Raw genomic sequence first — 288,358 nt, 5'->3', positions numbered from 1 at the left:
ATTTTTTCAGAAAGACATTTCTTGGTCTCCAGGTAATTTTGCAAGTTGACAGTTATGTTTTTGCAAGGAACAAACTGAAATTAACTTAGATTTCTAGTTGCCTTTATCAATCATTTCCTGATTACTTAAAAGTTGCAAACTGCACATGAATGAGTTCAATGGTGAACTCAAGATGCAGCTCTTCCATTTAATTCAAATTCTGTTGCTTGTTTTATGTATTATAATTGCCTTCAATAAAAACATAACTTAGGAAATCCAAGAAGCATGTAGTAAAGGCACTCTAATCTTTATCAAAGACTCTTAGGGACCACGAACAACTAACTCCAATCAATAAATGAGTTTTTTTGTTTCTTTGTTTTTGTTTGAAATGCAATGCTTCAGTTCTACACACTATTTCAAAAGAAAGTTAAAAAAAGGACCATACTAGCCCTCCCCACACCACGATCTTCAGAGTGAAGGGCAGATTCTCCAGCTTGCTTATGTAGATGATTTCTGAAGTCAATATAGAGATAAAACAAGACTTTGACAACTCCCTCTCCCCCACAATATCCTAGATTCTAGAGTCAGAGGCTATCTACAGTTAATCTAAGAAGCATCAATTGTGTGTGAATGATCAAGAGTAATCTAGGGTTAGGAGGCTCAAGGTTATGTTGTCACGAACCGCACAGGTCACACAGCTTTTGGGATCAGTTTATCATACCACTTCTTCAAATGCAGATTAAGAAGATTTATTTATGTTTTGGAAAAATACAGCACTAACGCTTTCTGATGAAGAGCTCAACCAAATCTTAACAAAGCGATATTAATGAATTTTTAGCACTTTAATGAAAACAATTGATAGTTCAACAAGTAAAGCTCTTACCTTGTACAATGCTGCACATCCCACAGATACAAAAAATGCCCCAAACAGATGAAACTTCATCCGTCTGGCCAGAAGGCGCCTCATTTGTGGCTTGGGCAATAGTGCAGATGACATGGCGATTCTATTTCCTAGAAGAAAAAAAAAAAAAAAAAGAAGAGAGAGAAGATAACTCTGGGACAAGCAGCTTTACTTAAGCAGTTTTCTTTAACTCTATTCTAGAAAGATTATGCCCTTGAAAAACGTGTAATCGGCCTCTTCGCAGACGAAGCAACAGAGCTTCCCTCTATTTGACTTTCAAGTGAGAATATTTAATGTACAACATTCAAGGACAACCTATTCACGACAAGAACCTAAATAAGATTTTATATCCTTTACATCCAATAGTTAGGGTAGTTAAACTGGCCTTCCCTGTTAACGCTAAATCTCTCCTTTCCTGCAGGGTCTACCATGTCAGGCCTACTACTGGTTACAACAGAAGACCTCCAGAGCCTCGGTCTTCTAGGCCAGGAAAAACACGTGCCTCTTGAGCCAATTATTTAAAAAAAAAAAAAAAATCTACTGCATTAAAGGGTTTTATCTATTCAGTAGGATTTTACTTACAACCTACAAGCCCTGCAGCAGACGGCTGTCATTAAACACAGTTCAGTGCGGAAAGGCCCAGCGGCAGAGCTGCCCGGCCGCAGGGCGCAGCCTCCTGCGCTCACAGGGTCACGGAGCAGGAGCAAAGCCGGGAGGTGGCCCCGCTGGGCCCGAGGAACTCGGTGCTGCCCCCAGCCGCGCACGCCCCCTCTCCTCTTGCACTGAACAAGAGTTATCCGCAAAGCGGCCGCTCCCCATCCCCACCAGGCGCGGGGGCCGTCGCCATTACCCGAAGCAGGGAACCGCAGCGCCCGGGCCAGGTCGAGAGAAGCCCCGCACCGGGCCCCCCTCACAGAAGGCGCCGCGGCTGCTGGCTGCCCTCCACGAGGGGGGCAGCTGCCGCAGGGCCCGTCCCCGCCATCCTCAGGGACGCGCAGAGGTCACGGCCTGGGGGCAGCTGCCGCAGGGCCCGTCCCCGCCATCCTCAGGGACGCGCAGAGGTCACGGCCTGCGGCGGCGGCGGGAGCGCGGCCGAAGGGAGTGAGGGGAGCGCGGGGAGCGCGGCCGTCGGCGGCCGTTACTGGCCGTTGGCGGGGGCGCGAGCACAGACTCACCTCAGCGCGAGCCGACCACCGTCCTTCCGTCCCCCGCGCCGGGCACCCACTGCGGCCCTGCAACCACGCATGCGCAGGACACGACCTCCTCGCTACGGCGAGCGGCTCAGCTCAAACGCCGCTACTGCGCGCGCGCGCTCGGAGGCGGGGCGGGGCGGGGCGGGGCGGGGCGGGGCGGGGCGGGGGTGGAGGGGGTGCGGAGGGTGCGGCCGCCCGCAGGAGCCATGTTGTTGGGGGGTTGGTGGGGAGGAAGGGCGCGATGGTGGGCTGCAGAGTGCAGGCCGCCCTTCTGAAGGACACCCTGCTACGACACGCTGCCCCTGCCCTGGGGTGAAGGCCCCGTCTGCCCTCCTCTCACAGCCTCTCTGGGGGTGTCGAGCTCCCTTGGCGGGCGCAGAGGCAGCCTGCTGCCCATCCTCCCGCTGCGAGCTGGGGCCACAGTGGCCTCCAGCCCCGAGCTGAGGTGGGCGCTCCTCGCCCCTCGCAGCGAAGCCTGCCGAGCTGACCCGCTCCGCGGCCTGGGCGGGAGCGGAGAGCTCCCGCGATGGCCCGGCCTCGTTCGCGTCCCCACCGCTTCAGGAGCGTGCGGCCGCCCTCCGCACATCCCACGCGCCTTCGTGCTACTTCTGCGTCTCCGGGGGTGCTGTCAAACCAGAATAGCCAGAATTCACCAGATCATCATGCTTACATAGTTTGCTAAGAATGATTGGTCAGGCCTAAAAACAAACCACAGCATCGCAGAACAGTTGGGGTGAGGATCCTCTGGGGATCCTCTGGTCCAAGCCCCCTGCTCAAGCAGGGTCACCTAGAGCACCTTGCCCAGGACCAGGACCATGTCCAGTCAGGTTTTGAATATCTCCAAGGCTGGAGACTCCCCAACCCCTCTAGGCAACCTGTGCCAGGGTTCAACCACCCTCACAGTGAAGAAGGGTTTTCTTGTGCTCAGGTGGAGTTTCCTGTGTTTCAGTGTGCGCCCGTTGCCTCTCGTCCTGTCGCTGGGCACCACTGAGGAAAGTTTGGCCTCATCCTGTTGACACCCCACTCTCGGGTATTATACACATGCATCAGATCCCCCCTGAGCCTTCTCCAGGCTGAACAGCCCCAGCTCTCAACCTGCCTCATATGAGAGATGCTGCAGTCCCTTAATCATCTTTGTGGTACTTGAAGCAATTTCTAATCCTTTGTAGACATATCTTAGCCACTGATCTGGAATCATTCCTTGGCCATCTGGATTCCTTGGCAATAAGGTACCTATGTGCTTTGCCCGTGGTTTCCACATAAGCATCGCTTAAGTATGGCATTGTCACTGTTTTTATTCCTAGACAATCTCTGTAGGATTTACACTAAATGCTGTAAATTCCTACCTTGAAAAATTAAAGCCTGTCCTGTGCAAGTGAGGCGTTTATTCAAGCCCAGTATTGCCTTGCCAAAGCCAGGGGATCTTGACATAAACGACAAGGGAGATAGGCCTTTCAAACTGAGAATAAGTAGCTTTTTATTTGACGATATCAAAGAAGAGGAGTATGTCGGTAGAAAACTGCAGAGAGAAATACAGTTAAGGCATCAAACTAGGAGAATGCTCTTTACAACAGTATTTTGAAGAGAGGTAGTTTGGGAAACATTTCTCAAACTGGAGAAAAGTTTGTTACCATAATTGAGGCCCAAATGAAGAACGGCCAACAGGTTTTTCTGTGTGGACGAATACCAAAACCAAATGTTAGTGATGTCATACAGAAAGAATGACAAGATTTAGATATAACCTGAATGAGAGGGCCTAAGGAAAGACCTGGGTCCAGGATGGTACTGCTGTTACTGAGGCAGGCTGCTGGGGCCTGGGGAATAGAAAACCGAAAAGAAATAGCAGGAAGAGTTGTCTAGGGGATCTTAAAAGCTCCAATCAATTAATCCTCATGTTACACAGTGACAGAAAAAGAGAGTAAGATTTGAATTAGAATAAAAGCATAGCAGTTTTCATGGCTACTATCATTATAAATTGCGTCTGAGGAATTTATCTATAACCATCAGTCTGCATGAGAAAGATATTTTGGTGGATGGACCCGGGTCTACATCTTCGAAAATCCGGTTTCTATTTTTCACTAACTTGCTTCATAGTTGGCCAAGTCATTAAATTATTGTCTGGGCCACCAGTTTCCCCATGTGCCTAACATACTGTGGGCTAGGCGTCTTTGTGTTATAGTTGAGATGCTAAATGAAGTGCTAATTGTTATTATTCTTTGATGTCATTCTGTGGCACATACAGCCAACTGTTTATTGTTCTGCCTAAAGGGCAGTTTGGGACTGTGCAAATAAGGGATTGAAAAGGACACACGATACAGAGGAGGAGGCGCAGCAGGAAGAGGACAGAGATAACCAGTTCCAGTAAGTCAGTGCACAGAGTTGTTTCCTATCGGCCGGGTTTCTGAGCGGGCTTATGAGGCTGACTGCCGTTCTGCATCTGAGCTGGCCCAGTGCATCCAAATGCATCTGAGCAGAAAAACCCTCTGCGAACCCTGGGGCATACGGCATACAGACAGCAGCAGTCATTTCCTTCCCTGCCCAGGCAGTCCCTGAGGCTTCTGGCACCTGTTACAGTTGTCTCTGGAACATTGATGTTAGGCCTATTTGTCTGAAAGGTGCTGCAGTTGCTAAAGTCCTCTTTTTCTCTCCAAAATATGGTAGCACCAGCAGCAATTGAAGCTTCTTCATGATATCCTAGAAAGGCATCATCATCATCTTTTGAGGAAGAAAGGAAGGCATTAAAGCTAATACCTTTTTTGCTTATGCTACCATTGAATTTAAAATAAAATTTACCACTGATTTGAGTGAGAGAAAGATAGGGTGCTGAGCCTTGTCTTTTCCGCAAAGACTGCCAGCTCTGATACTTAGGATAGTACTTTCTGCGGTGTGGACTGCAGCCCACTAGCAACAGGATTGTGACAATCAAGTGATTTTGCATAGGCCACAAAGTTTAGATGGGAATGACTGTCAGATAACCATAATCTGGATCAAATTAGAACCAAAAATCTACTGGAAAAAAAGGTCACATGGGATATCAGCAATCTCCAGAGCCAGCTGCTTTTCTAAATAGTTTAATATAAAGTCTACCCCTCCATCACAAAAAGAGAAAAACGTTAAAACAATACTAGCTGCTAGCTATGTGCCACATATGAAAACACATACATTTGTGCTCCTCCTCCCATTTCTGTGCCAGAAATTAACTAATTAAATCCTCTTTTCCCACAGCTGTGTTGACATCAATCAATGGTGCTGTGCAACAAACAAAAATATTATGGCACGAGAAGTTGTTTTACAAAATTGGAATGGCAGCTGTACAAAAAATAAGGGTGAATCAAAGATTCCGAAGTGGAAAAATACAAAATTAGTAGGGAGAAGAAAAATATTTTCAAACTTCCAAAAGGGCATTATAAACAAAGGAGAAAAAAAGCAAAAGTTCAAATCGGAATAAATGGAGTGGTCAGGGATTTCACAAGCCTTTGTTGATTTTATGGATGCCTCTGAAGTAGAACAAAAATCAAAAAAACAATTTCTTAAGCTTCGTTCAATTTGTAAAGGGACAGACTCTAATATTTTTATGCACGTCAAATAGTGGTATGATTACCTGAGCGGGCCCTTGCTTGGCACTATCATATTATTGAAGAAAGAGACTCAGCTGTTTCCTAAGTTGGCAAATGTCTTCCTGTTCCTGTAGCCTCTTTCTGGTTCCCATGGCAGAGCCTAAGGTGCACAGCAGGTGCTGTCTGCAGTGTATCCCACAGCTCGGGTCGTGCGTCTAGCAGAACTGGTGACGCTCACCATGACTCCTTCCTTGCCTGCATACCCTTGCTTCCTTCCCGGGCCACCCAGAGGATTTAGGAATTGTGCTCCTCACTCCTTACTCTCATCCTACCCTGCAGTCAAGACATGGCTAAGGTGTGAACCCAGGCCCAAGAGCTAGAAAATATAGCAGGTCCCACAGCTTAGATCTTAGCCTGCCTTCATGCGCTATACTTCTTTTCTTCTTCTTCTTCTTCTTTTTTTAATTTTTTCTGAACTGGAGCATGGCTTTTTTTAGTTGTTCTCATTGTGAAATCCTCCAGGTTCAGAGGGCCTACCTGAAACAAATACATTGCTTATTTTAGCAATAGGAAAAATGGTTTAGATAAACTGGGTTTTAAAACAAGTAATATCCTGGATATGTGTCATTCTTGCCTAAAAGCTTAGCTTAGACAAGTCTAACTTTATCATGTACTGCCAGAAAGGTTCCACATTATAATCTGATTTCTTAGAAAAACACAAAAACACACACACAGAGACACCTTCTTCCAGTCCCTGTTCCTTGCTCAAATCCCTTTTGCTGATGCCAGAATTCTTTTGTCTTTTAAATTTTTAAACTTTATGTAGCTTGGCTGCACTGGGAATAAAGTCATCAAAGATAATGTTTTTGTACTGTTCCTTCACTCTATATTTACTGAGAGATGCTTTTCTTTTCATTCCTCATCCCTGTTTTCCAGACAGGGAAACCTACGGAGTTAAACCACCCTCACAAATACTCCAGTCTGCAGTTTAACTTTGCCACACATAAAATAGTTATATATAATTCGCTACACCCATCCCAACAAATAACAGCCCATCAGACGTAGGCCACGAGTATCATTAGCCTGAATTCGGCTCCAGAAAGTGTTCTGGGTAATAGCCACACGGCAGCAAAATTCCTCCTTTTGAAAATGAAAGCAAGGATTGTTGTAACACAAGGACAAAAGGCCAAACCTTTCAGGCTCCTGTCACAGTTTGGTTTAGGTGCTGTAAGGTGGTCAAGTCTCACTCAAGGCAAAATTCTCTCGCTCCAAACCTCATCCATTGTATGGAAACTTTATTATGCGGAAGGCAATGTCTGTACGGGCTGCCCAGCAACACACTTGGTGTTTCACCACTTCCCTCCTCCTTCTTCGTGGGTGTTTTACAGTACGTCTGAGCAGAAGATTCGTGGCACCTTTCAGTAGTCCAAAGCCATTGAGACAATGTGTTCTTAATGCCTTAATAGGCTATAAATCAGACCCTTTGTTAGCTTTTATTTTTACTAGATTTGACAATGATCATCTGATGTCCAGGAAGGCAGAAAGTGGTCAACTGCTGCTGTTCATCGAGCTATCATTTTGTTCAAGGAATTAATTCTGACAAAAAGACTGCAGCCAGAATTATCTGTGGGCATAAAACAGTGGCTGTGAAGTGGGAAGGCCTCCCTCAAGTAGCAGATCATGCCTACTCCCCACAAGACACAAAATCTGCCCTCCTTCCTGGGTTAGATTCAAGCCTGCTTATTTTAGGCAGCTCTCGGCATGGTGTGCCAGCTGAGTCCCGCACTCGTGCAGAGTGCTGCATGAGAGGGGAAGGGACCTTGTCGAGGAGCTGCGCTGCACTCTAAAAGGGTGACACCCAAAAAATTGCTCTTGTAGGATTTAAGTTAGAGGCATATATGTCCTTTATTAGATTTAGCACATAAAATGCAGAGCTCATTCTATCCAAAAAGACTGGCCTCGGTCCCAGTTAACATGCCACAGAATTGTTTTGCAGTTATTTCCAACAGCAAATTTTTAAACCTTTTTCTCATAGGTTTATAAACCTCTCATTTTAGTCTATTTTAATTCTTGTTAAGGTGATGACATGACAAGTGTTACGAGATGTTGGCAAATTTTTCCTTTCTGGTTCTGAAATGACAGTCTTGGGGAGGGTTTCTCTTGCGGATTTGTCTTGTGCCTTATATCATGTTGTTGCAGTCACGTCAACCGAATTCTGTACATTTAAGAAAGACAAGTTCACAAGTGCAATTAATAACAGAAATAAAATAACAAGTACCCCAAACATGATGTATTTGTTGACCTGTTTATGACCTGATGAACGAATTGTGAGCCTGAAAGCTTGTCCATTGTTTCCAGTTACGTCACCTGGTCTAATAAAAGATATTCCCTCCTCTTAAAAAATAGCGTTGCTTTTGTTTATTCTTGTGTAGGAAGAATCTATCAACTTACGATTGCTATGTTCTTTAAAGACTCCATAGCTTTTATTTGATATCAGATGGTATCCTACATAAAATAGATTTTCTTTGTAATCACGACTTTGGCAGCACTTGCAATCCAAGCAGTCAGTGTGTTGCTGACTACAGAATCCCCAGTGGAGCTAAAATCCATGTCAGGTCGTGGTCCCAGGTTTGAAAGGCTAGGCACAATCAGAAGCGTGAGACTTTCAGAAAATAGCAAAATCTTGTATTGGTGGTCTTATAACAAACTTCTCGTTGGCATAAACTTTAAAAAAATATTCTTAAAATGGCCTGTTTTAACATTATTGTTTTGTATGAAATAATCTAATTAGGAAATAGTAGATCTCAAGTTTCTACTGTACTGAAATATTTGAGCTACCTGATTAACAAAATTGGCAATAGATAACAGTATAAACAACCTTGGTTAAATATATGTTGATTAAATGAGTTCAGGGCACATTTTCTTAAAGACGGATTTGGCCATGTTCAATACAATGTTACATGTAAATCGGTGGAAAAGTCGCAGCATTTTTCTAAGCAGGAGGCACAAGACTGCTATAATCCATAGCCTCCACCACAGTATTAATTAGCATGGCTCACCAACCAGGGACATAATATTTGTAAGTGAAACTCCAGAAGGGCATCAGTAAAGAACAGGATGTCGAAGCCAAATGGAAAACATGAACCAATAAAAAGGCTGAACTAGCTAGAAGTGCAAGCTCAGCCTTTGAAGTTAGTTCAAGTACTGCATGCTTTAATTTTGGTGTAATCTTATGATGGGGGTACAAACAAGAACTCAGCAACAGATTTTGTAACATTTGGCCCAACTGTAGATGAATCAGTTTGTTGATGGTTACCAACAATTGCACAGCCAAAGAAGCTGTGGTCTTTGTTAAATTAGATTGAATAATTGGCTTCAGTGGGAGTTTTGGGTGCAGAACAAATGAAGTGTTACAGCCCTTGACTGTAGTAAGATTTTTGAGCAGAGGCTAAGCTTTTGCATTCAGAACAACCTGAATATGAATTCAAAGAAAATAAGTCCCTCAAGAGTTCAGCTACTCACTCCCCTTCCCCAATACGTGTTTGAAAATACTTAGTCATTCCTGACAAATGCGCATACGTTATCTGTTTTCAGAACCCATCTGATGACGATAAGATCTAAAGCTCTCCAGGCAACTTACTCCAATGCTTCGCTATTACTGCAGAATACGATCCATGATCAATGTAGGATACGATCCTACATTATCTTGGCAAGCCCAGTTAAGCCTATGTATCTCTGTGTTTTGATTTTCCTTTGCTTTGTTTCTAATATAGTCTCAGGTAGAGCTGCAGTGACATAGCAGTGTTGCTTTCCTGATGTTTCAGCAAAGAAAAGATCACTGTTGTAGCCAGATGGATAGTTTTCTCAAAGCCTATTACTGCTGAGCACCTCTGGAGATGTGAATTAAGAGAATGAGTTCGATATATTTGGCAAATGTCAGGATCAAGCAGCCGAACTGGAAGATTATACCTGGAGAATGAACAAACACAATGATATACACTCTCCGTTTTCAGACCAAGCATTCCGTTCATTACCTTGAGAATATTAACTTACTTATCATAGTCCACGGTGAATGGCCCAGCACCTGCCATTAACTGAAAAAATACAGAGAAAGTTAATTTTTTCTTGCATATCCTTTCTAGGTCAAAAAAAAACCTCTCCCCAGAAGTGTATTTATTTTCTCTTCCCAGCAGCCATGAGCGCTCTAGAAAGAGCAATATTTCTCAGCCAAGCAAACATAATGGCTCTATCCTCTTAAACGCAAGTGAGTGCAAAACTGAACACTGTAATAAAATATAAAGATCTTCATTTTCAAACAGTTATACAGAAAAAAAAATGTTTGGAAAGTCATATTAGGAAAAGATGACATACATCAAGCTTGAGCCCCGTGTCATCATGACCCTAAAATAGTTTACTGAGTAAAGTAATTTTATGCATATATGCACACACACGCAGATCTATAAAGATTTGATATACAGATCTATGTACATACATACACAGGGTGTCATGGTGTAAATTACTCCAGAGACATGACCAGTTTGATGCCCAGTATACCTTTTTTGAGAAATGAATGGTGTTCAAACCCATCGGGGGTCTGGGTTTACAAAAGCAATACTGCTCAGCTAGGTCTCACAGCTGGGATGAAATTCATTTGCTTGCCTACAGGTGAAAAGTACTAAGCATGCTAAAAGCTAGTTGACAGCATTTCCTGAGCCATAGGCATCACAGACTATTATAATAAATATTTCAAATGAAATCTCTTTATTTACTGGCTTTGACAGATGGGGAATGTTGCATAAGCTATTGTGTGCTTGTACATTCCTTGAGTGTGATGCTGTGTTTTTTCCTTGTTTGTCTTGTCATTTGTTTCATTTAACTTTCTCATTAATGGCACAATTGCTTTGCTGTGTTCAAGAGTCCTTTTCTGAGAAGAGAGAATTACTTTCTTTTTAAACTTCTTGCCAACAAAAGAATTTCAAACGCATATGGTACAGAGGGATTATGTACAAGATTTAGAAGAAGAAATATCTCAAATTAGAAGCACAAATCCACTTACTACGTTTCTACTTTTCCTTTGACATGAAATGAAAAGTTAACATGAAAAATGGACATAGTTCATTGGCATACTCTGAACAAATACATAATTAACATGTGGAATAAGCAATGCTGTTGTCAACACTTTCAAATCTGTTACCATGAAAATAAAATATTTTCTTCTTTCACTGGTAGAGAAATAGAGAAAAATCCAACTAAACGCAGTGTGCGCTTGAGATATAAATTTGCTTGGCACAATGGTTATTAAAAAACAGACAGAGGCTCTCATTTATACCTAGAATACTCTTAAAGTATTGTGGCAGCTCAGTCGCTCCTGCATGTTTCTAGTCTGCTCTACTGCTTTGAGAAATTAGTACTTGGCAGCGAAGTATCCATTGTGGCCATCGTGTAAATGGTTTATTAAATCACTAGTACAATTAAACATTTGCGAGTTCATTAGCAGGAGCTGGAAAGTGTTGGTTTCGGTGTTTTGTATTAATCCAGTGTGCTGGACTGACAGAGCATTGTTTGAAGGCCACATAATAAAGGAAGAATAAAAAACTGTATAGCAATGCCATGTGGCTTTGGATTTGGGGACAGCAATTTAGCCTATAGGACACGGACCTGTTCCAAAAGTGCACATTTGAACAACCTTGCATGACAGAATTTGAAAGTTAGATATGAATTATAACTCTCCCAAATCCTGGGAATGCTCAAGATCAGACCATTAGAGATGGGTTTGAACTGCGAGTAGAGGCCAGATCTAAAATATTGGTTCAAACCTATCTTTCTCTCACATTTTTACAGCAACTACTGAAAGTATTAAAACCAGCAATGTTCCATAAGCTTAAAAGCAAGGCACTGTAATTAACCCCATCTTAATTGTATTCAGACATGACTCACAATGGCTGACTAAGAGCATTTCTATAAAAAGACAGAAACAAAAATCATCAGTTAGATATTATGGGACAATTTAAACAGGTCAAATGCAAGCTGGATGACTGCAGCTCCGTTGGCCGTAAGAAGCTGTGCAGCGATCAGTTTGGCCCAGTGCTTAACATTAGAAACATAAGTAATGTGAGGATTTTCTTTTTCCAGTGTGGGACAGAACTTTGAAGTACTGTCTCTTTGAGTACTTAGTCTCTTTTCAGTCTTTTTTACGCAAAAAAAAAGCCTTGCTGAAGTCTATAGTTTTGACTAGAGCAGCAGCGTTAGGCAAGATTGAAGCTGGCCATTTCACAAGTATGCAAATGAAAAAGGATACAAACTGTACTTGATTTTAAGTTTGCAATGCTGTATAAGGTTGAAGGCACAGAAGCGGCAATGAAGGGACGCCTGTCCCTGTGTTTTGTTAAACAGTGTTTGAACAGTTGGAAACCAAGGGTCCCGTATTAATGAAAATACCCAATTCATAGATGCTTTTATTTGTAGGCTTCATTAATTTGTGATTCTTCCTTTCTTTGAATTCAAACTCGTTTGAAAAGTAAGGCACAATGATTCTTCTCATGCAGAAGATGCAGAAAGAGCAGCACAGCCCAGCCTGGCCTTGCCACCCAGTAGTGCAATAAGAGAACCAATAGCAGAAGTGAGGTCTCCTGAATCTGGTCGCCTGCTGGGTCCGCAAAGCACCTCTCTCAGCCACTGATCTCAACACCTGATGATTAAGCACAAAATTTCCACACCTTCAAAGGGACAAACCAATCCACAGCTCAGGGACTAAGACCACTTCTCATCTATAGTCTTCTAAGGAACAGCCACTGCAAAAAAGATCAAAATGAGTGTGGAGGCAATGGCACAGCAGCTTTTCACAGATGCAAAAGAAAAACCTTTTTGCTGCTTTTTAAATGGCATGGTGACCACCACCAGAGAGCTATTGTGAGTATGCATGTTAATAACATAATCCAAGACTACATATTTCAGGAATTAATCTCATAGTCTGGTGCTTTGTGTCATGCAGTAGCAGGCCAAAAGTCAAAACAAAGTATATAAAACCCCTTCCTAAAATATGTAGTCAAAGCTCCTGTTGAAATCATGAAGTATTTGAATGAATAACTTCAGAACTGAACCCTTCAAGGTAAGCTGTGTGTGGCTGGCAAAGATTACAAAATATTTTAATAAACATACCAGGTCTGGTGAGAGAAAAGTCAAATGCACAGTAGTAGTATCTAAGTGTAAGTATTTATGAATCCAAAAAATCATTTTAAAAAATTCCAGAATAGTTTCAATATGTTGCATTACTTGGGAATAGAGAGGAAAAGTGTAAGTCTGTATGAATAGGTTTAGATTCTGTGTTTTGACCACCACTAAAGCAGATGAATCATAAATCCAGCCAAAAGAGTTTCTATATTTCTAAGTTTCTAAAAACAGAACTGTTTTTACTATCTATAGCAGCAAGCTCCACACACAACTGTTGTTCTACAGTAATGCTGTAGTCTTCAAAAACACCCAAAGTATACGTGGCTAAATAGGGAACGAAGTTTTATTTATCTAAAGGGAGAGATGGTAAAGGTACTGAGCACAACTTATCTAGTTCTTTAAAACTGCTGAACTCACATAGGTGGTGGATCAGCAGCCCAAGAGAGAATATATCTGAAGAACAAAATAAAAGGCAACAGCAGTGCAAGCTGTCTAAAGTGAATTAGAACAATCGTGTATATTTAGTCTCTATATCTGTTCAGTCCTCAGACTTTCTGCTGGAACTGGCAATAGTTTTTACTTGATCCCTGTGGACTAGACTAAAACCACTGTTTCATTTCAGATGTAACACTAAACAGCAGTCGCGTGGTATCTGCCACTGCATCAGATTGAGTTCTGTAACCCAGAAATGAAAAAGTCCATGTCGCTTAATATTTTCCCTCTGCTATCCCTCTATTTTTCTTTAAAACTAATACATAAAATGGGCATAACCATATGACACATATTTTTCTAGCGTTACTAACAGACATGATCCTTCGCAGTTGCATACTGAAGAAATGGCCTATAAATGATTATATATGTGTACACACACACATATATATAATGTATATATTTCAGTTAACATAGGGATAGAACTGCAAAATAGATTGAGGATTATTGCTGATTTGTGGAACTTGGAGTGGATAGACCAGGTGTGCAAAATTCTACTTACTCACTGAAGTACACAAAGTACATGGTGTATTTTTAATGTTTTTTTATTGCTACCGTTTTCAAATTTGATAGACAAGTACAGTTTTAATCATGGTATCTTGGTGGGAAAGTAGTTTGGGGGGGCCTGGTAAATTTTCATTAACCATTTTTTAAGGCTAGAATACATTCACAAGGAGTTTAATCATCTGTGACAAATAATCTGGATAATATTTTTCATTTAATAAGTAATCCAAGTATGACTCAAGTAAAAGCTACTGATGTAAGATGAGTATCTACATGTTATTTAACTGTATCAGAATGCCATGAAGGCAAGAATACAATAAATCAGAAACTGATTGCCGTACTACAGAATTTGGTTGCATGCACTGTACTTACCACAGCAGTAGAAAGTAGCCTTTCACATGGCTTTTAGACTGACATACATCACTGCATTGGTGGCATTTTATGATTCTTCTTTGCTTTTCACATTACTGAGTGGTAGAGCAGATGATACCACATGTGCTCTGGTCTCTACAGGATGCTACATTCCACCCTCCTCAGATGTACTGAGCATTAAAGTTCAGTGCATCTGTGAAATTTGGGAAAATAGGTATCACCCAAACATGAAAAGCAGGGACAGGGATTTTACATTTTAAATCCTTGTTGTGGCTTCTACCCAAGAAATCTGTCTCAAGCGATGGTGAATTCATTTTCAGTTATATCATACTAACAAATAACTCAGACACAGCAAAACTGTGTCTAAACTGTGAGGAAATCAGGAGCTGAACCGACGATCTCCCTTGCTCCTTCTGTGACGATATGTGACTTGTATCTGTAAAAGTGAGTGTGTTCCTTCCTTGCCGGCCGCACTGAAAAAGCTGCCAATGGAAGTCCCATACAGTTCTAGGTCATTGGGCTTGAAGAGTGAAGAAGAAAAGACCATTAGTTGTCCTTAGCTGTCACTCCACCCTGAAGAGGAAAGCACTCTCAAATGGTCCTTAGCAGGTTGATGCCCAAGAGCTCCAAGTGAAAGGAGGACCTCGACCTGGACCTCTGACAGTTCTCAGAGGGCTGCATGGTTCCTCCTCCTTATTGAGGAGGTCGGGAGGGGGTGAGGAAGACAATCCCATCCCTAGCACTGAGATAAGCCCTAGGGAACTCAGCAAACTGGAACGCGCTTACTTGCCTTTCCCTTACATGCGTTGCACACATGTACAGAAGAATGGAGCCAGCAGCTCTGTGGCTGGGGACTGGTGATTAAAGTGGTCTGAAAAATGCAGAGAGGTCTGTCATCATCCTCTCCCCTGCCTAGCAATTAATTCTGCCCCTGCCCCACCCGAATTCCCCAAATAATCCTTTGGCCCTGGTCCCAACATCAACTCTGCCTCTCTCTGATTCCCCCACTTCATACTTTAAGTGTGGCCTCTCTGCCTCTCCTCCATCTTTTTACAACTCTCAAAGTTGTAAAAAGAAGCACGAAAGAAGGCAGAAGACCTGTCCAAGAGCTTTGAGCTCCTGCAGCCTTCCTGTGAGTATAGCCTTGGGAGGAAGGACATCTTACAAAAGTTATTAATCAGATCTGTTTCTGGTATATTTTAAGCCTTACTTGGGGATCAAAACTCAGAAATGAGGTAGAAGGTGTACTTTTAATCAGGAATCAGACTGGATTTAGACCAAACCACAGCAGGGCTTGATTTTATGATAGATCAGAAACCTCACGAGTTATCCTTGATTAATAGAAGTTGCATGAATTGCAGAACTGAGACTATGCTGTGCCAGGACGTAGTGCTTCAGAGCTGGCAATTCAATGCACTGTGTTTTACTTATTTATTAGATCAGGCACTAAAGAACTGGGTTTGATTTTCAGACCTTTTGAACCAGGACTACCTACCTAATTGTTTGTACCATGCATACCTCAGTGGAATCTAACTCTGATTTGAGCCTCAAGGCGTGCTATTAAACAAATAAATAACACAAGAATCAGTATCACAGTCATGTTGATATTAAGCACATTGAAAGATGTTTCTTTTCTAGCCTTGACCAATGTCTCATTCTTAATAATATTCCAAGTTGTTATCTTCGCTGGAAACGTAAGTACAAACCTCAGCAACACATTATTTATCTCTTGGCCACTTTAATTGAGTCTCTCTGCATCTCTGTCCTCAGGGAGATTTTAATCTGCCTGCAAAAGGTAACAGAATGTCATTGACTGTGCTGTGGCCAGTTGAAGCAGTCAGAACAGGTCACCTACAAATGCATGAAAAAGCGTTAGAAAACATTTGAGGAACATGGCTTTCTGTGGAATAAAGTGGAAAGGAGCAGTCTCTTCAAGAGCAGCAGTGATCTTTTGCAGAAATCTTGCATTAACAACAGAGTGATGAGATGACTGCAGGGAGGATAACTATCAGGGGACAGTGATGCAAGAAGGGGAACCTATTCAAAGGCAGTGGGAACACTTGAGCTAATAGTGAGGGAAGGGTATGGCAGGCAGATTTCCAGCAGAGTCTGAGAGCAGGCTGTAACTGCAACTAGAGGGAGAGCAGAACGCACAGCTCTCAGACCTCTCAAGACCTCTACCTTCTCCTGGCATTAGACAGTACCACAGCCTATTCTCAGGTTTCAGACTGTGGAACAGGCCAGAGACTGCTGGGCTGGGCTGCAGCAAGGACTGCAACTACCTTGGGGGGCCCCTTTGAGCAAGGGCCACCATGTTGGAGGTTTCTCAGCTCCAGGGCAAGATGGAAGCCCTTGCTCAAGGACTGCACATGCTGACGTAGCTGCAAGTGGAGCACAGGGTCATAGAGCAAAAGAGCAACAATACAAAAAAGGCATAAATGCATGACATATAGCAACATCTGCAGAAATGTATAAAGTCCAAGGCAACTGTGTGAGTTTTACCAGCACCTAAGGGAGGTGATGAGAAGGCAGAAAGATAATATGAGGAAACAAAAGAACAAAGATTGCTGCAATTTTCTCCTCCTCCTGGCCACACACAAAATGCTGCCACTCAGGCACTGGGAAGTTTAGGAACAGTAGGGAGGGCAGGATACTAAAATTGCAATGCTGAACTACTGAAATAGAAGGTGAAGGAGGAGCGGAGAGGCAAGGAGAGCAATAATCCAAGTTCTATTAATTTTTTTTAAGTCCATCTAATTTCAATGTAGTCTTAAAATCAAAACAAAACAGAATAAAACCTCCAGGGAACGCTCTCATCTAGGAATTCAAGCTTTGAAGCAAAATCTATTTATTCCTTCTAACAGAACTCTCTGCTGTCCCACGCATTTCTCCCATTCTGATGTTAAATCTGCTTCAGCAGAGATGATCTATTGCTCGTTCTGTGTCAGGCCTTTGCCAGTAACTCCATGGGGTCTGAGCTTCCTCCAGTCACCTCATTCTCCTAGTTAAAAGTATTTCAATTGGGAAGCCTAGATTACCACATTTCAGAGACCTCCATTTTGCAACAAATTTCCATCTGGCTAAAAGACAGCCATGTTTGGAGTAAAAAATAATCTCGCTTTCATAATGAGGCTGTACAGCTTCAGTTAAATGTGATCTGGAGTGGGGCAATTTACTAAAAATGAGCATCAGCATTGACATCAGGAAAATTAGTTTTTAAGAATCCAAATTTAAAAGCACACTATTGGCAATCTGTTACTCACTTTCTGTTTCTCTGGGAAGATTCGAGTTTTTTTCCAAAATTGCACTACTCCTTGGAGAAAGGATGGACTTTTCAGAGATACCTGGCTTCAGCAAGGACATAGATGAGGAGCCTGCATATAGAAATAAAAATAAAATGACGGGAAATTGAATAGTTTAATATCACATACACTATTTAAGGAACAAATAGGTCATAAATTCCTTGGGGAAGACACTAAGAGAATATTCACAGCTGATGCAAGCTTGAGGCAACTCCTGGTAGATCTCAGGAAAGCATACTGACAAACGAATGAAAGAAACTTTAACTTGCTTGGTTGCTAAAGTACTAGAATCCAGGAAGGTGAAATACAGGTGACCCAAACAGATGTAGAATGAAAAAATGGACATATTCCCCTCTGTAATAGGGCATGTACAGTATAGCCAATGCTCATGCCCTGCAACTTTCCTTTTTCCTTTCTTAGAAAACGTGTCACTCATCATTTGGTGCAGAAAGCAACTTCCCTATTGACAGGGTAAGACAGGCAATGGCTTACATACACCACTCCAAAGGAGAGCTAACAGCTGAAGCCCATATACTGAGAAAATTTCACCTAAGCTATAAGCTTGTCCTCCTAAACTACAGAACTTGGTTAATAACCTGTTAGGAGTGACGATGAATTTTTCTCCAGATCTTCTTGCATTTTAAGGAGTATTCTCTCCTGCTCCAAGGCTTCTATGTACTTGGAATAGGACCAGGAAACCTGCAAGAACCATTAAAAAAATCAGCCTCCAGACCATGTCGCTGGCAGTTGATGGTCCATTTCAGTAGCGTGACAAAAAACTTATGTTATATCCCTGTTACTGATTAATCTCAGTTACTGAAAACAGGGATTTTGTCATGACAATACTGTCGCAAATAAGCAGATCTTGAAACACCATTAGATGCAGTTTAAGCTGGTGTATCTACTGCTTATATTCTTTTATTATCCATCCCTAATTCTAAGCCACATTCTCTCTCCTTTCTTCTTCAAAACCTACACACAGCAGACCTTTCCCCTTCCAAAATTTCAGCCTTTTGTGCTTTCAAGGACTTTAATTCGTGTTATCTTCCTGCCACATTTCTTTGGTGTGCCTGATCTCAAATCCCAGAAAGTCTCATTAACATTACAGTTCTTTCTGCCTAACCTCTCTAGCAGCATGCTAGAGAGATCTAGAGATGGATTATCTTGAGATGGCACCCTCTCCTTTTCTAAGGAGCAAATGTTGCTCTTTCTTTACATTGCAACATCCTCAGTTTCAGGTTCAATGTAAATTGCATGTCAGTCACCCAAATCACTAAGGGAAGTGTGCATTTATTTGACCTTTTTTTCCTTACAACATGAAAAGTTTGAGGCCAATTTTTCATTTTGTGATTCAACAAGAAGAGTTTGTAGCATCTTCCTAGAGCAGCAAGCTAGGGGCTGGGAGAAGAAACTAGTCCAGAAGAGATTATTGTTCTTTGTGCAGCTATCTGGCCTGTTCTTGAAGGCATAGGCATATAGTATTGATATACTTGCCTGGGATCACCCAGCTCCCACTTTTCTTGATATAAATATAAGCAAAGTTACAAAGGTCCATTTAAGGGATAAGACTATGAGCTTAAATATAAAGTTAGCACTTTAGCTTCAGATTCTGAGGGAATTTCAGACTGCCTATGTCTATATTCTGCCATCACTAATGCAATGCCACAGAGGAGCTCTATGGAATTGAAGCACTCCGCAGAATGGGATTTACTCCCGCATCACATGGTACAGCTGTGGTTATGTGACTGAGCAGATTCACTATTGTATCACAGCAGTATCTGTTCAGCTCTGAACCATCATTTGAAGTTCCTGAGGCAGCAAGTCTGTTCTTCCTGTTTCTCTAATAAAATGACTATTACCCTTCACTACATATTTGACATGTCAGGAGAGAAAGCACTAGGTATGGAAGAAGCACTAGACAACTAAGTTACTCTCTATCTGATTTTATATCCAAATACCTAGATTTACTAAATAAGCTCAGGTTCAGGTTTTAACCTACAAGCACAGCAGGACTCAAACCTAAACCAAATTTTTTCAAGAATTTCCCCAGTCATACAGAATTTTTTATTCCAGATTGAGCTTCTTTTCCTGCAACTTATCTTTAAATTAAACCTCCACACTTAAATTAAAGGGCTTGATGTTATTAGATATTAATACTTCCTAGAACCAAAATCTTCCAAAAAAAAAAAATTGAGATATGATAAGGTAGGTAAACTTTTAAACAGCAAAGTTAATTGTAGAAGAATGAACAGTTATTGAAGAATCATGTAGCAGTAGTATTCTAAGCCAAACCCCCACCTTCCCATTCTCCCCAAAGCATCTTATCTCTCTTGAATTATGGTATCTGTAGCAATATGTTTTTTAATCACCTGCTGCACATATCCATATGGAGATGATGTTCGTCTTCTCTCCACACCAAATTCATCTCCGAAAACACTGCTTGACAGACTGAGAGCTTTCTTCCCCTCTCCTTTACGCTGTCAATAACAGTGAGAACTCATAATTAGATGTAAACAATAACTGCTGAGCTAAAGTAAAAAGTAAAGCCTGAGGAAACAAAATTGTCTTTTGAAATGCGAGTGTCACAGGCAGTATCATTTTATACTAGGGACATACTTTGGACAGAGCCCAGTTTCATAGTTCATCGCTTCAGGCATAGTAACAAATGTATGAAGATATTGCTTTTTTAAAGCATTTCTTTGTCCTTATCAAGTTTCTTGACCTCTGGGCTCCTGCCAGCTATCTTCATTTAAGATTTCAAACCTGCTCCAAAGGAGTGAGTTGTAGCTAAGGGAGAGGGTGAACCTGCAACAGAACGTATTGTAAGGACAGAGAGGTCATTGTAAATGCTTAAATGTGGCCTCCTGTATAAATGTAGAACATCGAATTTCACATGGTTAATTCCAGCACCAAGTCCAGTAGCTGTGGATGAACTACAGTGTATATGTTAGAAACTCAGGCAATCTCATTTAAACCTTTACAGTGGTGGGCAAGGCATCGCAATCCTTGGTAAATGCTTGAGAAATTAACTATTTGCCATTTTCATGTTGTTTTAGTGGTTTTCTTAAGGCTTCGCTTTTGCATATTCTGCCTGATGATCCCAAAACTCTTTATGAACATTGATGAATAATGTGCACAACATCCTCATGAGGCAAGTAACATAACTCACCTGCCCCATATTGCAAATGAGACAAAAAAGGAGAGGTCAAATGGTTTCCCAAAGTCACTCAGGAAGCCCCTGAAAGATCTAGAAAAGGACGAGAATATCCTACTTCCTCGCTTCCAGCAAGCCTTTTCCTTCATCATCCTCCCCACTGTCTTATGGACTCATCATCTACAATGGAGACTTTTGGGCACAGACCTGCCCAGGCAGCATGGTATTTATCTTCTTTCCAGAAGGAGGCTTATTAACTTCGATGAGACACTCAACTCAGGGAGGCTGAAGCATATACAGGAACACTGTATATACTAATATAATACAGTTTATATTTGCTATTTTTTAAAATGAGAATGGAGATTTAAATAAGTCTTTTAATAGCATCTTCTCATAATAAACTAGGCAAGGTTATGGCAATGTCATATCTCTTGATGTTACACCACTTAATAACGAATAAAGTTACTACTAAGAAGCTTAAAAAGTGATGGAGGAAAGATGGAAAAGTAAAACTAATGCATATGGCTTTAGCCTTTCTCTGGTAAGTGCATGGAAAGAATAAGTGCAGATTTGCAGTTAAGTTAATACTACTTTGTACACTTGAAAGCTAAAATTTCCAAATTAACTTTGGAGGCAAAGTGCAATTTTGTATGCAACTAACTATAAATTCTGGCATCAAAGCAGTTTGCAAAAGGTGACTAATGATATTTTTAAAAGAATGTATCATGTGTGTCTAGCAATTAACTGAGAAGCAAATCCACAGCCCAAAGATGAGGCCAGATAGCTGCACCACACCAAGGGCAAATATGTGAAAAGGGAGAAAGCGAATCGTTATCCCCCAAAGCAACTTCTTTAAAATAACTATTTTAGCTCAGTACTGAAGCAATCACATTGAATATTCCAGCTTGCTTCACCCCATACCTACTCATTCGTGCCTTCCAGAGGCTGTGCTTAGAAGAGGTTTCAGTATTATGAAGCACTTGCAGGGCTTCCCTCACTGCCAGGAAACCTTCAATAGGTCAGATAAAGGAGCAGGATTTGTCCGATGAGTGCCAAGTAGGCACACACACACACAAAATATTGAGATAGTCAGCTAATACCAAGAGAAGTCATGCACCATTGCCTGGTGACAACCTCCTTGTCTACCTGTGTTTTCCTTTGCATTATACCATGGTCCAGCTACTTATCTAGTCACTTCAGAAACTGAGGAGACCCCAGCTAGATAGGCCACCTCAGCAAAAAGTTTGTGGGAAGAGAACATAAAATTCCTCTGCTAGGACTATAATTGTTTAGTTTGACACAAAGCACAAATGGTAACTGATTTGAGAAACAAAAATGTAAGAAAAAATAATATCATTTCCAATCCTTGCCAGAGGCTTCCTCTCCTTCAGCATGAGCCTAGTGGGTGCAGAGGAGCAGCAACAAGACGTTGCAGGATATGGAAAACACTTCTGTCCTAAACCTGACTTTGGAAGGGGCTTTAGGAGTTTTGTGCGCTGCCCTCCCATAGATACTTTGTCCTCGGTTGGGCTGAATGAGTTTGTCTGAATAGTTTTGCTGTCACTGAGGGGACAGAAGAGAGGAGGCGATGGGAAACTTTAAATAAAGAAAGGAAGAGGGATTTCAAAGACTTATCTGTCCCTCCTATTCTTTTGAGAGTTTGTAAAGGTAACTGGTTTACTGATAATTTTTTGTGAAAAGAATAGTGTGTAAACTGTTCACTGAGCTGCATTCTCTGCCTGTCACTTTCTAAAATTTCTTACCCTATTTTCCAGTTAAGAAGGGTAATTCACCTTTCCCATTTGTTCCCCATAAAAGCTAGGCTTTTGCCCTCCTGGCCAAGATTTTACTTCCTTGATCCTAATCAGAAATCTTATAGACAGGCAACAAACAGATGGAAAAAATAAGTCTGTGAAAACACAAAAGTGCATTACTTTGAAATATTGCATTCTTGCACTATAAGTATTGCCAACGGCCTTGCCAGACATTTCTGTATGGAGGCAACGTGCTTTGGAGAAAGCATGAGTTCTTAGATTTTAGACTTCACTTGACATTGCTGTGTGGCCTTGAGTAACACTTCACTGATCTTCAATTTTCATTTGTCTAAAAAGAGGATAACAAAGTGTACATGTTCGTACGGGCATATGTCTTTATCTGTCCAGGTACTCATGTGGTTCTCATCACCAGTAACATCTCGACACATGTGTACATGGTATTTAAAATATGTAAAGGTCTTTTAATGCTACTTATGATAGTTTGCAAATCCAATAATTTCTCAGCCCTGAAAGGAATGTTCTCTCCTCAAAGCTGGCCAAACAATTACATTTTGTAAAAAATAAACTTTTGCAAAGCCCATAATCAATAGGAAAAAAAATCCATTATATTTGAATAATAAAATTCCAAGAAAAACAATTTTACAAGCAAGCATTCTGCTCTAGAGGTCACAGTTCTGTTAATGCACTGAAACTGTCTGGAAACTCATTGTGAGAACTCTAACAATTTCACTGTTAAAGCTGAGAAATATTCAAGAAAAGACAAAGAATATAAAGAGTAATTAGCACATAAGTATTTTAAAATGTGCAGACTTTTCAAGGGCTCTTTTGAAAGAGATAATGAAATCTCTGTTTTTTGTTTTTTTTTTTTTTAATAGCAGCCCCTGAGGACTGTAAATCCTGAAAAAGGACAGTATACACTGTAAGTTCAGGCGAGTCTACATTTATCCATTGTATACATGTAGCATATATAGATTTTTTTTAAATTCAGCCCTCTTTTCCACTTTTTCTCTCTGCACAAAAGATGGCTAAAATACATTTTCCTCTCTGCTTAATGAAAGGAGTATTCCATTGACTCATCTGCTTCAAGTTAAACATATGTATATGCATTGGCAGGATTGGGAACTAATTGTCCTAGAAGTGGACCAGATGTAAAGCTTGCATTCTAACAAAAAGATTTCAGTAGCTTTGGATCAGACTGAGAAAAGGATATTTGAATTCCTATAGGTTTCCTCATGAAAGAGCATGTACGCAGTCTGTCAGCTCTTACCTTAACCTCTGTAAGCCTTACCTCTGATATTTTGCCTTTCTTCTTATACATCTGTTTTTCTTTTTTTCTCTTCAAGGCAGGTAAAATTTTGTCACTGGCCAAATTGCTTCGAAACTCACAAAAATTTGGCCAAAATTTAAATAGAAGAGCAAAAATAGTCATCTGAGCAGAAAGAAAAGAAAGTTTCTCTTGACTGCATTAGGAAAATAGAGTTTACTGTCAAATAAAATGTAGTTTACCATGAGAGTGAAATAACTATTTCTTTTCGAATACACAGCCCTGTTCCTCCCACGTACTGTGTCCTGACGTTTCAGCCCAGCTTTGCTCGGCACATGCTTTTCATCAGTGGGTTTATTACTGGTGAAAAATCTTCCTAAAATACAGTTAAAAAGCACTTTCTTTTTTTATATTTCCCTAAACAATTGTTTGCATTAATGAAAACATCCATCATTTTTTACAAGTATTCTTGATAAAATATACACTAGCAGAATTGCTTTTGCACCACTGTTCTGCTCAAATATTTCAAATATTCTGTTCATTAGGGAGAGCTTTTTTTTTCCTTCTTAAGAGAAAGGAAATACTTTTTTGCCTCTGGAAAGGCTCTTAAACCACATTACAGATCTATGAGCAAATCTTGGATAATTTTTAAATGATATAATCTCTCACAGGGTCTTTTTTGAACTAGAATAAGAAAAACAATTTAAAAAAAGCAAACAGAGGGGCTCAGTGCATTCTATTGCTGCACGTACTAAGGCCCACATTTGTCAAGTTATTTAGAAGTTCCACTCTCATTGAGAAACTTGGTTTAAAAGGGAGTCAAGCGTGCTCAGCACCTCACTGATTCTGGCTCAACATCCTTGAAAGTGACATTTGAGTCACTATTATATTTCAGTCGCAACTTTTTTGCCAAGTTCTTCCTTTGGTTTTGTGCTGCATTGCTGAAATTCACTGTGTTTTACACAGGCTGAACTCTTAAATGAGCCTTCTTGTTTGTCGCAGGATCTATATGAATTCTTCTCTGTGACAAACCATTCAGCTCTTGAGATCCAAATATTCTGTCGACTCACATTTGATTTTTAAAAGTGTTGATGGCAATTTTGTAGGAAAAGAAGAGGAATCAGCTTTGCAGGTTTTAGAAGAAAAGTCATAGAAGATAGTAATCAGGAATAAGAAAAAAATGAGTCTGTAGTGAAGGTTCACAAATCACCATTAAGGCTGCTTATTACAAAGATCGGGGAGAGAAAACTGTCTACAGCCATTTAACATAAGCCCGATGTAATAACGAAGGGAAAGACATTCAGTAAGCTAAGCTGTCTTTGTCCCTTACTGACATCTATACTTTTTTTTATATTTATATGAATGAATCCTCCAACTACAAATTACTTCCCCAATGTTAACCAAGTGGCAAAGAACAAGCAGCTCAGAAAATGAACACAGATTATCTACTGCCAGAATTCCTGAAACAGGGCTGGATAATACCTTTCTAGGATCAGCTAGCTGACCGAGATTGTCCAGTCTATTGAGCAGTTAATATCTGAAGTTTCGCTGCCACCTCCACCATATGATCTTTATTGAAATGGTTGACTACAACATTTTACTTTGTGCCCAGGCTTATGTAGGGAGTCAAAATTTTCACGTGAGCAACAAAGACTGTTCCTAAAATCAGGCATACGAACTCTAGCCAAATCTGTTACAGAGATTCTTGCACCTTTTTACCTGTGCCTCTCTAAAAATGTAAGGTCCTAGTTCCTTCCTGTGCTCCAAAATCTTCTCTGCTTGTTCAACTGGGATGTCAATTTGCAGAGCTGGTGGTACAGTGGAATTAATAAAGCAGTTGATAATAGCTGTGATCTTATTTTGGATTGTGGCGTTATCACAATGAGAGTGGCACAGGTCCTAGAAGGTGAAAAACAGCAATTTCAGTCAGTGTAGAGAGAGAGAAGATTCTTTACAGGGGGTGAGTGATCAAAGAATAATAGCCATACAAAATTTATAAAACAGATTCCTTCAGTACAGCATGACTGTATTCTTACAGCAGACGTGGATGGTTACAGCAACAGGAAAGACATTAGTGGGACTTCTTGTTTGCCAATACAGATATAAAGCAATCTTTAAGCTCTGCCTGCACATTCTGATGGAACAGCATAGTTCATGTCCCCTATTCAATCTAAGCACATTACTGGCAAATAGGAGGCATTTCTGAAAAGAGAAACACACCTAGAGATGTGAAATGCGCTAATTTTCACGAGTCTGCTATGACTGTATGCATAGCAACAGTAACTAAAAATGACAAAGACGCTCTGCAGGCTCCAGGAACAGAGGAGAATTACTTAGGGTGGTACAAGTTATTATAAGCATGAATGGTGGCACAAGGGGGATAATTTCAGCTACCAGCAGAGTCTTCCATTCACTGAGATCTTCTAGTTTCCCAAAACTTCAGTGTTTGAAATAATTTTGTGCGGGGTAGATGGAATTGAAAACAAATCTGAACTTAGAAGGGTGACATCTCAAAGGAACACTGGGGATTTCCTATCCTTTTTAACGTGATCCTGTTGTTCTTGTAGAACCTAGGATTACTGTGTTTTCACACTGTAACGATGCTACCAATGGACTTTGACAGGAGAGAAATATCATTCAAAGGACTTCTTTCAAGCCCTTCCAAATACATGCTTTCCATCTATCCATAAGCATCAAGAAATTTCTCTAACACGAGGAGATTATCGCATATATCTATTAGAGATGCAATGAACACTCTAGAAAAATTTCAGGAAAAGAGCTCTCTAAATGCAGAATACGCATTTAGTTTTGGTAGAGGAGGTTGGATATTTACTCTGGAAAGAAATTAAAAACAGGGCTTTTAACTAGAAATGTGGTATGTGAAAGAGCTGTTTTGTTTTATTATGAATACTTTTTAGTTTTGTAAAGGGAAAAGAGAATGATAACAGCTACAATGAAGAAAGTAAGCAATACAAAAACATATTCAATATATCCTAAGAATATGTTATAGCTTCCTTTGCTCATCTAGCACACAAGAAAAGGCAGCGAGTTGGAGAAGGAGGGAAGACAAACAAGCCACTAGCTATGAAGAAGGATGAGACGTGAACACAGAGAAACACATGGAAATGATCCACAGAGTTATATTTCCTCATATTTGTTTTAGGAAAACAAAATTTATTTTTTATTTGTCCCAAAATGTGCCACCAGCCCAATGGCTTTGGAAGAGCAATACAGACATTGACTTCCAAAGGGAGTTCTGCCTAAACTGATGGCATGATAGGGCTCAGAAAATACAAGCATGCATGATGCAAAGTGCTGCCCACAGCTTTGGCAATATTCCTCCAGTTCAGCCTGACCCACAATGCTGTGGCCACTCCAGCCCTTTGCTTCTACAAAGAGTATCAGCTGCCAGCCATGATGGATCGCGTGCATTGTAGAATTATGGTCAGATTGTACTTTTTCTCGATAAGAAGACAAATAAAATCAATGCAAATGGAGGAGAGGGGGTGGGGCATAAAACAATGAAAGCTTTCTTCGGAGAGCAGCTCCACAAAGAAAAGTCTGAACTACACTCCACATGGATTTGCAGTTTCCATTTTTCCCATGATGTAGCAATGAAGAGTCACAAATCTCGAACAACATCAAATATTTGGAGAAGGACTGATGTCCTGTAACTTCAGGTGCCTGATGTGAGGTTTCTAGTCTAACTCCTTCTGTACTGAAGATAGAGACAACAGCACCTGCAGAGAGCATTGCACGCTGTGAGTCTTCCCTTTTGAGTTAGAAACCACTTGAGGAAGGCTCGCCCTCTGGAAGCAGGGAGGGTCCAGCTTCTAACATAGACCCCTTTAGCCTAAAGCTAAACTGCAACACACCCAAAGGCCCGCAGCGGGATCTCCAAGTCCTGTTGCAGCACCAACTGGTCTCCGACCGTTCTCCCTAACCACGTGTCTGCCTTGCGCACATGGGCTGTGTTCAGGAGCCCAGGAGAGGCTCTGCTTACCCCTCCTCCCCCCATAACATTTTTGGATCAGCAGCAGTCCACAGGCCGCCAAAGGAATGAGCCCCTCCATCCAGCCTAGGGTAATTCCAGGGGCAGCAGTGGGATTTAAAAGCATGCTCCTAAGGTTGCCGTGGTGCGGCACCTCCTATTGTAGCAATATCACCCAGGGGCAAGTATCTGGGGGAGAGGCAATCGCTGCTGACATTCGCTCCTGGGTCTCCCAGCCCATTGTGTTTCACATCTTCTGCTGCAGCCAGACATGATTGCACTGAATAAGGGAGCTCGTCGCTGCATTTATGTGCTTTATGGGTAGCTACCATCTTTCCCCTGTACATTTGATTGCGTTTAAAAGTTCTCTCTGATTATAGTGGGATTACCAAGTCCAGCAATAATCCTTCCATTTAACAGTCTAGAACTATAAAGAGCATTTTAATGTTTTTGTTGTATTTTGAACTGCTGAACAGATGTATAGCAAAATCTGGACATTAACTAGTTAATAGTGTCCCTTTAGAGACTCGGAAGAATGTTATAGTTAGAAGCTAAGCATGAAAAAATACAGGGGTAACGCGTTCAAGTCATTTGAAATAGTTACCCTGAAGAAGTGAGGATTTTCATGGAAGAAAGAACAGTTAAACAGTGAAGGTTTTACAATGAACAAAAAATGCTTACAGATATTCTAGTTTAAATTCTCCTGATGGAGAATGGATACATTTGCTTACAAATCGAATGATATTCCTTTCCTTCCATTTTACCATCATACCTTATACTTCTGTACCTCCTGCCAAAAGAGCACTCCATTCTCCAGTAGGTCTCCTTTCAGTGACACAAAGCGTCGAAACTGATTTGCTGTTACTGGATTCAAGAGTGCTTTGCGGAAAGCAATTATTTCCCTAGATGAAGAAACCCACTTATTGTCCACATGCTGTCAAAAGAAGAAATAAATGCACCAAATAAACTTTGTTTCAAAAAGCAATAACAAAGGCATTAGTTAGTGTAAACTGTGTGATTCTTATCTTTGCACTGACCCTAACTTTCAGTAGTTTATGAGTTTATGACATGGATACAATAGAATTTGGCAAGGTTTCATTTCTTTCTTTCCTTCTTTTCTTTTTTTTTTTTTCCAGTTTGGTTTGGGCAATATTTTTTGGAAGACGTGATGGGAGAGGAAATGACTGACAATGATTTAGACCATATGACTACATACTATAAAGTATGGAAACAGCTATTGTTATTGATTATGGCAACAGGCTACTTTTCTAGCGAACAGTTTGAGTATTGTGCAAACAAACAACAAAGAAAAAGGAACAGACAAACCACATAGCTAAAAGCTGTAAAATGCTTCTGACAGGGATCGCGCTAAGAAAATGAGCTTTGAAATGCGTTGCCATGATCACCAAGAGAAGCTGGAGAGTCTCCTCTCTGTGGAGGAGAGCTACCAATAGTAAAATAGAATTTAAAGTCATCAAGACATTTTAGTGCTGCAAAGCACGGAGCAGTAGGCAGCCAGGAAAGGGTGGGAGAGGGAGATGGCTCATACAGGGACAGCTTTTTGCAGCGCAGGTCAGAAGGGTTTGCCTTCCTGAAGAAACAGTTCTCGTACTGGCAGAGAGGCACAGCCAAACTATCCTTCTTTACTATCAGATGGATGAATGAAAACTATCTCGTAACATCAATATAAAACTCTCCAACTCCGGCAGGGATGGAGCATTGTTCAACGGTTAGCATGGGACAGGACCGTTTTTAGTTTTTTTGGACGGTCCTGGCAATCTAATCTGATTCTAAGTTGAAAACTATTCTACAGCTTCTCTTAAAAGCACGGGTTACATGTAGTCTTCTGCTGCAGAGCCTGACAGTGAGGAGAGCCTGCTCTTGCTGGAGAGAGTGAGATGGTTGTCCAAAAGGTCCTTAGCATTAAAATAAAGATCAAGTTAGACAATAAAATGGCATCTTCCCAGCCCTCCTCCAAATGGTCAAATATGTTTCGTCCAAAGAAGTAAGATCACTGTGACCAGGATTTAGGCAACTTTTGGGAAAAAGCATTTCTGGGGCACATTCATAAAAAGAAGCACAGAGCGCTGCTCCCACCCCTATACCAATCTACAAACATTGCTTATCTTATGGGTCAACAACCCTAAAAGAAAACATGGAAAATAACCATCTTCCTAACAAACGGACAAAGAGAAAATTCAGTTAACAGAACCCACATGCACTCTGGATCCCTTTTGAGCTAATGGTTTGCATGGATAATTGGTGACCGGGTCTCCAGTTTGATTTCAACAGACAATAAAAGTTCAACTGAATAAATGTACACAACTTGTATGTTGGCAATCACAAAGAGTTCACTGCTCTTCAAGAGAAAAAACTGGCAAACATCTGATGAAATGTATTATTACAGAGGTTTAAGATGTTTAAAATTGATATTATCTCAGCACTGTAAGATTAAAATACAATTGTAAATGAAACAGATACTGTAAGATATGATTAAACCTGCCCACTCCACTGCATACTTCACATTCCCTTTTGTGTCTGCACATAATCCACTCGCAATAATAAATAAACTACCAGATGCTGGAATGAACAGCTTGTCCCAATAAGTACTCTGCATGCAAAATACAGATAAATGTGAATTAAAGGTACAATACCAGTTTGAGAGGGGTTAAGAGCGCTCCATAGCCCAAGACAAGAGATATGCTTTTTTCAGGCATGACCTCTCCAACCAGGAAAGGAGAGAAATTCATCATGGTCATCCACTGGGGAGCTAAGTTCATCAGTAATATAAGTAATCAGTCCATTGTAGCCAGTAAAATCATGCCTGCTTTTCACAGCATTACATCTGGGCCTCACATTGTCAACAGGGGAATTGCAAAGGATATGCAAGGTACAAACAGAAAAGAATGAAATTGTAGACACAAGAAGCATAACAAACTTCACTTGCCTTCCACATCCTAGTTGTCTTCTCCTTCTTCTGGATTAAGAGATCTTCAACTACGTCCCTTATCTACGATTGAACAAAAGATTATCATGGTGTTTTCTAACTCTTCTAGTTTGATGTTCAGCCCTCTAATGACTGAGGCCACAGTAGCAGTCTCAGCTGATACGTCTTCATTTGGATCTTGATACACGAAACTTGTTGTGGACCCGCATTGAATGCCATCCCTTGTTGTTTAGCTATAAAATGAGCATCTGGTCATTAAGACTGGGGAGTTGGAGAAAACAAGAGGTAATGGCAATTAAAGTGCTCTCTTTCACTGGTTTGTCTTACCCGCACTGTTCAGAGAGACTGCTTAGGTTGGGAGCAGATTTGGGGCTATAATGGTTTTTTTATATGAAATGCTTTTAGTTCCTTTGGACAGCTGTATCAGAAATACAGACTTGATCCTGCAGCTTCTTTGTAGCCAAAATATCCCTCAAATCAAGGGCAGATTTTCTGAATAAGGACTACATAGCATGCCCAGAGTGTTTGGTCACTGTGAAATATGAAGCCAAGAGGAGAATGTCATCTGGTTTCATTTCTTCTAAAATATGTTCTTCAAAGGACCTTTTCATCCTCTGAATTTGCAGTAAGAAAGAGAAAAAAGCAGTGAGACTTAAATGGAGTTAGGAAAAGACTAAAATCTCATTAAAATTATGTATTTCCTGTAAACTGCTTATTAGACTTTAATGCAGCATTTTTCCAAACTGCACGGGCTACTCATTGTGCAGATGCAGGGCAGCAGGTGCAAGAGGAGGCTTGAGCTAAAACTGGAAGCAGCTTTACCTGGTTGCATGGTGTTGTGGCAGGCTTCGTAAGGGAGGGAGGCCTGGATGGCAGAGTTCAGCTAAAAAATGCAGAGGCTTGAGAAATTTTTCTTTAATGCAATGGGTATTAAAACTGCAGTTTGGCTTACTTGGAAATTATACTTCTCAGATTGCTTAGTGGTCTGAATCAAGAGGAAAGATCCAGGTCATACGCAATTCTGACAGCTATTTGAATCCTCTTGGTGTTGAAGTGATCATAGAAAACAAGTTTTATGAGTCAATGCAGCATGCCTACCTGTCTGTTTGATGGAACTGTCAAGTTTCCCTCTGCAGTCACATTTGCATTTGGAGCTCTTGTGGGAGTACAAGAAACAAGTCTTTTTGCAACTGTCACCAGCAGGATGATTTCCCCACAGAGATCCCAGCCACAGAGGCACTCTCATAAAAAGTCAGATGTAAACCCTGCCTATCGCCCAGTCTTTTGGCTCTAAGGAGCCAGCAGGAGTGAAAGGCTTCTCATTCCCAGTTTTCTGAGAACTTTTGAAAGTAACTGATTGGAAACAGCAGCTAATCTCCCTAGTCAGCAGAATTTCATGGGACCTAGAGTCATTCCTATGGGCTCTGCAGCTCTGGATGCGAGAACATGGGCAGTGCAATAGAGAGATAATACAGTGTAGGAAGTCTGCTCATTTGCTTGTGTTTTTGATCCCTTAGGCAAATCCCATACACAAAGCAGCATTTCTTCTATGTATGGCTAGGGGCAGAGTGGCATCTGGAGGGTGCAAGACTACAGCAAAGGTTAGTTTTCTGCCCCAACAGCCTAGGTGGCAGCAGAGCGAACACCAGCTTCTTCAGATTTAGCATCTAACAATAATACTGTCAGCCATACTGAGCCTTCAGAGAAACTGCCTTCATAGTCATCAAGCTAAATGCTTCAACCTGTACATACTAGAGCTTCTCTTTCAATCTCAACTCAATGCGACTTATAGGCTGCTTTTCCTCTGAACCATTTTATCCCAATAGTAAATTATTAGTCAAACAAAAAACAATGCCTGAAGATGTTGCAGTTGTTAAAAAAAATTACCTTTGCTTTTTCATCCGCTTCATCTTGTTCATCTGCCAGGAACAATGGCAACCATTGTTGTTCTAATCTCTTCTGGACGTATTTCTGAATTTCTAGCAGAATCGCTGGAGAAACCTGATCATGAAGGATTTGTCCCCATCCTCCACCTGAACGCATTAGCTAAGCAATCCAAATACAATAAATACATGACATAAATTTTTGTGTATACCAAAAGTCCTTTATCTCTCTGCATACTTGATTTAGCAAAGCATGAGCTTAACTGTAAGCAAAGCATTTAATGCATGCTTACCCAAGGCTCAGATGTACTTTTCATAAAAGAGAATAGATTATATTTGTCCCTACCTATAATAGAATACAGACTCAAGCAAATAATACCCCAACGTGACTGAGTAAGTTTCATAAGCATAAAGACATATTGGAGTACCACAGCTCAGACTTACTGTCTGTGACTTTACTAACATACTAGAAAAGAAAGCTGGAACAGGTTATTCTGCCTTAAAACCCTTTTTTACACTTTTTCTGAGCCGAGCTGTGCACGCTCTGGCTGCAGCATCAGATCCAGATTTAAGAGATCATCTTTCTGAGAGAAAGAGCATAAACAGGAAGGAAGGATCCCCCAGAACAGAACCAGACTTTTAGCCAAAAATATAGGTAAGATTTGAAGAGAGAGCTTGGGGAAGAGTTGGGGTAAAGCTGATTATGGACTCTTATCTCAGTCACAGCTATTAGTGTAATTGTTCTTTATGAATAATTTTATACACTCGTACCTCTTCTTGTTGTTCTCTGGTAGCTGGGCTGTTGGGTCCAAAGAAGTACTTTTTGTTGAGGTACTTGTTTTTAATGTCCTTAGATTTTTCTTCCCTTTTTTCTTTATCCTTGTGGAGCATCCTTCTGAACTGTTCAATGTCTAGCCAGCACATGAGATCCATGCTATGAACATATTTAAGCAGTGTTTTTTCAATATTGAATTAATTTCATCAACATTCTAGGGAGTTATAAGTTTAATCACAAGCCTCCAAAGTGTCCAAGTCCTAAATACCAGGTCAGACTGGGCTGAAATTTTATGTCAGTTCTTCTTTGCTAGATAAGGAGATACCATCTGGTAAGACCATGGCACTTGCTGAATGGACAGATCTTAGGGATCTCACTCAGGGTCCCTCCTGGAGTACCCCAGGGAGGGATAACCTCCTCCATTTACTGCTGCTGAATCCAGCAGGGACTGTGAATCAGAGCCATAATGCAGAGCTCACGGAATCAGTGAAAAGTGAAACAGATGGGCCTGATATTACAGGCTATGAGGCACCAAGAGATGAGTTGACACCCACCTCCTCTGCCTCCTCTGCTAAAAGACTTCAGGGAAAGGAGCAGGGATCACAGCTGGGAATGTTGGTCCCTGAAATCATCTCCCTCCCCTACCCCATGTGAAGTGGTAGAGCTTGTGAGTCAGTCCACAGGCAAGCAGACAAAAACAATTTATGGTGTATTTTGTTTTTAGGGCTTTTTGTGGTCTGCCTTTTCATAAATTACTGATCCCACTACATATTTCATTATTCATCATAAATGATAAATAATCTCCATATGCAATTCTTGATCTGTACATTGCTCATAATAATTTGAGTGTATATTATCAAGCTGAGTTTGTTTTAATGGAACATATATTGATTTTGTTCTATAACTGGAGGACAGAATAGTTGAACAGAACAGAATAAGTTTCAGTTTAATTTATGTGACTATTTTCTGACAGTATCTTACCATTTGAAGTTTTGTGACCATTTTAATGAGCAGATTTACTCTATTGGCAGCATAAAATATGAAACAGTAAATTCAGATAAATCTGTTTCATCTTTCCATTCTGTTAATAACAGGCTTTTTTGAAGCATTAATCTATGAGTAAAACTTTCAAAAGCATCTAACTGATTTAAGAACAGATGTCCTCTTTTGAAAAGTCTTTTGAAACTCTTACAGATCTAAGTTCTGTTGAGACTGAAATTCTTGAGCAGAAGTGGTTGGAAATTTTCAAAGGGAAAAAAGCTTAATTTGCCAGTTTGTCAAAATGTGAGAATGTTCACCCAGTTACAAGCAATTCAAGTTACTGTGATTTAGACAGTCACCTCCCTCGTCATCTAACCACGCTAACTGACCAAATGTATCCATCTTACTCAAAAAGTAAAACATATAACCTTAAAGTTTGTTATCTTAAACCACTTGCAATGGTAGCTTTTACTAGCATACTCCACCTTCTACATGCAGTAAGCCAGGAACATGCATAGTCAGCTATTCTGGCAAAACTAACAAATGGCAATCCACTAAGCCACAGTAACAGTTGTCCTGCAATTGTGTGTGAATACGTCCTATATATTTAACAAAACATTAATTAATGGAACTTGGTTAAGTTTCCAGCAGAACTTGTGTGCAGGTACTCAGCAATCTATCCTTCCTGAATCTTGTAATTGGGCAAACAGAGCCATACATTTTGATGAAATGGCAAATGAAACATTTTTTGTTTGTTGCTGAAATTTTCTGTACTGCATTAGTTCTAGGATCCATTCAGCTTTTAGTACCATTAGGCATCTTTAGGGAAGCATACCAGCTGGCTTTCAGAGTTACCAGTCTGCACCCAGCACTAAAACGCTGTTTTACTGAGACTTTTTCAAATATCATGTACCAATGGTTAGCAGAGTAGTCCCCAAGACTATTCAGCATACCCATGCTGGACCCGAACTTAGCAGGTGACCTGGTCTCTGGCTATTCCCACCAGTCCCCAGCTAGAGAGGAAGTCTGGACAACTAACTCAGACTAGCAGTGGCATTAAGCTCACTTAACCATAGGCACTTGCAACATAGCAATCCCCACCTGAGCTCATTAACTACAGCTTTTTTGTAGTCAGTGAAGAGAAGTATCTGTCTTTAGGTATGATTCATCCAAACCATTTTTCAGATGTTCTCATCAAATTTACAAGAGTGCCCAGAAGCATGTATTTCTCTCCCCTGACTACAAAGGGAGCTTCTGATGATAAGCAGAAGTGGTGAGCATTCAGGCTTGGCCAGAGGGTCCTGTGCTAGATGTCCATCTCTGGACACCTTCGAAAAAGCTGCCCAACATCAAATCTAAAACCACAGTAGTGTTCCTCTAGAAGCAATAGCAGTATGGAAAGTATCAGCTCAGGGGAACCCAAGTTAAAGGAAAGAGGTAACAATTAAAGGACTTGCTAGCAGTGACTTATCAAGTAACATCTGCCTTTTCCCAAAGCAGGGTAGAGATTAGTGTGAGCCTAGGAAAAAAAAGCTACAAATTTGCATTGACTTTTACTAGAACTTCCATTTAAATTTTTATTTTTAAACAAGAGGGCTCCGTTTTTCAAAAACGCTGCATAAACTGTATGTGCTGTGAGCCGGTACTTAATTCTGCTCAGTGCAGACACAAAATCGTGGTTGCTCTCACACTGTGAGAATAACGTGGCTGTGTTCTATTAGTACATTTTTGTAACATCCATTTTAATTTTTAAAATATACTAAATTCAAACTGCCCTAAAGGGATAAACTCTTACACGTTACAGGCTAGTTGCTGTTCTCAGGTGTTTGCCATTAATCAAAGCAGAAATTGAAAGCTAAACTGTATGACAATCATTTTATGACAGGTCACTTTTTACAAAAACATGATTCAGTTGTCTGAACAACGTGCATGTGTGTTTCATAAATATACACACACCTTAAAAAATGGCTAAAATCCAGGAACATTCAGATAACCCAAATTCCCAGCAAAGATTTCTTCTGAACAAAGAAACGAATAAAATAATGAAAAAACGTACCCAGCAGAATGCTTATCAAGAAAAACCCGGAACCGTTCTAACTTCAGTTTGTTGTGGATCAGGTCACACAGATTAGGACCTGCCAGTTCTTGGGGAACTTGACACAAGTGTTGATCTTTTTTGAGAACATCAAGGCAGGTTGGCAGACCAATGTCAGCAGCGGCACTCTGGTGGAAGAAATTATTTCAGTTGCATAACTAATTTTTTGTCTGCATGTTTTGCTCAGTCTCATAATCCTGCATTAGATAACTTCTGTCTCCATAGAACAGCTTTGTGATTGCTGAGAAAATAAATTGAGTTAATGCTCCGGTTCTTTTTCGGCTTTATTTTTATGTTTGCTTTAAACATATCAGTTCGTGCAGGTTCCATAATCAAATAAACCAATACATAACTTTAAAGTACTTGAAATCAAGGAATTTACTCAAGATTAAGAGCTGAAAATACATTCCACAGACCTTAATGTAAACAATCCCATCAACTCCAACGATAAAATGATCTGATATTGATGCAACTGACAGAAGAACTAAATTTGTAATTAACATAATGGTGACTTTCAATCATTCCGCAAAAAATGAATAGTAGAGATCAGACAGCTCGCTTCTCCAAACTGGCATGCAGTCAGTCTTTCATTGGTGATACTCAAAGTGTTAACCCTCTCTGATAGAAAGAGTTTGTTTTTGTTAATAGGTACTTGTGTTACCTCATCCTTCTTGGAAACACTCTCTTGATGCAAAGCCTGGAGCTTTCTAAAGTACACGGAGTCCAGCTGTCGAGTTTCTTCCACCAGCTCCACCTAATAAAAATAATATCTTATGTCATCTCCACAGTACACATTATAGAAAGATGGAGAACTGGACAGGCAACTTGCCAATGACAGTGGATAAAGAAGAATATATTTGCCAATAATGAGACAGATGTTTAGAAGACACTGGAAGTCACATCCCTGTGGCAGACGATTCAATTAAAAGCTCTGATAGAATAAAATCTTATTTTAGATCTGTGTAGAATCACATGTAGAGTTCTACAGAATAGCACTGAATAGCCTAACTGTTATCTTTAAGGAATGAACTTCATAATAAAAAATTCTAAATTATAATGTGATAAAGCATGCGAGGCTCACCTGATCACCTATATCAGCAAATTATATGTCACAGTGCCACTGAGAGGCAAAAATCTAGGTCTTAAAACTAACCATCTCAATAGGAAACGACACAAAGATAGGGTGCCACATATTTTCAGAAATAGGATTTGAGGCAACGAAGACACCTCACTAGATATCTAAACAATTAAAGTGAAAGCTTTCAAACTATCAGACCTGTCTCCTCCCTCAGTTTTGTACCTGTTAATGTCTTACAATAATAAATTGTGCACGGTAAGAACTCATTAAGTACGGGCGTTTTTAAATTAAATTACTTAATAATATAATAACTATATTATGCATATAACTCGAGTAGTTCTCCACGTTATGTGCAAACAGTTAGTTAGATGCATAAAAGGCAGTTTGGCAAACCTCTCAGCTCACTAACCCTTTCAAATGTGGGATTAGAATATTTAGCAAAATTGAGTCAATTAGCATACAGATTAGCAATTCCATTACAAAGATTAGAAACTATACAGGAGTTTATGTGCAAAATAGAGAAGAGAACTTTCAGATTAACATTCAACATGTTTTCATCATGCTTTTGTCTAAATATAAATAGCACACTAATCACCGTGTTAGCTGAATGCCTTCCGGCTCAGTGTAACTATTCTACTGTTATGCAGTGCTTTGGGGTATTGTTTCCTTGAAAAGAAGGTGTAATTTAAAAGGAAATAAGAAAATAATTTAGTACATTTTTCACAAACTTTAAAGAGTGAATAGATAGAAGCAGCCTGAGAGCCAATAAAAAACTCCCCTGTTTTCATGTTTTGCTTAAAGATAAAAAGGTAGATAGATACTGACTAGGTCCCGAATAAACAATTTTGCACTCACCTATTTCTTGATAAAATATCTTGTTTCATTATGGGCCGAATACATCCTGCTGTATGGGAGAACAAAGGGGGAGAGCAGAGCCAGGGATTGGACAAAATACAAAGCAGACCTGTTCTTTGTGCTTGGAAGAAGTGTGCCTAATGCATCAGCCTGCGCCGCGCCTCGGAGAAGAGACTCCTGCCTCCTAGAACAGGTCATCTTATGTCTGCGTAAAATAACTCTTCCCAAACGAATATCTTGTGCATTCAAAAGGACTTAGTCCTATTTTTCGTGCTCTGATTAAGATATTTGTGTTATTAGGACGCTGAGAAGTCTGCACATAACAGAACACTTGTAAAGCATCATCTAAACTGAAAGGGCAAAAGGAGATTATCCCTCAGTTAACTCAAGGAGATATAACTGACACATGCATTAACTTAACATAAAACAAGAGTTTATTATTTAAATTCTTACTTTCAAGGAGTTCTTCCATCACTAGAAGCAGTGAAAACGATGTGTTTAAAGAATGTTTAGAAGCAGCCCCTTTCATACAAAAATGATACATTTTAATACTCTGCTGATCAGATGACATGACTCAATGAATATTTGCAACAGATATTAGACAATCTAGTATTCTTAATATTTATGGAAATATATATTTAAAAAAGGTGTATAGTTTTACAGTAACATTAAGCTGGTAGAAAGTGAATAAAATTTCATGTTAATGAAAGCGTCGATCCATTACATGGTATTCTATGGGTCATAAACAATCGTAGCTGAACTGGCTTTCTCAGCTAAAAAGACACTGAAAACAGAAGACAGTATGGCACAAATGTATTTGGATTAGCATATTTCATTCTGAAAAGTTTTAACAGTGTTCAAACTTCTGAAGGTTCATAAGGAAATTAAGTTATCGTAGGATGAGACGGAAGACCCTCTTGTGAATTAATTAGAGGACCGAAAAAGCCATAAATACATACGTAGCTTTCATAATGGGGTGGGGTTCCTTTTGGAGTCTCATAGGAATCTGTGCTGGGTTGTTTTTTTGAGAACATTCAGAAATTATCTGGAGAAGGAGGTGAGTGAGGCGAGAACAAAGTTTGCAAAATGATTCCACAGAGTGAAAAATTAAATTGACTGTGAGGAGCTGTAGGATTGCAGGATACTTAGCATCTGCATGATAAGGCCAGCTGAATTCAACTATAGTAACCATGAAGTAATTCAAATGGGCTCCAAATTAGGGCCTTATATTAGCTATTTTACTTAGTAAAAAGATCTTGGAATCATTGCAGATGGCTATTAGCTTCTATTTTGCACATCCACTCGAAGCTCACCAGGAGTCAAAGGGCAATTAGATTGATAGGAACAATTCAGAAAGGATTACGGAGCAAAACAGAAAACATAATTATGCCACTGAATAGTCCTTGGTGCATGCATATCTTGAGTACTGCTTGCATCACATCAAAAGAATATAACACTATAGATACAGATCGGGGGGATAAGTATAACAGAGGTAAGGAAAAACTTCTGTAAAATGGGAGGTTAAATAGTCTCGGATTTTTCAGTTTGGAAAAGAATTAATTAAACCCGGATACAACAGAAACATGCGAAAGCAGAAACAACGTTGAGAATATGACTAGTAACAAGTGTTCACTGTTCCTCTGTTCCACTGTTGATAACATACAACATTGGAACATCAGATGAAATTATCTGGGAGAAATTTGAAAACAAACTTAAATAAGCATTTTTCCACCAACTTACTGTTGAAGTCATTGCTACAGTGAGGCTGAAAATATAAAACATCTCAAAAAACATTACATAAATTCATGGGGGGGAAAGGTCATCAAAGACTATTAAAAAGCACAAAAATGCGGATAAAGCCTCTGCTTCACGAACTGCCTTAGTTGCAAAGTGCTGAACGCTGGCAAGACTGCTGCATGATTATCCTGCTCTTATATTCTATTCTTACATGTCTAGTATCAGCCACCACCTAATAGGCCTGAAAGTCCATTCCCAACTTTGAGTTTGCTTATCTGTTCAGTCCATACATATATGGACAATATTATAGTAGTAGCAAAAATAATCCATTGTGCTGCAAAACTTCCACAAAAGGGTCTCAAAACACTTCGGAGGTGGTAATGAGTCTATGTTCCCATTACATGCTGGCAGACCTACCAGGAGCACATGATGCCATTTCCTGTACAAGCAGAGATGCTTAATCTTAGGTCACAGTGGAATAAAATAGGATCAAGAAATAACTTCCTGCCCTCCAGCTCCTGGTTCTCCATTGCAAGAATCTTCCAAATACAAAAGAGATATTTTACAGATCTGGAAGTAGCGTTTTGCTGCACAGTTGGTAACTCCTTGTAAGTTTACAAGCAGCAGAGACCCACAGCCCTCACCACTGCCTCAGCTATTTCTTATTCTGGTTTGTGAAAAGCAAAGTGAGAATTGCAGCCTTCCCCTCTAGCTGCATGCACCTGCTCAGTCCAAGCCTTCAGCTGTCTCTCTGGACATAGACCCATGTATGCCACTGACCACCTACTTCAGAAAGCCCGCAGAGCACAGTTAGCCCTTTCACAGCATGGCAGCTATCTAAAAACAGTGTTTGGGGCAAACACAGCTGGATCACAATATCTCATTTCCTCCTATGCTAAGCAGTAGCTGTGCTTTAAATACAAACACCAAGAAATGCCTGATACAGTCAACTATGGACTTAGCATCATTATACTGACACTTTAGAAATGCTACTTATTTTCTGCTTATCATTTAAAACATAAAAGGCTCATGGGCTATCCATGGTAAGAAAATGGCTTTTAATCAATGGCATGATTGCAGAAACATGACACTCCTTGAATGCAAACACAGATTTTGCCATAGCAAGATAAATTCCTTGCCATAGCAAGATACATCCCTCCCTAATTTACAGACCTGCAGATTTTTTTGGAGGGGAGGTCTGCTCTCATGATGAAGCCAGCCTGTTTGTGGAGGGAATGAAGTGAGTGAAGGGAATGAGTGAGTGAAATGGCCAGTAATATTTCTCCCTTCCTGACTGAAAATGCAACCGACTCATGGGTGGGACTCACGGGGAGCAGGGGCTGCATAGGAAAGCTTATGCGATTTTCTTCCTCTGACGTAAGAATCCTTCACAGCGTCATCCAGGTTAGTTACCTTTTCATAACTGCATTTGTCTGCTTCTACCATCTTCATCCATGGTTCTAGCAGAAGACTGAGAATGTATTCTTCTGCCGGGTCAAAAAGATCCTCAAAAGCTGGGTCAATCTTCTGATAAATCTCTTGTTTCTTATTTTGATGAAGTCCAATGGCCATACTGGCAGATGGGGCAATGTAAGTTGCATAAAGGAACTACAATAAAAGAGAAAAAAAATATTTCTTAGTCATCATCCATTCTAATGGTCACAGTTCACTGAAGGAGAGACTTAATGCATATTTGTCCCTCACTGTCCTGTTGTATATTCTAGATGTACATCTAATCACACCTACCTTGTTTTTACCTATGTTACCATTTTGTCCAGAACTCAGTAACTGCCATAGCTGAGCTCCCTGCCATTTTTACTCCTACTTGTTAAAATGGCTACACCTCAAAATAATGTGTAATGTAATCCTTGCATGGAGGGAGGTATTTGGCTGATCATTAGTTACATTCAGACAACCACAACAGTTACAGTGACTGTGGGTCTTCATAGATTCACGGATTGTTATTGCTACAACACTTAGATATAATACTGTGCATTGTTCTTTTGCAAAATACATGCTTGGCCAACTTGTGAATGATTCTTACTTCTTCCATTTGAATTAAGAATAGATTGGAATTTGTAATTTTAGGTTCAAATTAATGAAAATAAACAGAATTTCAATCTGTGCTAAGATCCTCTTGCCTTGGACAATGGTGGTACTCCAGCATGGGACAGGATCCATAACCGGAGGTATCAGTGCAGAACTGAGGTCAAAACCCTTAACAAAGCCAGGTTTATTACAGGCTTTGTAACACATAAAAACAGAGAAAAGCTGAACCTGGAGAATGTTTCCTTCTCACTAGCAACTTGCGCTTGAAGCACAGAGCCACTTTTTAATTTATTTTGAAGGAAATAATTATTTTTTCAAATAGTCACCTAAGTCAAATTCTACTTTTTTTCAATGTTTCATAAATTGTTATAAAAAAGAATATTGAAAAGTCAGGAAGAAAAAAGCACTTTCTTTCAGCATTTCATAGACCATGCATGTTAGAGTTTTAGCTGAAGAACAAGATCACGCTTATCCTAACTTATGCACGTCTCAGAAAATCCCAAAAGGAACTGAAATTTAGCAGAGAGAGCATTAATTAGATTCATAGTGATGTCAAACCTTGGAAGTTATTTTGAAGGACCCTAATACTAATAAAGTTTCAGTTACATCATCTTTTAATCTCATCCAAAACATTTAACATACAAAATAGCCAAATGAGAAAGGAACAGTCCAGCAATATAAAGATGTGGTATCTCTAAAAATAGCCTTTTTAAGGAGGGGTCAACCAATTTATTTAGCATTAGGGCTACATTGGTCTACTTGTTATGACTCATAGAACCACACAAGGGATCTATAAATTGGTGAAAAGGGGCCAGAACAGATCCTTAATATTTTAACATACATTTAACCTGGTTACTTAAATGGCTGGTTGTCTTTAACATAATTTTAAGAATAAAATTAAAAATAAATCTCCCCATCTTCCTTGGGCAGAAAACTTATTTTCTTCATTTGATTTTGTATTAAGTGGGTTAATCTGAATGTATTTTTCTACTCTTCTTTACAGCTGACAAAAAATCAGCCTACAGGGTCAGAAATTACACAGATTAAGAGGCTTTGGCCAAAACTATTAACAATCTACTCACATGGACACTGTCATAATATATTGCTATATTACAGTCTGCCTTTGCAGGCTTCTGTACTTGCACACTGCCCTCCAGTAGTGTTTAATTTCAGATGCAAAACTAGAGCATAATAAAGCAAATAATAAAGACAGACATTTTTTTCCATAAGCAGTACAGAGGGAGTTAGGGCTGGCAACACACATGTAAAGTAGAAATTTAGAGGTGGTTGAAATAGCTATAGGAGTGTACTTTTCCAGTCTCAAAGGACTAGATCCTCAGTGCTGTACTCAGCATGACTTCTTCATCTTTGAAGGGTGCAGGTTGATACCATCTAAGGATTTGGCATGATTCAAGCATCTTTCTGCTTAAATTGTTCAGAGTCTGTTGCTGTGGGATTTGATGCCCTCCACTATGCTAGAAACAGTATCACAGAGCGGCAAAGTGACTGAATGCACTTGAAGATGTTTTAGGAGAGAGGAAAAAGAGCTCTCAGCCTCGTGTTCAGGTACACCTGCAGATCTGCACTCAGTTGAATGCAAGGACTGTGTGAAGACCAATGGCTCTGAATTCTAGACATGCCAAACAAGAGGAAAAGAGGATGCGTTCACAGCCTTCAACACTGGGCGTAAGTCAGCGAGATATAGGGAAAAACACACTGTACCCTTTTAAAAGGAATATTCATAGTCTTTTTTTGACTCCCATGTTATGGAAGTTTTGTGGTTTTCTGAATCTCAATGTAGTAGTAAAACTGTGATATTGGCCAATGTCCTAAAGGATCAACAGAAAAAAATCACGTTAAATGAATTTAAGGCTTTAAAATTCACACAAATATCTATCTTATACATATGACATCACATGCACGAAATACTTCATTTATTCAATATTTTGTTCCTTCTGTAAGACACAAAAAAAAAAAATCCTACCTTTTCATCTATGTATTTTCCTATAAATGTATTAGAATAAGTGATAGATCCAACCCAAAACCCAGATCTGGAAATTTGATCACAGTTTGCATCTTGAAATTACTTATACGGTACAAATCCAAAGACACCAAATGCTTGGGAAATTTAGATTAAGATTTTAGCCTGGTTTATGGATTTTGGGGATACAAATTGAGGATTGTTCAGGTCTTGGGTTTTGGTGTAAATTCATCCCTAGGTAAGAAGACTTTTGTAAGCAATCTCAGAATGACTAGGGTGAAGCAAGACAAGAGACAACAAAAAGAATTAAGTTTAAGTAAGTGCTTTGTATGGCTGCTCACAGGCCTGGACTTTGCTCTGATCTAAATGAAGGGGTTCTGCAGCTGCTTGACTGAGTTGTATGATACGAAGAGTGCAATGCACTGCCTGGTCTTAAATGGAAAGGCTAAATCACCTTAACCCCTTCCATGACTTTCCACTAACATAAATCCTGTGTCTGACCCTACAAGTTCCAGTAACTTCCTTTATCTAAATTGGCTCTAGTCTTAAAATATTGTACTTCCCATAAATGTATCAAATTTTCTAACTCTAAGTAATTATTTTTCATTGCAAAATACAACATGTGTTTCTTTTATTGTTTTTCTTTCCCAATTTATTTTACACTCCCATGTGTATGTTTATAATGAATAACCACTACATTTTTAGATGATTACTGGTACCCATCATTTTTCTTATGCATCAGATTTCGTTCTCACTATCGTTTCTTTCCCTGTATGAATGAATATACACCTCAGAATGCATTTCCTTATTCTATCACAAAGCTGAGATAAAAAATACCTAACAAATGAAATACTGAGTAGCCGATACGTAGCAATCAATCAGGGTTCGTTCTTATTTCTAACAGGAAGCAGGCAGAACACATACAAAATACTCTCAATATCTCTTTCTGTAATAAATTGTAGAATAGATACGATGATGTGCTATTAGAATCTGATCCACATTCTCTTAGGAGCATTTGGAATAACTATTTTATTGTGCCAAAGGTGAGCACAGATTTTGGGAAGGCATCTTTTCCATAAGCAGACCCTGTAGATTGGATGCAGCTTGACTCTTAACTGTGTTCCAATGAAAACAAGAATAATTTTTGTGCAGCCTTAAAAGGCAAACTTGAGAATGATACCAAATGTTGCAGCACATGTGTTGATTTGTTATGTTACATTTCAGCTGTTAGTTATGCTAATGGAACAGTTTCACATATTTCGTTTTGATGTATTTACTTTAATGGCTATGTGTATGTAGCCCTCCGCAATTGCCTGGTAACCCTGATTGTACGATGTTCTGCTGTCACCAGCAGGTCAGCACTGGAAATAAGATAAGAAAAATAAAAAAGACAAGGGCCTTAATTTTCAGTGATTCAATTGCTGCAAAAAAAGAGTGCAAGCTGGGTGTAAAATGAAATCAAATTAAAAAACATCACTTTAAACTGTTATGGACCAAAGCCTAAGATCCAGCCTACAATAAAACATACAGGAAAATGAAGAAACAGTTTATATATGGTTTAAAAAAAAAAAAACACACACATAGGAATGTCTCATGTTTTTGGCTTTACACAGAGTACCACCGCTATACTCCTAACTCTCTGATTACCAGGCATTAAGCAAGCTAGCTGTCCTCACTAATGCCACAGTAAATGTAGGTCAGCATAACTTTTCCTAGTGAAAAATGGGATGCAGCCAAGCTGCTACTGAATCTCCCATCAATTTGCCAGCATCTTACAACTCTACTTTCATCTTCAGGTTAAGGGAGTGCAATATAGTCTCTGGAGCAGAATACCATTTGGGAGTTTACTTCTGGAGCTGAGCCCTAACGTTCAATATAGATAATGGGCACAAGTAGCAACACCAATTACTTAGTTACTAACATCTATTTTTTTCACTTTTAGAATTTTTCCCCTATTGTCCTAAAAATACTATGCTGTAAGGATGTTGTAAGACTTTGGAAAATAAACAAACAAATCACACATCTGGACTTTTCCCAGAATAACGTTCTAACATCAAGATTCCCAAAAGATTATCTAGTTAAGCATGCATCAAGCTCAGAGGCTCAGCTCTGAAGATATAAGGACAGGGACAAGACGGCCAGGCTGTCCAATGTGCTTATCCAGCTTCTTAAATAGATGCATGCGATAGACCTGGAGGAGTGCAAAGGAGGCAGTGAGATTATGCGTCTGATATGAACTGGGTCCCCTAGCCATACACAGGCCCTACAAGCATGCTGGGCAGACCCTGGAGGCACAGGCAGTTTCAGGAACAAACAACGAGGACAGCCTTAAAAGCCTTATGCCATTAGCCTCAGGCCATAAATAGAGGGGAAAAAAAGTAAACAAGACAGCAGTTCAAGTTAGCCAGTGTGTGAAGGGGAAGAGGAAGGAATCTGTGCCTCAGTCTCTGTTCAGAGTTTCCATACAACTAACAGTGATTCAGGTGGGAATTCTGGACAAACATGCAAAATTCTGTCATTTGCCGTAGTAAAACTTTCAAGCAGACAAAGAAGACAAATCAAGGAAGCCCAGATGCTCAATAACCTTAGCTGTACAAAGAGACTATTCTGCACCACTGTACAGACATTTGTTCCAAGGACATGTGAAGAAGTAGCTTTGCTCTATTACAACATATATTCAAATATGCAGATAGAATATACTCCTACACAAGGTTTAGAGAGGAAAAACAGACCAGAGTTTCACAAAATGATTTTAAAAGTTGCTTGGAATGCTTCTAATGATATCACACTGCTGTAGCCTCCTTCCTGGCAGTATCCTACTAGTCTGTACTCAGTAACAGTTATCAGCACTTATGGCCTGTGGTAAATCAGTTTATTCTTATTCTGCACCAAGACTTAAAGTGCATGCTCAGTTAAGAACACTTATTTATAGGCAATATCAGTTCCACTTGACAGTAAATGAGGGTCTAAAGATCATGTAGGGGGGAGAATTTGTGTAAGGAGAATAATGACACCCTAAGATTCAGAAAAGGAAACACAGGACTGACAACTAAAAGACCCATTTCCATAGCTAAGGTCACTGTCTGAGATCTGGACTGCAAGACTTGCACTTCTAACCCACACAGGAGATGGAAAGAAAGGTACAGTACTATTAGCTGATTTATAAAAAATGTTATCACTAACATTAACACTAAGCAGACAGTTTCCAAATTCAACACAGAGTAGCAAAGGGGAGACTAGGTAAACTGAACATAACAGATAAAACTGGGAACAGACAACAGAGCCTAGAAATCAAACTATGCATGTTTAACATTTAAATCAAGAAATTCCATGGTAACAATCCAAAGAGCTTCTTTTACTGTCCACAGCCCAGATTTACTTTGGTGTTGGTTGTCAAGATTTGGAAACCTTTCCACCTCCTGTCTTCTTTTCAGTCTTACACTGAACAAATGTATTTGTGAAGGGAAAACACATTATTTACAACTTACTTGAGCTTGCTTGCATATTTTAAAAGGATGAAGAGTTTCCTGGTAGAAAAGCTGATGATAAGCCTGTAGGTCAAACCAAAAGTACACACTGTTCTTCCATAGCTACAAATGAGAAAAAAAAAAAAAAAGTAAGTTACTGTTACCCAAATATCAGGACTTTATAAAAGGTTGAGTTACCAATGCAAGTAATTATTTAGCTTCTCAGGGTCATCATAAATCAAGTTCAATTTAAGATGGATTTAATCTTCTGTTGCATACTGGCAGAAGGACAACATACTTAATGGCATTGTCACTGCGATACTCTATCTTTTATTGTATCCTTTGTGCATAATTGGCCATTAAAATTGTTAACATTGTTGTTAACATTTGAAGAATAACCACATTTCAGTGGCATAAAGCCAGCACTTAGGAAGAAATGCTGATAATGGATATGCAGAATGTGTGCCATGGTGGAACAGCAATAACCAAAACAATTAAATATTGTATACTTGACGTATGTTATTGTGACTATCATTACATTTTTATTACATGCATTTCTGAGGCACAAAATCTTGGCTTCATTTCCGAAATTTAAATAAACATCAAAAGATCTTTCCAAAGAAGCAGCCTAGATCTTTCCCCAAGCGCCCTGTTTTAATACCGTACTTACGGGGTGTGGATCTTAAAAATATGCTGGAAACCCCATCACTGGACAATAGAAGAGGGCGTTCAAAAAAGATAATGGTGAGGAACTTTGTGCCACAAACTGCAGCCTGCCAGACACAGCTTATGAATGAAATAATTTACACGGGTGTAGACAACATCTTAAGAGACTAATTTTCAAAGGAGTCTGGCACCTGCAAATACTAGAGGACATGTGGGTACTTATCTCCCATGAAAAATAAGTTACTGTCATGTAAATTTCTGTCTATACACATTTAATATTTTTAGCTTAAGGTATTCAGCTTTGGAAATATTGGCTCTTGCTTTCTGGTAGCCAAAGGCATTTCTAGCTACTGCTGCTGGATTCTGGGCTGTGCTAGCAGTGGAACAGATGTCCATCTTGATTGTACTGAAATCTCCCCTAAAGACTCAATGTTTCTGCAAAGCCACTAAACACTGACTCAGATTGATAACTTGTTCCAACCAATCCTCAGTTTACACCCAGCAATGAATGATGACTCTGCTGACTGCAGAGGAGAAATAGTGTTATGTTTCTCAGAAATCCAAGGAGCTTCGTGGAAGCAGAAGAACGTTTTTAAAACACTGGAGATTTTGGACATCACTAACCCAGCAAGTAGAAGGAGGCAGATTATCATGAGTAATAGCATAGCAGATTTTCCATCCTTTTAAAAAATGTTTTTGTGGGTTAAGACCTCTTTTTTTCCTGCCAAGTTAAAGGCTAGTTTCTAAAAATGATTAGTCTTTTTTTATCCCTGATGGTACAATCAGATTTCCAAAAGCTTTGAGACAGTTATGATCTGACAGTTTGGTTAAGACATGTCGTTAGTTTCAATATACACATGAACAGTTTATTGTTGTTGAGGGATTGTAGTCTCACAAGTAATAATTCATCCAGTCATCAATCTTTCTTTCTCCAATTATTTTTTCAGTCTGGCTGCCCTCTATAACTTGGCATTCAGTCAGTTGTGGACTAAATTATCACAGGGCAGGAAAATGCTCATACCTTATTCCCTGACTTCTCGCAGAAGTGTGTGAAGTAGTAGCCTGCTCTGTTCTCCAAATAAAGAGATTGCAGCATGCTTTCCATTCTTGATCCCCCCAGGACAGCACTGCCAGGAGCACTTTTCCCCTGGACAAACAAAATATAATTATGCAACAAAGAATAACAGGCTTTCATTATTTTCAAGTGTCAGTACATTGCAATGGCGGGCCATGGAGTGTGTTCAATTAGTATCTTCCTCCCAGGAAACCAGGCTCCATTTTCTACTACATATGCAATTGATCATAATGCTCCGTACCATTTTACCACTAAATATTCATGTCCAGTGGAATAAATCTGATGACTAAAGGCAAATAAAACAGCAAAATGACCATAGTATCCCTTAGGTGGTTCCTCAATACTTGAAACAGGAAAACAATCCTGGTCTTAATTCTGCCATTATCTCTCTAACTCTGAACCCAGGGAAGCCCATTGATAGTAAGTTGTATCACTTAGTATTGTGACCTACTGTCAAAAGTTGCCTTAGTTCAGGCTACTGTGTTTTAAACTAATAGAAGTTTAATAGAAGTGACTTTTTGGTCAAGCCTCAAAACAATTAGCTATCCTGGAGAAAAAGGTATGTCTCTTGGAGCTATACCACTGATGTCAGCATCAAAATCATGAGCATGTTAGGGGACAGGAAATCTGTGCGCTCTACTGTGGTTGGCTCTGGAAGCATTTGAGGAAGAATACATCCATTTTACCAACATTCACAGAAGCCAGAGGAATTTACAAATGACTAAATTATCTTCTGGAAACCCCAAGAGAGAAGCTTTGGCTGGCCCTCTGTCACTGATGACAGAAGTGAGAGCAGGTGAGCAGGACAGCTGACAACCAGCTCCCTTCCGAACAGTGACAGTGAAGGAGAAGGGCAGGGGGAAGCCAGGCCTCTGATACAGAGTAGGAGGACCCCTCTTCCCCGTATGACATTAAACTATGGAAAACCTGCACTCCCCTTTCTGTCATATTTGGGACAGCAAATTTTGGGGTCCTCATTGTAGGTTCCTGTCCAGCCCCACGGGTGTCAGTGACTAGTATTTTCCTCCTATCAGCCAGACAGAAACACTGCATGATGAAGATGTATAAAAGCTAAAAGTCAATGTGAACATTTCCTGAATATAAGTTTCCAACCATAAATGTCCCCTAATTACAATAATAGCCTTTTCTTCTGTTAAAATTAACAAAAAAAGAAAGAAAATTATTTCATTGAAGTAATGAACAAAGTATGATTTTGATGTGAAAAACAAACGATACGCTCAACAGATCAAACTCCATGTATGTGGAAGCAGGCCCAAATTTCACAGTATGCTTTTTGAGTTGTGAGGTATCAATATCTCTGAAACAGCAGGCTGTTTCAGGAGCATTCCACAGACATGAAAAGTTTTGGGTATATTTTAAATTGCCAAATCTTGGCATCTCACATGCTCTATTTGTCAGCATTTTAATAGTTATTAAGAAAAGGCTCTTCTGTGCAGCCTGTCCCTCCCGAGGCTTGCTGGATTGAGGGCTTTGCTTAGCAGGCAATAGTTCAACAAACTAAAGAATAAAGTATGCAAGCAATAAAGAGGAATTTTACAACTGAAACATTTTCCTCTTATAAATTTTACTATTTTAATGACTTTCTAGGCCAGATTCAGTTCTTAGTTACACTGTAAGCCTGGTATACTTTCCTAGACAATGATTCCACTGAAGCGTTCATCCAGTGACTTTTCTGTAATAACCTACTGAGCACACGGTCACCATGGAAAAGATCAGCGCTTTCTAGTGAAAACAAACCTCTGTACGTGCTATGATTTCGTATCAAACAGGTGACATATACCACACAGAAAATTCTGACATTCTATGCATAAGACAAAGACATTCACATAATCAAATCAAATCAATTTCCCCAAATCATTGACTATTTTCCCATGAATGCTACAGAATAAAATGTTTTAACCCATCATTCAAGACAACTAAAATCTTCAAGTGCTACTTACTTGGAGCAATTCAGCATAGGTGTATTTTCTACCGCCCTGGTATTTCGAGTCTGCCGCATCATCCAAAGCTAAACAATGAATCATGTCACTGCTCATGGATTTTGGCCTACACCCGCAAAGAAATAAGATTTTCAGTACCTACTTAGTGAAAGACTAGGACAATTTATAAAATAAAAACTAAGAAGGGGCATGAGACAGGTAGAACAACATACTGAGTAGTAGGGAAAAAATAAATGGAGCTCAAATTTAAAATAAATTTAAAACTAATCAGAGAAATGCTTTTTCATGTGACCACATGGAACTCATCGACATACACAACATATCTTTGAGGGCAAGTGGTTGAAACAGGTTAAAAGAATACAAATATTTGTAGAGATTATCCCCGATTACACCAGAGAGAGTAAAATACTGGTATTTAGAGAAATAAACTCTTTTGTGTTGTGACATAAACAAATGACAAACTAATCTGCCAGGAAGAAATTTCCCATGCAAGCCGTCTGTACCATAAGTATGCTTCAGCAAGCAGATTAATATATTAAATAAACATATTCATGAAAACAGTAGGATCTGAAAGCCTTTCATAAGTATCTGAGGTACAGAAAGAGCCACAAGCAACTTTTGCACTTACCACTTTCTACTGCTAGAATCATCATGTCTTCGGGGGCTCTGACTTGGTGACAGGGTAGCTGATAACCTTGATGATCTCTTCAAAGAGAAATCTGGTGTAGCTAGTTTTAATAAAGTTGTTGGTGAACTAGTTCTACTTTTCTAAAAGACATAGCAGAAAGATAGGGCAACTCAGATTTTTTTTCCACCTTTGTGTTTTTTAACATGTTCCCACTAACTGCTCTAAACAATTTTCAGAACCATTTGTTTTCCTTCTTAAAAACAATATCTAAAACTGCAAATTGCAACAAGCTTCTCTGAAATCTTCCAAGGTTGTTCAGCACAACTTAATAACCACTATCGCTTAAAAATTACATTTTGAACAGATAGAAATATTTTACATGCACTTAGAAATATTTTACATGCACTTTGTATAGAATTACAGAGGATGTCAAGTGAAGAACATGTCAGCGATGTTTCTTTAGGAATGAATGTTTACTAAGAACAGCTGCACTAGAAACCAGGGCTGCAAGACAGATACAGTCATTGCTCAGAAAGGGAGCATTCTGCCACATCACCACTTATTTTGAACAAAAACTTTCTACTACTTTTTGGAGATGCCAGTTGCACTCAGAGTGCCTTCAGAAATTCAGTCTGAGTTGCTGCACTTTAAAAGCTCTTGCAACACAGTAGAGCTGAAAGGTTCAGCAGTCCAGTTTTCTCACAGCAAAAAAGCAGCAACAAACGGTTAATCAGCTGATTCTGTGAGAGTTACGGGTGCCAGAACATAGTTTCCTTCAAGTGCTGAACTCAGTAGAACCTGGAAATCCTGCAGAGTTAAGATCCTGTCTCCCTGACCTACAGCTAGTACTGGGTCATAGCACACCTTGTAGGGCCAGGATTGGCCTCTGTCAGAGGTAGCTTCTTCTGGCTCCCACTCCTGCTGAGCTCAGCAGGAACCTGGCTCCCAGGCCCAGTTTCTTCTGAGCAGGAAATCTGTCCCACTGCTTTCCCTCCATTATCTCCATTAATTAGCTTTTATAAAACATATATTAAAATTGCAGTCTAAAACTATCCAGTTCAAAATATTAGAGGTGTACTTGAACAGACACGTGGCATAGACCCTCCAATTCTTAATACTGGAATCACAGTCTGGCTTCACATTCTCCAAGTACCTTCTGTACTGAGGCTTAACACTGTTGCTGAAAACCTGCAGCTTTCATTGCAGCCAACTCTCAAATTCAGGCTTCCAAGGAAGAACAGAGTCACAACTGAACTGGCCACCTACAAGCTACATGCTGGCCCTCTCTAGAAAACAAGTATCAAGGTTAGCCAGTTGAATGACTGTAGCAATAGAAACTGAGCAGAACTCTGCCCGTTTTATAAACACAAGGGGAAATTCAGGGGAACTGCAGTGAGGTTGTAAGAACTACTCTGGATTAAGATAAGGCTGATTGAAGGGCAGAATTTGCCCTGTACATTTTTAATGTAGTTCTGAGAACGTTTAGCTAAAATATCTATCTAAAAGACTTATGAAATAGTAATCATATAATTGAGAAAATAATCTGACTCAGTTTACAATGAACTGTTGCATAAAACATAGTAAAATTTTGCTGCATTTCTGTACATGACCATCCGCAAGAAAGAAATCTCTCTTACTGAATCATGACTTGATAACAACCAAGGACCGTATTCTTGTCTCACTGAATTCAAGGAGTTTTACCATAATTTTGGATGGGATCGGGCTTTGTTTTTCAGTGCTGTGACCTGACTCTACTTACGTGAGGAAGGGAAAGCAATATCCTGGGCATACAAGACTTAGGCCTCAATGGCAACAATGATACCATTTGTGGAAAAGGATCAATGTCCACCCTTGGTCTCTCTTGGTGTGTATGCCAAAGCTTCAGTTTTGCACAGGCAGTTTGTATTGCTGTTGAATGAGTGACACAAAATCTGGGACCCCTAGAGAAAAAAAAATGCTAATAAATAGACTTTCTTCAAAACTAGGCTCTTCTTTTCATGATAATGTTTGCTGTATCAGGATATGGTGCTGTAAGCACCTAGAATTAAAAAACAGGTAGTGTAAAAGTTATGTTTAGACCGTAACACTCTTCCAAATCTAAAAACAAGCTATACCTAAAAAAGCTTAGGTTGCAAATACTGCATTGTAACATAATTGCCTTGTATAGGAGAGTGCAGTAAAACATCCCACAGCCTTCCTACAGCAAGAATAGAAAAGGAGTATAGGTCACAGGACATAAACTACAATTTGTATGAGACTCCACAGCAAAGTTCACAGCTGCAGGTATTTGTTCATGACTGCAATTTGTTGATACCCCTCAGGGAGGGGAGAAGTTCTTCACAAATTTAGCTTATGTTTTGGAAATAGGTTAGAATTTGTATCCTTGCTTAAGCTGTCAATATGTAAAAAGGATTTTGTATAACATTGAACAGTAAAGTCTCAGGGTCAAACTCCATACAGATGTATACTCTGAGCATCTTCAGTAACTTGAGAAGGGCTGTATGGGGGATACATTAGGAGAGAATTAACCTCTGCCTGGAGGAATATGTCCACATTGCAGCCTGAAGTTTGGTAGAATGATATCCAAGCCAGCTATATGCAAGGCTGTTCAGCTGCTACTGGTAGTAGTGTAGCAAGGAGCTCAGCAAGGCAGATCTATCTGGCTTCTCAGCAGGTTGCAGTGTAGGTTAGTCTCAACTAAAAATGCAGAGGCAACATCTGCTAGCATTTATGCTGACATTGCTTTCCATAATTGCAAGGGGACAAATGAGATGAAATACATCTTTCTAATGGGCTTATCAAAGGAAAGGGAAATGTGTTAAGGAATAGAATCTCATTGACTCTTCATTTATTCATACCAGTAAAGAAGTAAAGGTTTCACTACTTCAGGTTGAATCTGTCTTAAATGCCTTATATTCCACTGATCTCCACGTAGTAGATCAAATCTGAGCAAGACTTCCGAACTGAGGCAATAATCTCCACCGCTCAGCAGATAGAGTTTTTTCATCTTATCAAGCTGCCTTGAGTCAACAAAAGTAGTCACATAAGCATGTATCAGAAATAAGCACAGATCATCTTACTGATTAAACTGTTCTCATGCAACATTTTTTTTATTGTAAATGGCAGAAGTCAAAATATTTTTTGCCCAAATTAGAGCCAGGTCTTATGTAAGATAAAATACCTAAGTACCTTAGGACAGACAATCTAAATTTAGCAGAGCCTTTCATTAAAGCAGTTTGTCATTCTGAATGCCCTAATTATGACTTTAAGTTCTTTTATTCTTTTTTCTTTTTATCACTGTTCTGTCTTCTAAATCGCTTTCTAACACAGCCTTAATACGGAGACAATTCTGATTTCATGTGAGTTTTGCGAACACGCCTCTGCAAAAAAAAGTTTTGTCAGCTTCAGTGGAGTCACTCCTCACTTACCTTGTCAGGAAACCCATAACTACTTTAACTGTGTCCCTTCAGTTCACTCACTGCAATTATTTATTCTACATTCTCAAAATCTGCATTAATCTAGCCAGGTTACAGCTATTAAAATAATGGGAATAAGTGTTAAATAACAGGAAATACCTTTGCTGCCTTCTAGTGTCCTTAAGAACCTTTAGTCGTTCAATATCCATCCAGAGCCACCAGTACCTCTCCCCAAGAGTTCCTTTAATGAACTTCCTGAATCTTTCAAACTCATTTCTGTTGCCAATGTCATAAGTTCTGTGACTAATACACCAGGCAGCCCTGCTATCTGCCCCTTCACTTTCAGAACTCGATTGTAAGCTCACTTCTTCAGTATCACGTTCAGGTACATCTGCCTTGAAGTCCAAGACAGTAAATGGAGAAAAACTGTGAGAAAAGAGTGGTTTGGCAGTACCAAGGGAAACTTCATTGTTTGCTAACTCATGTATAAACACCTTAGGCTGTTCATTGAATTCCACATCACTCTCAGTCTTGGCAGCTGGCTGGCCAGTCAAGTTTGAAATGGCTTCCTTCAGTATAAATTGAACATAAGCTGATGTGAATTCTTCCAGGGTTTGAAAAGTTGCGTTTTCCTGTCCATTTTCTCCTTTTGCTGTGCTCTCCCATTTCTGGTCTAGATAAACCCTTAGCTGCGTGTGGAAAGGAGGTTCAGCAACGGCCACAGAAGAACCCTCCTCAGCCTTTCTGGATCTCTTCCTGGCTTTTGCTGATGCTTTCCTTGAAGGGGAAACGCAACTCCACTGCTGATGTTCCTCAGACAAGGAACCTGCTTCTGCATTAAATCAGAAAAGATCATTGAACATCCTTTTGATTCAGAACTGCCCTCTTACACATCAAAGTTTTCAAGTTAAAAAAATGCCATGTACTTATACTGTACTGCTGCAGAACAATCAGACCATGTCTTGCTGCAGTACTGGGAAGAGCGGAGGTACTTCTACTGTAGCTGTCCAGCTGTAACCCCAGCCCCAGGACTCGGAAACTCATTCCCCGTTGAATTCCAGCAGAGCAGCAGAGTTCAGGAACAACTCCCTCCTGAGCTAACTGCCGTGTTTACTCAGCTGAGCATCCCAGCTCCGCAGCATTTGTTAAACCACCTTGTTGTCCTGCAAGGCCTGCTTTCTTCCCTGAGCATTTGTGCATAGTCTGATCAAAGTCATAGCCTGTGGCAGGACTGTTTCTTTGTTTAGGCATGGGAAAGCTAGTAAGTGATAGCTTTTTGTCTATTTATGTTGAAAATAAAAGCTCAGATTATTGCAGAGGAGACTAGTACATCAAACAGGCCTCTCAGTTGGGTAAAATCTTGACATACGCAGAAGGACTACAAAGCAAAAGATTATGCTAAGGATTCTGGACACATTTAACAATCCTATAGTCCCATCTACTACCTAGAAATGGTTCCTTGCCATTTAGAGATGTTTCATTTCTAACGAGTTCAGAACAGTGACCAGCCCCTCTTTTTTTTCTCTGAGTTTACCTACTCTGTTCCTTTTATCCCTCTGCTCTTCATCCCCTTATCCACCCTCTCTCTATGACTCACAGCTCAGTGCAGCTGCCCTTGATGCTATTAACCATGCCCTGCCATCCTGGTCTGCTGCGCAAGAAACCTACCACTTGAGCTGCCTCAGCTATGTTTTCTAAGTCTGCCGAACTTTTGGCAAATAGAGTACTTCTGGAGTGTGTTAGCGTGGAAGACCTTGACCTTGTACATACAGTTACCTAGGTTAGTGCTGCTATCACTGTCCAAGACAGCCCTATAAAACTGAGCACAAGGACTGTGGGTGTTTTGAACAGCAACAGAATCTGAGTTAAAGCAAGAAAGAATAAAGCCATAATTCTCTTGTGGCTCTGCAATATCTTCATATCAATCCAGTGCTTAAACTACAGGATAAACTGAATCTTCTTTATATTTAAGCTTTCATACACTGTTGCATCCCTAAGACAAACACATGGTCTGATTCACTTGCATTGTGAATGAGAAGGATACTACAACCACCTGATGCACATGCGGTGCATCAGACTGTCCTAGAAAAGAGCTGAAGTTCTCAGATCCACTAAAGTCATATTTGTAATGTTATCAGCCTATGTTACTCCTTATGGTAGCCTAATCAATAAATGACCATTAGTCATTCCTTTTTTCTCTCCCTGAAGTAGCCAGTATTGGCTACTGTCACAGGCAGAACTTTGAAATAGAAACATGGCATAGAAATTCCCTAATCTGTACTTACATAATTTCATGGGTAAGTACCTATGACACAATACGTTGACATAAATTAATATAATGCAATTAAATGTAATTAAAAATGTTTCTTATTTTTAAACTATTTCAATTATTATCACTTGACAAAGAAAAGTTATAGCTTCTCAACACTGTTTTGTGAAACTGAACCATGAAGAATGATTTCACAGGAGAATTAGGGAGAGAGACACACAGCTCTAGAGCAATCACAAGCCAAGTGGCTAAGAGTTTTACTCAAGAGGCATTAATTTATAACCCGGATACAACTGAAGAAGAGAGCAAGGAATTCACCCTGAATCATTCAAGCAAATACCTTCCCCTTCAGCTATTGAACTCTTTCTAATTGCAGGCTGGCTTTGAGAAACATAGTTGATGCCATTTATTGCTTCCAGTTCCTGACCTCTACACCAATTGAACAGTTTTCTAACTGAAAGAATGCTAGATTTCCCATGAAATAACCATAAATAAGATCAGTAAGCATATGTAAAATAAAAGTCTGTGTTAAAATTTGCAGTGAGAAGTTATAAAACATTCATTGAGACAAAACACCTGATTACAGGACAGTGGAAGAAAAGGACAAAGAGGCTTTCCATAGGCCTATGCCCAGCTCACTGCAATTCAGAGCTGCTCTGCAGTATGGTGCTCTGCAATAATTTTCCACTTGTGCTCAAAGCACTGCAAAAATTATCAGTGAACTCATGAGTCACAAAACAAGTGCAACTAGAATAACGTTGTTACTAATGCATGAATCAGCAATGTATTTTCAGAGGTAATCTTGATGAGTTTTGGGAAAAAGAAGCACTTTTTTGAGCAACAAAAAGAATTGCTATTTCCTCCAAATTCCAACTCAGCCTTAGGTCTGCAAAGTCCCAACAGTGCAATTTTCACAGAGGAATGGCTGCTTATTTCTCAGAGAAGGGGGAGAGATACAACTACCAGCATCCTCCCACATGTTGACACTTCTCTGGTCATCTTGCTGCTGCTTACAGAACAGAAGCTAGGCTATGCAATCTTGTATGTCTATATGTGCATGTATATGCTGTCTTCCAGTAACTTTGAACCTGCTGAACAATTTCAATTACCTTTGGCAGATAGACAGGAGCGTCACAAACAATTATGGCAGGCAGACAGATCCTTTAAGTGCCTTGTATAGATACCCTAAGAAGACAGCTGCAGTGTAAATCATACATTATCAAATACCCCAAAAATCCAAACAAGAAAGTCTTTATAAGCATCTCAAATGAGGGAAAAAACTTCAGCTGAAACTTGCATCTATGAGACACAAATCCATAAGAAAACAGGTTTTATCTATCACAAAATTACTTGGCTACTAGTTCAAAATTTTCATTTAACACTGTGGCTATGGAAAGAAACAAATCCATCTTTTTTCCCCATCAGAGTCCTGAGGTGCTATGGGATACTCAGAACAGTAAAAAGTAGACATAGCAGCAATTCCTTAGAAAGCCTTTTACTTCCAGCTGGTCAGACTTGTGCTATAAACACTACGGCTGAGGCTCTACTACTTACCTAAGAGCCCAGGTGTTTCACTTAATAAATCATCTGTTTCATGCTGCCCAGCCAAACACTGAACATCTTGAATTTGACGAGAAGCTAAAGGATGAGTAAATGAATCTGCAGTTTTCATGGATTCACTTTGTTTTACTAGAGTAAACCAATCCTCTGTCTGAGAAAGCGTAGCCTATGAAAAGAAACATCATCAAATAATTCAGTTTTCTCAAGTTATTGTAATGTTTCTGAGACCAGAGGTCTTACTGTGTGTAGTCATTTTCTATGCTCTATTTGTACAGATTTCTATAATGACAATTCCCAGTGAAAGGAGCTGTATGACAGTAGCTGAGCATACTTGTAACACAGCGGTGCCTTCTTTTTAAGCTGTAGCATGACTCATCAACCTTCTTCTGTAGCACAGACAGCTTTGAGAAGAAGCTATATTCAGAGAATCAGTCGTTATGGTAATTTAATCGGATGCATTCAATCTAGCTCAATGTTATAGCCACTAAACGTGTTTATTTTACCTGGCCAAGTGACACATAGAACTTCTTCATAGTGGACAAAGTGGCATCCTCCTCAGGGAAAGGAGGACTTGGGTCTCTCTTCATTATCCAGGGATAGTAATCTCTGTCTATAATGAAATTAATGCCAGTCTTGCTCCATTCTACCTGTGATATCAATTTAGCTAGCCTGAAATTAAATGTTAAGACAAGAAAGTAGATAATTTTAGCTTTTAGTCAGAGAAGCAGTTGATTGATTTATCCCTAAAATAGACTATAAAAAACATGATGACTCTTAAAATAAATTGTCAAAAGGAACTTTATTATTTCACCCCTTGCCTGCTGTCACATATGTAAACACCAGCACTGCCACTCTGTAGTCCACCAAGTTACAGATGGTGACCTGCTTTGCATTATAAAGCTTTACTAGCAAAACTGGTTTCTGTCAGGATGATCTTGCATATATCCATGCAGTTCCAAGCCCTGCCAAGAAACCTTTGAACGTTTTGATTGCTTAAATGAAACCATTTCCCAGTTTGCAGAGCCCTGTATCAGTACCAGACACTGCATTTCCTGCTCCTGATACAAGCAGTCCCAGCAACAGTGCCATAGCAGTGATCATACTAATTGAACTTTCAGACTCTGATTGATGATAATAAAACAGCTGGTGTTATCTTGTTCAGCTGGCTGCTGTAGGAGAACTTCACTCCAGAGCTACCTTGTGAGTGTTAGTGTGAGCCTTGTAATGTCCAGAAGATCGGGCATTTTTAGAACCACATGGCAACAAGGAGGATGCTCTGAGCTCAAGAACAGTGGCAGAAATAACTAGGTTAAGTTAGAGAGTAGTATATAACTAACCAAGGCACAGGTGAAGGGAAAAAGAAGCCTATGCCGTAGCCTCACTATCTGAGGGCAATGGGATTTCATTGCAGGGTTAGGACAGCTTTACCTGTTCCTTAAACACAAGTTCCCTTTTTTTCATCTCAGCCTATTCTGAACCTAATTCAGGAAAGCAGCTTAAAACACTGATGTCAATGGAAATTAAGCACAAGCTTAAAGTTAGTTTTATGTAAGTCTGTCTTGTTCAAATAAGAAAATACTTAGCTATAGCAGATCAAATTTGTTAGTGTTTCATGCGGCCTTAAGGGATGTAGACATAAATCCTTCCAAAAAACAGACTAAACCTCCTGAACATCTTGCAGTAAAACTGCAAATCATGCGACTATGCCACGGCATTTGGTGGAGAACCTTGCAAAAGGAAGTCTAACAGCAGGCCCAAAGATACAAAACAATAATTAAAATAAGAAAGACTGTCTGTCTCTTCTAAATAGTTTTCATAGACTTGCATCTTTTACTTTAATATGGCCTATTATTTGATTATAGAGAGACACAAGCACCATGGTATCTCTGCGGAGCAGAGATTCAGAAATAGATAAGCACAGCTTCTACTCTGTAGCGCTGTAATATAGTACAATTGTATATGACAATTCATGGTCAAGGAAAATTACAGAATGAGAAATGAAAAATGTCACTGATTTTAACTTATCCAGGTCACTAAAATGCTAAAATTAAACAGGATAAAGAGGCATGAAGAAATATCTTAAGGTTACTGTCAAAATGAATTAGGCAGAGGAGATGATAAATTTAAACATTTAAAACTGAGAGACAGCATAAAAGATTGCAATACCTGTATTCAAAGTAACAATCACTTTCTAGAAATGCTGGAAGTCTTTCTTTCTTAATCCACTGAATTGCTTGTTCTCGATGAAGGCGCTATTAAAAAATAAATGCCAAAGATTTGCATAATTTTGACTTTCTTGTATTTTCTACCAGGTAACTGATTCTCTCCATCCCCCTCCTACAGAACCACTGTCTCGGAAAAACAAATATACAATGAATATTAGCTTTGTCATCTAGTTTAGCCCTAGCCATGCCAGAATAAGTCGGTTAATTTACTTTCCTATAACAGCTGAGAAGGTCTAAATCTGATTTCACCTATGTGAGTACAACTATTTTAACAAATCATGGGTGGTTTCTGTTCAGAACTAATGCATGCAAGAATCCTGCCTTTACTGTACAATCCTAAATGTAAATTAAATGACAGATGCTGACAAATTTTCTGCAGTAGGAAACTGCTAATTTTTCTGACTATATCACATGTTTTATAAATAACCGCTTTTCGGTTTTTCCTCAGTAGCTTGAGGAACAAGGAAACCTCAGCTTAGCTTATGCTCCCAAAATGGAATATCTGTGAATATTAGAAAAAAAATCAACAAACAAAAAGCCGATCAGTTATCACATTTTCCAGTTTATGCTGGAACATTGCATAATTGCACAGCACACATTAACTCTTTTAATGGAAACCTAAGTGAGAGTAGAATTAGGCCCACAGTAGAAGCCCTTTCAGCTGTCTAAGTCTCTGAGGCTGGTCAAAGCAGCAGCCTGGGTACCTCCAAAGGGTGATTTGCAGGGTGAAGGGAGGCGTTGAGCAGCAAGCTACGCAGAGCCAGCTCACTGAAAAACTAGGCCTAGGGTTGGTCGTGCACAGAGAGCAAGTTTTCTGAATATGCGCCACAGTGAACCACAGCTGGTTCTATTAGAAAAAGAGACTAACACACAGCACGCTACTTTTTTTTAAAGAGTGCACTTTTTACACGCTAAGGAGATGACCTATTCTATTTATCTGATGCATTTTTCCTTCTAGTGAAGGGGAAAATGATGATTAGAAAGAATGTGGAAACTCCACTTCTCCACAAAAACAAGTGAAGTGTGGACAGGGGTGGAAATACTGATATTTTTGCTACTTGCTATATCAAACAATCAGTTCACATAGATAAGGTTTTACATTTTCTTTCCATGATCTAATATTTCGTTAGGGATGAGGGTAATTTCTGCTTCACAGATATCTGTAGGGGATTAATAAATCCAAATTACTTAGAAAGTGGGTGGTTTCATTTAGAAAGAAGAAAATATTTCAAAATATAGAAAGCTTATGTTGGCTGTGGCTCATACAATGTAATTTGTGGAGATGGAGACTAATTACTCCCAACCGCAGAGTGTATGCCTCCTTTTGGTAACTGACAAGCTTTTTGGAAATACAGAAAATTGTCTCTTTATTTTGGCCAATCAGTCTGCATTTAATATTTATGCACTTATTGACTCACAGCCCAGTTTTTTATCTAAGTGATTCATAACATGTCCCCCGTCTGCACATGGCTGGTACACAAAATCATATATGCTATCAGCAGGAAAGAACCTCAACTCTTTCCTCTTCCCCAGAGAAGAAGTGCTGCATTTAATCTATCTGATGGGTTTTGTTACCTTGGTTAGCTTCCTTACCCAGTCAGCCTTGCTGGGACCCAATCCAACAAAGCTTTTAGCACGTGTTTAAGCTTAAGCATGTGTTTAACTTCATTTGATTGAAGCACCTAAGTGCTTTGCTAAACTGGGGTTTCTCTGAAGTAAGATATGTGAGATGCCAGCCAGTTTCTTTCCACGCTAGTGACTGGTCCTACCCAAACCTGCATAGCTTTTTTCTTAGTATAGTTTCCCCCAAGATGATTTTGACTAGTGACAAGAAGATACTTGCTTCCATATCTATAATTTGAAAGGGTGCATGCACAGGCACATAGACTTTTTGCTTATCTGTAAATTTGTAACAGTTTGAGAGGGAAGTTAAATATAGAGGAAAATACGATCCCACGTATTTCTCAGGCTAGGTATGTTTAAATTCAAACTTCAGCCTGGAAGGCATATTGAGACTGTCAGGTCACAGCTCATTATCATCACCAATCTGCCAGTCACGGCCACTCAAGCTGACTTTTTGTAGAAATGTAATATTCAAAGCAACTGTCAATCTCTTCAGTCAGTGTGAAACAAGCAAAGATATAAGCAGTTACAGCAAAGGAGGCAACATCACTTCAAACCTGAAAGATCAAATCCCACTTGATTGAACTGAACTACATCATGCAATTGGTCTGGGATCTCTTCTTCTGGTTCAGTAACAGTGAGGTACGATGAATGAAGAAGCTGTCTTCTTTCACATTATGTAGCTGCAGTACTGATTTTTGGCATGCTGTTTTGTAGGCCATTTTGCTCCAGCTCAGCCTTGAGATGCCAAGTTGAATTTAATGAGGCATCCCAATTACCTGTTCAGTAAAGCAGGCAAAAACATGGAAAAACATCTCCCTTCCCCTAAAAGGGAAAAGAAAGCGTACAGAGGCATAGTGTTCTTCACAAAGGCCATAATGCTTCCCATCTCTGGAAAATCCCCTAGAGAAGGAAACGCATTCTAAAATAATACAGGACCCCTTTGATTCAATCCACATGAAAGACATAAGCAATAGTGAAGGCAAAGTGGTGGCTTTGAATTTGTCGAGAAAGGCTGTCCACAGTTGCAATGATGTGAGGTCATCCCAAAGAGCAGTCTTAACCACTTTTGCACAAGCGCACAACATTCCTTCAGTTAAATCCTGAGTTCAAATAAGAAATCAAGAACAGCCTTTCAGGTTTTGCGCTCTCAAGCAGTGCTCTGAGAAAATAATTGCTTAACATGGTAGAAATGCCTGTGAGCCTTGTCCTTTTGCACCATTTGTACTATACTATAGGTGGATAGTTTCAGTCTCCCGTTACCATCAGTCTGCTAAATGTCATTGCCTTTTGACCTCTCTCAACACTGTGTTTTCTTTTCTGAAAATCATTAAGCTTATACTGAGCAAAGAAGCAGTCAGTTATAACTCCCTGACATTCTATCAGCTTTCCAGCTATGATATAATTTAAAGCAGCCTCCTCTTAAAATGTAGCAAGAACTTAGACTGGCCTTGAGTGAAATGAAATGAATTCACATCAGTCACACCAATGCAAATTAAGCAGAAAAGGAATACATGAAATATTCCAGTGAAATTTGTTTTTTTCTTCCAAAGCTATTGTCTAAAGGTAGACCCCCAGGACTAATCCAATGCTGAAGAAAGCCTTGAGAGCAAACAGGTGAGAACATCAAAATTGATAGTGGCCAAGCAAAGCTAAAACAAGAACTTTCTTCTAAGTTCCAACCTATCTCTTCATTAATTTAGCTTTCTCGTTGCCAAAGGTTATTTTTACTGGCCATTTCAGCTGATGCTAACCATGTAAATCCTTTGGGTATTAATGGAAGAGAGACTTATGTGTTGCCAGACCACAGATGAGCTCATAGCCACACAAGGAAATTAATTAATAAGGAAAGACTGAGATGCATTAGTTTCAGTCAATTTGCACATTCCAGGGATCACTAGTAAAGTAACTGTTGTCATAATATTTTTTCTTTTAATATTAAAAAGCATTCAGACCACACAACTGAATCCTGCCCTACAGAACCTTCAAAATTTTGTGCTACAGGATGTACATGTGTAATTCCATTCACTTGTCTGGTAGACACATGTGCGTTGCAGGGCATAATTTGGCCCGTCATTATGTTTTTCTAACATAAATTAACATTTTTCCCAAGCTAACAAGCCAAACACAACAATAACTACTGCCAGTATCTCTACACTAAGATCTAAATATAAACTCAGTGCTATAAGATGCTTACCATAGTGTTGTAGCTTGGATCAATACCGAAGGCTGGAGAAGCGCTGCTCTTTTTGGAAAGCTGCCCATCATTCTTTGCTTTCCTTATAACATCATAAATGGGGTTTGGAGGTTTCTGATCGTGCAGAATTTTTTTCAGTTGGCTTTCCAGGCGTTGTGGGGCATCATTAACTACTTCAAAAACCCCAAAATCAGAATTAAACTTAACTGGCTGGGCAAAAGTCTACAAAAGAGGTTTGGAGAGTTTATAACACTGTAATAAATGAAATCTTTCATTTAAGAAAGTTACTTTTTATAGTACAGAAGCATCCTGCAGAATCGGAGTTGGTATGATAAGGCTTCCTTCTCCTCCACTCTGCAGTTTGTGTTCGACAGTAAAGTAGTAGTTTTCCTGTATTCTTGTTCTGTACTCTCCTCACTGTAGAGCTTTCCAATGCATTCTTATTCTTTGTCTCAGCTATGCTTAATTGCCAAGAATTTAAATCATTCTAGAACATACATTCAGACCATTCTTTTCCACATGCAAATAATAGATCCAGTACTATAAATGCCTGGAATACATAATCCACAGTGACTTCTGCAAGTGTTCTGCAGGAGACTACATACAGAATCTCAGATCTCCGGTGTTAGTACCTCATTCACTACCACAAACAATCAAGGCCTGAAAAGATTAATAATGAAGCAGACTTTTTAAATGTAAGATGCACTTGAAAAGAATGATTCTGGAGATTCCCATTCCATTATTTTGATGAATGTGTCATTTTGGTTTTGCAGCATATATAGGAAAGGTTTTTCCTCATATTGTTATTTGTATACACATACCAAAAGCCATGGCGTAATATAAGTTTTACTCTACACCACCAGCTCACTAACATACCATATAATACACAAGGTAGACCAAACTGCAACCTTGGCTATGTAATTGCAACTTTTGTCAACTCCTTCCCACCCTCCCCTCCCCCTCAAAACCCCACTGCATGTGTATATATGAAAACAGAGCACAGCCATCATTCACCTTTTGAGTTCTGGTATTAGATATTCCCCTGCCTTTTCTTCTGAAAGACTGTCATACTTCTATCTTTCAAATTCTCTTTTACTTGAAATGAAGGGGGGAAATATGGATGGATTTTACAAAAATCTTGGAGGATACTCAAGTCATTTATGAAAATGAGGTTATATAAAATCAGAGGATATAAGCATCTCTGTACTGAGCAGGAGGACATGAAGGAATGTTGTATTTAAGAAGAACTGAAAAAAAAAGAGGAGTGTGAAACCCTGGCCATATTCAGTCCCAGTGCCAAAACTCTTTTTCGCTTCATTTCAGACAGGCTCCCACCTGGTATTTGTAAAATTGTCATTCCCCTGCACTTAATAATATTTTGTTTTTTCAGACACTGTATTTTTCATTCAATTGATTTTTTTCATATATTACAGTATGTATATAGAAGCATGTCTATATTTAGATATGCATATAAACACACAGACATACTTCGTATACATACTACATATGTTGAATACATGCTACATATATCAAAGTACATTGTAGGCCATTTTGACCCTATTTTATACCAATGTAAGTCCAAAGTGATCATCTTGGTGTCAGCTATTTTGTTGCTTCTGTTTGAAGTCCCCTGGCTGACCAATGTCATACAGAGCAATGACCAGAACCAAACAACGCGGCGGCAACATGTGGCAGCAACATTCCCAACTTTGTCCCATAGTGTCACTGCAGAGGCTCAGCCTGGCAAAGCATGTGGCATTGGGAGGGCTTTAAGCATATGATTAATGCTTGGGACATCAGGCTGTCACTGGTCAGTGCCATGTACTGAATTGCATTAATCTGTTTAGTTACCTAATTTCACTAGAAAAATCATGTGCTGTTTTTTGTTCTCTGATGCTTTGTGCCTTTTTTGACATTAATTCCCTCCAGGGTACCTTGCCGTGTTAGTGCCTTTTCTCTAGAGATACTGAACGGTGTTTTAAAGAGGCTTTTATGTGCTATAGATTTCCCTATACTTCATACAGACCTCCTCCTGATTTATTATGTGTACATTTTGTTTACTTTCAAACCTAATTTGGGCTCCTCATAGCTTTTAAGCAGCTAACTGCGCAACCTTACTAATCTCCAAATATATTTTGCATTGTTTAATTTTTTGCATTTTTCAAAAGGATACAGAAGAAAATACAATGAGAAACAAGGTGCTTCAGTCTCTCAGGATTTCAAATGGTCTTGCTTACAGAAAAAAAAGTAAACAAGGCATGCAAATTCCATAATCTAGGGTTACTTGAATAGACATGACCAGATTATTTTAGTTCTATGGTATTCAAATTGAAAACTAACCAAAGACAACATTAATATATCACGCATATCTACTTTTACTCAATCCCTTGTAACTTACTCTAGTTCTAGGTTTTTCAATATGCATTCTAATTAACTGAACAGAAAACATCTGGCAACTTTAATGTAGTGAAACAGATGCCAATGACAACTTTTAAAATGTAAATTGTATTGCTATTTTGGGTGTCTGACCACAAATCTTTTATAAGATACATTTACTATTGGAATAAAAGAACATACACCGATGAGATAAAAGGATTAAGCCTTTATAAACTACATATTTTACCAAAACAGCTGCATTCATCCAAGGTGTAGTTTCCTGCCCCCAGGAACATCAAGAGACAGGCATGCTGTCCTGTATCAGCAAGAGAGTAGCCTGTAGATCAAGGGAAGTGCCCTGGACACTAGTAAGACTGTATCTGGAATACTGCATTCAGTTTTGAGCCCAAAGTACAAGAAGGATCTTGGTAAACTTGAGTGAGCTCAGCGGAGGACCACTGAGATGGTCAGGGACTGAAGGACTTGCTCAGCAGGAGAGGCACAGCTAACAGGGCTTCTTTAGCTGGAAGAGGAGACACCTTTGGAGGGAGTTAACAGCAGCCCGCCGTACTTACAAGGAGGTCACTGACAAGGTAGAGCCAGTGCACTATCAGCAGTGCATGGCAGGAAAACAAGAGACAATGGTCATGCACTGAAACAGAGAAGTATAGATGTAAGGGAAAAAAATTCACTGTGGGAATAATTAGGCACTGGAACAGACTGTCCAGAGAGACTGTGGAATCTCTGTTGCTGGAAGTCTTCAAGACTGGACCGGACAAAGCCAAAGGCAGCCGGGGCTGAACTGAGTGCTGACCCTGCTTTCGACAGGAGGCTGAACTTCTGACATCCCTAAGTCCCTTTCAGCCTGAGTGCTCTATGCTTCTGTACAAACCCCATATTCTACCAGAGAGAACATTTCAACCAACTCTCATATGAAAGCATTTGAAAAGAGTTAAAACTTTTCTGAGGAAGCATATTTCACTTGCTTGCTTAAGAAAACTAGAATGATAGATTAGAATGTTTTTATAGGCATAAAAAAAGAAGAGGTAAGTCCTGACCTTCACTCATCCCCACCACAAAAATGAAAATGATAATGTTATGATAAAAATCAAACAGGAACACCCAAAAAAATCATCTTTATTTCTTGTAGAAAACATTTTCCCAGCTACAGTACAGCACAGAGAGGCTCAGTCAATCCTTTTCCCTCTCAGTATGTGAAAAAACTTTGGAACAGAACACCAAATCTAACCATTCCCACACATTACAAGCCACAAAAAACTGCTCAATACCCTGTAGCAAATTTAAAACCTTTCCCACAGAAGCCAAGTGCCATAAAATCCTATAATGTTTCACAAGAGCAGCATGGGAAAGGTTTATGGCACCACCAATATTTTAGGTCATTGCAACAACAAGGAATCTCTTCAGTGAAGATGCCCACTTGTGTTAAGGAGAGCACAACAGCCTATGCTACAAAAGAAGGGGAAAAATATTCCTGCCAATCTAATATAGCAGGAAATGCCTTTCTTACCCTAAATTTGGCAAGTGCTTTAACTTTAACATATAAGCAAACTACACTAACCAAACATTGGGAGTATCAGTGCATTCTTCCCTACATTCTGTCTCTAATTTGGGCCAATTTCTGACCCTTCAAAGACAGAGAGAAAAATTCTAGAGCCAAATTATACCCCAAGAGGTTAAAATAAACTCAGTTTTGGCAGGAGGGCCAAAGCTTTGGCCATGAAGCTTAGGACTCATACATTATCAATTTAGCACAATAATTGATAATAGGATCAACAAGGATTTGAGATTACCAACAAACAGGAAATCTACAGATTTTGCAAACTGTATCGCTCACAGGCAACTCTCCCCTTGACTCTAACATGACCAGTGGATTTCTAAATGTTTAATTCAGTGTAGTCCTCTCAGCTTCAGAAAAATCGTGGGGCAAAAGACAAAAAAGCTCTTTTCACACTGTGGTATAGCAATTATACTAAATAAATAACAATTCCATATACATTTTTGACAGCAAAGAAATTTCTCAGCTGTCAAATGCACATTGAATATAGTCTCAGCTGAAGAATAAATAGAATACATAACCCTGAAACCTAAAATAATACAATTTACTGTATTACTACTGAAGGCAAATTTCTTTCAGTCTTCCCAAAACAGAAACCAAAACAGCATCCGTCACCACGTTGCCAGGATATCAGACATATAAATCTCACTGTTCCCTGTCTTAACAGTTTTCAGATATACTTAACTTCAGATATACTTAACAAATGTGTAAATATGCTCCCCACATCCCACCCCAAGTAATGTAGTTTGATCCCAAGAGAAACAGAATGACCACAGCTTGGCCGTCTTTTAGGTTAAGGCCCTGAAAGGGTGGGAATGAATAGAGACCTCATCCAGGAGTTTTGCCAAAACTTCCTTAAGACGGGTATGTGTATATCATAAATAAATGTCAGTGAAAATCCAGACCAGAAAAGAATTTGAGCAGCTCTAGGAAGTGCCTGGGAAATTCAGACTGCACAAGGTCGATGGCAAATCTCCCACTGACTTCAGCGCGTCCAGGATTTCCCTTCTGTTGATGCATAAGGCACAAGTCACAACCAAACACCACAATCTGATTAGTGCATTTCAACAGTAAATGCACTATCAGTAGGGAAATAAGTCAGGATAGCTTCTTTTGGTTTCTTGAACGCCAAAGATATCAAGCAAGTTTTAGTCCCGGATTAGGCTCTACGAACATAACGTGCAGTTAGGACCTCACTGATGCAAAAGCCTTTTGAGGGGCAATTGTAATGGCACCTGCAACCTCTCCACACGCACGTGGAAAACCAACAGGGAACTAATGAGCATGTGTTAGCGCCTAGAGGAATAACTCAGAGGCATCTTCAAAACAGAGAAGGGCTTGAACTATGTAGCCGAGTGGATCATCTGTTATTCATAGCATAGCATTCAGATCTGATTTTACTCTTGATGCCACCAGGTTTTCAGGCCCATTCCATTTTCAGAAAGGCCAATTGGCGCAAACCTTGTTTTTTATCTCATGCTATAATCTTTTTCAGAATCATCACCCTGGGTCAAATCCCAGAGCACAGTCTCCTGAAGTCATCCTGAAGTGAAAAGTGTTACCTGCAAACTGGCCCAAATACTTCCTCTTAGATCAATGTACCATGATACTCATTCTAATCCCACCACTGTAGTTTCTACTAGCGTGAAAATTATATTAAGCAATCTACCTACAGTGTATTCCCTCTTCTTTCTGTGGAGCACTATTAATACATCTCTTTGTGCTGTTAAGCAAGGAAAGGAGAGTATGTTTGATTTTAATGTAATAAAAGGGATAAAATAATTGCTTGTCCTTTTTTTTTTTTCTTTAATAAGCTGAGAGCTTTTATAGGGGAAAGACTTTCGAAAAAAAAGTAGGTCTTCAGATCTAAGTTGATAATATTGTGGCCAGCTTTCTGCTGCAAGGGAAACCCATAGCCAGGGCCTTGCCACCAAGAATGCCATCTCCCTAGTGCACTTCAACCAAGGTACAGTTAGCTCTTTGACCTTAGTGCGACTCTTCAAGTAAGTCACAAAGAGGAAGAATGTGTTGCGGGGAGGACCCAGTCCACTGGTAGTTTGAAAATGAAGGTGAGGGCAGTGGCATAGAGCAGAAGGAACAGGGAGTAGCTTGTAGAGTGCAGCACAAACACGTTGACATCACGGCACTGTCTCACTGAAGCCTCTGACACTGAGCTGATTGGAGATTTCTGATAGTCTGAATTTTCATTCCTGGGTAAACACAGATATATTTTAAACACATGGACTACTGATTCAAATTCTAGGGATCCCTGGCCAGGTAGAAATGGAAATGTATCTACACCAATGTTTCTATCTTAAATCTTCCATTTTAGGTTAGTTAATCAGTAAGGCATTTAGATTGGTTACTCGGGAAGGTGTAACTTGTACATTATGTAATTGTTTTCTGCTACTGTCAAATCACTGTACTACTGGCAACAAGCATCCTCATGTTTGCTTGGTTGGTTGGTTGGCTTTTTGGTATTATTTCATCTTCCAGAAATATTTTCCTAACAATCTATCCTTCATTAGAGCAAGCACCTCTGTGGAGTACATAGATATTCATGTCAGATTGTACTGAATGTTATTGTAATAACATGATAGCTTAAAGGATATATTGTAAACCAAAGTAATCTTTTTTTCTGCTGCTATAGAAAGTCCCCAGTGGTATAATTTTCCATACACTAGTGGTGCATTATAAATCAATACAGAGACAGTCTCTTAAAATAAGCATACACTACCACTGATTACTTGTATCAAGTCACACAATATTTTCAGTTTAACTTGTTGCCTAACTACTAACACACCTGGGTAATACAGTTTCTAGGCAACAGCACATAAGCACAACAAGAATAAAGCAATGGAATTTTCAATGCAGCGTTTAACAGAAGTGTTCTGAGAAGAGGAGGGAAATTGGGAATATAAAATAGTCAAACCACAGAACTCAAGGTATTAATAGAAGTTAATCCTGGAAAGGATAAATCGTCAGGAAAAAATAAAAGGAAAATAAAAACAATTATGAAAACATTACAAATAAAGATATCTAATAGAAGATAGCCTGTTTCCATTAAAATATATAAAAATACAAAGAGATACCATAGGTCATCTTAGAAAGCTACCAAGATTACCAGTATAAAACAGTGTTTACTCAGAACTGACCATATGAATTCTTTTCTGCAAGCTTTGAGAGCAGTAATAAGTGCCTGGGCAGTTGCTGCATTTCAGAGCTGCTGAACTGAGCCAGTGCTCTGGGCCTAGGAGCCCTGTGAGGCCACAGAGAATTTTGGCCTCTAATAGATGTCCTGAAATCATATCAATGCATATCCAAGGCATTGGATAAGCAGGCTAAACTTTTTTCCCCCACTCCATCCGCTATGATTTGGGGAAAACTTGAAGCATAGCTTCCAAATAAGCGAAGGAGGGGGCGGAGGATGGTATTCCTGCGTTAAGAGCAATCTGGCTTATGGAAGATAAACCTTGCTACCTCCTAAAATAGTCCAGTTTTCTCGAAAGGATGCCCAGGTTTTAAAGACTATGTAATTTGGGTTGGATTTAGATAAGCATCTTAAAGCAGCTACCAAAAAGAAAAAAAAAGGCAGAGAGAGAAACAGAGAAAACCAAAACACTCCTATCTGTAAAAAGTACTCTTAGGAACCTTGCAGGAAGGTGACGGTGTATAAAGACTGAGCTTCTGGGACAAGTCAGCATCACTGCTGTGCACAAAATTCACATTCTGATATAGTTGTTCTAATACTTCCATATCCTCTTTTAAGATGAAAAATTGGCATAGAGGACCCAGTTCTGCCAGTCTTAGGCATATCTCCCATTATATTTACTTTCAGACAAATCTTTGATGTGGTTTAGAGAACACTTCCAAGTCTAGATGCAAGTGGTAAACCTGAATCATAACTGAAGTTATTCCAATAGTAGCCACACCACAGTTGGAGGTCCAACGTGCAGCAAGAAATATCCCACATCATGAATATTAATTTCTGCCCCTTCCCAATGCTGGTGGTGTATCCCAGCAGGCAAGTAATGAAAACGCGCATATGTTGCCACAGCACAGCATGCTTGTCTCTGGTATATTTGGAGGGGGAGAGGCTGTGAGGGAGTTTGGGGGCAGATAGGCTGGGAGGCCCCATGGGAGCTGTGAGTGACACTGTAGAAAGAAGGCTGTGCCACCGTGCAGTGGAATATGGGTGTGATACGTGGGGATGGAGAGGACGGGGATAGTTAGGGACTACACTACTACGAAGAAGTTGGGTGAAGTTGCCATGTTGAGGGAGCAGGACAGTATATGTGGCTCATATACTGGTGTGGGGAGGCAGGGTATTCAATAGGGAAAAGGAGCAAAATATAGGGCAGCTGGCTGTATGTAGGGCATTGGGCATAGTGATCTACTGTAACTGGATCGGGACACAGAATACAATGTAAGGCCGCATCCTTCCAGGTGCGGATGGGAGGGGAAAAGGAGGGAAACTACCAACCTTTTGAAGCCTTCACATGAAGGATCATGAAGAAAAATGTATTTTGGCTCCTGAGCTAAAATGTTAATCCACCGCTGTGTTCATTGCCAGAAGAATGTAAAAGGACCAACGTTTGTCACTTTACCATGTTGTGAAAGAGGAATAGAAGTGGACTCGTCATATGTTTTACGTAAGTATTCACATGTCTTTTTCATTTCTCGTCCATATTATTTTGGTGTACTATCGGTTAAATATGTAAATTTACATGAAGCAAGAGAAAATCTATCCCCAGAAGTCCAGGTACTGCATTATATCTCCAGATGCTGATAAAGACATTGAAGAGTAAAAGTTGTTACCATTAAAATATAGAAATATTGTAAAAGCCATTTGAACTTCCCAGTGGCAAAAGACAAATTATTCTAAGATCGATTAACTTACTACTAGTCCTAGTGAGGCGTTTCTTGTGTTTTGGAAGAGATTTCTGTAAGGTACTTACCGGAAGACTCAAAAATTCATTAAAGTAGTCTACAAGCATATCATCTGTGGCTAAGTAGTCTTCCTATGGAGACACAAAACCATAAAGCAAGGCTTATACTAATCTGCGCTAACGTGTTTTGAACACACTGTCACCCAAAACAATGATTTTCCCATAAGGTAGGACATGTAAACTTTTGCAAAAAGATATTTTCACTGTTGAGAATATAATCGTTGCTCTCTTGTTATGTTCTAGCCATTGCAGAGTACTGAGGTTCTTAGCAACGTAAAAAACACACATGAAGGTAGATCTTTTTCCAATAAATGTACAGATAAAGCCTTCATAAACCAAACAGCTTCTAAATGCTGTAAATCTGCACGCTTACTTTTGAAAAGATGTGCACAAGCAAATAGCCTTGAGATTCTCCAAATTATAACTTTCTCTCTGCCATCTGGAAATGAGGGGCATACAAGCATTCAGCAGAGCCTGCTTCTTCTCCAACACTGCTGCCTAGGGATGTTTTGGGGAACGTTTGGGAAATAAAAGGGAGTTCATCAGTCTACAGATTGGCTCACCAAGCAAGCAGTGCATGCCATACTCGGAGTCTGACAGAGCTGGGAGGTTTCCTGTTGACTTAATTATAAGTCAATGCTGCATTTGCAGATTTTTTGTGTCCTTATGACCTCTACGTTTAAATACCCCACTCAAAAATTATGAGCAAAATACAAGTTCTTTTTTGCTCTTGACAAAGCAATAAATGCAGAACCCCATCTTACTTCTACTGCCCAAAATACTAACCCCAACATTTCAATTCAACAGAAGGCAGAAGTAGAACGTTAGTCCATTGGCCTTTAGAGATCTGTTGCTAGCATGATGGAGAGTTCTGTATGGCTTTAATAGTTTCAGTTTCTTAAGTGTTCTATTATTTCTGTCTTGCAAAGCAAGGAGAATGCACCTAAGTCAAATCTATTTACTGATATCTACAAAGGTCTTATGACACAAATCTTTTTTCTCTCTCTCAAGTTCATTGGATTCAAATGTGCCAGTGAGGAATAATGTTTAAAAAGAGGTTATACGGAGTGTAAGTAGTATCACTGGTAGGCAGGCAGTATCTTGATCTGCTTTCAACAGTGTCTAAACTAATTTAAACTAAGACTCAGCTTGCATTTAGATAAGGAAGAAACCATGAGCTACTATTACTGTGGACTCAGGAAGGCACCTGTCTGCAGCATAGCAGGCCAGAACCAGCCCTGACAGCGTTTGTCCAGCCTTAGTCTGCCAAATTTTATTTCTCAGCACTTGTGGTTACTGCTAAGACACAGGACAAGCAAGTTAGCTCAGGCTCTTTCCTAGAAAGAGCTGACATCATTTAAAGCAAGGCTCTCAGCATTACAGAGCTCATGCTTTATTTGGATATCAGGCCCATGGTCCAATGCGGCTGTAGCACTACAGAGCTAAAGATGTTAGGGTACAGCTTAAGTAGGAGAATTTACTGAAGTATCTAATCCAAAGCATTTTGAAGTCAATAGAAAATCCTCCTGCTAACATCGCTGGACAATCAATCAGATCCAGAGATCTCAATTCAGCAACCGACAAAGCCATTAACATAAAAACAAAAAATAGAAACAAGCTACAGTCTGCTTTACATTTGTTCTGCGTCATACACAGTTAGATTTGAAACTGATAACGCTGAGTCTGAAGATGGTTAGATGTGACCATCTATACCATATATACAGTATGTGTAAATATTTTATTGGTTCAAATGACTTATTTAAAACAACGCATTTATTGATGGCTGAAGTATAAGCTGTTTAAGAATATGCAGGTAACATGTGTTTTTAATTTGCCAAGGATATTATTCTCTTTACTCCCATATAACAGCAAGAAATATAAACACACTGAATCATTAATCAATAAAAAGTTTATGATCTTATTAATGCAAGTTTTGCTACTTACTGCATTTTTCTATATACAAAATACCTTTCTTGGATTCTATTTTTTTTTTGTGGTCAGTCTTATTTTTATTTTAAAATCATAGCTACACTTTCATATTTGCACATTATAGGTTATAGAGTTTCATATACAATATTATAGTTTAGATTTTTGTGGCAGAAAGCATTTTGTTTCTTTCCTTCTCACGCTATTTTTTCTGCTGCACAGTCCAAAATATGACTAGAAAAAGCTGTCTTACAATTGCAAATGGAAGTCAAAATGCACTAAAAATAGGTCAAAAACTGCAGTCTTCATGAAGCAGTTGGCAGTTTTGCCTTCATGCAATTTATATACTAATAGGTACATCCTACAACTGATTTCTATCAGTCTTTAAACATTGAAAGGAATTTTAAAATCCTTTTATCAAGGATATATTGTAAAAATCTTTCTTATATATTTTGTGGAAACAACTCTAATAACACTTTATCTGTAATATTTGATAGTTCTTTCCGTATTACTGCTATCAAGGAACCAGCACAGAAACACATAGATATTATTAGATACCCAAAGAAAAACTGAACACAGGTAGTAGTGGGATGGTTTTGATAGGTTTGCATTTTACATTGCAGCATCCACCAGAACGATAAATACAGCTCCACTCGCAAAAACTGTGCCTTTAAATAGCTGAGCTAAAGTTAATATAAACCCCCAGTCCTGTATGGAAGTTTGACAGCTTCATATCCATGAGCAATATCTACCTGTAGTCAAACATGTCTAGTCGTATTAAGTGGCCTGCAGAATCAAGGTTTAATGCAATGTAAATACGCAGTTAAGAAGTGTTACAAATATGTTCTCATGTGCATATTTCTATATGCTAAATATTTACTACATAGATTGTTTATCTCTACCTGAACGCAATGTGGATTCTGTTTATGACTTACAATGCATTAGCATATAGATGCCCCCAAAAGGAACGGCAATGCATTTATACTTTAAAATATGCAGCTACAAAGGTGTCCAAGATGGGGAAGAGACAGACATTACCTAAGTTGCAAAATTTAAAGTGTCATTTGATATGAGGTAATAGGTACACGTATCTGCTTTCCAAATGAGAAGACAACCTTCAGGGAGATCCCACTGTGAGTTATGAGAGAAGGTAAAGTAAGGAGAAGCTTGTTAAATCTGTCATGCTGAACCTTTCAGTTGATTGTTTCCTTCCTTCATCCTATTTTACTTTTCTTTCCATTTCTGTCCTTATTTGCCACAGAAAAGAAGAAAAAAAAAAAAAGAAACAGGAAACTAACTGCAGTATTTTCTTTTTGTTTGAGAATTGTAACAAATTGCTCAGTCACTCCATACTTAGAGAGCAGGAAGAAATGAGAAATCAGATAACAGCTTCCAGTGACTTGTTTTGCTTTTTTGCTCTACAGTTGCATGACAAAACGAATGATCAACCCTTACAAAGCATACTTACAAACACATCCTCTGTTATACATGGAGGCTCTGAAAAATAAAAATGCAATGTTATATGTTATTCAAGCAATACAATTAAGCTTGTTATACTATGAGTATTGAACAGAAATAAAGTAGGCAGCAAGGCATGACAACCTTCTTGGAGATTCTAAAATAAAATAACTTAATTTGAGGAAACAAAATCTAAGATGCAATAATGTTGACCCATGCATAAAAAGGTCAAAGAATACAAGAATGGTTTCAATATCAAAGTATTATTTAACTAGATTATTTTATTTACTTTCACATACACATCAGTTAACTTCTTGTCAGTTTTGCTTTGCAAAATGAAGGGCTAGAAGCTTGCTGTTTTTAATGAAAACACAGATTTACATGAGACTTCAGGAGCCACAAGCTGCAAATACTGTGAATCACATGATAAAACTCCAAGAGATGTAATTGGAGGTGTTCCTGAATAACCAAATCTCGCTCCAGAAAAAAATTTCCTGCTTTGGGATGCCTCTAAAGGGAGCAAAGTTCTCTCTTCACATTGACGAATATTGCCAGGCAAGTTTCAGCCTAACAGTTTAACATCCTTCTCCTTTGCATGACTGTCTCTGTGCCATGAAACAATCACTACGAGGGTCAGAGCCCCCGACACAAGTTCAGTCCGTTGCCCGGTTTGAAGAACGCTACTCACCAGTGGTAAGCCTCTTTGACTGCATGCTGGATCCACACGTACAAGGCCTGCCACTGATCCCTGCAAGTTTACAACCTCATTCTCTAAGGCAAAATGCTTGACTGAGGACCAGAAATATAAGCTGCAGGATTCCTGGGCCTAGCTCCGGACTCGTAGTCTGAAATAGCCCAGCCCGGCTCCCTCATGTAGCTCACAGCAAGCGTGGGTTGCTATGGCACTGCAAACAACACAGGGGACGAACAGGGCTTTTCTGAGCCATAAGCAAATACTTTTTCTACTGCTGATGTGAAGCTCTCTGAAGTGGACTCACATATCAGGCACACTGCTGATACGATCACAAGAGAGATGTCTGTGACCTAGGAGTTTGAGGGTATTTGCTTAGGTGAAATAAGCAGCAAGAAAGGAGATTAAACACTCTTCTTTCAACTAGCCTACGCAGTTCTTAGCCCAAAACGATGTCGTACTTTCCTCCAAAGTAGCTAAGCCCTTCAGCCACATGAGATTTTGCTTTAAAAAGCTCAGACCAGATGACTAATGATCAATGGATTTGTATCATGTGTCAAATAATGCTTTATCTGTGAGCGCGCTGTGAGGCTTGGTCCCAAGGGACGCAGTAAGTCCTACCTACGCTGGAGAACGCCTATCACAGTCAAGAACAGAAGAGGAGCTTTGCATGGCCCAGGCTAAGGTGATCCCTGAGTGGTTTCCTAGCAGGTACAAATGGCTCCATTGTGAGGCACCCGCAACACAGGCTACAGCCTTAGTGACAGCCATTCTCAGGGGTCCTTCCATTCCCTGCTGCTGCCAGAGCCCTGACCGAGCAGAAATCCAAAGGCAACTACACGTTCCTTCAGATACTGAGAAGTTCACAAATAACTTGTGTGGATGGAGAAAGGATACTAAGAGAAGCAGAAGACAACCGCCTCCCAGAATGTTAGCGTCACCCTTGGCAGAGGAGGGTACCCTAGGACAAAAAAAGAAAATAATCTTTTTCATGCTAGCTAGTGTTGTGCCTAAAGGAGGAATTCAGGCTCCCCTAAGAGGATTTTGCTGGATTTTAGGTGTTCCATAACTGGGATCTGAAAATTTACTACTTGGTAGCTAAATAATTTAAGCAGTTCTAGGATCAGATGCTCACTGCATGGAAGTTCCCTCAAAGGTTCTATTTCTGCATATTTCCAGAACTGCACTGATTTCAGTAGTTTGGCATAAATCCCATTGAGATCAGAAGCTGTATGAGATACCATGTATGCAAGTTACACAAAGGGCTCCTTTGAGAGGACTAATCCATCAGCTGTACTCCAGAAGTGCCCAAAATGAACCAAGAGCTTTCCATTAGCAGAAAACTATATAGAAAAACTAAACCCCCTCTCATACCACACAGAACAATATAGTATCTCCACTCATATTCTTCGGCTTCGGGAGGGCAGAAAGATTTTACTTCATACATGCCATTGCTGGAGTCCATGATCAAGTGAAAACAGAACAAGTTCACATGCTTAGACTGCAGTGTACAGTCCAGGCACTGAGGACTGTTGAAAAACAAGCAACCAGCAAATCAGATATCAGAGAGGCAGGATAAAGGTTTATTTGCGGAAAAAATATGGCATTTTGTACCTTTTGTTCCAGATGTGCATTCCCACCCATAGGGGTGCCCAAAAACCAGAATCACTGCTCTAATTACCAAATACCAGAACAATGCCTCTAATTGTCTTGGTAGGATATTCTTAGCTGTTAGGTTAACTTCTTTCATTTTTCTCCCCCTCCATTTAAGGAAAGAACAGTATCTCCAAAGACCAAGACAGGCATTTTAGCCAAGAGTTTCATATACCTTAAAAGCGTATTCAATGGAAGCAAAAAACAAAATATAAAGTGTCAGTCTCACAAAGTTAAGTGAACTATAGACAATGTAATTAGCGTGGACAGAATTCTGATGAAAAATTGGTTAATTGCTTGTAAGTGAAGCTCTGAGTGCAGTTTCTATTCAAAAAGATATGACAAAGCATAGGTTAACACCGCTCAGCATAGATTTGAATGTCTCATTAGTGCCATGTATCAGGACATGTTCTATTGCGATTATGAAATATTTTAAATAGGTATATTGTTTATACATATGTAACTATGCACACACACACACAAAAGAAATACATGTAACAAGACAGTCCATAAAACGTAAAGTGAAATCTTCCCAACAAGTAGCAGAATTGCACTGCATTGTATTTATTCATGCTAGCTTCATAACCAAACTACTTAATATGCTTTTAAATGTCTTGCAAATTAATATTCACAGGAGCATTTCAGTGCTTTCCCCCCATTCCTCCTTTCTTTCTGGTGTAGGTTTTAGAAACAATCTTTGGTGTATAGCATTTTCCTGAACTTCCTCACTTGCTTATATTTGAGGAACAACAACCTAAACATGACAATGCACCTGTTTAAAAATAAAAAGTGGAAGCCATAAGTCAGCTTAGATAAAAATGAAGTTCAGATCAGATGAGGAAACGAGTCAAAAAGAAATCAAAATTCCTTTTACTGTCCTGTCTTCTGGTACATTTTGGTATATATTTCTTAGGTCTGTGTTCTCTCTGTAGTGCACTTCACAGATTTTATTTTGGATGAATCTCTTCAGGAAGTATGCATTGCATTCTCTCATGAACAATATATTAGGGGTTGTCGCTGTCATTTTCTCTTTATCTTAATTACCAAACACGTTTAGACGGAATATTTCTTGTGTGCTGGAGAAACATAATCTTGCACTCCTCATTTTTTATTGCCAGTTTAAAGTACACCAGTTGGTGGACCTGAGATAAAGAATAGCTCATTCTCCTCACATTTTTCTCTTTCCATATTCCTCTCATTTTCATTTTGATTATCACCACTGTTAACAGAACTGAAAACTTAGGAGAACATTTCATAAGTATAGTTGAAGCTACGATCACGCCCTGAAGAACATCAGAACACCAAGGAGCATCAGATCCCACAGAGAAGATGAATCGCAAGACAGAATGGAGAACAAGTTCAGCAAAAGCTGAAAGTAGTAACACTCTAGAGAAAAGAAAGTAAGACTAGAAGTAGGTTTTAAATTATTAGCATTCTGAGAAAAAGGGGTATGTAGCAGAAGCCCACAGAAATCTAGCACAGGAAGAGATCTACAAGGGAAAAAGAACAAGGGGATAACAAAGTTTTTCCTCATCCGTGCAGGCATTTCCTTCCTCTGTTTATTACTGAAGGACCATTGCGGGGGGGGGGGGGGGGGGGTGAACTTTCAGTTGTTATTTTCATCTCTTATTGTCTCTTTCCTCTCCACTTTTCAAAAAGTTAAAAAGTATTGTTAGGCACTTAAACATTTACCAGGAACAGTGTTTCAAAACACCACCCAGGCAAATCAGATCAAAACTGTCAAAAAAAATTCTGCATCCAAACACACCTATAGTATGATAGGTCAGCTTTCTGTGTGAATAAGTCTCCTCCTTATGGCTTGCTCAAGTGAAGGCGCCGGGGCGGGGGGGGGGGGGGGGGCACTTAACTGGGTTGCTTCATTAAATCTAAACATGTGCATGTGCTTTTTGGTGCTAAGTTGTTTGATTCTTGGCAATGATCATGGTGAAATCATGAACAACCCTAAAATTACTTATTCAAAAAGTAGCAAATTCTAGACTTTTGTGAAGGCACATGAAGAGCTTAAAATGCAGACAGGCATCTAGAGTGATTTGCAAAGGCAACTACAACCTAATTCCCACTGATTTCAAAAGAAATTCTGTATCTTCTGTATCTCACATATCATATGACATGTCCATCTATATCAAATACCTTTAAAAAAAATCTGCCCCTAGTTAAATGTGAAGAACTATTCTTTCTTTGGATGATTGCCCTATACATTTTATTTTTGGTATCAGAAAGCAGTGATCTCAATTGGAAAATAGGTGCTAGGAGACCTACCTAAATATTGACTGCAGAACAGTTTGCCAAAACAGGAGTCAGATCCTGAGGATTAGGGGTGGAGCAAGTATGGATTGACCCTCAGACAGATCTTTAAATATTTTAAATTATTCTGTTTGTTAGTAAAACTGCAGAAGGCACCTATTGCGGTGGTATGGCCTCCAAGCATTGCATGTTACAGTACTAGCACATAGCATAATTTAATACTATTCAATTCCAGTAAGAGAAAGTTAATGCAAACACCACAAGAAGCAGTTGTAAGAAATATGAGCACTCAGAAAAGGATTCTGAAAGGAAAGGAACCATTTCAGAAAATAATCTAGAAAAAGAAGTGCTTAAAAATAAAATGGGAATCGTTCAACAGTGAAGGAAAAGATGCAATACAGCTTTGCCTATCGGCATTAGAAACCTTTCACTAGTGAAGGAGATCGTCAGAGAGAAGGTGAGTTAAGGGAGCCTTGACCTGTACACAGGTGTTTATTTGGTTAATCACTGGGAGAATACTCCCTAGCTTGTCCTTGTCACTCCATGGCCTAAGGGTTCCTATAAGATTCTTTATTCTAACAGAGCAAGATAAAAGTTTAAAATCAAGCCTTAGACTTGATAAAAGGTTGATTTCCCTTTGCTTAGCACAGCTCCTTGGAAAGATAAAGAGAAGACAGAGGCGTTCCTAGAAAGTGAACTGGAATTGGGTAGGAACACCTAGCAATTTCTGATATACACCTGTACTCCTGATTACTGTTTCCTGCAGTCTTCTGATTCCTTCAGAAATTTGTATTAGTGTCTTAAGATAAGAGGTAACTGGAGAGAACTTTAGGAAAATGACACACTAGGTTTTCTAACTTCGGAGAGGAACATTAATACTTGATTAAAAATAGCTGTTCAGCAAGATTGTGGCAGTTTGGAGAAGTGTATTAGAAATAGTCATTCTGAGAAGACAATATACAATTACTCAAACCAGGTACAAGATAGAGATTGACTTGGTGCATGACTTTTACAGTAAGGTAGCTGGAGTTTGTCACTAACAGTCCTGCCACAATTAAAGCACCATAGCTTTCAAATGAAGCAGAAGATATACAGATCAGGATAAGCTGATTATTGCTTAAAGAGTTTCACTAACAGGAGACATATCAGAATTTTTAGCACTATGTACAAAAATGTACATTGTTACTCTTCTCCATTTCATGTAGATAAACTGGAATCATGGTTTATAATACAAACATTTTGGCAATACACGTTTAAGCTTTACCTGTTCACCACCGCTTCTTACTGTTAGTTGCACAAGCAAGTTGTGTGACTTTTTGGTGTTGTTTGTAGTTTTTCCCAAAGCTGGGGCAAGTTCATTGATCTTGACTTAACCAGTGTTCTAGCCAACTAAGAGGCAAACACAAAAGGCCTACAAAGAGGCTGCAACGGACAGGAATAACAAATGCTAATAACATGTACCGAACAACAAGCATGCCTGTCTTTCAAGTTTTACTGTTAGAGTCAAATGGATGTTAGTAACAGTTCAAGCCCAGGATTGCCTAGCCAAGAAGTAAATTACCCACAATGGAGACTACTGACACATCCAGCCTGTGGCTTCACATGCTCAGCCGTACTGGTTGATACAACACCTCTTACTTAACCTTCCTGTGTTCTATGGCCATAGTTGCTTTTGTACCTATATAACAAAGCAAGCTGGGAGGGTAAACCACCTAAAAGAACAAAATTTAAGAGGAAAGAAGAAAAGCTATGCCACATAGCTCAGCTTCCAGAACGCAGCAGCACCAACACAGTGGCTGTGAAGAATGGTATAAGAATAACTAATAGGGCCTACTTAGGTGTTCAATAATGCTTAAGAAACGCATATAAAAATTACACCCTTCTTATTTTGTGAAGTAGTCTAGCTTCCTCTCCTGTACTCCAGAGGTATCTAGTTAAAGAATAAAGAGCGCATTGAATTCCCACATTCTCACCCCAGTTATCACCTGATGGAATAAAACTAAAAAATGTTACTGTTCTGATCTTTGTTAAAATCTCTTACATACGAATAATTAGTCCCCTTCCCAATTTTGTTTAAATATAAAAACTTAAATGTTCCTCTTCTTCACTAAAACCGTCAGAACACCAATTAAATACAGACAATATGCATATAATAAAAAAGTTATTTTTTATATGATCACTTTATGCTGGATTGAGGAGGGACTTGTAGATTACTCATATTTAGTAAAAGCATACTGAATTGCATTACTAAATACATTTTCTGTATTTGGGAACCAAATTTTTTGCAATAAGTCCAAAATCTCTAGGTCTATAAATTCTCAGACACTTCAACTGTGACACTTCCATGAAAGGGCTACATTTTGCTGCCAGGACCAGCGCCAGGATGGCATAAAGACTGCTGGATAATCAAAAGCCATGGCTGAGAGAGGAACTGAGCCAGCAGGGACTGTTCAGGCCAACGTTACTAGGTTGCTGTAGGACCTGGCTGTGTGCCCAGCACAGCTTCACCCTGCAAAGGAGGCCCAGGAGAAGTAATATCATCTGAACTGCTTCCCAGGATGCCACTCTCCTCTCAGCTATTTGAGGATTCTGGTATGTAGCTCTTGGGGGCAGGAATTATGGCCACCCTTGCTTTAAGATATTCAAAACATTTTACGTCTGTAACATTGAGTGAGTGTGTAAGGGTTAAGGCAAGAAGAAAAACAACTTAAAGCATTAAATGGTTGCTCTATCCTGAAAGAAAAATCTTTGGTGCCCCCTTGTGATAAAGTGTTTTTCATCAGCAGAATGTTTGCATTTGAAATCAAAGTCTATTTTCAGTGAGGAAAAGTAGTTTGACCCTTAAGACATACTCACATTTAAGTTAACTAATTGAGCAAAGCAGTTCCTGGAATTAATGTTTCCTTTTTCTCCATTCCCTGTTGCCTGACACTCTCGCTAGACTGATGATTAAACTCTAAGAAAAGGAATTCAGAACAGGAATTTTAGCAATGTGCTACTGAGCATTTCTGGTTGGAGCAGAAAGCAGGATCCATATCTTGCCCTTCCCAAAAAACATGCTCCTTCTTGCTGCCCCTGTTTGGGCCAGAGTCTTGAGTTACTTCTCAACAAAAACAATTTCAACAGCGAGGCTGGGAAATAACTGCATCACATAATAGCTTTTGTTCTCCATGACAGAGTACAGACCAGGGAAAGGATGAAGGGAAATTGAACAGGGGGTTTCCCATGTTTTGTGGCAGTGCTTTTTTTGTGCACAAAATTTTTCCAAAGATAGGAGGATGTTCTCAACACAACCAAACATCTTTACTTTTAATCTGTGTGACATCTAATCTACTAAAACGTACATCAGGAACATCCACTGGATTCATCTCAGAGGAAAGCCTCACATATAGGTCATTGGGATCCAGCAATAAGCTAGGTGTTGAGCTAGATAGTCCTGTCACAATGAAGCATTTCTAGGAGACATATTGTTCAGGCCCTGAACAATCTGTTACGCACACTTCAGTATTTAGGAAGCTTTAACGTGTACTAAGTGAATATAAGTGAGGAGTCTTCCATTTAGGTTACTGAAACACTTTAGGATGATGACTAGCATTTCTGTTAAAATGGAAAACCCATACACAGCTGTTACCCAATTCTACAAGCACCTCAGATGCTCCAAGCAATGACTTTTAGCAAGTCCAGTTCTGGTTATCTAGGATACTATTACTTCCCAGCTAGCTGTCCCTCTTCTGCCCAAAGTTACTATACACCTCTACCACTTCAGCTGCTTCCAGTCATGCCACAGTATTTAAGCTTAAATAGCTTATGGAAATGGGTTTTTCATAAGCTGATATACATAATACAGGACTGAAGAACACCTGAAATACAGGCACACTTTTCATATCCCATTAGTTGGGATTGGAAGGTGTCTACAGAATTAACACAAAACAATTTAGCAACCCTTGCACAACTGTTTTCAGAATTAGTTTTAGAACTTAGAGGGAAAAAAGGGGGAGGGCTTTTAACACGTGAACTCCAGTTTCTACAGTAGAGATCTATTTTCACATGAAGTGTCTAGCACTCAACACCAATTTGAGTTCATTCAGAACTCCATTCCATCCATATTTTAGGTTGAATAGTTGGTTTCCTTACTACTCACCCATTAGCACCTAACTCAAAAAGGCCTTGCAATCATGCTTCTTACAAGCTTGGGCAGGTTCTAGCACCATATAGAGGATCACGAAAGTTAAGAGGGGAAAAAAACATATTAAGTTTTTTAATCATGAGTACTTCAATTAACCAGAACTCAGGAAGTCACAGAACATAGAAGCAAGCTTTGTTTTTGTTTAAATAAGAATAAACACAGCTCCCACGAAGCAGTGAGATTTTGTTGGGGCATCTGACATGTGATGGCACAAACTGCTAGATGCTTTGCAACAAAAATCCAATAAGATTCATTGCAGACAGAACTTGCACTCAAAAAATAGAATTTTGATGTAGCTTGATAGAAAGAGAGAGGAAAGACTGCACAAAGAGTACAAAGTTGGATAAACCTATTTCCTCACTATTTTTTCTCCTACAGTCTGATTAAGCCATCGAAGACTTTACCGACAAAATTCAGCTTTTCATTGGTTCCTATCCTCTAAACCTTCACAGATGAGAACACAGGTAGTTATGACATCCATGGCCTATCCTATACTTTTATAACTAGTGGCTCCGTTAAAGAAAACGTACTGTGGTTTGAGTCATTCGATAATTGTTAATGGATTATTTCTAACCTCATACAAAAGCAAACTATTAACATGCTAGTAGTTCAGTTTTACAGCATGGCCAAGCCCAGCTAACTACAAGCACACACAAAAAAAGTGTAGTTCTCCTGCAGTTCTTGAGGATCAGTCTCAGAGCTAATATACGAGTTGTTTGGTGTTTGGGCTGGTTTAATCACAGAAAAAACACATACACCAAAAACAAAAAACCCAAACACACACATCCTCCCCCCCCCCCCCCACAACACCACATTAAAAGCACAAGACAAGTGGGGAAAGAAAAGAGCCTGAAGGTTAGCAGCACAAAGTGCAAGGTCATGCTCTTCAGGATCAGTAACGTTTTATAGAAGAAATGAAGATCTTATTCTTGTCTCAATTTTGAAAAGATGTGAAAGTACTACACCTAGTAACTAAACTGCAAATATATGGAGACCATGCACAATACAAATGTTAATCTTAGATTGCATTAGTCAAAGTATTTCTAGTGGAGAAAGGAAAGCAGTAATATTATTCAAGGTCCTGAGGAGGTTTTACCTGGAATACTGGCTGCATAGATTCAGAGAAGAACACAGTCAAATGGAAACAGTGAAGAGCCATTAAGAAGTAAAAGAGGTTGAAACTCAGAAATGAAATTAAGTTCAGCTTATTCTGTCAATGAAATAAAAGGTGAGAGGATATTTACACTGCACAATCTAATTCTAGGAAAAAAGTCGAAAGGTGAGGAACAGGTGTATAGAAGAGAACTTAAATAGCAATGCTAAAAACAGATGACTGATTAAGTCTGAAACTCTGACTAGCAAGCATTCTGGAACAGATCTCCAACACAAAAGTAAGGAGAGAGGAATTCTACCCAGCTTTAAGACGGAGCTTGATGAGCACTTTAAGAGCTTGGTACTAGGCTCCACGAAGCAGGAGTTCCTTTCTAATTTGACATTCCCGTATTTTCTTCATGTGCCTAGGAAAAGGAATTACTTCTTGCATTCAAGTTAACCTTAATGGCCTGAACTGCCTGAAGGGCACTAGTGAACAACAAATAACTGGAACAGAAAAAAATGACCTTACAGATGTGGGTGAGCTCCTTAAGTAAATTTAATGAACAGAATGTTATCATTTTAGATAGTTAGTGGCAGAGCACATAAACTAACAGTCTCCATGCTATAAACAATTTAAAATATTTAACTTTGCCCACCTCTCCAAGCTCTTCTATATCTACCACCAGGGAAAGAGTAATCGGAGAATTTAAAGTCATATCAATTTCCCCTCTCACAAACCACTTGAGTTTTGTGGTTGCTGCTCCACAAAAACAGATTTATGAAGTATACAACTCTTGCAGCAAGGTCTGCCAGCAAAGGTTATTTCTAAGAATTCATTTTAGAATTTAAATCCACAGCCCTGGCCCAAACCATCAGTTTCAGAAATCTAAACGCATTCCTGCTATTGTAGGCAATATTGCTCCTCCTGCTGAGTGGGAAAGAATTAAGGTATAAAACAGAATTGGAGATGACAAAAATAAGTCTGTAAGTAGTAAATAAGCCCAATATTTTCTTGAGTATTAATTTTAACCTCATTATCCCCACGTTCCAGAATGAAAGATAAGTCACTCCTCCCTTTCCAGCAAGCTATTGTCAGTATTAAGAGAAATCCTAGAGCTTGAGAATACTAGTAGGCAGAATATTTGAGAAAACTCTTGACCTTTGCCTTTATACTGCTTCTGTCTCAGGACCGCTTTTGCATCCTTCTCTCTGCTATCAGTCTAGCTACCTAGTCGAGTTACCCTAGCCTGAAGACTTTCATTTCTGTCAATAGAGAAAGAGCAATCCGACATTTTGAAATTATTGATTCCCTTCACACAAACCATTAGAGGCTGTTAGATAGCTGTAACAGTGCTTGTAGTCTATTAAATGTTATCTGTTAGTCACACATTAAGTATATCAATATTTCACTTCTCTTAGAGATTTTTATTCAAAAAACTCCCACATTTTTGCAGAGAGTCATTGCCCATAGAAGTCAATCTGACTTACTCATTTTTTCCCCTCCAGTGAATCAGTAGATGGCAGCAGAGAACTCCTTTCACCGAACAGAGCATAGAGTTACATCCTTGATAGACCTAACTGAACAAGAGACCTACGATTCAAGAAAGATTTTTTGTGATACAAATTTAGAAAAAAGTTCCTAACATCCCAAAATAGGAAACAAGTTTAAAATTGTGAAATGATTCAAATGATTTTTTCCTCACACCATCAATTCCCCACCTGCATCCTCTCCGAATTATTCAAATTTATCAAAAACAGACTCTTTAGATAAGTCCACATATCTCTCATACTAAACATCAGAAATATTTCTCAAAGTGGAAGGTTATTTATCAGCAACTGACTTCAACTGAGTTGAAGTCTCTTTCAAAGGGGCACCTGTTTCAGAAATACTTGAAGAATCGTTGCTGAAGTTTTCAGCACATGAATTGCGTCCCACGTCTTTCTGGACCAGATTGCAGTACTGCACATCAGAATTGTGAACTACATCATCTCACCATCTGTGGTAACTCTCCCACCAATTTCAAGAATGCATTTAAAGTTTGTTTGTTTGTTTTTTAAGTATTAGAGACATAACATTGGTATTTAGCAAAGATTTAATGTAATGATGGCTACAGGAGTCTTAATGCTATGACATGCTGTACTTATTCTGTGTTGCAACTACTAGCATCCCCTCATGGGATCCATATGAAGTTATCATCAAGTTATTCAAAAATCTGACTGTGTACAGTTGATAATATATCCTTCTGCCTGGGAATTTCTTCTTCATAATATCAGCTTATCCTGTCATAAAAACTAAACATCTCTAAAATATACAATTTAAAATATACTTTATACTTAAGAATGATAAAAGAACCAATCCAACAGTTCTCCAAATCATTAAATTAACTTTTAAATAGATCTTGGATACGTGGAAAGTTCCAAATTATTAAGGAAACGCAAACGTTAAATAATTCTGCTCTGTTCCCAACTTAGTGTCCTCTCTTTAGTGACTTGCCATTCTTTCTAAGCCAAAATCATATATTCACATACCTCTATTCACTAGCTTACACCAAAATCCTTCCCCTCAACCATCCCCTTAGAGTGCATTCCTTATAAACTCCTCTTTCAGTCTTCCAGTTTAAGAGCTACCAGTCTAATCCTAGACAAAAATAATGCAAAGACTTAGAGTACAAATGTGTATGGAATAAAAAAATAATTTAATTAATGCAATAAACACATCTGGCAGATATATCAAGTTCTGAGTTGATCCCTTCTTTAACGATATCATCTTGGTTGATGAAACTAACACACACACAACACAACACTTTTATGGCATCTTACTTACCATATTGTTTCTATTTGAGACACAGTCCAGTGCTAAATCTCTCTAGGAATGCACGCAATAAAAATCACAAAATTGAGAATATAAAGCATAGGACAAAAAATTTGAAGGACTGGGGGGGAAAAAACAGCTGACCACAAACATGCTGCAAGAGGCTCATGACAAATTAACTCACTGAAAGTATAAGTAGAAAAATATCAGTTGGGGTAGTAAATTAACATTATATCACCATATAGCAAGTACTGTGTCAGGTTCTGTTGTCTGTGTTTCAAGCTCTTAACAATTGCTACGAGTTTTAAAAAGTTTGAGACAGATTGAGTTTTTTCTTTCTGCAAAGGATCAGCCTCATTAGTTCAAAGGCAAAAAAGCCTTCTTAATTTTTTTAGATTTAATTAAGATTAAAGAAAGGATGATTTCTAACAGTAGATAATTCTTTAAATCAAGCAAAAAAAAGGAACGTGATCCAATACCTGGGAGCTAAAGCAAAGTCAGACCAGGTATAAGCCATAAATTCAAAATAACAAGGGTGATGGAAGAGCTTAGAGATAAAGTAGGTTCTATATCACCCAACATTTTCAAGTAAAGACAAAAGTATTCTAAAAAACAAAAAACAACCCAGCACAACAGAACATCAATAGAGCATCAGCTTGATTTAGACATTATTCCTGTATTCACTCGCATTATGTGGGCTAAGTGGAAAAAAAAAAATAATCAAAATAATTATTCTGATATTCAGACTCAACTAATATATTGCTGTTGTGGTATCATTTACATAGGTAGTAGTATTTCCTTTGCATATGTACTTAATGGCCCACTGTAATATTTTTTTAAAACATTTACTATAACTTAAAGCAAGCAATAAATAAATCTCAAAAAGATTTTTTAAAAGCTTCATTTTCTTTAATTTGTCATTAAGACAAGAATCATGTATTTAAACATCTGAGATGCTGTAACCCAGATATTGAAGACTACATTTTAGGTACTTTATTGAAAAATTAAGATGTTAGTAAGTGCCTAGCTACATGACAGGTAAAACCAGACAATTTTTTAAAATGCTCACTTTTTTCAAAACCATAAAAATACACTAAATTGATTAAGATATATACATGAGAAGTCATTACCTTGATAAGCCAGCAAAAACACACTGGATGAGACTTTCAAAGTGTGTATATTTAGGAAGAATATGAACAAGATCAGAAATTTAGGGGAAGGGGAAAATGAGTGAAACGTAAGGACTTATGTTTCTTACAAATTTAAAGTCTTTTTAAGTTTCTCTTGCTTTGGGCACTTCCTGGAGGAGCATCTTTTTTGTTCTGCCGTTTTGCAGATAAACTACTACAATCTTTTGACCCATGGAAAGCATGCAGACATAAAATACAGAAGTCAAATGCACAGGCCTCTCGGCTACATAGTCCCCGTTTCTTTACCAGTTGATATTTTGCAGGATATTGACATCTTGGACAGGGTTTTAAAGCCTCATCAGTGAACAGGGTTTTGGCAACCTGTACCAAAAGAAAGGAGGAAAAAGCCACTTAATTCTTGTAACTCAAATTCTTCTAACAATCTGAGAATGAAGAATTTCTTAGCTGCTTACTTTTATGTATTCTTCCTGCCTGCTAATTGACCGGGGAGCCGAGTTGCATCTCATGGGTGTTAGAAGTTCAGTGCAAGAAGGTGGGGTTTGTATTACAGGAGTTTTGGCTTGAGCTTGAACAGGCCTTAGAGCAGATCTGCTGAGAAGATTAAATCTTGTGGCAGCATCTTCAGCTTTCAAGAAATACCCCTGTTAAAGATGACAATTATAAGGATGGGGAAAAAAAAGTTAAAATAAAGCAAATCAAGTTTTATTTGCAGCTGGTTTTGTTTCTTATTTTTAAGATTTTTCCCTGTGTAACAACAGTATACAAAAGGAAACCATGTATAGTGCATATGCTTCTCATTAAATGTTTGTATTAAATAAGTAGACAAGAGAGAGGAACCATAAAAAATATACATTATATATATAGTCCCATGAGCAGGGTAAACCAACCAGCTGTCTTTTAACACTTCATTACTCCCTGCTGGCTGTCAGGTTCCTGAAGTAGGATATGCCTTAATAGTATGCATTGAAAGAACAAATGAAAGTTTCATCACAATTAAAACAAGGTTACACTGAAGTGCGTGGATGCACAGGGCCTAAGTTGTGAGGACCAGCTAAAAAATATTCTACTATTGTTAACATGCTTGCTCTTCTAAATACCCCTTTAAAAACATCTACATACCTTCTGATGCTCACAACTACAGTTTGAAGAGGCTAAGCTACAAGCAGTCCTGAAAATAATCAGGAAATAGTCAAGTGTGGGTCCTACTGGATTGCAAGCTAAAGTGAAATGGAAGGAGGAACAGCATGGTATGTGAAAGCATAGAACAGGGTTTAAAATCCAAAGCCAGAATCAATCGAGGAACTGATTCAATAGAATACTCAAAAAAAAAAAAAAAAGAAAAAATTACATGGTTAAAGGCTTGTACTCATTGATGCTGAGTTAAAAAGCAATAAAAACAATTACATTCTTATGTTAAAATTCTTTACACACTGATGTTAGCACTGCCATTATCAGCTTTCCAAGTTTTACAAGATGTTTACTCTTTCCTATGGCCTATGTTCTTCCACACTTGAAAAATATTTTCTTTGAGAGAACCCTTACCCCAGCTTCTTCTTTGAGGTATTTCATATAGGACTTTCTCCTCCTATCTGCACTTTTATCTTGTACGACAATTTCACGCCAGTTTTTGCTTACTTTCCAAATGCTAGAACAAACGAATGGAAAAAGAAATCATCTACTTTCACATCTTTGCTGAAAGTATTGAAATCATGATAGTGAAACGACTTAAATTAGCATGTGTAATCATGCAAAAATCTTTGGTCATTTTGCGAATGCTATATACTACAGGAGTTTACAGTACTGCTAGGAAACATCTCATGCATTCTTCCATACCATTGCATAGAATTACATACAAGACTCTCGTGGACAATTGCAATATAGATAACTGTACTTCTTCGGGTTACAAAAATAAGCAAGTTTCTTCTTTTGACATAAACTATATTTATAAAAAAATGTGACTTTAGGAACAAAATTGATAAGTACTAAGTGTTCTGAAAGCACCTGTTTCCTTATACTTCCACCCATTCTCCCATTGCCTTTGTAACTAACAACGTATGTGGACTCTTGATTTATTTGAAATAAGTAACAATTTCTATGGATTTAAAATGAATCTAGAACATTGCCCATGTAAAAAAAAATTTTTTTTTTAAAGGTAACTGAAAATTTTTGATTTTGTGCTTATAAATAGCCAATTAAATTAAATATGCCAGAACAACCTGGAAAAGAGATTTTCTGAGTAGTGTGCATTATTAGGGAACATGCAATTAAAAGAACTGACTTTCTAGACTTAAATAATTTTTTAATACATTTTAAAATGTATAAATACAGGTTTTGGGGGGGGGGGTTGTTGTTTTTTTGTTTAAGTTTAGCAGACCCCCCCTGGGCTGGTGTCAGGGATTTTTTTTTTTTTTTTTTTTTTTAAATACTATGTGTTCTTAGAACTACAGAGAAAGAACCTGGTCACTGTTGAGAAACTTTGATTTCCCCTAACCCAGCAACAACAATTCTACTGATAACCTTCACTATTCCAGACCTTATTCCAATCCATTAGCAGAAATATAGTTTCAATATTTCGAACAATAATAGAGCTTACCTACATAGTAAGTATCATGGTATAGTAATAGTACTTACCTGCATAGACTTTCCACTGTCAAAGCATCTAACACTATAGCAAGAACATGTTTTAAGTTTCGGTATTTTAATTCTGTCAAGATATCTAATTTTTCAAGGCCCATTTTCTTGCCTATAAGTCCAGCAAGAACATCTAATACAAATATTTCTTTCCCATCAACTGTCTCTGAGATTTGATTTTGGTCTAGTCTTTGGCTTTGCAAGCAAATTTCATGGACTATTTGCAGAGCAGGAGTTCTTGAGAGATCTCCATGATTTAGAACAAAGTCTCTATTAGTCTCATCTTTTGAAACCAATGCATGGTCTGCACTGACAAAGTTTCTTTCTTCTGTTAAGATATACACTGAATTAGAAGGGTTAGCATGATGATCATCTTCTGTTTCTGACTGTGAGCCCTGTTCCCGAAGAGTTGATAATCTTCTAACCCGTTCAAGTTTTCTTGTCTTTCTTTTACTATCCAGATTTTTGGAAGCTTCTTTGTGTTTTTGGATGAACTCTTGGAAAGATCCCTCATGATCAGACAATGAGTCTCCCGATTTATCCAGATGAAGTGAATTATATCCACTATCCTCAGGGGTGGATAGATCTGGGTAACTTGCCAGCTTAACAGGGGGAGTGTTTATACTACATAGTTCAAAGTTAAACTTCTCCACAAGACTGCTGATAGACTTCAGGGATTTATTCTCGTTAGCCTCAGGTAACATACTATGAGTAGGAGTCCGAAGCAACCCACCACTAACACTCATAAGGACACCTTCACTGCATTCGTTAGTATTACCAACATTGTCCTTGCTCTGAATTGGAGATAAACATTCTGGTTCCGGTAATACTGCATCCTTACATTTGGACTCATCTAGCGTAGAAGACCTTTGCTGTGAAAAGGACAGTCTCCTCTTTTGGCTATCAGGACTAGACTCTTCAGTTTTTGACGTGCTAGTTGCAAGAGGTTTGTAACTTTTAACTCTTGGAGAGCCCGAAGTTTGTGAAAGTGTTTCTTCAAAGCTCAAAACACAAGAGAATACTTTTTTCCTGCTACTTCCTGAAGAACTGTCTTGTCTTTCACAGCATCCTATAGCGGTGCCAGCTGGAGCAGTCTTAGATAAAAGCAGTCTCCTACGTAGTGACGAGTCTTTTTTACTCACTTTAGGAGTTTCAAAAAAATCTGTACTTCTGTTTGCTTCTCTTCTTTCTGATAAGGAGATGGAACTAATTTCCTTTTCAATAGATGATGACACAGGAAAGAGTAAATTTGAATGATTATGCTCAGAATGCTCATGTAGCAATGACAGACTTGCTGTGCTCCATGCATCTTTCTGTTCTACATTAGGATCTTTTAATAATTCATTGGATCTGCTCTCCAGAAATACTGAACTGGTACACGAGTCTTTAAAACTGGAGTATTTAGCATTGTTGTTTGGAGACATTAACCTATTTCTTTTAAGAATATTGAACATTACTGAATGACTCTCCGACATCTTCTGCTTGGCACTTTGACTCTGTAAATGAAGATACCATTTTTATTTCTGAAACGAGCAATCACAGTGGTCACCATAAGACATGCAGAGTAATGAAAAAGCATTGTGTGAGTCTGTTAAGGTGATAGCCATAACAAAAGTATTTTCATTAGTCTTAATGAAAACTGCTTAGACATAAACACAAAGACAAATTATAATCGAGATGGTTAGAATGAACAACTAAAATGCATAGCATATCACAAATGATATAAATGATGGAACATACAGGCCTCAAATAAATGACACAGCAACGAGGGCTCAGTCCCACTGAAATCAAAGAATCCCACTCATTCCAATAAAAATCAGGATTTATTAGCACTATTATTGCCTCCTCCAATTTTTAACAGTTCAGTTCAAGAATTAGCAGAAGTTCCAGTAATAAATCAGTTAAGGAGAAAATGCCTTTTGTCTAAATTAAAATAAGACAGGATCAATTATGAAGCCAGAAGTCTGCAGGTCTCCCTATATATATGTATATATATATATATATATATATATATTTTTTTTTAGGTCTTACAGTCCCGTGAAGGAAATACAACTTGACTTCTAGTTACAAAGCAAATACTGCATTCTTCTTGCCTTAACACTGAAATGTCATCTTGTAAAGAAACTATCTCCTCTTATTCAGCTCTATTGATAAACTGACTGCCCTAAGGCTTTAAAACTTTGAAGAAACTGATGAACTGACTATACATTCTCTCACCAGGAACATAAAAAGAAAGTTTATTTCATGCAGTGATGACAGAATATTTTGTGCAGTTCTTCACTTTGGAAGTTCTTTTTAAATTTAGTAAGTAACAGAAGCTTCTAGAGATACTACGTTTTTTCCCCTGAAAAGTTGAACATGGCTGACACACCATTTAAATAACAGGTATAAGAAACATTGATTTTTGCCATTCAATGTGCAAGGGGTTTCTCCACCCAAATGAGAATGGCGATAGGTTACTGCTTTCTATACACAAGATATGGCAGATAGATAATTGACATTATGAATAACGCCAGTATCTCAGAAACCACAGGAGAACACAGCAAAGTTTGAATCAGCATTTTTTAATGGTCTATGTTATTGGTTGCTAGCATTACATTGTTGCAGGAACATAAACCTAGAAACAGTCGCTGAACTTTCAGACCAGATAAAAATAGGAATAGGCAACTTAAACACCAAACACTGAGACTTTGCCAATATCCCAACAGTTCTGACCAAGCTCAGCCCTCAGATGCAAGATCCAAGCATCTGGAAACCCAAACTGCAAGGGGAAAACAAGCGAACAACAAGCAATCATTTTATGAGCTTGGATCATTTAATTAACATTTTTGACTGGTACCGAAGGCACTCTGTTTGATCACTGTAATATAGAAGGTGTTTCTCTGCCATGAGGAGATTGCAACATATACAAGTTCAGAGGAACAGGCCACTCAGGAACAGACCATGAGAACTTGGCATAAAGGCCTATAGAACCAGGCTGACACTGCAGCTCTTGAACTGATTATTCGCACTATGAGGAGAGGACAACTTCAGCATAACTTTCTTTTTGCAAAAAGGAGGAAGAGCTATAAGAGACCGGTACTAACAACAGGGTGTTATCTTTTGTGTAATCTACAGAAATAATAGGTGCCATATTATGCACACTGGATTTAGGTGAACTGCAGTAAGTTAACAAATATTGTCAAGAGATATCCCTACCAAAAATATCGATGCAGAGATTTTTAACTTTGAATGCTATTTAGAGATAGCTATTTAAATCCTCAGTCCCGCGAAAAGCACATATCCACACTTACCTTTAAAAAAAATTAATAACTTCTTTAGACACAAATCAAACTACCCTCACAGTTAGCAAAAGTTCATAAGCTTGCAGGGTTACAAACTTAGTGTTCAGGCAGCATGTGGAGGAAACAACAGAAGGAAAAATCACGCCTGTAGTTTTGTTCTCAGCCATTCCATGGGAGACATATTTAAACTTGTGAACAACAGAGGAGAGGAAGTTTTAAAAATTACAATATAAAAGTCTTTATTCAAATTGTATTTCAAGAGGCAGAAAATCACAGAAAAACAAGTTTTTGCAGTTGTAGGAGAGATCAGAATGACAAAGAGATGAAGGAAAAACCATGTCAGTAAATAAAAGCCTCAAATAAAAGTCTGAATTATGCTATTTAAGTATACTGAGGTCCAGTAGAAGGAGCCTGTGAACTTCCTATACTGATCTTGTGATCATTACTCGGAAAAATTTGTAAAGAAGCACTACAATACAGAATGAACGCTGTCCACAATAATTCTTTTAAGACAGATGTCTTAAAGCATCTGTCAGACAGATAATGTATATGCAAAACTCAGGTGGAAAGTTATTTCAACTAGTACTACTTATACTAGGTGAGAATCAATTCAACTCAAAGTCTCATTTTACAAATCCAGTACTGAAGGGAAAGCCTTACAGAGCTGCTGAGCATCTCTCAAAGTAAAACAAAGTTTATTACTTGTACTCATAAGAGATGACTAATTAAATCTTTTAAGAATTGTTTAATATTTTCTAAGTACTTCCTCTTTTCTCAGGAGGAAAGTTTGAGCTACCAGATTTCTTACATAATATCAAGCCTTTTTCATTTGGAGATCTTGAAGTCATTTATGAAAGTGTTGTTAGCCTTGTTTTAAACATCAGGAAACAGCTGTGCAAAGAAAAGAAGACAGGTCACACAGCAAGTCAGTTACCAAGGAAGAAATAAAATCTGTATCTGCCAAGTGTAGATCCTTGTGCTCTACCCATTGCTATTGTACTTCCTATTAGTTTTGTGGCTTTCAAACTGATACACAGATTAACTGCAAGTTTCTTGGCAGCTTACAGAACCAAGTGTTCAGTAAACATTTGTAGTGTATTCAGTGAACCAAACTAAACTAAGCATAGGGTTAGTATATTTAGGTGAGGAATAATATGTAACAAGCTTATTCTGACAGTGTGTCCTAGAGAGGAAAAAAAACATTGGTTACCAGAAGGCAATATACATGGCACCAAGACATCAGCTCTAAGATAGAGTTAAGCCTGTTTCCAGTACTAATTCACACTCTTAAGTAATACATAGCAATCGTTTTTACCTCTAAAAAGTTTTTTTTCCTGTCCTTGTTTGTCACTGTTCACTATGCTACCAAAACAGATGAGAACAAAGCTGCTGTGATATGGGAGTATTTTCCTCTGTTATGTAAACTGTTATCACAGCTGCAGTAAAACTAGCTTTCTCTGAAGTCTCTGCTCATTGTGCTCCCAGATCCAAAAACCAGGGTGGCCACTACCACCTACAAAGGTATTAATGCTGCGGGTGGCATAGCTACAGCCTACCTGTAAGATGGGGGTCACTTACCCTAATTTGTGAAGCAATTCGAGATCTTCCAGTGCAAGGGTGCTGTATTCAAAGTATTATTTACCCCTATTGATATCCTGAAGAAAGGATGTGGGAAGAAAAGAGAGCTATATAGAGAAACAGCAAACCTACCCTGCAATTTAATAGCAGCTCAGAAGCAAGGGGTTTTCACTTGCTCTATATATTCGTTTGCTGTAAGGTCTAATTACCCAGCGATGAAGATAATTGACGGCTACCTAGGGAGCAACACCTGAGGGGCTCTCAGTCACCTGCGATGGTGGGTACAAGCGAAGCAGCGGCTTCACATCCTCCTCGGGCAAACCACCGAGACCCTCCCCAGCCACCCCCACCCCGGGCGGTCTGGGAGGCCGGCGGCGCTCCCTGAGAAGGGCTGAAGGCGAGACCTCGGCCGCCGGCTGGCTCCCAGGAGCCGGGGACCCTGCCGCCTACCGCGGCTCGCCGCCTGGCGCTGAGGCCCGTTGCCCTAGTGAGGAGCCGCTTCCCTCCACCCACAGCGGCTGCTCGCGTGCCGCCGCTTTCCCTCGCTTGCGTTTGAACTACCCGCCCTTACCAACCGCCTCCGCTCTCCTTCCCCCGCTCCCGCCCCCTCCGCGCTGCCTGCCTGCCTCCCTCCCTCCCTGCGCGGGGCGCCCGCGGGCTGGGCTGGCTGCGGGCCTGAGGAGAGCCGCTTCCCCCCCGGCAGGCGGGAAGGCGCCGGCGGGGCTCGCCTTTCCCCTCACGCTTCGTGCTTCTGCCCCGCGGCACCCGTCGCACCTTGAGAAGCGCCCCCCTGGCCTCCCTCCCGCGGTCTCTTCTGCCGCCCCTCAGGCGCCCGCTGGGCGTTGAGGCTTTCCCGCCCCTGGCTGGGCCCCTCAGCCGCCCCGAGCGGCCGCTGCCGGCCGGGACCGCGGGCCGCCGTCGGAGGCGCCGGCCGATGGCGCCTAACCGAAGGGCCTGATAAAGCCGATCTACACCGAGGCCTTTAACTTTGGGTTATGAGATTGCCAATTAATTCAAGTTAATTAATGGATTTGTGCCCGATGGCCGAGGAAGACGTTTACAGCGCGTTTTGTAACCTGCCCGCTCCTTTGCATTAGCTGTCAGTCAGGTGGGAGCATGCCCAGTGACGTCGCCTGTCGAGGTGTTGCCATGTTTGCTGTTAATCTGCGTGTTTTTTTTTTTTTTTTATGAGTAATTAGGTGCCTTTTTTACTGCGCAAGGTCAGGCTTACAAGAGGCTACACTCGCTCAAGTACCTGATGACTCCAAAATACGGTAGGCAGGAGCCCAAAGGAACTGGCAGGCCTCGTAGTAACTACACCCTGGGGAAAGAAGGCATCTCCCGCAGGAGAACATAGGAAAGGCCAGATAAATTAATCGGCTCTGTGTTCTCATTCCACTGGGCATTATTCTCCTTTACAAACTTGTTGATAAAATATTTACTCGGCATTACCTTTATTTTTTTTCCAGTTCTTTTCCTGTTTATGCTCCCACCAGAACAACGTCAAATCTGAACTTGAGATGTAAAATCGTTGAGTGTGACTCTGAGGGCCATAGCTACGTCCAAAGTAGCAAAGGATAGGCTTTCTAAAGTAACTTCGAAGTTAAGTCAAAATCCCAGGAAGTGCGATGTGGTGAATTTGCATCCTTCCTTTTTGCCAGCCACCACTTCTGCAGTCTCTTAAAGCAAACCAGCAGTTTGATTGGGCAACACTGTGTTGAGAATGAGGCAGCAAAGCCTCACAACCTAAACGGGACCTGAGGAAATGTGAACCTAAAAGTAACCTATCTAAAGCAGTGGAAATGGTGACTTTTTTACAGTAGAGAATAGACTAGAGACTTTTTACCATAAAGGACATTATTTCATGTGACTACAAGGAAACTGTTGAGGATAAAAAGAGAAAGGTGTATTTCCCCCTTCCTTTCCAGAAGAAAGGAGTAGAAGCCTGATGAAATTTAATCCCTGAATACTGCAAGTGCTTACTGTAATGGTATCTGTTTTGCAAGAATCAGAAGGTCCTTATTTTTCAAGTAGTTATGAAATCATCTTTTCTGTGAAATTAACAGTTTGCTGCCTCCTTTAAGTGGTATACGCAGTGTGCAAGTTCTCTCTCTGTCGTTCAACCCCAGGAGGACTCATGTTTCTTAGAACAAAAAATTCTAGTACATGTAACAACTTCTAATAGGATTCAATGAAACACACAGGAGCATCACAGCAGAAAGAAAGCACTGTTTAAAACGGCATCACCAAAAATACGGCTGCAAACACTGCCTCTAAACAAACAAAATTATATTAAAACAGTCACACTGCATTAGAATAAGAGGACATTTCCTTCCAATCTAAAAATACTCTATGCACTCTCTCCATCCAGTGCCACAAACCGTTCCTTCTGCTTTCTTACCCTTTCTGTTTTCCAAAAGAGGGATTTCTCCGGGTCTCGTTTTACTTTACGGGACAGGGGAAGCCTCCCACATACTCCCCCCCTACCTCCCCTTTCCGCTACTCTACAGCCAAGGAGAGTCTTTAGAGGTGGTGCTTATCTGCCCATCAAAATCGGTTTTGACTGCTAAAGTGGTCCATTCAAGGGAGACGTGCTTTATCAGCAACCGGGAAAGGGACCGAAGTTTTAAGACCTTGTAAAGGGAACCTTGTAAAGGTCCAAGAGAACAGTTAAACGATGCCAACAATCAAGCAATTAAGCGATTTCTTCTTTAATATTTGAGACCGTATTTTCACAGCATTAACCTTAACTGACTTTTTCGTGGCGGTGTAATTAATAAGCCCTTTTAAAGTATCGGTTTGACAAATGCGTTTAAATTTCAAAACAAGCCTGGAGAAAGAATATCACTTGTTTTAATTTGTTTACTTACGGGATTTTAATTACTTTGTGTGCATGACTAAATAAACTCTCCGCACACACCCACACCCACAAAAACCTTGGGCAGAGAAGAAGACAAAGATGATAATAGCATTGGAAACTCAGAATCAATATGAATAATAGCTCTGCCTTTCACATATCGTTCTGCTTGTATGAGTTTTATTCTGGCACTCCAAAAGTTACATCGAAGGAAAGTAGCTTATTTATTAAAAGCAGTATGGAGAATCACGTGAGCTGTCTAGAATTATATTTTTATTACACGTTTAACTTAAACACAAAATTGGGAAAATGGCAAATATTTATTATTCCTCAAGTTTAATTTAGATTAGCTAAAAGTTTTGAAGGTGATTTGCTATGAAAAAATGTTAATAAACAACGATTAATAAACGCTCATACTTATCAATGCATTAGAATGCTCATTCAGGAAACAATTCCAGTTCAGCATTCAGAAACAGTAACAGCATTTCGTGCACTAGCGCCTGTATCCGTCAAATGATGAATTCATTTAAGTTGGCATATTTACAAAACACAGTGTTTATTAAACATTTTCCAGGGAGAAGCATTAATTCTTATGGAACTGAACAAAGACAGACAATTCTACAAAACAGCTATGGAATATTCAAAAGGTATATGCTTGGTGATGCTGAGCCAGTGAGTGAGAAAAAAATTGGTATTGTTTCAAATTTTACCTATATTATTTCAGTGAGTATATGCTAGAATCGTCGAAATGTAAACTTCTTTCATAATACGATCGTGTAGTCCTACAGTTCAAATATATAGTATTATAGCTTGTAAGTTTGTTTTGAGATGGAATATACGATACGGAACACAAAGGAAAAAAAAGATCAATAGGTGTTTTTTATCTATTGGCCTTCCTTAGAGAAAATGCTGCGGGGGGGGGGGGGGGGGGAGAGGCTTGAGGTAGAACACCTCGGTGGTATAAAATTCCGTAGTCGTTTGATCAGACTCATCACACAATTGTTTCTCAAGACTATATACAGTAAGTCAGGTAGAGCCAAGTTAAAAATACCGAGTAAGGTGGTTCTCACTTCAGCTAAACACGCAGTTGTTATCTTCTTTTTGCGGACCACACGCAAGTACTCGTATGAAAGCTCCTATACGAGGGAAAAAAAACGCCCAAAGCCCCATCTATTCTACCCTCTTTTCAAAATGAATAATGCTAGCAGCCAAGCACTTATTACGGCCGGGCCGGGCCCCGCGACGCCGCCTCCCCGGGAGGCCCCGGGGCCGCCGCCCCGGCCGCCCCGCTCCGAGCCCGCCCGCCCCGGGGCGAGGGGAAGCGCCGCGGCGGCGGCGGCGGCGGGCGGCGGGGGAGGGGCCGCAGCACTGGCCCCGCCCCGCGCGGCCGGCGGGCGGGGCGGGGCGGGCCCCGGCGCAGCGCTGAGGCGTCATCAGCCGGCGTCGGTAGGGGAGCGCGCTGTGGCGTCGCCGCTTCTGCGGGTGAGGGGGGGCTGCGCTGCGTGTGGGGCTTTCGGCTTCCTCCTCTCGGGGCTGGCGGTTCCTTTCGCGGCGGGAGGCGAGCAGGGGAAGGCCTGGCCCAGCCTAGTCTCGTGGGCTTTTCTCCAGCGCTCGGTCTGCGGGTTAAAACGCCGCGGGGCGCCCGGGGAAGGCCTCAGCGCGGGGCTGGGGCTGGCTCGGCGCCTGAGGCCCAGGGCCCGGTGGAGTGCGAGGGAGGCGGCCTGCTCTCCTCTCGGTGGGCTCTGAGGGGGGCGTGAAGGGACGGGTTTGCCTCTCTTACAGGTGCCTGTGGTGGCCTCTCTGCACTGGTGGCTGGGGCTCTGCGTCTTTGTGGTGAGTTAGGGTTGCAGTCGTAATGCTTGTCCTTTAACGTATCCGTGTGCCTCACTCTTTCTGTGTCTGTGGTAGGTAACTTGGGCAGTTACTGCTTTGGCTGCAGTGATACCTGCTGGGCATGTGAAAGCTAACTAAAGCATGGCATCTCCCTGCGCTAGGTCATTGCTCTCTTGCAGCTATATTACTTTGGGGCACGAGTGGCACCCATCTCAAATTATTTATCTGTAAGTGTGCTGGTTGATCCTCTTCATCTACCTCGCTGTCTTAGAAAATGCTGCTTCTCTAAAGTGTCAAGGGATCCTCTCTGTATCTTACCATAATGTAGTGATAGCAAGAGACAGTGTGATGCATGTGGATTAAGCTACCATTACGATTATGGTGCAGTAAAACCCTGCTGCAAAGTTATAGAGTTATCTTGAACAGAGTGGCATTTAGGGGTTGTTATGTAATGATCAGAGCCCCTTAAACAAAGGATAAACTCTTTCTGTCAAGTCTGCCTTCCTGCTTACAAGACTCTGGTTTTTCCACAGTTGCATTTATACTGGCACAAACTGGGAGATTAGGAAAATAGTTCTGATTGTAATATTAAGCCAAAAGGCCCCTAAGGGTTATGCTGATGAGAGAGCCTTCTCAAAATATGAAGGCTATTCACTTGCATAATAGTTGGGAAGTCCTGCCCTGTATGTCAGGGAGAACAGCAATGCAGTAAATGGCGATATCAGTCAGCTACAAAAAGATATTTGCATTCTAGCCTAGACTTACAGTCAGTGGAGAAAAAAGTGTGCTGTCTCTGTACTGATTACAGTAACAACCATAAAATTTATGGTTGAAACCATATTAGCAGCTTAGAACAGGATGATTTTTAAACTCTGTAAATGTTTGTGGAGTAGATGTAACTGTTTAGTCGGATATTGTAAAGGAATATTTGGCTCCAAACAGGTTTGAACTGTAAGCCATTACAATAAAGCATTAATAGGTAGAGTATTATTTGGTATCAAATTCTTGCTAAGTTTAACAATCATATACTGTTATTTCAGGGTAACGAAGATAGATTTTTTTTTTTTCTCTCTCTTGTGCCCCCCACCCTTTTTAAATCTATTATTATTCTGCCTGCAGTCTGTTCCCCAGATTTCTATCCCTTATTTTGATCAAAGAGCAGATCAGGTTAGCTAGCATTGATTTATTTCCAGCAAAATTCAAAATCTTACCACTGGCAGGTGAGAGGAAAGAAAATATTATTCACTGAGCTTTAATTTTTAAAATTCCTCTTAAGAGAAGAGGTTTTGCAGCCTCTGTTCTTGGAGGTTTTCATACCAGACTGGTAAAGCCCTGAGCAATGTGGTCTGACCCTGCTTTGAGCAGGAAATTGGAGCAGATGACTTCCTGAGATCTCTTTCAATCTGAATTATCTGATATCCTGTGTATCAAATACAAGTAGGATTTGTTTGCGTTTACTTTTAAGGAAGTCTGTCATCTTCTGTTAGCTTTAGATGGAGACATTGAAATGCTGGTGTATGTCTTGAAAAAGTAATAAAAATAACTGGTGTGCACGTGTTGCTTTTTTGTGCAGAACATGGATTCACAGAAGGATGTTCAGCCTCCAAAGCAGCAGCCGATGATTTACATTTGTGGAGGTAAAGAGAAGACATCACTGAATTTTTCTACTTATTCTTGGGGATTTCATATTTTAATAATGGAGAATAGATAATCATTATGTCAATAGGAGGATATAGTGGACCTGAATGGTCTGTTAGGCTTTCTGCACTGATTTTAGAGTGGCGTAGGAGTAATTCAAGAGAACGTCTGCTGCTGTGTAGAGGTCCCACCTGGCGGGCACTTTCTCTAAGCGTCCGCTTGTGATGCGGATTTTCACAAGTAGACCTTTGTGGACTTTCTAGTCAAATTTGGAGACAGTATTTTTGGTAATACTGAAGTGTGGGATTCAAACTTTCTCTAACTGTAGACAGGCTAAAACACTGTTAAAATCTAGGTTTTTCAGTAGTCACGTTCAGAGACGCGTCTATGAAATATTTTATCTCTTTTAAGAAAATAAGTGTGGGGATTTGGGGGATTGCATTAAAGCTTTCATTAGTAGACGCTCTAGTGGTATCAAGAGTGGAATGTATTCTTTGCTGTAGTGATTTGGTGATTATAGCAAGATTCTCAGATCTTAATAAATTAAGTGAAGTTTGCCAGTCATGTCCTGTGCACGGAATCTTAATTGTTCAGCTCTTAGCAGAACAAAAATTATTTTTTTTGCCACAGATAGGAATGTGAGTGTTATGACTTATAGAATTTGTATATTTGCTTTAACAATACTTTTTATTTTTCCCCCACTTCCTTTCTCTTCCTCGATCACAACAGAATGTCATACAGAAAATGAAATAAAGGCAAGAGATCCTATCAGGTGCCGAGAGTGTGGGTACAGAATAATGTACAAGAAAAGGACAAAAAGATGTATCCTTTTACCTATGCACTTGAATGCATTTTGGAACTTGTAGGTGGAGGCAAGAAATATTTTTCCCAACTTTTCATTGTGTTTTTGTTATAGGTAAGAATTTTTCAAGGCCATAGAATCAATACAGTAGAGCAAATTACTGTAGGGAAATCTCCACAATGTAGTGGAGGCCTTGTTTTCTTCCCAGATGCTTTCCCTCTTCTTCTCTTTTAATGCAAAATATAATAAGCCATGGTAGTTTTCTGGGTGCTATAGTGCAAATGGTTGATGTAATATGTCCTTTAAACAAAAGGAAAGTGTTGTAGGGTTAATTAAAAATTATCTCATTATAATAATTCAATAATTTTAATAAATTTTATAAATTAAATTTATATCATTAAATTATTTAAAACTAATAAATGCTTTTGTGAGATTTCTTGTAACTTTAGACTTATTCAATCTCTCTTCCCCTCCCCCCTCTTCATTTCTCTGGTATTTTTTTCCCATGTCACTTTTTTTCTCCTTTAACTGTACTGTTATACAGTGGTGGTTTTTGATGCCCGGTGATGTGAGCTGAAGATATGGTGACTTTATATTGCAGTTCTATATAACAATATTTCTGTTAACTTTGCTCTGTAAATTCTTTTGTGTACAAATGCATACTTTTATTTGTGTTTTAAGATTTTGAAATTTTACACTTTAATGTGACACTAAATTTTGTACGTTGTACCTTCCAGTAATATATTTCTCAAGTTGTGGCTTAAATTGTAGTCAGAGTATATATCAGTCTTCTAAATTCAGTGGTATTGTATTAGCTTTTAAGTCGTGCTTAACCTTGTTTTCATGACTCTCTCATGTGAATGTTATGTGTACTTGAACTGTGTTAAATGTTCTTTGGACTTAAATGAATTGCATAAAATAACCTTGAATTGTGTAAATTCCATTGAAAATAAAAGGAAGACTAAATAAAGTTAGGTTTGAAACAAGTATCTAGATTTCAGAAGAGGAAATCTCAGAGGACTCTAGAGCAAGTGATTCAGGAAGTGAAGGAATCGTGAAGGAAGTGTCAAAGAATCATCATTCCCCCCAAAGAAGGGGTGAGGCAGGAAAGACAAATTAAGAAGCAGTGTGTAAACAGAAATTGCCAAACTGTTTTGTGGCTTGGTTGCTCCTAAGGAAAGAAGTAGGACTGTAGTATAAGGGTAATTTACGTGTGGTTCCAAACTGAAATAACATCCTGCTTTGCTTTTCAGGTGAATTCTCAGGAGTTGTATTTATACAGCCATCTTTCTACTGAAAACCTGTATGGCCTTCATAATAAAACTTTAAGATGGTTGTTTTGTATTGAAGAGCCAAGACCCCTTGGATCTGTTTGGTTGTTGGGAGTGTGTGTTAGGTAATAATAAAATGTTCTTTTTACTGAACTGTATTACAAGATGCTGCTGGATTGTGCGTGATGCAAATGTTGTCTCCTTAAATGCTTGCAACTCCAAACTTCGATGGTAGTGCTAACAATGCTGTTAATGGTGAGGTCATACATATTTGGCTTTTATCAATCTTAATAATGAGAGCCTTGCTGTGGTGTGTAGTGATGACGTACAACTTGGAAATGAATGGGTACACTGAGTTGTTTTAGGGGGTGAGGCGTTTTGGAGCTGCTTTGTTAAGATTTTCCACCTTTCTTATCTGCTTTCTTCCTTGGAAGCCAAATCCTCAACTGTGAGGAAACTCAGCCTTGTAAAAACGTTTACCTGAATTGAGCAGTTGGTTGTGCTTGCGCAACAGAAAGAAAGGGGTAGTGTACTTAAAAAGCTCTATGATGGGTGGTGAGGAGGAGGTGAAGAGCTGCTCACTGAAGTGTGGCAAGTTCAGGCCCTCTAAAAGGGCAGGGGGGGAGTATGCCAGTCTGGGGCACTGCATGCGTTTGGCTTGACTGCATTCCACTTTTACCTCAAGTCATCTCTTATTATAACAACGTAGAGAAAGGCACCCGCTGCGCCCAGGGCGAGGGGGAGCAGATCTGCCTTGGAAAGTAAGACCTAGGGCGCTTCGTTTTTAGTGAAGCACCGTGGAAGCTAATACGCAGTGCCAGCGTTACAGCGGGGCAGGGCTGGGGACACGCTGTATAAAGTACTAGGTGGCGCGGACCGCGGCGCCTCCGCGAGCCCCCCCTTTTCCCGCCGCTGGCGACCCGGGGCGGACGACAAGAGCCGCGTCATGGCGGCGCCCGTCGCCGAGCCCCCTGCGGCGCCGCTCTATGTCCTTCCGCCATGCGGCCAGCTGCGCATGCGCGGAAGCCAGCGGGAGGCGGGGGCGGCGGAGGCGGTCCTGGCTGAGGCGAGGGCGGGGCGCGCCGGTGTCGCGGAGGCAGCGCGGCAGGTGGGTGCCGAGCTGCGGTGGCCGCGGCGCGGCGCGGCTCGGCACGGCTCGGCGGGAGCCTCGCAAAAGGGTGAACGGGAAGGGGAGGGGAGCCCTCCGCTCGCCCCGGCACTCCCACACCGCGCCGGTCGCTTGGGATGTGCGCGGCGAGGCAGGCGCCGTCCCGCCGGCCGCCATGTTGTACATAGCAACAGTTGCTAGGCACGGGCTGGACGCCGCCTCGGGGGGAACGGGGGCCCTGGCGCTCCCGGCTGCGCTGTGAGGGTGCTGCTTTGGGCTTTTTTTTTTTTTTTTTAAAGGTAGATTTTATTCCTACCCCCTCTCTGTAGGGGCGCAGGTATGCTGGAGCAGCCACGGAGCAGGGGTCGGCTCGCCGGCGCCCGGGAGCGGCCCTCTGCGGCCCGGCGGAGGGGAGCGCGCCCGGTGGGCGCGCCGAGCGGTGGGCCCGGAGGCGAGATCTGCCCCCGCCGCCTGGCAGCTGCGCTCAGCGCTCGCAGGGGGAGCGGCCTTGCTGCGCCCCGCTTCCTTGGGCTCATGCCAACGCTGAAACAGTTTTGCAGTTTTATGCCGTTTGTCCTTTTTGGCTGTTTCCTGTATTCATCCGTCTCTCCATGCACGTTATTTCTTGTTTTGTACAACAGTATTAGACTGCTGAGGCAGAAAGCTGTCTTTATGTGATATCTAAATATGACCAGTTATTATCTAAGTAATGCTCTGTCATAAACGTTATTTGTGCTACTACAAACCTAATGTAGGTAATTATGCTAGACACTAGACCACATTATTTTAAGTTTATAGCAATACTTCATTGTCATCACTTACTAGCTGTTCCTATGATACTAATTTAAAATAAATGATCGTTTCAAGTACTGTACAGACAGAAAAAAAAAGGATCACCTTCTGCTCCATAGAGCTTAGAATGAAAGCAGATAGCAAGGTACAAAGTACAGGGACACAGGGACCGTCTGCTTTGACCACCTTACTTCATCAAAGATGTGGACTTACTGGAAAAGGTCCAGACAAGTTCAGATAAACAGACTTAGAAAATACAGTTTGTGAGGAAAGACAAACAATTGGATTTATTTTGGCTACAGAGAAGACAACGCTTACCGTTCTGTAAGATACAGTGAGTTGGTTTAACATCTTGCCTCTGGGAGAAGAAAAAAAAAAAAAAAAAAAGATCCTGCTCTTTCTCTTTTATTCCCATCATGCTTGATTAAAATAAGTAATACTCTCCAGCTGTTGATCTTCTGCTGACTCCCGTGCCTTTGGACTCTTTCATAAGCCACATCCATTCATCAAAATCTAGGAGAATTATGCTAGCAAAAGGTTTTCTGAGTAGAGCGCACTCAAGGAGAGAGGTCTGCAGAATGCTGCAGCTGGTGCAAAAGATGAAGCAGAGCTGTATGCCTGGGAACAGTGAAGAAGAGAGCAAAGCAAAAGCTTTCTTCTGTTAGCAGCAGTGAGTTATTACTTATGCATAGCTGTCCATAAAATTCTTGGGTTCTGGACTCACCTTAAAGTTACGGCTTTGTGAAACTCCGCAAGCCAAACTCACAGTTTCCTGACATCAGAATGCAGAATTTATGCTGATTCTTTAATTTTACTATGTTTTATGTTCATTGATTTTCTTTGTAAGCTGGTTTAACTATTTAAAATGACAGCCACCTAACACAGAAAATAAAACGAAATGCGGTAATTTGGTAAATGCCAGTGGGAGTTTGACTGTGAAGCCCCGAATGAGATAACAGGAGGGCAAGCCTTACCTTATCGATGTCCGTAATTGATTGGACTGGCTTAGCTGCCTGTGGGATTGCAGGCTAGGGATGCAGTTCCATGATCGTTTTAAGTTGGCTGAAGTGTAGGCTGTCTCTCTCTCTCCCAGCAGATCAGTGGGAGTCTGCAAGAGTTGACATAGGCTGGATCCATTAGCCTGGAAAAATCCAGTTTACGGTTCCAAATTACAAAACTGATAGTGGCATTTGCACACAATGGCTAACAGAGGACGAGGAAGTCCCTGAGGGGACTGAAGAGAGAAAGAGCTCTCTATGAGCTGAAGGTGTATCACCAAGAAGGTTTCATAAAGGTGACATTTTGACTTTGACAGAAGGAGACTCATTATCTCAATGCTTTACCTTTTTACTTTAAACATGGTCATTGAGTTTACATCTTACAAGACTGCCCTTTTAGAAGGGCTGGAAGGAAAAGAGCACGAGAACAAAAGCTCCATGGAATCTTCAAAGAAAATCAGAGAAGAAATATGCTTAATCCAGAAGAGATGAGAAAGACACAGTTAGATTTCTGCAGTAAATGAATCACCAGAGTAGAAAGGCAGAGAAGCAAAAGAAAAATGACATTTAAGTAAAAATGTGGTCAATCATAGTGAAGAGGCCTTTAGAGTCAAGGGAACATGCTGACAAAGTACTGTTTATGAGTTTTGATCAGAGAGATGTCATTTTCAGTTGAATAGGGGAAGACATTCTGGATTTTATCAGAAAGTGAAATCTTTGTATCTAAGAACTGAAAGTGGGAAGCAATTTTTTTCCAGAAGTTTTTAGTGATTGTGTTTAAGGAAAAATAAGGAGAGTTGTAGGTATAAATATGAAAATTTTTCTTTAAGCAGCATTTCTGACTCGTTCTGCCTCGCAGAAACAGTAGAGTTGTATGTATTCTTTTTCCAAAACACATCTCGTATATAACCTTATATCTGTCAGTAGCGCTCTGCTAAAGAAGTCTGTGAGATCCAGGGTTCAGTTTGAAAATGTCTCTTTTGTGGTAATAGGTCTGCTTGCATAAGAAAATATTATTTAGAAGCATTGGCAGGACTACTCCTTACATTAGCATTGCTTCAAAATATAATTGAATCCCGAAAGAATCACTCTATTTTTCTTTAAATATTTAGTTATGGGTGATAATTCAGTACCATCTTTGTTCGACCAAGGAACCACTAAGACATATCAAATACCTATTGGTCACCTGGACTACAAATTCATTGAAAAATGCACAGATGTTAAACACCTGGAAAAGATTCTCAGGGTATTAAGGTAAACTTTACCTTTTTTTTAAACTTCATTATTAATTATATTCCTGTTCTGTAAAATTCACAGGGACTTCGGCCTACGTATTCTATTTGTCTTGAACCTTTTTGTGACTTACGTATTTAACAATTAGAAATTAAAATGCAAAGTTTAAGTAATTGTGTTAAAAGTGTCCACATGATAGCATTAGAAATCCAAGTCATCTTTTAATCCACCAAACAGGTTTAAGTAATTCAGTGCCAGCTTTTTCTAAAATGCTGCCTCTGGATCTTGGTTCTGTCATGAAACTGTCTTGCTTGAAGGTCTATGGTAATTTCACATGTCATGCTTATTTAACTTCTGCTGCAAATGACAAGAGTATTTTTTATTAGCACTGCGATGATAGTTTTTGAACTGCATATTTTTGTACTTTAGAAAGTGAGTAAAAGTTAACTCGCTATAAATTTCTCATCAAAATGCTATTACATGTAGTTGAATTCAGTTATGGCAGGAAAATAGTCTTCGGCAGTCACCGTGGAATTCCTAGAAATATTGAGATTTGTGGGGAACATTGTGTAGTTCAGTTCTCTTTTTGTAACTTTTAAATTCTGTCCATCTATTTTAAAGGTCTGGTGAGGAGGGATGTTATCCTGACCTTACATTATTTTGTGAAAAGCGTATTGAGCATTTGCACCCAGCGAGTAGAGCTCTGAGAAAAGATAAGCCTGCAGCCACAGCTTCTGATTTTACAGCTGAAGAATGGGAAACAATTAATGGTGAACTAATGGTATAGCATAATTCTAATTTATAGCGTTTAGTGATAGGGGTTGTAATTACTCTGACATATCAATCTTGGATGATTGTTCAGCTTCTTAAGCATAAGCAGAATGTGATTATTTGCTAGTGGTATAGCATTTTAGTCATCAGTCTTACATACTGAGATGTATTTGATAGAAGAAATGATCAGAGGAGTCTCATTTTTAATTTTTTTTCTTTTGAAATAATGCCACTGAATCTCGAATTTCCATTATAACTTTAAAGAAGTTATATATAAATAACTTTTAATTCAAAAAAGCACAAAACCATTCCAAATTACTTTTAGGAAATGCATTTTTCACAATATGGAAAGCAGCATACTTCAAGAAGATAAGTAGATGCTTTTTGTTTCTTTCTGTATTTTTAAGATCAGTTATAGGAAAGAGTGTTTATAGCATGTTCTAATCATGCCGTGCTATTTCTGTTTGAGAAAATTTATTTCCACTCCCTTGAAGAAGAAGATTCTCCAAGCTCTTGTGAATGATCAGAGGCACCTCTACTTTTTTTGCATATTTTATGATGATTCCTCTTTTTTGTCCCTAAAAACCCATAATGGTTGTACCAGGAAGGTGCAGTTATAACTGCTATTGAGTTTGTCTTTATCCTTCCTTGAATCAGCAGAAAGATTGAAAGAATTAACCCTTTTAGCTTAGAGTCAGGAACTTAAGCTTGTGCTTCAGGGTTTTTTAAGCCTGGTCTTTTTTTTCCCTGCGTTAAGAGTAGTGCATTGTGAGGATAGTTGTTAGGGTCATTGCAGACTCTGAAGAATATCTGTTTTACTGCTTTAAGGCGCAGATAATGTTATTTATTGCCTTTCAGAGCTGGGTGACAGAAATGAATGAAGATGATTATAAATCACAGTTTATTGAAACAGATATACTACATGAAAGACAAGATAACTTGCCTCCCATTCGTTGTTCTAGCAGCTGTCTTCCTGCTAATCAGGTATCTTCATTTTTCTAAAGCTGTATTTTTACAAATATATGTTAATTGTAGGTTTTTCTAGAATCAGAAATTTTTGTTTGTACAAACTCGTACTCATTGAGCCTTTCCTTACAAGATTTATTTTGATAATCAGAAAAACAAAACCAAAAAAACCCTATAAATTCCCTTGCAAGAGATGAATGCGCAAACAAAAGTGCCTCTTTAGTATTAGCATGTGTCTTGTAATAATGTTTTAATTCTAATCGGGAATTCATTTCTGAAGCAAACCTCCTTAAGCTCCATTTTATGCGCTTTGATTCTCATTTCACAGTGTTCTTAAGCTCCTTTTGGATGAAACTATACTAGGAGATTTCTCCAGCTGCCAGTAGGCATTTGTTCCATTAAGTCAGACTGAAGCTAGTCCCGAAACAAATACCCTAAAATACATACTGTATGGATATTGGATCCTCTGCACCAACTATTTCACTGTATAGCCCCTTTTATGTTTGGCTGCACTACTGTAAATGTAGCCTTTGACTCCCCTTATTTTATACCTGGATTTGGTTTTCCTGCTTCGTATTCTTAGAGAGCAGCCAAACTCCTAATTTAGCTTTACAGCATATTTAACAAATTTTCAGAACTACAATGTAAACATTTGAATTTCTTCTAGGTATTAGTTTCTTCATTTTCATTTTCATTTTTCATTTATTTACCTGCCCAAAAAAATATAGTGCTGTAGGAGGCGTTGACAGAAGAGTAGGTGTGGGAATGGGATTTTTTTTGAGTTGTTAGATGTTATCATGGATGGCTCCAATCTGTTTTCCTCTCTTTGTTTGGAATTCTGGGACCTTGTTATGATGAATTCACTAAAAGATTTTTCCTTTTTGTAGTTATACATACAAATTCAAGATGTTCAAAATGTTATGAAAGGATCTTTACGAATCACATGATCTTTTCTATTAATTGTTAATTTAACAATCATCTTGGAATACTTATGTATTAGTAAATGTGTGAGTTCTGTGTTGACGAGAACTACTTACTATCAGCTAATATTTAGACACCAGACCAAGGTACTGGGATAGCTATGCCCTCTCCATTATTTGGGATTCTAAGAGGCTGGGAATTCTACTAGAAAGCTTTATAAGTGCTTATTATTGAGATTAATTTTTTCATTAATCTATCTCAGTTCACATTTTGCAATATAAGTTCCTCTTGGCTATCTTATTTTGCTGAGATGAAAAGTGCCACTGTAACTTGATTACTCTGGGTTTATGCCCTACATGAGTGTTTCTTAGAACATAAAATGGTAAATAAAATATTATGTTAGCTCAGTGAAATCAGAAGTGGAATATTAGCATAAACTGGTGGAATGTGCCTTAAAGTCTAGGATATACAGTTTTACTAAAGAGGATATGATCTTCATTTCAAAGTTTTTATCGTCTTTATTCTCCGTAGGACCTTTAGGTAGTAACACAGTTTTTGTAACAAGGAAACCTAGGTATAGCTTTATGCATTATCTGTTGTATATTACCTCCTTTCCTTTTGTCCAAATAGACTGCCTCAGAAATAACTTTAATCTTATCTGAAAGAGGGAAGGGAGGCCTGAAATCGAGTTTTAGAATTCTGTTTTTCATATAGCAGTGCAATTATACCACCACTAGATCACAACTGAGTAAATGGAAGCTTTTTGTACAGTCTACACTACATCACCTGCGATATCAAAGCTCAGAAAAATTGGATTAACACACTTTAGTTGCTCTTTGTTTTCTTTCTTGCTGATAAACTGCATGTAATCTAATAGTTTTTAAATATGTTTTACTAGTCATTTAGGACTGTAATTCTTTTTTAAACTGGGATCACATAATTTTGTAACATGATATCAAGAGTAAAGTTGGTCTGATACGTTCCTCCTATTAGAAAGAAATACACAATCCTTCCATTTAATGCGTGTGTTATTTGATTGCAGACTGCGTATATTTAGTTGACTTGATGCATAAAAAGTCCTGTTATCTTATGTGAAGTCAGTCCTGAAAACCCTGCGTGACCCCTACCTAAGTCAGTGTATTATGCCAGTGGGTACAAGTTTGACAGATGAAGACATCTGTTTTATCTGTAGCCAGATAATCTTGCTGATGCTAAATGTAGCTACAGTTTCAATTTACTGCTAATAGCTTATATCTTTGTATGGTTCTTTCTTCTTATAAAGTTATGGGGAAGATTGTCCACAAATCAGTAGATAAAGAGTGAACTTTATGCGGAATTTCCCTCTTTTAGACAAAGGGGAAGTTCATCTGTCTTGCATCTCTGTTTTCATTTCAGGCTGCGCAGTACTTTGTGGTTACATCTATGGTTCAAAATAAAAGGGGATCGGGGAGTCAGCTTTACTGTTTGTGTCCACACTGCTAATTACTAGCTTTGCTGTCTCATGCTTTCCAGGACAGCACTAAAGCATGGGTTTAGAGATACTCACTTAGTATCCATATGGATGAGTTTTTAGCGGATTGAGGTTCCTATTCCCAGCACAATTTTCTAATAATTTTCCAGAAAGATTTGTGTCCTCAGATACCACCTAATGCTACAGTCCAGGGCATGTCACATACTCCAAATTTCACATTGAAAGAATCCACTGTGATGGTCTGTATACAGAATCACAGAATGGCCAAGGTTGGAAGGGAGCTCTGGAGATCATCTAGTCCGACCCCCCTGCTCAAGCAGGGTCATCTAGAGCACATTGCCCAGGATTGCCTCCAGGTGGGTTTTGAATATCTCCAGCGAAGGAGACTCCACCACCTCTCTGGGCAACCTGTTCCAGGGCTCAGTCACCCTCACAGTAAGGACATTTTTCCTCATGTTCAGATGGAACTTCCTGTGGTTCAGTTTGTGCCCGTAGCCTCTTGTCCTGTCACTGGGCACTGCTGAGAAGAGTCTGGCCCCATCCTCTTGACACCCTCCCTTCAGATACTTGTACACATTGATCAGATCTCCTCTCTGTCTTCTCTTCTCCAGGCTAAACAGTCCCAGCTCTCTCAGCCTTTCCTTATAGGAGAGATGATCCAGTCCCCTAATCATCTCTATAGCCCTCCGCTGGACTCTCTCCAGTAGTGTCATGTCTCTCTTGTACTGGGGAACCCCACAATTGGACACAGTACTCCAGGTGAGGCCTCCCCAGGGCTGAGGAGAGGGGCAGGATCACCTCCCTCGACCTGCTGGCAACACTCTGCCTAGTGCACCCCAGGCCCTCATGTTATTTCAAATATTCTGAACTGAAAAAGAACAGTGATGAGCTGATACAGATTAATAATATCTCAAGCCACCACGTGGGGCCCAAAGGAGAACGAGGACCTAACTCTGTGTCATGTGAACTGAAGCTAGCCTATTTCACTTGACCTTTCATCCAGGAATTGTTCACTGGCCATCAAAGTTTATGGGATCTGTGCATGGTGAATTCTGGCAAAAAAAAAAAAAAAAAAAAGACAAGGGCCAAAATTTTTAGTTCTTTGCTTCTAATATAAAGTACGAGAGAAGAGCTAACACAGGATGAAAACAAACTTTTCATGAAAGGCTCTTGGATGGGATGGAATATTAGTGACTGAGAAATTCCTGACTCTGCTAGAGCTGCAGCTTGGTTACTATGGTCCCAAGAATATGAAACCTGGAATTTTAAGGATTTGTGCATTTTTAAGTCAACATTTCTGTCTTGTTCCACCAAAGGACAAGCTGGCACTTCTCTCCCTATGCTACAGTTGCATTAATGTAAATACCTTATGAGTTTTCGTCTGAAAGTTTCACTGCTTTTGTGGTAACTGTCTGCCTTCCTATTTAAGTTATGGAATTCTCTTTCGAAAATAGGTGTGGTATTTAATAAATGAGTGAGTTCACAATATACATCAGGATACATACATAGTGATAAATCAGATTTCCAGGGAGCCCTATTTAGGCATCTCCACTTCCAAACATGCATTAATCCCTAAATATATAGTTGTCATTTTCTCTAGCTTCTTGAAAGATCAAGAACATTAAGAGTAGTCCTGAAGTCACATACTCCAAAAGTTCATGTAAGCTAACATAAATATATAAATGTTAGGTTACAGATAGCCTAAAGTGTCTACAGGAAGGGTCACATTTCCATTATGTAAATTGGTCTGTTTATAGCCAAAGGTATAAGTATTTCCTTGTTACAGCGTCACTACTTGTAAAGGTAGTTTAAGAGGTTGTGGTTTGTTTCTTTGGTTTGCTTTCTCACATGCTTAGTTGCTGGTTCAAATATTTAGGGATTGCAGTGTAAGCTGTATCAGATTGTTTGAACGCAGGTGCGTGTCAGTCTGCAACCCCACAAACAATTACATTGGTCTAACTCCAGGAGCGATGGATTGCAGGGAGAGCAGGGCTGGGTGGCCAGGGCAGAGGGGGTGGCAGTATTTTGAAGTGGCCGTGCCCCTGGGGAGTGCCTGTTTGGAGCCACACCTTGTTGTTAAGTACTATTGGAGTCGGCAAGCGGGGAGGGGCAGTTCAAAAGCATAGTGTCATGACAGAGGTACAAAAGATTCCACAGGTACCGCCCGGCCGTGGAAATAGGTTCCATTAGCGTAGGACACCAGTTGGTACTGGAACTGATTGTAGCAGGAAGTTCAGAGAATAAATTTTGGGTAAGGCAAATCTTAATAATGGAGCTTGTCCAAAAGATAGAATGTAAATCATCTTGGGAATTAGCTTGATGGGAGTGTGAAATAGTCAAAGGAAGTACAGAAACTCTTTGGAAGTCAAACCAAACTTTTATGTTAAGTTGGTTTAGAGGCTCCAGGGGCTGTCAGAACCTGTGTATTCCATTCTCTCGGGAATGGCAGGCCTAAAAGGTTAAGCAGAGTCCTCCTTTGCTATGTTGAAAGGGCTGATTTGGAACGTGACAACACAAGATACTGATTAGGAAGAGCTGTCTCTTATCAAAAAGTCTTATCCAGCACTTCTGTGGCATGTAACAGGGCAGTGGAGAGAAAGTGTGAGACTGAAGATCTCCGAATACAATATGTCAAATACATAAAAGATTTTCTTTAAAGCAAGATAAATGAAGTTTACAAGACTATGTTGAGATCAGTCATAAACAGTGTTACTTACAAGTGATATGTACTGCAGGAACAAACAAATAGGCTGTGAATGTCCTTTTCTAAAAACTGTCTTACAGGATGGCTGTTTCTCTTTCAGAACAAAAGTTTACAAAGCAAACAAAGAAACAAGAAAAATGTACCACGGGATTACAGTGAATGGGACAAGTATGTTATATTCTTTATATTTAAGTTTTTCTTAACTCTTATTTATTTACTTATATAACAATAGAACACAATTATTAGGCTTTTTAAAGTATTTTCCAGAAACTTAATATTAAGGTCAACATTTTCACAGAATTATAGGACTTCAATGAAACTTAGGTTTTTCATAATAGATGTTCTGTTAAAATGGAAATGATGTAATGTGGTGCTAACAGCTGAAAACAAGTTAGCCTATACCTTGTTGTTCAAGCTGACTGAAATACAGCAAGACAACAGAAAATAGTAAGTAATTTTGTTTCAGATCTCATTTTCTCTTTCTGCGTCTAAGATGTAAAATCTAGGGAGGTACATAGAAACACGGAACTAAAAATAGCTTAATTTACCAGCTTTTTGAAAGAATTTCTAAGGTTGTTTAACACACGTTCATAAATTTTATCTTCTGTGTATCTAAAGCCACAATTCTAAATTGGAAAGAAAGTTGGTGAATCCTTATTCTTGCACTGAGTCCCAACAGCGTCAAAGAATAAGCTTGAGGCAGGTGCATTAGTTTGCTCAAATGTAGTTACGCATAATCAGGTTTCAGAAGATACCTGACTACTTCTAGGGTGGGTGGAGCTCTGATGCAAAGGCACTTTCTGCATCATGTAATGAAGGTGTAACAACCTTCCCCAATTACATGACAGATTCATGCCCCCAAGTTGTGGAGCTGTGGAGAGAGGATGCGCATACATGTCTGTTCTGTACAGTAGCAGCTTCTCTCCAGCTCCTTGAATCTGGAGTATGATGCTGTAGAATCAGAACGATGATGCATAGGTTTCCAGTGCTGCAGATGGGGAGGTAAATGCAGAGCCTGTGGGGTGTGAGTAATGAAACTCTTTCAGTATCTCGGAAAAACTACAAAAGCCCTTTCTGCATAAGACACTGTTCTTGCAAACAGTTGTGCCTATCAGTTTCATGTATATGGATTGCAGAAATTGGGAGCTTCCTATTTAAATGTGGATGAATGAAATTTGTTATCAAAAATAACTTCTACAAGAGTTTATTCTTTCATCTCTTTCTCCTCTGTATCTTGTTGTTGTTTCTGCAATTTGTTTACAATGATATGTATGTCCTCAGTCTTTAAGTGCTTTGCCATGCTGATAATATTACAATTGTTCGTGAATTTTCCCACAGAATGTATGCTTTTGTAATACTTGTGTACTGAAACAGAAGTCTTTTGAAGGAAATTGTCAGGTTTGAAGCATATCCTGTTTTCAAAACATTTTGAAGATCATTTCCAAGTCATCAAATCATGTTTAGACAATTCTGAGCAAAAAAGTTTCACTTCATATTTTAAAAACATTTAGTTTGAAATGTGGTTATTTTATAGCAAAAAGCTAAAAATAAACTTGCAAAAATGAGAATCAAAATGGACCACAATTGGTCTTATCTGAAAATATTTTGAATTGCATAAATTTTCAAAATTTCAGATTCTGTCCCTATTTCAGATGGGAATTATTCAAATTGTCAAGATTATTGTGGAAAGCAAAGGCTATTTCTCATTAAGTCCTAAATAGAATAGTAGTGTAGTGTTTCTAGATCATATAGGAGCTGATTATTACTGTATTTGTTTTCTTGGACTATGGCAACAATATTTATTCAAAAAAAATTCCTAAACACCTTTTTCAAAAGCCACTTCAGAGTAGCCTGGGAAGAGCCTGAGATGCTATTTTGAAATCCCTCTCACATTTAAAGTATTAATCACTTTGAAGCCATTTCTTAGATATTTATGACAGAAGTTAATACAGGTGTTTGATAGGACTGAGACTAAGCCTGAAGATGCGGTTTCTTAAATTTTACCTGTCTTCTGTTGCATGTAGTTTATCGAAATTTGGGGAGGGGAGTGTTCTTGTTTGTTTGTTTGTTTTCTTAACCAGAAGGGAGGAGAAAGAGGGGAAGTAATACATTTGTATATGAGAAGCACAAAAAACAACACAGGGAAAAGAAGTAAGACTTAACATCTTTTATCTGGCTAGTCATGGATAACTGAACGCAGATGACCTTTATCACTGATTTCCTTTGGTTTATAATGAAAATGTAGTATGCCTTTTTCATAGCAGAGGAGGCATGCATTCTTGTATTTGTTATTTTTATTAATTTAAGGTTCGATGTGGAAAAGGAGTGCTCTAAAATTGATGAAGGCTGTGACGAAAATAACTCCAAAGCAAGATTCTTCACTAGACCAAGTTTACCTGTAATTGATAAGAAAATAGATACAACAGGTAATGACTTAGAAGTATACAGTTTTTCTTTTCTTTAATTGTAATACTGTGTAGCAGATTCTGCACACAAATTGAAGAAGTGCATTCCAGAGGAAAAAGTGTGATTTTTGGATCTGAGCCCCTAGACATGATAAAATATTTATGATGTCAAGTGAGAAAAATGCCGTCTTTGAAAAAAATCTAATCTTACTATTAATGGTCAGTTGAAATATTTATATTGTATATAAGTTAGAGAGAGGTAGGTAAAGATAGAAAACTTCTTCTATTATAAACAAAGATCTGTTTGCTACCAGCAGTTAAGGGGGGACCTCTGGAATATATAGGCTTTTTGATATTCCTGGATATAGGTTCACAAACCACTTGCATTTTGTATTGTAAATTAAATGTGAAGTGTAAGAATTTAGGTTTTTATTATAGAAAATGAAACACAAACTTGTGTTTTAATAAGCTGTGTTCTTTGCAATTTTTAAAAATAATATACAGAAGATGACATTCAAAATATTTAGCTGAAAAGATTTTGATAGCATCTATGCAACTTGTTAGCTGTTGTTATATATGAATATTTTTCTCTAGGCATGACAAAGAAAGACAAGATCTTTATTGCTACTCGTGAAAAGGAAAAGGGCAATGAAGCCTTTGCTATTGGGGATTATATGGAAGCAGTGACATATTACACTCGGTGAGTAAATACTAGTACATTCCTTTATTTTAATGGCTGTTACTTGTGAACATTACATGTAGAGCAATCAGATTATGGCAACTTTTTACTGAAGTAATAGCTAATGACAATTAGATGATTTTCAAAAGGCAGAAAGACTTGACAGAAGAATACTTAAAGTACTTAAAGTACATCCTGATATTCATTTTTATTACTCAGGAAAAGAAATAGATGATAGTAACGGGACAAAACTTACAGGTCTCAGAGTTATTCAGATTTTTCAAAACAGCTGAGAAGCTACAGCAAGTTGATAAAAGGATAAACAGCATGGTAAGAAATTAATTTAAATGCTAACAGATTTAGTGACAAATTAATAACAGAGATAATCCTACTAAGATGCATTAATAAGTAAAATTAATTTATTTAAGCCTTCTGTTTAGAAAAAAAAAATTCATTATGTGCAGCTTCATCATACCACTGTAATTAGCAGTAGACCAGAAGAAAAAAATAGTAACACTGGATTAAAAAAATATGAGATTCTTACAGGTTGCTTGCCTTAATTAGTACACTGTGAATTACATTCAAACTTTGAATTTATTTATATAAATAGAGATTGCTGCTATAGGACCTCTTTTATATTTTTTTCAGAAAAGTTCTAGGTGAATGGGATCAGGTATGACAGGAGGAGAAAGAATAGTGTTTCAGTTAAGATATCTGAATGCTGCCTTGGAAAACTATATTTTTTTCTATGTTTTTCACAGTGTTCAAATATAATGCCATTTATACAAACGCAGATTTTCATACGAAGCCAACATTTGTTTCTCGTTTGCAGATTACCCAACTTGAGACACAAAGTGCTGACCACTCACACCTAAAACTGAGGCTAATGGAAACTCAATTCTGTGTTGAACTCTTTCCTTTAAAAGAGTAATCACTTAAAAAAAAAAAAAAAAGCCCTAGATGTGTCAAAGTGGTCACTTAGAATTGGAGAGCGCGTGGGAGTCTTGACCTGTTAATTACCAATGTCTAAATTGAGGGCAATGATATGACACTACTGGGAAATGAAGTGTTAAGATAATTCATAGGCTATGCTATTATCATGGCTCGTCCTTGGAAATTTTATGAAGAAGTTAACGTGTCTCTGATCAGTGCAGAAAAGTACACAGAAAATAATGAATAGGAGTAAATTGTGTGTAACAGGATTAAATATTGAATAGATTTATGTTTAGGAAGCACTAAAGGCTGTTTAGGTCACTGAAGGATGCCAGGTTTTGTGGAACAGGTAGTTTCTGAAAACTTAACTGGAGATGATTGATGTATATATGTGCACAGAAGTATTGTATTTGTATTGCTGAGGCTATCTAAACTGAGACGTCTCATGTATATTTTTTTGGTTTTGACTTGCAACCCTAACATTTTTTATTTTTTTTAACATGTGAATATCAAAAACATTGCAGCTGTATTTCATATACCTATATATATATTAGGTATATATGGATAAAGGATACATCCATAAAATAAAAGTAAAAAAAAAATTCCCTGCTTTTTTTGGCCATAAATCAGACATTAAGAATGGGCAGAAACTTCCCTAATGGAGAAGTCTTTCCAAATTGCATCACCATAGGTATTGTACACCTTTTTCTGAAATATTTGGATAGTGCTCCTTAATACTGTTCTAACTGGACCTTTTTCTAATACCATCTGAAAATTCCTATTTTCTTACATTTAGAAATACTTAAATAAAGTATATTTTGGAGTGGTTGATAGTAGTCTGAAGGGATTATGTGTATATGGCTAAAAAAGGGAAAAATAGTAAATTCCAGTATAAAAATAAGCAGGGTACAGTTACTCATTCCGTTTGTTCTCTAGTGAGCTCTGTTGTTGTAAGCTGAACATAGATAGTCTGTTCTATTTTAGTCTTTTTGGTTTACAAGGAAACCGTAAATTTCCCTCTCATTTCCAAAGAGATTCAGAATTCCATTTGCACAGGTCATGCTCTGATATAATTCTATTATGTTGATATAATTTTAAAATAAATAGGTCTTACCTATTCTTTCTCATGTGAAATCATATTGCTCAGTGATTTTAGTTTTACCAGAGAATCGTAAAATAATTTAGGTTGGAAGGACTGGAGGATATTTTGTGCAAACTGCCTCTTAGAGCAGGGCCAAGTTAGATCAGGTTACTCAGGGCTTTGTGCAGTTAAATTTTGAATATCTCTAGAGGTGGAGACTTCACAACCTCTCTGGGCAGCCTGTTGCACTATTTAACTACCCTTACAGTGAAAAATTTTTCCTAATACCTGGTCAGAAAATCCCGTGTTGCAACTTGTGTCCGATGTCTCGTCCTATCAGTGTGCCCTTCTGAGAAGGGTCTGGCTCTATCTTCTCTGTACCCTCCCACTAGGTAACTGAGAACAGCATAAGACCTCTGAGCCTTCCCTTCTGGCTGAACAAATGTAATTATCTCAGCCCCTCCTCATCAGTGCTGCATGTACTCCAGGCCCCTCCAGGGGCCTCTGCTGGACTGACTGCAGTTTGCTAGTGCCTTTTATGTACTGCGGAGCCCCACACTGGACATAGTACAACAGATGTCATCTCAGAAGTGCTGAAGAGAGGGAGGGCTGAGGGTAAACATTACCAATAAGAAGTGAGGCAAAGAAGGCACTGAGTACCTTTTCGATGTCCTTTGTCACTAGGTCCCTTGCCCCATTGAGCAGTTAGCTCAGAGTTTCCTTAATCTTTGTTTTACTGATGATGCACTTTTCAAAAGCTTCTCTTGTTGCCCCTCACATCCCTTACTAGTTTCAAGTCCAGCTTTGACTTTCTTAATTCCATCACTAATGCGTAGGCAGTGCCTCTATATTCCTCTTGAGTAGCCCATCCCACTGCCATCTGCTGCGTACTTCATTTTTGTATTTGAGCTCAGGCAAGAGTTCCTTGTTTGTCTCATTTGCCATGCTTGCTCAATCTCCTCCACCCTGGAAAGGATCGTTCTTGTGCTTTGAGGAGGCTGTCCTTAAAGATCAACCATCTCTCCTCGTCCCCTTTGCCCTTCAGGGCAGTCTCCCTGCAATCCTGCCAGGCAGACTCCTGAACAAGCCAAAATCCTGTCTTCTGAAGTTCAGGGCTGTAATTCTAGTGTTCATATTGCTCACTTCTGCCAGGATCTTACACTCTACCATCTCATGGTCGCAGCAGCCAAGGATACCATTGATTCTCACATTCCCAACCAGTTCTTGTTTGTAAGTAACAAGTCCCAGTAGAGCATCTCCCTGCTCAACTTGTTGATCACGTGTGTCAAGAAGTTGTCTTCAGTATGCTCCAGAAATCTCCTAGATTTCTTGTGCCTTTTCAATTTGCCCTTCCAGCATTTATCAGGGTAGTTCAGGTCTTCCGTGAGATGCAAGGCCTGCAACTGTGAGGCTTCCTCCATTTGTCTGAAGAAGACTTCATCTGCTTGCTCTTCTTTGCCAGTCTGAAGCCGGCAGTTACTGTGATGTGACCATATTGGTCTGTCCTCTTGATCTCGTCCATCAGCTCTTGATGGGCTTGTTGCCTGTTCCAGGACAAACCTCTGCACATTTCAGTCACTCCTGTGACTAGAACTCCACTCGTCTTCCTTGCCCTCCCAGCCTGTTCTTCCTAAGGAGCCTGTATCCATCCATCACAGCACTCCAGTGAGGCAAGCTATCCCACCATGTCTCTTTAATCCCAGTGAGATCATAGCTTGACAACTACACATGGATTTCTTATTCTTCTTGTTTCCTGTGCTTTGTATATTTGTGTACAAGCACATGAGACAGTCCTCCAGTCATGCTACTTTCAGAGAGAAAGTGGGAGAGTCTTTTCCAGCATGCCGTCCCCTGGACGCTTCCATGTTGCTCCCACTTCTCTTTAGGTTTTGGCTACCATCCCCAGTGGACCTAGTTTAAAGCTCCCTTTGATAAGTTAGCAAGTGTGTCGTCAAAGATGCTCTTGCCTCACTTGGTCAGATGGATCCCAGCCATCCTCATTCCTCAGAAAGGGTTCTGTCATAAAAGCCAAAGCCCTGCTTACAGTATCATCCGTGCAGCCAGGCACTCACCTGGAGGATTAATGCACTTCTACCTAAGCCTTCCCATTTTACAAGCGAGACAAGGAGAAGCCCAGCCTGGGTCCCCATGCTCTTCAGCATAGCCTCCAGAGCTCTGTAGTCACTCCTGCTACTTGTGAGTCTTCATTTGGCAGTATCGTTGGAACCTACACGGATGGGAAGCAAGAGTTAATAGTTTAAAGGCCAGATGATCCATGGCAGCTTCTCTGCATCTCAGATCTAAGCCCCGGCAAGCCATCCCAAGACAGTAAATCTCATTGGTGGCTGCCTCTGTTCCTACAGGAAGGAGTCTCTAACCATGATCATTAATTAATATCAATATTAATATTGTTTTAATACTGTTTTCAGCTTGAAATAGTGAAGTGTTTCTACATTCAGGTTTTCTAGATGTAAGCCTACCATGATCAATTTTCTGTCTTTTTCAGGAGTATATCAGTATTGCCCACTGTGGCTGCATATAATAACAAAGCTCAAGCAGAAATCAAGCTTCAGCACTGGCACAGTGCTTTGCAGGATTGTGAGAAGGTGCTAGATATGGAACCTGGCAATATAAAAGGTAAAGTGAAATATAAATTTGCCTTCTTGCATATTAATTTATTTCTAGCAAAAAAAAAAAATGGTACAATGTGTACAGTGGTACAACAATCCAGTCATGTTGTCGTTTGACTTCACTGAGCTTTGAATCAGTTCCAAATATGAAGAATGAAACGGATTAGTTCCCCAAACTAACTTTTAACAGTAATTTGGGGGTTAGAGCAGTTTTATGCAGCCTGTTCTGTTGGTCTGTAATGGTTATTCTAATGTAGTAGCGTGGGACTAACTCTTACTCTTCGTATGATGATTATAAGCCCTCTTGTATTCATGCAGTGCATTGTTGTCCATAATATCCACATTGAAGTATTAATCACCTTAAAAGCAACATGAAAACAGTGAAAGGTGCTGGTTTAATCCTTTGTGTAGGTAAGTGCTTGAATATAGCTAACCATACTTGCATGGGAGGAGGGGAGAAATTGGAAAAATATAAAGAGATCATTCACAGTTCATGATCACTATCTCAAATGAAGGTGTCGTGTCAAATTGCCATTATTAAAAAAGATCAAGACAGCAGTAATCAGTAGCACCTCATTTTGAGGTAAATACAGACTTTTAAAAATCATTTTACGCTTATACTTTGTATACATAGAAAAATAGTGTGGTGTTATCTTCTTTATGCTTTAAGAGTATATATAAATAATACACTTTCTTCCTTTGTAGCTCTGATGCGCCGTGCCACTGTACACAGTCATCTGCAGAATTACCAGACAGCTATAGAGGATCTGATGAAAGTATTATATGCTGAACCAGAAAATGCCATAGCTAAGGTAAAATTAAATTACTTGCATGTGCCTAAAAAAAGGCTGCATGGAGTTGTAGAATGAGGTGCGTACAGTTTATATTGTTTGATTTGAACATAAGTCCTGAGTACACAAGTGATCTACTATGCCAGTGAACCACTTCTCAAGGCCACATAGGTGCCTATAGCGGAAATTTAGGCACCTAAATGGGATTCACCAAGTCTTGTCTTCACTACTTATTCCTGAGAGCCTGTAGGCACTGAAGTTTTCTCTGTTGAAGTAATTTAGGGTCCTAAAATTCTGCTGAACATGCACTCATAGGGTTACTTTCTTGGCTGATCAAAGTTGTTTGGAAATTTTTCTCAAAAAGATCCATCCTGATAGGTACACTTGAAGTTTGACGCACATCACAAGAAACATTTAAAAAAATGTGTCAAACTTTTATACAGGAATGCTGTAGCAGTACTGTTAACCCAAAAGGAGAAGACTAGGGTTCTGTCCCCTCTTCTACGTAATATATGAATACTCATTTCTCACCTCCAAGCTACAATGAGGGCCCTTTAATACCTGCTGATGAATCTGGACCCTTCTGAGACAAAAATGCATTATTTATGGGATTAGAGAGAGAAGCAGGCAATGACTCAGTAGCCCAGTCTTTCACAAACGTGTAAATGGTCTCTGGAGCACAGATAAGGTTTTAGGATATGTGACTATAACTGACTTTTAGATAAGTTATTTAGAGAAGGATGCACTTTCTTACCACTATGATCTTCTCTTTGTGAATACAGATGAAGTAGAAATGCTAATCAGGATGTGTGTTCTGGTCTCACTACAGGTAAAGTGGAAGCTGCATTTACTTTAATTAATTCCCAATGTTTAGTCTTGTAGATGTTTTCCCTGCATTGGGAAGAAGCAGCCAGACTTTTATGACTAGGATCAAAAATTGCAGCCTGCGTATCTGTTGCAGGGGAATACCCACTTCAGGCTGGGTATCAGAAGAGATGCCAGAAACTCCACTGCCATAGAATGATTTGAGAGGCCTCACTTATCTAACCAAGGCTCATTCTCCATGCAGCAGCTCTGGAGGTACTTCGAGAGTCATGAAATTGCCTCCATTTTGCTTCCTTTTATATCTGACACTGTGCATCCCATTCCACTTTATCCCTTTACATGAGAGTTGCTTTGGCAGAATTAGGCTCTCTGCTGATACTGTAATGAATAAAATCAGCAGAGGGAAAGTATATAGCAAGGGGTACCTTGGGTGTTTTGTAGCATCCAGACAGGATGGTCACCCCTTTTGGACCTAAGAAAGCAGGATGCTTTCTTCCCAAATTCAGGGTCAGGATGGAGACCTTGTACTACTATTATTTCAACTACACAGGAGAAGATTGATTCATGTTGTTTAATCTGTATTTTCTTAAGGGTGATTTGTGGTTTAGAATCCAGTCCTTGCATATGGGCTCTCCATGTCCCTGGGAATCTTCAGTACTAGGCAGTTCTGGTGCTAAACTGCTCTTTGCCTGTCGATTAGGAGCCCATCATGCTGCTAACCTCCCTGTTTTGTTTAGATACAATTCCAAGACCGCGTGCAGTCACCTCATTAGGTGAATTCTGTTTGGCTCTTATTGCTAGCACATTTTGAGCTGCTAGCAGCTTGCATACTGTTACTTCTTTCTGTGGAGTTATTCAATCTTTGTTATTGCTTGCACCAGAACGTGGGAGAGGGGTCCACATCTGTATGTAAAATTCACCACATACAGTGTTCATCTCTGACAGGGCATTCCTGCAGCTAAATTCCTATCCAGAATAGGTCCTGAGTGTCACATCAAGCAAGGAATTGACCTACCCGCTTTCTTTTTTTTTCTTTCTTGTTAAAGACCAGTCTGTTTAGAATTAAGCGCTAAAAGAGCTCTTGGCTTTTTTTCTGTTTGGAAGACCGGACCACTAAATAGCTTGTGAGTCTGCGTTGACAAACTCCACAACGGTATCTGTGGAAAGATTATCAAATAGACTGTGCTGAGACTTCTTACACTACTAGACAGACATAAAGTGCTATCCTTCACCATGGATACATTCTCCCAGAGCTCCAAGTATGTTAGTCAGCTTTAATGAGTAATGCTTCTGTTGCTGAAAGCAGATGTCTGGACTTTGTCCGTATCTTTGCCAGCTGTTATGTCCTGGGTGAGGCATCTAGAGGTGCTACAGTGCTTGGCAGGGCATTTCTTAAGTTGCTTTTTGACTGGAGGATCCCCCAAACCCTCATGAGTTAAATATGAATGTATGGATCGCAGTTGGTATTACACACAGAATGGTTGTTTATGTGTGGACTCAAAGAAAGACAGACAAGTTGCTTATCAGTTAGTGGATTTCATTAAGGTGCATTGTCCGCATGAATTTTTGCTTATTCCTGTCCTTGTTTTCTCTTAATCTTGATGGAATGAGTGCTGAAATGGCACTTCCTTGTACAGCATGTTTAAAAAAAAAACAATAATGAATAAGGTTGGATGTGTCTTACTCTGCTCTGAAAGTGTAAAGGGCAATTGGAGAGTTTTTTTTTTTTTTTAATTAATCCAGAAATGATTACCAAATGAGGGGCTGTTTAATCGTCCCAATTTGTACTTCTTGCAGTAGTAGCAAACCTTTTCATTATTCAACAGGGCACTTCTGCTACACTGCTAAGAAATTGTTATCTCTTTGATTCTAGTTATATCAGTTACATTCCTCCCTCAAATACCCATCAGACACTGAGCTCTCCATAGTATACATTTTGATAAACTTGTTTTAGGCTTTTTCAGAGATTCTGGAAAAAGCCTGATGTCCATGGGTCTTAAACATGTCTTTTCTGGGTAGACCATGTCAGGTGTCACAATAGCACAATCTAGTTTTTCTCTTAATTATTTTATTTAAACTTTTGACCTAAACAGTTCATTTATGAAATGCACACATTTATTTGTGTAATATCTTCTGACTGAGTTTCTAAGAGACAAAAATAGAATGTTAGTCTCAGTTCTGATACTGACTCTTGGAAAAGTCACATTTTTTTTCTATTTGTATATTTGTAACACTTATCTGGTTAATTTATCAGGATGTTATGTGGATTATTTAACAGAATATACTTTCTGGCCGTAAATTGCAGTTTATAAACCTTCAAAAAGGTTTTTGTTATTGTTGTTTGTTTCTGTATTGCAGAAAAATCTGTTAGAGATTGAAAAGAAACTGGAAGATATAAAACCTGTATCTGAGACTAAAAGCAAAGGGAAAAAAATACTGATTCAAGATATAGAGGATTCAGAAGGTGGTGAAGAAAGAGGGGAAGATATAAAAGAGTATGAAAGAAGCAGAGGAGAGAAAAGTAATGTCATATAATTTTCTATTCAGTTTTAACCTGAGAAAGAATCATTGCCTTTGATACTACAAGCTTCATTCACACAATTCATATTTGCCTGTAAAATATATTGCCCATTTGAAGACTAAAATTACATTCTGTACTTAACGATAGATCTTCTCTAAGTGTGAAATCTAGAATCCAGTTGTATTACACATGCCTTTGGAATTGTAAGAAGAGTGCAAGTCAGAGGCAGATGGCAAATGCTCCTAAAAATCACCTACTTCCTTATGTCCTCTATCACTTCACACCTTTCCTTTAATGTGGGTCCAGGCAGTTATTTCTTCTGGTGTTAAAGAACTTGTTGGGCGTCTTAGCTACTTCCGACATACAGCTCTTCTGCCTTTCCACCATCACATTTTCCTTCTGCGTTTTTTCCTTCTTCTCTATGTCTATATGTAGTCTCCATCTTCTATGTATCTGAAAGCAAAAGCAATTGAAATCCTTTTTGGGCAATAGAAACTGAAAAATGCTTACATCCTGGAGAATATAAATACTAATACTGAGGACGCTAAAAAACTGAAAATCATGTGCCTGTGTGAAAAAGCACCTGACGTTGTGATATGTTCATAAGAAGTTATAATCTCAAAATATAAATATGGTTTCCTTTGATCTTAAATATCATATTTTACATAGCCCTTTGAATTCATTAAATTTTGCTGAATTTTGTATGATTTTTTTCTTAATCTAGTAGAACAATTTAAAAAATATAGTAAACAGTTCTGAAATGCAGCAAATATTTATTTGTAAAAAGAAGGGCGCGTTTAAACAATATCCAGGTTAGCTTTAAAATTATTTTCTTTCGACCTGTTACTGCTAAAGATCTCCTTTATTAAAGATGTGCTTCAGGCACATAGAAGAAATCTCATGACAGACAAATCTGCATTTTGCTAGTTTACCGTGGCAAGAGATGTTGCCTGTAATTTTTGTGAATGGTTTATTTATTGAGCTTTAGAGGTCAAGAGACTATTCTTCTTCTGGATGAGACCTCTTTCTCAAGTCAGGATTGTTATCTTTGATTTTTGTGTGTGTTCTGCTATTTTGTGGGCTTTGCGATTGCCGGTTTGGCACTTAACACTTCATATTGAAGCTTCAATGCATTTATTTTTCTTGTGTGTTAAATCGCTCTTCTGGCTTCTAGCTTGGCTTTATATATGTTATTAAATGTACTTGATGGCACGGTAGTTCCTTTGCCACTGTATCCCTGAATAATAACTGTGAATCCTTGAATAATAATGGAACTGTGTCCATTCCTGTTACGGTTAGAAGCATTACTGATGAGGCCTTGTAGGAGGTTGTTTGGCCACCTGGTTATGCATTATACTAGTTATTCTGTATTCCCTAACCCTCTTCCCAGTGTACTTGTTCCTTTGTTATTTTGGGGTTTTAGAACTGTATACTCTATATACTCCCTGAGGAAGGAACTGTCATTTATAATTGATTTGTATAGGGTCTATAGCACAATGAAGCCCAACCTACTGTGGCTTTTAGGCTGTATTGCAAGCTAGCAGTATGCAAAATTAGATTATGTTAAAATAAACAGCATTGAAAATCGGCTCTAGAATTGCACGTGTAATGAATTTCCTGAACCCTCAATTACAGTGTCAGTATAGATGTGGACCAGTAATTCTTTTCATGCCTTATGAGGAAAGACTTCAGTCTTCTCCCTTCCTGTTGCACTCACAGCCCAAATTGTCATTTAATCTTAGCTTTACTGCTCCTAAGCAATGAGAATTATTTGAGAATTCTGTCTGTTATATGTTCTAGCTTACAACAATTGATATCCGCTAAAACAAGAACAAGTAATAAAAAACAGATATTTACTGGCACTGTGTGGCACAAAAACAAAACGTTGTTAAAAATATTAAAAATTCGTCTGTGGAGATTTGGACAGTTCCAGTTGCCTTCAAATATAGCTAGTCCAGAGCTGATAAGGGAATATAAAGCTGTTACCTGGCTTCATAGGTGAATGGATTGTGAACTGAAGTAAGGTATTTTGCTTTTCATTCTGTCACCATTATTTTTGTGCCATGCTTCTGGAGGATAAATACATTGTGTAGCTGGAAAATAATTTTAAATGAAAGATGATGTCATCCATTACAAAAAAATCTTTGTAGTATACCTTTTGGAGTATTTGATTTAGGACAGCCCTTCCATTTTAAGTTGGTTCTTTTTAATATTAACATAAATTAAAATTCTGTCTAGTTTGTATTTGTTGCCATTTCAGTCAAAATGCTATCCATACTTTTCTGTATCTTTCCTTAACTTTTCTTTTCAATTTACAATGTATGTAGGCAATTTCTTTCTTTAAGAAAAGTTTATTAGCATCCCTTCTTTCTAAGGCAAAGTGCAGACTACTGCTTTTATGAACATATTTCCTTGTTGAGACCAGCGCAGAAGTATTGTTTATGTTATAAACACTGAAACTGAAAGATTGTGCGAATTGGATTTGAGAAATATATATGCATATCTCTGTCTATCTGTATATGCACCGTTTTGTGTGTGGTGTTTGCTCAGTCCAGAAGTGTTTAGGGGACGTTGCATAACCTGACAACTAAACAAGATCATTTTGCATATTCTTTGTTTTCAGGGGGACTCCACATTTCATAAACCTTTTCTGTCTATGCCAGGATCGGTTCTGCACGCTTCATCTTCAGGAAATTTTCTTGTGTAATAAGGAAAGACAATTCACATTAACTGTCTGCTTTTCTTGCTTTTGCCTTGTCTCTGGCAGTTGGCATGCCTGCCCAGAGTGTTTCTTTATAGAATTTCGTACAAGAAACTTGCCCAGTGACTGTTTTGTCTGCGACATTTAAAACTTTTTTTCCCCCCTTTTTCTTACTAGAAGGTATATAGAGTTTCTCTGTTTGGGTGAATGTGAAATAAAACTATTCTAGCTTGTATCCCAAGGAAATGATTATTATAGTACTGCTGTCTTTGCTCAGCAGTCCATCTAGCCTTTTATCATCATCCTTCCTACTTAACAGACTTTGAACCTTCTGGCATATTTGGCGTTTTCAAATCTGGTGGATGAAAGTTTCAAATATAAATAGCTTACTTTAAGTTTCATTAAAATAGGTTTTGCGTAGAATATATTTATCCTACCATTATTCCCTCTGTGGAAAAAGCGGGAAAAACTTCCTAAACTTATTAAAAAAACAGATCTTTCCAAAGAGAGAGACTACAGGCAGGAAGGATTCTGTTGGAGCGGTCATTTCTTAGGCACTAGAGAATCTGCCTCTGAAACTCTGAAGTAGTTCTGCTGCGTGTGATGCTAATTATTTTTAATCCTCTTACACTTTTCCATCCTGTCTGGTTTGACTTCAGTAAATGTTGTGCATTTAAAAAATAATTTTTGTAAGTCAGGAGCAACCTGGAGTTCATTGATTTTCCATCAGTTTCAAAATTTTAGTTGGAGTGAATGGGAATCATTGCTGTAATAGATGAGGGAATGAAAAAATACTGTTCAACAGCACAGTAGCTCTCCTTAAGGGAAGATGAAAACACAGCATCGTGATTAATAGTACCAAAACACAAAACTGGTTATTTATAGAGTTGCCTTTGCTTGACTGATAATTTCAAGAGTCGATACTTGAATGTAGTTTTCAGTAGTTGTCAGTTGAAATCTACATTTGAATACTGTGGTGGTAATCTGTTCAGCTAACTAAGGCATTTATTTATGTTAATACCTGACGCATTTATTGTATGCATTTTCCCCTAATTAAATTAATAATAAATAGTAGTGAAAATTATATTATCTAAACTTTATAAACTTTTTTTTCCCCTTTTTCTTACTAGAAGGTATATAGAGTTTCTCTGTTTGGGTGAATGTAAAATAAAACTATTCTAGCTTGTACCCCAAGGAAATGAGGCCTTTTGCATTATGTTTATTTGAAAGCTTTTTGAGAATCATTTATGAGCTCTTATGCCTCCTCCTCTAAGTTATATTTGAGGAGGGTTCTAAAGTGTGTAATGTTACTGTTTTGTTAGTTATGTGCTCTACTTTTAACATGCAAGAATTTTGATTTGCTCTTGGAAAATCAAAGTATCAGTATTTTAATGTTCAGTTTTTAAAGAGTTAAATTTGAAGGTAAATTCTGTACCATTCTGACACTAGAGAACGGGGGCTTAGAAAGCACTCAGCAAGGAGAAATGAGGTCTCACCAGAACACATTCTCAGTAATATTTAGATTGCTAGCAACTAGGAATTGTTCGGTGTTCTTGTGTTTTCTGAGGCAAATAAATCTTTATAAAATGAAGATTCCTTAGGTAGTCTGTGCTCCTTGGAAGTACACCCCTCTTTTTCAATGACAGTAGTTCCTTCTGATGATGCAAGCTCTAACTCTGCTGATTAACTTCCTTGTAGAAACTGGTGTGCCAGTAATAGGAGAGGCAGCTACTGAGAAGGCTGAAATGGGGAATGCACAGAAAAAGTTTCCTACCAAAGGAGGTGGCATTAGGTCAGAAGACAGAGAGACACAGAAGCAGAAGGAATACACTGATGGTGGAGGAAAAAAAGGCACATCAGAGAAAAAAGCACAAAAGCACTTATCCGACCATGAAGGTGAAGTTAATGGCTTTTTAAACCATGATCAAAAGGGTGAAAGCCATGAAGCTGAGAAGATCTCCAGATCGCATGGAACAGGGTCTCTGTCTGCTGATGGTGGCAGTTCTTTGCTTCCTCCTATTGCAGCAAAACTGAAAAGTGAAGGAAATGAGTTATTTAAGAGTGGACAGTTTGGAGAAGCTGTGCTCAAATACTCAGCAGCAATTGAATATGTCATGGGTTTAGGTGAGTGTGATGCCTTGTCCTTAAATCTAGGATTGTTGTTTAGATTACTTAAAGGAACTACAGAAGAACTAACCTAGCATCTCTCTCGATTTTTGGCATGAGCTACAATGCAGTAAATTCTTTGTGATGGACGACAGGGAGCAATGCACGTAATACAAATATAGGAAAATGAGTGAAATGATCTTTTAACTTTCTTGGGGCAGAGATGTTTGCATTTATTTATGTGTTTGAATAGTTGCTTATTCTAGGTGAGATGATAAATAAAAGCTCCTTGCAGTTTTGCATCATCAGCAAAGTGCATCACTGCAGTGCAGCTCAGAGTATATAAGTCTTTAATTCTTGAATGTAATTTTAGTAATGGTCGTTGATTGTAACTGTATGTTCTTTTAGGAGAACAAAATCCAGGTGATATAAGTATCTTATACTCAAACAGAGCAGCGTGTTACCTCAAAGAAGGGAACTGCAGTGACTGTATTCAGGATTGTAACAGGTAAATTGCAACCTCCCATGTAGGGCAACAACATTCCTGATGATGATTAAACATTTTAATTTATATCTTGGCTTATAACAATCTTTAATAAAAGCTGATTTCCTGTCTAAATGACAGGTATCTTTATTTGTCAGTTGTATAAACAATCACATGGAACCTAGGGAAGGAGTAACTTTTAGCTTGTCTTACCGTGTAAAAGCAGTTGTTAATCTTGATGTGTACACAGAAACGCATAGCAGGCTTAAAATTTTTAATAGAAAAGGAGGTTTATTTCAATAATGCTCTATATTTAGTTATATGTAAAACTTTGTAAACCCAAAGGCTTATAACAGTGCTGGAAACTGCTTCTTAGCATGTATATGGTGAGTATGTGTGTGTGCTGTGTTTTTCTTACATACATTCAGCATAATTACAAACTGTGATCACAGCTGTTCAGGAATTGAGCTAAAATCCTTTCTGTTTGTTGTGACTTTTAAAGAAACGGGAGTGAGAGAAGGTCAGACACCTTCAATACTTTCCAAACACTGCCTTCCACTAAAGTACTACAGTATTTCTAGATGTCCTTTGTTATGTTTCCTTAGATAGGGTTAGTGTTACTGGCATTTAAAGGGCAAAATAGGATCCCATGATTGATTAATTAATCAAAATTTTTCGTAGCACAAGGTAGCTATAAAAATACTTAAATATAAAATACATATATAACTTTGTATTAATGAAATGGTTAATTTACTGTATATATTCTGCCTGGTAGCAGAATATATATTTTCCTGAAATGAATTTCCTGAAAATGTCATCTGAAAAAAAATTGACTTGTTGACAATATTTTGTTAAACTTTTGTTAGGTAGTTGCAAGATCATAGAGAGCTGACTGACAGAACAAAATTGCATACTTAGCAGCCATCACATTTTTTTATTCAGGTTGGTTTTAGTATGAAAGACATAATTGAAATCAGTAATCCAAAAATTTGGGGTTTTCTATTCTTACTAATTAGAAGCTCATTTTCTTATTACTTTATGATACTGTCCTTGATGTTGTGCATATTTTCTGGATACACAAGGACCCATGATGCTTAGTGAGCATAACAGGGAGGAATTTAGAGCCTGGGAAGCAGGACTGCAAAACTGCAGACACACACAGATTAGGTAGTGTGAACTAAATATATTGAAGGCAACACAACATAAGTAGGGATATTCTAAGAATGGGTTACTTGATTTTTTCAAAGCCAAAAGTGGTGTTTTACTGCTTATATTCTTGATATAGAAATACATTTTGAACATTTATCTTTTATTATGTCGTAGCTATTTATCGCTTAGAAACGTATCAAAACCCCTGCTGGATTTCTTTTCTTCTAACGACTCTTGCTTGGAGTACCTTTCTTGCTATAGAGAGTGAAATAGGGCTCCTATATAGTAACCTTATTTTCTCTTATTTAGTGCTGTGATGTGGCATGCTCTGTGGCTGTATAATGTTTGAGTGCTTCCCTAGAAATGTGATTTTTCCATTCCCACTGATTTTATTATTCAGTCCTTGTGTTCTTCTGCTGCATTTAGCTGTGGTTGGGTTTTTGCTTCATTCTGGATGTTCTGTTATGTTAATTCTCTTCCGAGTTACAGAACGTCAAGTATTTTTGCTTGAGGGGAGGTGATTATCCCCCTGTACTCAGCACTCATTAGACAACATCCACAGTACTGTGTCAGTTTTCAGCCACCAGTACAAAAACGATACTGATTGACTGGAGCAAGTTCAGCGGAGTGTTGGCTGAGATGGTTGGGGCTAGAGCACTTGTCTCGTGAGGAGAGGCTGAGAGATCTAGGCTGTTTGGCCTAGAAGAGAGATGGCTTTGGAGGGACCTAACTGCAGCCTGTCAGGACCTATGAGGAGGTTATCGTGCATCTCCTTACTGGGAGGACAAGAGACCACAGACATAGGGGTTCTGACTGTGTATTAGGAAAAACCTTTTTCCCATAAGGACAGTCATGCTTTGCAACAGGTTGTGCAGAGAGGTTGCACAGTCTCCTTCCTCAGAGGTTTTCAAGACCCGACTGGATAAAGCCCTGAGCACCTGGTCAGACCTCAGAGCTGACTGACCCTGCTTTGAGCAAGAAGGGGTTGGACTAGAGACTCCCAACCTCAATTACTCATGGTTCTATGAAATCTAGTCCCCTAGGCTCATCTCAGTTTCAGTATTGATCTTTTTGTCCCATTAGCAAGAATTATTGATTAATAAAAGGTAGTCTTTAATAAATAATGCCTTTGTAGGCTGTTGCTTCATATTACTGGAGAAGCCTGTGGTATTTGGAAGAAGTTCTGATTACACTGTGTCAGGGATTGAGCTTGCTGTTGACGAGACACACAATCGAAAGAGGAAACAACTGAAGCCAAAAGACAGGCAAAAATCTAAAAGCCAAAAATAGGCAGGGGTATATTAATGTTTTTTGTAAAAAATGCATTTTTGTATGTGCATACAAAACTTGCACAAGTGTATGCACATACTTGCACAACTGTGCAAGTATGTGCATACATACTTCTACATGAGGAAGAAGAACCAAAAATCGTGTATGCAAAAAGCAGCATGTACTTGAGGTCCCTATAGATCAAAGCATGACTTAAGAAAAATAGCTTTTCCCTTTAAACAGCTATCATTGCTTCAGTCTTTTCTTGAAGAAAACAGTTTTCCAGATGAAGAGTATGAATTTGAGTAGAGAAGGTTGTAATAAATGCACTAACACTTTCATAACCGCATCTCATTTGGAGCACTGAGCAAGTAATAAACCACTCAATCCCTGTTCTCCTGGGTTCTGTTACTATAAGGCCATCTGAAATCACAGATGTTATATATAGTTATATATATAATAAAAATTCAGTATTGTTAGTATTATTATTGTATCTTTTTCAATGCTGCCTTTTTCCTTTTATTTTCTACAGAGCTCTCGAACTTCAGCCATTTTCTCTTAAGCCTCTTCTACGACGAGCAATGGCATATGAGTCTATGGAGCGGTACAGGCAGGCATATATCGATTATAAAACAGTTCTACAAATAGACAGCAGCATCCACGCAGCAAGTGATAGTGTTAATAGGTAACTGCACTTTATAAATTTTCTGCTCATATGGGGCTCTGAACAGAAAAGTAGAATTCAATTTTGTTTGTTTTGTTTCTTCCCTCCTTTGTATGTCCCTCGAGAGGCAGGGTCATCACAACTAGAGGACCTAGTAGCTTTTATTTAGTAGCTTTCCTGTAGCTTCACAGCTTTCCATGCTGAAAGTATTCCCTGAAGTCACAAAATTGGACCATAATAAGGAATATTTTTCCTTTACTGTTGAGGAACTGTTTGAAAAAAAGTGGCCTGACTATCTTAATTGTTTAACAGCCGTGAAGTACAACTTTTTCCTGTAACCTCCTTTACTGCTGTATTGTTTTTTTCTTTTCCATGCATGTCTTTTTCTTGGCTTTCTTTGGTTTTAGCATGTGTGCAATAGCAGAATGGAGCTTGTAGTTTTCTGGTTCGTTGGATGGCAGTAGTTTTGTAATCAGCATATAGATCATTATGTTTGTAAGTTTTCTGCATTTCCACCTGCAAAGAGATCTTAACTAGGATGTGTTCCCTATTGCTAACACCTGGGAAATATTCCCAAGGTGTAATATCATTACAATCTTCTCTATCCCTAAGTGTCCACTGCTGGAAACCCTGAGGTGAGAAATGGTCTATATGGGTCCCCTTCCTAATGCAGTCTAGCCACTCTTCTTTTTTTGTGACTAAAATTACCTGAATGCCATTAGTCCTGCACCAGCATCTCCATTTGTTGTCCCTGTACGTTAGAATTAAGGGATCGTACACATCACATATAGTAGTGATTGCATATAAAATTTAAATGTTTGGTGTGTAATGACTTTTTAAAAGTCTATCCCTTACTGTTGTTTCAGCTTTCTGCAATTTCCTTAATACTATTCCCATAATGTCATCCACATGCCAGTTTTATAAAAAGCTTTTGCCTTTTAGGGCTCAATATTTTTACCTTGTAAATAAGAGCAAGCTGAGCAGAACATATTTCTGTCCCTTTTCAGTATTCACCTTATACTTGTGCAGTTCTCCAACTAACCTCAGTTAGAAATAACTGTGTTACATGATAGAACAAAATAGGAGGTGAACATTTCACTGGATCTTCGATAATGTTTCCTCTTAATTTTATACAAATGACTATATGCATGTATTGGACTAAAAAAAAAAAAAAATCGTCCTGACTTGAATACATTATTTTGGGTGATATGGGCAGAAATTTCTCTTACTCTCTAGTGTTGTACCAAATGTTACTTTTGAAGGCTGCAGTGGTCATCCATTTAACAGTGTTTTAGACTCAAGACATCTTACAGAAGACTAAGATTCACTTTAGGGTGTGACAGTGTTAAATGGATAATCACTGCAGCCTTCTGAATGTGGTTGTGCTTTACTTAGTGTAACCTTTTTGTAAGATTAAAGTCGTATTTATTTATATGTGTGTGTGTGTGTGTGTGTATACATATATGTATACATACACACACACCGTGTTTGTTACGGGAGTTACTTGGAATTATAATTATATGCATCATTGCAAGGTTTTTAGGTCAGTTTGTTTTTAAAATTTCATTTTTTAAAGGCTTTTTTTACTGGGGTTTCAACTTGTTTTCTTTCCTAACTTATATTTCATGCAATCTAAAGTAATATTTTAACATCCATACCTTTTTTCTTTCATTTCTGTTTTCTTTTCGTACTAGCATAGTCAATGTGGCAATTTAGGATATGGGTCAAGCGTGAATCCTTCAACACACTGCAGTTGTGAAAACACTGAAGCTTGATAGAATGGTTGGCTACAAAGCTTAGTGGTGTAGAAAGCAAAATGAAATCAAATATTATTTTTAACTTCCCTTTTAATACTTCCAACACTAACTCTTGCTGCCAAGTGAGGTGCCTCAATTTCTGTGATTATATTAATAAATTATGTATAAGATATATATCATATATACTATAACATATTATAATACAATAATATACTATTTGTTATATAGTATGTATTGTATATAATACAAATTGCATATAACGTTAAGCATGTAAAATTGTATGATATTTATATTTTCATTAACATAAAGTAAGGACTTAAGTGCATGAATGGCAGGATTTTCCCTTTCTTTTCTTTCCATTTTTTTTATTTTAAACAAAGCGTTTATGATAGCAGAACAAACGTTAGTCTTTGAGCAGGAACCCACATTCATGCAGCTTTTAACAATGGAACCTAGTATGTCTTATTTGACAGAAGGGCATGCATGCTGACATAATTCCTTATATTTCCTTGAGAAGGCCATCGTATCTTTAAATTCTAGTTACTTGGCCAGAGTTTGCCAAAAGAGATCATGACACTCTAAGAAGACTTTATTTTTGATCACGCAACAAGTATTTTTCTGAAGTCCTGTATCTGCATCGATGATAGAGCACTTGGGTTGATGAGATAACTGCTTCTCTGGTGTCTGTGTGAATTATTAAACTTTTTTGATCTTCTTGCCTTATTTTATCCACTGCTATTTTTTTCATATTTCTCCTGACAGTGACTTGTAACATGCTTAGTGATGAGCTTACTTCCTTTTTTTTTCCTTAACTTTCTTCCTTTTCTCCTCTCTAGGCCTTCCTTATGTTTTTAGCTTCACTGCTCATTGCTCTTTCCTCCCTGGCAACCCATCACCTTATTTCAGCTGCTCCTTCCTTCTTCTCCTCTGCTGGTAATTCATTTTTGCTTGCAAATTCTTAGTTTCTAGAGCATAGACTTCCTGCATGATTGAACTTTTAATATAATTCATTTTTTAATTCGAACTGAAATTGTTGACCAAAATACTAATTTTCATTGTGAAAATAATGCATCTTTGAAAAACGTATTCTAACAAAACATGAGGGCTATTCTGAGTGTACTGCCTTTTAACTTAACGGGACAACCCGAAAATGTATTTTAAAAATACCTACGTGAGGAATAATAGGTCTTAGCAACCTGTTCTTATTGGAGGATTTGTCTGTATGTTTTTAAGTTCCTGAGGGAAACTGGATTGTGATGCTGTAGGAAGCTGACAGAAAAAGTCCTCGTCCTGTTTTTATCTGAGGGTGGCTTTGATGACTCTTATTAACGCTTGTCTACAAATACTCACCTTCCCAAAAATCTTAGTATCAGAGGGCAGGTTAAGTGCAGTATTCCTAATAATTCTCATATAAAAGCAGAGTAAAAGCCTTCACCTGATCATTTTAAATCCAAAAGGAAATAAGTAAGGGTGTAAGTACATATTTTTATGAAAAGTCAACAAAACAAAATTAAAGTTATTGGAGAGCTTGCTGTGTTGGTTAGAAGATGTTGAATTGCATCTTTTATTGGTTTTCTGAGATGATTGACAGATATGTTGGAAGGTGTGTTGTTGTATGGAAGGTAGATCGACAGATATGTTTCTTTGAATAGTGTGGGCCAGATCACAGGAAAATGCCTTCAAGCATGCTTTTATCTAGTGATGTTTTACTAGCTCTGTGAATATGAATTGATTTCTAATTTTATGGTTTTTAATCTTCTCTTGAGTGATTGTTCTACTCTACTGATGGGCAATGTGTTTATGCACTTCCATTTATTAAATTGAATTTTCATTCTCATTGTCTCAACTCCTTTAATATCAGTTAATACATTGCATTAGACGACTTGGGAGCTCTTATTACAAAGCCCCATCTGAGTATTGTACTGTACAAACTATGTCCCTGTGATAAATTCCAAAACTGCAAGGGGATAGTTGGATCGAGTTAAGGTGATAGTGGTGGAGAATGACTGTATTTGCCCTGGATTTTTCATGAGATATCTATACTTTTTTAAATTAACCATGGCATTCAGGAAGGCATTTTTGCCAAAGACTGTTCTAAGAAGAGCTTGTTATATTACAAGAAATCAGTCGATCATCAAAGCCTGGATGATTCTTTTGTTGGTTTTGATGAATTGGGCCAGGCTTTTTGTGCAACCTTGAGTGCCTTTTGTGATAAATAGAGAAGAGCTGGATAGGAAGGAAACAAGACTCTGGTTTATGCTAGAGTTATTCCGTTACTTTCTGTGAGAAATACCTAAACAGGATTAATTGACTTTTCTTTTTTACATGAAGTGTACAGTTTTGTTTCCTAATAACATAAACTCAGTAAATCTTAGGGCTGTTTCATTTTTGATGGACTGCCCCCTTTTTCTTAACAATTAAATTCAGATTGTCATTTCAAAAAAAAAAAAGTTTTAGTAAAATCAGAGTAAAACAGAACTCGCACAGGCTTCTTTGGTGGTGACTTTTGTAATATTGCTTATTAATGATCCAGGTAGAGGAGAGCCCTGGAAGGGAGGGCATGTACAGCCGATATGCAGAAAAACGTTATTTAGAGAAGAAATTAAGCAACTAGGTAGTACCATGAAATGAGATATTCTGAGTACAAAGAACTTATTTAAAATTCTAGGATAGAGGAAAAGGTATGTTTCACACAGCTCATATAATAATTTATTATACAGCTCCGCAAAGAGTCTTTTTAATGTGTATCATTCTTTAAAACATTTTGGTAACTTCTATTTTACAATGAAGTATATTAAAACAGTTGCAACTTCTTGTATCGGTTGTTCTGTCAGACATGAAGTAGATAATGAGAAAATAATTTGATCCTGATTACTCTTACTCTGTAGCCATAGTATAGAGGAGGGTTTTTTGTAGACCTTATTCAAATATTTGAATAAAGCAAAACCAAGGAAGAAAATTTAGTCTGAATTATTTCCTCTCATTTTATCTTGTTCTTTACATCACACGTGCATTAAATGGAACTGCACTTAAAATGCAGATTTCAGGTTTATTAGATAACATATGAACATAACCTATTTTACGACTCAATTCAAAGTTTTCCTTTGTTAAAGTAGATTGCAAATTTATCACCAGTTGAGCTTGGCACTTAAGCTGTTTTTGAGATTGGAAGACTTTTCTGTCACTCATTCTCCTTATTGATTAATATTTGCGTTTTTTAAAAACACGCTACAAGAAAAGTAACTGAACAGTTTGTATAGTTTTACTCATTATATTCATTTAGGTCTTGCTCCGAAACATGTCACAGCAGTGAGAAACTTCCACGTTAATGGATTTTGGATTTAACCTCTCTTGTGTGGAAATAGTTGACCTGTAATGTATGGGTATAAGAAAGGCTCTGAGCAGTTTTAAATATGTTTTTTTTTTCTCATTATTTATATGGAGATGACAAATGATTGATGAAAGAATTTCCGACTGTGCTCTAAAATGCAATTTAATGCATACTTTTTAACCTGCAATGGTTATCTAAAAAATAGCTGTATGTAAGAAGTACCACGTGACATTGGCAGCTTCAGGTACCACACTTAATGTCTGAAAATATTGTTTCTACTGTTGTTACAAACAGCTCCTATGAATGTCCGAGAAGAGTAAAAAAATACTTTTTTTGCCCCTTTTCTTTATAGCATGTATTAGGTAGCATTTAGAGCTCTGTTGCAAAATCAGTCATCAGCTTAAATACTTTACAGATCATGCTTGTCTTATAAAATCCTAGCATAAATATTCTAATTTAAAAATAGAAAAAATCAGAATCTTAGGTAAATGAAATACTGTTGGCTGCTGTAACTATTTTTTAAATTAGTCTTAAGGGTAATTATTCAGTCATTTTTGGAAAGAAAAAGGCCATTGCATTATTTAATTTAGCTCTAAGTCATTAAAGAATTAAATATATGAGAAGTCATGTTGATGGGGCTTTTCTCTTTCAGAATAACAAAAACTTTAATAGATCAGGATGGTCCTAGTTGGAGGGAGAAGCTGCCACCGATTCCAGTTGTCCCTGTTTCTGCTCAGCTACACAGGTGGGATGCAGGCAACTTTACTTCAGAGACTAAGCCGAGAAGCACTGCAGATGCCAACAGAGAAGAACAATTGCAGATGACTAGTATGTATAGCTTGTGCAAACATATAGATGCAAGAAAAGAATTTTTAATTGAAAAATAGAATATGATTTTTGTTAATGTTGTCAAGAAATTGCTTTAGATAATATTTGTCACAAATCTTTGTGAAAAGCCAAGGTAGATGATGGTCGTTTACGTGGTTTTAACAGGCTTCACGGAGCCAAAATTAGCTTTATTTTTTTAAGCCAAATGACGTAGATAATAGCATGTAATTTCTGCAGTTATGTAATATTAGCAGAAATACTCACCAGCAGTATGTTGAATCCTATCACAAATATCAGTGGTTTCACTCTGACCTCATACGATAATGTTAACAGTTTAAAAAAAAAAAGTCAGTAAAATCAGCTGCATAATCACAGAATCACAGAATCGTTTAGGTTGGAAGGGACCTCTGGAGATCATCTAGTCCAACCTCCCTGCTCAAGCAGGGTCACCTAGAGCACGTTGCCCAGGATCACATCCGGACGGGTTTTGAATATCTCCAGCGAAGGAGACTCCACTACCTCTCTGGGCAACCTGTTCCAATGCTCTGTCACCCTCCCAGTGAAGAAGTTTTTTCTCAGGTTTAGGTGGAACTTCCTGTGGTTCAGTTTGTGCCCGTTGCCTCTTGTCCTGTCACTGGGCACCACGGAGAAGAGGCTGGCCTCATCCTCTTGACACTCCCCCTTCAGATACTTGTAGACGTTGATGAGATCGCCTCTCAGTCTTCTCTTCTCCAGGCTGAACAGGCCCAGCTCTCGCAGTCTTTCTTCATAGGAGAGGTGCTCCAGCCCTCTAATCATCTTTGTAGCCGTGGGCCATAATCTGTAGCCATCATTTAATTGTTCATGAGAGTATTACTCAGTCCTTGAGAAGAGCAAGTGTAGACTTCAAGATGGCTGGTATTCAATGAAATGGGCTACAGAAGAACATTTCTGATGTTTTTTGTTATGCATTCTAACTCTGGCAGCAGATAGTCGGTAGTTGCTTTTTAACTATGTTAAATCAGGAGCTGTTTACATGTAAGTGCTGGATGCTTTACTCCTTTGGGACATTCTTCTTCCTGGATTTTTCTGTGCATTGGGGTTTCTGTTTTTCAGTAATTCAGATGAGGGAGCCCTTCTAACTCCATTTTTGTTAGCATTAAGCATTTTTCCTGTAAAGGCCTTAACTCTTGTTATAGTTTACTGCCTGTCTTTACTGTTAATTGGCTCACTTTTAAGTTGATTTTAATAGAAAGAAAATTGGGCAGAAGATAAGCTCCTCCTGTTTAACACGAGGGAGGCAGCAATGCATAACTGGGTTATTGGCCAAATATATAGCAGTCATAGGATTATCTATCTATAATCCATCACTGCAGCAATCTGCATTCTTGCACACTACAGATTTAATGGTTTTAATGCTGTCTGAAAGATCATCTTTAAATTCATCTGTACCTTATGTAAAACAACAGACAGCTTACAAATACGTGCCTTCATGTGAGATTTGAACATGTCTCTCAGGAGGAAGATGTGGCTCTAGAAGCTTACGATAGTGTGGTTTATATAAGATCTGAATGATGGTGCATATTGAAATACAGCAATGCTACAGGAAACTATTTTTCATTTAAGGCACCTGAGGGGGGTGTAGGTGTCTAATTTAAGCTCAATTGACAAAAATTTTACCCTGCTTTTTAAAATGGCCAGGGACTTAAGTATTTTCATTAAAGTTGTTGTAAGTACATATCTTTAGTAATTTATCACTCTTAAGGACTGGACAATAAATGGGTTTACTATTTATGTTTGGAATAGAGTAGAAAGTTGATATTTTCCATTAATGGGTTGCTATTAAACATAAATGCTTAGCTTGAACACTACTTTTTGTTGTAGTGTTTGTAGTCCTAGCTTTTTCCATGAACGAGGGATATAACTTGTTATTTATTTCAGTGTATAACCAAACTGTTTAATCTAAACCTTTTAAGTAGTGAAGATTAAACTTGCATCTGTATAACCTTTTAGTAACTTTACCAAGAGACAGAGCTTGAAGATCACGGTAGGGAAGAGTACAAAGGTAGACGGTTCCCTCAGAACAGTAGTGATGACATCTCACCTTGTTTTGAAACTTAATGAGATTAGCCATTGTTTTTTGCATCAAGTGTGTTCTGTAATATTTTGAAACAAAACACTTATGTCTCAACTATTTCAAATGGATTGAGCTTAGTTTAGGTTTTATTTTTATAAATATTACGTGGAAACTGTGTAACCGTTTCCTTCACCGAAGGTTGACTCTTAAGTATATAGTTGCCTTTCAGGGACTGTACTAAATCGGTGAGACCCACAGTCAGTAATAGCTGGCACTGGAAGCATGCCAGCAGTAACGCTTGGTCATTATTGAAACCTTATGGCTGGCTGACACTCTTCTGCAACTATTGTGTGTATTGGTTTTTGTGTCTGAGGACTTGAGTTTAAATTCAGTTATGTTTCCTGTATAAGTCTGCTCTGGTTTCAAATTGTTACTTTTTTCCTAAACCAGTTTTCTGGCATAGAAGAGTGCCACCTTTTTACAAAAGAGCTCACTGAGGTTAATGATCAGTTAAAATGATCTTTTTACCTACGATCTTTAAAACCTGACGCTTCACAGAGGTGTCATACTCTTTCTTTAGAAAAGTATAAGAAGTCAGTTTTTCCATTATGATTTACTTAGAGCTGTGTTACTAATTATTCTTTACTTACAACAGAGACATGAAACTGCATTCAGGATTGGTTTTCCATTGCAAACGTAGTTAAAAATTGTAATCTAACTTGGAACCAGATGCAACGAGTGATGTGGAGTTTAGAAGGAAAGACAATTGTGGAAAAACACAGTATTAATCAGAAAGTATATATTTATAGTTAGCTATTTTCAGATCACTCAAAGCATCCTTTTTCATAAACGATATTAACAGAATATTATCACTGTTATCACTCACCCCTGTTGATGATTTGCTTGCATTGTCCGTTCAGCATAGTAATTGTGATGGATGATTTGCTTGCAGAAAGAATATTAGATTAAATTATAGCCTTCCTAGTGTGATGGTGATAGTCTAGAAGACCTTCAGTCTTATTGATAGATCTGCACCATTGTCAATAAAATCGGTATCTCGGCAGAGATATGTTGTCCCTCTGTACCGCACAAAAACTCTTCTGTGAATAAGAAGAGCTGGAAGTGTCGACCTGCCTATTGCATTCCCAGTATTTCAGCAAAATAGTTACCCTCGTGCATCAGAAAGTATGTGTCATGCCAAATGCATATATGGTAGTTTATTCCTTCTGTAGAGCAGTAGCAAGGTCTGAAACAGAAATTGTAATGCCCAGACTGATAAAAGATATGCCAGATACTGGGCACTTGTTCTTAGTCTGGATAGATTATTGAGATACCCTTAATGAACTGACCTTCTTAAATAATGTTGTAATTTTTTTTGTAACACAGGTGAAAAAGATGAGGAGAAGTTCAAGACATTAAAAAATGAAGGGAATGATTTTGTAAAGAAAGGTAAATACGAAGAGGCTGTAAATAAATACAGTGAGTGCATGAAGTTAAATACCAAGGAGTGTTCTGTCTACACTAACAGGTAAAGACCTGAAATCCAACCCCATTTTGTGGGATAACAGTACTTGTTATATTTTCTAACTGCAAGTAGAAATTTTTTATCACTTTAGTCACTATTATACAAAGATTATTTTTTCCGTTTGATCAGTGTTTCCAACAGCATAATTGATTTTTCTTTAAACCACATTATTTTTGAAGGGGAACAGATATTAATGTCAATGAAATATGTTCTCAAATCTTTATATAAATAGAACAGACTAGAATAAGAGTTATAATTAGCATAGCATTTTGCAGCATTTTTCAAGAATGCCAGTAAAATTTTAATTAAAAGCTAATGTGCAGTAGCAGTATCTCAAATATGAAAAATATTATTTCAGAGAAAAGGTACCTTTGGAGAACACAGAAGTAGGAACAATCATACAGCAATATTATTTCTAAAGGGTGGCCTAATCCTGTAGCATAATTCTTTCTGCTGTAATCCTTTCAGCTTTCACAAACTAAGAAGGATTTGATTAGCCTAGTACTTGAATAGGACACTTCCAAGTAATAACAAGGTGCAGAAAATGGTATTGCTTATTCAATTCAGAGCACTTTTTTCCCCAGATGGCTGCATAGAATCAGTATTTCATCACTGTATTATTGGTATTGTGCTAGCATAGGCTCTGCTTTTGAAATACGTACGTATCTGCTTAACTTCAAGCACGCAGGTGAGTCATACTTGAATTTTGGCTTACACTGCAGAAATTGGCGCTCTCTAAATCTATCCAATGATACCATTAATACTCACTGATTTTGATGTACTCTAAAAATACCAGATTGCGGTGGAATTGTGTGAAGTATTGTAATTTGCATTTATGAGTCAGATACTGCTGGCACTACAGTACTCTAAAATTTACTTATATTGCAGTGTATTTTGTTTTTCTGTGTTAGAGCTCTCTGTTACTTGAAACTGTATAAATATGAAGAGGCTAAGCAGGATTGTGATCATGTTCTTCAGATAGAAGATTCTAATATTAAAGCTTTCTATAGAAGAGCACTAGCATACAAAGGATTACAGGTGAGGAAAAAAGAACATGACAGGTATTCTTAAGCACTTCTAAACTTGCTTATCCTCTTCAAAGGCAATCAGGTAGTTACAATGGATGGGTAAATACAAGCAAAGTATGCAGTGTTGATGATTTATTACTTTATGTTTGTAGAGCACTAGACATATATAAAACATCATACAGGTATTTTTGGAACATGAAAGTCACCTGAATATTGACTTGCAATAATTTGAGAAGATGCAGGAATATTGCAATAAATATTGCAATAAATGAAAGTTTTGACTGGAGTTTGATTAAGCAAGTTTCGACTCTTTTCTAAAGTTCTAATTTCCTTCTAGGTAGCCCAGTCTGTTTTTTTCTGTCAGGGCGTTCACTAGATCTTTGCTGTTGGGTATACTGATCTTCTCCAAGTCTGTCTTCACCTGTCCAAATGAAAATCTCAAGCTGTTTTTTGGCATCAGTTCACACTTGAATGCTTGTCACATTAAGCCAGAGCTTTAATTTTCTTCATCCTCTCCCCCCTCCTTTTCCAAACACAGGCCGAACCTTTATCATTAACTTCCTTTCTCCCTCTCTGGGGGCATCAACATTATCTTTTCGATCAGGCTAAATTGGTGTTCATCTTTCATCCTTGCTGAAGTCTCACATCCAAACCATGTCTAAGTCATGCAGGTTCTCTCTATATGAAATCACTGAGACTCAACATTTCCTTTCCATCTGCATAGAAAAATTGTTGTCTGTCCTGTCCTAATCTTATATCACAGTTTCTTCGGTATGCTTTTTTCTGACCTTGATAACACGGTCTTGTATTGCTCATCTCCATCCTGAGTGTGACTGCAAATCTCATGTTCCGTGACTTGAACCGTGTTGTTCCTTTTGTCCATCTCTCTTGGTTTTCCTTCTTCACTGGATGGATGTTAGCTACTTTCTACTCTTTTGTAAGCCTTTCCTAGCAATCCTTACCCTACCTTTCAGCTCTTTCCTGATAACTGAATGATCAGCTTCTCACTTTGCTTGGTTCATGATGGCAGCTTTTGTCACCTACTCTGCATTAGGTTTTCCAACAAGCGTCTTTAAATAAGCATCTTAAGTGCTTTCTCCCAGGTTGTTCTTCAGTCTAGTGGTGATTACTCTAAACGTTTAATCCACCACGTTCCATCAGTATCCTCCTTCAAATGAATACTTACATCAGAGCTCTCCTATGTTTCATGCCATAACAAAAAATTACCTCATTGTCTCTCAGTCTAAAAATTGCTTGAAGACAGCCTGTTTGTGCTTAGCGGTATACTAGCCTATTCTCATCCTGTTTTACGTGCAATTCCAAAAGCAAGTCTTAGCATGAGATCATTTTTAATGATAAAGTTATTCCTTTGTCTGCTGGAGTAGCTAAAAATTTTTTTAAGTTGCCTCTGATGCGTTGTCAGGGAAGGTGAAAAACTTTAATTTTATGTAAAATCATTTTCTGTGGTTAGATCAGGCCACCTGGTATTAATTTTCTGTAGCTTTATGTTATTGGAGTCGATAAAAGTTAGTATAAATAGCAGCAAAACCAGATAGTGATTCCAGCAGTCAAAAAAATGGGAATTACACACTGGTGAAGAATGTCAAGAAACAGAGGAATAGCTGCTTTTTTTGAATATTTCAGGAAAAATATTATTTTAGTTTTACTGAAGATATAACCAGAAATATGCTGTTCATGGATTCCCTCAGGACACTTTCAGCTGGGGACTCCCAAGATGTTTTGTTTTGGTTGGGTTTCACGCCTTCAGTATTGCCACTTCCAGGGATATAAGGGGTTGATAAAACCAGAGAAAGCAACAAAAATGATCTAGGGTTGACAAATCACTCTAATGAAAGATTTTTAAAAGCTAAATACATGTAATTTGGCAAAGATGAAACTAAGCTGGGAAGTGTTATTAGTTTATAAATATGCAAATACTTTTTCATGAACGTCGAAGTGGAATTTAATGTAGTAAGTGACGATGTTTATAGATTTACTGAGATGTATTTAAGGGAAGATCAGGAAAAAACTCTGCTTTTGTGATGGATTAGGGCTGTAATATGGGACGCAGAACTGGAATGGACTTTCTAGAGCTGATAGTCCTGTCCGTTGCTTTGAGTGCAACCACTTTATGATTTCATTAAGAAATGTGGCCAGCTGCAGTTTGAAACTTAAGGGAGCTGCTTGTTTACCAAGCCTCATGATTGCTGTGAGAAGTCTGTTCCAGAACCTCATTTCTCTGTAGTTATGAATCTTCACGTTTGTAGTTCAAATAGTTTAGCTTACGTAGTAGCTCTTTTCTGATGAAAGCAATATCTACCCCATTTCTGCATTTGTTTTCTGAGGCTAAATAATTCTAGTTCTCTTACTTCTCTTTCGTGATACAGCAGACTTCAATTCACTTAGAAATTATCATGATGTCTCTGCACCTTGAATACAGTTGACTGGTATTGAACAAAATATTCCAGATAGGGAGAGAGTATGAGTATCTTGTACAGTAGTTATTTTTATTATAGTTGAGATACTGAGGAGAAACTTCAGCTGATATATGAAATGATTGTTTGTGATAAAATTAGTGGCTTACGGTTATCTTGTGATACTGCTTGGGAACAGAACAAATGTTAGATCTCTCACTCAAAGAAATTCGGCGTCTGATGTTAATGGTCTTTTGCTATCTACTGTTACATTTCATCGTTGTTTTTGTCTCCCGTCCTCAGGGTATCTTGCTTTTTCTTTATGATATTCCAGTCTTCCTTGGAGTTGATATTGCTGTCAGCTTTCTCTCTCCATAATATTTAGTCTGAAAATTCATTCATTCATTTTTAATGAATGAATTTCTCTAATAAAACATTAGACAAATCACAAGACTAATTCTTGAGGAACTGTATGCTAATTTCCTTCTACCTGACTTATCTGTCTAATCCTCTTGTTGATAGTTTATTAACATCTTAGAGTTCATAATGTAATTCCAGTTTTCTCAAGTACAATTTCCCATGTCAAACTATAAGAGATGGTCTATTGAAGTGAAGCCCAGGAAAGACTAGGTATATTTTTAATTTAAGCTTAATTTAACTCTTGTATTGGCAAAGTCAGCATGCAAAGTATAGTTGGATTCACATTATATTAATCTTGAAGGAATGTTACATTGTAAGCAATTAAGCTTAAAAGCAGCAGTCTTCAATAATCTGATAAACGGATGGGTCTTTCAGAGAATAAATTATTTCACTCTCCATACTTCATATGAAAACATTTAGTCGCAAAATACTCATTTAAAATCATCTTCAGTTTCATTTTTTCCTTTAATAAAATTATACTCTCTGTTTTTTGATTATTTTTGCATATTTGATGCCAATAACTAGGCATTCCTATTTTTCTTATTTGTAAAGGACAGTATGGCAGTTCTAATTTATTTTTCTAGCTGTTTATGAAAAACATATCTTCTCTTCTACTCACAGAATTACCAAGCCAGTGTTGATGATCTCAACAAAGTACTTCTAATAGATCCAAACGTTCTTGAAGCAAAAAAGGAACTACAACAGATAACCCAACTGCTTAGCCTTGAGAGCAATGCTGTAGCTAGCAGTCAACAAAAGCAAAGAAAGAAGATAATCATACAAGAGGTATATCTGTTCATTTTTAAAAGCAAGCAGTACAGAAGCTACACATTTGAAAAAAGAACATTAAAGCTTTTGTCTTGCAGTTCTTGCTCTACACTTTTCTGGTCGTATTGTATTTTCATGATCTTTTAAAAGCGTATTGGAGGATTCTTGGATAAGATATGTTTGGTCTCTGTTACATTCTATAGTAAAGCTTGTACTGATTTGAGGAGCATTCTGTACCACAGCAGAAATGAAAGTAGTAGTTTCAGATGGCACTGAAGTTGAGGATATCCCTGCAATCAAAAACTGCTTAGACCTCAAAATACCTGTTTTACAAAATACTGCAATGTCAAATACAGTTTTGCTTTTAGTCTGTGCTATTCAGGAAACCTCTGGGGCTGTGCTGGCAAAGGTTCATTGTCAGCAGACATGCCGCATGTTCTTGTACTAGTAGTCAATGGTCTGAGGCATGAACTCCTCCCTTAAAAGATAAAGAAAGAGTATGGGTAGAATATCTGTAGAATCTTGTAAAAGGAATACGTGATGGCATGTTACAAAGGAGATCAAAATATTAACTGTGCGGAGTTCAGTTTGAATTAGGCGATGAAAGGATTTTCTCAGTCATCTGATATTTTTGGATTGATATTTTGGATCAGCTATGCTGATCCTTTTTAAAGGATCATTTAAATGCATTTAAAATGCATTTTTACCTTTTCTGTTTTATAATAAAATATATAGTTATCAGTCTGTACAGTATTATAGATGTAACTTGGTGATGTAATTTCAAAATGGCACTATAATGGCAACTGCAGTGATTAATACAAAAGCAACTTCTTTTACTGCAACACTTCACAATTGCATGAGTTCTCAGGATATATGTATAGTGTTCCTTAAGCTCTGGGTTGTGACAAACAAAGGGACCTGGAAACTGTTCAGAGGAGGTTTGGGAAGTGACTGCATTGTTGAGGGACCAGCTAACTACCTTACTGGCAGTGGTAATTTTTTCCAGGGGTGAGGCAGGAAACATTTAGGCTTGCTACGATAATTACAGCTGCTCCCTTAGAGAGCCTTCCCTATCTTATCTATTGTAAGACAGGGGAATTGCATGAAAACAGATGGCAAAAAAAAAAAAAAACTAAAGTTTAACTAGAAACTCTGATTTATCATTATTACTCAGTTTTAATCAAGCTGTAATTATATATCGGAGAATCAAGAACATCTCCCTCGATGCTAAGGATTATTGAAAAAATGGAGCAGGCTCAGAGCAAAAGGTCTGCAAGCCCAGTACAGTATTTTGCAAAAATGCCTAAGCTGGCTCTTAGCACAGCACTGTACTATGCAATGCACTGTTCTCAGACTTTTGCAAAAACTTGACATCAGTTGGAGAGATCCTATTCAATAAGTTTTAATCAGTTTGTACGAATTCCACAACTCTTGATAGCTTGAAATGGATTTTAGCAAATGTAGTTAAAACCTATGGTAAATTTTAACGGAGTGCTGGGCACTGAAAAGAAATATAAAATACACACTTTTGACTGAAAACCTTTAAAGATGAATGATGGAGGTACCATTTTGGGGGGAAGTGGGTTATATAAGAGAGGAACATAAGTCCACTTATTTTATGAAGAAGAAAGTGCTGACTTTCACTTTTAGTGACTTTTCAACTGATACATGCATGTGTTTTATGAAGCTTCAGAATATCTATAGTCCACATCATTAAAATCGTTTGTTGCCGTTTCCTTTGTGAAGGTGACTGAATTTGATGAGCAGAAGGAGGGACAGTCTGCTACATCAGAAGATGCTGTTTCCGAAGAAGTTCGAACAAGTGCACTGTTGAAGACCGCTGAAAAACTGTCTATTTCAGAACCAACTAATGCTTACGACTTTGGTCAGATTCTAAATACAGTGAATGCCAATAAGGATGAATGTGCTTGTGCAGATCTTTTAACAATTATTGATCCCCCAAAATTGCCAGTGCTGCTAAGTAACAAACTTGAAGGAGAAATCTTCTTGATTTTTATCCAATCATTGGCATGTTATGTACTTGGAAAAGATCCTGGCCTTGTTTATCAGCACCTTTTCTACCTGAGTAAAGCAGAAAGATTTAAGGTAAGAATATAGGTTGGATGCATACTTATATTGAACAGAAACTTAGAGGAATTTTTCACATTACAAAAACACGAAATACTGACTTTGAATCTTTCAAATGCTACAATTTTGTGTCACCTGTGCTGATTATAATTTTTTTTTTTTTTTTAGGTAGTGCTAGCACTTCTTAGCAAAAATGAAAAAGAACAGGTTCAGCAACTGTTTGACTTGCTTTCAGAAAAACAAAACCATCAGTACTCTTTAGAAGATCTGGAGAGCCTTAAAAAGGTTTATGAACTTTAAGAAGAACTTAAATTAAAATTTATTTATTGCATGCATATAGTTGATGTTAATAAGATGGATGACTGAACTATGCAGACTTGCATGAGATGAAGTGGGTCTTTACCTGGACTGTTTGAATTCTATTTTGTTTGAAAGGTATATGGACATTTAAAACTTGCTGCTCCTTTTTTCTTGTAGTTGTATACATTTTTTAATCTCTAGAATTTTATGCATCTGTTTGTTTTGTGTTCAATAGCAGAGTTCGTATTATTTAACATACTGGTTTTAATTAGATTGCATTACTTATATATATATATATATATATATATTTGTGTGTGTGTGTGTATACGTGTGTGTGTGTGTGTGTGAATATATATACACACACAAAATGCAAAATATATTGATGATATGAACCATAACACACTTTTAGTCATCATTTATTATGTCATTTTATGGATTGTATGTTCTTGTGGTAAAGAAGCGTCCTTTAGATAAATGAGTCAGCTAGCAATAGCGTTGCTAAAATGAGTTTACAGAAAGTATTAACATTTTCCAGCTAAATTACTACATGCTGTCTTTGTTTTCACTGTCCCTGGTCCATACAAAACAGATTTAAATATTTTTGGTGCAACACAGCTTAGCAGCAAAGATGACCTTGTCATGGAACGCTTTGAATGAAAGTAATTAATTATTAAATAGGTCATTACATTTTTAAAATGATGAACAAGTGAGCAATTTTTAGTGTATAGAGAATTGGGGTTTTTATGTGCGTATGTAAGGATTGATGGTCTGCATGGCTTTTGAAGTGGTCGTAGTGAACAAGAGAACAAGTGGCTGCGATTAGCAATAAAAATATTTAACTCTGAGTTTTGTAATCAGATTATTTAAAACACCAGCTATTTCTGTTTACAGATAGGTTCATAAGGTTAAAACTAAAACCTTTTCATGAACCCCTTGTGATTTTGCTTTGTTTCAAGCAGCACTTAGGTCTTACGTTTGATCCTGAAAAGGCTCTGTTTTCAAAACGAATCTTTTTGATTTTTCAAAATGTATTTAAAACCCCAATGCCTTTTTTGCCCCTGTGGGAAAAAAAGTACATCAACTGACTAGCACTGCAGAAATATTAAGAATGTTATTTTATTTAAACCTTTTCTCAGGTGTATATTAATACAAAATAAAGCTATTTCTTGAAAAGAACAATTCATCAATTCTCATTATTTCTAGCTCTACACTCTTTAGACTTACTTATAATTTTGACATACTGGATTACAAGTTTTATCTTGAAGTAGAATTGCCAAGAATGTGTCTTTTTAATTCCTAAAGGAGGATCTGTACAATTTTGTTCTTAAATAGCCTCTTTTTGCAAGAGAGCTCTATAGCTGGTGTAATCTGTATATAACCAATTGTACTTATCCTATAAAATCCCAGGCGGATTTCATTTTGGAAATCTGGTGTCAATTTAAACCATAAAGTTTGTAGGGATAGGCTTGGAGACTTGCTTCTTCAATTAAAAAAAGGGGATAGTTTTTGCCTTCTGTTTTTTTTTTTAATTAATTACTGTTATTACTGTAATAGAAATACAGCTTTGGCACATAGATTGTTCATATTTCTCTACATACAGTTTTTGCTTCTGAAGCTCTGTGCTAATGAGTCAAGTAGTTGAACGTTGAGGATTGTCTGTGCTTTAGATGAACAGAGATGAAGTAATTGACAGAAAATTAAGAATATTTTGTTGATTATCCTGGTAGGTTATTTATAGTTCCTATTTTAGTGGTCAGAATCTTTCTCCCACAAAGTCCTACCAAAGTTTTCTTCCGGTGTTTAAGGTGAACATTTTTGTCGTACTTAGCAGCAACAGCCATGCTGGATTCTTGCTTCCAAAGGGCTTCACAGGGGGAAATGACTTGGGTTTGCGTGCAGTGGGGGGCGGGCCTGGGAGGGACTTGTGAGAAAGGACAGAAGCAGTAAGAAATCAGATTTTTATTAGTTGCACATTTCAGGTAACAACCTTTTTCTAACAGGAGGCATAACAACGGACACTGAGCTACCTATATAGCTCGTATAGAGGATTTCAGTTGCTACACAGCAAGTAGGAGAAGGGAATACACCCGAGGGCTCTAACGGAGTTGGGAGATTAAGAATAACGAAGAAAAGCTGGGCCACGGGCCCCTTCCACCCCTGCACAGAGGGTAGAGAGAGGACAAGAAAACGTCTGGGACCAGCGGTTTCCAGCATGAATGTTGCTGACAAAGAATCCACTGTTGCAGATGCGTGTGTGTACCAAAGCTGGACACATGAAAAGTTATTTAAAGTGTCATTTTGATATTTTCTATTTATCGCATACTAAAATAAAAATTAATTACTGATTTGTGTTTGAGCCCTTCTCTGGAATTCTACATCCTTTCCGAGCCTGAGACCTGTTACTCATAACTCTCGCTCACAAATTTTGCAGCCAAAAAAACAATTTGCTTTAGCAATCCCCCTGAAATAGCAGAAGCATCAAAAGGCCACTAATATACAAAGTCACAAGTTCAAAAACGTTTGAAGTTTAAAAAAAAAAAACAAACCTGTTTCTCCAACACTGCTGTCATACACATTGTATCATCTTTAAGTGGAAGTGTAGCCATTATCTGGGGAAAACTTCAGAACAAGGTAAAGAACTTACTTAAAGGTTGGAGTTTCTGGTCTTATTAATATATTGATTAGGAAAAAGGGTTTTTTTGAATAAAGATAGCATTAAAAACAGTTATGTAATTTTAAAATACTCTTAATTGCTTGAAAACTGTAGAGTAAGAGCCAGTGTCAGAAGACACCAAATCACAGAAGTTCTTGATGAAGTTAAACCTTGCCCTCTGCTGCTAAAACCCCCCAAACCCAGAGGTATTAAAAGCTCTTTGGACATCTTTTGAGAAGTAATCTTGACTGCTACGGTTTGCATCTCATCGTGTGGTTTATTTTGACACTGAAGACAGACCAGAACCTTTGCAGCAGTAAATCACAATAAAAATATCATTTAGTAAACAGGAGACAATCAGGCCAACTACTATTATGACTTAAAAAATATGAGATTTCAAAATTTTTATTTCTGCAAGCTCGGTTATCCATGAGGAAATAAGAGAAATGGCTTTTCATAGATATGTAAGCATCATCACAGTTAACTTTAGGACAATTTTAGTCAATTCTTAGTGATTAAACTAGAAACCTAAACACTGTGAGAAGAGAAAGGGGAAGATGCCTTTTGTAACACTACAGTCCAGTTCCATGGCCAGAGGAGACAGAGGTTAACTCAGTTTGAGACCGAAATGATGGAGATCTGCAAGCTAAAATTACACCTTGGTAATAAGGGCTAAACGAAGAGCTACAGTCAGTCGTGTTTCCAAGTAGACCCCCCGTTAGCCAGCTGGCTGGAGGGAACGATCACCGGTTGTAAGCGGAGCTTTGTACCCACGTGTTTCAGACGCGCTCTGCAAACGATTAAATAGCAAACAGCCCTGGGTTTGAGTGAGCAGCACGCTGCCCTTAAGCCACCCTCCCCAAAGGGCACGGCTGAGCCCCAGAGTGCCGCTGCTCAAAGGCAGCGGAAAGAGGCCAGGCCCCTCAAGAAAGCTTCACCTCAGCCCCAGCTAAATGTCCAGCAACAAATGGTTTTTTCCACTTTCCCTGTGACTGAGGCTGATCTCTCCAGTTTAAGGCCAATTGTAAGCAATCTGTGGTTGGTTGGTTATTTAACCAACACACCTGCCCAGGCCTCCTCAGTAGTTAGCCCCTCTAACATAACTTAACGCTGAGGTCAAACAATATTCCCAGCCTTTGGCACTTAGCAGTAGCTGCCTTTTAAAATAAAAAAAAAAAATAAAAAAAAAAAAAGTGCATTTCAGTCCATGATCCCCCAAGGGAGGAAGACACTACTGAAGCTGCCCCCAGGCCAGGCACACGCTCTCAGGCGCTCCTGGGCTCAGCCGCCCTCTTCCTGACTCAGGTGTTTCAGGGCACCCCCCCCTCGGTGGTGCCAGACTTTCTTCCTGCACCTTACGCTGCGCCTTGGTCCCAAATAACCCTCTGAAGCAGAAGCCAGTGAACAACGATGCAGTGACGGTGATCATCTTGCACAGAGGGTAGTAGACCCCTAAAGTTTTGGGCACTGTATCTTTACTACTGCTATTCTTAGTATTATGTCACCTGTACTGTCTGTAAAAATTGTGTCAGTCCATTTATTTTGTAACCCCACAACTATCTCACCTTGGATGCTAAAGTCAAAAGATCCTAAGTTACAGACAATACATTTTTTTCTTAAGTACAAGAGAATAAAGAAAAACCTGAAACTTCACTGTTTTGATTGATAGCTTAAAGAATGATGTCAAATAGACAAATACATTTACAGGTCATTAAAAAAAACACACACACACACAGTTATTAACACTCAAAAAAAAAAAAAACTTCCATGAAGTTAAGCAAAAAAAATGAAACAAGTTTGAGGTGGGTCTGTAAGACCACCAGGGGGCTAGCAGCACCTGCAGGCATTTTGGTGATGGCGCTGCCTCTTTTGGCTCTTACCGAGGTTGGCTCCTCACTTCAGGAAGTATTGGTGGGAGTGACAGAAGCCTTACAAAAAGCAAACTAAGACTTTGGGAGGATACTGTTGATTTGGCGTGAACAGCTCAGGGCAAGGCCACAGGCTTCAAAACCTGCCCGTCTCATGGGGCAGCATTAGTCCATTGAAAGAAACTTGGGGGCATGGGAGGGGCAACACCACTGAACTGGCCCCAAAATTGATTCTGGCTTCGTGACTCTGCTGTACTTAGAGTGAGCACCAAGGCAGGCAGCAGGAGACATCACGGGGTGGCTGAATTTCCCCTTTTCCCCTGGCAACCCCTGCCCTGTCCACTCCTGGTCTTTTTTTCCCCCGGCTTGAATCACTCCTGGCTTTTAAGTCTCTCTGTCCTTGGCATTAGTTATCATTCCCCTTCCTCTCCCCCCCCTTAAGGTTGTCAGGCTGAACGGCACTGAGAAAAGCCACGTCACAGGGAGAAAACACAAAATGAGATGAGAAGGCAGCAGCTCACTAACTTCTGTCCATGTTACCTTGCAAAGTCTCATCCTGTAAAGCAAAGCTGGGAAAATCAAGACTAGGACTGTCCAGCTGAACTCTGGTGGCAGAGAGCTTTCTGCATGGCTTCAGTGCAAAGAGTGTAAGCTGAAATACTTATTTTAACGAAGAATTTAACTAAAATACATATTCTGAGCAGTGGGGAACAAGACCCTCCCCTCCCTACTTGTAAATCAAGATTTATGGCGGGAGTTATATTGACTCCGAAGGACTAACATTCTCAGAAGAATGCTGCAGTGGGCTGAGCTAGAGTGCACAGAGGTTTAGAAATATTCATGTCCTTCAAAAGGTTTGATGCAAGAGAGTTCATTATTTAAAAAAAAAAAAAAAAGCTATAAATGCATTTTTAAGTTGGGAGGTGGCTGTTAATACACACGAAGCCGGGGTACACAGACGCTTGTCCCATGAGTAACCTGCAGTCCCAGTGCAAGAAGCGAAGACTTAAGGGTCTTTGGCAGATGGTTTCACAGCACATCCAAGGCCACCAGTGAACTAACCCCACTGGGGCTGTTGCTTTTCCTCCCCAGCTCCTTTGCGGTAGGAGCTGGGGAACAGCTGTGTGAACAGCTCTCTGGCGCTCGTTCAGCGCTCAAACCCAGAGAGCTGGCTGAAGGGGCATCAAGAATCACTTATCCATAAGCACTTGCTCCTTTACCCGATCTTTTCCCAGGCAGCAGTGTTTACCTTCTCACCAACTAGCCCGTACGCTCTTAGGGATATAACACGCTTTACCATGAAATGCAGCCTCCAGGTGCAGCAGTGCAGGGCACTAATACCACTTACTTGCAGCTTGTGCAAATTTTCTGCTGCCCAGTTAAATGCTGCCCTCACAAATAAACACAGCAACATCTCCTCCTTTGTGCTAAAGCACGAGCGGGGCTACGGGGAGATAAAACACCCAGAGCGCAGGATGGAGTGTTCAAAAGTGTCGTAAGCAAACAATCCGCAAAGATGTAATAGTTCTAACGACATAAATCACGTTAGCACTAGGCTGACGCCTAGACACAACCATTCTAGTTCAGGCTGTTGGGAATTTCATAATTTTAATGCCCTTATTTTAAGGATGATAAGCAATAATAGTTCTTCAATAAGCCTAGTGCAGAGCTCTCTGTTGATCTATCGCCTGTAGGACAAAACTTACGTTTCTGAGGAGACTCCATCATCTTTTTTTGCTTGAAAAAGCAACTTTCTGTAAATTAAAAGCAGTAAAATCAATGTTTAAAGAAAAAGCTGCAGTTGCTATTGTTTGAACTCTCACCAACTCACGCTGCGAGGTGAAAGCACACGCAGCTGGGCACAAAGCTACTCGCCAGGTTGGTGCCTTCCCCGGGCAGCCCCGCGGACCCCCTTGCCCAGCCCCAGCACCACCCAGATGCCAGCAGCGTCTGCCCCTTCACGGCCGGCGGGCGAGCAAGGCAGGGGCAGGCTGTCACGGTTGTGGTAGATCTCCCCTTCCAGGCTGGACGTGGGGCCAGCAGGATACACAACGCCTGCTCCCACCACCGCCTGAGCCCCAAAACAGGACACTTTAGGGGAGCCTCGTGCAGCAGTCGGATCGCATTTATGTTTCAGCCCAGAGGCTGGCAAAGGGACGCTGGTGTCCTGCCGCCTTCTCACGCCCTTTGCCCCTTTCATCCGGCAGCGCCGTCCTGCCGTTGCTGACGGTCGACACGGAGGCAGGAGTCAGGTGTGTCACGGCTGTTTCTGTCCCCGGCCATCGCATCCTCCAGCCACTTCTTTCCTCTGCAGCCTGCGCGTGTCTCCTGGGGACGCACAGGGAGAAAACAGAGAGCCGTGGTCATCGCTGGCCGGTTGCAGGAGAGGACACAGGTTGGGTGCCCTGTGGGAGCACCACAGCGGCAGGGGCCCTGCCGCAGGTCTGGCCCAGGGCAGACTGAAGGTTGCTCACAGGCAGGAGCTGACCTTGCTGCTGTCCTCAGAGGACAGGCCCTTCCCCAGCCCCTCTGCCTGGCTGGAGACACCTGCCTTGCACAAGGGCAATGACAACAGCAATAATCTACAGGGGGTTTGTCCCACCAGCTTCACAATGCAGCAGCCTCCGCACGCTTTTGTTGTTAACGTGGGTCAGCGCCCCCAGGATCAGAAGGGGGCACGATTATCTCTGACAGTGAGAAGGGACCAGTCACGCTGTGCTTTTCGCATGCAGTTACACAGGGCTGTGGGGAGCGAGGAATTTGGGTTGGCACGAGGCCTGGCTGGTGGTTCCCCAGCTTTCAGATGGGTTGCTCCTGGTAGGAGCGAACGCTGCCTCCAGCGTTTCAAAAGGACCCACTGCCAAAGTGCTCCAGGGGCATCCGCAGCTGGGCTCTGCAACAGCACCCGAAACAGCACTCGGCTGGGAGGGCTGCACACTCAGTGGCACCGCCCCTCCACGAAGCACTGAGGAGGCAGTGGCACAGGTATGCGGAGGACATGGGCTCCAGCATGGAGAAGCCACGCTGGAGAAGCCCACAGCTGTGTTCACATGACAGCAGGGAGCTGGGGCTCCGTCACTTGGTGCAAGGTGGCACGGAGAGCAGAGCCCAAGCCCGGCCAGAAATGTGCCTGCAGCAGGTTCCCACAGGACAGGCTCAGTCACGCAGCACCCAAAGTCTGGGGAGGCTCCTTTGGGAGAGCTGATCAGTAACAAGGAGCTGGTGTCCCTCTAGCACCTGCCTTGAGCATCTCTGACACCTTTTGCAGCAGCTCCTTGCCCTGGGGCAAGACGGTAAAGTAATACTGCAATTTTTCACAGGGGGGAAAAAAAAAAAAAAAAAAAAGCACAGCAAAACCACAACTCCAACAGCACTGGACAATCAGATTTTAGCGAAGTATAGAGGAGGAACACGACAGCAAGGAAAAAATGAAACCAACGCAGAAAGTGGCCCAAAGCTGAGTGGACGTCGGGCTCTTCGCCGGCACCGCGTGTCCTGCAGAACATCCAGTCTGCTACAACAGCTAGGAGTGTCCAATAGCACCAGAAGTGTTATTCAGGAGCTTGGCACATGAATTACGGGTCTATTTGTCCACATTACTTAGTCACCACACTTGCTCTCAGACATGCTGCCCAAGAGGACACAGCAGCAGGACAGTTTTACCCAGACAAACTCCTGTTGGGTGGTCCGAGGCTGAGCTGGCAGCTCCGTACTTGTCCTGGCACCCTGCCACCCGGTGCTGCCTGCCGCAAGGGCCACCAAGCACCTTGGCACTAGGCGACCGCGCAACATCTGCGGCTCTCGGCACCTCCTGAGAGGCAAACATCAGGTTTCAAATGCAGAAGTGAAGCTGGGCAAGGGCACACGGAAACCACACCACAGAGCCAGGATCAGACCGAAGGCATCCTGAATGCTGCGCTTCATCACTCCCTGGGCCACACCGGTAGCTGTAAGGCAGAGCTCACATTTGAAGGGTTTTGCCATCCCACGTTGCAGAAAGGTCACCATTGGGCACAACCACCATCCCCAGCCAGCCTCTAATGGCAGCAGGGCCAACTGCAGCATCCTAACACTAACGCGAACCGAACTTCAGAAGTGATGCAAACAGAAAATGGGTCAGATTTTGCTAAGAAAGAGGGAACTGAAGCAGACAAGCACAGGGGCTATGGAAGCAGAGGGTGGGAGCAGTGCAGCCATCGATGCAGCGCAGGGAGCCCATGGTGGACCTTTCTCCGATGGGCTCCTGCCCCTGTGCTCGTTGGCAGAGATTACAGCGCATCTCACCTGCAAGTGCTGCTGTGCCCCAAGACCGACCAGGGCACAGAGGCCCTCCATCAAGCCAGAGAAGTTACTGCAAAAGTCAGAAGCCCCTTCTGAAAAGCTACAGCTGTTTTCTACAAAGAAGCAAAGCGTGACAAATTCTGGCTCCTCAGAGAAAATGACAACTTTTTTTTTTTACTGTGCTTTCCCTGGACAGCTCTGCAGTTTGGGTGTTAGCTCTATAAAATTTTTAACAACCTCAAAAATGACTCTACCACTGTCCCAAGTACTCAAAGGTACTTTCAAGTACCTGTGTTTCAATATAATTAAGTATTTAAGATACGTTGCTATATTATTCTATAATTTTAGCAATGACTTGGTCTGAAGTCAAGCAGAACTGTTCTAGCTGAGAGAAGGAAGAGGTCTAGAGTCAGCTGCTCCAAGACGCTCCCTCCAGCATGGCTCAAAGATTTCCTTCATGATGACAAGAGGGCAAGATGCTGCCCACCACCTACTTCTTTTAGCCAAGGACCCCTTATACCAACTACAGCCTGAAGAAGGGATGCTTCTGTGCGCTGAACTGCAGCTCACGTAACAAAGGACCAGTGTGTCCTGCTCGGCACTTGTCCCAGCACCTTTTGGAATCACATGTTCATAAGAGGGTTTCACGCTTTCATCAAGAAAAGAGGCTGTTGCACCTTCTCTACAGTTTCTTTATGGCAGCTTTCAAAATCTTCTATGAAAACTCTGCAACTCCTTAGAAAGGAGCTGCAAAACCCTATACACAATCTGGTTGATAGTTGCCAAAAATCTTCCTCTTTGGAGTACAGGAGACTCTGCCCACAAGCTACGTTATGCCCAGCCTAGTATCAGCTCTAGCTGCACCTTGATCAATCCTCCCCCCTGCCAATGCAGAGGCATCCCAACATGCTGCCATCTTTTGCAGTGAGGTAACATCACTGCTTATCTGAGGGGCAAAGGTGAAAGGTTATCTACCAAGTAGCTGGACTTCTTCCACTCTCTGTGCATGTCCACCTCTCAGCCATCTCCTATCCTTTAATCATTTTCAAGTCCCTGGAACTGCCAGGGCAACAGGGGTGAGGAAGCCTGCGCGCACTGCGCAGCGGGTCCACACAAAGTCACAGTTACAACAAAAGTTTACATATCAGTAAAAACTACTCAGCTCATACATGCAAAATTTTGTCACACCAATTCAATGAGAGGAATTAATGTACAAGTCCAGATCTTTCACTACAAAAAGGCATATGCAAATTAGGAAGAAAGGTTTTTATGGCAGCTTTCATCTGCTTAGTCTTGCAAGTCTTCGGAAAAAAAAGTCTGGAAATAGCATGGAAAGAGAAGTCAAGCAACGCTCAAGTACTTGCAAGGCAAGATTATCTAGTTATTTTTATGATCGCAAGCACCAAGTTCGTTGCTAAAACTCAAAAGTGAATAGAAATGCAGTTCTGCTTTTCAACACTATTCATTACCTTTGAATACATAATTTAAAATTATCAAAGGTGATTTCAGAGTGATTGAAAATAAAACTATCATTTGATAAAGCTTACTTACAAGAGTAAACTTATGCCCAATCTCCCGTGAAGCAAAACTGAGGTACTAAGAGATTAACAGATGGGTTTAAATTTGCAGAAGAATGAAACAGGTCTTCCAACTCCCTGCTGTAAGCATTAAATAGCATTGCTACGAATTAATGTGCTCTAGCTGTTTCCTAAGTGTACTGAATCCAAAATATACATTTTCAAAGCTGGAAATGACATCAGCAAATACTTTCATTGCTACTGTATGAGACATCAGATGCAAAACTAAACTGAAGACAAACAAAAGCCAAAGCAGAAGTTCATCTTCTTTACGGCAAGGAACAACTAATTTTTAGCTTAAGATGAAGGTAGTCATATGAGACTGCACACAAAAACTTCCTCAGAGGTTTGGAAATACAAGGCCTTGAACAGCCTTCATCAGCTTGACTGCATTTACAATGACAGAAGCACGACTGGCTCATTATGCTGGTAACAGCTTTACTTCAACTTCATTCTCCAGCCTCCGCCTACAGAATTGGTTAAGCTTTTATACTTGAGTTCCTGACTATAATAGAGAGATTTCTACACAGGCCTGAAAAATTACATCAGGGAATTCACAAATTGACTTTCTAAGGAGACGAACAGCAAATGCTTCAGTTAATACTGATCCTAATTCAATACATTTGCTCTTCAATAACAATCTATTTTAAGATCATTCACACTTTGTCAGATAAAAAGGGGAAAAAAACCACTCAGGAACAGAGCATAAGAAAAGAACTGTTAATAACTCTAACCTAACCTACAAAATATAAAATTTACATTTGCTTCCAATTCAGACTGTCAGATGACACGGCAAAAACCGTCTTTATGCCTTGCAGTTATTTCTAGGGTACACTATGTGCTTCACTCATCTTGTTTCTTATTCCTTCCTTGAGCTGTATGAGAAAGAACTCTCTGCTAATTGTAGCTTTAGAATTGACCCGGCACGGCAGTTATCTTCTTGTAATTCACTCGGATCAAAATACAGCTCACGCATGAGTTAGGAATGAGGCAGATCCAAGTATTCCTTCTATAACGCATCCCAGTCAGCTTTAGTTTCCCACTTCCCGAGCCCGTCAAAATGCAGATGAGAAAACAAGCCTAATGAATAGGCAGTTCAGCCAAGCAAAAAATACCAGTTGTTTATCCAGAAATACGGGCCAATCTGCAGCGTTTCAGAATGAACACCTTACAAGATCGAGTGAATCAGGAACAGCATTTCTGCAGGTAGAGAAAGTGAAGTTTTAGATTAGTCTGACCATAGTCCGTCCACTTGTACTAGGTGCAATTTTTAAATAGAATGATATACATACACCAGAGCCGCATGCTCTCAGAAAATCATTTACTACTGTCCTGTCTGCTGTAGAGGCAACTCAGATTGCTACTGTATAAGATGAAAAGAAACCATGTTGTAATCTTGCACAAAAACGCAACTAACTTTAGGTCCTATATTTCAAATTAGCAAAGCTTTCGACTTCCAAAGAGCACCTAACAAAACACACACAATTGAAGGTAAGACATGAGAGCAGTCAGCACCTGACAGAAAAGGGAGCCTTCCAGGGACACGCACAGTTCTATAAGGCTATCAAGCACACTAAACAATGGACACCTAGAAGTTCGCATGTAGACATTTATTTCAGATATGCAGTTTACACGCCTATTATTGAGCAAAACTGAATTGCAAATATACAAATACTATAACAAGCAATATCAAATAACGTAACTGGCACTAGTGTTATAAGCATATGAATGAAACTGGTGAGGGTAAGCCATGGAAGAGGACTGCAGCTCATGGCATTTTCTTTTCATCCAACCAAACTTCCAGTAGCACCATAATGGCAATACTTACAAGAAACACAAGACAGAACATTGTTAACTGTTATTCTGATATTCACAATTTTTTTTTCCCGTTTTAGTGAATTATCTAGCAAAAAAATGTTAACAGTGCAGGCGCTTTGGCCATCTTCAGCTTGTGTTCAGCTGTATATCTTCCATATGCAAAAAGAAAAAGAAAACAGCCAGCATATTTGGAGCCCATCTTTGCATTTGTGCAATCATTGCACTGCACTTTGATTCTGGGACTGAAGATATGCATGTCTTGCAAAGAGATGTCTCATGAAAGTCATCCACTAAAGCCTGAGTGAGTCTTTGGTAGGCTAATACGTCATTATTATTATACATTTATCTACCACAGTCGTTTTATTCACTAGAATTTTCTTTTGTGATCCAAGGTGGCCAAAGAGGACATTCTGGAGAACATTACAGTAAAATCCTGAAACGACCAGGCACGTAAAACCCAGTCTTTTCCAAAGGCACCAAGAATTGATGGGGCACCATTTTTTCCCCCTAATGAAAGGTGACTGTAACTCCTTTTCTACAATGCTTATAAATCAACGGATTCTTTACAGTTTTTATACAATATATAGTAGCCTTATCTGCTGCATGGTTGGTTGCATGAATAAATAAGTAACCCCACTGTTCTTCATAGGTGATGTCTCATTTCCACCATTTATCAAGTACCAATTTCTTCTACTTCAAAATTATGTAAAATGCCATAACCTTGCTCAAAGTGTACACACACATAAACGCACCTGACACAGGCAACATCCATCTGAGAATATGCAATTCATTCTACATGCACTCTAAATACAATGTGTCCAGTCATGAACCAAAACAATCATTACAAATATTCATTGCTAAAGTATGTTGGTATAGGCCTCTGCAAAATGCTTGCCTCCCTTAACTAGAGTACACCCTAGAATGGTTTCATTTCAAGTTAATACTGCTCAGCTAACACCCATTTATTATCCCAAACCCCCTATTTGTCAAGTGAACAGTGCAGGAAATATTATTCATTTTAGCATTTAACATATTATGAATTAGCCAATTTTATCTAAATACACCAAGTATATGCTTTCAAGCAAAGTTGTGGCAAAAATACAAAACATGGACTTATTTGTACTGTTGTAATGCACTTGTTAAAGCCTTCATGTCTCTTCACACAGGTCTGTAAGAGCCATATGAAGTATTCTCCCTTATTAGACAGGTACATATAAAATGCAATTCTATCAAAACCTTGCTTCTGCTGGTTACCTGAAACTTACGGTAGTTGCATGTAATTCAACCAGCTTTCAGACAGGGTTCTTTAGTGGTAAATGTTTTTGCAGCACTTATAGGCTTAAATTTCAGTCTGAATTGCAGTGCTTAATTCCACAGCATGTTGTGAATGGTTATTGTTTGTTTCCTTCAGTGTTTCACCAATACCTAAATCTACATCTGTTGAAGATCCATTATTAATGCTTTCTTCAGCAATATAACTCAGCTGTGGAACATCAGTGCTTGGGGCTGTTGGAACAAGCGCAGGAATTCCACTCTGGTGGGGAGAGTTTTCCAAGCGATCATTTTCTACCTCTGGGAGAACACTAACTGTGGTAAAACGAGTATGATAATCACTGGAACCATGGCTACAGGAAGTTTTCATACTTTCCATATCTGAGCAGCTAAACTCAGAAAAATGACTCGAGTGAGAATCTGCTACAGATGGAATACTATCGCTAAGAGAGGGAGAGTCAAATTCACTGGAGTTTGTGCTTTGCTGTTCCAACAGCTGAGCATCCATGTCCTCTCTCGTCTCATTTATCTTCATGCTACTTTTCTTTCTCAGTTTACCTTTACATTTTTTTCCTGCTGTTGTTTCTTTGGACCACTTGGCGGCACTAGATTTGCTTTCTGGCAAGCAGGTGGATGAACAACCAGCATTACTACGACCTGCAGCACTGCCGTCATCGACACTACTGCTTCCGCTGTTGTGTCTGAATTTGGCTGGCTTTGATTCAATATCCACTTGCACTTCCATACTGTTGCCTTCCCTAGAAGGAGAAAGAATCTGTGAGTGTAAGCAGTCATCTTTAAGGCAAGCCAACCAATACAGCCAAACAGTCATCTTTAAGGCAAGCCAACCAATACAGCCAAACAAACCCTTGCTGCTTTCCAAAATACGTAGCAAAAGCAAGTTAGAGATGTAGCTTGTTTTTAGAAAAAGCTAAAAGTAGTATTTAACCAAGAGAGAAAAAAAAGCAATCCAAAATCCCAGAGAGAATACAAAGTCTGAAAGATCAGTTGCTTTTGAGGTACAATAATTGTGCTCCTCTTTAGAAAAATATCCTTACTTGATCACTGATATGCCCGACAAATAAAGCAGTAATTCAATGTGGAACAAACCAAATTTGTAGTTTCAAAGGGTTAGTATTAAAATAGGACAGCTGAGGCATGCTTAAAATATCTTTTAATAAATGAGGCTTATTTTCACCACGTTTCTCTTACCTGTCCAAAGGGATATAGGAGTTCAGAATGGATCCTGCCATTGCTTTGGTACTGGCATTATCACTAACTGTTCCCAAGCTAACCGTGCCAGATTCCCCACTCAGACTGTATCGTTCTTTCTGCACATCTGCTTGTACTTCCAATCTTGGCGAGAAAGTTTAAAAAAAAAAAATGTATATACTGCTACAACAGTTAAAGCACCCTAGTTAAAAATGAGCGTCAGCTTGTAAAGTTTCTCCACCCTTCTATATTAAGTACAGTTTATGAGTTACTCCACAGATAGGCATATTTTTCCCTACACAAACAGGCCTTCCACTTACTAGTGTCAAAAACAGAAAACTGTTTTTCTAATCAAGAAAAACCAAAACAAACATCCCAACAAAACAAAATGCTGTACATCAACAAGAAGTTGTAGATTCTCTCTTCCTTGAGATTTACAAGGAAGAATTCCAGGCTAAGCTACAATTCTTTTGCAGATAATGTCCTATCCTGTAAAAATGGAAAATGTGATCAGAAGCGTACAGAAGTTAAAGACATTATAGTTCCCACGTCTCTCCTGCTGCACAATTACTACCAATCAAATAACAGGCATAGAAGTGTTCAGTACATATCAACTGCAACAGGAGTAACAGAAATCTGACCACTCTTAAGTTTGGGCTGAGCAGATAAAGCAGAAATGAATTTAAAATACAATTTCAAACTCTGTTTCCAAATGCCAGGTTTATCCAGGTTCTGACAATGAACTGGAAGTGGTTTTTTTTTCCCCCCTCTCAGCTCTTTAAAGAGCAGGATAGGGGTACCTCAGTCAAGAGTCACAGCTTGAAACGTCAGCCCAAGCATAAGGAAACTCTAGATGTTGTCCTGCCCTTGTTATTCCATATAGCCTGGAATTCTGGATTTCTTAAATCAGGTGCTAAACACTACCTATTTGCTTAAGGACCAAATTCCATCCTGAACCCTAAATTTAAATTTAAATTCTTTCCAGACACTCCCTTTTCTCTTCAGGGTACAAAGGCCCTGATCCATAGGAGGCATGGGTGTCACATATGTGACAGAAAGTTGCCACCTTGGCAAGGCCAGATGCCAAGCTGCCTGCCCTCCTAAGCCTATTTTGAATCCACGCTCCATCTAGGTACCCTGAGGGCACAATTTGGTACTCTGACAACGCTAGGTGAGTCAGCAGTCCAGCTTCAGCATGAGATGAGAGCAGGGACAGCCATCCCCACCTGAGAACATGACTGCATTAGACATGAGGTGCCTCCCTCTGACTCCAAGGAAGAGGCTGCTCTCCTGCAAAGCAGGAGAACAAGACCCCAGGCCCTTCTCACCCTGAAAAAAGATTCAAATTCTCCTTTGAGGATTGTATTCTAGTAGGATCTTTTGGAAGTCAATAAACTTGTCACAGATAACTATCTCTGGGAGACAGAGCCAGTTTAGTTTAACAAGAACCCATTTAAATATCAAAAAAATCACCCTAGTAAAACCATCTCTGCTTACATTTGGAGGTGGATACCGTACAGGTAGAAAGCGTGTCTCTTACCTGTTAAAGCAGTTAACCATTGCACTTCCTGAGAGACTCCCTGTTATACTAGCCCCAGCCAGTGCCATGGTGCTAGCAGTTTCACTTAGGTTGTCTCGAATGGCTCCTATTCTATCCATGTGGCTTCCACTTGCGCTCAAGCTGCCAGTCAGCCCTCCAACACTTCCTTCCCCTATACTAGGGTTATGACGTGCCTCTGCTACTGAAGTGGTATCTAGACAGAAATAAAGGCGGCTTGTCATTCGTGGAAGTAGAACATACTAGTTTCTAGAATGTGACTATGGAAACTGTTTCTGAAATAACTCTGAGAAAAAGGATTTATAGAACATACTATAATGAAAAGCTAACTTTGTCAAAAAAATGGGACATTCCTTGGAGTTGCTGTGATGGTTATGCCTGATATCTCATACTTAAGATGCTGAAAAGTTAACCACATACAGGACCAGTAACATGGAGTCAAGGGACACAGAGAGCCCCTACGACTAAGGGCACTGCCATGTCATGAAAAAAAAGAAAAGCACCAGGATCAGCAGCTAAAAGGATTTAGTTTCCCCTTTAGAGATAAAAAGATGAGAGGTAACAGCTTCCACAGATGAGCATTCTGAAAAAAAGTGTTAGTTTTAACTTACAACTTTTCCCTAGGGAAAGGACGTTACACAAGTATGTCTTCGATTAAAATGAGTAAGTTTTAATGCATCACTACTTTGAATTTGCACTCTGAGAACTGACCAAAAAGACTGAAAACAAAACCCTTTTGTTCTCTTGATTGGTCTAATATAAGATTAGGCTGTGGATCCACTGTGCCGTGTTCCTGCACTTTTGAGATCTTGCTGGTTGTTGAAAAGGAAGGGAAATGGAAGTAGGATGCTCAGGTAGGTTTCAGTCATGCAGATCAAATTGTAAGACTGGGTTCTAAGAAACAAACGTGTGCCAGCTTCAGAGAAAAACTCTCTGCTCAAGACTCTCTGCTCAAGAAGCGCTGGCTGGTGAAAGTGGATGGCAATGTGACAGTACTTTTTATTGCCTGAAAGTCACATATTTGCATTTAATTCAGATTAAGAAAGCTGGTATCTTTCACTTAGTGTTGTGTTGAGAGGAGAAATACTTACATGGAGTTCAATACACAATAGGACTGGAATTATCTTGCTCTACGTCCAAGTGAGCATTTCAACAAAGAGTGGAGGTAGCCTTAAATGTACAGTACCTCTTCTGAAAATAAGTACTCTAGTATGCATGACCACTAAGTACAGTAAATTTGGGATAAAAGCCCAGATTTATAGACAATAAATTATTAAATTTTCTTACCTACAGCTGCGTTTGTTCCACCAACATTTATATCATTTTCATCATCAAATTCTATCCTGACACCTTTTCCATTGCCTGCTGACACACCACAACCTCCACTTCGGCAGAGAGAAATTGGAACAACACCATACACATAAGCCAGCATAATGGGAACACCAATACCTACAGAAGAAAGCACAAAGCCTTTTATTCAATATAAGGGCTTATTTTGAATCTTATAAAAGTGATTCCATATACCATAACTATCTAATATTGTACAGCTGAAAAAAATCAAAAGGGAGAGAAATTATGAAATATTGCTAAGCCATTAAAGTGGAATAGTAAGAAAGCACTTTCAGCAGGCAGAAGGTCCTCCATCAGCATTGGTAGGCACAGAAAAACAATGCTGGATGCATTAATACTTCTAGTATGTCTGCAACAACTTTTACCAACAATATGAAAATACTTGATACCTAAAAGGTTCACATAAGCCCCATTGAGGACCGTTAATAATGTTTCACCTGAGAAGCAGAAATAGCACAGATTTGTTTCAAATGTCATCCAACTCAAAACGTTACCACGTTTAATAAGCTTGATTTTACATCCACTGAAGTGAGACAGGGTTTTGTTATTGATTTAAAAGAACTTAACATGGATTATTGCTGTGGTATTTTCATGTCTATTGTACTATTGTTTCCTTTTAAGAACATTCATAATTAAAATTTTTTAAATGGAACCAACTCCAGGGAGTAAAGGGAGAGGTAATGGAGAATGGTGAAAGGCACTGGGCTAAACTGCACACAGATATGCACACACATTTCTTCCACCACTTTTGGTGGACTGTGAAAGCTACTCCTTTGGCGTATGAATTAAGCCGTTTAAAGCTTTCCTGATAGAAGCACATGGAAGGTACAGAAAAAGGGCAGACTTAAAATGGTAAGCAGGCACATTCCAAAAAAAAGCCAGGACAGATGTGGGCCCAATGCAAAGGCTCCCCAGTCTAATCTAAAAGAAGAATTCCAGTTATAGAGAGTCTCTTTTACTAGAAATTCCTCAGAATTCAGGAAAGACATTCATATTCTCAGGGTCATTCTTTTGGAAAGCCTCTGAGACTGAAGGCCATGTGTTACTGGCAAAACGGCAAGGGTGAAAAACCCACAAAATAAAAACAAACCCTTCTCCTAAAAGCCAAGGTTTATCTCTACTCAGGAATAAGAAACAGCTCTAAATCATGAGTTAGAGTAGATCTATGAATATATCCATGAGATGACTGTGTCCCATTACAGCTTCTAGAATCCAACACCCAGCTATGCAAGAACAACACAATGCAATGTAGACAGAAATCTGAGACAGCTTTACAGTTAGCATATCTGCACAGCTGTAAAGATGCTTGTGCTGGCACAAAGGAGAAGCAATGCAGTGCTAGGCAAGGCTGCTCCTTTCAAAAATTAGGACTTGTTTTCAGTAATCTCGAAACTACATGGTAAGAAAATAAATATCTGACAATATAGAGCCACATTTTCCTCAAGTGCTATCCTCAACAACCCCAGCGAGAAAGAATATGCCAATTCAAAGGGAGCAAAATGTAAAAAATGCATCAGTTACTGTAATGTTAAATGCAAAGGATGCAATTTTCTACTATGCTGAGCAATGTTCGATATGAAATCACTTAAGTATTAACAGACTCTGTGGCATCAGCTTTTTCTTAGGCATTTCTATAACGCTTCCAAATATTTCTGTTCAGAAAGACAGGCGTGACAATGAGTAAACTTCAATTTGCAAGACAGAAATTATCTCTAATTTTTCATTACAATGCAGCATTTCCCAAAGGTTTTATTCTATTCTCTATTCTACCTCTATAAATGTATAGCCTCAAACACTTCATGTTTTGCTATGCCTTGCCTTCCTCATCTGTTAGAGGAAACGGTGTTACCTGGTTACATGAATAAAGTGCTTTATTCATGAGTGCTTATAAATCTCTGCTTGCAAGGTGCTACCAACGTACAAAATGGTAACATTTGCTTACCTACAGTTACTGCAGCTACAACTGGAGAAACAATTACAGACAAGGTTACACCGCCTGCTATCGCCAAGTTTCGCTTGTGCTTCGAAATGTCTTTGCCTTCATATCGGTTGTGAATCTTGAGAGAAAAGAAGAAGGTTTTTTTAGGGTATATTTTCATTACTCATATACTGCTGTAAGGATGGAAAAAAATCATATATAATAGTTTAGAAACTGTATCCTACTCTTTTCTAGAGGGACCACATTCGCTATCACATTTTATTCCTTAACCTCTCTGAAAGAAAAAGGAAATGTATACTTTTCTTAATTTTAGATAACTGTCTTAAAAGTTAGAAGTCCTCCTATCCAGCATTTACTTCCAGTCTCAATGCAAAAGAGTCAAATTATTGAATAGGGGTTTTTTTTTGTTTCTTTTTTTAAATCGTTACTCCAGCTTACTTAGTTGGGAAAAGTTTTCAATTTTCAGTATCAGAGAATTGCCACACCTGCTCAAATTGACACTTTTTCCCAATCATCCTATGCTAGAACAATGAAGAGTTTTACTATACGTTCAGCTTTCTAAATTACAATTTCAATTAGAGATTTGATAGGGTGGTTTTCCTTCTCCAATACACATGTTCACGTCTTCAGAGAAGACAGGCAAGGAAAAGGGGGAGAAAACACTACTTTATGCAACAAGAATGCATCTACTTGCTCTGAGGTACATTATAGAGACGCAGGCTTGAATGTAGAACCTGCTTACAGAAAACCTTTGGGTACTGATTTAAAGGGGAAAATGAAAGTGAGTGTGCATGTGCAGGAATTAGCAATCCAGGAAGATCAGGTTTTACAGGGCAATTAGCAGGATCATTTGAAGCACTGGTTTTGAGTATTACGGGCAATTTTTCCCAAACAAAGGTAAATACAGCTGACAGCAATATGTATACGTGCTACCAGATTTATTTAAAACATAACATTATATACATCACAGAATCACAGAACAGTTGGGGTTGGAAGGGGCCTCTGGAAATCATCCGATCCAACCCCTCCAAGCAGAGTCACCTAGAGCAGGTTGCCCAGGACTGCGTCCAGTTTTCAACCACCCTTATGTAACGGAGCGGTTACAGGGGAGAAACTAATTGAGAACGCGGAGAGAAGGTCACATAGCTAAGAATGACCATGAAATAACAGACCTCAGAATTCTAGGAAGTAAAGAACAGAGATAAATAACCAAATAAAAACACTGGGCTAAAAGAACAGAGATTTCAACAACAGTAGAAAACTGATAGGTCAGATATTACAAGACATATACACACACACACACACATATATATATATATATATAAATATAAGTAAAAGTAAGGAAAAAGTAAGGATAACTAGCAGTTCCTCAAGGAGACTATTTAAGTACAAGCGCAGATTCTTCCCATGCAGTAGGAAGACAGAATGTTGTAAAAGGACAACTTAGCTTCCTTTACCGAACAAGGAGCAATATTAAGAAAACTGTAAGTAGGTCAGATTACTATGAAAGGGTATAAAGGAACAGCATGAGGGTGTGAGGACAAAATCAGAAAGGTTAACATAACTTTGATGTCCCTTGCTTTGTCTCCTTTAACAAGAAATTATTCTACATTGCTAGTAAGAGGAAGAACAAGAACGACAGATTTTCTATTTAACAAAGAGTAAAGACAACCAGCAGATGAAACTGGAGCCTTGTTGTTTTTCCCCTCCTTCACTCTTCACTAAAGATTAACTGTGAGCAGCTAGATGATTGGCAGTAGTAACACCAGTGGCAAAGGAGATCCGTAGGAAAAGAGCAGGTCGGAGCAACTTAAATGAGTTGGTCTGAAAATACCTTAGCAGCCCCAATTTCAGAGCCACTAAGAGCAGTTTTTGAAAACTGTTATTTACAGATGTCTGAGGAAAAAAAACCCACACAAGAAAACTGGAAAACATTAAACTGCAATGATGATTTTTAAAAAGGTGCAAAACAAGGATCTGAGGAAATTAAAGACCAATGAACTAAACTTCTTTCTCCTGAAAATCAGGCACCTGTAGGCACCAAAGCAAGGGTAGAAAATAGAGAGGCCACAGATTTTTCATGTGGAAATCAAGTCAATTTTATTTGCTTCTATGACAAGATAACTGGCCCTGAGGATGGAGGGAAGCAGCGAATGTCACACACTGACTTCAGGAAAATTGGTATTTTCTTGGATGACACTCAAACAGGCTACAATGGTCTAGACTGAAAAATGGTTTAAAGAAAATTACTACTAGCTTAATATAAAGCTGACAGAAAGTACCAGAGTTGTCATCAGTTTTTTTTTCACTCCCTAAATTGAAACTCTTCTCCTTACACTTTTCTCCAAGAGGTTTGCTCTGGATTCCAGGAGTATTCAATGCTTTCATTCACCTGGTAGATGGAAGGAGGAAAACAGGTGTGTTAAGTTTTTAGGACAACGCCAACCTTAACAGGGCTGCAACAATGCCTAAATTCACACTAGTGCTGACAGATTGAAAGAACGGCCTGAAATTGCTAGGATGCAACACAACAGGAGCAAGCGCAAGACTTCACTTGGGAAGAGACCAATTGCCTATGTACTAGTACTGTGGGAAAGGTATAGGATTTAGAATACAGAAAATCAACGTTGCACGTTGTTGAGAAAGAGACAACAGCTAGTCGTACAAAGAAGATCGATCACTGCTTGAAGAAGAACGAAAGGGTATTTTTTCAGGTAGCTCAACAGTAAGCAGTAGTGCTTCAGCTTCATTGCTGCGTTCAAACCACACAAGACGCAAAGGAGGTATGACCAGCTGGAAGCAATCCAGAAGAGAACATGACGATCAGAGCTCTAAAAATAGAGTTTGCCAAGAAAATCTGAAAGCATTAGATTTGTATAGAGATAAGCATGAAAGCAGACTGAGAAGCGATCAAATATGTGGTAAGATGTTACAAAGCAAATGGATTCTTGATATCAACTGAAGATATTTTACTGATGTTTAGTGTAGGAAGAGAATTTATGCTAAATATCAGTAAAATCAGTTTTGTTAGGACAATTGGGCCTGGAGGGACTGTGAAATCTCCATCACCAGAGGTTTTGAAGAAAAGCTCAAACATCGGACTGGAGTAACAAGAGAACTGACTGTTAAGCAGAGGGGTGAAACGGAAATTCTTTTGAGACTGCCCTCCCAGATTGACTTCGAGACTATCATTAATATAGAAAGGTGCTCAGTGACAGGGACCTGTCCAAGACTTCTATAAGAAAAGTAGAACATGCCATTGTAACTGGAAACAGATATTTTCCTCCTATTACCTACAAGGATTCACAATTAGTGTATGAGAATAAGAGAAAACAGAAAGGAGAGTCACAAAAACCACCATAGCAAAAGGTGTGAGTACTGGTTTGAAAGAAAAAGCTGAAAAAGGATAGACTGGAAGATCTGAAATCTCTGAACTTCCTGTGTAGCAGCAACAGCTCATGTGGGAGAGAAAGAAAGGATCTCTCAGAACACAAAGATGCAGAATTATAGGTGCAAACCTGTACCAGTCACTGTGAGAATTCATGTTGATAAAAAGCTGCAATAGATAAATCCTCTGAGTAAGCCTTCCAGCACGTGCAACACAAAATTTAGCACCTGCTGAACCAAGCCATCGTTTCAAAAAGCCCATTTCCAGAAGATGTGAATAATTTGCTATTTTATACCAAATTACAAATAGGAGGAATTTAAAAAGAAAGAAAGAAAGAAAAAAACTAATTCTACCTTGCAATTTGTCATTTACTTTAAACTAGTAGCTAGTAGTTATTTTTTGAAGGGAAATACATTAACTGCCTTCTTGTTAACATGGTCATTTCTAGTTGATTCCCACAAACAATATGAAAATAGATTCTGTGAGCTACCTGTGCCAAGTAGCGCCTTGGCTGGAGGCAGTTTACAAGCTGCCAAGCCTAAACGCTGAAATGTGTGCATGCACGCACATACCTATACCTTTTTATAATGGAGCAGAATTTTATACTAAACTATTGGTACCTATCTGCTGCTAAGAAAAATAGAAAGGATTTTCTCATTGCCTTCCCTCTCCTCTAAATATTGTTTAGGTCTAAGGGAAATAGGGGAAAACTGAGGTTAAAAAGAGCAATTTTGAAAAAGCATGCATGGACTTGCATGGAAAAAAATGTAGAAATCTGTTTTTTCCAAGTTTTGTTTCACCTATACGAAAAGGGAAATTACATTCTTACGAACACTGCCTCTCCTGTACACAATTCATATAGACGTTTTCTAAACAATCTCTTTCGTTTCCTTGGAAAAGGCTGGTGGAGACAGCCAACTGAATGCACATATGTCGCACAACGTAAAAGGTAAAACCTGAAGCACATTAGAAGTTGCAGCGCATTTTACCTTACGTCCCACATACACAGGAATTCCAATAATCATAGCAGGAATAGCGATGCCAGCTATTAATGCAATTCCTACGGGAGCTCCAACAAGTGTCCCTAGTTGCCACAGTATTTTCTTCTTACGGCTCCAAGGTTTCTTTCCCCAAAACGTGCAACCTGATGGGCTAATAAGAAGATGTAAGAAAACTGAAGAAATTGCAAGTAAATCTACACAACTGTACAGAACTGAACTGCTCACTAGTTACAAAAGTACAGTTCCTGGAAAGGCTCTGCTGTATACGTTGAACACCAAATTGTCAATTGCCATTTAAGATTTTTTTCAGCTTGCCAGCATGTTTTGCAATGTACTCAGGAGCATACTGTTTGCTAACACGTGCCAATCTGTGGTTCACAGGTAACTTGGCATCAGAGTTGCTGCATTGCTTAGCATGAACGTAATACATCAGTATTAAGGCATCAATAAAAAGAGCTGGCAAGTACATCCAAAACATTTCATTCATTATACTAAGTACGTACTTCACACATGAAACTTGGAATAAAACTTGAAATAAAAATAAGCTTAGTAATTTAAATAAGTGCATGGGAAGCTAACTTAGTTCGCAGATACAGATGCTTCAACTTTGATTCTCTACTCCAGCAGGAAGTAAAACACATTTATAGCAGCCAGAAATCTACCTCTATACACTTTAGAGAAAAATTATCAGTCACACTGAATTTTTTTTCTTAAACGTACCTTAAATAATGTAAATCTGAGATCTCTTTCATACATAGCCAACAGAATTCACAGCCACAGACGGCACAAGTCATATGATTGCAGCTTCCATCATTCATTTTTATTATATAAGCAGCACAGCGTGGGCATGGCTTTATGTCATCAGCTGTTTAAAAACAAATATCAAGATCATACCAGTTCTTTAGGCAAGCAGATTTAAACAAAATATAGACAGATACTTGGGAAAATTGATTGAACCATTATCTGAAAGATGGAAAAGCTTTATTATAAATTTGCTTTAGCAAATCATGATTTGGTAATGACTCATTTGATAGCCTTTTGTATATGCGCACTTCATACTGAGTAGAACTGATCAAAACAAGGCATACTATATCACATTCAAGTAACTCAACAGTCAATGCACGCACTCTTCAAGGATTTTCTAAATCTAATGCAATATGTATTAGAGTCAGATATTAAATATATATATGTTAATATAGAACTGAAAATACAGTCTCTTTAAATATAATCCTCTTTTACATTTCATGCGGCTATGAATCTTGTTCTTGAATATTCAGTCCCCACTGTGTTATTTCTTCTTCCTATCTCACATGCATCTCCCCTTTTATGTTACATTTCTTTGGTATCACCAGCCTCCTCTTGATTCCTCTTCGCAGCCTTACTTAATACTCTTTCCCTGGAAAAAATTATTATAGTAAAAAGAAAATTCTGGGGCCAGTCCTTGCTGCTAAGCCAAATATTGAAAAACACGGTTAAGCAGCTGGCTCTACAATGATAGTTACACAAGTAACAAGGAGCCATCAGGCAACGTCGAAATACTCGTATGCTGACAGCACCACAGCTGCCACCTTCGCCGTTTTGCATTACTGGTTAGCATCTGGCTACGGAACAAACTATTTACGCACAACAGCAAAAGTAACCTGCAGCTCCTGGTGCAGCGGACAGACTCTCGCTAAACATGTTCTTTGTCCCAATTTCCTACTTCTGTGCTACTAGGTAGGGCAAAAGGAACAGAGGGGGTATACCTGGCACAAGGAATATCAAAAGAGGTGCAAAATGGGCAGAAAGAGTCCCTCCATCATAGTCTGCAAACTCCAGTGCACAGCGAGCGACTGAAGCGGTGCACCAGCTAATCCCAGATGGGAACAGACACACACCCTATAGGGCAATAACTGAACTAGGCAATTTACAGGGTTCTTCACAGCATGGATGTGAAGAATAGGATACTAGTGCTGTTCATGCTAGGAAAGAAAGGGAGTTGAGGCATTAACAATTTGAAGTTTATTTGAAACGCGTTTAAACACTAGAACAAGATGTTAACTTTTAAGGTGAGATGGGGTGCCTTGTTAAAACGAGCCACCACAAACAACAAATCAGAGACTCCCAATACTAGAGCTGGATTAAAGAATTAAGAACTCTAACTGAACTCAAGTTGCAAGAGAGACTCTTTGCCCTGAACACCTATCTAGTTTGGTCAGAGAGAGACAAAAGCTGCCAAATAGATTAGAATTTGGTAAAAAAATCAAAGCCAATTCTTATCAATAGCAAACTGGACTCTTGCTCTGCAAAATGCTGTCCTACCTTTTTTTTTTTTTTTTTGGTTAAAAAGCAATTCCGTTTTCAGAAGCTGAACTCATTTGATCTCTCCTCGCCAAGAAAGATAAGCAGTTTATTGAAAAACAGAAGTTACTTAAGTAGCTCCCTGTGAACTGGGACTATCCTAAGCATAAGAATAACTTACAAGCAAACATAGATGTTGGAATCAGACCTGGAAACAGACCAACAGTCTCTCTTGAAAGTGAAACATCAGTGGGTTCTTAGTTTTATTTACAATAGCATTCACTACTGGCAACCTTATGAAATTTCACCTACAGTGGAAAAAATAAGTGTCCCCAGTGTGTAACAGATGCAACCAAGCAAGTGAAGTCAGCCTGCTGAACACAAAAGGCTCTGCAGCAAGTGCTTTACGCTTCACATTTCTCAGCTACAGAGCAAGAACTTAAAATGCTGACAAGCCTCTAAGATTGAAGCTAAGTGCTCGGGTTACCAAGTATTTCAAATATTACCTACAAAAACTGGAGATTCAAATATTGAACTTGAGAACTTGAATTCAAATCTAAAATCGTGTTTTTTATATTTCCGAAGCACAAAGAAAAAGGAGCCCTGTTACTGTTCTGTTCTTTCCTTTCAGAGTTAATCGTGCAACAGTACTAGTAATATATTTTACGGACACAGTATCCTGATCATAAATACCTGCTGCTCCAGATTCCTGGCTGTAGCTAATCGATGAAGAACGAATTGTTCTCAGGCGAAGACTCTGAGCTCTCTCCTGACGAGCAGCATCGCAGGTCTGGTTTGGATGCCAAATCTGCTTACAGTGATAGCAGAACTCAGTTCCACAGCCTTCTCGTCCGCATGTAAGTTTGGGACAGCTGGCACACCCAAAAGCGATCACAGCGTATCTTGAATGATCAAGAGGGGCAAAAGAGTTTTGTTAATAAAAAAAAAAAGTTCTCTCCATAGACCAAAGCTGGCAGGACAGCTGCCGGAGCAGCTGAAGCAGGTAGAGAGGCAGTAAGTGCAGGAGTTGACACGCCAGCTTAGGTTGCTTACCAGCTCAGTCGTCCATGGCCACATCACCATCGCAGTGCACCAAGACTGCACGGAAATACTAAAGTGAATCAGTGCAATGCTTGGCTCTCCTCCACCTTAATAACCTTGCACAGTACTACAACCTGCTACAGTTAGGGCTGAACACAGCGCTGAAACATTGAAGACCACAAAGCAACCACAATTCAGAAGGGAGGATAAAAGCAAAAGGTATTTATGCAACTTGAAAAAGTTCCAGTTTTAAAAGCATCCCGGTCACTAGGGGCATTTCTAAGCTTGAGACTTTCTACAGTCTGGGGAAAATCTCAGCTAAGCGATCTGTAGCATAATCTATTACTGTAAAGACATCTGACTTGACACTGCCTCTTACCATGCGTGCTTGTATTTATTTTAAAGAAACATTTGTTTACATTTTAAAACATCAAAACAATGAAGTGAGTATTTTACACGTAAGCATTTTAGTTTCCAAGACATGAATAGAGTTTCAGTTTTTTGACATTTTTCCTAAGACGTTCCAAACTATAAATGCAGAAATAAAGCATTCAGGGCCTTGTGACCACTTTTACTGTAATAATGCTACAGACTAAAAAACTCCAACAAATATTGAGACTTACAAAACTGTTACGTTATTTTTAATCAAATGCTATATCAGCAAACAATTCTATCCTACGATACTGTGTTTCCCACGAGTCACTACAGCTTACACTAATTCTTCCATCAGGGTTTGCGTTTTGAAGTTCACATGATTTATGCTCACAAGTCACAGAACTGCTTTAGGAAATCTCATTAAAATGTCTATATATTAATTTGGGAGCTAACTTAAGCACATTTTTGAAAAATATGGGTAACACATAAAACTCCTCATAGTAACACTAGTTCTAAATATATGTTAGTTCTAACCTGTTGTAATTTTTGCAATTACTTTAGGCAACAGCTATATTTTAGGTAGAAGACAATACTAGGTCAACTGTTGTGAACTCCTAAAGAGGTGTAAAATTTTATGCACATGAACAGTGCCCCTGAGCAGACTTTTGTGCAAAATTCATTGAAATACCCCGTATCAGTAATGATTACTAAATATATACGTATATTTATTCAAGTATTTATCTGAAAATTTAGTTGTTTTCATTTTAGAGTAGATAGATCTGAATCTCTGTAAAGTTTAAAGTCATATCACTTTCATTAAGGTTTTAAAACAGTATGTAACAAGATCCCCTCTTCTAGAAGTTCTGCAAAAACATATGCATTTTCAAGATTTAATTTACAGATGATGTAGCTACAAATAAGTGACGTATGCGCTTGTCTGTTTTCAACTGGAAAGTATGAAATATTTGAATATATTGTGTTTCAGTAATTGCTAAACTCTACTATGTTGTTGCCAATTTAACCAGCTCAATTTTCCCACTTAAAGCAACTGAAGAGATAACCACTTCTGCATGCACACAAAAAAGATTCTGACCCAAATCTTTCTGCAGTACAAAGAGTCACCAGTGTTTTAACACAGAAGTCTTAAGTGCAGGCCACAGAACGATATATAGGTTTATATCCTTCCTCCCGTTGCTAATAAAGCACCAACACATCCTTGAAAGCTCTCCCCACCTGGGATATATTTACGGGCATACATTAGAAAGTTGCCTTTTCGGCCAGAGCGAATAGCAGTTCTAAGACTGCAGCGTTAGCCTCAACATCCTGAAACGCCCCTTTTTACAGAAGATGTGAAATCCAAAAGCTTGTTAAGCTGAAAGAAGGGTCCAAACAACCAAATGCAAAGTAATAGCAAAATAAAAAGCAGAGGCAAAGAGTGCAAAGAGTGGTTCGCTGGAGAAAGGATGCATGGGTGGGAAGAGAGAAGGAATGAAGAAATCGTATTCTTTTGCCCAATCTGTTTTTTGGTTGACAAAGGTAAGAAAATCCAGGAATTGCTGCTCTCCGCTAATAATATCAGCGGTGTAATTCCAGAGCAAATACATTAACTAATTCAGTCAGAATAAAGGATAGAACACATTTGGAATACTGATTCATCCATGCTCATCAAAATGACATCTGAAAATTTACATGTTGAAACAGAATCCCCCAAAAATTAATCTGGAAGAAAGCCCAAGAGGTTTCCCACCTGTGTTCCTTCCCCAAGGAAGGATCAACTATTTGCGAGTGTGCCCTACGAAGCCATAGCAAATAGTTTGCAGCTGGACCAAAAGTTGTATTATTTTTATGGTATTTTGATTATCAGTTACAGTCTGGATGCATTTTAGTTTGCCAGAAAAGCTGAGGATGGAGGAGTACAGGGTCAGAAAGACCCAGAGATATGGACCCCTTCTGGCATTAGGCTGCTTCAGCTCTGGGGACCCTGCAGCTCTCGGCCAACCTGGCCCAGGGCATGACTAATGCAACAGTTTTTCTCCTAACTCAATCTAACTGTGTCTTGCTGTGAAAAGGAAGGACATAAGCAGTTTCCCCACTGAGACAGGGGAAGTAACAGTACACTTAAAATTGCAGTGACTTTATTTCTCTTTAAACACGTTTCAAGATCTCTTCCCTTCCAGTTTTGCCTTCTCTAGGACTAATGATTTTCTGCTTTTATTTATTGCTCTACAAAGCCATTTTTGCCCCAACAGAGTGGCAGACAGATGAAAAAGAGATATAAACTTCTTAATTATTCTTTGTGATTTCCTGAGCAACAACACACAGGTTCTGGGTGTAGAAAACCATTATTCTAGACTAATTTAGCTTCACCTGCTTCCCCCCCCCCCCACCTCAATGAATCTTTTCTCAGAAAGAGAAGTAGTCAGGGCACTGACTTTTAATTAGTAATGGGAATTCGGGGAGGATATACTTTCCGTGCATAAAAAACAGAATTCCCCTGTGTGAAGCAGTTCCCTATCACACAAAAGTATTACGACAAAGTCATGCTACCAAAGGCACACAGTTAAGGTTGCCCATATAGCATTAGTTTGTTCCCCTCACACAAATACATTGACATAGTTTATACTGTGTTTTCTTAAGGACTCCATCCTCAGTCAGCGTACAGAACAGATGGTAAGTAGTTATGGAACAACGATCAAAATATGTTGATTTATACTAATACGCTGCTATGGCCCACATATAATTGCACAGAATTTGAACTTTGCTCTGAAGACCCAATTTTATAATGACGCTATTTGCAGCAATTATTTTAACAGTTTCTGAACGCTTAAAAACATTTAGGATTGTAATTCCTTTTTTTTTTTAAAAACAGATGAGAACCAAGGCACAGGAAATGAGCTAGGTGAAACATCTCCATTAAATACATACTACACTCGAGAGCCTTTTTCAGTGCTTCACTAAGCACACTACCTGTGAATTACAGGAATATGGTGCAACAGAAAGCACAGTCAGGTTCTTGTATACCTCCTCTTACCTAGAGAAACTGCAGTTTGTTCAGAACACCAGAATTCAGAGAATTCAGAGCAAAGCATATTTCTGCCTATCAGACACTGCTTTCCGCTACGTTTTCGTTTGCGGCATCACAATATTATGAGCTAGCTCTTGTGCTCTTGTCCACATGACTTTGAAACTCATGCAACCTATTCCTCTCTCAAGACAGGCCTTCTCCTCTGCTCAAACCATACCGCAGCAATGCCATCCATTTTGCTGACTTTTTGATGTTCAGTTCTGTACTCTGTTCCAAGGTGTTTGCCTGGAATATGTTTTTCCTAGAAGACCTAAGAAGCTATCACTTCTCCAGTCCCTGCTTTTCACCCACAGTAGCAAACTTCTACTTCATTTAAAGTAAGATTTTTTTTGAATATAACATTTAAATTTGAAAGCATAGTAGTATTCAGCCTACTCATGTTAGAATTCAAAATGGTTTCATAACTGTTTAAATATTAAAATAACGTTAAAACATTACCTCTGATAAAAACAGAAACTAACTGATTATGATCCTGCAGCAGAATCCTGCTTACAGGCAACATGCGGTAACTCAACCAGCCACAAGATGGAAGATATCTGAAGCTGGAGAGCACTTTCTATTCCAAAACAATCTTCAGTCATATTTCATAGTTTATAAAATGCTTTAACAAACAGACTAAGTACAGTACCAAATAGTGTTTGACTTGATTTTCAGATTTTTTTAGTCCGAGCTTTGCACTGTTGCCTTGGTAGTGCAATATCTGATTTTTTTTTTTTTTTTTATTAAATAGTAGATATATAGCAACCACCTGCCAATAAGTTCCACAAAATCACCAAAATTCCCTCTATGGAGAAAAGAGGTTCTACTTGAGAAAGGATTTTGTTCTTTAAGGAATTCTCCCTTTCTTAGCTACTGATAAAACACATAGCAGAATATTAAAGCAAAGCAACTAACTTTCCAAAAGCATAATACTACAGTTATTTATAGTTTCATGTATTGCCTTATCTATGCTCATCCAATCCAGGTAATCATCCAATCTGTATAATTATGTAAGCATCCAATGACTGTTATGTTGCAGTTTTATCAATTCAATAAAAAAAACAAACAGGTATTTTGATAAAGCAGATATACAGGCAAAATGATTCAGCAACACTGATATTAGGTGAAGAAATTCTACATGTCTTACTAGATTGATTGGGGGTGGGGGGAGAGAAAAAACAAAACACATACCCGCAATCTGGAGCTGGGCACCACCTACAATCAGGATCCGCAACGAGCCATCGCCTAAGCATAAATTCTTCATATTTTTCCATCAAGACGTCATCATTTAATATCAAACGAATATCATGAGGATTAAATCGTTCTGAGCATTCTGGACAGCTAATATTAACTCTGCTCTCAGAAATTTCTATCCGGAGATACTGGCGCAAGCAATCCACACAAGATCTGTGGTGACAAGTCATGATCTCCGGGAACCTGTCCTTAGAGTGCCGCAAAAGGCACAGGGGGCACTCCATGAAGTCTCCGCTTGGTTTGCCGCTAGAGGTTGTTCCATTATCGGAAGAGGTACATGTGGAGAAAACAGAGTTCTTGTCTGTACACATTTCTGAATGAATGCTTTCAATACTTGCAATTCCATCGACACCTCCATTTAAATCCCTCGACTTGCGCTTCGTGTCTTTTTTTCTTCGAAAAAGAGAGCCCAAGGAAATTCGTCTTTTCTTTGGTGCCTTTTTAACTGAAGGTAAACTCACAGAGGAAGCAGAAGACTGCAGGTCCCGATCGGAGCCCATTTGCCGATGTAAACTCATGTCTAGGTCACTCATCAGAAATGGGTTAAATTTCACACACAACCCTAATCATGTTTAAGGATCAAAATAATCGAGGATACACGCTTAAGTCATATTGTTAAGTAATCCAGTTTGAGAGTCTTCATGCAGAAAAATGCACACACATCTGCTTTTAGCAAATTCTTCACAGAAACTCCCTATACAAGAGAAAGGAACAAGAAAAGGTAGATTAGAATTCACATGCATCGTGATTTTGGTTCTGAAAGAGCAGGGCACTCTGAAGACCTGCTATTCATATTAACTACCATCTTCTCATCTGACCCAATATTTTTTCCTGCCTGTTTTCTTCTATTACCTCTTTCTCATCTGAACAAGCCTGAGAAGTCCCCAGAGGCAAGGAACATCATGCATCAAGCAGCGCCAAGAACAGCATCTTCGCTCCCCTGCCCCTCCGGGGCAGGTGTGTTGGTTACCATCATGCAACATGACAACTAACATACAACAAGCTCTTCTGCAAAGCATAGTATAACAAGCTTATAGCATTGAAAACTTTTCTATTCTATCTTGTTTCCCATACATGTGATAAGGTCGCGTACAGAACCAATATACATAATTACCAGAAACAAGATTTTTCTGTGCATTTTTTAAATCCATTTAGACTACCAGCAGAAATCACTGTGGCTAAACAGCTTACGATAGTCTCATATACGAAGGGCTCAAGAGAAGTAAGCAGCTGCATATAAATATGTAAAGCATGTGAATATTTCAGGAAACAGAGCTGGAGAGTGAATAAGTAACAGCCAACGCTGCTTTGCTCTTGGATTTCTCTACTGCAATCTGAGTAGACCCTAGAGTTAAGGTGCTGACATCTGAATTTTTCATGAAACTCTTTAACCCTCCCCCCCAAACAAGATTCTTATCACCTCACGGTTCAAATAATCCCTTTGTACAGTAAGTCAGTGATGATCTGTCTCCTGCCCCTTAACTGATTTCCTCTCAAAGGAGAGGGACCAGCACTTTCCCCTCATCCTCTCACAGAAGTAGCAGTTCACCTCCAAGGAAAAAACACTAGCTTCCCACAAACACGCCAAACGTTCCCACTTCTTGACAGTTTATTTGTACAAAAAGAATTCATCTAACCCTTAGTGAACCACTTTTGTAACTGAAGGAAGACAAGGTGTTTCTTAAGAGATGCCAGTGTTGCATAGCTGGATGCAACCACTGCTGGCACCATTTTTTCCTTGGTGTTTTCCAAGCTTGCCTCCCAGAAAGGCGGTCTACTGAGTTTCCATGACTTCACTCGAGTGTGCTAATATTTGAACCTGATACTAAAAACAAGTCAAAAAACAGAAACAGAAGAATGCACAGAGCCCACTAATAATAATACAAAAACACAACTTCTAACTTGAGCCTTTTGGTATGGAGAAGACTAATGGGAAAAAACATCGACTGAGCTGAATAGCCCCATTTAACTGCGCCCAAATAAGCTGCGTACCAACTACCCACCCGCTGCCCAACAACTGTGTCCCCTCTACATCACCCGTCACCGAGGTGCCCGGGGCCAGACGAGAAAGCGGCAGAGGACGGCTGCCCGGTGGCGGAAGCAGGGATGCCGCTCCACAGAGGGCACGCGCACATAGCTCACCAGCTGCCCCACTCGCCGCACGCAGCACATGAACGGTGCACCGTCCTCGGACTCCTGCAGCTCGAGAGCATACACAAGCCGGCAGGCAGCCAAGTTGATGCTATTCAATTCATACTGCCATCCAGTACAATGGTATCCCCACAACAACATTTTGCTTCATCAAGTGTAAGAAGTTCAAACAGAAAACATACTATCTCCTAGTTTTGCTAAAAAAAGATCTTATGTTTGGGCCGCTAGAGGTTTTCTTTTTTATTTAAGAAGAAACATAAAGCCACTATATTCTGGTTTTTCAAACGTGAATGATTATTACTTTTTTATTTTTTGTAAAGAAAAGTCTTACCACCATGGCATACTATTCAAAAGATTTTGTTTTATTCCCAGGGTCTAAAATAAAGCATTTTTCAAGAAAATAAAATATTCTTTCTTGCTTCTGTATTAAGGGAACGTTTTCAGCTTAAAAACCTAATCAAAAAGAATCTTGGATGCTTTACCTACTTCTGTTCCCAAAACAATTTTAGTAGTTTTACAGCTGCTGTTTCTCATTAAATGAATTAAAACATTCCCTTATCTGAACCAAAAAAAAAAAAAAGTGAAATTGAAAAATGACAAAACAGACCATTCATCTCTCCAGAACTTTGGCATTAGAATATATCACAGATATCATCTGCAGATGGTAGACAGCGTCTGAAACATTCCCAAATACACAAACCCTACAGTCTATGGCTGAAGATGAGTTAAGTTTGAAGATCTAGAACTGCAGGAAGAATGTTGAAAGCGTTATTATAACTACATAGTTACTGTCACTTATATACTTGCCCAGATACTACCAGGACAGTGGAAAATGACATCCTTCTCAAAACAGGAGAGTCTACGAAGACGCACAGCGGTCAAAGCACTCATTTCAGGCAAGATTTTTTAGTTTTTTTTTAAATGTAGGAAGTAAACACAATAACATAGCCAAGACTACACAAGCCTTCCCCCCCCACCCTTTCTCTGGAGAGGAAAGAATGCATACTACAACATTTTTGCCAGCTTCAACAGATGTACAAAATCAAGAAATAGAAACTCTGGTGTTGAACCAGTTGTACTTCTTAAATAAACAAAGATTCTCCCATGCTCTAAAGCAACAGACCAGCCAGGCCTGCGCAGGGCGATCTGATAAGCACTCTCTCAGAAATAGCACACTGCTCTTATAAAGAAAACAGCTGAACTTCTGTCAGGCTTTTTGAGCAGAGAAGCTGCCAGTTATTTCAAGATGATCAACAATTACTCTCTTGCAGATTAAAAAAGAGAGTTTTAAAAGCCATACTCTTCCTTATATGGTAATTTTGAATTGTCATTTTAGTGACGTTAACAGATGACTTCACTGAAGTGAAAAGATACAGCAGATGATTTATTACAGGAAAATGGAAGGCAAATCATGTAACACTACTTACGCTCAGAGTTATACAGGATCATAAAAGCCTTACTAGTACAGTATAGAGCATTGGCCAGTTCTCATATTGCCCAACCCAACACAGCATCTGCATGCTTTTGCTGACAGAGAAAGGAAAAATATTTTATTTTGTACAGCAGTAGAACACAATGCCTGGATTGTTCCAGTAACAACGTGCCAATATGAAGGAGACCGTGTGAAAAATAGAGCTGTGAAATCAAAAGACTTAGAAGGAGCTGAGATACACAACTATGAATGTGAATAACCTGATGTTGAGAAGCAGCATTCGTTTCAAGCGCTGCACCACTCGCGCTGACTAGCCTAGACTTTGTCAGTGATGCAGAAGAAACTACTATGAGCAACAGGGATGGGATAAAAGCAAAACAAAAAACCAGAACGACTCCTAAAAATTTAAGTTCATAACTATCCCCAACATTTCCTCAAAAGCACTTTCAGACTATAGAAAAGGCATGGTTTTGGCTTCCTGCCCTGCCTAAAACCCTGCCACAAGTGAGAATTCCATCAGTTCTTTGAATTCCCCTCATGCCTCAGGCTACCACAAAACACCAGTGACCACAGCACAAAAGCACCTTCCAATCTGAAGAGTTCCAAAAATACAAAGGACGTTTTTATGCATAATTCACATAGGGCTTGGTACTTAACTGCTAGCTGTTCCTTCAGTAATCTCCCTTAAATTATTTGCTGAGGAAATCTATCACCACTCACATACAGTTAACATCCTTTTGTAACTCTTTTTCAAGCGGAGCTGCTTTAAGTAAGTGTTATTGCTGACCATATAACAGAGGGGAAGGGAAAGGAAAGGAGTAATATTCCCTACAAATGGTACAGGGCAAAGCTCTCAATTGGAAAATGACTGGGGGTGATAAATATCTCCTGGTATGTCTCCCCATAACATATCCTGTGGATGACTCATCTAATCAACTTCAAGACTTGTAAGAAATGCTCTAGGACAGCTGGGTATAACCATATTGATGTTGCAAGGAGAAGAGAGTGATAAAATCTGACTCGTGCAAGCTAGCTGCTGCAGAATAACCCGCCCGTGTTCCTAGCTGTCCTCTAAACGGATCAGCAGCATAAGCTTAACGCGCTGCCTGCTCTTTCGCCATGCATTCACTCTAGCATACAGGGGCTACAAGCCTACCAGCACAGTAGTTTGACACACCTTTGCAAAATAAAGGTGAGTTTGCACATAGGTGCAGGAAAGGAGAAAAAAAAAACAATAAAAAACAATGAACAGACGCAGCTACCTCCTCACTAAAACCCTTAAATGTTCCCCTCATGCCATTGGTACTTAGAAGACAATTTCTGATTTCCTGTTGCAAGCAAATACCCTTCATTTTAGGCATTTGCTCCTCCTGGTAACTTAACCAAGCACCAACTTGGAGTGGGCATAATGAAAGCTATTTCTTGATTAAACAGCTGATAACAGATGCTAAACAGGGAAGTTGTTAAATCTCAACACCTATTTTCTGTAGCTCTTTTCTGAGACGCACTACTTCAGCTTAAAGAGCGCTGTAACAAAAAACCCTCCAGAGCTCAAAGTTCATCCACTAGCAAGATGCGATCTGAAATACATCCTGCTTCCCTACTCCAGGGCTGTTAATTCCTGCTGTTAATCACGCAGCATCCTTGGGAACTTCTCACCTATGAGCTGGCATCTGAAAACATCTACAAAAAAAACTTACCTTTTTGTTTACCCCCAAATGAGTAACTATTCAAAAAGCGTACGTGGACACAAAGTAGTTCCTCAAGGAAGAAGCAAGTGCACGCTTAAATTTGTTAGATCTAATGCAAATCTAATACACACAGAAGTGAAATATCTAATGCTTTTCATCCAGCTGGAGAAGAGTATTTGCTTTTTGGTTTTCAACATACCTGATCAGAGCTAGCCACGTTGGTAGAAACTCATCTACAGCAGATTGGTCAGAGAACGCATCTTATTTTTTGAAGTATGTATACTATTTTAATATTATGGTTCTTACACCATAAAATTAAAATGGAATAAAATATAAAATGTAGAAAAATATACAAAAGCTTAAGCTATTAAATTAAATGCCAATACACAGGATTTTTAAACAGCAATCAAATGTTCCATTAAGCATTTTTAATGTCAATTCATTCCAAAATAGATTCAAATTGGGAGAGGGCAGGGGGAAAACAACCTTTTGGTCCCTTTTTTTAAAAACGGATTTTCAATTCCTTTTTGTTGGCCTTGGTTTAACTAATAAAATCTGACATCACCATGAGTTAAAACAGTGAGGAGTAATCTTATGGAGCTTAATTTAGATGGCTATGTGCTTCTATGGTATTATGTCTCATTTTAAAAAAAAATTACACACACACAAACTCATTAACACATAGGGTATCAAACGATGCTAGGACTATTCGGCTTAATCGCAGATGGTGCGGCACACGCCGAACAAATGCTTTGCAACTTGGAAGTAAACAAACTGAATTATATGGAAACAACACTCATAAAACCTTTGTATGCAAGAAGTTGAGAAGATCTTTTAGTGGTAACAACGTAGCATAGGTGAAATGCTTTGTTGCAACAATAACAGAACGAACTTACGACCCTCCTTCAATTTTTTCCTCAAAAATTAAAATTAGGAATAATGACATACCTGCCAGGTAGCGTTTCCAAGACTGCAAAAACATCTTTAAATTCACTTTGGAGGAGGGGAGGGTTTGATTTCTAACTTTGACTCCTAACAAAAGGTGAAATTAAACAGTTGATGTTATTGGGATTAAACTGGAAAAAATATTCAAATTAAGAAAGTTAAGTTTATATCAGAAGACTTCTCAAGCTTTAGAAAAGCACCCAGACCTACTGACACTTGTTCTTACCAAAGGCTTGCAGTGATTTGTTAAGGAACGCCAGGATACAGAAATGTGAAGTCAAGGTGACTTAAGAGAGGATTTAAATCCAACTGAGCTGTGTAAAACTACTTTAAAAATCATACTAGTGTAAATTTTACTCATTACAGTTTCTCTTTTTCAAAAGAGGGCAACAGTAAGGTTGCTTAGGTCAATTTTGGAAAATTTAAACAAGAAGTAATTCTGACTCCTCAAACACTTTTGCAAGAAGATCCCTTTACTCCATGTCCTACTTTGTTCTGAGAACCACATATTTGAACGATTCACTTCAGTACCCAAACAATTTTGTGCGCATAAAGCTAGAGCTACTCCCATTACTAGCAAATCTTTTTCAAACTGAAAATTATTTCATCATTCAACTAGGCTTTTACTTCCTTGCACTTATTAGGACTAACGATACAAGCACAAGAGACCATCCTTTTAAAAACAGGCATCTATTGTTGGGCTACCAAATCCACACTTGGGAATTCAAGGATGAGTTTATCAAAACCTTCCAAAATCTGTCATGACAAGTCTCAGACTTTACACATCAACTTCAAACAGAACAGCAGCTTTGGCGAAATAACTTCATCTTTAACTTATGCCAGTTCAAACGATAGGGAGTTGAGTTGCTGACAAGTATCACATTGGAGTTAGCACCCGTGAAGGTGCTGACAAGATCTTGAACGTGTCTATGCCAGTGCCAGAACTGATAAGCACAGACTAGACGCTTTAGCCCTGAAGTGAAAGGATTATTGGATATCACTGTATATCATATTAATGAGTATCAAAAGTAGACAAAAGTTTGTAACAATTCCCTCATCATGTGCAGCCCTTCTTTTTAGCTGTTATCTGCTCTTCAACTGGGATGTTCACTAAAGCAAGAACAAGATTGCTATTTATTTTTAAAGCATCTTTCAAATATCAGAGTGAAACAACGATTTTCCCTAATCAACTTTATGCCTAGATTATTACTCAATATTACGAAACATTTGATTTTTACAGATACTATCACACATGAAGATTTAAGAAAAACAAGCACTTGTGATACAGAGATACTTCAACCTCTTGAAAATCTAAATGCTGTACTGTTATCATGCCGTAGCTTGCACTTTATTTTTCCGCGAAGTCCTGTGTCGATTATCTGGAAATGCTATTTGCACTTACGGAACAAAGCAATATTGTTTGCAAGACAATGAAGCAAACAGACAAGACTATGAGCCACTTGGGCTCGCAGCCTGTGACAGTCAGGCTGACCAGCCACCAGGATCAAGAGACTGACAGAAGCACACACACCGCAACACTGCAGAACGCCCTGAAGTTCACTGTCATACAGCCTTCTATTTTAAAACTCATAACGGCACATAGCACGTGACAAACCAAACCCGACAGCCAGAAAAATCTCCAACATTTAATTAAAAACAAACAACAAAAATACCCCTTATGCTTCTTCCTTAGAAACTGATGCGCAATACATCCTGTATCATGTGTCTCTGACAGCTGCTGTTAGGAAAGGAAGTCTTGCAAGCTGCTCGACTCATTCTGAAAGTCTCGGCCAACCGCTTGCCAGCTCCAGCAAACTGCTCCCTGGCGCTTCTAGGCCATGCTCGTGGAGTTCGTTTGCCTCCTCTTTTTTTTTTCCGCCCCCCGCCATCCTTTTAAACACCAAAGCAACCCTTAAATAAAAGGCTGCTAGAAGAGAAATAGTTTTTCTCTACAATTCAAATGGTCAATACAAGATTTCACCAGCATAGACCCAGATTATAAGCAAGGTCTGTCACGGTAAGATGGACGTCCACTAATACTCCTCAAGAGCCCACGCTGTATGTACTTACGCTGGCAAATGGCAAACAGGCAAGAATTTCTTAAATCCTAAAAACTTTAACTTTCCAAACCAGCAGCATTAAGTCTAGGTACACTGAGTGCAACGACTGACCAAACTAAGAACTCAGTGGAGAGGTATTGCTTTCTATTTATGACTCTCCAGACCTGCATCTGTTGCAAACAAGACAAGCAGGCTCAGTTTGCCCTTATCTAACCAGGCAAAGCAGCCTCAGCACAGCCACGCGCTCCCTCACAGCGCCGAAAGCTCCTTCTCTGCACTGTGGTGCGTTACTGTAAGCAAACCGTACACCAAACTCAGGCAGCACAAACCAGTCACGGGTACCTGGGGGAAGGGGACACCAACAACACGAACAAAACAAGCTTTTAATTATTTCAATCTTTTAACCACTAATAACCTCACACTAGCACAATGTTTTCCTGTTTAACTGACGGGAATGCATTCTCTCGAAGCAATGATGGGTACGCACTTTTATTTCTGAACGTTGGGGAGAGATTTATTCATATTTATTGAATAATGTTCTAGAACATCTGACTAGTTAGTGATCTGGAAAGTGGAAGCAATCCTAAGGGATTAAACCTGCAAAAGCTACCCATGCACAAAAACCACTGTTTTAGTCTGACTGTATTCATACTGCCATCTTAATCACAGACTGCTTCTGAACCATGAGCTGCAAAGAAAATTAGTCTGTATTAAAGAATCATTTAGAAGAACTCCTTTCTTGTTTGACCTGACTAGGACAATTAAAAAAAAAAAGTCCAAACTTTCCCACCTCCAGAAGAATATATAGTAAATTCCGCTTTTAAAATCCTAATAATCTGTAAGTACAGTCAATGTAAAAGAGCTAAGAAAGTTTTGTTTCCTGCACTGTCACCAACCCTGCAAATGGAAAATACCACAACTTTTGAATGCTTAGATCATTCTTAGAGAACAACTTCTCCAAAATGAAAGTAACCAGGACCTTCACAAATTTCCAGAACGTGCATAGGTAATAAATGCCATCCTATGCGCACATCTGTATTTATGCCAGATCAAACAGTAACGGCTATGTATTGGGAGGGGCACAAAAGAGGTGACTGATCTCAGCTCCTGGCTCCTACTAAGTTTTAAGATTTTTCTCCCTTGCACTGGGCAAGTTATTATTGATCAGCTGACTGGCAGTGTCTTCCAGCTCTGAGTCTTTCTCTGGCACGCCTAACCTCTGGTTTTTTTTTTTTTTTTGGGGGGGGGAGGGGGAGATGAGTACACTAATCTTCAAATATCTTTGCCTCAGAATAAGAGGTGCTGGAAACCTGGAAACTATTCAGGTATCACTCATTAATCCTCTGGTAGTGCCGTTTTATCCATTCTGCTAACAAAATGGATACACAGAGACGCTTTGGATAAAACTTTCAAAAGGTACTCAAAACTAACTTGAAAAGGCAGTAAGTTAAGAAAGGGTTTGAACTCTGTCAGCAGAGCAAATTAAGCTGTGTTACATTCCGCCAGGATGGGGTAAGAACATGGGCACAGTTTACTGAAAGCAACTGCGACAACTCACACAGAGCACACGATTACACCACTGCCAGTGTATCGCAGCCCTCGGTAAGCAAACAGCCACTGAGCACAGCGCTGTGAGTCTCTTTATAGAGAAGCCAATTATCCCGGAAAACATAATTCAGCATGAAACTTCCAGAAAAACTTGGGTAACTGAGCAAATAATCCAAGCTAGTCTGACAAAGGAACTACGGCAGGGTTTTCAAGACCCGGTTACGACTTAACGCCATAAGCGCTGAAATCATCTTGACGTGGTGTCCACCTACAACGCTACACCAGCGCAACGAACCACTTCTGCTCACTCACAAGTGAGACTAGTGCAAATGCTAACACAGCATGCTTAATTCCACTGCTGCCTGACCCATGAATTTATTCTGTCAGCGTACAAACGTTAGTGCAAAATCCTGCATGGATAAGTTTAAATCACTGAGTCTGTTTTGTGTTTAATGACAGCTCTGGTTAAGCTGGCGCAATTTTAAGTACAGATCAAGATCACAAAAGAACGAACAGACAACTGGAAGAAAAAGAGACAAAAACAAAGACAGGGAAAGGTCTAGCCAGGGAAACAAAAATAATCCGCCCTGCCAGGAACACTGCCTCTAGCTTCCAGACAGGAAACATTTGCTGCCTCCAGAAAAACCATTGGCGTCAGGAAACGGCAAACGTACGGAGAAAGTTATCTCACAGCCCTAACCTAAAGTAGCAAGAAATGACAACACTAGAAAAGGAAGGTAGAGGAGAAAAACTGGCTAGCTGTAAAACAGAGAGCCTTGTTTACTAACACTTTAGGGTGAAAAGTTCATTTTTACCGACACTTGCGGGGGAGGGGAAGGGTAAGAAAAGAGAGAGGGCGAGAGAGCACACCCGCGCAGCGGCTGCACGCAGCACAGCTAGGGCAAGAGAAGAGGGGTGCTCTCACAGCCTTTACAGGCAAACTTCCCTGGCTTTGTAAGTAGTGCGTACACCAGTTAAAAAGCACAAAGCAAGAGAAAACTGAATGCTCGTCATCAAAAGTATCCCTGATGCCGTAACTATGCTGGAAAATACGATATGTGCCAACACGAGGAGTTTTTCTGCCAGCAGTTGTTCCACCTACAACAACATCATACTCTATGCCAAAAAATGTGCTATGTCAGCATACAGCTGGATTTAGCCAGGTTGATGCGAGTTTTTTCCCACATTTTTCACTGACAGCAATACAGTACAACTGTAATGTAGACTGGGGTTAAACAGATTTTCTCTAGGCAAAAGTTCGCTATACCAAGTGGCTAGAAAAGTCAGTGCAAAAACCACATTCACTGTTTTCTGATACCCTCCCCCTCCACATTCACAACCATATATACACATGTAAACTCATAATCCACCTAACATCTCTTTAAATACATATTACTGGATGTTGCTTTCCTCTCTCCACCTCCCCATCATCTTAAACAGCTCTTTCTACACAATTAAGGAAACATCATTAATTAGGCCTCCTTGTGGGGTAGGCTGTGACACATCAGCAACTTTAGACAATTACAGGCACAGAAGAAAAAAAAAAAAGAAACAAGCAAAATACAATCCCTAGAAAAGCTACTGTGCTTATTTTCTCCAGTGTTTAAAACAGCTAAGCATTTTCTAATCATAATTTCCAAACCAGCCCATGCGATTTCAGCTTCTAAGGTAAAACCATACTTTGTGGTGTTTAAACAGTAACACTGGAGCATGCCTTCAACTATACTCTTTTAGTAAAACTGAACTGAAAGCAATTCTCCTATCTTTTTACAAGTCAGAGTTAAAAGCTTTCTAGATCACAGAAAGATAGGATTTGTTAAACTAAGTTAGTACAGAAGGAAATGCTTTTTGCTTAATTAACAACACTGGAAAAAATTCCTTGCTCAATACATATAGTACATTTCTGAAAAATGCATTCCTTTTGACTTCCAGTAAAGCAGCGTTATGGTGATCCTGGCGATCCCAGCTTAAAGAACTAAAAGCAATATCCTGCAAGCTGAAAGCGTCAGGTACAAATATTTACAATATGATCTTCAATGTTCGTAACAAACAAATGAGACAACAGTTTGTCAAGTTTTCTACCCATAAAGATATAGACTGAGTATTAAGCTACAAATACCATTCACAATGATTTTTTTCTTCGAGTTTTGCTTCATTTCCAATATGCCGTTACCATAACGAATGAAGTGACTGAATGTACGCAATGCAAAACCTCACCCCAACTTGGCTGACGTCAGAGTTTTCCTGCCAGCAGATGCTTTGGAAGTAGCTACACAGCCCAATGGAGCCTTAACATAACTCAGAGGTTGCATTCCTGAGCCACAAAGCAAATGCAGAAGGGGGGAGGCTGAATTCAATTTTCCTGACAGAGACTGCTGCTGGGTCAGACATAGTCTCTCCATGCGACTGGCTCATTTTCCCAGCATTAGGTAGATTATCTGCACCAAACAGAGCCAGAAAGAGAACAAAGCAGCAGAGGCAAGAGCTGAGGTCAGGTAAAATGAGCAGCTCAGCAGCAACTGGGGAGCGAGGGCAGGGACACAGCCCTGGCCCTCAGCGAGCACACCTTCTCCCTCCAGGCCTCGCAGCCTGACCCAGACAGAATAAGGGCAGACAGCAGTGCATCTGTCTTCTCTTCAAACTTTAAAAACAAAACAGATGCCTCAAGAAAGAAACAGTCATTTGAATTATCTAACAGTAGAAAACCGAGCCAAAGCCAACAGTTTGTACGCACTGCAGATCTCTCAAGACTAAAGATTTCTCAGCTGCCTGCTGATACTCTTGTGTCCATGACAGTGGCAGAATCCCTCATACTGGCTATTTGGGGAGCAAACAACTATATCAAGAGGAGCTCAAAAATTAATTCAAAAGCCTCATCTATTCACTCACCTTTTTGTAACTACTATGGGTTACCTCTGCTCCAATCCAACACTGGTCAGGCTTTGAATTTTTGATCAAAAGGTTAGGTGTTCACTCTAAACAAGCCATGCACAGCCACCAAGAAAGGTTCATAAGCCTGACCACTGATGTCACAAATACTCAAACTCCAAAACGTGTACGTGAAAGGACACTCACAGTCACCTCACTAGACAAGGACGCTGTGAGCCATCTACCCACAGTACTCTTAACTACCCACATCCATTCACCTAAAAGGCTCCTTCTTCCACTTCCATCACAGTTTCTATCTGACAGCTAGTGCCACATAAAACAAAGAAAAAGAACCAACAACAGGAGACAGCAAGTGGCTGAAACAGATTTAAAGCATGATTTTTACAAACCTGCGCACAAACGTTCAAAGGATAATGACATTTAGTTTCCACAGCTACTGTCAGCACAACTCTCTTTTGGAACAAAAATCAGCTCCTGGGAGAAAAAAGAATGTCTGACAGAGAAACCAGACAAACCCAAGTTGATGCTGACATTCAAACAAAAAAAATAAAACCAAAAAAACCAAACCCAAATATTCAGAAGAGCTTCAAGTTCCATATCCAAAGGGCTAAGTCTGCTCCTAGATAACCTGGTGACACTGTTAAGCATTACCTGCAGCTATCTGCAGTTTACTAAGACACCCCGTTCCAACTCAGTGGACTGTGATCTGGACAAACCTGTATTTGTCTTTGCCATCTCCCAGCAAGACCCAATCAATACAACACACTCGGACAGGACGCCAGCTGCTCTCAGGAAACTCCAGCTAACACAGCAAGAGCCCTTCCCCTCCGCTACGTGGATTGCTAGGCTCTGATGTCAACCCAGGCCTTTCCCTTGGCTTTTGAAACAAATTCAACAAATGAGTCTTTTGGGGGCAGGGGACGGTTGCAAAGTGGATATGCCAATGGCCAGAGTAAAGTAAATAAAAGAATAAAATGGAACACACACACCAACAAAAAACCCACTAAAAACTATTTAAAGTTTCAAGAAAGAAACATTACCATCAGCTTCTTTCTTCAGGCAGTACAGAACTTGCTACAGAGGAGCTGAACCACATGTGTGCAAGGGAGAATTTTTCTAGAGTCTACTCTATCATGCAGGACAAAGTTCCACAGAATGAATAAATATCTTCGCCCTGATGACTGTTCCGTATCCTTGATTCGAAATGTACTTCTCTAACCTTCTGCAACATGCATGTGGTTTCCTTGCTACAGCTAGCATGAGACAAAAATGAATCATATGCTGTAATAGTGTCACCACGGGGAATAAAACGGGCCCATATCTTTGTCACTGAAGAACAAAAGTCCCTCGTAAAAATTTTGTTGCTCATTTGTTTCCATTGTGCACAGAAAGAGTTAACTTTACTTTGCAGTGATTCTGAAGTTTAACTTCATCTGAAAAATAAGGCATATAAAATGTCAAAACAGTTTTAGTAGTCTATAAATAAGACATTTTAAATCAGGCCCTTTTAACTTAGGTAAGTTGTTATAACTTAGGTAAATTGTTAAAATACCAATTTTTATGATTTGGCAGTTACTTAGACGCTTCAAGTCTGTTTTGATTCAAACAGTAGCTACTTCAGCAAATTATCTTTACTTTGCAAAAAACGCAAATGTTATATGCTTCTGGTATATTAACTCTGTTTTCAGCAAGGAGGATTTATAGACCATTCTCTAATAAATTATTCAACTCTATATTAAAAAAATGACAAACTGCATAACTGAAAAATTATTCAGAAATTAATTCTGAAGTTCTCTTATTTTTGGCTTCTCTTTCCCCCCTTTTTCCTCAAGTCTTTTCTGTGTTTTGCCAACTCACGTCACTTAAAAAAAAAAGAGACAATTAGCAAAATAAGGTATTCATGATAATCTCCTTTCTGTCCTTATTTCTCTTACCTTTTTAATTTGTAATTTGCAATCTCATTGTTTAGCACTTCTCATCCTGAAACCATTCCACTGATTGAAAACATTCAATCATCAAGTATTTTCAAGGGACATGCATGATTCCTCACTCTTTAAAATTGGATACAACTACAGAACTACTTTGCCACAAACTTACAGCCAATATTATAAACGAATCCTCCTTAGAAGAGCAAAGCTGTCATTATCATCCACCAAAATAAAAAGATCACATTGCATCTATCAAAGTATTGCAATTGTGAGAGCTGTACACTGGAATTCAAGCATGCAAAAAGCCCAAGACTCATTCAAAAAGTATTTAAAAACTAAAATGAGTAGAGAATATGAATAATAAAATGCAAATAAACTACAAGAATGATATGCCAAGTCAATTCCGATGTCACAACGCTACGTCCAAAAACAATTGTTTTGTCCCACGTTACCAGACTTAACCATTAGCTGCTAATACTAGCAAACTTCAACTCCAACTGAAGCGTATGCTGCATGAAGCCTTTTTAAAGGACTGCTGGTCAGGCTGACATTGTTCCATACTAGGAAGATAACAACAGTAAAATTTATGCGTATACATCACTTCGTTTAAATTTGCATTTTGATACAATTGGTTTAGATATGTCCATACTTCCCCCTTCGAGTCTGGAGCAGCGTCAGCTACATTTGAGGCTTTTCAATGGAACAGAAAAGATTGTCTGTCAAAAACAACTAGCAAGTTATTCCAACTCAACAACTGTGACTGTCAGGGTACAACCCCTCTCCCTTCTATTTAATGGCCTCCAAATGTCCAGCCACATACTCACCTCTGGAACCACAATCCTAGAGAGCTCTGCTTGCTACAGAGAAGGAAAAGGCAAGAGGAAAAGGAGAAAGAGAGACAACATATGAAATGAGTAGAGTGAAAGATAAGCTACCAGAGAAGTCACAAGTCTATACGCAACTGGCACACAAATGCGTGTTCCTTGTTCACCAGTTTCACCTCACTAATGATACTGTGGCACACAAATGACTAACAGAAATGAGGGAGGAGGGGGAAAACGTGACACAAATTGTTCCCAGGATGATAATACAGATAAAAAAGGGTGGCTTCTAAAAATCGTTAACATTAGTTATGTAGGTAATCTCTATCTGGTTTGAAATAATGAAGTGATACCTTCTACTCCCTCCTTAAGTATGGCTTGGTAGGAAAGAAGGCACAAATACACAAGTTTGGATTAATTACACAAGTAATTAATTAATACACAAGTTTGGATTGAGTCTATTTTTCCAGCATTACCAACACCTACGGTTCCTACCGTACTTTCCCAGTTTGAACAGTACGAACACCTTCTGTATTTGGCTTGAATAGCAAGATATATCAAGAAATCACAGCTAGCAAGTATTTTTCTAGCAATTAGGACATTAAAGTCTTCGTAGTAAATAAAACAGAAAAGGTCTTTTTCATATAGAATCAAGTATTTCCCATGTGTTTGCCCATACTCCACATACGAGTCCCATACAGCCATGCCATACCAACAGGAAGCAAACAACAAGGCGACCATAAACACATCACAAGGTATAACGTGGTTATAAGAGACAATATTTCTACTCCTCTTCTGCCTGCAGAAAGCCCTTGTCTTTACGTAAAGATTTTCTGCTTCTGACATAAAATCTTATGAAATACCTTGTGGGTCACAGAGATAAGTTAAAAGTTGTGAGAGGACTATTTAGCATTGCACAACTGCGCTCAAAAATTAAGGATGGTTGGTTCAATCTCAGCAAGTACGATGGCTGGATACGCCTATCTGACCCTCACCACCACTTTCGGAGACCTCAGGAAGCCTTCTTTCCCAGGTCTGCAACAGAAATCTGACCGACAGTGCTGCTGTAAGTAGCAATGTCTGTAGCCGGGATTCCTAACCCAAAAGCAGCTGGCGGCTTGCTACAAGGAAAAGGTGCAAGCGCTACAGCACCTGGGAGATGAACTCTGCTAAGAGAGGACAAGACAGTTGTGCTGTCTGGATAGCAGCTAGTGCTCTAGCAGCCATTTCCCAGATCTTCCGGGAAAAAGGGCACCGAGTCAGACGAAGCATCCTGAAGGCTTCTGAACTTCTTGTAGGACTGCACAGACATGTGGATTTTTTTTGAAGGTGGCCTCATGCCACAGATGGCTATTTCGCATTTCCTCATCATTAAGTGGGGACTCACAGGCTAAGCAGTGTACATTTTCTGCTTCACAACATTATACAACACTGAATTCACAAATCTCATCCAGGTCCGTAAGTCATTTTTACCAGACTCACGGCTTCAAAAGCATCAACAAACCAATCTTTAAAGTACTCGTGTGAAATCTGCATAGTACTTTTGTGATGGAAGATTATTTCTCCCACTTTACAAAATGGGAAACAGATATTAAGGCAGGAACTGCCACCTGAAATAGGATTAAGGCATTGCAGGCTGCTAAAGTTGTAAGACTGTTTTATGTCTTTATAGGATTCTGTTCATTCAAAGCTTATGCCAAGCATTTACAGCTGCAGTCATCTGCAAATCAACTCCTGGATGTCTAAAGATGGACATACAGGAAAACAACTAAGAAGTCTATGAGGGCCTTGTCCAACACCACACACTACAGATATAAAGATGAGGCTGCCACAGACTCCTCATTCTAGTGTGGCCTAACCTAAGTTTTATCTCGATACTCTCCAAAAAACATAGCTGTTACCTATAATGTTTCAAATGCCAACACAATTTTTTTCCTGTGTGTAGGGCATGAATATGTTCCCTTATATACATTTTATATGATTTAGTAGCATGTGGGCACTGGACAGGAAGGCCAATATAGTGTTAGATTTCTATCCCCACATCAGATCTGATTAATGTTGGCCAATGTACTTCTAAAGGAGGAAAGCAAACCTAGAAGAATACCTTCCCTCAAAGCAGGTACAGCCTGCTGCAGCGCTTCTAAGGCCAGGGGTGATGGAATACAGCTGAGAGGAGGAACACAGGAAACCCTGCAGTAAATCCATGCTCACGCAACAGCAGACAGAGAGCAGTGGCTTAGAAGGCTATCCAGGGCTAAGCTCCATTTAGCCTTCCCATCCATCGCTACCCAGGAACCAAACCCACATGACACTGTGCTCGCCCAGGTGTTGGCCAACACTTAGCAGGGGGTTAAGGATGACACCTGTGAGCAGTCCCTTCTTTCCTTCTATCCATTTTCCTTCTCAGGCCCTCAGGCTTGAGGGACACAAAATACACATATGGCAGGAGGGTAACAATAATGGGAAAGAAGGGAAACCTATCAGAAGAAGTGAAATTTGATCTAAAAGAAGACTTGCTGTTTGAGAAATTGAGAGCACTTGGGGCTCTCATCACTGCTTTGATGCCTGGAAGCTCAGAGAAGCAACTGAAGTATCTGACCAGTTTCTACACTGGCTGAAACAGGCTGGTTGCATGTGAAATATCCAGGAATTTAAACACCACACCAACCAGTCTCTAAAGAAAACGCTCAGAACAAATTTTCCAGAACTTGTCATTCTTCACAAATTTTCACAGGGACAGAATAAAGACGGAGCAAGGCTTCTGCTTAAGCAAAGCACAGAAAAGAAAAAAACCCAGACATCCATCCCTACTCCGAAACACTGGCGTTACTGCTTCACTTCTGTGTTCTCAGAAATACTTTTTTTTCCACTATCCAGATTGAAGCACAATACAAGTGTTTCAATCGAATTACAGTTTGAACCAAAAACCTAAAAACCTGGTTCTATATTGTGAAATATTAAACTGTCTTAATCATAGGAGTTACTGTCAGTTACAAATATTGCATACATGTATAGACATACCCTCCTAAAAAATATGAGCTCTTTATTACCCACTTGATGATAACGACCCCAATGAAAACAAAGGTCTATCAAGAACATTTCCACTATATTATACACTGGGCATGCCCATAAGAGTGTCTTTTCTTACATAATCTATTACGTTCTAAAAACAAAGCACTAAGAGAAAGGAAGCATCACTCTTACTTTACAGACAGGGATTGAGGCAGAGAAATAACGTGACTTGCCAAACTCTCACACAGACAGAGCGTAACACAGCCAGACTACAGACAGAAGAGAACATGTCTCATCTCACAGTCAGGGAGGGCTGGGATCACATGAACTGTCAGACTCCAACATCTGAGGTAATGAGCACTTAAGTATTAAGCCACAATAACTTTACAGCTGGCACTCGTGTGCCTGTACTGTAAGATACTTAAAACACCAGCTCAGTGTCTCATCACTATGGCTCTCTTTAACAGATATTTATAAATCCCACTGCCATCTGGAGCAGAAATAAAGCATGTTTTTTCCTCCCGCATATATATATCCCAGTAGTCTCTCTCAAATATCCATAGACTTCACAAGTAGAAAATGATTATGTTCTTCCTTTTCATATTTTACAGCACCATGTCCTCCATGTAACTGACATCACTGAAGAAAGAGCCCTGAAGTTTTTCTTTGCTCAGCAAAAGATATGGTCTCTAATGGTAGCCTGGAGGCTTAACGTCATTCAAGATTATGTCTTTCCCATCCCCAGAGGAACCACATACCTAAAGGGAAAGTATCTTGATGAAAAAGAACATAAAAACCATCCCACGGTATTTAATGAAATTTGCAGTAGTAGCTTTCAAAACTTGTAACAGAAAAAGGTGGATATGTTTAGATGAAGATTTCTATAGTTAAGCATCTCAGATAAGATAACCTAACATACATAAGGAAATGCTCACTATAGAAAGAATTAAAAATAGATGGGAGACCTTGCTTTCGCTTCTCTGAAGTAATCTTTTTTGAGAGAGAAAAAAAATGAGCATGAAAAAGGCTGCTATACTACCACTCAAGCTGCTTCTGAAATAGTAGTTTAAATTCTAGAAAAGGGTTTAAATACTAGAATAATGTAACCCCACATTTATTTTAAAAACCATTCAAGCAACTGCTTCACCTGATCATGTTTTGTAAGAAGAACTGCAACCTTCAAGCTGCCTTCCGATCCATAAATCGGTAAGCTACACCACGGACTACATCTTTTAAAACGTCCTGATGGAAGTGTATCTTTTCTAGGCATTTTCTTAGAAGGAATAGGATTTAGCTTTTATGTAAGAAATACCCTTTTGATGCACCTTTAATATCTATTGTATTAAAAACAAAATGCATATTTTACTCAAGCATCATAAACCTTATAAAAATATGTATTAAAATACCACAGTTTAACACATTTCAAGATATCACTAACCACTAAGAAAACAGGTAGTCATTTGACTAGCCACCTACATTCCTGACTACCCCCAAACTTCACAGGAACACAAGAACAGTTAAACCGAATTACACTGGGGTCCAGAATCCTGTCTTCAAGACGCCACAGCGTAGATGAAGGGTGCAGGAAACCTCTTACCGGGCCCACACCCTAAACGTGAACTCCTGGCAGACTACTTTCAAACCTAGAAAGTTCATCTCCCTGCCAAAATGTGCCACTATTTTCTATTGTAACTTTGTACATTGCTATCAAAACAAATTTCAAATATCTGTTGAGATAGGCCCAGACTTTGTCTGGGAGCCCTCAAGAGATTCGATGGTAATGGGTTCAACAGTCTAATCAAGCATGCTTTGAAGCATTTTATCCCTTTAAAATATTTAACTTATCGCGAATTTTACTGAGTATCACCTGGTTCTTACATCATGATCCAATGAAAACAGCAGTTTTAACTTGTCCTCATCCTTCTCCTACCTGAACAGGATTGCCACCTGCAAAGAGTGGAGACCTGGGGAGCAGTGGGGTTGGCAGGGGAAGCAAATACACCAATTTGTTCCAGAAAGCAAACGCACAACTAATGCCTGAGACAAGGAAGACTTGTATAAATCTTTTCAGTTACACACAGCCACTTGCAATACAATAAATTACATATTTTCTAAATTTACAAACAAACAGTTGAAGGATACTTGTTTCTGCTTTTGTCAGTACATTAGCAGAAAAACAGGAAATGAATCAGACTGAAATAATAAACCTTGAAAAGAAGCATCACGAAACCTTTTGGTCTTACATAGGTTTTTTTTTAAAGTGACCAAAACCGCAACAGACAAATTAACCTATCGTATCACAGTTTTAATAGACGAATGTGTAACTAATAGATTGCCTAGAAAAGGAAAACACATCAGGGTTTTCTTCGTTATCTTGGTGTAGTGGACCACAGGTCTCCTGTGGGTCTTTCTGATGTACCACATTTTCAGGCGGAAACTGAATAAATGAAACATAAGTGACCCATATATAAGTGTACTGACTGACAGAACACTAGACAAGGTAAGAAGAGATGTGTGGGCTGCCAAATAAACGTCAACGCCAAAGCAGAGTGAACCCTCCCTCTTTTTCTTCCTCTTTTTCTTTCCACCTTTGCCACAGAATCGGCCTTCTGTGGAACAACTCCGGGCTTGTTTCACGGATATGCTGTCAATACTATATATTACATTCCGCTAAGACTTCCTCCATTTATTTATGTAGGCAGCTTTCTTTTGGATGAAATCTCACTATTGCAATGCAAATTAAAACACTAAGAACTAGCTACCTAAGGAGTTACTGCTGCAGTAGACTTTGCATGTATACTTTGAATATATCCTATTTGAATAAATTACCACAACGAAAAGCCGAGATGACATTCCAGTTGTTTCTCCCCACCATCACATGGAGAAAGTAAACCTGATTGGATTCTGGATGCTGGTTTATAATCAAATTAATCTACTTATTTATGTATCAGAAACTGGATTACTAATTTTATACTGTGAAATACATCCAGCGAGTTCATACTTCCATTTGTAATGTTCCAATTCTTTAACAATAAATGTTACAAAAAATAACAAAGAAACCTACAAGGAACAGAACAAAATTCCTCAAATGGCATTACGATCTTTATACGTACGGTAACAGCAAGCAACCTCAATGACTGAAGAACACCATAGTTACGTATGATAGACGCTTAACGGCAACAGCCACCAAGTACCATCATTCTCTATCACTGTGTTCTAAATCCTAAACAATCTTTTTCTACAACTGATCAAAATACTAGCATTTGTTTATATGTGGGGATTAGCAAGTTTTCAGTTTTATTTTTAAAGTAAATTTTACAATTAGTTATTGCTACTTATTGCCACAGAGGCAACCCTGTCAAGGGGATAAAGTAGACTCTGATTCTTCTCTGGTAAACTAATCTATTTAAATTATAAAGCTATACCTGCAAAATATAAAATACAATTAAGACGACGAGGATTACAAAAGCAGAAAAATAGGATGTAATTTTTCCTGAACTTTTATTACCGGCAATGCATTGGAAGGAAAGGAGTTAGCTAGATTTTTCAGACAGCATTTGAGCTTTCAGAACCTTAAATTAAAAAAGAAAAAGGGAAAATCGAGCATAACTGATAACCTAAATATTAAACCTATGATATCCTTCTGTAATCATTTCTAACAGAAAAGCATGACTTAATTTTTTCATATACAAAATGAATAATTTCTACTCATGCCCCTATCCGGACGTCAATCTATCATCATTTTTCCTAAACCTAAAAGCAAATCAAGCTCTTTCTGAGCAATGTAGCTGGTTCCCAACCATCTCACGAATGTAACCCCCATTTATTGCTCTCTTCAAAAAGCTAAGTAATGGCTGGGTCCCCTCTCTCTCACAGAAGTTTGAAACCCCATTCCTCTGACTGCCTTTTTCATGCTCCCACCCCATGCTTGTCCTCAATACGTTCTCTCATACTTCCTCCTTCTGAAATAATGCCTATGTCTTTACATCTATGCATTTATGTTTTCAGAACTGCTAACCAGAATACTCAGGGATGAATAAGAGGTCCTTTAATGAATGTCATGAAATAAGTTACAATGACAAGAACAAAAATGAAACAAGTTCTGAAATCACTTTCCATGCGAGTGCATAATCATACCATCCTTGAGCACCATTTCTTCCGACTTCCCCTCCTTTTTAAAAGCAGTCACACACATACCAAAGAAGTAGAAAAAAATGCAATAGAGAAGCCAAATCTTCGAGAAAATGTCTTCCCACAAAAAATGAAGCCAGTCAACAGCCAAAGTTTTTTAACTCAGGACGCCACAGGACATGCTGACAGCTTTCTAATTGCATAGACAGAGGAAGAAGAGAGCCAGACTACAACCCCTACTAGATTCCATAATAACAACTTGAATTTCAACTCTGTGCCTAAAGTTGTTCAAAGTCAAGGTCAATTTCTTAGGAGATTTTGCAGAGAGACTTTTTTCCTCCTCAATCAAAAATATAGTCTGCAGGGGGGAAAAAAAAACCCCAACTCTCTCCTGACCATGTACAGGTTTTATTTTAACAGTGAGCTTCAACAGCAAAATGACATCATTTTTTTTCCCCTTTTCTGTGAGGCATTAAGCTTATGATAAAATCCCCTTGGAGCCTGCTGCATGTCTCTCAGCTGAAACTCATACTTGTTTCAGTGATTTAATCCCAGGCTGCAAAGTCTTCACTGGCTACCTGCGGGGTCAGAAATGAAGGTGCCTTCTTAGCCCAAAGTATTTCAGGGTTTGGGTTTTTTTTTTTTTTTTTAATTACTTTTTTTGTTTCTGTTTTAAAGAGAAATTTACCTTCCTCTCAAGTACTAGAGGTTGGTTACAACTAGAAATAGGATATAGCAGGAGTATACTGATACTCTTCAGGTCTTCTTAGATACCTGGCCGACACGTATTGCCCATGTATTCAGGATTAAACCAGTGACCGCACATCAGCTCAGAGATTAATTGTTTTTATTCTAAATCTCATTTTTCTCATTATTTTAAAAACCTTGGAAATATATAATATAATTTGCTATAGACTGCAGTCTGTAAGTGCAGCTGGCGAGAGGAAAGTGTCTAAACCGAAGCCTTGGGTGTCAGACGTTCCAGTAACTCAAAGTTATGCCCTTTAAAGAGAATATTAGCACACAGTTTTCTGAGAGGAATGCAAGTTCTCTCAAATCAAAAGCAAGTTTCTTAAGAAGTTAAACAATATATAAACTTACAGTTCAAATATTATGGCCATATAAAGTAAAAAATACATTAGCATTTCTATTTCTAACAAATATTATTTTCTTTAAAAAAAATGCCTTCACAAAATATCAAGTATAGGAAGGAAAGCAATGTACTTGGTTAAGACGCAAGCATACTGACCTATTTGTAAACAAGCCTGTGAAGAAAAGCTTCCTTAAAAAAGGATTAAAGTAACTTTACTCTAATAAAATGAAGTACACGCTTCTCTGGCTGTGACAGGCATGCTTTTAATAATTTAATGATTCAGATGTTATAATAATTTACTTAATAATACGTTGTAATTAAAAGGAAGAGGAAATCAGATCAATTAATGTAATAAAGAGAGCGTTTTGTACCTAAAATACAGTCCTTGTATCATATGTAGTTCACACCAGATCTGGCTTGTCAATAACAATCAAGTATTTCACTAATCGTGGACTTGGAAAACGTTTCTCTGAACCTATCAGTGATCTGCTGGGAAGTAGAGGTGAACTGGAAGAAACTGTAGAAATATCATTATTTCCAAAAAGATAGCCGTAAGCAGCATAGGCATAAACAATATTGAACTGTATATACAGTGTTAAAATAATAAATAAATAAAGTAATTAAAAGTTTTGATAACAGGCCTGAGCAAAAAAAGCATCAAGTTTTTGAAAATGCTAAACATACTTAGAAGTAAAGCAAAAGTACCTACACTCAGCATCTTAAGAGGGTAGGGGGAAAGCAGTCCTTACAGATTAGATTTGCAAAATAACCGAACTGCCGAAGAAATTTAAATAAAGCAATAGATTTTCAGGAGCGCTCAGTATTTTAGTTATGACCAGAAAAATGAAAACAACTGGGTGTCTAACACTTCCGGACATTTGATGTGCGTGTCTTATTTCAAGACTGAATATCTGCAGATCTGCTAATTAAACATCATTTGCCAGAAAAAATTATTCCATTTTAATCATATTGCTTAACTAGGATAATAGTCAAGGAGAGCATGAGAACAGATGATATCTAGTCTATTTTGGGGATACTCTAGTTAAGGAAGGAGTCACTGAAGAAACACTGTCCTGCAGCATCATCGCAGAAAAATTTTGCTGTATTGCCTCTTCTCAACAAGGGAGTTCACCTCCAAAGGATGAACCCTTCTCTTTTTACATCTTCATAACTTAAGATATGCAACAGATGAGAGTAAAACCAGCAAATCTTTCGCAACATTAATTTAAGATGGCCTATACTAAAAATTCTTTTCCTATAAAAGATCCAAGATGAAAATTCCAGTAGATTTATACACACAGAAAAAAAGGTAACCAGGTTAGATATGTTTAATTTTTATTCATTTGAGAAAGGAAAGTGAAGCTACTTCACTTCTGAAGGAAGTTCTTTGAAGTCAGGAGCTTCACTGTTCATTTGAAACCATTTATTTCCTCCTACAGTTCCAAAGAAAATAGCTACACAAACATGGTAGAGGAAGCAGGTGTATAATTCCTCTTAAAAAGCTACTTAACTTTGTTAAAAAGTAACTTAGATTGTTAGCAAAGAGGATCTTTCAAACATTCAACTGACTTGCTAGAGCATACACTGTAATATTTGTCTTACTATTTCACAAAAGGAAAGCAACCATATAGTATTCCACAGAATTAGCAAGTACTGCTCTAGGACCCAAAGTACAAAATTAAACGGTTATAGTGCCAGCAAAAGGTTGATGTCACTAAGCTGTAGATATATAGGGAAAATTCTCAACGTCGTTACAATTAAATAGTGAAATAACTAGGCACATGTGTTTAAAAGTTATATGGAAATGATAATTTAAGTTACACTGCAGTAATTAGGCATACCTCTGTAAGACACTACGACCTTTGTTTTCACTATGCCCTCAGAGTTTTAGTTCAAATTTAATTCTCGTCTTATAAATCAGTCATCTATCACTTGAACTATAGTAACATCTAGAGTTATTTAAGACTAATTAGGCTATATACAAACTCTTAGAAATGCATTTCTGCAGGAAAAATTACATTTACAAAATTCTATTAATGTGTACAGTTAGGCAGCTTACAAGATTGATATTTTTTCATAATTTTCTCCAGCAGTACACTAAGCAACTCAATCTGGACAGAAACACGGCCAACAAGTTGTATAAGAACATAGATAGGCAATCACTTCCTTGCTTTTTAAAATACTTAGTACTAAAGAGAATATATCTCTTTCAAGATCCAGAGCGAGTATCTCTGGTACTGAAGGGCTCTAAAAAATGGGTAAGCTTCACTTTGCTCTTGTGACTCCTACAGATAAAGCCACTACTAAACCAGCTTAAAAGGTTTGAGTGAGCATAGAGAGCTGTTCGCTATGTCTCAACTGTGGGTTACCTACCCCAGGGCAGAAATTCAGAACAAGGCCACCTTGTCCACTTCAGAACAAAGTCGGATATTTAGCTTAAACTTCCTATGAGGTATGTTTAAGCTAAATCTCCAGATCCGAATGAAAGCAAGGGTATTCATTTGATTACACTGATGGCTGTAGACTGACAAAATCCAAGAGAAGGACAGTAATGAACAAGATGAGGTAACAGATTTAGCATTTTAAACCACTGAGGCTACTTGCTAAATTAACGATCCCCTTACGACAGCAGTTAAGCTCCCAAACCAGCATGCTACACCTTTCTGCAGGACTAACCCCCCAAAAGCCACATTCTACAAGCCACGTTTGAGCAGCATATGAAGGAGCATGACAGTGCTACAAAAGGCAGCAGTAGGCTTAAAGTAAGGATGGATATAGCATCTCATGGTTAAACAGCAGATGCTGTTATGGGGGAAGGGAACGTAAGCAGACAGTCAGATTAAGTCAAATTGGAAAAATATAACCATGCTGCTGAAAACAGAAACCAAAGAGTAATAAGAAGTTAAATGCATTGTGACTTACATCACTTTTACAGTTTAATACACCTTTTACCACAAAAGAAAATGATTTATTGTTATAAGATTGGTAGCTCTATCATTAAGATTGCCTGACACTTCCTATTATAACATGCTGCCTCCAAATCTGCTTAGAATCTTCTCAAGCAAAACTGGGCTGAAGAGTTATACATGAAGAATCTTCTTCAGATCTCTGATTATTTCAATCAAGACACTTAAAGCAATTCCGAAAAATAGCACTTGAAGGAAAAAAGTATCTTAGAATAGAAAATAAATCCAAGACGGCCAATACTTACCCTGGAAAGCTTTAGCAGTAGCATGCTTTGAGGCTGGGATTTCATTCCGACTGCTGCGTCAAGGATGCGCATTTCATCAGCATTGTGACAATGTCAACACGGTTGTGCTTGCAAGTTTTTGGGAATGGAAGAGAAGATGCACCACTTCTGCTGCCAGGATGCATTTTGGCTGCTAAAACATCTATTGAATACGATCCAGTCTGGAATTGAACAGGATCTTACTTTCATTTTCAGGCGCAAAATATGCTGAGCTCGAGTACCAGAAAATAAAGCAAGGAAGCTGTCTTATGCTTTCCAACATCCCACTACTGGGTAACAGCGTTATAGAAGCTATTAGAACCAAATGTGCAGGGGATAGGATTAAACTCAGGAAAAAAAAAAGAAAGAAAAGAAAAAAGGAGAGTAGCTTAAACAAGAGCAGATACAGTCCAAACATGCATAGGCAAGGTTCAGAGCAACCTGACCTAACGTTAGCCCTGCTCTGAGCACGGGGCTTGGACAAGATGCCCTCGAAATGTCCCTCTCAACCTGAACCATGCTGCAATTTTAAGACTGGAAGTGGCAGCTGCCAGGAGGATGAATGGAGTTTACACGGAACAGGGCTAGGATGACTGAACTGAGACTCCAAAGAGTGCCAGGGAGAAAGATGCAAGAAAAATGGGGATCACGGAGTGATGAGACTGACAGGTGTTATTCAGGGAAAGAACCCGGAAACCCGTAGCACAAGTACTAGGGACAACAAATCCCAGGAAAATCCCAGTGAGACAAGAGAGTTGACTGGCTGATCTCAAACACTAGAGGAAAATGAGCTAACAAGCATAGGGTGAAGATAACATAAGGAGACACTACAAAGTAGCGGAACTGGACAAGCTGGGAGAGGGAGCATCTCTGAATGGCAGGAAAGACAGAAAGAGATCAAATTAGAAACTGAAAATGGTAGGAATTTAGATTGGCTGAAGTATCTTCCTAATAGAAATCATAACCAACTAAATGGGATAGGATTTGCATGAAGCAGTGTAGGTAGGCAGAGAGTAAAAGGTGTATTGCCACGGGGGGGGGGGGGGAGGGGGGGGGCGGGAGAAGGGCAATGAAAGAGTCTTAGACAGTCAAAGCATGCTCTTCTCTAGAGCCTGTCCTCCGCAGTTCGCGATAACCACAAAACCCTCTGCACAAGCACATGGATCACACTCTCTAGGGCTGATCCCTATAAAGCATAACAGAGTATTATTAGATACCACTAGCTCAAATGGCAGAGGTCTGCCAAGTGAGTAGGTTCCAAACCTGCTGATATGATTGCAATTCTTAACAGCTAGGAAACAGCACACAAACTACATTAAAATGACTTCATCAAGTAAACAAAATTAAGATTTGGAGTTTGGAAATGAGAGCTGAAGTATGCTATGACAGCTTAACTACATGGCCCTTATCCCTTTTCCCCTTGTAGAATCCTTGCCAGATTCACACTTATCAGGTCACTACTCCAGATTTTGTTCTTTCCTTCTCGTTGTCCCCATCTTAAAAAAGAAAGAAGGAGAGAGCACACTAGTGAATGTAATTCCATGCAGAAAGCAGGAATTGATTTCCTCATACGCCTTTGTAGAGCACGGATCATGTTATAGTAATTTTGCTGAAACAGCCAAATACCACATTCATCCCAGTGAAGTAACATGCTTATTAAGCCTATTAATAGATATGATACGAAAGCACATGATTGAAGACAGAACTACTTATCAAGCTCAGGTGCCTGATCAGATACACATAAGAACTTAATTTCTTTCTGACCATGTTATACAGCAAATTACATGTGCAAAGACCAGATTCCACTGACTTCAGGCCTGGCTATGCCTGCTCAGTGCTTTTGCAAGTCAGTTCCCGCAGTATCAAGTGGGTACACACACACACAAACAAACCAAAAACAAACAAACAAAAAAACCAGTGATGTTGACTTATGAAAAGTTTTAGTTGGCTTCCCAAATACACCAACTGTAAAGCAGGAAAAGGACACAATACAAAATACATAGCCAGGATTCAGATGCCTTCACCAAGCAAGAATAAAATCCTTTCAGTCTTCTGCTTTATTTGCATTATGTCTCCAAAATTTTGCAAAGAAAACAACTGCCCCAGAGATAAAGCTTTACTACTGCTCACTGCCCAATCTAGACTAAAACCCCAGTGGAAAAGGCAAAATAGTTCTGAAGAAAGCTTCTCTGAGGAAGAAAATAGAACTCCAGCTGTATAATTTAGGACTGCATTTTCATGTAGGCACAAGAGTTATCAAACTACACTGTTCCTTCAACCTTAATTGTGGCATTTCCTAACATTTGAAAATATGATCCAAAAGCCTTAAATTGTCAATAAACTACATGCAATGCAATGCCATGCCATTCTCAATTTCACTTTATTGCTATGAGTAACACTTCACCATTACAAAAAGAGCACAGACAGAGGTCAACTAATCATTGCAGAAGCCACGCACACCTATTTCTAGTGTACGCATTAACATGGTATCTGAGCAACAAAGTTAGATTAAACTACCTGCATCCTGAAGGCATCTTCATTGTTTTTATGCCAGAAAATAAGAACAAATTGCAGCACTCTACACACTACTAAAAGCTGAGGCATTCTTCATCTACAAAACACATAGCTTTGCAGAGTGTACAGTAGAGAAGTTAAAGTCACTGCAAATATATATTTGCAAATATATATTTGAGTTATAACTTCAGACAATACTTGCTCAAAGCCATACTCCAATTAACTAGTTTGAGGACTTGAGAGTCACAGAACAATGAACGTTAATTAGATATCCCCCATCTTTGAAAGAAACCAAGTCATCAAAACAAGGTTTTGTCTGCATCACCAGCTATTCCAAAATCACTCATATTCAGTCACAACGTTCTCTATAGTAGTACTGCACAACCAAAGCGCACATTTCAGAAAGGGTTCAACTTTAATTTTGAGTAGTTCTAACTTGAAAAGCACTTTTCGTAACAGAGCACTTCATACCTACATCACTTTGTTAGAAACAAAAGCATCAATCTATTGATGTTTTCCCTAAAATGTTGTACGTGGTTTATTACATTGCCAACTGGAAGCTCCCTTCTTTCATAGTTTTGATTTGTTCTCTCACTGAGTGATTTTTAGCACAATAAAACCATTCTTCTACCTACTCTTAGAGCTGCATTTCTATGCCTTTCAGGAGCAAAACCATCATATCAAAATACATATTCCTTTATTATTTCTACTTTTAAGCACCAGAGATGAACAAAAACAAATCTACAGAAGGTTGAAGAGGATCTGTCCCATAAATGCTGCATATTGTGGCTTCAGTTAATTGCGCATATACCATTTTCTCTATAACGGCCTTAAAGGCATACAGTGCAAAGGCCCCCACAGTTTGTGGGAGATAATTTAAGTTGAAATTGTGGCTTAGAAATCATCTGTTACCCTTAAAAGAGAAAGGCAATATTATACGACTTTTCAGTTGACAAAAAGCATCTAGATTAACTATACAGCCCTAAAAAGACACAGCAGCATATCACACTTCCAAAACAAAACAGAGAGGAAAAAAAAAACAGTAATGGAAAGAATAACTACTTCACTGTCTTTGGATCTTCTCCAAATGACACTTCTTGGTCTAGATCCAGCCTCGATATTATGTTGATTAGGGCAGAGTGTAGGAGGTGGGAAGAAACTGTTTATCACTGCTTACTCTGTTTTAGGGAAAAGGCTTCAACATTGCTGGGCAGGGCTAAACAGGATGCTTCTGTTTCTTAGCTAATTCCCCCAGTAAACACCACCTCCTTTGCAAAGCCTGAATTCAACAACCCAAGATAAACTTCTCTGGCACATCACATACACTATCCACTAACTAAATTAATACTGAAAAACAAGGAAGCTTGTTGTTCCTTTCCCAGACAGACAGGCAGCGTGTAATCCCAATAATCTGAACTCTTGCAAGGCAGGATCTTTCTTTTTTTTTTTTTTTTTTCCTTCCCTCATTCTTTGTTCTCTTTTCATTAGTTTGTTAATCCATTACCTAATTTACCTTGGAATCATCCTTTAATTGTTAATAGTGGAAAGACTCCGGACTCCTCTGCTAAGCTTACAAGGCTCTCTTCTATTCTTACCCTGGCTGAATTTCTGCCCGGTGTCAGATCACAGAAGGCAAAGTCTACTTTTCTGTAACTACCTGCCACTACCACAGACATAGTCTGAACAAGAGCTTGCTGCCACATAACGGGAGTAAAGAAAAAAAAAAAAAGGCAACAGCAAAAACAGCAAACAGGAACAGTAAGGGGAAGAAAGAAAGGGAAAAAGATTAACTAGATTAACTAGTCAGGTAGAAACTCAACAAGGAAAATACATTTGGTTACTAGATACAAAAATCCCTCAGTCCAAACGGGAATGGCTTAAGATGGAAGTGTTTTGAAATTCTGGGAAATAGTGAGCACAGTAGCACTGCACTCTTCTCTGTGCTGCCCCACAGCTAAACTGGTGTTGACTGGAGAAGCTTACGTTCCAGGAAGGCAATAGCCTGCCTTCACAGCTTATGAGCCCTGTAGACCCCTTTGCTTAAGAAGGGCTCCGAATTTTGATACTCCCACCTCCGACCCCGAGTAAGAGAGCTCCTGCTCTCCCATGAAGATGTATATATAGCAGTGTCATATAAAGGAAAGCTTGATTTTTTTGTTTTCAGATACAAAATCAAACACAAGTATCAGATACAGCTTTACAGGTAAAGTGAAGCCGAGAAGGAGACTGCTCTTCATCAGAAACTGAAGCAAGGGTTTCAACTCTGCAGAAGTTAAGTAAGCTTTAGGATTTTATTCTGTTTGTATTCCTTTACTGTAAGTGAAATATAAAGTCAGAGCACCTTCATTGGGACATACGGTGAAGCAGTCTTTGTGACAAAAATTCTTTTTCTAGTACATATAGACCAAAAAACAGTTTTAAATCTTGAATAGACTTTGTTGCACAGCCACATTTTTTTCACATTACTCAGCACCGTTCACATTGCTCCGTTTCTTAGTAGGCTCTATTCTTCAATTTCCTTGCCAATTGTGTGGTATCACTACAATCATTATCTAGTCCCAGTCAAATGTTCTTTCACTATTCTACGATTGAGGGACGGCTTTCTTCCCCACATAAAGGGTTTTGATAGGAAGGAACCCAAACAGTACATTTTAACAACCACCCTCAGCCTGGATCTTCACTTATCACACAGAATTATCTTACAGATGTTCAGTCACCACTTCAGTAAAACATTCACTGTCAAGGTACAACCAGATCCTGATACAAAGAGCTGCAGCACTGAATCTGGGTTGAGCATATGGCACCCAATTCCTTGGGTCCTAAGAAATATAAATCACTGTGGTGTCAACATATCAAATAAGCTAGCTATATAGCACTGTGAAATCCTCATGGCTCAGCTAAAATCTTTAGTCCAGGACTTCCCACCTGACCTCCAGCATTCAGGAGATCCCTCTGAGGTCCAGGATCACTTTGCGCTCCTTACAAACCATTTTCTGGAAACGTACATGGTAAATTTGTGCACTAAGCAGAACAGCAGAGGAACTATCTTACATTTTCAGCATATCTGAATAAAAATAATAGTGGATTAATTTGATGTAGCCTGGACAATTTGGTTTTATAGTAATTATCTGATCATTAACTGAGAAACTTAAAAGTTGATATTTCTATTTATTGAGAATATGTAGCCTCAGTGACTCACAGTGAGAACAAAGCAACAAGATCCTTATTTCAAACAGTTTCTCCAGAGTAAGGTCCCTTGCTGGAGCTGCTCTTCAAGCAATAAATGGAACAATTGAAGGGGACAGCCAGGGGCTCCAGTTTGGAATAAGAGCTCTAATCTGCCTTATGGGAACAGCTAAAGGACCTATGGAAAAGTGTTTGTTTAACAGTGATTTATCTCAACTATAAATGGCAACAGAGCAGAATTGACATAGTCCCACAACGACAGCTTGCAGTGAACAATAACAGGATACTTGCATTAACACAGTTGTGCTTTACTTAAGCGGCAAAAAAACAAGTAACTATACCAAACTGAATTGCTACAAGGTGCCCTTCAAACATCTTGCTGAAGACATCATTAGGGGATATGCTGGCCTCTAAAGAGAGGAAGTTTTAATGCCTGAGGAAACACCTGTGTATATGCAATTTTTATTTAAGCTCATTTCATTAGATCTCTGTGCTAAGTTGCTTTAGGTTAAAGTAATTCTTCTATCAGCTTTCCAGTTTGGTGTAGTATCTAGATGTAAAGCGAACCTGCTGGAACTCGCCCTTCAGAAAAAATACACTCTTCTATAGCTATTTTCATCTTGCAAAAGGCAATTACAGTTGCAGTGTTTCAGCTACCTGCCCAACAAGATACTACTAGTCATCCAACAGGTGACCGAGTTGAATCTACAGTTTACATACTGAAGAGTAGAAAACCCTACTGCAGCCTTTCCCTTGAAAAGCAGTAATGGAAACACTCCTACTTTTCCTTATTCCATAGATAAATCTAACGTAACGGTGAGGTCAAATCTTCTCTTAGAAGTGTGCCTCGACTTCTGAAGTCGAGTAAAAGAATGAGTCAAGGCCCTCCTCGCTTGCCCTAATGAGGAAAGACTTAACAGTTAAATCACAAAGGACATCTTGCACCTCAGCTATAGAGCTTTTCTTGCTTCTCTGAATTCTAGCTGATCCTCCGATACTCTACCACGTTATTCAAGAACTCAAACACTATTCCTAAGTGGTAGGTATAAGGCCACACACACAACAAGGTAACTTGCAGTTGAGGCCTGTAAGATATTAGTTACATAAAACATCTACAGTTCTCTTTAGATATCGTCCATTCCTCGTTTTGGATCCTTGAGCCAGCACGCGAGCGTGCTGCACTAATAGAAGAAAGAGAAAAGAAGAGCAAAGCCTGCCAGAGAAAGGACCAGCAGTCAAAATCGAGCTGCTACAGTGCACTGAGAATTGCCAGAAATGCACATGAAACAACCAGAGACCACTGAAGACCACTATACCTTCTTATGACTCAGAGCAGCAAAGACTCTTCCATTGATCTCATCAACTAAAAAATATCCTTACAAGAAAATGTGGGATGCTAAGGTGAATGCTAATTCACAGAATTCTGGATGAAATCCGTAAATCCCTAAACACCAGCAAACGACCAAAGATCTTACATAATAACTTACCACAACTCATCTAAAAAAAAGAAGATAAAAACGCCCAAAGTATCTTTTGAAGTAACCTTTAAGTGAAAGCTTAAGAAGAGACTGAAATTCTACTTCAAATAGTAAAAAACATAGGGAAGAATTGAGGGGGAAGTTTTTAGTTCATTTGGATTTTTTTTTCTAGTTAAGTAGAGCACAGCATATCTGACATCTGGTCTATATACAACACAAAAGGCTCTGATTTGTCCTTAAAATTATTTCATTGTGGATTTAAAAAAAAAAATCTAATTATTAAAAATGGCCTATAATTAGACTAAATCACAGTCAAAACTTCCAGTTCAGAGAATCAAAAATAAAAGGAATTCCCCTCTTGATAAAAATTAGGAACATTATTTAAAAAACAAAGAAACAAGCAAGCTATTTTCTAGGTACAGACATAGACTTCCATATTCTTGCTACAGCAAAAGAAAAAAGAAATTGCCAAAATTCAGGTACAACACTATTAAAAACAACCAAATCTCTAAGGCTCAAAGTAAGTTTTACCTTCTTGGTGGAAGTCCACCTCCATTTTGCAATTCAGATGTATTTAGCAATATAATATCCAACATCATTCTTAGTATCTTGAAGCGTGTATACGCACTGATTCATTCGGCTACACATCTTCCATCAGTTAACAGAGAAGGGACAACAGAAATTTAGAGCTAAGACAAATGCAAAAAGAGAAAAACCGAAATTAACTTTCTTGTGGATAAGCCGGTGTTATCATGCACATTTGTATTACTACTGCAAGGACATCAGACTTCAGATCAAGATGAGTGGCAACTAAATCATGTATTCATCAACTTGTTCTAGTCAGGTATTAAAAATTGTTCTACTAGGCTGGTGTGTGGTGTCTAAGATACTATCCAGAAAATAAATCACAAAGCTAATTATGGACGTCCGACTGTGGGCCAGCGTAACCTGACCCCATAATAGAGACCATGACCTTGGCTAAAGGCCATCAGAGGAAAGCAGTGCAGAACAGTGTAGCTGCACTTCAGAGTTCAAAGACCCTTCTTAGCACTTTCAAAATAGGATTCAGAAGTCCTATGAAAAGATTTAGGCCTCCTACTTTGCTTGCTTCGAAGAGAAAAAAAAACACCTTTGGGAGGTGCACTTTAGTGAGGAGCAAAAAATTCCAAGCAAACTGAAAAGAAAAAAAATTGAGTAAAAAAAAAAAAATCACCTACCCATTGAACAAATTTAGGGGGACAGCTACCATTAGGGCTCCTGAAGTTTGTTTTTGTCATGGGGAGTAGTAATAAAATGTTGTTAATGAATAAGAAAACTTAGGCACATTTTCAATTACAAAAGGCTCTACCTAGCTACCAAAAGACCTCAAGTACTTGTGCTCCTTCACAGACTGATAACATTCACACACAGCACATATTATTGTTATCTGGGAATCCCATGGCTAAGGGAGTTTTAATGATTCATTTACTAACACAGAGATTAGGATTTGTACACATTACGAAGGTAAACAAATACATCTGTCAAGTATCTTCCTTTTTCCTGAACCTTTGCTGGCATAATTAATTGAAATCTGATGACTGCTCTACATAGGAAAGGCGCCATTTGGCTAGAAGATTTCGGGGGAGGGCAAGAGACAGAAAACTACATGCACACAGATTTCAACTCCCTCATTTAGAAATAATGATCTGATGCCCTCAGACTCAGAAATAGCTGACAACATGAAGACAACAGCTAGAATTCAGAATTTAGTTCACTTAAGAGATGACCAACAAACAGTTGTTTCCTCCAACAAGAACTTTATAAAGCAAAACTAAAACTGGCATAGTTCAACAAAAATGCATATGGGAAAGGGATCTCATGTCTATCCTTTATTAGACTTGTGTTTAAGAGTAGCATTATTGCCATTATGCAAAAGAAAGTGAAATTTTCATTTCCTGGTCCCAAAAGGTCTAATTCACATGCAATTTAAAAAGTGTTTTCTCAGCTTTCATGAGCAGCTTTGAGTATGAACATTTAAATGTTTACAGCTAAATAAGGGTAAAATTTCAGGCAATTATTAACTGACACTGGACAGTCACTGTTTTTATGCACACAAGTGAATTCTGTTAACTGGGCAATTGAGAACCTATGCTTCAGTTCCAAAAAAAAAAAAAAAAGATTTTTTTTAACCTGTAATTCAAAATTAAGATTAAGGAAAATAGTTACTTTAAAAGAAACAAACTGATGACTAATCAACGGAATTAAATGCTGCAAGATCCATTTCCTGAACTGCCCTCTGCCCTTTTTTAAAATAAGGCTGTCCTTGATGACAATTGAGATAAAGCACTGAACAGCACCAATGCCAACTACAGTATTTTAACAGAAACAAGATCTGTTGTGCTTCTCCCAGAGAAGCACAGGCACATTTGCAATAAGAGTCCACACAAGGGCACGAAGGCTTCAAATTGTGATTTCTCTGCCTTCCACCACAGTCCCCTTGCCATAGCCACCTCCCCCCCCCCCTTTTTTTTTTCCGGTCGCAGAGCCTTGGAGCACACCTCCCCTTTGCCAACCAGCACCTCTTCAGCTCTTTCGCTCTTAACACGCGTGCTGGCTTTTAAGAGCGCCGGCTCCCCCCTTCCCGCTGCCTCCCCAGCGAGGACACCGCACAAGGCGCTGACCACCCTCGCGGCTTGCCCCGCCGCCACCTTCACAGCTGAGGCGTCCTGCAAGCGGCAGGAACCTCCCCTGGCCGCGCGAAACCCCTCTGCGCTCCCGCCCGCCCCCGAGTCACCGGCCCCGCGCTGAGGGAGAGCGAGCCCGGAGCGAGCTCAGGGAGCCGCTCCGCGGCCGGACCTTGCCCCCGGCAAGGCTCTGCCCCGGCCGGGCCAGGGCAGCTGGAGGCGCCCCGCGGCCCCCCCGCGCCGCCGCCAAGCTAAACGCGGCCCGGCGGCGGGGGTCGGCCGTGCCCCGCTCCGCCGCCGCCGCGGGACAGGCCCCCGCCCGCCCGGGGGGAGCCGAGGGGAGACAATGGGCACGATGACTTCACCCTCCAGCAATGCGAGCAGCGGCCGCCGCCGCCTCCCTCTGCTCCGGCCGCCGCGACGCCCCGGCCGCTGGCCCCGGCCGCAGCGCGGCACCGCCGACCCCGGCCCCGCTCGGGCCCCCACCTAGAGACGGCTCCGGCGCCAGGGCTCCGCTCCGCTCCACCCCCCGCCACGCTCAGGGCGGCGGCTGCTGCCGGCCCCCGCTGCAGGCCGGAGGCGGGGGCCGCCCCGCGCCCGCTCCCGCTGCCCGCCGCGGGCCCATCGCCGGTACCTGCGAGTCGGCGGCAGGAAGCAGCCCCGCTCCGCCGGGGCCCGGCCCCACGCAGGAAGCGTCTGTCTGTGGGGGGGGGGGGGGAGGGGGTGTGAGCCAGCGACGGAGGGGGCGGCGCTGCCGCGGCCGGGGCGGGCCGGGCTGGGCCGAGCCCAGCTGCGCGGCGGCGCGGGGCGGGCCGGGCAGAGGGGGGAAGGCGGCGCCCGGGCGGGTGGTTTCCGCGGTGCGCTGAGCTCACGCACGCGGCGGCGGCGGCGGCGGCAGCGCCCGTCCCTCCTCCTCCTCCTCCGCGCCGCCCCCCGCTCCGCGGGTCGCGGCCGTTGGGAAGGGGCGGGGCGGGGCGGGGCGGCTCCGCCGCGCAACAGTCGACGCCCGCCGCCGCCGCCCTCCCGCAGGGCGCTGCCCCGCAGCCGTTAACGTGAGGGCTTGTCCCCCGCCTCGGCGGCGGCGGCGGCGGCGCTGCGCCGCTCCTGGCGCGTCGCGGAGGGGGCGGCTGGAGGGGGGGAGTTTCGCGTGGCCCCGGCCCGGGGCGGCCTGCGTTTCGTGGGGGCGGGGAGGCGGTTAGCGGCCGGGCCGAGAGCGGCGGCGGCGGCGGCAGGGAGGGGCCGTGGCCTGCGCTGCGGGACGCTGTGCGGCCGCGGCGGCGGGGCGGGGGCGGGCTGCTGAGGGGCTTCGGCGGGGTCATGTCGCTGATGAGGGCGGATTCCGCGCGGTAAAATACGGACGTTTCTTCTTGCCAGCCCTCTTGTTGCCATTTAAAAGCTCAGCCGTTTCAGGATTTGTCTGGAAAACAAAAAAAAAAAAAATCCCGACTTTTCTTTCAGTGCGTGACCCTGTTCTCTCTCCGCCTAACTGTAGTCAGCTTCTCTGCCTTCCTGGACGCCAGTATTCAGTAGCGAAAATGATCACCTGCCGCTTCTTGTGCTCGGGAGCTTGCCTCTCCCCTTTGCTCTAGTTTCTGTATTTATCGCCTTTTAATTTTGACCTTTGCAACTTATTTCATAGGGCTCCCAATGTCTGCAGTAATATCTTCTTAACTGTCCACCCCCTCACACAACGGGCTCGCTTTTGTTGACCTCCGCTTCTGGGCTGACTCCAAATCCCTCTCCTCTACTACACTTAAAAAATTGTTTGCGTATATCAATATTACCTTGACTTTACATTCTGTCCCTTTGTTTCTCTCTCGAGTCAGTTCCTCATGCTCTCTAGTGTCATCTCTGATTTCTCCAGAACTGGAATTTATCCTGGTACTTACAGATGAATAGCAGTGCTTCCATTAAGCTGGTATGAAATCCTAAAAGCTTGCTCTGGAAATAGTTACTCCTTATCCAACCTGCATTTAACGTGGGTAGATATTTTAAAACAAATAAAATGTACCGTGCTTGTCCTGTGGAATTTACAATGTTCAGTGTGGTGAAGGCTTATGCATACACTTTATTTATGTGCACTGTTCCATTTAAGTCTATAGGGACTATGTGCAGTACATAAAATGAAGTGTGGATGCAAGTCTTTCCATAGTGAAGTGCTTCATCTGAAATGACAGAATGGGCGATTACAACAATCAGGGAGGGGAAATGGAAAGTAAGGATAACTGCAGTAAGATTATCCTGGAGTTTTGGTATGTTGTATGCAAATCACGGCAGTTCCTTCTTTGCTTGTTAAACCTAGTAGCTAGATGAATTACTTAGGCTCCAGTACTACAAACCCTTATGTACATAAGTTACTTAATGCATTTAAGAAGTCCCATTGTATTCCGTTGGATAAGGTATGCAGAAAAATATTAAACGTAACTTTGCAGGATAGTCTTGCGTGCTTTTTTATGTGTGAAATTTGATGTCGAGAAAGAGAAGTGAAGTTCATAAACTGAGGGAGAGAAAGGAAAGGCAAGAAGAGGGGAACAGGAAGACTAGGATAGCAGATGCATGTAGTATGATAAAATAGATGAACAAAGAGTGACCAGAATTAGACTAGAATGGAAACAGCAGACATTTTTAGCAACTTAATGTGCAACTGCCAATTACAACAAAACAAAACAACAACAACAGAAGCAAAGCAATGCAGCAATGTATTGGTTTTCTAAATATCGAGAGGAATTCAGCAAATCAGTAAAAAAAAATTTTGAAGTCTCTTGGCTAGTGCTGGATATCGGGAGGGGCACAGCGTCCCGATGTTTTAAAATTCTGGATGGTCACTATGGCATCAGATGGCTTCTCCTTGAAATCTGACGAGGGGCAAATTGAAAACTCCAGCCTGCAACTCCCCTGAGAGACATGCAGCAGAGAGCCTGCAGCTAAGTAGGTGCCTTTTGACAAAAGCATTCAAAATCATCGATGAGCAAAATACAGAAAGCGCAGTGAGGAAAGAGAATGCTTCCTGCATTTTGTCAGTACACAAAAACTGACAGAGGCTTGTTCTGATTTGTAGGGAGGATATGTTTGCTTGCTTGCCTAGTTGTTTTTTTATTACAGAGCAAGATGACAAAGAGGTATTAAGAAAAAGTAGGGGCTGTCCAAACCTTTTAACAGAGAGGAAATATATCATGCACACTGCATTTCATGAAGCACACAAGATTTATGAAAACAAACAAGCCTGTCTTTCTACAACACTTTCTGGAGAATAGCTGGGAGTGAAACATTCTGTCTAGATCGCTGGGCGTTTAATTCAGCTGCTGGCAGAAAAGTACAAAGTGGTTTATCAGAATACAAAAGTACTACCCTCAGAACGGAACATCTGGTATGTTCTAAAAAGACATAAGTGTACAGAACACTGTCAAGCGTGGAAAGGCAAAAAATCTTATCAGCGTGAAGAGAGGAGGTAAGCAGAGAGAACTGAGAGGTGAAAGTGCTTTTTCTCCTACTGGTAGGGAGTGGAGAAAAGATGTGACATGGATAACCTTCTCTTGATTTACACTAATCCTTCACATAATCTATGCTTGCATTGACTGCTGGTCTCAGTATAGTTTCAGTATTATGAAGCAGTACTGTCTCATATAAAAGGGCACTGTGAAATACAGGACATTGGCCCCAAATTTAATGCGTTTATGTTCTTTTCTCTAAACTTATGTTGGAAGAATATCAAATTTAATGGGTAAATGTTTCCATCTCTCTGATCCTACATATGAGTCTCTCTCTGAATTCCTTTTTCTTTTTAATATTCAGCCATTAGCTTAAACTTTAAGAATACCAAAACCAAACTTTTTCTAAAAATCATTCCATAGTTCCTGCAGCCTTTGCTGTCACCTGGTCTCCGGTCCCTCATTTTTTAAGGGCAAAGAGACATCCTCAACCTCTTTTGATTTATGTCCCTGTCCTTTGTCTCACCTTGCTCTGAAGAGCACCACTTGTTTCGGGATTCACCACTTTTCTACATTCTCCAGCCAAAGACTTTTTCTTCTGGAGGGTTTCTTTTTGCACTCCTCATTTTACTAATCTAGCTTACAGTGTTGCCCCACAAAAAGCTGCATTAGCACAAAAACCATGGCACAGAATTGAAGTGGCTGCAGGAACACATGACTAGGCTAAGGCAGAGGCCCGTGTAGATCAATTTTCCTGTTTGAGAAAATGCAGTGTGGAATTGCGTTTTGACTTGCACCTGAGGAAGACAGGACAAAAGCCTTTGATGGACCAAAAATATCTATAATATCCACTGGTAGCAAAACATCTCTTTAGACCAGTATTTAGACCGTAAATACTTGCAGTAAGGTATATGCATGGAGAAATAGACAATACTAATAAATATCAGTATATAAGTGATGAACATATTACATATTGGTAAGGTAAGATTCAAATTGCACAGAGACAAGAATAGGTTTTGAATTCTTTCAGGTTTCTGTTTCCCTTTCTCCCCTCCAACCCCAAATCATTTACCATTAGCTAATTGTCATCATCAGTTGTATTGAGTGCAATAGATTAAAAAATGTATACTGTGGAAGAAATCCAGATTAGGATTTTCTCAAAAGGCAACATGACCTTGAAGCTAAAATGAAAGGATATTTAAGTGCTGGGGCACCATGATGACAAGCACATTTTAAATGCCTGGAAAGATGGATTAGTGTCAAATAGAACTAGATGAAGTAGATATAGCCCTTTCTCAATGATCCAAGCTAAAAAGCGGCAAGATATCAGTAAACAATGTCCTAAACAAGAACTTCCAAATTCTCAGCATGTCATTAAACATTAAAGATGCAGACTTCCATAGGCATATCAAACATCTCAGATATCTTAGAGTTACATCATTTGATCTAATCAGTATTCAGAAATGATACCATGTTTCTGCGGTAGTCAATAAAGAAAAAGCAAGAGTAGAAAATTTAAGATATCTAGAACTACAGGCCCGGCCCCAGAACATTCCTGCCCCAAGAAAGAAAATCTGTTTAAAACAATTGAATATGCTTCTTTCCAGCTTTTTCTCTTACGAAACTGAGAAGGAAGACTATTGTGTGAGGGCTTGATACCACGTTGTCTTCTGTGGTCAGACTCCTACTGACTTCAGCAAGATTTTTCTAAGTAATGAGCACAAGTTGGAGCTTATTAAATGGAGAATTCAATTGCAGGAGGGAGCCCTTGATTTTTAAAGTTTCCCCTCAATAAATCTAATTGTTGCCAAATTTTTTGGCACTTTGTCTGACATGGTAACAGCAACAATTGGCCATATGAACATGTTTTTCATGGCACAACAGATTAAATGTAATTGATCTAAACTGGAGAGACTGGGCAACCAGTTAACCAAGTGATAGTTATGCTAACCATATGACATCTGAATTTAGATGGCAGATTGTGTTTTATGCCAACTCCTGGAAGCTGTTAATCATACAGTGTACAGGGAGAAGAGAGCAGCAAATCATCAAGTCCATCGCACTACAAATACCAGATTGGCTCTGCAGGACACTTTCTATTATTTATAGAGAAAGATCTCATTAATTGTGTTCAGTTTTTCCTGTACTGAAATCCCATGATGTATGAAATACAGAGTGTTTGCTTGACATGAACTACTGGAAATTATCAACAATGTTATGCAAAGGCAAAGCGTGTGAGTATAGCAGCCAGCCATATTCTTCTGCGTGCTAGTGCCAGATATTGTATTTTGATTATAAGCAGCGTGTGGAGCGGAAAGGAGGGGATTGCTCTTCTGCTACCCTCAAAACATTTTTTAGAAATTAAAAAAAATTATTTTCTAATTCAAAAAAAATTAGAAACCCTTTTATCAGCCCAGTTCCTCTAAAATCTACCAGGCCTGCACATTTCCTGCCACACAGCTAGGCCATTAATAAATTTTTCAATACAGATGAAATGATATTTGGGTTATTTTTGTTTGTTCTTTTTCTGTTTGGAAATCCTTTTACTTTTTCAATGTATCATTTTATAATGCACCGATTTTCCGAGTTTTTTAGAGCCATACGCTTCCTCCATCAAAAAGAGAATGGAAAGATTTAGATAAATCTAGGTGCCTAAAAGAAAAAATGTTGCTCTTAAAAAGTCAGATGTCACTCAAATTGTAAGGTACCAAAAGTCTGAAAATGACCCATTTATGAGCTTAAAATTTCTTGGACATCTAAAACTCCACTTCTAGACATAACACCTAAATTCTGGAGTCTGTTCTGGAAGTTGGGTACCCAAAGGTGAGGAGTTGCAACATGCGCATGTGCTACCTATGACCTTTCTTGGATCTAGCCTTTTTTTAAGGTCAGCTGCTATCACTCTCTGTATCATTAGGTAGCTTTAATTTGGTGGAAAAAGGAAGCCAAGTAAGAGTTGTATTGTGAAAAGCAGCAGACTGTGGTTTCTGTTGCACAACACTGTTTCCATACAAGTCCCCTGGGTTTTCCCCCTCTGTTACTCCGAACAGACTGAAACTTCTGTTTTTCTGGGTTGAGAAGTTATGTGCTTAGTCTCTGCCCAAAGGTGAAATTGTTTCTGGAAAGCTTGAGTAAGAATGTTTTTGCTATTTCACCTGCAAGAACAGTGGGGCAGTGGGGTAGGGGGAAGAACTGCATAAAGGTAAAGTGCTTGAGATTTTTTTTTTAAATAGCTTTTTCATCAACATCTAGATGTTAAAAGATTAAAGTCATGGTGGAAATAGCTCTGCTCAAAAGGCCTACACTTTTTCTCAAGTTTATCTCAAATCAGCTAGGGTCCTTCAAGTGTGAGTCCATCTTCTACAGAGCCAAAGAACTTGTAGATTTGTCCTTCCTTGAAGAGTTAATGTCTCCTCAGGTTTAGCTGTCCTCAGAGTCCCAAACAGTGCATCCATACTCACATGTTAACACACTGAAGGCACCCCAAAGTCCTTGTCCATCGGTTGCCCTGTTACTGTGTAATACTGCTTGGTGATGCTCACCTGTATCTACAGGTTCTCTCACAAATAAACCTGGATGGGGGGAGGAAGGGACACTTGGTGCTTCTGGAGGTCCCACCTCAGCATGCGCTGTGGCTGTGGTCTGCCACAGATGACACGGAGTCCTCCAGAAGAATCACAGCAGGCCTTGAGGCCTTGTCCCTCTGCCTGCCCTCATGCCACAGTTAAGTATCATCCCTCACTCACATGCGTTTAGAAGAACATGTCATCAGTGCAACAATGCAGGGCCAAAAGGAGCCTTTGTCACTGCCTCTGTGGGGTGTGCAAAACAATATTTCTCTGTGGGAGCACCTCACAGTTGCTGGTAAGCTGCCTCAAGCCAACTGCCAGATCAGAGAACCTGAAGGCAACATATGTTTGCATCCAGGATGCCAGCTGCCCGCCTGGACAGCGTGAGAAGGAAATATTGGGCAGGCATGACACCAGGCAACCCACTGTCACCTGCAGTTGTGCCAGGGTGCAGATCTAGCATGGGGCATGTGTCAACTGAGGACAGCGAGGGAGGTGTCCTCCCAGGCTGGACCTGTAGCTGCAACCTGTGACTCTCCTGTGACCACAAAACCATCTTGTCAGGGTGCAGCCGATGGCTGCCTGGGTACTGGGAAGCTGGGAGCTGAGCGCAGTAACACAGCTGGCAGGGCCAGGCCTCGCCAGCCAGTGCCAGTCCCACTGGCCCGTAAGGGAGCAGGGCAGCTGGGGCAGCCCCAGCTCCAGCATGGGCATCGCTGCAGGGACGGGGACAGGCTGAGGCCAGGCCAGGCGGTCGCCTGCAGGTTGGGGTCCACCTCAGTGGGGCCACAGCCAGGCAGGGCAGGGCAGGGCCATGGCGGGGCTGGAGACTGGCACTGCTACGGTATAGCTCAGGAGCTCCTGGTCAGGTCCATTAAGGCTTGTTGGTGCCCTCGGGGCCCTGACACATCCTCTTGGAGAGACTCAGTGTGGCTTTTTCCATCCCTGACTTCAAGAGGAACTCACACAAGTATGGCTCTGGAGAGGGCATTGATGTGTGCCGTCACGTTGCTGATGGGAAGGGACAGAGATGGGGGTCGGTGAGGGGTGACTGCCTTTAGTCCCTGCTTAGGAGCACAAAGGGTCTGATACAACAGCTACAGCTCTGGTAGCCAAGAGACAGGGAGCAGTAGGACACAGGAGGCCTGTGCAAGGAGAGCGTTCCAAAAATGCGTCATCCTTCCCTGACCTCGCTAAGGCAGAAGGGCCATTCGTGGGAGAGAGTCACTTGCTCTCTGTGGGAAGCAGAAAACACAGCTATATCAGGTTGTCTGGCAATTTCCGCTTGGCACAAAACATCCTACAGCCCTGGCTGCTGCTGCCCAAGTGTGGGGAACATGACCAGGGTGCTCTGAGGCAGCCCAGTCCTCACCAGTGTCTGCAGGTGAATTCTGCACACCACACACAGCCGCTCTCCTCTCTGCGCACGCGGGCCACTGCCGGGGAGGTGGCTTTACCGTGAGTATTGCAATTGTGACCATGCCTGCTCTCCTGCCAACAACATCTCTGACAAGTTTGCTGCTTACTGTGTTTACTCTCAGTGTGACCCTCGCAAAGCAGGAATTGTGGCATTTGCCCCTTGCTCAGGAGTCTCCTCAGTTGTCTCTCCTTTGCCAGGAAAGTATCTGTCTCTCCTAGGAGGGAGCGGGCCTCCCAGACTGCAGCAGAGTGAGGTGGGAACCCCTCGCTCTCTCACATGAAGCTGACTCCAGATAGGCAGGTTAGTAGCAGAGCAAAATGCCATGGTCAGGAGGGAACAGCTCCACCAGTCTCTCCAGTAGTTCCCAGGACTTCACGCCCCTTTTGAGATACTCATTGTATAGAGAGAGGTCAGTGACTGCAATGTCCTGAGATTCCCCAGGAGAGGTATGTAGGTAAAATTTGGGCAGAGAGCTCCAGTTTTCACTGATGGCGGGCAGCACACCAGGAGATGCCTAGTTTTGGCCGTGATGCAACATGACTGGAAAACAACTGCTGGTATCAAACGCTCTTTCCCCCTACAAGCCAGGAGAGTATCTGAGGCAGCCAAAGGAAGATCGTTAATGTAATGCCTCAAACCTCCGATAGAGATCAGCTGCTCTGCTTCCTCCTCTTTATTCAAGCTGATACTGCATCCTTTCCCTTCGTCCTGCAGTCCAAGCCAGTGCTCACAGAAATGTGCTGTGTGCAGATGTGTCTCTCGGGCTGACACCTGGTGCTTGACACCTCTCCCAGATACCTGGTCACTTAGCTCATGTATTACCTGCTTCAGAGAGCTTCTCCAAGCAATGCTGCCAGGATACAGTCTGCACAGGTTGAGCTGACCCTCTGCATCCATGTACAAGGTTGCAGTGCCTGCCCTGTAGGTGCGGGTATCTTCAGGAGCCATGTTCCAGTGGGTACCTGGAGGACAAGGACATCATGGGAGAGGAGTGGCAACAGAGCTACCTCCAGGAGCATTACTATCAGCTGCAGACCAAACTCTGGTGGGAATCCCTCTTCCTTCATGTGCAAGGAAGAAAGCTGAACTGGCAGATGATCCGTGAAGTGTTTGGCTTGAGACTACACGTGCAGACCCTGGGAGCTTCAAGCCTGGAGAGAGATGAAGGGAATATATCCCACAGGCCCGCTCCTCCTAGATCCATAGGAGTCAGTCTGCGTACTGAGAGGGCTTGCGAAGGGCCAGAAGACCATTGGAGCGCTGTGGGAGTCCTTTTTTCTTTTAGTTTGCATAAAGACCAATTTACTTCATGACTAAATGGGCCTTTTAAATAGCTTTTTTAAAGCTAGTAATATTTGTGTTGGAGCTTGAAGTACTTCTGTGTACTTGCTGTCCCCTCCCTGCATTCTTGAAGTCTTTGACAGCTCGGTTTCTTGGCCTGCACAGGGAGGAACTGTCTCCTTTACTCAGTGACATATGTTCTGGACCCATGAAAGGCAAGAAATGAATCCCACCAGGCTTATCAGGAAGGTCTGGGTTTTTTTTGCTCTTTATTAGCCATTTAACTCTGTAGTGGCAGAACATTCCTGGGGATATCTCAGGAATCTGGCTGCAGCCCACAGTGTCTGGAAGAGGATCAGCTGTGCATGGTTGAGAATGGGCAGTGGGTCTTTATTCGTAACAGCTTCCATGCTGACATCCTGGATCATCTATAGGATAATCCTCTGAACCACGTCTTGCAGAATCTTGTACAGTTCAATTTCTGTATCTTGCTCAAAAACAGGACTAGAAAACATACTATGCAGTTTGTACATGGAGTAGTTTATATGCATTTGCACTGATGGTAAAGTGAGGAAAATGCTGTTATCTGTCGTCTTCTCCCTGGTTTCCAACAAAGTCCCCAGGAGTGGGCCCTCCATCCGTCCTCCCTTCTGCCATGCTACAGATGGGCTGATGATACAGCTTTTGGACGGTGTGCCCACTTGGCCTGTCCTTTTCATAAAAGAAAATTGAATTAGTTTAAAATATATTTAACGTATGCTTTAGGCCACAGTTGTTAATTTCTAAAATTCAGTTTCCTGAGTTAGCCTCTTATTTTCTTTCATACCAAAATTTGCCTTCTGTCCCTAAGTAATCAATGTAGGGATCAGTGCATCTGAAGACTGTGCCTGCCTGTTACAGACAAAGTCTGCAGAAGGTACTGTGTGTATGTTGCTTCCTTTTTTTTTTTTTTCGGTTGGTTTGTCTTCATAGGCTTTCTTTCCCCTTGATTTCTTTCTATTTTTGCATTAGATCAGCTAAACACATGACACCCAAGACTTTGCTTTCCTGCCCCCACCCCTGCTCAGTTCTGGCCAAGAAATGCGAACAGAGATTTCCTCTCACCCAGAAATAATGAGTCACAAAGTCTGGATGATTAGAAGGAAGGGTTAGGGTTTCACCTGCCTTTTGGGAGATCGTTTTCTCCTTCAGATCCCATTCCTAATCCTTTTATACCCATTGCAGATGCATTCTGGCACAAGACCTGCAGAAGTGAGTCCTCTCTGGAGATTGCAGTGCTACTCATCACTTGCTGGAAGGTGTTTCTGCACCGCATTTATTCCTAAGGGACTGGGGCTGAGCCTTGACGCTGAAACTTGTTCAGTGCTTTTTTTTGTTTGTTTTGTTTCTTGTTTTGATAAAGGTTAACCGCTGAGATAGTCCAAGTTTCTATTTGAAGCAGCAGAAGGGCAACCATACTGCTCAGTGAGCCCACTCGCTGATGCTGTTGTGGGGTTTATCTGTAATGCAGGGTATGTAGATGCATCTGGGCTAGGTCTAAATGGGTTCAGCTGGCAGTGCAACCAGAGAGCCCAGTGAAGAACAAGAGCTCACCAGCAGCCCAGGCTGAAAATGCTCTGTGCTGCTGCAGCTACGATGCTCACAGTAAGGGAGTCAGTTGTGATCTTAAGATCGTACTCTTGCTATTGCTGCTTAACTGTTCTGTCTTTCACTTCAGCTAGGAATGCTGACTGAGTTTAAACAAGGCTAGGATGATGGGTTTCAATACAAAATTATTCCCGGTAAGAGTAACTAGCAACACAGGTTTCTGTTCATGCAGGGGTTTTTCTGCAGCGCCAGGAGTGAGCGTCTTAAGCTTTAGATCACCCCAGCTCACCACAGTGTAGGATCTGGCATGATCAGTGACTAGAATTCTCTACTACACCCAGATGCTTAGCTGACGTTTACCAAAAGCTAGAGCTGTTTATGATTGATAAGAAATTCACATAACTACAGGTGTGAAGAAAAGAATGAGCAAATGATACAATCTGGGAACTGAAGGCAGGAGAAGAATTTACCCTTCCATGTGTGCATGCAGTCTGCATGGCAGAACAATTCCTCTGAAGCCTCTCAGATTGCCCATTCCTAGAGACAGGCCTCAATGGAGTAATTACCTCAGTCATAATGACAGATACTCCAATGCCATCAATTTGAATCCTTTTCATAGTGCTGAATTACAGCTTGACAGCAGAGATCTCATGACACACTCCTGTTTCTGATTCTCCACCTGCCTCGTGACAACTGTATTGCTTGGTTACATGAAAAAACATCATTGCCTAACAGGAAGACAGAATGACAGAATACTTATTTTACGCATTCTTTGGATTCCTTGCCATCTCCCATTTCTTTTCTGTATTTTTTTATTTCTTCTTCTTACAGGATTTTACATGTATTGGGACTGCATCTTCTCATTGCTTGCAATTCTCCACTGCTCTGATGTGATCACTTTCTGGTTTGCAATTTATACCTGTTTGCTGCTAGATGTTAAAACCCAATGACATCCTTAGCAGTTTATGAGACTACAGTCTGCACCAGTGAAACACCTCCCTAACCCCAAAAGTAAGTCTAAGGTATGGCAGGATGCTTGTTTATTTTAGTTTTGTTGACGAAAAAGGAAAAAATGCAGGAAGTCTCCAGCTCACGAGCTGAGTTCTTACTAGCTAGTAACAGGAATGCATGGAGACTCTTTTTTCTTTTCTACCACAGTGAGACAAAACGCCTGGGGCCTGCACACCTGGAAGTAGGACTGGAAGAATGTAACATACTGTTCTGAAGACTGGGGATACTGAAAATAGTTTATATTCTGACAATGAAATCAAAGGTTAAGGTAAGTACTCTATCATATACTCAAGGTGTGCCATTTTCCCATGGCATATCGTAGCTTCATGTCAACTGGTTGTGTATAAAAAAGTTGTCTGAATCACCTTCTGTGTCTGTCTTTGTGCTTTCAGTACAGAGAAGGCACAGATTATGAGCTTAGACCATCTATAGACCACATCTAAGTTTAGGTAAAGTGCATTCTGCCCTCAGAATAGTCAAATAACAGAAAAGATTTCAAATGTTCCCTTCTTTCTTCCTTCAAAGCATTACTAAAAATCCAGGTAGTGATTCTTGTGGAATTATTTGGTATAATAAACATTCTTACTTGAAAGTAAAGTGCTGTAAACAGTCAGTGATGATCGCTTACATAGTTTAATTTGCAAATAAACTCTCATCCCATTAATAAGATCTTAAATGCCTTTTTCAACAGCTGGACAATTTTGCTAGCCAGATCACAACAGACAACTGGAGGAAAGTGGTGAGGGCTCTTTGCAAGGATTTCTTGCAGTGCAAAGATGTGAGCTAGCCAGTTGGTTAGCTTTTATTCCTCTTTATTGCATAGGAAGCCTTAATTCAATGTTTGTGCAGTGCCAGAGCTGTGTCAGGGACACTACAGTCAAGCGCCCCTTATGAGGTTAACACATATCAGGACTAGAGGAGGGCTACAGTAAGCAGAAGGAGGAAGAACGTGACCACAAGTCTTTGCACCATACTGAACGGTCATTATTACCCTTTTCAGGGTCACTTTTCCCAAAGGAGCCCGGCAGAGCTATAAAGCTTACAAAGGAGTTAGGGCTCCCCAAAAAACCATTTGTGTCTCCTTCATGTGGGGAATGAGGGGCTGGCATGAGGAGGATGCAGCTGTCATGGGCACCCAGACCCACTGGCTCTGCCTTTTCAGCCGTAGAGGTGCTCAAAGCCAGCCTTGGAGACGAGTGTTATGACCGCTCAGCAGTGAATAAACCAACAATAAGAGGTTTTCCATCCCTTTGGTTACAGCCAGGGCTTCAAGGGAGTGAGTGATTTAAAAATAGGGGACAGAATATTACTCAGGGAACATCTGCTCTTGTGTTCATCGCATTCCCGAGTCCAGGCCCATACTCCCTGGACTGAAGCCAGAAAAGAATAATTCTAAGCATGTTGCTAAAAGCAAGAACCACCCTCAATACCGGTAGGTTAGGAAGAGCCCAGAGAAGAGTGTGTTAACATCCTCATAGCACTCAGCCCATAATGGCCTGCTTGCTTTTTTCCTTACTGCTAAGCAAAATATAGGATGCATAAATAGAAACTCTGAATATAGACTGCAGGAGATTATTTTAGCACAGTATGAAGTAGTGATGCCAGTAAACCTGTAATTTGAATATATATTTTCATTGCAAGACCTACTGTTCTGTTTATACACACACACACATTATATATATATATAAAACACAGCAGCAATGATGTTGTTGGTTCTGGCCATCTCGGAAGTATTGCTGAATTCTGGAGAAGATGACAAACTGCTGCATTCAGCTGAGAAATCAACTTAAGCAAAATGCCTAGAGAAAATATATTTTAGCTATAGAAAAGGGGAAATTAAAGGCAAGTGGAACTTTGCTAAAGTATGCCCTGTTTTGGAGAAAACAGAAGTTCTAAGCTGCAAATCTAGCTGAGTTTAAACCAGTTGAGCAACTAAATTTGTTGAGCTAGCTTAACTGCAAGAAGAGCAATCCCTAATATATAAATATTATATTTCTAGAGATTAGAATGGGCACTAACGGAATATAAGGCATTTCTATATCAAATGTCAAATAAATATTCATGATAATTCACATATGGAACGTTGTGGCAGGGAGACATGAAAAGCCATTTTGAACAGGAGCGAGTGAAACCTTGAGGCCAAACCTATTGCCTAAGGACCTCTTCACGTTAGGATGTATCAATGATGTGTTTTTGCATCAGTTAATAAACTAATCATTTGATACATGTCTGGACCTACTGCCATTCTCTAGAGCTAGGTGAATGAAAGACAGTCTGAAAATAAGTGTGGAAGGAAGACTCTCCTTTCCCTCTTGCATGTGCACAAACAGGCTTGGAGGAGAGCGCTGATGGAATTTACTTTCCACCTTTGGGAAAAGCATGGAGCTATTCCAAATGACTTAGCCGGAGCTAGCCAGAGCAGAGCACTGCCATGCACCTCCAGTTCTCCGCAGTTTGGGTCACTTCCCCGGCTCTTGCGTCCCTTCTAGTCTTGACAGGGCTGACAAAAAATTTAATGAGACTATTTCCCTTGATGTTTTGCAGGTTCTTCCTGTCCCTTCTTGTTTTTCAAATGAATATTCATGCTTACTAACATCTTATCCAAAAGGCCAAGACTTCGGTACAGGTTTGGAAATACCGCATGCTATGAGCTTTCGTTTTTCTGTGGTTTGCTCCTGCCTTTAAATCATTAATAGAAGTATTAAAAAAAAAAGAATTAATCCGTATGATACTCCACTAAATTTCCTTCCTGGCACAACTAAACATAGTGTCTCAATATCAGTGCGCAGAGAGTGAGACTAGTTTTTTTTCAATCTGTCTAGAAATTTCCAACTGTGGTATATGGAGAGCTGCCTGGTGGTCCCTATAGACTTGACTGATCACATGCTACTGGCTCTGCATCTTTTCCAGCTGCTAAGGTCTAATAAAGGCAGGGGAAAAACGGTGTTCCACAGAAATAATGAATATGACTGCCCCAGGGGTATTATGTGAATGTGAACTGGAGGAAGAATGATCTCCACAATCCTGAGAGGGAAGGGAGACAGAGTCTGCAAGACAGGCTCTTCGTTAAATTGTGATCTACCATGTGACAAAGTTGGACAGCTAAATTGTGTTTTAAGTCTTGCTTTGATTAACCACTTCAGGGCCTTTCCTTATCGTCATCTTCCTCCCTGCAGTTGTAATACATTTTTGCAGCACTTTTCCTCTAAATCTAGGTCCATAGGAACTGCATGTAGGATAAGATGCGTAGCTCCTGGGGCAGGGCCATTTCTCTGCTAATGCAGGACTTTTTAATGTAGCCTTACTCTTAATCTAATTACTTGTCTGGTCAAGTTTGTTTTTTTTTTTTCAGTCAATACAGAATTCAAACAAACCTCTAAGCTATGTGAATGAGCCAAGCCAAATGGGAATTTTCTCTGAGTAAAGACCTGGGTTTGGCCTCTAAAGAACAGTCTGTGTAATAATGAGTGTTTGGCTCCCTTGAAAATTGCAATTGTATGGAAATGTCACAAGAATACATCTATCTTTATTTAAAGAACTGTGTTTTTTTGTCTGGGTTGCTGAAAACCACATGACTGAGGTATTTTTCAGTGCAGCTGTTACAGATGACTCCAGAATAACCTCCTTTACAATCAAAGGGAAGCATGGAAAATAACAGATCGTCGGATAAGAGAAAAATCATTTATAGCTGTGCTTAGGATTGTTTTTTGTTTTCAGAAGCACGCTTGGGTCAAGTGCTGCCCTCGCACCTGCGGGACCAGGCTCTGGGCTGAGAGCCGCAGGCTGGGCCACCTCTGCGCCGGCCTCCACCGGAGCTGCCAAATCAGGACCCAGACGCAAGGCTCCTATTTCATGAAATTTTTCCTGTCTCTTTCTCTCCTGTTTTGTGCTCTCCTCTCTAGAACAAATCCTAATCTTGGCTTGTCTTTAGGACAACAAATGATTTAATTTGGTTAAGATAAAACAGAGAAGGGAGATAACCTAGTACCTACTACTGACGAGCAAATAACTTATTGCAAAAGCAAACGGTGCAAAAAAGTATCCTGCGGACAGAGGGTGTCGGAGACATCTCAGTGGATGTTCACACTCAGTGCCACGCTTACCGCTACGCTTTGGATGATCATCACCTCCTGGAGTAGCCCAGCGCTGCTACGCTGCTGGCCAGCTGCAATAGCGCCTCTCCCATTGCGGCGGGCGTCCGAGCGGCTGAACGCGCTGCGGAAGGGGCAGCAGATACGTCTGATGCTGCCCCAAAAGCTGGCTAGCAGTGTGGGCAGGTGGGTGAAATGGCAGTCAAAGGCACTCGGAGCACCCTACTGCAACTCTGGTTTCTCCTTGCGAATGACCGCACAGAGCCAGGGCATGGAAGGGAATGGAGCAGCGAGGTGGGCGGCCAGGCCCAGGTGCTGGGCTCAGACGGTGATAGTTGGCGCGTTATATCCTCGGAAGGTGGCAATGGAAAGCGATCCCCTGCTGCGAGGGAGCACGCTTCTGGCATGTCGTGCTCTTCCTCCAAAGCGTGCTTGTACGGTTGCAGCAGTAGTCAGCGACGAGCCCCGGGTACCGTGCGACTGTTCCTATTTCCCAGCGCTGCTCTTCCAGCCCACTGCAGGCTCAGCCTAGCGTTACCTCGGCACTCAGTATTCAGTTCACATTTTAAAATGTTCATTTGATTCCAAAACCCTAAAGGCTAGAGATGTTACAGTTTTGAAAATGAAAGAGAACCGTGCGGTAACCAACAGACACACATAATAGCTTTTTCCAGGAGGCAATGGACAATTTTATGGCTACAGTTAAGCTGTAATGAAGGTAGAAGAACACACACAGGCACACAGGAAAGAGAGGACGAAGACAAAGAAAAATCTATTTACTTTTAAAGTCTTGTTGGCAGCTAACATAAGATCAAATCTTAGTTTTTGAAAAACAGTACATTTTACTAGGCAAAACCTAATGAGGCTGATTTTTAAACAACTTAGCACAATTACATTGATTGCAAGAGCAGTTTGGCTAATTACATGTGGAAATGACCATAATTAGCCAGGAATGAGCAAGAACCTTGCAAATATTCCCATGTACAAGATTTTCTACATCTTTCTGTGACAGGTACAATGCTTATTACAAGCTTCTTTCTGTAAGCCAATAAAAAGTGTGGTTAGATCAAAGAAAGAATCTGTTCATGAATGATGTGTAATGATCCAGATACCTAAACAACCAAATACTTCTGAGACAATTCTGCATTGTTAAACAAGACTGTCAGGATTTTGGGGGGTGTCAGCCTTACAGTAACAGTGCCCAGTGACACATGGAGCAGCACTTCAGTATGCAAATAGGGAAGGGGGAGGAATCATGCATTTTGTGTTGAAGTTCTGCCTGGCATCATGTCAAAAAGTTAATTTCAGTGCGGTAAGAAGAACAAAGAACAATTTTAGGAAGGATTTGATATTTTATTCATATTTAGATTAGGTCCAGAGAGATGATGAGAACAGTAATTGGTCTCTCTGAAGAGACAGACACTCTAACCAACAAGAAAAATTATCTCAAACAGTTGGGTCTTTTTTCTCCCTCCCTCCCCCCCTTTTTTTTAATCTCTTCTAAGCAAAGCTAAAGAGATGCTGAAGAAAGCCAGGCTAATGGCAAGAAAATAAGCGCAGGAACAGAAGCGGCATTAACAACAGTCAACTGATGAAGGGAATTGTGGACAGCAGGGACAGTAGTCAGAGCGAGTCCTGTCGTTTTGGATAGGACTCAATTGGCTAGGACTTTTCATAATTGTCCATGATCTACTATTATTGCTGTTATCATTATAGAGCTCTAAACAGGGAGGAAAGTAGCTGACAGGAATTTCTGACATATTCAGAGACAAAATGGTGACTTTATAGAAAGTTTCCCTATTAAAAAGCCATATTCAATGGTTGTAAGAATCTTTCTTTAAACAAGTGCTCCCTGTGATGAGATTTCCAGCAGAATGCTCAAAATAGCCATCTGAAATGACTATCACTATAAAATTCAACAAACTGCCAGCAGAGTTATGTTTTTGGCAAAACTCACACCCCTGTTCATTGACACAGTGAACTTCCTCTTTAAAACTCATCCATGGCCCAGCTGGACAAGGTTCTTAAAATAAATACAATAAACTAGATTAGCCTTAAAGCTTTAACCAAAAGGTGGCAAAACTGGGGGAATTCTGCCGAAGCCCTGTTGCTCAGCTCTGACAAGCTATCTCCTAGATTAATATCAATTTTCCGATATTCACTGTTATTTCAGTTGGTTACAGTACTCCTTCTTCTTCTGGTGTTTTTCCCTCTCTGCTAATGTTTTTATCTGTCTTGTGACTACTTTTTCCGCTGAGCTCTGTTGCTTCCTTGGAGTTGCTCCTAAACACGGTGTAGGAGCCTGGCTCCATAAGGTGGTAAACGTTCCCAGGTGCTGTTGGCCTCGCTAGGACCTGATGCCTGGCTCCAGCCCACCACCTTCTGCCTTGACCTATTCCTGGCAGCCTAAGGAAGAAGAGTAGCTGTGTCATGACCTAATGCAAAATGCATCCTTTTGCTGTGATAGCAGTGGGCAAACCAAGCCCAGGTGAGTAAGGTGAGCAGTAACGCAATCTGCTGCTGTAGCTTCTCAGCTAGAGGTAAAGAAATTACGCACAAGGAAAGCAAGTGAGAGACTGTTTAGCAGGCCTTCCTCCCAGGCTGGGGATACGCTGCTCTCCCTGCACACCGGCAAATTGCAGTCAGAGTGCAGCAGTTTGCAGGGGGCTGAGGAGGCACCTGCAGAAGAACCTCTCCGCTCTGCCAGGGTGGCAGCAGCTCCCTGCTCAGCCCACCCGACGCAAGGCTAGCGGCCAGCTGGCCTTGCAGGCCTCCACCAAGAGGCAAACCCTTATTCACCTGCATCTGGGAGATCACTGCTTGTCTTTTGGGAGCTTACTCTGCTGTTCAGTTCCTCCCAGAAAAGCCCTGTTTGGTCAAGTCCATTTGTTTGATTTTCTTTTGTGTGTGTGACACACTGGGTATTCAGAAAGGAAAAAGATGTTTTTCCTCAAGTTCTGGGTGGGGGCTTGAGCTGATGTGTCCGTGATGACCCCTTAGATTCAGCCCGGTCATTGCTGCTGCCCGCCAGCACCTGGCGGATGGGTAACATAGTGCTAATCTTTGAGCTGGAAACATTTATGAAAAGAATCGGTGGGGCTTGATGGCCTCAGAAGCACAAGCCAGTCCCTGTCCTTTCCTTGCTTTGTCTTGCTTGCCTTGCCTGTCTTGTCCTGTCCTGCTTCTTATGCTGTAGTTAACACCACAGTATCTAAAGAGGCAATGACTGCAACATTGCTGCTAATGAGGCAGCAGCAAATGCTTTTGTGAATGTCTCAGACTGTGGTGATCCACAGAGGAACATAAACGTGGGTTAAATTTGGTTCTGTGGTCCGAGGAATGAGTTCTGCTGAATTTTTCCACTTGGATAGGCTATGATACCTGATGAGGGGCTGTCTGTCCGTGAATACTATTTAAGTGCATAGGAAGCTGGAATGTAACAGTCTGATTTGAATTAAAAGACAATGCATAGCTTGCTGTTTCAGGGAGCAAGTGGATCAGAGCTTCAGCTGGCCCGTAACTGTGCAACTCTGTTGAAAAACTATAACAGTACCTATCGGTGAAGGGGCTGGCTTCAGGTCTATAATTACTTTTGGCCCACACTGTCTGTTTGCTCTGCAAACGCAGTGAGTAAACATACAGCTTGCTCTGCAAGACTTAGGAAGCAACAGTGCATGTCTGAGATATGCTTCCATATAGTTCAGTTTTATATGTAGATGTTGTATCTCTCTTAGGGGCTGCTTGGGATACAACAGATGTATATTAGTTCTACTTTCTTTAAACTGACACTAAGGCTGGCGCAGCTGTTTAAAAGTCAGCCCCTGGGTAATCTCCAGTGATTGTTTTCACCACTTTAGCTAACTTTCATTACTTGGAGAGGTTCAACTGCAGCTGACTTCACTGGTGTAAAATTACTTACTTTTGTATATTCCTGTGCTGCAGGCACTGGGTGCAGCCATTGTGCTATAGTATTAGATTAAACTGAGTACATTATTAGCTTTATTGATGATTCATTACAGTCTTCATGCAGACTGAAAGGTCACAGAGTACCCATTTACCAGTGTGCCTCTAGCAAACACTGCAACACACACAGGTGTATTTTTGGAAGTGCTTTCATCAAGCAATATAAAATATTAGAAATTTCCTGAGTTGAGTACATCTGTTTCAAGTAGATTATATCAGATATAGGGGGGGGGGGAAAAAAACCAAAGCTTTTAACTTCAGATTTAAGGCAAGGTGCTCAAGATTTGACTCTGAACCGTATGTGCCATGCAGCTAGGATTCAACAGATGATGCAGACACCTTAGCAGCATTAATACCAATCTGTGCGACAGCAAACAAAGCTGCGAACTGAGAGCTAGACCATTTCTGGGTGTTGCGGTACTGATTGGCCAGAGTGTTCTTGTAAGTCTGTGTGAAACGTAAAGCAACTAAATACCTCTATGAAATAAGGTTGAACAAAAACAAGGGACTCCCAAGGTTTCTCAGAAGCATGCAGCCTGTGGCTGATCGCTTCCCGTCACCTCTCCCTTCCCTTTCTTCCTCCCCGCTCATGGAAGGAGCCGTCTGCTCCATTCATCATCCCATCAGTTTCCTTCCACTGCAAAGTCATTCCCCTTCACATACCCCTTCATAACGAGTCCTGAAGGAAGGATGGGCACACTCGGAGCTATAAAAATGTAGAGAAATGCTAATTAATAGGATCAGAAGGGGTATTTCAAAGGGCAGACTTCAGCTGGTAAAGATACAGTACATACCTTCCAGGCTTCCCTGTCTTTTTGAAAGCCAAGGCAATGGCTTGTGGTATGTACAATTGTCAACAACTGCATATTCACCCCTGTGGGCTTGAATCAAATCTTACTACACCCCAGTTTGTCACTGGTATAACCACTGATTTTAGTTAAATTATGCCATATTTACACTGGTGAGTATGAAGAAAGGCAGGTTTGCGAAGTACAGCAGATCACACAAAACCAGTCTTTTTCTTCAGGGGAGGTTACAACATTAGTCACCAGCGCGGGCGCTTTGCTTTGCAAGTCTGTACACGGTGTTATCAGGCTTTCGAGAAAGCAGAAGAATGTTTCTGAGGGCTTCCTGGGTAGCTCGGCGCACTTGTAAACCTCTGTGTTGGTTTTTTGTTGAGGGTGGTTAAAACAGGTAATTGTCTGCTTCAAAAATGAATCGTTAAAATTACAGAAACAAATCACACTGGAAGATAGAAGCAAGCGCTGCTGTATACAAGGCCGACAAGGAAATACGTGTGTCCCAGGAATAGCCCTCAGCTGTCCTCTACTAGCACCTGAAGGGTGGGAGTGGTGCCATGTGTCTCTATATACACACATATAATAAATATTACTCACTAATAGCCATTTGAACAGGCCTTACAGAGCTCAAAGTCCTTCTAAGAAAAGAAGTAGTAATAGGTGTTACATAACTGCAGTGGTTTTCAGCTTGGGGTCCTCTAACCCCGGACCAGGGGATTTACCAAACACCAAGTAAGAAAATTAAACGTCCTGTGATTAGGTTTCATTTCACTGTAGAGGGAGATGCATCTCTACTGGAAAACATCTCGTGTTTCATGTCTCAAAAAGCGCTCAAACTACTGACTACTGCTTTTGCCCTTTACAGATGAGAGTAAATGGCATTATATAGATGAGAAATCTCAATCATCAGAGTTAGATATTTAGCTCAAAGTCATACAGTGACTCTCAATTTTCAATCACGCAAATTATTTTGAGGACTAAAAAAAAAACCACATTTTACTTTGCTTCCTTCAAAATTAAATAAGCAAAATAGACAATTTCTACAAAAGATAAGTAAATAAAAGAAATTTAAAAATCATTTCTGGTTTAAATGCTTCTTCAAAACATTTTCGGCCAGACCTAATTAGAAATCTAATTTCCTAGAAGCTTTCAGAAAATTTGCCCATTTCTTTCACATCTGTTTTTGTAGTGTCACCACACTTCACCTTAAGTGTGGAGCACCTCCCTGAAGAAATCTGGAATGCCTTTTTCTTTGATTCGCCTCGTACAGCTTGCTGATGCTATGAGACAAGCAGGAAAAACAGCCACTGTATGTTAGCTAGCTTAAGTGGCAACAGAGGAAAGGCAGTGTTTGCTTAAATATTCAGACTTACATAATTCTGTATATATTTTATGTATATATATACACATTTTAAATCCTGAGCATTTCAATCAGTATATATTTACTATATATAAAAATACATTTTATGCATGTGTGTGTGTGTGTGTGTGTGTGTGTATATTTATGCACAAACCATATGCACATAAGCTTATTTTATTTCTCCTTCATCCTTATTTATTTTCTTAGTCTCCTTAGATTGTAATCTTGCTGGATCAGACACTGCATCTGTACCTGGTGCATCTTGTCTTGAGGGGAAATGAGGATATTCCCGTAATATAAATATTAGTTTATAACCCAGTATCTGTGTTCAAAGAACACTAAGGCTGAAAAGTCAAGCAGCCAAAGACAGGAAACACCAGGATTAGCGAGTTCTGTGCCACTTTAATTCAATTTTCTTTGCATATTGATAATATCTGATCACATATTCTGCTTTTTGCATAATCATTGCTTCGTTCAGCGCATGAAATGTACAGTACTAACCTATGAGGCAAGAGAGATTTTCCTGTGATGCTTCCACATATGAATTTATGTCCTATTTCCTGCATGCTATTCAAACCCTGCTTCAGAGAAAAAAATTGGTGTTTCCTCATCGTTACTGTTGGGACTCATCTGGATCATTGTGGAGTGCCTCATGAGCTTCTGGTTGCAATATCCTCGCTGAGGTGGGAGCAATGTCCATCGCTGATGGCAAGCTCAGCTACAGATATGCTTAGGTAAAAAATTCAGAAACTTGGGGTACGCAGTTTGAGAAACACCCTTATTTTTCACAGTATCCATCACCAAATAATACTTTATAATTTCAAAGCCCAGCTCCCAAAAACTTCAATGTGATGCTTAGCCCTTCTGAAAAATAAGGCCAGGGAATATCATGACAGCCCTTAAAACCTGGGTACGAGGCCCAAAACGCTCAGCAATGGTGAATGTGGCTATAGCTGTGTTGAAGACTCACAGTAAGTATAAGATGGCTCTCTGTGCTCTTTCCATGCCTTGGCTTGGGTCACCACACATCCCATGGTTAAAAAAACCTGAATTCTGTGCTGCTCCAGGTCAGCTCATGTCAGAAGATCCACAAATGGAGTATGGGGATGAATTAAATATGAAAATGAATAATGCACTTTGTACAACATTCCTGGGGAGACTTAGTTTGAAAACACATTTAATTTTATGCTTCTCTTAAATATTTCATTTTATTGCAGTATAGAATTTTAATGCAAAAATGCCAAGTTACATCATAGAAGCTGCAGCGGGGGCCTCGTGGTTTTGGCAGCCAGGAAGAGTCTGAGCTGTTGACACTGGAGAAGTTAGCAGGGGTCACTGTGGGTTGGGGAATGAGTGATTTGTCTGAATATTTTGTGGAAATCATCCACCTTGACACCATTACTGGCATCCAGGTTGGAATTATCATTTTTACCTTCCCAAGTCAATCTTGAGTGTATTTCTGTGGGCCTGTCAGTGCCCTTAAAGATCCTCAAGGTTTTCTCAGACGCTGGCATGCTCACATCTGTTTGTGCTCACTTTGGGTTTGGAAACCTTACTTGACAAATGGAACGGGTCAGGTGAAATTTTCTTAAAGAAGAGGTAGGTGGATTTCTTGAGCACAACTTAAGTTAGTTAGCATTGCAGAAAAAGCAGGGTTTGTAAGAAATTTGTCTCCTTTCAAGCCTTTGGGCCAATATTTGGTTGTTTGGTTCTGTTCTCAGTTGCAAGACATGGTTAGAGCTGTTCCCCCCTCAGCTGGAAAAGCCAACATTTGTGCATGATTGCAAGACCCTCTGTATTCTTGTGTCCTTCGAGTAATTGCCCTTGCACAGAGCAATCCCCAAGCTGCTGTGTGCTATTGGCTCCAGGCTTTAAGGACTACCTGAGGTGCAGTGCCAGCTGAAAAAGATCACTGAAGCTGATTTTGGAAACCAGCCACCACCCCATAAGTTTTTCCTCCTTGTAATTTATAGAAATGGCATGAACTGTCTCTGGACAGTGCCCTGTGCCTGCACCTTTTTGGTACCCTTTTTAATAGTCCATTATTAAAATACATACAAAGAGAGGGAGATGTAGGTGTAGGCATCATAGGGCTTATTCACTTTTTGTCTCTTTTGGGTCATCTGTGGGCTGTGGAACTGGCACTGGAAGCCAAATGCTCATCAGGTGACTAGAAGGATGAAAGTCTGAAAACAGAAGATTGCTGAGAAAGGAGGAGTATGGAGGATGACAGCGTGAAACGAGAGAGTTGTGAGTGACAGAGAGGTTCAGGTGTGTGGCAGAGAGACAATGAGTGAGGACAGAGTCCTTGGTATGGGGCAGGTTGTGAAGGATGTTTAGGGCATCTTGGCAGACATATCTGTGAGAAAGTGGCACTTGAGCATTTGCGGGGGGGGGGAAGGCCGTACAACAAGCTTGGCTGCAGGAGCAAGGATGTGTCCAGCCTTCTTCCCTTGCCTAGCTTAACGCTTACTGCCAGGGAACAAGAGTGCCAGGATATTCGAAGGCTTTTCAGGGACACACAAAAAACCCCAGAAGGGCTCTGATAAGTGAGTGCAAGGTGGGAGTCCAGCTCCCAAGCACAAGGAGGGGCTGAGCCACGGGGCTGGGCGTGAGGGGAAAGGGGTATGTCCCCTCTCGTCCTGGCTGAAAATCCATAGCCAGAATTAAGATGCGGTGCTTGTGGCGGTCAGGGGCTGGGCTCGCTGATCCCAGGGGGCCCCTTTTAGCCCTTTATTTCTAGCTCAGGGCTTTATATCACTGCCTGACACTTTTTTTTAGGGGCATTAGGTTCATTCAGCAAACATAGCATCCCCGCTGAGCCCATAGATGGGGCCAACTGCTACATATGCCCTCTCTGTGTCATTTGCTAAAGCAGGGGTGTGTTCGAGGGAAGTCAGCCTGTACCCGTGTACTTCTCTTCACCTTTCTGATGCCTATACACCGCAACTGATGCTCAGGGTCTGCGCTGTGGCCAATTCTCCTACCAAGCAAGAGCAAAACACCTGTTGATTTTTAACAAGAGCAGGAATGGATCGAGGAATCTCTGGAATTGTAATTTCAGGTAGGAGGGACTTCTGAAGCTTATCATCAACTAGAAATAATTCAGATAAAACTGAAAAATAAAATATACTCAAGAAAACAATAGGAGGCAAGAGACTGACTTGGAATTGGACTTTTTCCTCCTCTTAAATAGAGACAGGACATAGCATTTGATTTTTCTATGGAGGAGAGAAAAAAAAACCCTCATACTAGAATTATATGACCATTTACTCCACAGCCACTGCAGTAAATCATTGCATACTTTGTTTCTGCGATGTCTGGAAAAGAACTGGAAATCTGTTATCTGGGCTTGAAAAACAAGCCAGGAGTATGATATTTAGGCACCTGGTTCTCTGGTTTGTGTGCATTAAATCAGTGGTGTGGACAGTGAATTAATTGCTTTTCCCTTTTATGTACCTTAGCTGGCTACAGCTGTTCTAGACACTTTTAAATATCCCATCAACTACGATATTGTTTGCTGATGCTTTCTAAATGCTCCACTTGGCGTTCGGTTGTCTTGTTAGCATCAAATGCTCTGCTTCATTTGCAGGCAGCCAGGGTTTGGTTAAGGGCCTATGCAGGTGTTGAGGAAATAATCAAGGGCAATTCCAGTACGATGTAAAAGCCGTACTGTTTATTTTTCTTTACACAAGGGCTGCTTATCACAACCATATGGAAAATTCCACGCATGCAATTGCTCCAGAATGTGGCTTTGTGACAGTGCAAGAAAAATGGGTTTTCATCTGACTCAATCACATTAAGTCTTCAGTGGGTGAAAGCGCATTCGGTCTGGAGTAGTAAGGCAGAAAGAGAAGAGAGAGGCTTAAACTAAAACGGAGGCTTTGTTGGCATAGAAGAGGAACCCAAATTTCTTGTGTTGGTGGCCAGTAACCTACTTCCCTGCAATGACCCACACTCCCAGCATCAGTTTATAGTTGCGTGGAGTAAAGTTGTGTAGAAATTGCACCTCTGTGCGTTTGTGTCAGGGCTGTGCGTCAGTACAGCTCCGTTGACAGCTTACATGGGGGCAAAGCGCTCGCTTTCTTCTCTGCTTGTTCCTCGCCTGAACCGAGGCTGTGGAAAGGGCAAAGCTCCCGGGACCCAGGAGCGCTGGGGCAGAGGAGAGCGTTAGCGTGGCTGGGAAGGGAGTCCAGGCAGGGCCGCTGGGGGTGCCCACTGAGTCTCTGGCACGGGGCAGACGTCAGCACAGATGGCCACAGTATCCAAAGGGCCCAAGGGAGCCCAGGCCCAGGCCCAGGCTGAGCTACCAGGGTCTGCCCTCTCCAGTCTTCTGCAACTCTTTCATAATAGTGAACTCGAAAACAAGGCAATAAATCAGGCTGATGTTTGGGGTGAAGTAACTTGTCTTGTGCCTGAAGCAGCATGTGAGCGCTCTGTCTCAGAAGCAGCGCAGGCGAGAACTTATGGGCCAGGAAAGCAGGAGCTCCTCTGTGTGTCTCGCTTTCTTCGGCGGTGGCGCAGGCAAGCTGCTGTTCACCCCTGCTGTATGACCTCTCAGTCCTGCTGATAGGCGCTTTGAGATGGCTGAAAGGGCATTGTAAAACCTGTCCTGCCCTTCACCAATTCGCTCTGATAGAGGAGTGTAAGTACTCTGTGCCCAGCCTTTCCCCTTTCTCCTCCACCTCAGCCTCCAGACTTTTCTTGTGCAAACCATAATAGGCTCCATGATAGGAGCCGATGGCCGTTCCTGGGTGGCCTGGAACGCGTATGGCACAGCAGATGATGCTAATGAGAAGTGGGGAAGCTGTGACCCCTTCAGCTGTCCTTGTAAATCTGCAAATGGTGAGTTTGTGTGTGGATTTCATCTCCCTGCTATAGTCCTGGATTGCTGCACAACAGGACATGATTTGGTTCTAAAGAGCTAAACTCTTTAAGGATTCCTCCCGGCCATCATTCATAGGTTAGATAGGTGTCCAGGCTGAAAATCAATATTCCAGGCAACCTGCTTAATGCAGTGAAATCACCGGTGTCTCTGGAAGTTACCCTGAAGCCATCTGGAGGTTGTAGAAGGGTAGCTTTCCTGCAGATATTCCAGGCACTCCTGTAGCAGGCTGTATGTGGCTAGCAGTTTTCTGCACCAGCACCTGTACTTCACTTTTGCTGTGCTGTGTAAACTTTAGTCTGGCTTGGCTCTGCTGCCTGCTTTGAGATATTGTCCATTTTTACAGCTAGTTTAGCAATCTCCTCCTCATGACCTCTCACATCACTGTTATCTTCCTCATTAATCATATCCGACATACAATTGGCATGTTTTGACAACCTTATCAGTGAGATTTGTGGTCTCATTTGACCTCAGCCTGTAGGGGAGGGGAGTACTTGAACAATCCTCGGCCCTAATGATAAGTACTGAACAGAAGAGACATCTTTCTTCATGGCCTCTTGCTGTGTTCTTTAGGAAATGATGGGGGAGCCTATTAATAGGTGGTTGTCTAGTGCTGAGTGCCACAGGACCCTCTACCTTCACTAGGTTCTCCAGGCACTGCCAAACTATGCATAGCAAACTCTGTAGCATTTACTTGCCTATTTTAATGTAAGGAGTTGCATTCCTATTCTTTCCCAACTCTATCTCTAGCCTGCTGATAGCACCTAAAAATTTATCCACAGTCAATGCCTGCCATCACTTCATGAATTCCAGAGCATGAACTTCTCTGAAGTTCCCCTACCATCACTCCTGTCAAGTCTGTCCAGTGAACATGCAATTAGGGCACGTTCAGGATTTCTCATATGCAGGAAGAAAATAAGAGAAAAAAAAAATGTGGCCAATGGGAATGTCAAAGTTGGCCCAGGAGGTAGCTTTGCCTAAAATAGTGTGTCTCAGGTTGTGGGGCAAGCACCTCTCTGAGCAGCTTACTTCCTTCAAGGAGTCCCAAAAATGTGGCAATGAAAAGCAGGTTTGTCTAAGCTATAAAGTGGTCTACTAACTGAGATTTCTAAAGGGATTCACAACAACCCTGGGAACTTTAAGGTTTCCAAAAATGGCAAAATGTAGAAGACTTAAAGATTACTAGAGACTAATCCACCACAAGCATGTGATACTGCCCATCATCATATTGATACCTGATAGATTGTAAATTCCTCAGGACATAGAATCTCTCTCTGTTTTGTGCTTTGTAAAGCAATGAATGTTTTTGTGGTGGTAGACACCTGCTTAGGGAAGATAGGCCTGACCTCAAAGCATTTAGTCAGATAAGGTTTCTACATGGTGTCCCACAAGTGCCTTTCAATTTCAGAAAAAGTACTGAGCAAGGCCTTCAGGATCTAGCTCATGAATTGTAATTCTCATGGGGCAGCTGGATCCTGAGATAATTCAAACTAAAAATGCTAAATCAGTAAGGTCTCTCCTCCTGCTTGACTTCCTATTGGGGCAATAGTCTTAATGTCTGTATCTCTCATTTGCTGCACAGGAAGCAATTATGAACTTGGGCTGAGCTGCCTGGCCTCAGGTCCATCTTCCTGGGTCTCTCCTGTCCATCCATGGACAACTGGAGGGATGAAATGTGCAAATGAGCGTATTCCTCGCAGCAGGCTTGTCCTACCACTTGCATCAGGCACCTTTATGGAGCCATGGCAAAGCAGATGAGTCACATAAAGATCTAAATTGCGGGATTGTCTCCAAGAAGTGAACAGAAAAGGGACATCCATCCCTCACCCCTGAGCAGGAGGACTTGGGGAAGGAAGGCTGGAATATGAGGAATATCCTATGGCCTTTCTGTGCAAGGCCTTCTTCTTGGAAGAAGGGAAACTCCTGGAAAACTGGAGCTACCTCTCCTTGCATTCATCCAAATCACCATAAAGACATTAGAGACCGTGCATGATCAGACATAATTGTCCAGGTGTCCTGGCAGTAGGGCAGCAGGCTGAACTATCCAAGAGATGGTGCAGCTTACAAAACTAGCCTGTGCACAAGAGCTTCTTCTAGGTCTGGGGCACACTGTGCCCTTTTTTCCTCAGGCCCCTTGACAATTTGCCTGCCTCTAAGTAAGGATTATACAAATCTCATATGGCACATCTATAGCAGGCTGGCTATCCCTCACCTACTGTTAGGCTCTCTTGGAAGAGATTCCCATTACTTTTTTTTCCTCCTTCTGATGACACATTTTATAAACCACAAAGCTGCTTTGATCTGAACAACATCAAGAGTCATGCTGTGCTGTAGGTTTTCTTTTAAAAACTCTTGTTAATTACGCGCATTGGCCTCTATGCTTCCCTTGGGGCCACTGCTCAGCGATCCTCCAAATCGGTCTGGTGCTTTCTTGGAGCTCTGGGCTCTTTTTCTTCCTGTGACCTTCATCCACAAAAGTTTTGCTTGTCCTTAAGTCCTGGCTGTCTTGGATCACTGCTGCTAGTAGCATACTTGAGTCCTTAAGCCTTCCATGGATGTAGGAACTTTACCTTATGTGAGACTCCCACCACCGTCTCCTCATGTTCCTCCTCTACAGCTAGGCCTGCACATTGTGCTTTTGCACCGTGGTGCTGTAGCCTGCCTCCTGTTTCATAACCCACATAGATCAGACCCAACTGGATGGACTGATCCATGATTCATCCTAAAGTTGCCTCTGGCATAGGGGTTCACAGAGCGGGAGAAAGGCTAGTTACATCTTGTATGTGATGATCCAGCTTAGTGCTACTGCCTGCGTCAGAGAAGTATTTACTCGAAGGTTAAAAGCAGAATTTGGCTTCAGCTGACGTAGGTTTAGCTCTCTTCAAGTGCTGCTGCTTAGTGTTTAGTTTTTGGAGTGGATGGTGTACAGGACGTTGTATGCTAGTTTCCTGCTTTTTTCTGTCTGCAGCTCGATGTGGTCCTGGAATATCTTTTCAGTAACAGCCATGAGACGCCAGCAGAGCCCACGCCATTCTGCCTGACAGGCTGCCTGCGAGCAGCCTTCCCTGCTGCCAGTAAGGACTTTGGTGCCGTGGAGTAAAGACAGTACAAATAACAGTCTTTTCCAGGCAAGATCTCCCCACAGAACAGCATTGCAGGGGCTGCAGTGGGTTTCAGACACAGAAAGCAGAGCTTTTCATAGCTCTGTCCTTGACCTGGGGAGGAAAGAAAGTTTTCAGCCACCTCCAGCTGCCTAATGCTCTGCAGGAAGGTAAATGGTGGTGTCTATCCATTTCCCTGCAGGCTGGCATCTGTGCACAAGCTGCTAGCCACCTCCACAACCGAGCTACGTGACAGCAGTCCTGGGACTCCTCACCCCAAGAGATTACCTTGGCATTGCAGGGTGTGGTGTGTGTCACTGCCTCTTTTATGGGCAGGCCTGAGTCCTCTGCTCGTATTAGAGGTCTGCTTGCCAGGTAGCAGCTCCATGCCTTGGCCAGTGGCTAATAAACCTTCCTGACGCTTTACTTTTACCATAGGTCATAATGTGTTAATCAAAGGACACAGCACACTCTCAGAGAGGATGCAGTTGCTTCATGCTGTGCTAATCCTGCCAGACTTTCCACTTGTGCCTCTCCACTCTTCACCTACTCTTTCCCTTTTTTGCTGTACTGCATAGAGGCAAAGTGAGTAGGTTTTCTTTCTTTCTCTCATCTGTTGAGTGCCTGCTCACACTCCAAAAGAAAGTGTCTTCCTCGTTTGTCTGATATCAAAGGGTTCCAGTCTGTCCAAGCTAAAATGCTTTCCCACCTCCTTCTTCCCACCCTTCTCTCCCCGTAAGGGACTGCGCTCAGCAACAGGTGGTGAACTATGCAAAATGCTTGGTCTCCCATCAGGTATAACAGACATTACTGTCATTTCTGCCCATCTTTGCTGCCAGTAATAAGGATGTAAATAATACATGAGCTAGTGCTAGATGAAGATCAAGTATACACAGCTGTGAGTTATTATGTGGTACTGTGTTTTAAGTTTGGTGAGGAGAGCCGCTCTGCAGCTACTTAGGATTTTTGTATCCTTTTCCCAGGAACCTTCATTTGAATGTGCTCACAAGATAACATCTTAGTCACAGTCCTCCATTTCAATTTCTGCTTTGGTGGACTTTGTTGGTTAAACAGCTGAGGACCTCCTGGGCAAGGGTCACAGCAATGCCAGCAGGAGGTTGGTGATAATGGCTGTGGAGATTTTTTCCCTGCAGGAGGGTAAGCAAAAAGGTTTCAGGTAAAAGGGTAGGATTTTTCCATTCTCTTTATCTCTTCCCTCACTCAGAAGTACCCTGAATAGCACAGCCTAAAGCATCCCCGTCTGAGGCCTATGGTTATCTTCCTCCTTTTACTGCAGAATGGCAAAAGTTCATCAAAGGCAGGATATTAGCACTGCTGAAACGAAACAGCCATTTACCTCTCCAGAACATTTTCACGGTCTTTATTTTCACGTTTTCAAATTATATTACAGGCAAATCAAGCACAATACAAAGCACATCTTCTCTGAAGCTATCAAAATTGCCAGTTTGGGACACTTTTGTGTTCAAGATTTTAAAATCTTTTCGTGTCTTTTTTGATGTTGCTGTTTGGATCAGAGAACACATCCAAAAGCTTGCTGTGCTCCTTTTCTCCTTGTGAAAAAGGTAGCTGTGCCTCTCGCTGCCGCATGCTGATCTGTTTCTAGCACACTTGAGACCCACAGGTCAAATGCTTTTTCTGCTGCTTCTGAGCTTGTGCATCATGAATGAAATTATGTGTATGAATGCTCTTGTCACAGCCCATGGTGGGCCAGGCAATGTGGTAAGGCAGCAGGGCTGAGAAACAATGAGCTGCCATTAGGAAGGCTTTGCTTTGCAAATCAACTCATCAGGGATGACTCAACCTGAAGGCAGGCATGTGTTTAAGTGGAGGGCACGGCCATGAAATTTCCATCTTTCCTAGGTCAGAAACTGCAGGGAGTCAGAGCAAGTGTCAGAGAATCAAAGACAGTGGAAATGTCAAGTTTCTAGGCTTTTTTAAGATATAAAGAATGTTTTAACATTATAAATAAGGTATTTTGGGAACGGAGAAGGCTGAAAGGCCTGTCCTGCTTCTGGCTGATTGCCATTCTCCTCAGAATTTGGGTGGCATACTGAGGACAAAGCAGGGGTCCTTGCGCCAGCACACTGCTTCTCTGGTCAGAGCAGGGGACAAGGTTTGGGCTCTCCATGAGGCAGGGAACCAGGCCTTGAACTATGGGGCAAATCTAGGGCGCAGCAGTTGTCTCACTCACGGCCCATTTCTGTGCACTGGTGTCTTGATGGAGTAGTGTGTGATGGGGTAGAGGAAGGCTGTTGTAATGCACAAAATCAAGCTGCCATGATTCAGCATTTACGTTGGCTTTTTAGGTTATTTCACTTGGTATTTTTTTAACAGTTTTTCATGTTTTCTTCTTGTATATGGAATATTATTTTTCTCCCCCACTAAACTGTTGTTTTGTTCCTAGTGGTAGCTCCAAGCCGTTGTTCTTTCCGGGGCTGTAACTGTGTTTTCTTTTACGTTAACCTTCCTCTAGTGACTACTGAGTAGTCAGCATTTGTGTTCTGCAGTTCTTTGCTGAGTATCACGAGCAAGTTAACACAGGCACAGACTCCAGACCCCGAAAGGACAGTCTCCCTGTTTGAGGCAGAGCCCAACAGTGCTTCCCTCACCAAACTTGATCCTGTCTTTTGCCAGTTTGAGGAACGCAGGATAGGCAGAAGGGACCTGTGTATCTCCTGATGACTCTGCAAGGGAATCTGCATTTTGTTTAACTTTGCAAAGGGAAGAGGCTTCTGACCTGGCCATCCACATCCTCTCATTGCTTTGGAGGGCAGTGCTTGGAAAAAAAAAATCAAGATCAATAAAAGCAAATCAGTCTGAGAGCTGATGACTTCTCAGCACCCAAAGCCTACGCAGGAGCAGAGTGCACCTCTGAGCAGAGCTCTGATGGCCACTCAGGGAAGTGAAATGAGAAACCATGTAGCTCTGGTAGCCTAGAGATCCTCCCATAGCTGGGAGGCTCACACATGGCAGAGGGAGAGAGTTTTCAGGAAGACTTGAGCGCTACAGGAAGGGCTGCTGGCCGTTTGCTTTGCAGGCTTTCCTCTCCGTGTCCCTTAGAGGACACCCTGTTCTGCTGTCTCAGCAGCAAGAGGCATTATCTGGATCCCATTTACCTGTGGTCATTGAAGATCCCCTTACAACTGTGCTGAAAAAAACTGTGGTCTGTCCAGTTTCCTGAAGGTATTTTTCGTTTAGTGGCATGTTTCTTTTGGCTGAAGGACTTTCAAAGGTGTTTAAAATCATTAAATATCCAGCACTCATACAGTTTTCCTGGGTGATGGCAGCTGACTATTACATTGCAAACATCTGGAAGTCCTAGCTGGGATTCTTTCTAGGTTTCCTCTGCTCTGCTGTGCTGCGAAGTTTCTTTATGCAGTAAGCACTCCCATATGCACCCCAAGACATGGTCATATCTATCTTACATTTGCAGACATATGGAATGAATAGCTAACAGCTTTATTGACATTTCTGTACAGGGAGCAACTGTCATATCAAAATGATGTTTAGGCATCCAATTCAGTTGCAAATTTACCTCTGTCATGCAGATCCCAGACCTACATTCATGAAATGTATTGCCATAACAAACACTAAATTATTCTAGTGTCAATACTAAGAACTTCAAGTATTCCCACACACTTTTCTGCTATCCCTTTTAGATCTCCCTTTCCATTATACTGTATTTTGGGTCTAAAGCAATAGAGCCAATCAGTAGTAAAGCACTTTGGTATCTCCTACATCAGTGCTCAAGAAAACAGTGTCAAAATTGGAGAATAAGGCAGGGCAGGAGAGGAGAAAGGGAAAGGCTCTTAGTTTCATTTAATGATGTCTACGAATACTTGTGATATCAGAAACTAAAGCAACATCACCTACATCTGGAGAAGGAGAAAGAAGGAAATACATGCACTTCCATTTTCAAATCCTAAAGCCTATGAAGTGACAAATGGTATTTATCCTATCTTAAAAAAAAAGTTATTCTTAATTGTTATATTGTCATTGCTGCTGGCTTTCACAGTTTTCATGTGTGTCTCATGACAAATGGAACGTCTTCAGGCCATGCTTTGATTATCCAAGAATCTGAACAATCTTTCTTTTTTAAAGCCTAAAAATATATCCTAGAGCAGAACCTGAAGGGTGAAAAACTGGAAGACAGAGAATTCACTGTATAATATTGTTTAATATTTCATAATTTGTAAGGGACCTTGATGATTTTGCATTATTTTTTATTTTTCCAAGTTAGCAATACCACACTGCAGAACAGGAAGGCACAATATATACAGGTACACATACATACATGTTACTTCATTTGTGGCTACAGTTTCTCTTTGCAGAGAATATCCCTTGTTTTTTAATTTATCATATCAGTATATGCAGGCTTTGTATTTTTACATAGCTATTGTACTATTACAGCTATAGGAGATGTAAAACATCTATAGGAGGTGTAACTATACTTTACTTTGCTCACATGGGACGTTTCCAGATTAGTCTGGGAAAATGTGTGCCATAATACCACAAAAAGCATTCATACCTTAAGATCGTGAGGAGAAATTTTATGAGAGACTTCTAATAATGCGGTTAAAAAAAGCCTAAAGAACAAAAAAAAAAAGTTCTCATATCGCATTATCAGAAACTAGAACTTCACACCAAGATACAGAGAATCTAGAAATGACAAAAGCTTCCAGAAGACATTTTTCTGCTATTGAACATTAATGGGAACATGCAAATAAAATCAATGCTTAGACTCAGGTGTTCGGTGCATATATTTTACCGTACATATTTGCCCTGGACATCAAACAACATTTAAAGCAGGCAACTGCTCATCTCCCCAGTTTACCGAAAGTCCTGTGCACTCATTCACTTTCACAGCAGCAACGTTTTTTAAGGCACCGAGACACCAAAGCACTGTTTGTTACTGTGCATCGCTTTTCAGAAACAAGGGGACGATGCCTGAACAGGAGCAGACCCCCAGTTAGATAAGGCCAGAGGAAGATTTCGGAGTCACTGTGAAAGAGTCCCTGAAACATACTGCCTGGTGCTACGCAGCAGGGAGCCCATGAACGAAGACCCAGATGTGCAGGTAGGCTGGCCAAGGTGGAGGGATCAGCGCAGGACTGATAAAAAAGATATATTTGACCACCAAGAAGAGAAGATGGCCTTCAGCCATCCTCCATTTCTGGTAGGGATGAAGCCTTGAGAAGGGGTTAGGAAAGGAGGTAGATTATACCCTTCACCTCCTACTGACATAGAGAGCTGCCAGGCTGCAGGGTGGAGGGGGTATGGGATGGAGAAGCAACCTCTCCCATCCTAAATTACTCTATCAACTTTCCTACCCTTCCACAGCCAGGCTGTGTGGAAAAAATGGTCCTGGTAGAGATGGTGCCTTCCAGGCACAATGACTTGGTGTGACAGGATGCCTAATGTGCCCTCTTCTCCACCAGTGCTGGCAGGTTTGAGCTAGGCCAGCTGATCTGGCTGAAGCAAGCTTGGAAGCACTCATGCTCTGTGTGCTGGCAGACCACTAGGTTACTAACCTAGAGCAGGTTAATGAAGATGACAAGCAGCTGGGGGTGAGGAAAGACAGCCTCAGTTGGCACAGCTCATTCTCAATACAGGAACTTGCCTAAAAATTAAAATTGGTCTTCTCTTCTAGACCCTGATGGACAATTCAAAGAAATTACTGCCTCCAGTCTGCCATTCGCTCTACCTCTCTGACTCTCCAGGCCCATGGGCAGGTGTATTTGTTTGGTATATCTCTCACCTCTTTTGGTCAAAAGGAGACAGATTATCAGAGTGGCAAATCATTTAAACTGCTTGGTCTCACTCAGCTCATTCTGACAGAAAGATATCTGGGACCACTCACACCAGCAGGTACAATGCGTTGAAGGGGCAGCAATCTCCGTCAGAGATAAGAAGCAAGGGTGAGTCAGTGGCAGCGCAGCTGCTTGCAGAGCATCTGTCTGCACCAGCAGTGTGCAGAAAAGGTTTTGCACAGGAAAGGCCTGGGAAATATTTATTAGTTTGAAGATGGCAGGCATACCACACACCCTTCTGGAAACAACCATGTGATATGTAGAAGACAGGACAGCCTTCCCTTTGGGGAAGTCAAGCAAAGGTTTGGTGGTAGCTGTATTTACCAGGCACCTGTTCACTATGAACTAGATGAAACCGGTTATACAAAGGCTGTATAGTTGATATCAGAGCATCAGGGTGTTGAGATACTGCTGATGTGTGGGATTCAGACCAACATCCCGAGTGACTTTGCCGGTATCTCCTGTCAGGTAGACTAGCTCTGATTACTTCTCTTTTCTGCCAGTACTGGCAAGCGTGGAAGGTGCTGAAGGGTGAAAGGCAAGGCTGGCTGGACAGTGGTTTGAGAGGACGGCCATGCAAAGCAGCATGTGAGTGCTAGGTATGGCCCTATCGCAGGAGACACTCTGCTCCTGGCCTCTACCCAAGAAGAGTACCTCTTTCTCTCCACATCTTTGGGGCAACACAGTGTAAGAAGCTGAGGACCTGCTCAGCCTTTGTTCTGAAGTGATGCTTTCCCATGTATATGGATCTGTAGTGGGAGTGAAAACCAGGCAGGTCTATGAACAGAATAGGAGTAAGAGCTTAGGCTGTACCTCTTGCTCACAGTAAAGCCTATGTGCATCTAGAACAGTTTCATAGAAATCAGTAGATTCCCTTTCTGATTTACACCAGAATAGTAAAGCAAAAGCTCCTGAGAAGTTCATGTTCCCAGAAGAGCTATGTACTTTAGTACTAAGTACATCCACCCTTTTCTCTGGCCTTTCTTTGAGATGACTCATACAGATTTCTGCTTGCAGTTGCCTTCAACCACTCCAGTGAGTCTGCTGTGATTCAGCTGTTCTCATTTTGAACTCCCTCAGAGAATTCAGTCAATCCCAGCTTACCAAGATCAGAAACTAATGAAAATAACATAATACAATTTCCAGAGATGCTTGATATGCTTGATACTCAGCCACCTTTCTCTGTTGCACCGACATGCAGCTTCTCTGCAGGAACATGATTAACTCTCTCACACTCAGTGGGACAACAGGTATTGGGTTGTCTGCCACAATCTCCAGTGAATAGTTCACAGTCCAGCCATGTGTTTTTTACCACACATGTTATGAAGAAAATAGGGCATATTGCACACAAGCAGAAATACATTGCAACATGTATTATTATTTTACGAGGCCAGATTGTGTCCTGCTGTCAACGTTGGCCCAAACAGTCATGACTTTCCTCTAAAAAGAGGCTCTCCTATCTGAAACAGGAAGATACAAGGTTAGGAAAGGTAAAATGTTCAGCATCTCCAAAGATGCTCAGTATCTGGAGCAGGTCTGGCACAAACTCCTCTGCTTAGATCTGGAAGGTTGAGAGGGAGTCATATTTAGGAGCCCAGGTACAAGTTTGCGTGGAAAAATAGATATGAAGGGGCTCCTAAGAAGAACAGCTGGCAAAAAGCACCAGGGAATTGTCTCTCCAAATCAGCTGGCAGAAAAGGCCTGACTGCAGTAAACAGCATAAATAGAAACTTGAACAGGGCAACAAACTGCTTTAAGGGGGAAAGAGATGAAGGAAAGGCAAAAATATGGATTCCATCGATTAGAAAGTTCCACTGGGTTTAGCAAAGGGCTGAAGAAAGTATGGGGTGAGGAAAGACTTGTTTTGGGTAAAGTTGCCAAATGAGCTATGATGTTATTGTAAAAAAACTATTTTGAGCTTTGCACAAGTATTGGGAGGCAGTTTTTAAAAATTCCAGGGAAAAGGGAAACCAAAGCAGCAAGATCTAGCAAAATCTCTTTTCTGTCTGCTTTTGCCAGCAATAACTTAACTCAGGTTACAAATGAAGATTGTTTTTGTTCAAGATTCAGCATGCTACCTTTTAATTTCCAGTGAGAGACTTTCCAGTGCACATCTGTGAACCATCTAAGAAGTCCTACAGCGAAAACAGGAAAGATGAATGATGACATTAACCAGTAAAACAAAACAAGGCAAAAAAAAAAAAAAAGACAACCAAAAAAGCCCTGTTTGGAAAGAAACTCAAAACAAAGGCTTTTTTTCTCCTTTTCTTTTTTTGTTTAATACACTGTAAAGAGCATAAGGGGCACACGCATAATTTCTTTTCTTTTGGGACACAACTGCAAACCACATAACGGCAAAAGACACTCAAACAAATTGGCCAGAAGTCTGGATCAAATGCCTGGCTCTGATGGAAATGCTTCAGCACTATCATTGATCCCAGGGCCTCTGCTACTTCTCAAATAAAAGACTCTACCACTACAGCACACCCACAGGCTGGATCAGGCTTTGGCTCAGGAGCAGCATAGAGCAAAAACTTGACTTCCTGCAGAACACAGGACGTTGCATGGCCATCTGCAGAGCCTCCTGGACACAGGGGTGTGATGAGATCACAGGAAAAATTCCAGTCCCTGTGGCAACAAGTTCCTGCGTGGACTACCAATACCATAAACAAAGCCTTTGGTTTCTTGGAAACAGTTGTGTTTCTTCTTAACAGGTTACCCCCTTACTGCCTGGTAACCAGATTTACTACCCACAGCTTTATTCTTCGGAAGATAAGTACATAAAAATGCCCTCCTCGATCAGGCCAACAATGCATCTACCCCAGCACTCTGCTTTCAGCATTGGCAGTCAGAGATGCTACTTTGGGAGAGCGCATGAGCCTGGCTGTGTTCTGCAGCCCGTTCCCCTCTGCCTCCACAGCATCCGCACCTGGTACGCTAGGTACCTCCATGCCCAGGCCCTTCAGCAGCCCCTCACAGACTTCTTGCCCATGAGTCTGTCTAGTCCCTTTCTGAACCTGCCAACGCTGGCGTGCCCGCCTCCACAACTACTTGGGGCATCAAGCTGCAGAACCAACTGCCCCGCCACCCCTGCCGTGTAAAGAAGTCCTTCCCTAGGTCCATTTGAAACCACTCTCCTACCAGGCCCCTCAAGCGACCCCTGTTGTAGTACTGCAAGACTGCGTGAGGACATCTCACCTTATCCAGCTCCTTCAAGAGTTCATAAATCTTGACCATGTCTCCACCTCAGCCTTCCTCCCTCTCATCTGAACAATCCCAGCTTTCTAGCCTTTCCTCGTAAGGCAGCTGATCCCCTTGACCCTTTCCGTTGCCCCTCTCTAACCCACTATGCCCTTCTTCAGATGCAGAGACCGGAAGAGCACACGCTACTCCAGATGTGGGTGCACCAAGGCAGAGCAGCAAAATGAGGCCCTCTCCCTTCTTCTCAATACTCTCCCTGAGGACACTCACCATTTTCCTGGTTTTCTGGCTGTCACTGCACACTCAGCTGCTGATTTCAGAGAACTGTCAACGATCATGCCAACAGCTTTTTCTTAAGTGGCAGCTGCTAGTCCTCAGTTAAGCACCATGTAAGCATGGTTTATACGCTTGTACCCAAGATACCTCACCTTACATGTGTATGCACTGAAGGTCATGTGCCACCTTTCTGCCTCCTTTCTTGATTTTTTAAGTCCTCCTGGAGTTCTTCACCAACAATTCAGCATTTTGGTAGATAAAAGAGCTTGATATTGACTGCAGACCTGAGCATTTCACTGAGAGTGCCCTCTTCCACACCACTGATAAAGATGTAGAATAAAACCAGTCCCAACACCAGTTCCTGGGGGTTCTAATGCTGCCTTTTCACCATCTCAAAAGTAATTGTTGAGTCCTAACCTTTCTTTCTGCTTTCAAACCACAAAAGGATCTTTTTTTCAATCTGTGGTGACTTAGTCTCTTCAAAGCCTTTGTTGAGGAACTTTGTAGAAAGCTTTTTGCAAAATCTGAATACATTATATCCCCTTTGTCCGTGTGCTTATCACTAGCCTCACAGAATTCCAGCAGGTTAGTGAGGTAGGAGTGCCCTTTACAGAAGTCATGTTGACTGTTGTTTCCTTCAACATCATGTTTATGCATGTGATCTTATGGCTGTGCTGTCATAGCAGGGATTGAAGTCAGACTCACTGGTCTGTACTTCTCCAAGATCCCCTACAGCTGGGACCAGCTATGTAGTTGAACTGTCATGTAAATGGTGTCTGGTCCTGCTCACTTACTGATCTCCAGCTTATCCATTTGGTCTGATATGCCCTGTGAATTTACGTCAGGTTGGTCTAGCTCCTCTGACAGACCGCTACCAAGAATATGTTGGGTGTGGTCCAGCACTGGACCCAGCACTCCAGTTGTGTCTCACCAGTGCTGAGTAGAAGGGAAGAATCACCCGCTTCGACCTGCTGGCAGTGTGCTGCCTAATGCAGCCCAGGATACCATTCTGGGTGCAAGGGTGCATTGCTGGCTCATGTTTAACTTGATGTCCACCAGGACCCCAGGTCCTTTTCTGCAAAGCTGCTTTCCACCTAGTCAGTCCCCAGCATGTGCTGGTGCAAGGGGTTACTATTTCCTAGGTGCAGGGGTGAACCCTCCCTAGGGTTCCACTCGCATGTAAAGTCATTTTTGACTGCTCAGATGGGACATCTGAGCTGGCATCAATAGCTGCTATCTGTGGTTGTTCAGTGGCTCTTGCAGCAGACACTGAGGCAGTCACTGATGGGTCCTCACAGTGCAAGGCTGAGTAGAAGGTAGATGATCTCTCCCCACACCGGCTACTGTGTTGCCCAGAGGGGCCACTGGCAAGGGAAAGAAGGTAGAGCATAGATAATTTTCTGAACTTGTGATTTCTAGCCCCTAAGGGACTGCGCAAAGGCTGTACCTATACAGCACAGGAAGAAAATGGTTGGAATACAGCCAGGCACATTCACACTGACTTTATTGGACCCAAAGGTTCCATAAGGGTCCAAAGGGCTAAGTTCCAGCAAGTTTTCCTTGTTTTGTTTTCTAAAGAAGTTGTATATGCAGTCTTCAGCCTGTCTTCCTCATCCATCTGGAGACGCACTGTTTCTAAGAGGTGAAAGGTTGCATTGCAAATGTCATCCATTGCTTTAAGAAAAGGAATTTTACTGTCAAGAGACCTCACCTCAATACCAAGGGATCTGTAACTCCAGTGGAAAATTTTTAGGAATCTGCAAGTCAAAAGAGATTGAGAGCTCTATAACCTAGATTAAAACTGCTTCTCCAACTATGCCTTCATCTGCTGTGCAGTCCAGTGCAAATCCAGTGTATCTGAAATTCAACCCAGTTTAGTACTGAAATGGGGAAGTACAGGAGTCATCCATCTTGACTGCCCTCTGCACCCCTCAAATTACAACTAGGTTTGCAACGTAGCCCAAATAACTACAAAAATACTATTTTTTCTGCAGAGATATTTATAAACAAACAATTAAAGTAAAATGCAATATGTACAGCACTGGGAGCATAAACAGAAAAGCCATGCTAATTAATGGAGCTCTGCCTAACACATTTAAGACTAATGTTACCCAAAATTGCAGGAAAACATTTTTCTTGCCTTGTTCAGAAAGCATTGAAGTAACAGATAAGGTTAGCAGCATGCTAATTGCAGTGATGGAGCTCTTGGAGAACTCAGCCCAGTCTGGCCAGGCTTTTAAATTCATGACAGTCCCTTTCCTTGTAAGGATTAATGTAAGGATCCCCTCTATTTGGTATTCATGAGACTGCGTTTGGAGTACTGTGTCCACTTTGGGGCTCCTAGTAGAAGAAAGACATTGACAAATTGGAGAGAGTCCAACAGATGGTCGCCAAGATGGTCAAGATGCTGGAGCACATGATACACACTGAGATGCTAAGACAACTGGGTTTGTTTAGCCCTGGAGAAGAGAAAGCTAACATCTACCAAGTGAGTAGTTACAGAGAAGACAAGGTTACACACCTCTTGGAGGTACACAGCAAAAAGACAGCAGACACGATCACAAGTTGCAGCAAGAGAAATTTCACCTGGGCATAAGGAAAAAAAAAAAAATCACAAGAGTAGTTAAGCACTGGAACGGGTTGCCCAGAAAGGTGGTTGCATCTCCATATTTGGAGATACTCAAAACTTGACTGAACTAGGCCCTGAGAAATGTGAAGTAACTTTGAAATTAGTCCTGCTTTGAGCAGTAATTTTTCTTCCACCCTTAGCTTTTGGCGTGCCTTTCCCTGAAAGTTCACCTATAACTTGTGGCAAAGTGATTGTCTTCTCTAGACATAAGCATTCCCAGATGCTTCAGTACTGGTCAGTGCACAGAACTTATTTAGTGATGCAGCTCTCTCTGGTAATGGAACAAGTTTGGCATTTCACAGTGCCTCACTGTGTCTGGAAACATAAAGACGATCGATAGAACCCTTTTGACATGACCTCTAAAAGATATTCCAGGTTTTATGAGAGGCAATGGGCACAAACATAAGGAAAAACATTTTTACTGTGAGGATGATTGAGCACTGCGACAGGTTGCCCAGAGAGGTTGTAGAGTCTCCATCCTTGGAGACATTCAAAAGCCATCCGGACATAATCCTGAGCAACCTGCTCTACATGACCCTGCTTGAGCAGGGGGTTTGGACTAGCTGATCTTTAAAAGTTCCCTTCCGATCACAGTCATTCTGTTCTGTGAATCTGTTCAATCTGACCCGATACCAAAGGAAGTAGGAAATACATGGCGGGGAGGGCAGGGAGTCATCTAGTTGTTTAAAACAAACCTTGGAAACAAAGTACTAAAAATGAAATTATCGCCAGCTCAGAATATATTTATTTACACTTCTTTCCTCTCTCATCAGGGTAGTTCCCTTCAGAAATACAGTCCAACATTCTCAGCCCTCCAGCATCGTAAGAGTAGGTCCAAGATGAATAGCTCTTCCAGCACAGAGCAAGATGGAAAAGACTCCAGAACAAACATGAAGACATTGCTCCTTTGCAGGCAAACTAATCCCTGCTTTTCCATCCTTTCATCCCATGTAAACCACCCACCACAGAAAGTTGCTAACTAGGACGTGGAATGTAAAATGTGCATTAAATGAAAGGGTTTGGCAGAGGGAACATCTGTTTGTGAGTAACTTCTTGTTCCCTACATATGACAATGGTTATGGATTAGTGTACAGAATGCTGAACTTGTTTACAGCTCCTAGAAACTGCATGTTTTGAATCATTAATAAAGAGTGTTTTTAAATGCAGAATTTCTCATCAATATCAGCTTTGCTGCTTTTTCCCTCCCCTAAATAGGTATAATTCAGGGTGCAAATTAAATATCAGTGAGATTCATTTAATGTTGCTCTGTCAGCAACCACAGAGGTCAACGTTTTTATCATCACAGTCTGTTCTACTTAGTATGTTAATATTCACTACAGTTACCAGGCAACAATAGAACCATTTTAACATGATCTCTAAAAGATATTCCAGGTTCAATCTGACATGATACCAAAGGAAGTAGGAAATACTTGCTTGAGGGGGATGTCTGATTGTTTAAAATAAACCTTGGAAACAAAGGACTAAAAATGAAATTATCCCCAACTCAGAATATATTTATTTACCCTTCTTTCCTCTCTCATCAGGGAGAGTGGGTTAACCAGAGGATGAATGAAGAGGATTCTTCATCTAATGCTCATCCTTGAGCAGTTTTCTGTGATGAAACTCTCATCTTACTCAGCTCAGATGCTTCTTTCTCTCCTTGCTTTTCACCGTACTCTTTAGATAGTCCGCTCTACTGTGGGGATATTGCCTTTTAAAGAAATGAAACGAACTTTTCCGTACAAGTATATGTGTGTACATCCCAGCTAATCATTACAGTGACTTAAACCCTGTCTAGTGTTAAATGTAGATTTGAAGAGATGTAGATTTGCCGAGCTCCCTACACACAGCACATACATTTGCTCATTTCTGTTTGTCATCTTTATGTGATATTGCCCCTGCCCTGGTGCTTATTTTCACTAGATTGTAATGTGAGCCCACCGAACGCAGCCACTCCTGTGTGTGACTGGGAGGTCTGCATTCCAGCTCCCCATCTCAAGCCCATCGGAGCTGGAAGCAAGAATAGTCCATGACATACTCCAGTTGGAATGCCTTTTCTAAAGGCATTTTTGGCCACACTCCAAACATAGCAAGTGCGGGATGAGGATCTGATTTCACCTCTAATGCAAGACATATTCATGCGAAAACTTCTCTTCAACCGAAGAGATGGCATCAACAGTTAAAGCTGTAATTAGTTTTCTGGTGTTATCTGATTTTGATAAATATGCGTATACACGCACACCCACATATAACCACACTCACACCCTGTCATAGCTAAACTCACCTGGAGGGAATCAGTAGTGTGGATTTTCTTCTTTGTCAGAAAAACTATTTCGGAAGACTTGGGGATGGTTGGACAAGTTTTATTAGACAAGATAAGACAAGAAAAGAAAAATCACTTGATTATATTTTTGGATTTTTTTTTAAAACTATTTTCCCCACTGCAGAATTTGGTCTGGAAGATTTTAGCTGCGATGTGTTACGCTCAAGAGTTCAGGACTACTGCCCACCAGGATGACCTCCCTGAGACACTTTGAGCCAGCTTCCAGTGAAAGAACATTTTTCATACAACCATACCATCTCTACCTGTCAGTTCTCAAGAAAGACCTACCAAAAATCAGCCTAGGAACTAATATTCACCTCTACCGGCTACTGAAAATCAGCAGAGACATTTGCTTAGTGTTATTGTGCAATGTTTCACACATCCTACCCCCTGCTAATCCTTCTCAGTCCGATGAGTGCTCATCACCTATGGCTGTGCCCCTAAATCCTATCACTTCTCCCCTTGTTAACATCTGCTGTGGTCCACAGGTGTCCTCACCTTATTCTGTTAAAGTGATTATTAAAAGTGAACTGAACTCAGAGTGATTGTTCCCAAGCTGTACTAAGCATAAAATTTGTAGCTTCTGTTTGAGATCTATAAAAACTCTCTTTGCTCAAAGATTTAGGTATAGTGTTCAACTGCATGGATTGGTCTAATGAAAAATTAGACCTGTAGTCCTTTCCTTGTCTATGTCCTTAGACCATCAGAGCTATTACAACAATAAATAATGTTAAGGGTTGGACATCTCCACTTCCCATCATTACCGAAAGCCTTAGGATCCCTTTTGGCACTAAGTAACTAAACAATGAAGCTTTCACCTCAGAACAAAGGCAGAGGGGTTCCTTTGGCTATCTGTGATTAGCTATTTGTGTGGCTGTGAAAGACATGTAGAGAGAGCAGAGAAAAAAGATTGCAAGTAAGTACAGACAAACACAGAAGTCTTCATAGCAGGAAAAAATCCCCCCACCCTAATACAGACTTTTGGCTCAGCACTGGCAAAGGGAATGTCTTTGTTCCCAGCTCCAAGATGCTGTCAATCCTGTTTGATTTCTTCTGTACTCAAAGAAACAGACTTTTGCACATTCTTTGTAAATGAAAGCAACTATATTAAAGAACTGATAATTCTTAAATTTTCTTCTTAACAGAAACTGCCTGCAGGGTCCTTCTTTTTGGACAACAGTTTGTCAGAAAGCGGTAGTAGTGAATGTGACCAACGTGTTACATTTATCCTTATTTGCCATTATTGATCCAAATGAAAGAGAAGCAAATTGTACTGGATGGATGCTGGAGCATTTCAGCAGAAGCTGCCTATATTGGAACTGACCACATAGTTGAGCTTTTATAAGTTTGCAGATAAATGCTCTAAAACACTGTCAAAGGGTCCCCATATGGGGTATAGCTTGTGGTGGTTATAAACATGAAAGGGCCTCCTAAAAAGATTAAATCTCCTTGTCCTTCTAGGGAGATTTGCATAGTAATAAAAATTACAGACTTAAAGACAAATACATTCCAACCCATCTTCCAAAAGCAAGACTGTATGTCAAAATGTTATAGTCTATTCATGAGCAGTATTTTAAAGAGCCTGAGAAGATTTCCAGCTAAAGAATATTCCATCAAACTGGACCTTAAATTGTTATATAGTTATAATTACTTATACAGAAAAAATGTATGACAACATGATAGGGTTGATTTGCAGATGAGAAATTCTGGCTCTTCAAATGTTAAATACTATTAAGAAGACCATCCCCACCAATGCTGAATACTCAATAATCTAGAAACACAATTAAGAAACTCAAATATCTTTAAACTCTGCTTGTTCCTCACTGCCTCCCACTGATTTTTTATCTGGTGAAGGCACCAGGTACACAGACATGAAACTAGACACATGAGAGAAGAATTCTGTGTAAAATGAGCCCCTGATGACAACTATCACAGTTACATAGTTGACTGTTTAACTGTAAGACACCTTGGCAGTTTGGTGACTGACTCTGTCACTTTTGCTCTGAGCTATAAGAAACTCGTGTTATGTACCTGTGGTTATGGGATCTACTATGTCCATACCCACAGGTTTACTAGAACTACTGGTCTTATCATAATGAGATAAAGATATTTATTAAGGCTCATAGTTTAACAAATAATCCCCCCCCCCCCAAAATCATGCATAGTCTCTCACACATGATTTCTTTCTAAACCTAAAGATTTACTAAAAGTAAAAGATGAAATAGAAATATTGAGGGGATGGAGAAATGTTACTAAGCAAATAAACCCTCTTTGACTTAGTCATCCATTTGAACACGTCAGATGCTATATTTTCTGTCACCAATGAAGGCAAGCAGATCTGGAACAGACTTCTTTTGAGATCATTCACTGTACACTTAGAATATAAACACTAGATAAGAACAACTCTGAAACCGGATGATTACCTCACGATGTTCTGCCAGGATCTTTCATTTTAAACAAACAGTGGAAAGCAGAGGGGGAAAGGATGGAAGCCCCCTTGTAACCGGGGCTATACAGCCAGGACTGCGGCCTGCATTGAACTTGTGAAGACAAAAGGCTTTCCTGTATACGGAGAGCATTTTAAAAGCTCCCTCTCATGGTCTGTGAGTTTACAGGCTTAGCAGATAGATTTTGCTGAAGCTCCTTAAAAACCTTCCCTGCCTAATTTGAACCCAGTGGCCAAGTTCAGGAAAGCTGTGTTTTTCTCTGGAGATACATCCTGGCTCTGGATGTGGTAAAGAATGTTCTGAGAAAAATTTTGTTAGCAAAACTAACAATGACGGCCTCTCCCTCAGCACCAAGAAAGGATGCGCTGAGGAAGGCACAGGGTCAGTATAAGTGGCTGGGGACAGGAAATGAAAAAACAGAGAGGGAACTGGGATCCAAAGGTCAAAACAAGGATCCAGGCAGGAATCTCAAGCAGAAGGGTGTTTTGTGAGGACCTCTGGGAAGGTTCTAACTCCCTCAGTCCGAGGTGGCCATGCACCAGGCTGTGTTTCCAGATGCATCTCTCTGGCGTCATGTAAGCGTACAGAGTTCATGCTCCCCGTGGCCTGGGCTATCCTTTCACACTGCACACTCCTTCCACTGCGCTGCGACAGTGTTTTGGGTAGACACATGTTGAGCCACAGTGAGGAACAGAGAGTGCTAGAAGAGTAACTCTTTTTCTATGAGTTTTGGTGGAGCTACATGACTGAATCACAGAAAGGGCAGTGAAGAAATGTGATCAAATCCCCAGAAAGGGCTGTAAGGAGCCTTACCACCATATACAGAACCATGACTTCAGTGTCTTCCGTTGTGCTCCAGCCCTTCTGTCCTCCAGCCCTGGAGTTTTGAACCTGTGTTTGAACACATCCGGAATCAAGACAGCAAACATGTTGTAACAAAGGACTTCCTGGGATTCCCAAGAAGATTGTAGGAAGCCAAGTGTTTTCAGGTTCCCTGGAAATTCCCACATGTGCATATTATAGCAAGAGACAGCTTTAAGCCTTCTCTGACAACCAGCTACAAGTCAGTCTGTTTCTCCTTCCAGTGCCATTTTAGCACTGGTCATCTCTATTTTACTGCTTATAGCCTGAAAGACTTTGTAGAAGGCACTTTGCTAGTTCTGTCTGATGGAAAAGGTCCACAAGCTGGCATCAGTCTTTCTGCAGCTGGCTATTATGCTCATAAATCAATGGTTTTGACCATCAGGTCCATCCAGCATAACCTCTCCTGCATTCACAGAGCAACTGGGGAACGGGATAAAAAGTCTTCATAACATTCAAGTCAACATAGTATAACAGTGATAGCTAATACAGAACAAGGTAGTGTGGCTCCTGCTGTTCCACATGCTCTCCCCAAATGCACTGCAATTACCTGCAGCATAAGAATATATTTTCCTTCTGGTTCTCATTTTGCTGTCACCATTATTCACAGTATGGCAGTATCACTGTGCCCACATAGGGCACAGATACCTGTCACAGATATCTGATAGTGAGTGTTACTCTATTGCAGTATAGCCCAGAGGCCAGGAACCTACGTGGCAGGCACCGGTCACCCAGACAGAGGCAATATTTGTCCTGAAGAGCTCACCACTGCAATGGTAGATAGCTAAAAAGTTAAGAAGAGAGAAGTAGGCATAGCCCCCAAAAGAAGCAAGACAATAGCTGCTGCCTGCAAAGTTATGCTCAGATTTCCTTTGCAATATTGAGAGGCCTGAAGATTTTTCTCTAGTCTTCATTGTGAAGAAGCATTATGCAGAAGATTTTAAGGCCAGCATTAGATGGCTTCACAGGAGCTCTGGAGAGCTCTTCTCAGTCATGTGGTGGACTACTGAACTCCCCAAAATATTGCACTATCAAGACTAGTATTATTAGAGTCGAAGATGTTTTAAATAATAATGGAGGCAAGGGGCAATGCCATTATACCAAAGGATCTGACCTTTTGATAGCTAGGGATTCAGAAATACAAAGTCTTGGATATCAAGACTTTTATAAACTGTTCCATAAATAAATGCCTTATAAGACCAGAGTCAATCTTTTCTGATCGTATATTCCATTTTGCCATAATGCAATCATCAGATTCTCTGTTTTGGTCCTTTGTAAGTCTCGATGTAACAGAGGAGCCATAAGTTTCTTCCACACAATTTCCCTAGCATAAAGAATTCCATACTAGACTAAAGAGGGCTGGTGGAAGTATTATAGTGGCTAACTTAATTCCATCCCAGCTGGCATATTCTAGAAATCAGAAAGGATTGTGCTGGAACAGACCCCCTTTTCATCTACCCTATATTGGAACCACATCAGGAGTAAATTAAAGCAGCTCCTTAAATGCTACAGAGTCATAGCAGGCCAGCTCTCAGAACATGAAAGCCTGAAGGTTCTTCATACCTTGCCACATCTTCTCCCTGCTGAGCAGAAACAGACCATTGGCCAAGCATACCTTCAGAGATCAGATCAAACTTTCAGTTGAATTCAGTTTGTATTCAACTGAAAGAAAGGCAATAAGAATCACCTGGGCCAGTTTTTGGGCCCATATTCACCTCTTCAGGCTTGGCTGACTGAGCGCAATGCCCAAAGCACTGTTATGCAGATGACAGCAGAGCATTTTCCAGCTGTAACTATCTCTGGCAAAGGTACGGTGAAGATTCAGCTAACAAGGATTTAATGTGATATTTAGGACAGATTTATGTCTTTTGCACTGTTAGAATGATGCAAAGCTGAGGGCCAGGATCTTTATCACTGAAAGCATTTTAATCTTGTTTTTTGCTCACAAAGTCTGCTCCAAAGTTGTACAGTTAACAGTGTCCCTCTTGCCACACATTAAAGCATCACAGTTAAAAAACGCCTAATCACCCCATGAGCTGAAAGCTCGAAGTCTCATTCTTGCTTTTTGCTGAAGGAAGTTGCTGGTCAGATCAAACGCCTCATTATTGTGTGAGACATAAAAGCAAAGCTCTACCATTTATGATCATAATCTGTCTTGGGACATATTTCATATTTCAGGTGTGTTAATCCCAAGATACTGGCGACCTTCCAACCCCAGTAATTAGTTCTCTGTCCCACAACTTCCTTCTCAAATTCCACAAATTCATCAGCTGCACTTTGAGTGAGTTTTGTTCTTCACTTTTTGTTCTAAAGCTGCTGTGTTGTCCTACACTGTGGAGGCCAAGCAGACTTTGTCACAAATTTCTAAAGGAATTGTTTTCCCTGAAAAAATGTCTTATGTCCGCTTTTTGGAGCTGCTCTTCCCAGTTAAGTATATACTGTGCAAGGGAGGGTAGAGGGAAGGCTAACACACTCTGGCTTGAAGATCATGGCATTCTTCCAGGATGAAAGAGTTCCAGGTTCAAGTTCCATTAATATTAATTATCAGAAAAATTACAAGTGTTTCAGCAGAAGAGATCAAGACTCTCTTCATAAAAGCTAAGAGAGCAGCTGTGGTGCACCCATCTGGGAAAGGAGAGACTAAGTGAATTTGCTCAAATAACCCAGAAAAGAGAGGGACATAAATCCTAGTACAGTTTTTAAATTAATAGCTAATCTCTTCTCATGCCCTTTTAGAAAAGCAAGCAAGCAAGCAAGCAAACAAACAAACAAACAAACAAACAAACAAAACTTAGAAAGGCCTTGGTGTTAACCCACTAAAATAAGGGGAAAGTTCTAAAATCTCCACTACTTTCATGGGATGGCATAAAAAGTATTTTACAGCCCTGTCAAGCAGTGAGTTTCGTACCAGAAATAATAGTTTTTAATGGGGCTGAACTCATAGCCCTTCCCCTTAGAATCAGAGAGACACTTAGGCTGGAAGAGACCTTGGGAAGACATCTCATCCTTCTTCCCACTCAAACTGCTTCCAAGATCGGGGGGCTGTGGCCTTTTCCAGTCAAGTTTTGAATGCCTGCTAGGATGGAGATTACATAGATTCTCTGGGCAGCCTGTTGCAGCCCTTAACCACTGCCACGGTGGAAAATGCCTTTCTAGCATCTCAGCTGAATTTCCCTTGCTGTGACTTCTGCCCATTCTCTTTCATTCTATCACTGTGCACTGAAAAGAATTCTGGTTCCCAGTAGTTAGTTGTAGAGCAATAAAGATCTCCCCATGGCCTTCCCTTCTTTAGGCTGAACAAACTGAGCTCAGACAGTTTCTCTTCATCTATCACGTGCTCCTGCCCCTTAACCATCCTGGTGACCCTCTGCTGGACTCACTCCAGTTTGTCAATCACTTTCTTGAACTGGGGATCCCCAGTTGGGACACATTACTCCAGCTGTGGTTTCAGAAGTGTTGAATAAAGAAGAATCACTTCTATCCTGCCGGCTGTACTCTTGCTAACACCGCCCAGCACACAGCTGGCCTTCTTTGCCATAAGGGCACATTGCTAACGTATATCCAGCTTGTGGTCCACCAACACACCCAAGTCCCTTTCTGGAAAGCTGCTTTCTAGACAGTTGGCCAGACTGTACTGTCACACAGGGTCATTCCATCCCACATACAGGACTTAATATTTGCCATTGTTGAAAGTAATGAAGTTTCTGTCAGTCCATTTCTCCCAAATGTCAGGGTACCTCTGAAAAGCAGCCCTGACCTCCAGCATATCAACCACTTTTTCTCAATTTGGTATCATCCACAAACTTGCTGGGAGCGCTCTCCATCCCATCACTCAGGTCGCTGATTAAGGCATTAAACAGCGTTGGCTCCAGTATCGATCCTGGAGAGGCACCACTAGTAAGCTGCCACCACAGATGGACTCTGTTCTGCTGACCGCAATCCTCTGAGTCAGGCAGTCCAGTCAACTGTCCATCCACTTTATTGCCACTTATTCAGTTCATATCTCACCTTTTTACAGAGGCATAGTACAGACTTGTGGGTGTTTGTAAGATGCTTTGATAGCTGTCAGCCTTGTGCAAAAAAGCCACAATAAACTTGGACAGAAACATACTTGTAACATTTCCATTTTCTGAGTGCCTGACTTTGCAAATTAACTGAGTTATTGTTTATGCAATTTTATTTATGTTTATACCAACAAGTGGGAAGTGTTGATTCAGGGCTCAAAGCTTTTTAGATAGTTTTTCAGTAGTTGCTTTGAAATTCCATGGTTAATAGATGTTGCAGGAATAACTGTTAGTGTGTGTTCATAACGAAACTCAAACACTGCAACTATAGTGACCAGTGCTATTGCCATACTAATTTTCCACACGACCCCTGCCTGATGTAGTGAGTTTTGTGGTTATTCAGGTTTCTTTCCATTCGCCTATGCAGTTTCATGCCTGTTCTTAATGTCTGTGCTAGCTGTGGTTCATGAAGACAGCCCAGCTGCAGCAGTCACTACTCTCCCCTCTTCCAATTGAACTGGCAATGGCAAAAGCAGCAAGTCTGACTTCAGGACCATCCCCACCTTTTCCTATGTCCCTTCTCTTCTCATGCCAGGGCAGGCCATCCTTGGGACAGCAAAAATCACTTTCGTTAACACTGCTGAGAAATTTTGAACTCAATTTGAACAGATGATCAATTTACTACAGAACTGTGCTTCATTCCTAACACAAGGACTCTCTCATACACTATATGTGACAACAGGGCAATGGAAAGATTGCACTTGAAAAAGGAAAGTTTTTCTACAAAGAAACTGAGGAAAACTTATTGAGAAGGTTCAGGGGAGCTTTACTGTGGCAAAAGGGCAAACCGGGCGTCCAGTGACACTGTTAGTTGTTGTTTTCCAAGGATAAAACCTCAGCTTTTAGAGAACAGGCTTTTGCACTACAGGACTAGCTGTGGGTGTTTGGGGCAGGTTTGGGTGGTAGAAAGCCCTGCATGTCAGCACAGACATGTAGAAAATAGCTCCCTTGCAGAAGGGGTCAAATGCAGTGAAGTCAATGCACCTCGACCCCTATCACTGCCCACTGGCATCAAGTCTTACAGTCAGAACCATCCCAGAATCCTAGGTTCATAGCAGGTGCTGCTTCTGAGATGGTCACACAACCTGAAATTTCTATTGTGTTTCTGCTGAGGCCATGGGAGGAGTCAGTGACACCTTTCCAACCAAAGCCAGGCTTGTCTTTCTGTTTAGCACAAAAAGCTGCTTTCTACAAAAAGCGCCTTGCTGACTCCTGCAGACTTGTTCAAATTCCTGTAATGTCAGTCAGCATCTCCCCAGAAACAGTTCACTTCCTGGGTGCACTTATGGAGAATAGAAAACACCCATTATTATTACAGAGCCTTGCCAGCGGCCATCTCAGCTCGAGGCTGTTGTGGTGATTAACACTCGTGGAATGTCTGAGTAAGGTTTGCATGTCATAGAGGAACAGGATGCTTGTGCCATGCCTAACACAAAGTGGCCCTGTTCTTAGTTGGGGAACACTAAGTGATGTGTGCTAAAGAACATTGATATTCTTTGTAAAATGGTGAATCAGAAATGTTGTAAAGATAGAAAGAGGTTGTCTCATGGAAACAACTAGAAGGAGAACATAAAGCAGCATGAAGTCAATGCTTAAGGCCAGGTACTGCTTTCAGTTACATAGGTATTTAAATCTCTATTAACATAGAAGCAATTTACTCCACGTTTACCTAATTTTAGTTTGACAGAACTGGCCATTGATTTTCTACACTATATTTTCTTTCTTTCTTTTTCCTTTTGTTTGCTTTTTTCTACATCCTCTCCCAGCATACATGAGCCAGGCTTGTGGTTTAGTCCAGGCTACTGGTTTAGTCCATTCCATTCACATCCATGTTTACATCCTTCTGTACTGACTCTGTATTTCTCTCGAACACAATATAATTATGTACATAAATACTGCTTGTAACACTCATAAAATCTTGTTTTTGCACATGCTGCTGTCCATCTCATAGAGTTATAAAGTTCCATTCCTGCTGTTGTATCTTGGTTTCCACAATAATTGTATTGCTCCAAAAGGGGGAAAACCAGAGGTTCGTATGGGGAGGAAAAATAAAATAGAAAAATACAAAAATACAAAAATAATAAAAAAACAGTCAAGCCTCAAACAAGCACCAGAAAGAAAGAATGGGGTCCTGTTAGGTTTTTAAATACCACTCATAACTAGTGGGCTGGATCCAACGTCCTTCAAGTCAACAAGAGTCTTTCTCATAAATAAGCAATGATCAGGTCACGTCTATGACAATGTTCACTAAATAGCATCCTTGCCTTCAGACCTGAGGAGAAACAGCAACTGAAAGTTTTCAGATGAGTCCAGCTATCCGAGTAGTTTTGGAACTACGCAGCAGATGCCATTGCTGGAGCTGACAGTGCATTATCTGAGACCAGCAGAACCCAGCTCTGCTCTTCAGAGGACGGATTACAAGGGGGCTGCTGGAATTTTTATGGAGTCTCTACTATATTTTGAAAGCCAAAAGCTCAGAGAGAATGGCTTTGACCTGCAACATTGATGCTGTATAGCTCTAGAAGCATATTGCATGCATCCACTGATAGAGAAGAATTTGAGGTAAGTGCATAAAAATTGCCATTAGCTAGAATATGTGCCATTTCCTTTCAAGAACCCTGCACTTAAAAGGTTGCTGGCAGACTTTTGTGATGATAATCTCATGCACATCAATTTTCTTGGCATTTATGAACTATACTGCTTTTAACTTGGAGAGTCTATGCTGGATTTGGTCCTTCATAGTTAGCATGGGGGAAAAATGATACCTGACATGTAACTTAAGAAAACAGCATAGAATTTATACTTTCTTTTTTTAATAGCCATGAAGTAATCATTGCAGGATAACATTTCTTCCTCGCAAAAAGACCTTCAGTGTAATATAAATGGCCAATAATCATGGAAAGTAGAGACAAAGCCACTGAGAATTCATGATGGCGGGATGGTATTACAGTGAGGTGAGGAAATTACAGAACCGAATTCTCATTTTATTTTGAAAGAACTTGACTTCACTATTCCCTGTAAGACAACATTTTTCCTTGCCTGAATCACTTGGTTTTTTACTTGGTGCAAATCACTCTTAACATAGAAAGATGCCTCTAGTTCATTTAGACTTCTTGGTTTCTACTCCACTGAGGCAGCTAACCAACTCAGCCCAATAGTTTGAACAGCTTTTTTTTTTTTTTGGTCTGCTTTTGGGACTTGCTTGGTCTTCAAACTATCTCATTACAATTCCATGTTACTTTTTTCTTACAATAACAAAGAAAAATGTGTTCAGAGTTTAAAGCTAAAGCTGCTGCAACCAGTGTCTAAGCATTTTAATCAATTTCTAATTTAGCTACCTTTACCATTTAACTGAATAGGGAGTAACCAAGTTCCATACATTAAGAATTATCTTGCATCTCTTTCTTACACAAGCCATTTTTACTAACAAGCAGTGCTGCTGAGCTCCAGCACATTAGTACCTGCATTTGTGAAAAATAAGAGAACAGGACAGAGCCTAATATAGCACCTATTATGGCAATTTTTCTTAAAATTGTTTAGGAAAGGATCAAGATCAGTTAGCTGCAAAATCATCCCTTCCAGAAGTTATTTTGATGTTGCAAAGCTGAACAGACCAAAACTGAAAGAGCTTTTGGAATGTCTCAGTCTGCTAATGAACATAGTTCAACCAAAGCAGGCAAGCATCTGATCTTAAAGCTGGTTTATTAAAAAAAAGAAAAAAAAAAAAAGACCCAGCTTTGGCAGAATAAAAGAGCTATCTTCAACATGGACTGTGCAACACTGTGACGAGGGGACACACTAACCATGACCTGTCTGAGCTGATGAACTGTAACTGCAAAGAAATTTGCTGGTTTATAAATTGCAACAAACCCTTGAAGAGTTTTTGGCAATAGAAAATAGTAGATCCTACCTTTAGATGGGGATTCTAAACTTTTCATAGGGTTTTAAAGATGCTCATTGTCTGCTAGTGACAGCGTTTGAGCAGGGTAACTCAGCTTACCCACCTCTTCCCCCCCATTCCCAGAGTAACTGTGATTCAAGATTCCTGGCCTTTTGTAATTCTAGCATAAATTACATTCAAGAAACTGCTAGGACAAAATCTACTGAATTAGTTACTTGTTCTAAGTTAGCTGCCCAGCGAAAGCACAGAAATATCTCAGATGAACCGATGAGCAGCTCATATCCAGAAATATTTTCCTGGCCTGTGAATTGTTGGACAGTTGCCTGCATTCATATAGCTGGAAAGAGATGGTACTGTTTATTAGACAGTTTTGCCAATCTCTACTGGATATCTGTATGCACAATGGGCTGAGGATAATGCAAACAGGCAATTCCATAGCTAAAAGTTGCAGTAACAGCACTGCTTCAGTGGATTTGCTCTGGATTTGTGAGGAAAGTGAGGGTGAAATCTGGGCAACTAATAAGGGGTCATCATGTCTTCTTCTCACCTTTTTTTTTTTTTTTATTCCCCTCCAAGAGAGTCAGTGAAGCTAATAAAAATGGTACTGGACCAAAAGATAAAGTGAAGTGGCTGTTGCACACAGTTAACACTGCACACGCTGTTCTCACAAAGAATAGGGAGTTTCCACCTAGGAAATTCCCTCACAGCTCCATTTTTATTCTCATGAAAGATGAGCGAGCAGCCAAGTAAGAGAATGCAAAGGACAGAACTGCTCTAAACGACGACGAACCTTCATTTGATTCATTGAACCTCATTTGATTGCAGAGAGAGAAATTTTTTTTCTGGAATCAGAATCATCATTAAATTTAATGGTCTATAAAAATGGTATCACGTAGTGGTCAACATGGCCAATATAAGCTATCAACACCCAATGAGAGAGGTTCACTTTGTTCACGCTTTACCTTTCCGCAGCCCAGTGCAATAAAGTCTGTGGTAGAGGGCTTTTTACAAAGTACAACCCAAAAGAAAACAAAACCAATGAAACTTATACAGGAGCTCTGAGCTTGACAAACTTGAGCCTCTTGTACTTTTCAGAACATACCTTAGCCTGGCTGTTTCCATGCCAAAGATATGTCACTGGTGTTAGCTACGCTGCACCAAGAGCCCCACCAAAATCAAGGCATCATCTCTGGGTAGTTTTTCACAGTGCTGCAGTCTGCCATTTTGTTCCCACAGTCCAACACTGTGCACAGTGGTGGTGCAAGCAGTGAGGAATTTTCCAGCCAAAATGAAGCCTCTGTAAAAGTACCAACTGCCATCAGGATCTTGACTTCACTTTACTCTTCCTCTCCCATCTCTCTCTCTGTCTCAGTTGTTTCTTGATTGCTTTTACTTTTTTTTTTTTCTTTTCCTTGAAGTTTCTTGACCTCTCCCTTCCAGATACCAGGAGGCATATCAGGCCACCAGCCCCTGCCAGCTGTGACAACACATTACCTACCTCCACCATGGCTGTGGAGGGTGAGTGCCTCACCTGGCAGTCCAGGGAGTGGAATAGGTAAGACATGGACATGCTAGGAGAAAGAAAGAAGCCCCCTTTTAAAAACTAATCTTCAACCTGTAGAGGTTTTTCTAACTGTGAAATTGGAGCAATCTGAGCAAAGCAGCTCCCCAGCTAGTCCAGGACATGGCTGGAGAGCACTCCCCTAGCTTCCTGCACATACATATGCAATGTCTGGCCTGACTTCTGAGACTGGGTGCTGGATTTAGGACCTGGCCATCAAATGCTGTTGTTAAATGTGCCAAGAACGGAGAAATGTCACAGGAGACTTTCCAAAGCTCTGATTCCATAGCTCATACATCCTGTTGCTGCCAAACTCATTTCCAGAATGAAAGCTGATTCCCTGCTCAATGTGGAAATGTGAGAACCTCTGCCTCCACAGGAGAGAAGGGAGGGAAGTGCCTTGATCACAATCCTTCCTACTCTGCCTACACTGAGCCCAAGCCAGACACCTGGCTCAGCTTCTATACTTTAGTCTTCTTCCATTTTCATCATGTCTGGCTGAAAACACACAGGTCTTCCATACTCGGCCAAGACTCTGGATCTGAATCATCTCTGGACACCAACTGCTCTTGCCCACAGCCACTGAAATCAGTGGGACTTTACATACTCAGCTGGTGAACGATGATGCAAGATCAGAGCTTTTGACTGCAATTCATGTATATTTAAGTGTGCCAAGGGAATAACAGAAAACAATAAGGTTAATAGATGATGTATTAAGGAACATACACTCCTCTGTCATTAGATTATGCTTATCCAATATTTTAGATAAGATTAATACAATTGGTTTGAGTAAACAATAGTAAAAAAGCCTACAAGCTATCAGCATCTGTATTTAAAGCCTTTCATGCATGTTCATGACATCACTCAGAGGCTGATAAGTTATACTGATTTTACTGGTAGTGAAGCAGAGGTTAAGTATTCTAAGGCCACACAGCAAGTAAGTGCTTGGATTTGTAACTCCCAAATCTGCCTTCCCTGCAATCCAGCAGGCTGTGCTGACTCACTGTGGAATGCATATTTCCAGTGAACTCTTAAGGGACAAGAGGAATCAAAAGGAACAGAAGATACAGATAAAGTAAGCATTAATTCTGAAAAATAAATGTTTTCTGCCATTCAGAAAAGTTGAGTCACCTTCTTTTCACATTTCCACACCTCGCCCGTGTGTTAGCCAGAAATAGGAGACTGGAGTAGAACAAGGGAGACCGTTCTGACCATGTTTTTAATAAGACTGAAAGTCAGAAACAACAGCCTTATGTCATGAGATTTCCAGTACAAAGAAAATCTAATATACATCTTGAGATTTCAAATGACATTTATGGAGATTTATCCCAACTTAGCTTTAAGGATCAGAGAAGCCAGAATTGTTCTCTTTCACACAGATCTTGGCATCCGTAAGACTACGAAACCAGCAGCGATACTGTTATTCCACCTCTGGAACACTTTCTGTGCTACTGTTGTATATTTTATAAGGCTGCTCCTCAACGCTGGGCTTATTTGTATGTATTGGAACATAAAAAATAACTTGTTTCAGGCAAATAAAGAATTTAAATAGTAACTTTATCCTCCTAAGGATGAAATATTTTACAGAAACTAAGAAAATTAAATGGAAAGACAACTCTCCCTGCAATTCCAAAGACGCTTTAGGTCAGACATTAAACAAATTGAGTGTCAAAGAAAGTGCTGATTATGTGACAACAATACTATAACCAGACTGTCTGGAATACGGTTCCGTAGCAGGAATAAATGGTAATTCATTTCCTTTCATAGGTAAACAAAGGGAGATGCCCAACCTGACATAGTTCTCAGAATACTCAGATGGACTCGCAGAGGCCTTAAGGAATAAAGAACATCAAACTGCAAACTGCCTGCTCCACATACCCTCTTCTGACCACATCTAACTCCTGCTTACGTCACTGATGTCATGGGATAAATCCAAATCTAGTGCTGGCAGATTCAAATGCAAGTACTGGCAACAATTGCTTTTGCACCAAGACACTGAGATTTAAGCATTAAAAAAAAGAAAAGAAAAGAAAAAGAAAAACAACCAGCAAAAAAAAAAAAGAAGAAGAAAGTAGAGAACAAAGAACTAAGTGGCCCTTCTTGAACTTGACTTTGGTTAAAGTCAAGCAGCTGAAACAGCTCCTGTTCCAATATCCTAATGTAAAAAACAGGTGAGGAAATTACATATTCTGATACTTCTTTTAGAACCTGACATTCTAAACGTACTCAGTGCATAGTCAGAACCAGAAACTACTTCTGCTATGCATTTTCATTTCAGAAACAAACTTCTGAGTCCCAGTATATATAAACATCTTAAATGATGTTAGAAATAAAAGTCACAATAAAAATCTTATTTGTTTTAGTGAAGAGGAAAAACACTCTCATTCTACTTATGTTTCTTGTTACAAAAACTGTTTTGCTCATTTCACGAGCTCCAGTAAAATAACATTTAGATACCTGTATCTTCAGAATGAAAAAATTTTCCCTAAAAACTGTTCTCTTCTGCCAGGAGTATGTCAGAGTCTGCCCAGCCTTCCTCTCAGAAACAACTGCAGTTTCTAAAGAAACTACTAATCTTCCTCTCTGAATCCTTCTTCTTACTCCTTTTGATCCACTATTTTCAGCCTTCTTCCTTCACATGCCAGAAGGTCACATTGCACCTCAGATTCCTTCCTTACCAAAAAACAAACAAAACTCCCCAAAATCCACAGAGAAAGTGGGTTTCCCTCACATAAAATACTTTCCATAAAGAAAATATGCTCCATTTTGTGCACCAATGGTTTTCACATACGATCTTTGGCCCTGAACTGCTTGCTAATTGGCCATGCAGGGATGACGGACTACACAGTACCGACAACACTTCTGCTCCTCCCCACCGTTTCATCCTGTGCGCATCCTTGGCTCAACCGTGACGTGACAGGGCACTGCTGCAAAAGACACTTAGATACGTTCCTAAACTACAGCAAAAACAATTGGTTCTACCCGCTTATTGGCACTGGCTAGTAACCAGGAACCACTCTGGCCCCATCTCTAACATCTGCTTTGGCCTTTACAGACTGTTCAACCCTAAAGTCTGGCAATGCAAGGGGAACAACTCCAATGGTATATGTCCACTCCAGAGGCCATTTCACCATCCTCTATATGCCCAGCATAAGGCTATATGGAGCCGTAACCAAAAGAAAGGTGGTAAGCCCGGGGCATGCTGTTCTTGTGATCTGTGCTGCTGCTGTAAACTGGAAAAATTCACTGGCTACTATACCTTATTCCACAGAAGAAAGAGACTAGTCTCCATCCAGTACCACTATCCAGAGCATCTCAGAAGTGATACAAAAACCACCCACATCCACTCACCTAAGCCAAGCTCAGTTTGTTCACTGTTCAATATTTGGACATTTTATGTTGAAAGCTGAAGCAGTCCACACCTGGCTTAGTTCAATTTAGTGAAGGCATCAAAATTATCAGAGACAACATCAGAGAAAGGAAGTAGAACTTAAAATAAGGCTCATAAAAAGTTAGCTTCTTGTATCTTTATTATAGGAAAGTGTGAATTAAAAACAAGACTACTACTGCTAGCAGCGAACTAGTGAAGTAGAGGCAGCTGATAATCCACTCTTCAAAATACAAAATTCTCCATTCCATAAAGAGCATTCAGCATAGACTAGACCAGACAAATGAAATTATCCTGAAAACAATGGTTCAAATAAGATGGAGGAGAGTGTGCTGTAATAATAGACATGGCAAAATGGAAAGAACCTATGAGGAAGAAGTATGTTTTAAGAAGAGAATTCTTGACACACAAAAAGTGGGGGTAATTCTCAAGCATGATAAGAGTAATGGAGCGGAGGGCAGGAGATGAAACAAGAAGAAGGGGAAATGTTAGGAAGCACGCACTGGGACTAAGAGTAAATTTCTGGTCGGGCTAATTGGCACAGCTCCCTGAACCAGGTTCCCAGGGGTCATATGCATGCTAGCAGCAGTGCAAGGGCAGGGAGAGAAGTACATTGGGACCAAAGGAGCAGGTGACGGGGTGGGTGGCCAGGAGGAGACAAAGTTTGTGGTAGAGCTGATGATAGACTCAGGCTGCCCTGGAATCACTCCCTTACCTTACTTCAGGTAAGACTGAAAAAACTGACTTGCAGTTAGATTGTTTTCTAGGCTTAAAAATACATGTAAAGGATGGGCAGTTTAGAATGACAGAATTTGTTCCCAGTTGCTCCGTTAGAGCATAGCTTGTTGCCTGGAGGAAGAGCTTTCAAAATCCTACACCCAGGAATTTCAGAACATAAAGGTCAAGAGCTTCTACAAAGATATCATCCTTTGGCAGAGGGTCTCCAAATGTTGACACATAACCAACATGTGATTCCCAGGGTCCCAGAAAGCATGAAAACATAGGGAATAGACATGTCTCTAGCTCTATTGCCAGATCTCCTTTTAATCCTCAAACTGTTTGCTCCATCTGCAAAGGCATTTTGGAGGACCAAGTAAAGCAAACGCCAGCAGTTCCCCAAACTAGTATTTCATTTTCCATATAAAAGTGAGGAAAAAGAGTACTAAACTGAACAAACGGTACCCTTTCAATAAATGCACTGCTCACTTTGCTGATTAGACGGCGTAACTCTAAAAAATAGAGATAACTAATATTTTGAAACTGAACAATTAACATATTGTCAAAATGGAGCTGTTGGTGAAGCCTTTGAGAGTTATATGATGTGATCTACACTTCCCAAAAGTTTATACTTAGACCATGAAATATGCCACTAAGTCAATGCAACGATAAGAACAGAAGTGACAGTAGACTAAGCAGTGATCTGATGAGGAATGACAAAAACCAGAATTCCTTAAATTAGGCTTTTATTTCAAACTGATCTCACTGGAGGCCTTGCTTGCTATTCCCTAAATGTCCTTTTGACGTAGGGGTACGCAGAGTAAGTACACACACACGGTCATTATCTGTGTACATGCACAGGCTATAATTCTTGTAAACAATAAATAAAAAAATCATTTCCTTGAACTTTGAAATAAAGAATAATTCTTTCACTTCTATTATAAATGATAATTCTGAAAAGAGTCTTCAGTTCAAGCCCTATTTAAAACACTGGTGTTCCTCTACTGACACAAGGATTCAAACCAATACCATAAATGGGAAGTTCTATAAGAAATAGAACTGGCAGATTGAGCAGCCCACATACAAACCACTGTGTTTTTTAGCAGGATACTCCATTGTTGTTTATTCCCGCTACACAAACTGTACTTTCCAGCTTTAATCTATGGATGTCCACATATTTCATTCTTCATCTGAAAATGTATCTACCAAAACAAGCTATGCCAGGCATTAAATATGCAATGAGACAACAATAACACAAGCAAAAGCACACAGCATTTCAATTCTTATATCCTAGCATGTATTAACTACCTCTGTTAACCAGCTTTGCTTTGATATGCACACTTCATTAAGCCAATTCAATCTTTAAACATTAGTGACTTCACATCACTGTAAGGGTATATGTCAGCCATTCTACTATTAGAAAACTTACCTGCCGGGGGTTATAACGCTATCTGAAGAACTACTTATAGTAAGGAAGTTGACTCAATGAGGAATTCATATTCTACAGTTCAAAACAAATGAACTACGATTTATCTTCAGTGCAGAGTAAGAAGAAATGTTATTTCTTCTTTTTTCTTTGGCAAAGAAAGTGAGATATTTTTGCATATACTTGATCCTTCATCTGGATCCCTGCCTTCTCGTATTTAGATGAACATATTTTAATACAGCAGAAATATTTAATGTTTTACAAAGAACTGCTCACATTTAGAAAAACTTATTTTGATAACCCACGTGCACTAGGATTCTTGTATAATAGGAAGCAGTAAGACTTCCACATGAGCAGCTGTTGGGGTAGGCACACATTCAAACATGCAGTGGTCTGAAATAGCAGCGTTCTGGACGCTGAGAGTCACGAAGGGCCAGCTCAGGTTGCAGAGCTAAGGCCAAGAAAGCACGGTCACCCCTATGTAATGAGATAAAAAAAAAAGCCAGTGAAATCCTTGTCATGTTAGGAGACTATTACCAGTCACTCCTTGCCTTTTTTTTTTTTTTGTAAAAAAGCACTAGAAGTGGCCTGTAAGCAGTAATTCATAAAGATATCTCACTGCTCTGCCTTCTACAGCACTGTCTTGGCCATTGTATTTGTTTCTCTCTTTTCTGCAAACCATATCACAAATCAGATACAAATTCCATACATACAACACACCATAAAACAAACTGTTTTACAAACATCTCCTTTTTCCTTATCCAGGAAAAGGTACCTTAAAATCTCAAGCCTAAATAATGTGCTACTTGAAGCCACACTAGCCACTTGTTCATGCTTTGATTGCAAAAGAAATTCTAACTTTGTTGCCTCTTAGGGCATCACAGATTTCCAGTTCCTCTTGTCAGTAATGAAGAGCAACAGTTTTGTTGCATCACAGTCATTAGAAGATACTGGCTGTTTAATGATTTACATGCTATAAATACCTATGGGGGACAGACATTTTTCAAAGATCTGCACACAAACCACTTCACTTGCAACATCAGAGCACTGGTTCACCATCCCAGTATACAACAGATCACCATCTGAGACTTCTAGTTTTTGTCTCTGATTTCTCTTGCAGCCTGTCCCTGGAAATGCTTCATTTCCCAGCACTAAGCAGTGAAGAACTACAAGTTAGTTGCATTTGTTTCCTAATACTATGTATTTTAAAACTGTTTCTCCTTTGAAGCATTTATAAGACCAGTACAAAAGATGACAGGAAACACAAATTCAGCTGAAGTACTTAAATAAACTTAAGGTAACAGATGCATTACACTACCTGCAAGTACAGGTACAGAGTTTTCTCTAATGTCATCAGAAATGAATTTCATAATACAGATTTGAGATTTATGATTCAAGAGTATTTCAGCACTTAACAAGTTTACAGAGAACTGCAGGTTACAAAAACATGTAATGACATCTGACTTTTTCTAGAAAACCAGTACAGAAATTAGGGATGAAAAACGCAGTAAGAATTTGCAACAGTAATTTCTCTAACACTGTGGATCACTTAGGAGATTTCACAGAGCGTATCCCAAGTAACCAAGCCACAAGGAGTTTGAAATAGAAGAACGTAGAAGGAAGGCAAAGCATTCTCACGTAAGAATCCTCATATAAGACTTATTTTA

The 288,358-nt window shown here is 40.1% G+C and overlaps 5 protein-coding genes, 1 long non-coding RNA gene and 1 other non-coding gene across 17 annotated transcripts in view; 3 read left to right on the top strand and 4 right to left on the bottom strand.

The window, feature by feature from the left end:
* Positions 1-2,194, bottom strand: part of COX6C (cytochrome c oxidase subunit 6C) — a 6,291-nt gene extending 4,097 nt beyond the window's left edge. For both annotated transcript variants that reach the window (XM_068932940.1, XM_068932939.1), the window contains exons 1-2: positions 2,056-2,194; positions 863-990 (exon numbers count right to left, since the gene is read on the bottom strand). In XM_068932940.1, coding sequence (XP_068789041.1) covers positions 863-976 — 114 coding nt within the window. In that variant the 5' untranslated portion in view covers positions 977-990; positions 2,056-2,194. The remainder of the gene's footprint in view (positions 1-862; positions 991-2,055) is intronic.
* Positions 2,195-15,877: 13,683 nt separating this feature from the next.
* On the bottom strand, positions 15,878-78,156 carry RGS22 (regulator of G protein signaling 22). Its single transcript, XM_068933839.1, has 27 exons — positions 78,093-78,156; positions 77,415-77,443; positions 74,030-74,092; positions 65,120-65,341; positions 61,241-61,326; positions 59,578-59,743; positions 59,069-59,240; positions 55,405-56,077; positions 54,688-54,849; positions 53,589-53,769; positions 51,830-51,969; positions 51,202-51,307; positions 49,187-49,312; positions 47,521-47,622; positions 41,416-41,610; positions 36,994-37,086; positions 36,294-36,460; positions 33,253-33,415; positions 32,486-32,644; positions 30,599-30,661; positions 28,424-28,585; positions 25,380-25,559; positions 23,685-23,825; positions 19,837-19,944; positions 18,064-18,166; positions 17,429-17,539; positions 15,878-15,951 (listed from the first exon to the last, which is right to left on the bottom strand). Exons 1-27 carry the CDS (start codon positions 78,115-78,117, stop codon positions 15,932-15,934), a joined length of 3,918 nt encoding a protein of 1,305 aa, XP_068789940.1. The 5' UTR covers positions 78,118-78,156; the 3' UTR covers positions 15,878-15,931.
* A 12,843-nt stretch (positions 78,157-90,999) lies between these two features.
* FBXO43 (F-box protein 43) lies at positions 91,000-95,378 on the bottom strand. Its single transcript, XM_009675979.2, has 4 exons — positions 93,889-95,378; positions 92,800-92,902; positions 91,710-91,898; positions 91,000-91,617 (listed from the first exon to the last, which is right to left on the bottom strand). Exons 1-4 carry the CDS (start codon positions 95,361-95,363, stop codon positions 91,369-91,371), a joined length of 2,016 nt encoding a protein of 671 aa, XP_009674274.2. The 5' UTR covers positions 95,364-95,378; the 3' UTR covers positions 91,000-91,368.
* A 7,923-nt stretch (positions 95,379-103,301) lies between these two features.
* LOC104144790 (RNA polymerase II, I and III subunit K) lies at positions 103,302-105,945 on the top strand. The gene is made up of 3 exons (XR_011139264.1): positions 103,302-103,440; positions 105,014-105,077; positions 105,808-105,945. It is a non-coding gene; the product is annotated as an RNA polymerase II, I and III subunit K (transcript).
* Positions 105,946-108,198: 2,253 nt separating this feature from the next.
* SPAG1 (sperm associated antigen 1) lies at positions 108,199-157,213 on the top strand. Its single transcript, XM_068932926.1, has 19 exons — positions 108,199-108,259; positions 111,162-111,303; positions 111,904-112,063; positions 112,912-113,037; positions 118,216-118,283; positions 120,423-120,541; positions 121,115-121,220; positions 125,720-125,850; positions 126,549-126,655; positions 129,818-129,980; positions 134,380-134,805; positions 135,196-135,295; positions 138,222-138,374; positions 144,094-144,269; positions 147,712-147,853; positions 148,762-148,888; positions 152,334-152,498; positions 154,227-154,586; positions 154,737-157,213. Exons 2-19 carry the CDS (start codon positions 111,164-111,166, stop codon positions 154,866-154,868), a joined length of 2,901 nt encoding a protein of 966 aa, XP_068789027.1. The 5' UTR covers positions 108,199-108,259; positions 111,162-111,163; the 3' UTR covers positions 154,869-157,213.
* Positions 157,214-161,315: 4,102 nt separating this feature from the next.
* Positions 161,316-224,358, bottom strand: RNF19A (ring finger protein 19A, RBR E3 ubiquitin protein ligase). 10 transcript variants are annotated; one of them, XM_068932935.1, is made up of 14 exons: positions 224,205-224,291; positions 221,439-221,596; positions 213,712-213,911; positions 210,872-211,017; positions 193,022-193,105; positions 186,737-187,493; positions 181,759-181,967; positions 179,506-179,650; positions 178,774-178,936; positions 174,400-174,514; positions 172,395-172,556; positions 171,090-171,303; positions 169,550-169,693; positions 165,954-169,095 (listed from the first exon to the last, which is right to left on the bottom strand). In XM_068932935.1, the coding sequence occupies exons 6-14, from the start codon at positions 187,330-187,332 to the stop codon at positions 168,405-168,407; spliced, it is 2,439 nt and encodes an 812-aa protein (XP_068789036.1). In that variant the 5' UTR covers positions 187,333-187,493; positions 193,022-193,105; positions 210,872-211,017; positions 213,712-213,911; positions 221,439-221,596; positions 224,205-224,291; the 3' UTR covers positions 165,954-168,404. The 10 variants fall into 10 exon arrangements, with proteins under 10 accessions (XP_068789039.1, XP_068789036.1, XP_068789030.1 ...); XM_068932938.1 differs by lacking the exons at positions 193,022-193,105; positions 210,872-211,017; positions 213,712-213,911 and adding an exon at positions 161,316-161,717 and having other exon boundaries at positions 168,896-169,095; XM_068932929.1 differs by lacking the exons at positions 210,872-211,017; positions 213,712-213,911 and having other exon boundaries at positions 224,205-224,354.
* An 11,286-nt stretch (positions 224,359-235,644) lies between these two features.
* Positions 235,645-241,025, top strand: LOC138066064 (uncharacterized). The gene is made up of 4 exons (XR_011139263.1): positions 235,645-235,866; positions 236,014-236,134; positions 238,411-238,492; positions 239,584-241,025. It is a non-coding gene; the product is annotated as an uncharacterized lncRNA (long non-coding RNA).
* Positions 241,026-288,358: the final 47,333 nt, after the last annotated feature.

Source organism: Struthio camelus, chromosome 2 (genome assembly GCF_040807025.1).
Source record: "Struthio camelus isolate bStrCam1 chromosome 2, bStrCam1.hap1, whole genome shotgun sequence".
Classification (NCBI taxonomy): domain Eukaryota; kingdom Metazoa; phylum Chordata; class Aves; order Struthioniformes; family Struthionidae; genus Struthio; species Struthio camelus.
Note: the sequence above shows the minus strand (reverse complement) of the source record. Positions and strands in the feature narration are given on the sequence as shown.

Bases quoted from the DNA above. Each gene is read 5' to 3' on its own strand.
- FBXO43 (XM_009675979.2), bottom strand. From the start codon at position 95,363: ATGTCGGAGAGTCATTCAGTAATGTTCAATATTCTTAAAAGAAATAGG. The intron at 92,903-93,888 runs GTAAGTACTATT...CGTTTGTTCTAG, and splicing joins ACAGTGGAAAGTCTATGCAG to CATTTGGAAAGTAAGCAAAA. The intron at 91,618-91,709 runs GTAAGCAGCTAA...CTTTTGGTACAG, and splicing joins GGCAGGAAGAATACATAAAA to GTTGCCAAAACCCTGTTCAC.
- RGS22 (XM_068933839.1), bottom strand. From the start codon at position 78,117: ATGCAGTCAAAGAGGCTTACCACTG. The intron at 41,611-47,520 runs GTAAGTTGTAAA...CTTTTATTGTAG, and splicing joins AAATATGCAAGCAAGCTCAA to TTCCTTTATGCAACTTACAT. The intron at 37,087-41,415 runs GTAACTAACCTG...TATTTTTATTAG, and splicing joins ACAAATGCAGTTATGAAAAG to GTGGAGCTGGTGGAAGAAAC.
- SPAG1 (XM_068932926.1), top strand. From the start codon at position 111,164: ATGGGTGATAATTCAGTACCATCTTTGTTCGACCAAGGAACCACTAAG. The intron at 148,889-152,333 runs GTGAGGAAAAAA...TTCTACTCACAG, and splicing joins TAGCATACAAAGGATTACAG to AATTACCAAGCCAGTGTTGA. The intron at 152,499-154,226 runs GTATATCTGTTC...TCCTTTGTGAAG, and splicing joins AGAAGATAATCATACAAGAG to GTGACTGAATTTGATGAGCA.
- RNF19A (XM_068932934.1), bottom strand. From the start codon at position 187,332: ATGAGTGACCTAGACATGAGTTTACATCGGCAAATGGGCTCCGATCGG. The intron at 169,694-171,089 runs GTAAGAGACACG...TTTCTCGCCAAG, and splicing joins ATGGTTAACTGCTTTAACAG to ATTGGAAGTACAAGCAGATG. The intron at 169,096-169,549 runs GTAAGAGAAACG...TTCTCCTTCTAG, and splicing joins TCCTATATCCCTTTGGACAG to GGAAGGCAACAGTATGGAAG.